This window comes from Euleptes europaea, chromosome 9 (genome assembly GCF_029931775.1).
Source record: "Euleptes europaea isolate rEulEur1 chromosome 9, rEulEur1.hap1, whole genome shotgun sequence".
Classification (NCBI taxonomy): domain Eukaryota; kingdom Metazoa; phylum Chordata; class Lepidosauria; order Squamata; family Sphaerodactylidae; genus Euleptes; species Euleptes europaea.
Genome location: NC_079320.1, coordinates 62,725,547 through 62,976,159, shown reverse-complemented (window position 1 = coordinate 62,976,159; position 250,613 = coordinate 62,725,547). Strand labels below are relative to the sequence as shown.

The 250,613-nt window shown below is 43.7% G+C and overlaps 4 protein-coding genes and 1 long non-coding RNA gene across 5 annotated transcripts; 1 reads left to right on the top strand and 4 right to left on the bottom strand.

Moving 5' to 3' along the window:
• Nucleotides 1–12,325: 12,325 nt before the first annotated feature.
• Nucleotides 12,326–66,098, bottom strand: FGL1 (fibrinogen like 1). The gene is made up of 8 exons (XM_056855075.1): nt 65,962–66,098; nt 60,596–60,671; nt 32,506–32,686; nt 28,887–29,046; nt 27,779–27,876; nt 26,382–26,470; nt 24,358–24,545; nt 12,326–12,510 (listed from the first exon to the last, which is right to left on the bottom strand). Exons 1-8 carry the CDS (start codon nt 66,096–66,098, stop codon nt 12,351–12,353), a joined length of 1,089 nt encoding a protein of 362 aa, XP_056711053.1. The 3' UTR covers nt 12,326–12,350.
• Nucleotides 66,099–71,086: 4,988 nt separating this feature from the next.
• Nucleotides 71,087–133,781, top strand: PCM1 (pericentriolar material 1). Its single transcript, XM_056855074.1, has 39 exons — nt 71,087–71,183; nt 71,563–71,808; nt 73,638–73,910; nt 74,411–74,581; nt 74,734–74,847; nt 81,170–81,347; nt 82,868–82,977; nt 84,137–84,353; nt 85,889–86,078; nt 87,225–87,401; nt 87,722–87,876; nt 88,262–88,479; nt 88,934–89,079; nt 89,865–89,994; nt 91,416–91,532; nt 93,444–93,634; nt 94,825–95,016; nt 95,448–95,670; nt 97,206–97,351; nt 98,698–98,894; nt 102,537–102,720; nt 104,616–104,977; nt 105,451–105,618; nt 106,749–106,805; nt 108,045–108,217; nt 108,304–108,432; nt 110,147–110,267; nt 110,469–110,609; nt 112,286–112,419; nt 123,460–123,594; nt 124,658–124,855; nt 125,387–125,446; nt 126,716–126,848; nt 128,697–128,854; nt 130,054–130,120; nt 130,939–131,195; nt 131,752–131,844; nt 132,177–132,300; nt 133,505–133,781. Exons 1-39 carry the CDS (start codon nt 71,088–71,090, stop codon nt 133,528–133,530), a joined length of 6,207 nt encoding a protein of 2,068 aa, XP_056711052.1. The 5' UTR covers nt 71,087; the 3' UTR covers nt 133,531–133,781.
• Nucleotides 133,782–152,891: 19,110 nt separating this feature from the next.
• On the bottom strand, nt 152,892–175,202 carry ASAH1 (N-acylsphingosine amidohydrolase 1). Its single transcript, XM_056855072.1, has 14 exons — nt 175,137–175,202; nt 168,094–168,140; nt 166,995–167,085; nt 165,190–165,276; nt 164,065–164,143; nt 162,356–162,430; nt 162,199–162,244; nt 161,296–161,440; nt 159,113–159,167; nt 158,056–158,137; nt 156,278–156,409; nt 155,785–155,908; nt 154,711–154,767; nt 152,892–153,030 (listed from the first exon to the last, which is right to left on the bottom strand). The coding sequence occupies exons 1-14, from the start codon at nt 175,200–175,202 to the stop codon at nt 152,941–152,943; spliced, it is 1,176 nt and encodes a 391-aa protein (XP_056711050.1). The 3' UTR covers nt 152,892–152,940.
• Nucleotides 175,203–184,187: 8,985 nt separating this feature from the next.
• Nucleotides 184,188–188,295, bottom strand: LOC130482430 (uncharacterized). The gene is made up of 3 exons (XR_008933503.1): nt 188,209–188,295; nt 187,467–187,571; nt 184,188–184,252 (listed from the first exon to the last, which is right to left on the bottom strand). It is a non-coding gene; the product is annotated as an uncharacterized LOC130482430 (long non-coding RNA).
• A 31,589-nt stretch (nt 188,296–219,884) lies between these two features.
• FRG1 (FSHD region gene 1) lies at nt 219,885–233,033 on the bottom strand. Its single transcript, XM_056855418.1, is given in 9 exon segments — nt 219,885–219,951; nt 221,881–221,991; nt 222,289–222,380; nt 224,087–224,191; nt 224,684–224,843; nt 225,704–225,758; nt 229,612–229,734; nt 231,104–231,171; nt 232,967–233,033. Coding segments are annotated over 9 exon segments (813 nt in total). The 5' UTR covers nt 233,029–233,033; the 3' UTR covers nt 219,885–219,914.
• Nucleotides 233,034–250,613: the final 17,580 nt, after the last annotated feature.

Sequence of the window (250,613 nt, the reverse complement as noted above, 5' to 3'; positions counted from 1 at the left end):
AACTGACTGTCAGAATCTTGAGTTTGCTGAATGGCATGGGACTGGAAAATGCTCTGACAATTTTGGTCACATTCCAGGGTTTGCTAAAGATACCACTGTGAGGTGGGCAGCCAAGCCCCATCTTTGAGAAATATATCAAGTAATGGTGGTGGAGGAAAGTGCCACCAAAGCCGTTTATGCATGGCTTGGATTTGCCACTCTCTAGATGCACATTTTCCCCGTCCGAATTCTCAAAACTCTGCATGGGGGCTTACTGTTGAGTTTGGAGAATTCGGATGGGGAAAATGTGCATCTAGAGAGTGGCAAATCCAAAGCAAAACCTCCCCTGCATAAACGTCCTCTCTCTTACCTGTTTAATTCCTATTTTATATCCCCCCATGGTTAGCTTGCTAGCTGCTTTCCTTAGACAAATTCTAGGAAAATAGCCTATATGGGGGTGGGGTGGGGGAATAACCAACAGGAGTCCTGCAGCATCTCAGAAACAGGTAGACTGGTGGGGTGGCAAGTGGATTCTTATCCATGAAAGACATGATAAATCGGTCTTTCAGGTGGGGACCAGATTCCCTTTTCTGTTTCTGCCCTGTCCAATAGTCTCCTGTTCCCTGTCGGATCAGGAATTGAACAGCAGGCAGTTCAATTCGACAGCCAGTGCCTGTCTCGCTTCTACTGTCTCCATTTATGCACGGGAGGTTTTGCCTTGGATTTAGATGGCCGTTTTCCCCATCCAAATTCTCAAAACTCAGCGATAAGCCCCCATGCAGAGTTTTGAGAATTCGGATGGGGAAACTGCATCTAGAGAGCGGCAAATCCAAGGCAAAACTTCCCATGCATAAATGGCACAAGTCACAGCCAACCTATGGCAACCCTGAACATTTTCGAAGGCAAGAGATCAACAGAGGTTGTTTGCCATTGTCTTCCTCCGCATAGTAACCCTGGACTTCCTTGGTAGTCTACCATCCAAGTACTAACAAAGGCCAACCCTGCTTAGCGTCTGAGAGCTGATGAGATCAGGCTAGCCTGGGCAATCCAGATCAGGGTTATCAAGTCATACTATATGTACCAGAAGTCATGTATGCAAGTCATAAATATGTACCAGAATTTTCACTGCTCAGCTGAGCAACTGAAGCCTGTACACATACACAAACAAATGGAAGTTAAGTAGATAGGGTTGCCATGTCCCTCTTCGCCACCGGTGGGAGGTTTTTGGAGTGGAGCCTGAGGAGGGCGGGGTTTGGGGAAGGGAGGGACCAATGCCATAGAGTCCAATTGCCAAAGCGGCCATTTTCTCCAGGTGATCTGATCTCTATCAGCTGGAAATCAATTTTGTAATAGCAGAAGATCTCCAGCTAGTCCTGGAGGTTGGCAACCCTGTAAGTAGAAGAGCTTCCTTCCAAAGACAAATGGTAGGGTTCCACCTCACCAAGCAGTCATTTTCTTCAGGGGAACTGATCTCTGATATGTTTTAATTCCAGGAGATCTCCAGGCTTCACTTGGAGGCTAGCGATCCTAAATCTAAATCAAATTAGTGTCTTAAGCGAAAATAAATGGTTCTGCTGTGTTTCGTTCTTTCAAGGCAGTAAAGGTGGGGTTTGTACAGAATGGAAATTTATTTTTAGCAATTGATCTAGTGACCCACGGTAGTTTAGTGTTTCTCTCTCACAGTGGCTTAACAGATACACTATGAACTAAAAGCCCTTTGCTTTAAATGATTAACGAATGAAACTTTAGGAAGGCACCCTTTTCACAGGAAGCATTAGATTGGTTTGCATCAGAATTAGCTGGCAAGACAAAAAAACACACACAGTGGAACATTTATTGAAACCGACTTCTCTGGCAATCTCATCTTACAGTTTTAGAGACGGGTGCTCCAAATACAGTCTGATGAAAGGAGATACTGTAGGTAGAATGAAAGGGGAACCAGTCAAGACAGCTGGCAACTGTAATCTACCAATGAACGTTCAAATAATACCTGTACATCTCTCATGAATCTAATGTTCTTTCCAAGATGAAATTCAGGGTTGAATAAATACTTTGTGAATGCTGGCTAAATACACTTGGAGCGAAAATGCATGGTCACTTCAGCCTCCTTTATTCCCTGTTTCAGCCAGGATTGAACGCAGTTCGGCAAAAACACATGCGTTCAATCCTGGCTGAATCCTGGCTGAAACGGAATAAAGGAGGCTAAAGCGACCATGCGTTTTTGCCCTTGGTCTTTGCCAGGAAGCCTTGGATTGCCATAATGGGCCTCCCTATTTCAAGATCAACAGGGACAGGTTCACTTTGAGCTTAGTGGGATGGTTCCTGGTGGGCCACTACCCTGGAGAGCCGCTGGTGTAGGGTTGCCAAGTCCCTCTTCGCCACCGGCAGGGGGGTTTTAGGGGAGGAGCCTGAGGAGGGGCGGGGTTTGGGGAGGGACTTCAATGCCATAGAGTCCAACTGCCAAAGTGGCCATTTTCTCCAGGTGAACTGATCTCTATCGGCTGAATATCAGTTGTAATAGCAGGAGATCTCCAGCCGCCACCTGGAGGTTGGCAACCTTATGCTGGTGGCTGAGCTTGCTCCTGGCCAAGCACGGCTCCTGAGTTGGTGGGTGACGCTACAGGGGCCACTTGACTTGGGGTCCAAGTCGTCCGGCCCCTGCAGTAGCACCAGCACTACAACAACCACACTCCAGGACTATTTTCATGTCCCAGCCTGCTCTTGAATATCACCACCATTTCAGAATCCTCAAGTTGTAGTCCAAATTTAGAATGCTATAGTATTTTAAAGAGATTCAGGCATAGACAACTGCGGCTGTGTTGGCCCTGGTAATAAAAGAAACACAGTAGGCCATTTATACAGGGCTGTTTCCCCACGGTCACCCTTGCCGACTGCTCTTGTGCTTCATTTTGATTATGCATGCCTTTCCCGACCGTCAGAGGTCGCCTCACTCTCCTTGCACGTTTCTGCACATTTTCCCGCGTTTTCCGGATTCTCACTAAAACAGCATCCGGAAAACACAGGGAGAACATGCGGAAATGCACGGGGAGAGCGAGGCGACCATCGGGAAAGGCATGCACAATCAAAACGAAGCACCAGAGCAGTCGGAGGGATGACCGCGAGGAAAACAGCCCTGCATAAATGGCCTGGGACTCTTGGCTACATCCTGGCGTGTTAAAAGGTCAGATGAATGGGAAATTGCCGTGGGAACGCTAGTTTTTTTTTTTGTTTTGTTTTTTACCAGATAGGAAATATGGATTACCAAATGACCTGGACCTTTGACCTCAGGCCAGCAGGGGGAGGAAGCTCTTTGTAATCAGCTGACAATTGGAATACATCCTGGAGGGCGCAAGCTTGTTTTGTTTACAGTGATTAATTGAACTCACAAGTCATCTAGTCCACAACATTCCAAGGGAGGAGTATCCTTTCTGTTCTGGGGGTATGTCTACTTTATTTCAGTAATGTTAAAATCAAAACCCTCTGAAGATGCGTGAAGATACTTGGTGGGAATACTGAATCCTATGCAAGCTGATTACAAGTGGAAGCAAGATTGGATTTTTGATTCTGCTCATATGGCTTGGATCCAAACTAAATTTCACGCCCATGGAAGGCATTTTTATCAATGGAACACAACTTTCCTGTATCCATCTTTCCCTCTGAGGGACTGGAGACTCTCAGGATTAGCATAAAGGGCAGATCAAGGGTCTGTGTCAGGAAGAAGAGTTAGTTTTTATATGCCGATTTTCTTTACCTTTTTTGAGGAGACTCAAAGCAGCTTACAATCTCCTTCCCTTCCTCTCCCCACAACAGACACCTTGTGAGGAAGGTGGGACTGAGAGAGTTTGGAGAGAACTGTGACTAGCCCAAAGTCACCCAGCTGGCTTCATGTGTAGGAGTGAGGAAACAAACCCGGTTCACCAGATTAGAGCCCACCACTCTTAACCATTACACTACACTGGAAGAGGGAACTGGCAGAAATGTTCTGTGAGTAGAAAATTTAGTCTGAATCCCATCCTAGGTCATAGTACCCCAACCAAACTGACCATAATATAGTGTTTGTAACAATGCTTTTGGATGTAGTTGGTCTGTCCTGCTCCCAGTGCTAAGCCCCTTCAGAATTACTCAGAACCAGGAGTGTTTATCTTGACTTCAAAGGGGTGAATCTGACATCAGTCTTCTTCTTTTTTTCCCTAAAGTGGAAAAAAACTGTAGAATTTGCCATGCTATACTGTGTTTGACTGAAGGGCTCTGGGTGAAAGTTGGGGGAATACTTAGGATCTTGAGGTGAAAAGCCTCCTTCTAGCTAAAGTTAAGTGATGTTATTTACCTCCATGCCCTGAAAAGCTTCAGCTGCACACTTGCACTAGGGTTGCCAACCTCCAGGTGGTGTGGAATCAAAAAGCAAAGCACAAGAAAGCACATCAAGTGAGGCAAGTAAATACACAACTGGATTATGCTGATAGAAAATATATTCAGAGGCAAAAACCTCAAAAAGACAACCGCAGTTGATAGAAGAGACCGACAAGGTCCCAAAGTACAATAAATAAGGAACGCAAAGCGTGGGAAATACAAAGGCGTTAAAATGCTCACAGTTCATAAAAGTCCATACATGGAACAGAAAGCAACGGAACAAGAATATAGCGCAATGGGCTTCCGGTAAAATCCCATTTCATAGATGTTATTTCAAGCTGTAAATTCTTCCGTGTGCTTGTAGCTTCGTTCAGATGTTAAAGGGGTGTACCTTCCTAGTATGTATGTATGGATGGGTTACAGCTTGAAATAATTTACAGCTTGAAATAATATCTATGAAATGGGATTTTACCGGAAGCCCATTGCGCTAACTGTGAGCATTTTAACGACTTTGTATTTCCCACGCTTTGCATTCCTTATTTATTGTACTTTCGGGACCTTGTCGGTCTCTTCTATCAACTGCGGTTGTCTTTTTGAGGTTTTTGCCTCTGAATATATTTTCTATCAGTATAATCCAGTTGTGTATTTAATTGCCTCACTTGATGTGCTTTCTTGTGCTTTGCTTTTTGATTCCACACTTCCTGTTTAAGCATGAGTAGCCTTTTTTGATTACTAACCTCCAGGTGGTGGCTGGAGATCTCCTGCTATTACCACTGATCTCCAGCCGATAGAGATCAGTTCACCTGGAGAAAATGGCCACTTTGGCAATTGGACTCTATGGCATTGAAGTCCCTCCCCTCCCCAAACCCCGCCCTTCTTTAGCAACAATATATTCATCAGAAGTCAGACTAATATTGTTAGAATTATTATATACATGGTGATGTGTTTACTTACCTATATTTAAACCAGTATTATACACTTACCTGTTTGTATACACCTACTTGTGAACAGTACATGTGACTTTGTAATTTATGACCTGTGCTTGGATATGACTTAAGCATTATGATGGTAATATTGGAATTATATTGAAATTGCTTGGAATATTTGTTTTCTGTGTGAATTTTGGTTTAACCCCCAGGTAGTAGCTGGAGATCTCCTGCTATTACAACTGATCTCCAGCCGATAGAGATCAGTTCACTTAGAGAAAATGGCTGCTTTGGCAATTGGACTTGATGGCATTGAAGTCCCTCCCCTCCCCAAACCCCACCCTCCTTAGGCTCTGCCCAAAAAACCTCCCACCAGTGACAAAGAGGGACCTGGCAACCCTACTGTGATCTCACATGACTTCCTATCATGTGCTAGCAGCTCAATGGGTCTCTTGCTGCTGCATGAGAGTTAAAGGTGGATTCTGCACCTGGAAAGGCTTAAGAATACTGTCTTGAGCCTCCTGTTGCTACAGGCCCAAATACTGATCTTTGACAGTCCATTGGGGTGTCCGTGAGGAGGAAGCCTTTATAAATCAATTACTGCTGCTGCCAGCTCTTCTCCAGCACATGTTGGCTCATGTTTCTAGATTTCGAATGTGTGAAGCAGCAGCATGCGAGAGCATGCCTGTGTAGCCTATTTACAGCTCTATCCACAAATCAACTAAAATCCTAGCACTTTGATTTAATTGGCTTGTTCAATGGAATGTTTTTAATTGGCTGGTTCAATGGAATGTTAATTTATCCATTATCATGTCATGACTACTCATTTAGTCTTCAAAAATGTTTAACAGATTCTTTAGCGGATTTGTACAAAGAAAGATTTAAAAAATCAGCTTTTGTGCTCTAAATGCTGGTGGTGGTTACAATAACACCCTTTGTTAAATCCTGAATGACAGGCCATTACTATTCTGCTGTTTCTCTGATTATTCTTTAGCAATGAGCTCTTGGTATCGTCATAAATTCATGCTGGTACATTGCATAAGTATTAAGTGCCTGTCTGAACATGCAAGCTGAATCCTATGATCTTCAGTGGCCATACATGAATTCCATAATAAATTTCTCCAGAAAACCTGCAGACCTACAGAGGCGGGTTGGGGTCACTGGGGATGTGGGGGGGAGGTAGTTGTTAATTTCCTGCATTATGCAGGGGGTTGGACAAGATGACCCTGGTGGTCCCTTCCAACTCTATGATTCTAGGAATCAGATTAACACTAACAAAAGGCAGCAGGAACAACAACATACTTTTAGAATTCGTTTGATCTTTGAAAATAGCCTTAATATTTTTTTTTTAAAAAATAAACAGAACTACTACTGTATAAATGGGTAAGGGTTCAATCCTTCTGACACTTACTTAGGACTAATCGCCACTGAACATACTTTATGTCTAATTAGACATGAATGGGATTGCACTGCACGAAAGTGGACTGATAAATGTCCAGTTCAAGTCTCAACTCACTTGTATGCTTGCCAGATATAATTTATTTACTCCTTTTATACCCCACCTTCCTTTCCAATGGGGACCCAAAACAGCTTATATCCTTCTCCTCTCCTCCATTTAACCCTCACAACAACCCTGTGAGGTAGGTTAGGCTGAGAGTATGCGACTGGCCAAGGCCAGCCAGCAAGCTTCCATGGCAGAGTGGGGATTTGAACCCGGATCTCCCAAATCCTAGTCCAACATGTTAACCACTACACTAGGGGTGGGGAACCTTTTTCCTGCCAAGGGCCATTTCCACATTTATAACATCATTCGGGGGCCATACCAGGTGTAGAACTCCCAGTGGGGGGGAGAGGCTAGGGTTGCCAGGTCTCCAGCCACCACCTGGACGTTGGCAACCCCAGGGGAGGCCACACAGAGAAGGCCTGCAGGCGCCCCCACTCCCCCCCTTCCAGGCGGGAGGGCAGCCAGCGGTGGCCCCCAGTAAACAAGGTGCCAGGGGGGCGCAGCCCGCAGTCGATCGGCAAGGGAGGAAGGAAAACAGAGAAAGAGGAAAAGGGAGGGAGATAGAGAGAGAAAGGGAGAAAGAAATGGAGAGAGGGGGAGAAAGAAAGAAAGAAAAGGACGGGAGGGAAAGAAAGAAAAGGACAGAGGGAGACAAAGAAAGAGACAGAAAAAGAGGGAGAGGGAGAGAAAGGAGAAAGAGTGACAGAAAAAGAGGAAGAAAGAGAGAAAAGCCTCCCCCCACACACACACACCTGTGCACGCCGGCCCGCACAACCGGCCCCCAGCCTCCCCACCTCCCCGGCCCACACCCACACACACTCCCTGCGGAGCACGGAGCCCCGAGCGACTAGGCCCAGTCTCCGTGCCCCCCCACCGAGTCCATAAAAGGCCCCCCTGAAGCCCGATCGACTCCGGCATGCATGCTCTGCCGCCGGGAGCCGCCGGCCTCTCCCCCCCCCCGCTGCTCAACAGCCGACAGGCAGCGAGAGGGGCTTACAATATGCCACAGCGTTCCTGCACGCTGCGGCTGTAGAGGGCAGCCTTAGGGGAAGCATCCCTCCCCCTCCCCTCTCGCTGACCAACAGCTGACAGTCGGCAAGAGGAGGTCCAAAGGGCACTGCAGCGCCCCTGCAAGCCGCAGCCCCAGGAACACCCTCGGGGAGGACCGCCCTACGCCCCGCCTCCGTGGCAGGACCCTGGAGCTCCCGAGGGCCCCAAAAAATGTCCTCGGGGGCCGCATACGGTCCCTGGGCCTGAGGTTCCCCATCCCTGCATTACACCATGCTGGCTGTTTCAGATAGACGTAGGCAAGTCCCTATTCTATCACCACCTTATTTTACCTACAACATGAGGTTAAAAATACTGAACTACCTGGCAAGGCTGTTGTAAAGACTACTGAGGAAGGTATGAAGTACTTTCAAAAAGTGCTATATGGAGGTTAAATAAATATTATGTATTACTAATTATCAGCATGCAACCAAGTTTAAACTATTATACTGCATGTATCAATTTCGAAGATCAGTTTCAATGAAACACACCATTTCATAAAAGAAAAGGTGCGTTAAAATGATGCAAAGTTAATTTAAATAGTATAATAAATCAGTGAATACTTAAGAGGGAAGGAAAATGTCTTTGTAGCTCTGGGGAGCATACAATTTCTAACTAAGAAAATACACAATCCCCGGTCCCCGCACTGCCTGTTGGCACCTATGAAGGCACAGACGTACAAGCCTCATGCTCCTTTGGGTTGGTCCCTGGAAAACCCCACAGCCATCCCATGTGTCTTCTCGGCATTGCCATCCCTCTCTCCCCAGGGATACCAAAGACAAACTGGGTAACTCCCACTGCCACCAGAGACTCAGAGAATCTCCTGCTAAATGGAATCAGCATGTCTAGCACTCGGTGCCTGCATTGCCATTTAGATGCTCCACCTAGTAGCTGCATCTTCTGCTCCACTCCTACAAGCTAGCATGGAGGCAATATATCGCCACTTTCCAGCTATCGACTGCTGGGATGGCAAGCATGCATGCTGCCCCTCCCCTTGTTCATGCTCCAGACAATAAGACTGAATAGGTGTGCTGTGTTTCCAGAGATCAGTCTTAAAGCATTAAAATATAAGAAAGTTTAATAAATGAATAAAAATAATACACGTGGTCTGGTCAAGCATTCGGGCTGAGCAAAAGGGTTGCCAGGTCCCTCTTCGCTACCGGCGGGAGGTTTTTGAGGCGGAGCCTGAGGAGGGGCAGGGTTTGAGTAGGGGAGGGACTTCAATGCCATAGAGTCCAATTGCCAAAGCAGCCATTTTCTCCAGGTGAACTGATCTCTATTGGCTGGAGATCCCCAGCTTTACTTCAGTTAGGGTGGGAACAAGCTAAGTTAATTATATCCCAAAGGATCAAAGACATCGAGAGACAAACAGATCTAGCAAGGGCGCCTCTATTCACTGCACCCCTCCATACTAAATACATCCTAGCACCAGCAGCCTATCTCCACTATTTACTGATAAATAATTATAGAAGGGCCTTTACCCTGGCCAGATGTGCAGCCTTACCATCTGCTTTGCTTGAAGGGAAATATAAGAAGACACCCTGGGAAGAGAGATTCTGTCCCTGCAAATCAGGGGACTAAGAAACTGTTGAGTATGCCCTCCTGAACTGCAATTTCTATACATTACCCCGTTCAAAGTTTATTGAGCCCCTCTTATCGAGATTGAGACCTGACAGGGCAGGTGAAAGGTTTGAGATGCTCCTACAAGGGGGTAATCCTTCAACCACTCTTCAGGTTGCGAAATTTTGTTTAGCAGCAATGAAAATTCGTCACCTTAGAACAGCGCAATTGACAGATGTGCCTCAGCTGTAATTCTTTTTTAAAATGTTTTAAAAATGTTTTAAGACTCGGACTGTAATTCTTTGATTGTAAGAATCTATTAGTCCATGCTTTCCGTTTTATCATGTTTTGACTGGCTAAGTGCCGCAAATAAATTATCTATCTATCTGGCTGGAGATCAGTTGAAATAGCAGGAGATCTAACCACTACATGATCTGGAATACGTGGGAGCACTGAACTAATTTAAGCATAATATTTTCTTGCTAAAAAAGAAGAAGAGTTGGTTTTTATATGCCGACTTTCTCTACCACTTAAGGAAGAATCAAACCGGCTTACAATCACCTTCCCTTCCCCTCCCCACAACAGATACCCCGTGAGGCAGGTGGGGCTGAGAAAGTGTGACTAGCCCAAGGTCACCCATCTGGCTTCATGTGTAGGAGTGGGGAAACAAATCTAGATCACCAGATTAGCGTCTGCCACTCATGTGGAGGAGTGAGGAATCAAACCCGGTTCTCCAGATTAGAGTCCACCGCTCCAAACCACCACTCTTAACCACTGCACCACGCTGGCTCTCAAATGTGAAATTCTGTGGGATACTTTGGGTTCCTTTCAGACTTTCTGGCACAACCATTTGGGAAAACGAAACACCACGAGCCTGCTACATGGAACATGCTCCCTCTAGCGCTCTAATGAATATAAACTAGATCAGAAATTAATTTTAAAATATGGTTTGATTCAAAGATTCCCTTCTACTAAGTGGGAGCCCTTGTTTGAAACCTATAGATGGACTAACAATAAAGTGTAATACACGTTTGATCTGAGAAATAGCCCTTTGACCAGATCTTCTGCTTTTCACACTCTGCATTTCTTCTGAAATTAATCTCCCTAAATCCTCGTTCCACATAAATGTTATTTGACAAGCTGGGCATTACAGAAACTGCAGACTATGCACAATGCAGCAGGGATATATAGGTCATTAGTTTAAAGCATCTGAAAAATTAATTGCATCAAGTGTGATTTTTGAACAGAAATGTCGCGATTGTGAGCGGCATATCTCTCCAGAAATTATTAAGGTAGCATTAGTAATAAGTCATGGGGGGTGGCCACATTGTGCAAAATTAACCTTGCAGATATTTAAAATTAACAAAGATGTTGAATCTAAAAACATTAGATAATTAAACAGCTACAAAAAGGGGGGTCCAGCAGATTAAAATACCATTATCCTCAACAAAAGACACAAAAATATGGGCTTAATTTAAGTCCAGTTATCTCTAAATAGTCCACATAGCCACATCATAAACTGTAGGGTCTGATACTGTTTTTATTTGCCCCTGTGCACAATCTGTGTGCCATAATCCCACACAGAGCTATATATGCTTTTGCCCATTGGTCCCCAACCTTTTCTGGCGCCTGCCAAGTTTTTTTTAGAAAGTGGGTGAGGAGAGGTGGGGCTATTGAATGACCTTTGGAGGTTCGATTGGTTGTTACTTTGGCAGCAACTGCCACCACAGCACAAGGATCTCTGAAGGTAGGCTGTGGCACCCATTTTGTGACTGTGCCCACCACACCGTCAGAATTCCAAAGATGCCCTCAGGCTCAAAAAGGTTGCAGACTCTTGCTTTAGCCTATTGACAATTAACATTTATCCCCATGGATAACTCATGGATAGCACAGGGGGGACTGATAGCCACAGGGGGATTGGTGCACGTGCACGCAGCTGCAGCTCTAGAGCGGCTGGGTGGATTGGCAAGCAATTGCCCGCCAATACCACCCACCTGGCAACCCTATACACCTCTCCTGGCAACCCTACACATTCCCCTTGCTTTGCGGCAATAATTCCTAAAACTACTTTGGGAGGATCCTTTTGGAACAATTGCTTCCCCCAAAGCATGTTTGCACCAGTGTGGAGGATGGAAAGGGGCAGATTTTTTTTTCAGGTCCCACTCACTCTGGCGCCGTTTTCCTTGCACCAGTCCCCCTGCGGCTATCACTGTGCTTCCAGAGTGCTTTGGGGAGCTTTTAAAAACGTTTATTGGCATATTGGTGTGGCATTATAACGCTGTAGCTGTATGCCTTGCTCTAGCAATATGTCAATTACTGATTAAAAAAACTCTCCAATGATTCAGGAGATAAATGGGAGATAAATGTCAGCCATATGAGGCTAAGGCAAGGAAATTGAGGGGGAAATTGCCACATGGATATTCTGTGTGTGTGTGTGTCTAAAGTGCCTTCAAGTCGCAGCCGACTTATGGTGACCTCTTTTTTGGGGGGGGTTTCATGGCAAGAGACTAACAGAGGTGGTTTGCCAGTGCCTTCCTCTGCACAGCCACCCTGGTCTTCCTTGGTGGTCTCCCATCCAAATACTAACCAGGGCTGTCCCTGCTTAGCTTCTGAGATCTGACGAGATCAGGCTAGCCTGGGCCATCCAGGTCACGGCATGGATATTCTAGTGCCACTGCAAATGCCTCTGTATTTGCAGCAGCAAGCGTTGTATGGAAGAACCATGGGGATAAATGTTAATTGGGAGGGGGGACCTGGCAACCCCATGTATAAAGCATAACAATACTGTGCAGATGCTAGGGGAAATGGCCCCCTCCTGTTTGGCTGTTGCAGTGAACCAAAACAGCTGTGTGGAGGCAGTTCAGTTGGACGGCGGCCATTATCTGTAACGTTGTCAATTTACACAGAGATAAATGAGGAAAGCCTACGTCACAATACGTTTTAGATCAATTTGTTTAAAAAAAGAAGAGTGCAAGAACACGAGTTTAAACTTCAACAGGGCTGAAGTCTGACGGCCTCACTTTCATGGTGACAGATTTCAGAGAATACCACCACCCGTGCCATGTAAACCACACGATCCCGTTGTCTGTTGCTGCTGAGTAGGGTCCATTGTAATACAAGCCATTCAGGTTGGCAGAATGACATCTGGAAGGAAAGGGGGGAGAAGGAAAAGAAAGGATTTCCTTTAGATTCAAACCAAACCCATCTATTTACCCTTGGCATTTATACACAACATGTGCTGTTTGTATTGCTAGAATCTAATTATATAAAGCTTTTTCTGACTCTTCAAGTTTCACGATCTAAATGTATCAGAACAAGCTGATGAAACACACTACAATTGAGCGCATAAACATGTAACTTCTAGATGATTAAAAAATAAAAAAGATGACAGGTTGGAAAACATTTTGAACACCAAACCTCCAAATCAGTGTGTTGTGGTGAGATTATAGTTTACAACTGTATTTGTGAAGTTCAATACTACTAAATAACTAGCTGAACAATTACAAGGGATCATGGAATTCAGGACCAAAGTTCTCAAAATGGCAGGGAGTCCTTCCAGGAAGGCATATGGTTAAAACTCCTCTTTGCAGCCTAGATTTGGGGTGGAAACAGTTGCCGGGTAATCACAGGGTAGCTGCTTTTAAAAAGATTGTGCAGGAGTTGTAACTGCTTGGAAAGGCAGTCATCTGTAGCCTCTAACCATGTGGTAAACCCAGATTATGGAATATCTTGCTCCTGTGGTTTATTCAGCAGTTGGAAGTGGTGGTGGTGGTTGTAGCCCAAGGACCCATAGCCTTCATCAGCTTCCATCTTGGACAAACTGATCCAAATCCATTCTGTCAAGAGGCCGGAAACCATTTCCCTCCCAATGACAAAAAAAAGTTTACTGATACGTAAATACTAAATAAAACAGGATTGTACTTACCGGTAACTGGTGTTCATCGAGTGTTTTTGTGCAAGCACACATTCCCACCCACCTGCCCTGCTGCAAGTGCTCAGATTGTGTTCTTAGTTAGGGTTGCCAACCTCCAGGTAATAGCTGGAGATCTCCCACTATTACAACTGATCTCCAGCCAACAGAGATCAGTTCACCTGGAGAAAATGGCCGCTTTGGCAATTGGACTCTATGGCGTTGAAGTCCCTCCCCAACCATACCTTCCTCAGACTCCGCCCCCCAAACCTCCCACCGATGACAAAGAGGGACCTGGCAACCCTATAGATCAGGGCTTCTTCAACTTTTTCCACTCACGACCTCTTTTCACCCAAGAAATTTTTATGCAACCCCGGGTATATAGGTATATAAAACAGGTATACAAATAAAACATTTACTGATAATAAATCATAAAGAAATTTATTTTAAAACAATTCTTTGGCATACATATAATTTTACAATTTGTTAAAGACAGCTTTTATTAAAGAAACCTTTTATTGTGGCCAAATTTTTCGCGACCCCCACATTCAGTTACGCGACCCCATATGTGACCCCCAGTTTAAGAAGCTTGGCTATAGTGCTCGTGGTGGCTTGGGTGGAAGTGTGAGATGGGGGCGCTGTGACATTGAACCATGTGACCGTTTAGGTGGGAATGGTTACATCTGCTCTAACGGTGGTTTAAGCGCCCCCTAGTGATTTTAAGCTAGAAGATCTTTCCGTAGCAGACCTGCACATGCGCAGTCTCCCTCCCCAGTGTGGGACTTCACATCTGAAATGCATACAGTTGACTCTGTTGTTATTGAGCAAAGACCTGAGAGTTGGGAGTGTGAGAGGTCGAAAGTGCTGTTGCCACTTGCAGGAATGAGTAGCTAGCCGTATGGGCCAAAGTGATCTTTTAAATAATCATGAATCATAAGGTGTCTCTGCAGCTCAGGTAAGCTTTTGAACCTTGACTGGATTCATATTTGGCACCAACTGATGAATGAATGCTTTTGAACTGTTTCACTTTTGTTACTTATGCATTTTTATGAACCTTTCTACTGATTAAAAAGGTAAAGGTCCCCTGTGCAAGCACCGGGTCATTCCTGACCCATGGGGTGACGTCACATCCCGAAGTTTCCTAGGCAGACTTTGTTAACGGGGTAGTATGCCAGTGCCTTCCCCGGTCATCTTCCCTTTACCCCCAGCAAGCTGGGTACTCATTTGACCGACCTCGGAAGGATGGAAGGCTGAGTCAACCTTGAGCCGGCTACCTGAAACCAACTTTCCGTGGGATTGAACTCAGGTCGTGAGCAGAGCTTGGACTGCAGTACTGCAGCTTACCACTCTGCACCACGGGGCTCTTAATTCTACTGATTGCTGATCAAAAATGCTGATTTTCCTTTTATAGATTATTCTTTTGCCTACTCTCCAAATTGTCATGCTATCAAAATAGTTTCCCACTAGGTTATTGGAGTATTTTATAATAGGATTGCCCAAACATCTATCCAAGCCTTTAAGCTGAGAGCAGCCGAAAACATTCTGCATACTCCCATAAATTGAGGATTTTCCTTTTCTCTAGTGAGTGGTTAGGAGTGGTGGACTCTAATCTGGTGAACCGGGTTGATTTCCCTACTCCTTTTAGTTATTTATTTATTTTATTGGACTTATAGCCCACCCGCCCTGGCAAACAGCAAACCTTAGGCTAGTCACAGTTCTCTAAGAACTCCCTCAGCCTCACCTACCTCACAAGGTACCAGCTGTGGGGAGAGGAAGGGAAGGAAATTGTAAGCCAGTTTGATTCTCCTTAAATAAATAAAAAAAAAGTAGAGAAAGTTGGCATATAAAAACCAACTCTTCTTTTTCTTCTTCTTCTGCACCTTTCCACTACAATGGTAATGTTGTTACTAGCCAGGTGGCAGATTACTGCTTCTATGCACAGTAATCTCCACTACGAAGAATATATTTAACTTGCAAATGTCTTATTATTTGGTATTTTGATTTAACAACTTTCTCCTGTTAAATGATGATGTAAACCATTGTGTGTGGCACAGTTCCTTCAACCCCACCCTGGTATTCCTGAACCATTCCGGGACAGCTAGGACTGGTTTAACCATGACGTTAAACACCTCTGTCGTGTAAGGTCCCTCAGAAACACTTATCTGACAGCAACTCCGTGTGGCACGTCTGCTCCTGCGGGCCCCTTAAAACGTCCCACATCTCAGCTGGATGGCTGATCCTTTACCTCATGACCGGATTCAGTTACCAGTTGTGCAGAAATATAAAGAAGGGTAGAAACTCGTCCACCGTTTAGAGAATGACCTCTGTCGCTCCCTCCTCCTTGACAGCAGAGTGTGCGGCTGGATTTGAGAGCGGCCCGACTCGGAACAAAAGACCTGCCTGTTCTGCCGCTCGAATGCCATCAGTTCCTGCCTGTTAATCAGCTTCATGATCTGAGCCTGCTTTTCCAAAGCTGTGAAGATTGTGCCGAGGGACAAGGGTTTTCTGGCAGGGGAAACTGCATGACAGGAATGTGGGTTTGTGCACTTCCTTGGTTAGTTGCGTTAGAGTAACTTTGTAAGCACGTTGCAGGCAGTAACGTGCCAGGACAAAAGTAATTACCATCAGCCCAGCTATTAGGGAGCAGATTTGTATTTCTTAGGAAAGCTCTCCGGCAGGTTAAATATAGGCAAGCGGGCCATGAGCCAGCAGCTTAGATCCTCTGAGCTACCTTTTAATTGGCTATGCAGAAATCCTCCCTCTGCATGTCCAACAGCGCTCTCATCACCGCCACCAACGGACTTCAAAATCCTCCTTGATGCGGCAAGAACTTCATGTTGTTTCCACCAAGAAAGAAAGAAACGGTGGTGTTTTCATTTCCGTATTTTCCACATGGAAAACACAACAGTGTCATCTGCAGTCAATTGCCGCGAGTCAGCTGAATTGCGACAACAGTACAGGAATGTAACAGAGCAACGGCGCGGACAGTGTTATTCAGCAGCCAGAGAGGCTGGCAGAGGGAAAAGAATCTCTCAGCTCACAGCATGTTCCAAAGCTGGATAGGATTTGTCTCTGGGACCAGGAATGTACTACCTGGACATCTAAGGACTAGTAAAATGGCCTTCATTATGACTGATGCAGCGTGCAGAGACAAAAGGGGTTTGGGTTTCTTTAGTGTAGTGACACTTAGGGGGCATGAAACATTTTCCTCACTACGCTCCTCCTTGGGGGATTCCTTGCAGTGATGGCCAGGTCACCTGGTTTCAGAGATGGGGGATAGGTCTGCCATCACCTCGTGTGTGGCCCTTAAGTGTCGAGCATAGGGTTGCCAGGTCCCTCTTCGCCACTGGCGGGAGGTTTTTGGGGCGGAGCCTGAGGCGGGCAAGGTTTGGGGAGGGACTTCAATGCCATAGAGTCCAATTGCCAAAGCGGCCATTTTCTCCAGGTGAACTGATCTCTGTCGGCTGGAGATCAGATGTAATAGCAGGAGATCTCCTGGAGGTTGTAAGGAAGCAAACATAGGAGCAAAAATGTATCACAAAGTACAAAACGTTACATTATACAAGCTACACAACATGGAAAACAAAATCAATGACAGTACAACTATATATCTATCCTAATAGCTATAAATGTATAAATAGATGTATAGTTGCACTGACATTGATTTTGTTTTCCATATTCTGTAGCTTGCATAATATACATTTTAGACTTTGTGATACATTTCCGCTCCTGTGTTTGCTTCCTTACGTTCTGTACTTACACAGTGGTGCCTTTTTTAAATAACTACCTGGAGTATTGTCGAAGGCTTTCACGGTCAGAGTTCATTGGTTCTTGTAGGTTATCCGGGTCACACAGCCCGGATAACCTACAAGAACCAACTACCTGGAGGTTGGCAATCCTAGTCAAACACTGTGGTGTCTTCAACTCCGGCCAAGATGCTCTACCATTGAGCTACGGTTCAAGATTTTGCTTTGCACACAGAAGTCCCAGGTTCAGTTGCCAGCATTTCCAGCTATAAAGGATCAGGTCATAGACGCTGCGGAAGACCATGACCTGAGACCCTGCAGAGCTGCTGCCAGTCAGAGTAAACTATACCGATTCTGATAGACCAAACGGGCTGACTCAGGGTAAGGCAGCTTCGTGTGTGTGTCTCCCCAGATGTGGAGGCCTCCTCATGTCTTCATGGAAGGAAAGAAAATCCCATTGTGTTAAAAAAAAAAATCACAGTTTTGCCCAGGTGGAAAGTAGTCCAGGGAGCTTCGCCACCTTCAATTATGCCTGCGTGAGTCATACGTCAGTGCTTTCCTTTGGCCTGCAGCACACAGCTTTGTTCTTGTACACACACTGTTTAGTTGTCTCAATGCTTCATTGTTCAGGACAAAAGGAATGGCTTGCAAAAACAGCAGCAGTGGGAAAATGTGGAGACGGGCACTGCTGTTTTCAGAATGTATTAGCGCTGCAGAACAAAGTCGCCATCAGACAGTACGGCCCAGGCACCCAGCCTCGGGTTTGCAAACGCAGGGCCATCTCATTCTGACTAGGCAAAAAATGTCTCCGGTTTGTTGGATCCATCCAACTACACAGCTGTTGCTATGCTGTGATTGTAATGCCTGAGTTAGGAGCCGCAGTAGCTTTCCCCCTTAGCATGGCACATTACTGTGCTGTAGTTTCAGCACTAAGCCCCATCACACTGATGCTAAACTGAACTGACTCTGGAGCATGTTTTGCAAACGATTCTGTTTCACAGCTGTGATGCTGAGATGGCCGGCCTGAAGACATATCAGTGTCAGAGCGAGGAGAGGATGTTTTCCTTTGCCCTGTCCAAACACCAGCCCGGGTGCTGGCATACCAGCTGTCCTTTTCATTGCTGGGACAGTAATTTCCCATCAAGAGAGAAGGGGCGAAGGAACAGCAGGACTGCATTTAGGAAGTCCTCAGGCTCTTACAGACGCACCCTCCCCTTTTCCGTGCATGCCACCCTGAGACCAAAGACTTCCTGGTTTAGAATTAAATGCAATTTGTTGTGACGTCCAAATTGTACACTTCAATGAATTGCGCTTTCTCTCCTGCCTTCAGTTTCTAGGCTTTCAAACTATTCTTTAATCCCAATGTAAGATCTTGGTTGTAGGTAGGCGAGAAACAAACGGCAAGTTGTTAGAAATCTTCAAATGCAGTGAAGCGTACAAGGGAAGGAAGGGAGTATACGAGTGTAAGGAATTTTATTCACAGATCAAACAAATTACGGCTTGATCAGTCATCTCTATGCAAACCTGCGGCATTTGCAGCTTGATGGTTAATCTGTCCCTGAACATAATCTACCAACCGATCTCTTTTGTTTTCAGAGCAATTAGGTGGCAAACCACTCAGTGCAAAAAGGTAAGAATATAAAACCAAACCATTGTACACTTACTTGGCATAAGCAGGGCTTACTTATGAGTAACAAGCATAGGATTGGATTACAAGCAATTTTAGTTTTTCCTTGGTCTTCCAACAAAAAAAATCTAAATTTGGCTTTAAACTAGCAATTAAAACTGAACAAATAAGGAAGCAATAAACCTATCATTACTGTATTTTGTGATCCTAAAAACATATTGGGCGTGATACTCTAATGCTTCATGAGAAACAATGCTATTTATCAGTCTCCAGCAACATGTATACAAATTTCCTTCTGAAGTCAGTGGAAATTTTGACTTCATTGAAAACAGGATTTACACACAGGTTCTTTTCTTCTTTTTATCACTGTAGCTTTGATGACGGAGCTGAAACAAACTGTACTTTCACACAGTAAATTTGGCTTCTGATCAACCAAAATTTGGACTGATTCCATAACATTTGCAGCTACCAACAATATGACTGGCAAGTTATCAAGTAATGGACAGGTTTAAGCAACTTCCCTGCAGAAATCCAGAATAAATAAAGGATGACTCAGGCAAATGCTGAAACTGATTCTGACTGGCAGCCCTTACCAGTGACTTCAGATTTCTCTAAAATGGTAGCACGTAACTAATTTCCAAAGGAGCATGCAGATTTGATAGCTGTTGCATAACTCAATTGCGAAACAGATTACATTTTGTGTTCATCTTTCTTGGCAGTTGCTACTGAAATTCCTTTGTACGGTTTACTACCCAAGAATGCATGTACGGTACTTTAATTAAGAAATCTCCTTGGTCCTAACATTCTCTCTGATTGATGCTAAGCAATTGGCACGGTGCTGCTTAAAACAAGCAAACTCATTCTGCACAGGTTGGGGGGGGGCGGAATTAGTTTGTTAACCCTAGTGCTAACTTGCCTTCCATGCCATACACATTTCATAGCTGATCTAGCTGTGGAGGAAACCACATATGACAGTAGCACACACATCCTATAAATGTCAGCAATTTAAAGTCCTATCAAAATGGAGGAAGGGGGGGCTTTCATATCTGAAACGGCTTCTCTTGTTCCCACTGGTTTTCTCTTGGTGGAAATGGTTTAGGTTATCACTGTCTCCCCCTTACAATGTTTTAAAATATCTCCCTCACGCTTGCCATTTTTAAAAAAAATAAAGAAATAGAAAACTGGAGAGCAGTGTTGTAATAAACTGTCAAACTAGGACTGGATCCTGCAGTTAAATTGCTAATTAAAAAAAGATTTCCATCAGCAGAGTTCGATTGTCTTGTTTTCCTGTGCACTTAAAAATGCTCCCTGAAATGCTCCTCTTGGGGAACAGCAGACCCCCAGGAACAGCATTGGGGTTAGTCAGAGGTCTGCAATGGGGGGAAAAATAAGTGAAAATCCTTCCTCCACTAGCAGGAATTTTTCATGGGATAACCGAACCTGATTTGCTTCCCCCTCAGCTACACAGCAGCTGTGGGGAATATCGTTTTTAAAGCCTATGGAGCCATAGATCACCTTAGGACTGTGGCCTTTTATGCATTCTCAGTTTTCTGGCGTCTAACTTCCTGTTTCTTGGGGGGGGGGGAGTTTCAGATCTGCATGCGTTTTGCTCCCTGTGATGGTCGATTTGACATCTGACAGCATTAAATGAAGTGTTTCTCCCTGTAGTTTAAATCAGCAGCTTTTTGTGCTTCATAAAAATTGGTATTATATTGAATTGACCACTAGAGGGAGCAAAACTTGTGCATAACTACCCTCCCCCCACCAAAGAAACTGGAAGTTAGACGCCAGAAAACTGAGAATGCATGAAAGGCCTATAGAATCAGGGGGTGGGGCTCCTGCCTTCAATCCCCATGCTCTTTTCTCACGCCAACATTTTCCTGGGGGTGGCGTTTGCCCCATTTTGGAATGTATGGGTTTGAAATATTCCACATGCAGCTCCATAACAGGGCAAAAACATTATTGTGAAGTTTGGCCCTCAACCTAACCTAGGGTTGCCAACCTCCAGGTAGTAGCAGGAGATCTCCTGCTATTATAACTGATCTCCAGCCAATAGAAATTAGTTCACCTGGAGAAAATGGCCGCTTTGACAATTGGACTGTATGGCACTGAAGTCTCTCCCCTCCCCAAACCCCACCCTCCTCCGGCTCCACCCCAAAAAACCTCCCACCGGTGGCAGAGAGGGACCTGGCAACCCTAGCCTAACCCACTTTACAAGGCTGTTGGGAGTATAAAATGAAGGGAGGAAATCCTGAGTAGATCATGCCATTGTAATGTGCAGTTTGTTCCTCAGCGCTGAGGGAGAACATATGGAAATGGAAAGCACTTTTAAGATGCGTGCCAAATAATCTGCTTAAGTGGCTCATAAAGGATAGCCACGGGATTGCTAATAAATCAGTTATATGCTGATTGCTGCATAGCAAGGAGACTAAAATTTCTGGCATACAACAAATATACATTTCAGCTGAATTCAAGCTGTCAACAGAAGCAAAGCGTTGTCTGTTCTCCCAGTGGTTTGCAATATAACCCAAATATATTGCACAATATTCAAACTGATGTATCTCATTGGCAGCCTGATTCACATCTGAGAGCAGTGGTGACACATATGGGGCAAAGTCAACCTTGCAGTACCTTCCATTATATGAGCATTGAACCTTGCCTACTGATTTCTCTTTGTCCTATGCCTTGCAACAGTGGTACAGTCATACCCACCGTTATTTGAAATGGGTAGAAAATGATTCAGCAGGGAAGTGCTGGGATTTCAAGGTATCCTCTGCTTTATGGAAGGCCTTTTGGCAGCACATCCTAGAGCCAGAGTGATGGGACCTAATTTTTCTAGAATAACTTTTTCCATAAACATGTACACATTCTCCCTATTCCCTACTGGAGTTGGGGGCTGATCAGGCTAAGAAAATGGTGAAACAAAGGGTGGGGGACATCAAGCGGCAGATGGATCTAGCAAGGACTCCCACCTTCTTAGCCTCGGATAAATTCAGATTCATTGTTACCCCTGCTGCATATCTTTTTGCTCTGGAAATAAATAGTCATAGGTGGGCTTTCTCGCAAGCCAGATATGCTGCCTTCCCCTCAGCACTCCTAGAGGGTAGATATAAAAAAATCCCCATCTCAGAGAGATGATGCCAGTGTGGTATAGGGCAGTGGTTGGCAAACCACGGCTCGCAAGCCACATGCAGCTCTTTGGCCCCTTGAGTACGGCTCTGGGCTGCAGGATCGCGGCCACCCACCCGAGAGAAGCCACCTTCCCCGGGTGCGGAGGGTGCAGAGGGTGTGGGGGGCTGGCTTCCTTCCTCTTTCCGGGCCTGGCGCAGCGGCTGCAGCCGCTCCGGCCCTCCTCCGCCCGCCCATCCTCACGGCCTCGACGCAAGTTTCTGCCGTGCCGCAGCCAACTTTCTCGTGCGGCGGGGGCGAGCGGTGCGGCCAGCTGGGCAGCCCTCTGGGCCGAGCATGAGCGGCCGGCAGCGGCGGGTGCGGAGCGGCGCCTGGGTGGGGCGGCGCTGCTGCTGCTGCTGCTGAGGCGGTGGGAGCGGGGCAGCGGGAGGCCGATAGCTTGCGGCAGGGCAGCTCTTCTGTCTGCCGGCTGGCGCCCCCGCCTGCGCTGCCGCCACGGTACCACAAGGACCTGAGCTGGGCGGCGGCCGAGGAGCTGCTGGCCCAGGCCGGCCGCGACAGCAGCTTCCTGGTGCGCGACAGCGAGAGCGTGGCCGGCGCCTTTGCCCTGTGCCTGCTGTGAGTGGCCCGCCTGCTGGGGAACGCGGCGCGACGGGGCGGGCAGGCGGGCTGCGGTCCCCCTTCCCGGGCGGAGAGGTGGGCAGCGGGGGGCGCTCGGCGCTGCGCGGCCGGAAAGCCTTCGCTTGGCAGAGGCGGGGCACGAGGATCATGGACCCCCCCCCAAAAAAAGGCTCCAGTGTTTGCCGAAGTGTTCAGGCCATCGCTTGAGCTTCATGTGTGTTCATGTGTGGTGGAGGATTGGGGCTGTGCGGCGCAGCGGAGGAGAGCCTGGCGTCCCTTCCCCGCCCCAGCTGGGCTCTGCGCACATGCAGAAGTCCCGCAAAAGTTCTCCGCCTTTCCACCAGCCCAGAGCTGCCGCAGCCGCACCTGGGGGGGGCGGTTCTGGCAACATGCTGGCCCGAGCACCGGGGAGAGGGAGGGAGCCCCCAATCCAGCACACACACACCCTCCCCCGCCTTCCTCACATGCAAACTCCAGTGCGTCGCCCTCGTGGCCTGCCCTTCCCTTCCGCAGCTGGAGAGCGCCAGCGAGAGGGGAGGGGGGAGGAAGCCCCTCCACCTTCCTCCTTGTCTTCTTCCTCCTCCTCCTCCTCGGAGGCCAAGGCACTGAGGAGGGGTGGATGGGGAGGGAAGGAAGGAAGGAAGGAGCCCAGGCAGCAGTGGCGAGGAGGAGGAGGAGCAGGAGGCCGAGAGGCGAGCGCTGGAGGCCGAGGCGGCCGGTATGCGCCAGGGCGGCCATCGAGAGGTCACACAACTAGAAGATCACATCTTGAGTTACTCTCTACAGGCTGGTACCCTGTAGATCTTTTCAATGCTCCCTGCACATTCTCTCTCTCTCTCTGCTCCCTTTTCCGGAATCAGGGATGCAACACATCTGGAAAATTTCAGGGCTGTGGGTATTTTCTTCCTCTGGAGGGGAAAAATGCACATTTGGGGAAGGGAGGGGGGAGAGAGTATGGAAATATTTATAGCAGTTATTTGATCCCCCAAATACAGAACTTGTCCAAATCCTTCGGACTCCAAGCGGGGGGCAGGGAGATGCAAGGCCATTGTTCACATTAAGTATTTGTCAGTCATTGTCATGATTTAATTTTATGGATACCTTACTTACAATTTAATTTTTATCAATAAATAAGATCATTATTAAGTATGATATCAAGTTTTATTCAGTGTACCTATAGTTTAATTAAGACTTAAAACTTTAATTAAAGTTTATTAAGTTAATAAACAGTGTACCTACCTATATAGTTTAAGTTTAAGAAATTTGGCTCTCAAAAGAAATCTCAATCATTGTACTGTTGATATTTGGCTCTGTTGACTAATGAGTTTGCCGACCACTGGTATGGGGGATGTAGAAACCATGGAGCATATTCTCATCTGCTGCCCTTACTATGAAGAGATTCATGGAAAATTTATTCGGCCTTAGACTAACAGATAACTTGGAGTCGGAGAGGACAAAAAGGTTGCTCTCAGATGAAAATCCAAGGGTTTCTGTTGGACTAATAAATTTTGTGCTGCTGCATCCAAAATTAAGCGCAAATTGTTGGGATGAATTGCCTTCTTATCTATGTATATAGTAGTGTCCTAGGATTTTATGTAGTCTCCAGTGTATTTTATACTTAGAATTCCTGGTTTTAATGTTTAATGTTTTAATGTCTTTTGTATATGTCTGGCTATGTGCCATATCAATAAATGACTGACAACATATATACTCACAAGTGAATTCTTATCAGTTCAGTGGGACCTACTCCCAAGTAAGTGTGCATAAGACTGTAGATCTAGCAGTGAGGGGGGAGGTGATTACATGCATGCAATATCAGTGATGATGTTGGGTGGGCTAGCAATTTTTGAGACTTGGACTGCTATCCAGATAGAGCAAAACTGCATTAGTACCAATGCATTTTGGGTCAAATTCACAGTCAAATATTTCAAATACAAAGTAAGGGAAAGATATCAAACCTGTTAAACCACCAGCCAGCATTGTCTTCTTCGGCGCAATTCTTTTCATACTTGTCATTATCTCTGTCTTTGGTACTGAACTTCATTCCTTGGTGGTTTGCCCACCATTTCACTTCAGGGTGAAAACCCCCAGTGAAGGAGTCACCAGCTGTTCCAGAGTACTGTCCACAAGTCATCGTGTAGGAACTCTAGGGGCAGATTGGAGAGGGACTGAGAATCACATCTGTATCATCTCAACATTTAAGAAGTGTACTCAAAAAGGAAAACAGTGTTCACAATTTATCCAGGAACACTGACAAAATACAAGCACCTCAAAAATGTCATTCAATATGCTATGGTCATAACAATAGAGGTACTATCTAGGAGGAGAAAAAATGATAGCAATAGCATTTTTTTTTTACATATGGCGGCTTCCAATAATGGAATCCAATGAGTGTCTTTCTTTACCCTTTGACGGCCAACTGCAGATGCCAAATTATTGGTAACATTGAACGGGACTCAAAGATCAAGCCTGCTCAACCTGCATTATCATGTTTGAAACAAAATGTTTATTTTTTTTTACTTAAAATATTTATATCCCACCCTTCCATCTAACGTAGGTTTAAAGATGTGTGGTCAGATATAACCAAGCCAAATATATATCCGGAAAAAATCTTACTGGTATTTTTCAAATATGCTTGGGTCACACTCATTTTAATGCTCGGAGGACATGTTCTCCACTTGCCCTGGGACTGTTATCTAAGGGTAATCTTCCTTCCTATATGGATTCTCTGGTCAATCTAAAGTTATGTAGAATATTTATGCATTCAAGATTTAATTGCCCTTTTTCAATGGTTTTTCTGGGCTGTATGCTAAAGATCCCTTTTTCAGACGAGCTGTGTCCCTGCCCTCTTCGGTCAGTGGACTCCTTGGTACATATGGAGGAAAAAAGAGAAGAAAAACCTCTCCAAGATGCTTCCAGGCAACAGCTGTGCCAGCAAGCAGCAATCACTGATCAAATCATGCCTCCCACAGAAGAACCAGCACAAGACCAACAGAACCAGTGCAGAAGCCAGTAATCCCAGTAGAACCGCAAGCCAATGTTCCAAACCAAACAGAACCAAAATCAAGGCTCAGAATCTTCACAGTGGAAATGCCAGATTTTGGGGAGGGGGGAGGTGACTTTTGCAAGCCCAGCAGAACCAATGACAATGTACTGATACCCAGCAGAACCCAGGGCCACTGTGGCAGTGCAAGCCCAACAGAACCAACGTCAAACCAGAGAATCTCTGCAGTGGAAACTGAAGGGTGGGGGTGAGCTTTTGCAAGCCCAGAAGAATGAATGGCAATGCACAGTGTGCCACCAGGATAACCAAGTGGCGCTCTGGCAGTGCAAAGGCAACAGGACTAATTTCAAACCAGCGAAGAACAAATCCAAGCAGTGAGCAACACTGTAAAAAACCAGGGAAGGGAACACAAAGCAATTTTTGCCAAGAAAAAAAAAGAACCTCTTGAAACTGACAAAGAAAACTGGCAGAAGCACTCTGGCAAGCCTAGTTTCCCCCAAAATTCCCAGATATATTTGGGATGCCAAATATATCCAAAAAATACTGATAAGGTACTCTGAACTAGAAGAAGAAGAGTTGGTTTTTATATGCCAACTTTCTCTACACTTAAGGGAGACTCAAACTGGCTTACAATCACCTTCCCTTTCCCTCCCCACAACAGACACCCTATGAGGTAGGTGGGGCTGAGAAAGCTCTAACAGAGCTGTAACTTGCCCAAGGTCACCCAGCTGGCTTTGTGTGAAGGAGTGGGGAAACAAATCCAGTTCACCAGATTAGCCTCCACTGCTCATGTGGAGGAGTGGGGAATCACACCTTTTCCTCTAGATTAGAGTCCACCGCTCCAAACCACAACACCATGCTGGCTCTACATATCAACAGTCTGTGGCAAATGTAGAATAATTTTCCTGTGGTAATTTTGAAAGCAAATTTATATTAGAAATTTTAAGGTGCCAGTTAATGCAAGTGCTTTTTAATTACCTGTTCATCCCCAATTCGGAAGTTTTCATATTGTGCAAAGCGCTGTTCTCCCATAAAATCAGACATAACTATTTTTAATGTGTAATTTCCTAGAACGACAACAACCAATTGTGAGTAGATCGTCAGCATGCAGGAAAAGGAGGGCCAGGTGAGCTTCTGCTCAATTTGCTATAAGCATTTAAGGAGTCCTGTGTGGGGTACCGATCCTTGCTTATCGGGCCACTATCTAAAGTTTGATTTCCCCCTGGTTAGAATCATATTGAGGCATCACATCTGGATTGCACACTGACAAGTTAATACTGACTTTATTTAAGAGTGTAATTAGAAGCCTTCTTCTTTTCTATATTCCCATGACTTGGTACTTATTTTGGAACATAACTGCAGAGATTCCCTAATAAAGCAATTTGTTGTTGGCTCTAACCATGTACCTACCAGCTGGGTCATACCAATCAGCTTCTCCAATTTAAGGATGTTGAATCTGCTTAGGTTACTTGTGCGTAAGTGGAAATGTCCTGTGTGAAGTGCCCTTGAACTAAGGCTGTTTCATCACCAAACCAAACAAAAATGAGTGAAGCTTCTATTAGCTGAACATGCCCAATTCTATAGCCAAGGGCTGGTCCCTGCTCAGAATTTTAAAAAAAAAAATACACACAATCCAGCCAGCCGTGGTTACAATTTAGGAGGCTATGAACCCAGGAGAAACCCCCCCCCCGGTTTACAAAGAAGATTGTTCTGCCACAAGAAGTGGGGTAATACCCCCCCTCCAGAGTCTGGGTTGCTATAATAATCCAATATGGCACCTGACATGATGGCGGCAGCTACCACCTCCAGTAAAAGGTGAAGGAAGAGGGAGGTGGAGTTGAATCACAGTGGAGAGGGAAGGAAGAATCAAACCGGCTTACAATCACCTTCCCTTCCCCTCCCCACAACAGACACCCTGTGAGGTAGGTGGGGCTCACTTAGAAAGCTGTGACTAGCCCAAGGTCACACAGCTGGCTTCATGTTTAGGAGTGGGGAAACCAACCCGGTTCTCCAGATAAGAGGCCACGGCTCCAAACAACCACTACACCACGCTGGAGGATTGGGGTGTCTTCCCCCACATGGTATCAGATGCTGCCATCGACCATTCACCACCACATTTGTTTGGACAGGAATCACAAGGTGTCAATGCAGGATGTATAGACCATGGTATAGAACTACAGTGAAAAAAACTGGAATTCATAGGCAACCCCTCAAGAGAAAAGAGCTCCTCCTTCAGGTTGTCTTGACAAAACCCTGACAAACTACTTTTGAACACAATGGGCTAAGTATGAAGTGGTCTTATAGAGCTGAAATGGGACTGAGGAGAAATCAGCTTGTTGACCTTTGGTTTCTGACCGAGAATGTACAGATCTTACCCTGAGAGGTCAGATAGTGAAGGTTTTTATTTCCCAGCCAGTATTCACCCTCCGGAGAAGCAAAGTCACCAAAACCTTGTTCATATTCGTCCCAGTCTCTGAAAATAAAATGTAAACCTAATCGCTGGTGTTGTTCAAAAGAAATTATTGGATTATTTTTTAATGCGCCCTTTTTAAGTTCCAAAGGATACAATTCTAAAAACACTTTCCTGGTAGTAAGCCCTACTGAATAAAATGGTACTTCCAAATTGACCTGCTTAGGTCTGCTCCCAGAGTAAGAGTATGAAGGCGCTGATCTATTTGGAGCTTGCTTCTGGTTTGTGAAGTCCTAAGCAGAGTGACAGCCTTCTAAGCCTAGAGAAGGCATAACTCTGCTTGGGTCAGCTCTGTTACTCCCTGCCATATAACATGCTGACTGGTTGGAATCTCTCCCCACCTGGCATTTGAGCCTCTTTCTCTGCTTTCACATTCAAGTGCCTTCTTAAGAGCCAAGCTCTACATGATGCTGGATGATACTGGAAGAGTACATGATACTCTTTCCCCAATCACAAATGCTTCCCTCCCCAAGGGGCTTTAAGCCCCAGAAAGGCAAAAAGAGAGGGACTTGTGGGATAAGAACATGGCTCTCCATCTGTCACATGGGGCTTGATCTCTTATGACTTTATCCTGACTTTCCCTAAGAAGAGGAAGAAGTGTTGGTTTTTATATGCCAACTTTCTCTACCACTTAAGGAAGAATCAAACCGGCTTACAATCGTCTTCCCTTCCCCTCCCCACGACAGATACCCTGTGAGGCAGGTGGGGCTGAGAGAGCTCTAAGAGAGCTGTGACTAGCCCAAGGTCAACCAGCTGGCTTCATGTGTAGGAGTGGGGAACAGGGTTGCCAGGTCCCTCTTCACCGCCAGTAGGAAGTTTTTTGGGTGGAGCCTGAGGAGGGCGGGGTTTGGGGAGGGGAGGGGTCTTAACAGAACCACAGATGAACTCAGTACTTCATTAAAACAAGAAAATGTTGCATCTTTGATCATCTGGAACAATTATTGCAATCTATGCAGCTCACCATTCCCATTTACCAGTACCATGGCAGCTAATTTTTATAGTTCATCACTCACCTATCAAAATTTTGACTGCCATCTGACCGCCTCTGAAAAACAGTCCATCCTCCTCCTCCTGACATATCGCAGTAGGCAACAAACTCATTGGGGCTCCGGAGAGGCTTCATCACATAAAATCCGCTGTATTTGTGTCCAGCATTATAGATCTCAGCACAATCTGCAGTATCCCAACATATTAATCATTCCAGACAGTCCATTTTAAGTGCTGTATAAGTTCCACAATGTATTCCTTTAGTGAAATCCTAAATGACATGTGCCCTATCAAGCCAAATGCAACCAACCCAATATATATTGTACCCTTCCAAGTGCTTGGACATTGTTTGGTTTAGGCAATTCCAGGCAAGCACTACCAACTGGAAGTTTATTGAGCCCCTGGTGGGATTTCATATATCGATGGTGGACTGGTTTAGATAGGTGGATCTCAGATTAAGAGATATTAATAACCACGGGGTATTTATAACCATAGAATCAAAGGTGAATGCTACAAGTTCAGGTGAATGATACAAGTTCAGGCAAGAAGTACTGAAGTGAAGCACTGAAAACATGTCCCACAAATATCTTGTGATCTTTGCCCTTATTTCCTAGGACTGTGGCTTTTTGAGCCCTGTGGAAGAGAGCCCATAACTATGGTAAGTTTGTATTCCCCCCCCCCCCAACTTACACTGAAAACCCAAGACAGTCTGGGCTTTTGGAAGTAAGTCAGACAAAATTAAAGAAACCACAAGCAACAAACTTCTTGCTCCCAAACTCCTGTTCCTAAACTGAGGCTGGAATAGTGTATTTTCTGTATCTTCCAAAAAGCCTATTAGATTTCTGCTTTCTTTTTTCAGCCACTGGCTCACTAGATGCTAGGATATGCCCATTATGCATAAACACAGGTAACTAAAAAATTGTGGCCAGGGGTTTGAAAATGGAAAATACCTTTTTGGAAGTATGAACGACCTTTATTGCTTATGGTGATAAAAATAAATATAGTATGCTAAAGGCAGAGTTATATAAAATATTTATTTGCTGTAATAATAGATTTATCTCAATATTAATGTTCAACACTGTATATCCAATTGTATGTTAATTCAATTGACTTGGCTCCTGTGGGTTGGAAAGAGCTTATTTAGGGGCACATAGACTCTTTGCTTAGCTTAATTGCCTCTTTCCAAATGATAGGGTTGCCAGGTCCTTCTTCGCTACCGGCGGGAGACTTTTGGGGCACAGTCTGAGGAGGGTGGGGTTTGGGGAATGGCGGGACTTCAATGCCACAGAGTCCAATGGCCAAAGAAGTCATTTTCTCCAGGTGAACTGATCTCTATCGGCTGGAGATCAGTTGTAATAGCAGGAGATCTCCAGCTAGTACCTGGAGGCTGGCAACCCTACCAAATGAAAAAGAGAAAACCCAAGATAGCACCTCACCCTTCCCTGGAGTGGAAGAAAACACAAAACAGGCAGATACGGGAGAAAGCATCCTGTAACACTAGAATTGCTTGATCAAACAAATAGGCAGTAGATTTGCAGCAGAAAAAAAGGAAGCACTACAAACATTTATGGAATTCACTACCACAAACTGTGGTGATGATAACTAGCTTACGGTAGATCCCTTTTAAAAGAGATTAGACAAAATAACACAAGATAGGACATCAATTGGGGGGATGATGATAACTTTCAAGCCCCCTTTATGAGCTTCCTGGAAGGATCTGGTATGCCAATGGACAGCAAACTAGATGGCCCGTGGGTCTGATCCAACAGGGATCTTCCAATTTTCATATGTCGAGCAATACTCACATCACACTTTCACAACAATGCCCGTTACCTGATAGGCTTCAAGTGGACTTACCAGTCTGTATGTGAAGCATGTACTGTACCAATTACCTGTGCTTCTGATATGCAGTGTCTTGTGCTGATCCTGCTCTGCTCCCTATGCTTAGGACAACTATACAATCCAATAAAGGACCGTGCTAAGCTTTGTTAAAGTTTCCTATTGAAGGCAAGCTAGATGCTACACAAAAAGTGTAACTGCGCCTAAAAATGGATGCCCTGTGTCTCAATCCCCTCCTACAACATTTACTAGAACCTGGAGCCTATATCCATGCATTTCTGTACCAACAGAAGCCAATATAATTAACACTGAGGCAAAGAAACTGAGAACATTGTAGATCAATACTGTACAGAGTGGAAGCTAGACCTACAGCTTCCAATTAAGTGGCAGCTATATGTTTAGCATAATGTCAAGTTTTGCCCTGTGACATGCATGCCAAGTGGCAGGGACACCTAGTGCATAGTTAGGAATTCCGTTTCTCAGAAAATAGCACAGTCTAAAAATACCCTTAGAGATTTCCAGTCTTGCAACTTTTATTATCCACCCAGCCTCTCTGCTAACCAGAGAAAAAGCGGATCCTTCACTAATCCAAAATGGCATCTGATTCTCCGAGGTCTGTACTGACTTTTTGGTCAGTAAAGTGCGAATGAAGCTAAATTAATATTCACTGTTTTGAATAGTCTTCTGCCACAATCGGTCTTGGCTGAACCGTCTCTGGGCAAGCTTCTGGAAAAACTCAAGATATGTAGTAACGTTTTTCCTGGATAAATAAATAAATAAATAATAAACTGCTGGAAACTGTATTTAACTTATTCCTAGTTATATATTTTACCCACAAATACTTTCCCCTCTGTTATGGCTGACTCAGCCTTTACTAGAATATATGCTTATTACAAACATACTTACACAAAATCCTTGTCTTCTTCATTTGCAGTTTCTCATGTCAGACATATTATTCACCTTTTTTAAAACTCTCATTCTAAAAATTAATCCACCTCCTTTCCCTGTCCACCATTGCTGGATTACCATCTTTAAAATGGATCATCTATTTCTCAGTGCGGGTATGATCGACCTACCTCATATGACAGTATTAAAAACTATTAGCTATTACAGGTAGGACTTTAGTCCCTAGTAAGTGTTGAGTAGGGATTACAGAGACCACTGATGAGTGAAGAGCAGCATATTTTGACTGGAAAACTTGCTTTACTAGCTATAAAGGTAAAGGTCCCCTGTGTGAGCACAGGGTCATTCCTGACCCATGGGGTGACGTCACATCCAGACGTTTTCTAGGCAGACTTTTGTTTGCGGGGTGGTTTGCCAGTGCCTTCCCCAGGCATCTTCCCTTTACCCCCAGCAAGCTGAGTACTCATTTTACCAACCACGGAAGGATGGAAGGCTGAGTCAACCTAGAGCCAGCTACCTAAAACCGAATTCTGTTGGGATCGAACTCAGGTCATGAGCAGAGCTTGGATTGCTAGCTATAAAGCAAGCAAAATAATGGAACAAGCTGTTATTTGTATAGACTGCAAAGGCTACGATGAGGTGCCATTTCAGTTGAAGCGGGAATGCTGAGAGGCCCATTCTTGGATACATTCAAGATCAAATGCACTTTCTTTTTGGCTAATTTATTTGTTACGGTGGGATCTCATAACAGTTAGAAATCACAGTTGTTCTTCAGAAACGAGCACGTGGAGTCTGAAATGAAGAACACTCGTCAATTACCTTCCCACCTTCCGATGTGGTTTTCCCATTGGTATATAAGAAAAGCAAAACGGTGAGATTCAGTTCTAATGATTCAGTTCTAACCTTTATATTCTGTCTCTTCTCCCAGACTGATGAGATTGCTTTCATCGCCTCGTGCTCTGCGTTCTATGTCCTTCTCCATTAACAGCTCCACAATTTTTGCCTGTTGCTCCTTCACGCTGTGTTCCAGAAGTCTCACTTGGGCCTGGAGCCGCAGCTGTTCTTGGAAACAACTTTCTAGGGCCTGTCAAAACATTTATTAGAGTAAAAAACATACACCTGCCATGAGTATTAGCGAAGGAGAATCAGAGTTGTTTTTTATACCCCACTTTTCTCTACCCAAAGGACTCTCAAAATGGCTTACAATCAGCTTCCCTTCCCCCCCTCCCACAACAGGTCGGGTTGCCAGGCCTCTGTTTGCCATTGGGGCGGAGCCTGAGGAGGGCAGGGTTTGGGGAGGGGAAGGACTTCAATACCATAGAGTCCAATTGCCAAAGCGGCCATTTTCTCCAGGTGAACTGATCTCTATCGGCTGGAGATCAGTTGTCATAGCAGGAGATCTCCAGCGAGTACCTGGAGGCTGGCAATCCTAACAACAGGTAGGTGAGACTGAGAGAGTGGGGAATCAAACCCAGTTCTCCAGATTAGAGTCTGCCGCTCTTAACCTCGGCATCCCGCTGGCTCTCCAGCATAAACAGCTAAATCTTGTGCAACTCCGCTCCCCATTACTAGAAAAACATTTCACACGCAGTTCTGTGAGCCCTTTAGTAAGCTAGCAATGCGTTCCATTATGCAGTCTATTAATAGGTATTAATAGTTGTTCCACAATGATTTTTTTTTAAAGCTTAGCAGTCAGTGTCGGCTGTGTTCAAAGGGACCCCTGAGCTCTGCCCCTCCCTTCCCCCCTTGGTAGCTGGAACAGCTAATCCTACTTGTCTTCACACACACCGAACCACCTTTAAAAACAGAGTGGCGAGCCAGCCATGCCCTATATGTTTTCCCAAACTCTCACAAAAGTCCAGTCGAACCTTATAGGATGTGCACAGCTTGCCAGGGGGAATGAGGAGGGTAAGGTGGATTAGCTGCTCTAGGGCCCAGGGAGGAAGGCAAGGTGATGTAGGACATTGATGCCCCTCCCAAATCTGCTACGTGTAGGGTTGCCAACCTCCAGGTAATAGCTGGAGATCTCCTGCTATTACAACTGATCTCCAGTCGATAGAGATCAGTTCCCTTGGAGAAAATGGCCACTTCGGCAATTGGACTCTATGGCATTGAAGTCATTAGGCTCCGCCCCAAAAATCTCCTACCAGTGGCAAAGAGTGACTTGGCAACCCTAGCCACCTGCGGCAACCATGTCCAGAACACTTCACTCAAAGAGTTGGCCCTGGTAGCGCTTAACTTGGGATGCTGTGTAGAACAGGGTGTTTTTTTAACTGTGTGTGTGTGCTTGCTGCAAAAGGAAGCCACGCTCCCAGTTGAGCAAGATATATGAAACGCCAGCAAAGCAAACTCCATATTCAAGACACTTCAGTACCTCAGGGAAAGCAATTCTGCACTTCTGACATGGTATAAGATACATGGTTAAGGTGTCAGACTGGGATCTGGGAAACCCTGGTTCGAATCCCCACTCCGCCGTGAAAACTTGACGGGTAACTCTGGACGGGTCACAGTCTCAGCCTTGACCCTGGCAAGTATTTGGATGACAGACCTGCAAGGAATTACAGGGATGTGATGCAGAGGCAGGCAACGGCAAACCACCTCTGAACGTCTCTTGCCTTGAAAATCCTGTGGGGTCACCATAAGTCAGCTGTGACTTGACGGCAACCCCCCCCCCCCAAACAAACAGATAAAAAAAGAGCAGTGCCTAAAAACCATCTAATTCCTTTTATCCCAATGAAGAGATCAGTAAGCTACACACACTCTAATAGGCTGTGCTGGTTCAAACATTTTCCCTTTATAATGATTCATCTGGCTTATCGATTTAAACAAGGAAACGTTCTCTGTCTTTATGCTGGTTCTGTGCAGTTCTTCCCTTTTCACTAGGATTGCCAGGTCCCTTTTCATCACCAGCGGGAGGTTTTTGGGGTGGAGCCTGAGGAAGGCGGGCAAGAAGATGGAAACAATCATCTCTGCCAAACATGGAAGAATGGAGAGACAAGATGATGGAGTATGCAACCATGGCTAAGATGACTTACATGATGAATGTAACCGATGAGGAGACTGTTGAACAATTCAATGAGAAATGGAAACTGTTTCATAAATACATGGAAGTTGTAGTGTAAGTTAGCTAATTATGAGTAATAGGAAGTAGAAAATTGCGTATTTAGTTGCAAGCACCTAGGATACTCATCTGATAAACATACCAAAATTTTAGTAAAGTTAAATCACTAAGTGATAATACGTAATCTGCTTGACTAACTTAAAAGATCTGTCATGATGTTAATGTTCTTCTCTTTTTGTTATTTATCTGTCTGCAGACGGACATACCCTTCTGTTTATTCTCTCCCCTTTTCCCCCCTTCTGTACCCTCAATTAAATTTGATAATTAATTTTTAAAAAATGCCATGAGTCCAATTGCCGAAGCGGCCATTTTCTCCAGGTGCACTGATCTCTATTGGCTGGAGATCAGTCATAATAGCAGGAGATCTCCAGCTAATACCTGGAGGTTGGCAACCCTACTTTTCATGGATGTGACAGCACCAAGAAGGATATCTATGCAGTTCTGGATTAAGAGTTCGTTGGCTCCAGCAGTTGAGTCCCCTGCTTTAATTATGTTTTGGCTCAACTTAAAAGTAGTAATTATTACCACAGCCTGGAAACATATACATAACTTGGGTCATAATTACATACTGCAACTTGTGGTAAAGCAGGAGACTTGCAGGGAACCAGACCTCTCTTTTCACTCCTAAAGACCCGACTCAGTGTTGTTGACAAACAGCAGGAAATGGACTTGATTTGTGTGCATGACAGAGAGACACTGAAACCTTTGCATAGTGAACAGAATTAAAAATGGGCGATTATTTTTAACTCGACCCTCTCTCGCTTGCAGTATATCATCTCTAGGTTGATTTAAATAAGCATGTGTTGCTTGCGGCGTGTTGACTCTGGAGCAATCTTGATTGCATGCCTGTCTTTTAAATATTTGTGTTGCATCTCAGATGTTTGTTTTTCATTTAATTCCTAGCCCTGGGTGCAATCCAATATATGGCAATGGAGAACAGCCTGGAAAACATGCGGTGGGATTAGGCAGCTTGTCAGGAAACTATTCCAGAGGGGCAGGCTCGGTGCCAGTCCAAAGCAGCTTTGGTAATGCTGTAAAAATTCGGCCAGAAGGCAACTTTCCTGTCTTCTGGCTCTGATGAGCTCCACTAGAATGAGTGAGGCTCCACTGAGCAGGTATAGAAAGAGTACCAGTTTTTGATTCATATGTTAAGGTGAAATGATTAAAGTACTGCAAACTCTTCAGTATTTTTTAACCAGTGCATGGTCCAAAATCAGAAATATGCTGTGCCTTTTTGAGATACTGAAGAAAGATAACCATTCTTAATATAAATTTCCCCCCTGTCAAGTCACAGTTGACTTACGGTGACCCAGTAAGGTTTTTGAGGCAAGACACATTTAGAGGTAGTTTGCCGTTGCCCACCTCTGATTCACAACCCTGGACTTCTTTGATGGTCTCCCATCCAAACATTAACCAGGGCTGACCCTGTTTGGCTTCCAAGATCTGACAAGATTGGGCTATCCATCCTAAAATAATTATTCCTAACAAAATAGCAAGGGCTGGTGTGGTACAATGTAGTGGTTAGAGCAATCGCCTAGGACAAGTAAGACCCAGGTTCAGATTCCCACTAAGTGACTCCAGGTAGGTCATTCTCTGTCATCCAACCTAACTTGCAGGGTTATAGTGCCATCAGCTCCTTTAGGAAAGGGTAGCATTAAAAACATCAGTGATTATTCTTTAAATAATATATAAAAGTTATCACTCATGGTTAGAAGGAAAGATCATATTTGCATATTGTTCCATGCTTGTTTCTATAACACACCAAACCAAAAATAGCCACCCCAACCAAACAAGTATATCCTTCTGTCTTAGATCAAACAAGCACAATGGCTTTCAGTGATTAAAATGGCTTTCTGCCAAACTCAACTGACTAAAGCTTGCATTGACAAATCTATTTAAACCAATTCCAAGTTGTAGCCCTAATATGATAAAACAGGCAACAAGAAATGCATCATCACCATATTATACACACAGAATGAATAAGCAAAGAGAATAAGCAATGTGCTTAGGGTTGCCAACCTCCAGGTACTAGCTGGAGATCTCCTGCTATTACAACTGATCTCCAGCCGATCGAGATCAGTTCCCCTGGAGAAAATGGCCACTTTGGCAATTGGGCTCTATGGCATTGAAGACCCTCCCCTTGGTCGTCCATACAAAGAATTATTAATAAACATTGGCATGTTCTTTCTTCCATACCTGGTTGCTCTAATCCCCCGATGTTTGGTCTTAAACGGAATGTCTCTTTAAGAGATCGTCTTGTTCATTCAGACTGCCGCCCTAAGAGACTTACTCCCTCCATCATTGGACATTTTCCGTGCGGCTCGTGCTCCTTCTGCCCTTTAAGTTTGCCTTTAAAAACTTTTACATCTACCACGTCCAACTTCACTTTTAAACTTAATCAATTTTCAAACTGTTCTACCAGTAGATGTGTTTACTGCATCTCATGTAAATGTGGTAAACTGTATGTGGGCAGTACAGTTTGTCAGGTGAAGCTTAGGAGAGCACAAATCTAGGATCAGACAGAAGATTTTAGATGCCCCCCTCACTTTGCACTTTATAAATAATAAACATAGCGAAAATGATATTCGTTTTTTTGTAATTTGGACTTATAAAGGTAAATCAGTTTGATTTGGAGAATGTACAAAAAATTTTATTACAACAAGAAATGCGCTTTATATATTTATTTAAATCTTACTCTCCGTTTGGGCTTAACAATGAAATGGATTTATCTTGTTTCTTATAAATAACTATCAAGCTGCTATTTTTTAGGTACAGTTCCTCATATCTATACACTTTTGGGTTGAGTTCTCTTTAAGAGATTTGTGCTGAAGAGTACTGTATAAATTAGCATCACCTGTAGCCTTAGTATCCGACTTTGAATGGAGCAGCTCTGTGAGGGCTGTGGAATTGTCCTACTCCCTGTAGAGTTTTGATACACTTTTTATATTAAGGTATGTCAGGCAGACCTTGTTGTATTCTATTTATTGTATTTTGTATTAATTTTAAATATTTATAGTATTTATTGTATTATATAGGAGTTTAATTTAGGAGCTTTGTCTCCTGATACTGAACAGAGTTGCTGATGAAGCCGCCGTTGCGGTGGTGAAAACATCAAGTTAATCCGGACTGCGTTTCGACTACAACCTGATCTGTTCTTCTTTTTGCTTCTTATATTGTATGAAGTCCTTGGGACCTTTGCAAAGAGACTTAGACGTTCTCATTGAAGACTCCGTTGGAAGAAATGTATTCTAGAATTGTATTGTGATGTTTGTCATTGTTTCACTTTCTGCACTATTTTTCACTTGCACTAAATTTGTGTTTGCATTCCAGTTGTTGTTTGGTACTTAATTTTGTTCTTGATTCCCATACAAGTACCTAGTGCCTCTTTTTTCCAACCTCCAGGTACTAGCTGGAGATCTCCTGCTATTACAACTGATCTCCAGCTGATCGAGATCAGTTCCCCTGGAGAAAATGGCCACTTTGGCAATTGGGCTCTATGGCATTGAAGACCCTCCCCTCCCAAAACCTCATCCTCCTCAGGCTCTACCCAAAAAACCTCCTGCCGGTGGCGAAGAGGGACCTGGCAACCCTAAATGTGCTCAGTTGTATGGATTCAGGATCCAAGGAGAGAATGAGGCCCAAGGTTATCTTGAATAGCTTCAAAACAGAGCTGAGAGTGATGATTCAGAACCACTTCTTATGAGGCTTTTTTGTATTTGGGTGCCGCCAAACAAAAGAAAATATAGGCTAATGACATAATTGATGAAGGGATCACACACACATGTAAATTATATAGTGCTTTTCCCTTCGAAAATACATGCAGTTGGGGACAAGGAAATTTTTTGCCCCTATGGGCACATATTTTAAAGGAGAAAAGCACTATATATCACTGATACGATTTTGGTAATTTGTTGTCAGCAAACTGATGGAAAGTGAAATATAAATCAAATGAATAAACAGTGCAAGCAGGCACTCTTCAGAACTGATGTGTCTATATTGCTGTATAGGATATCTAGCCTCTAGCACTAGAAACAGTATCGTTTGTAGAAAACGCGGTAGGGGGGGAATGGTGGCGGCAAGAGGCCGACAACAAGAAAATGGCAGATGTAGACAGGACCTATGAAAACACACACCTTCCCAACCAGAAGGCATGGTAATGTGCTTGAGCTGAGCTTTTACAAAACGGACTGGGGCAAAGCAGATTTGGCAAAGAGCGTGCCAAGGAGGAGGGATGCACACCTGGAGCATAATTACAGCATGACCTCATGTGTACAATTCCCCCACCCCCAAAAGAGCCCCAGTTGGGATGCCAAAGCAGAGAAAACCTCCATGCAGAAACAGCCTGACAGAGCGTTTGGGCAGGAGTCCGGACCCTGTTTTTGCTTGTTTCTTGGGTTTGCTGCCAGAGAACATACCCTATTCCTGTCTGGGGTCTTTGCAACTCTTATTCAATCAACACTCCTGGCTGCCTGAGCCCCTATCCAGCTACTGACCATCCCCCTCTGCTCGTGTCTCTGTTAATTCTGTGCAATAGTTTAGTTCGCCCACTTTTTTGATTCCTTTGTTAACACTGAGCCAAACACAATGCTGTGGCAGCCTAACACATCTGGCATGCCTTCTAGATCTTCTTCTAACTGATTTTTCCTCCCAGACACAACTCTGATGCCAGATGTGAGCCTCCACCATGCTCACTAAGAAGGTACTGCAAGACAGGAACAAGGCAAGCATGAGGCAGATGTGCTTCAGACTGGATCACTAACCATCAGCATGAAGCAGATGAACTAATCTGTGACTTCAAAGTGCAGAACGATTGTTAGTTAATCTGACAATATAGAGATACACTGAGTAGGACGACAACACCATTGAGAAAGCCATAAACAGCTCCACGGAGGGCAAATTTAATTATGTAAGGGACCTGGGATAATCTCTGAAAGGAAAATTAGCCCACCTAGGTTGTTCTAATTGCATCAGTTCAGCTAATTTTTTTAATAGTACAGTTGGATTAAAACTCATATACTAGTCTAGGGGTCACCACAGCCAAATCTCACTTTCAAAGTAGTGTCAACTGCCCCTGTGGCCAACTCCGGAGGCAAAAGAGGGGTGTGACGGAGTGGCATTTGTTGCCAACAAAACATGGAGCGGTCAGCTAATTGCAGGAATTAATTGGAACCTTCATTTATTGAAAAGCCTCCGAATACTAGTGCTAGAAGGCTCCAGGGGACGGCTTCAGCCTGTGAGCTCTGTTTGTAGGCCCTCCTGGGCAACTGGTTGGCAGCTGTGTGAAACAGGTTGCTGGACTAGATGGACCATTGGTCTGATCCAGCAGGGCTTTTCTTATGCTTTTAAAACAGCACCCCAGCAAAACTACTCACTGACCGAGGTTCTAGGGCAGTGATGGCGAACCTTTTAGAGACCAAGTGCCCAAACTGCAACCAAAAACCCACTTATTTATCGCCGAGTGCCAATGCGGCAATTTAACCTGAATACCACCCCCAGAGGGGGCCCAGAGGGAGAGGCTAGGGTTGCCAAGTTCCTCTTCACCATGAGTGGGAGGTTTTTGGGGTGGCGCCTGAGGAGGGTGGGGTTTGGGGAAGGACTTCAGTGCCATAGAGTCCAATTGCCAAAGTGGCAATTTTTTCCAGGGGAACTGATCTCTATTGGTTGGAGATCACCTGTAATAGCAGATCTCCAGCTAGTACCTGGAGATTGGCAACTAGTTCCTTAGTGTTTTCTCTTTACATATTAAGACAAATAGAAAGGTGTTTGGAGGACAGCTTGTGGGCACTTCAAAGGTGGAATAGGACTGCACGCCGCTCCGCCCGCACAGACCCAGAGGGTGCGGGAGAAGCTGCTGGAGGGAAAGAAGGAAGGAAGGAAGGAAAGAAGGGAAGGGAGGGGGAAAGGGAAGGAAGGGAGGGAGAGAAAGAAAGAAAAAGAGAGAGAAAGGGAGCAAGAAATGGAGCAAGGGAGAGAAAGAAAAGGACAGAGGGAGACAGAAAAAGAAAGAGGCCATTTATGCATGGGAGGTTTTGCCTTGGATTTGCCACTCGGTGGGGCGCGGCGGCAGGGTTGTGAGAGGCGAGCAGGGTGGGGCAGAGAGCGCCTCCTTCGCACCCACCGACCAGCCATGCCCCTCCGCCCGCACAGGCCCAGAGGGCGCCGGAGAAGCCGCTGGCCATGCCGAGTGTGAGCGCTCGGCTTCTGTTCCCCGCTCTCCCACCCACCTGGCCGGCCACGCACGCTCCAGCGGCAGCAATGGCGGCAGCTTCTGTGGGAGAGTCCGGGGGCCACCGCCAATGATGTCGGAGGTTCCCCACCCCTGGGCTACAGCCTCCCCCATCCGGGGTGGGGCAGAGCCGGAAAGGCCAGCGGCTTGGAGGAACCGTGCGTGCCAGCAGAAAGGGCTACGCGTGCCGGAAGTGGCACCCGTGCCATAGGTTCGCCAACACGGTTCTAGGGAGACTGAGAATTTTGATTGGTTTGGCCGTCCATTTAATAGATTTTATGTAGTCGGCTTTGGTCTGTCACATGAATACTCAGGAGGTTTTTTTTCCCCTTAAGCCTTGCTCAACAGAATTGAGAAAACCGTGCAATAAAACACATACTCCCTCTGCTGGCTTTCCAACTGCAAAGCACACAAGCATGGAATCAACCTTTTAGTTCTTCTCCGTACAGGTTAGACCTCCAGCTTTCAAACATGCTGTTCAAAATGGGCAACAGGGGAAGAGAGGCACTTTGTGGGTGGACTGCTAATTCCCCAAGAGTGGACTAATTCCCCAACAGATAAAAATATTTCTTCACACGTCGCATAGTTAAATTGTGGAACTCCCTGCCCCAGGATGTGGTGATGGCTGCCAACTTGGAAGGCTTTAAGAGGGGAGTGGAAATGTTCATGGAGGAGAGGGCTATTCATGGCTACTAGTAAAACTGGTGCATGCCTATTCTCTCCAGGACCAGAGGTGCATGGCTATTATATTAGGTGCTGTGGAACACAGACAGGATGCTGCTGCAGTCATCTTCCTAGAGGCACCCGGTTGGCCAGTGTGTGAACAGACTGCAGGACTTGATGGACCTTGGTCTGATCCAGCATGGCTTTTCTTATGTATGTGGTAAACCATCCTCATCATAACCAGTCACTGGGTAGCAGGAGATGCAGACACTACGTGGAGCGGTTACTCAGGAACTCAGAAGACAAGCTAGGAGTGCTGGCCCTTTGGGTGGATAATTCCAAAACTGACCAGCTGGTTGCAGTGCATTGAAGGACAAGCACAAGAGAGAACTCCTGAGAGTCAGATGAGCCAGAAGAGTGGCACGTCACCGTGTGGAGACCTGAGGCAACTGCTAGTGCCTAGACATATTGGGGGGCTGAAATGGAGTGGGGCCAACCTCCAGGTGGCGGCTGGAGATCTCTTGCTATTACAACTGACCTACAGGTGACAGAGATGTTCACCCAGAGAAAATGGCTGCTTTGGCTATTGGACTCTATGGCATTGAAGTCCCTCCCCTCCCCAAACTCCGTCCATCTCAGGCTCCACACCCAAAATCCCCAGGTATTTCCTAACCCGGAGCTGGCAGCCCTAGCTCATGGGTTATCAGGGCTATTCCACCACAATGTTCTTCATCAAAACTGCCAGTTAAACATTTAAAATCCCTCTTCTCAGACTGATGTATCAGAGTGCGGAGGATGCTAACAAATTAATACTCTGGACTGGCCACTGGCATTCTCCTTTCATGTCTCATCCTACTGATTGCAATGTGTTATTTGGCTTGGATCTCAGTGTAGACAGGCAAACTATAATGTAAATAAACGTATAATAAGAGTCAAACACAAGGACCGTGCAGGAAAGGAAATATACTAGATGCTTTTGTTTTACATAAAGAAGGGAAATCTATCAAAAAGAGACAGGTGGAAGTCTCTCTCATCTCAAGGCCCATGTGCTTAAACACAGCCTAGCAGATGGAACAGGGGACAATTTCAGATTCTGGTGTGGTGAAACAAAGGGATTTTACTAGAGGTAAGGCCTGCTCTTGTGTAAAGGTCTGCATTTGTTGCAGTGACTGGCTTGAACCTAAAGGGCTGTGACTCCAACCCACTCTGTTCTGTATCTCACACTAGTATGTGTGTGTGTGTAAAGTGCCGTCAAGTCGCAGCTGACTTACAGCGACCCCTTTTGGGGTTTTCATGGCAAGAGACTAACAGAGGTGGTTTGCCAGTGCCTTCCTCTGCACAGCAACCCTGGTATTCCTTGGTGGTCTCCCATCCAAATACTAACCAGGGCTGACCCTGCTTAGCTTCTGAGATCTGACGAGATCAGGCTAGCCTGGGCCATCGAGGTCCGGACCTCACACTAGTATAGCAGTGTGATAAAACACAAGACAAATGGTTAGAAAGGTAAAAGTACATAAGTACATAGGCCCTCTGAATGTGCAAGCAGAGGTTATGAAATATGGCTTGTCCCCGTTGGATGGCATGGGAAGCCTGAAAGCTTGTCTGTTTGAAATTCCAGGCTGAATAAAATCCTGAAGCTGGTAGAGCCAGACAAGACCTGAGTGAACTGAATGGCCCCTGGCAGGGGACCCTCATACAGGGGACCCTCATTCAAGGAGACATCTGAACCTCCAAAAGTCAGCCTTGAATTAATGCCGCAGTCCACAAATACTCATGTGCAAGAGCAAACTGCATGCAACTGTGCCTGAGAATTTTTGCATGCCTACCCTGCAGAACAAATTAATGGTGATAGTTCAGAAGGGCCACAAGGTAGAGGAAGTGTGGAAGTTGGGCATGAATTCAAAAAGCCAAACAAACCCTAATGAAGAGAACAAGAGTTTATGGAACAGTTAGTAAAACACCTGGTTGGGTGTAATTAGGAAGAAGAACGAGGAGGAGGAGTTGGTTTTTATAGGCTGACTTTCTCTACCACTTAAGGAAGAATCAAACTGGCTTAGAAACACTTTCCTTTCCCCTCCCCACAACAGACACCCTGTGAGGTAGGTGGGGCTGAAAGAGTGTGACTAGCCCAAGGTTACCCAACTGGCTTTATGTATAGGAGTGGGGAAACAAATGCAGTTCACCAGATTAGCCTCCGCTGCTCATGTGGAGTGAGGAATCGAAGCCGTTCTCCAGATCAGAGTCCACCACGCCAAACCACCGCTCTTAACCACTACACCACGCTGGCTAGTGTTGTGATTGAGTTAGTTAGGTTGTCAGACTAGGATCGAGAGGCCTAAGTTCAATACCCACCATTGCCATGGAGCTTGTTGTGTGACCTTGGGCTAGTCTCTCTTTCCTAGCTTTCTTTCTAGGAAGAAGGATAACAACTGTCCTGAACTCCTTGGAGAAAGGGCGGGGGATTAAAATGTACTAAGTAAATAATAAATACATTAGACAGTGAGGAACAATCCCATGGGGCTTAAGGCACAGGACACCCCCACTCTGGCCTAGTCTAAGTGGCCCTATTGATGAAGAGCGCTGTGTAATTGTTCACTTTATAGTGAAGCAAATCTCTTTTGTTCATGAAAGTAATCCTGTTAAGTAGCATTAGCAACAGTTTGTACTTTGACTAAGGTGAACTGAATAAACAGTTCTGGAGGTGCCAGAAAGCCATTTGAAAGCATTTGCGTTTCCCATGGATGTGACATCTCTCCTGGGCAAATTGACCAAAAGTGCTGGAGAGAGGCAGATCAAAAAAATCTAAGCCAGCCAGCCTCCCTCAAGCTCTTTCCACCTCCCAAACAAGTCATTTGAGGGTAACAGAAAGTTTCTCATGGTGTCAATGCCAGAATGGCTCCCTGGGGCGGGGGAGCAGTCACATGGGCAGTGCTCAAACGACAACAGAAATCAACACAGCTGTGATGCATGACACACTCGAAGGTTGTGCGCCACTATCCCGTCACCCCAAGTTCACCCCTGTGCGACTCCCCATCACAGATAACTGGAGTCAAAGACTTATACTAGAACACTGTAGAAGCGGGAAGAGGAATTTTCACAGTGCACTTATTCAGAGCAAGAGCTGTTTGTTTTCCTTTGCCTTTAAATCATTTGAAGGAAACAAAGTGAAAAAAAAACAAAACGTAATCATTGGGGGGAAATGCTATTTAGATTGTGGCCGCGTCACTAATTGGAAGCAGACCGAGTGGAAACAGCTCCACATGCTTTGTTGGCTATTGTTATTAGCAAAATACTAAACAGCTGCTGTCAAATGCAGAGGGGTGGACATGCAGCCCCATGGTTAGCCCAGCTGCTGCCTTTAATGCATTTAGAAAACCAAAATATAGTTTTGGGCAGCCAATCACAAGCTGACATCCAGCTAATATATAAGGGAAGGTTCATGAAGATAAAATAGTGTACAGTGACGGAATTCTAATTCCTCTTCTGATCTATATCTCGCAACAAGTGGGGGAACTCATAAGGGCTTAGGGGGCCTTTAATTACCCCTGTATCCTCTTCCCCACACTATTTTATCTCTCTCTCTTTTCCTGGTAGTCCCCTCTTTTTCCTACTTCCTTCTCTCCTTCCCACTCACCCAACCAACCTCTCGTTTATCTGCCTTTCCAGTCTTCAGCTTTATTTTTATTTACTTCATGTATACCCCACCTTTCCCCTCAATGGTTACCCACAGCAGCATGCATTCTTTTCCTTTCCTCCAATTTAACCTGACAACAACCATGTGAGGTAGATTCGGCTGAGAGAAAATACTGGCCCAAGGTTACCCAGCAAGCTCCCATGGCAGAGTTGGGAGATGAACCGGAGTCTCCCAGATTGTAGTTTGACACTTTAACCACTATGCCACATGGCTCGCATATCCCCCCCCCCAGGCAGCCTGTCCCTGGGATTAATCTGGCCAAGTAGCAGATGTTATTGTGGTTTCCACATCCAGGCCTGCCCAAGGCGCACAACTTGTATGGAGGCTACCACTGGAGAGCTGTGGCATCACATCATAGCCACCACCGCACCTAGATGAGATAACAAATTGTATGGTAGCAAGTTGCCCAGTATTTACTACTGGCCCTGACCCCAAAAGGTTGTCATGTGCCTGCTGGGGGTGGGAGATCTCCAGATCTCCTGCCTCCAGTAGGATTTGCCTGCTGGCACTCCAGCGGCCAGTGACAGAAAGAAAATTTTTTTGTCAGTAATGGTATGACAACACTTCCAGGAATATCTGAAAGTGATGTCATGCCTCTCTAGGAACAGGCAAAAACTTTATGGCTTTACCAGAGGGGTTTTAGCGATTCCTAGAGAGGCTGACATCACTTCCTGGTTTCCCCCCCCCAACCGATGTTACACTGTCATAGCCAATCACCCCCATGTACTCCCCCGGTTGTCAGGTGATTCATCCCTCCAGGGCAGGAGGAAGGGGAACTGTGGTGAACTAGGAGGCCAAAATAACTCTTCCCCCTGGGTTTTACAGACAGAGCTCCAGTTTCTGGATTTGTATGCACAGATGGGACTGTTCTGAGAAATAGCTAATGTAAATATTCTGCATCAAGCCAGATGATTCAAACCCCTCATTGAGAATTATCAAGATGTTAACAATCTTTGGGTTGGATTTCACCAACTTTTGCACTCAAGCTCACCCAATCGCACTCCTTACTACAGTTCCTCTCCCACATGACTTTTTTCTTTGCAGATCCCATGGTCACCAGCATAGCAGCAGCCCTTTTTCACCAGTAGAAAAGCTGGGAACCTTTTGTCATTTGTAGGGTATTTTGAAGCTTCTTACATTTGAGTTCTTGATGGGTTTAGTTTGTTGTCTATATCTAAGACTGCTCTTAATTTATAGTTACAGGAAAAGTACTTTCTAACAATCATTCTTGCAAAATACAATCTCTAATGGAACAATGAACTCCAATGATTCTTGCGAATGATTAGCTTACGTCACAATGAATGTGACTCTCACCCTTCCTTTTGGGAAGGACCATGGCTCAAGGCACACACTTTGTGAACAGAAGGTCCCAGATTCAATCACTGGCACCTCCAGTTAAAGGGGTCTCATGCAGCAAAAATTGGGAAATTTTGCGTCCTGAGACCCTACGCTATTCAGTATAGGCAACACTGAGGTAAATGGATTAGCAGTCTGGCTCAGCAGAAGGCTGCCTCATAAATTCATCATGGGTGGGGCCATCAGATCCTGTTAGAAATAATAGGACACAAGAAGTTAAGATAGGATTTCCATGTCATACAATGGAAATGACTTTCAAAAACAAATTAATATAAGTTCTTAAAGAGATTCCAGTGGTACATCATTTGTGGTTCTTTAATGACATATAATGTAAAGGGGGGGGAGATATTCTGGCTTTAAAAAAAACACCCAATACTGGAATAACAAACCCTGCTGCATGCAATTCATTACTGGTTCCCACTATGTGTATTATATATCTTTAGATTCCCATTTTCATGTGCACCTAATTTTCATGGAAAGTACACCACTTTAGAAGGCGGCATAAGAATATGTGCTTACTCTGGATACAAGTTATTTAGATCAACCATGTGGAATTACAACAAAGAGAAATGCAGTCTGACACACTGATGTCTTTAGGCTTGACTGTAACTTTGATAACCTCTAAAACATTAACCTAATATTTGGTAAAAATCTACCAAACCTCACCTCTGTTCTCAAAGTAATCTATGTACAATAAGCTCATTTCACTACGCTATGGAGTAAGAAGAAACCGTAAACAAGTCTTGCAGAAAGAAAAACTTACCAAGCTGGCAGCCCTTGTTATCAGAGCATTTAGAAGAATAAAATGGAACAAGCCCCAATGTTTCATTTTGATTAACCTGAAAGAGAAAGCGACCATTCTGGGGCATCACCATTTGTCAGTTGACCACAAGCACATAAGAACATAAGAGAACATAACAAAAGCCCTGCTGGAGCAGACCAAGGCCCATCAAGTCCAGCAGTCTGTTCACACAGTGGCCAACCAGGTGTCTCTAGGAAGCCCACAAACAAGATGACTGCAGCAGCATCCTGCCTGTGTTCCACAGCACTTAATATAATAGGCATGCTCCTCTGGTACTGGAGAGAATAAGTATGCATCATGACTAGTATTAATTTTGACTAGTAGCCATGGATAGCCCTTTCCTCCATGAACATGTCTACACCCCACAGCTGTTGACGACTCAGTACTGAGATTTCAAGACCCAATAGGGGTACTTCTGTGTGCTCCTGAATTTGTATATTAAGGCAGAAGCACTAGGAATTAATTACTTCCAAAATATAACCAATCGACAACAAACCCTCAAAACTCCCTTTATGCAGAGTTTAGGTAAAAATGCTTCTCAGTCAGCATATAATGCCCTATTTATTCCATTTTTATTTGACAGTTTATACCCTACCTTTCTGCCTTCACAGGGGCCACCAAGGCAGCTAAGAAATTAAAACATACATGATAAAACCACATTTTAACCCCCCAAAACCAACAAAAACACATAATTACAACAATTAAAACTAGAATTAAAATACATACAAAAACATAAAATCAATTACATAAACATTGGTCAGAAAGGAAGAATTCCTGAGGGAACTGTGGCTCCGGGCTTTTGGTGCCATGACCGAGGATGCCCTTCCCTGGGTTGCCACCTGCCTAATCTCAGAAGGCAGGGGCACCTGAAGCAGTGCCTCTGAAGATTACTGTAGTGGTTGGGTAGTTTCATAAGTAGGGTTGCCAACCTCCAGGTACTAGCTGGAGATCTCCTGCTATTACAACTGATCTCCAGCTGATAGAGATCAGTTTACCTGGAGAAAAATGGCCGCTTTGGCAAATGGACTCTATGGCACTGAAGTCCCTCCCCTCCCCAAACCCTGCCCTCCTCAGGCTCCACCCCAAAAATCTCCAGGTATTTCCCAACCTGGAGCTGGCAACCCTATTCATAAGGGAGTAGGTGGTCCATGAGGTTAGGAAAATACAAAGCTCAGACCTTGATTAGCATAGGTTTACAGTATATATATGTGTTAGGAATTGCCTGTATCTTCAGGTACAATGTTACCAATGAGATGTGTGTAGTCAATGTGTACACTCAGCTACCCACCTGCAAGAGTACAACTATCTATCATAATGTTAAGTGTGTTTTTCAGCACATCTGGAGGGCATTTTCAACCACTGCTGACCTCTGACAGAAACAAATTAAAAACCTACTCCCTTGTTTCTCACAAGAGAGGTTCTGCCTCTCCGTTTTCCTCAAGCCCTTGACAATAGGTGGAGCAAACATTTCCACAGAAATTCCAACAGCATTTTAGTCTTAGCCAGTAAAATGTCAAATGAAAACATTTAGCTGTTTAGGAAAGCTTTCTCTCCAAGGACATCAAGTCCAAGCTTGTATCATAGGGCTGGCTGAGATAGGTTTTGTGTCATTATTTTGATTTTTTGTTAATGAGATATTCTCTCAAGGGGGACAACAAAACAGATTAGATGTAACAAAAGACTATAAGTATGAAGACAAACTGAAGCAACATATAAAGACTCTTTGGTGCACCAGAGCCAAAATGTTGCTCAAGGAATCTTAGGAACAAAACTGGAGACGGTCATGTGATTTCAGGGAGGGCTTTGCTTTTTTGCTTTTTTAAAAACAGATTGTTGAGTCTGGCAAACTAACATCATATCAAATGTAAAATATGTAGCCCAATTAGGGTTGCCAACTTCCAAGTACTAGCTGGAGATCTCCTGCTATTACAACTGATCTCCAGCTGATAGAGATCAGTTCACCTGGAGAAAATGGCCACTTTGGCAATTAGACTCTATGGAATTGAAGTCCCTCCCCTCCCCAAACCCGTTCTCCTTGGGCTCCACTCCAAAAACCTCCCACTAGTAGTAAAGAGGGACCTGGGCAGAGCCTGAGGAGGGTGGCGTTTGGGGAGTGGACGGACCAATGCCATAGAGTCCAGTGGCCAAAGGGGCCATTTTCTCCAGGTGAACTGATCTCTATTGGCTGGATATCAGTTGTAATAGCAGGAGATCTCCAGCTAGTACCTGGAGGTTGGCAACCCTACTGGCAAACCTGGGCCCAATCCAATTCATGTTTATGGGGAAGGTGACCTATTGAGCTCAATAGAATTTACTCCCAAATAAAAGCGAATTGAATTGGATGCTTACAAGCTCTAACAAAAGAAGCTGTTCGTAAACTAAAGAGAAACTCTATCCTTGCAGCTTTTTGACTTCCTGCTTGTTAAGTAAAGAAGAATTCCCTTTTGTCTGTCCTGAAACTATTTTCCAACAACTTCATTGTGTGCCCATGAGTACTAGCATTACAAGAGAGGGAGAAAAAGTTATCTTTATCACTCTCTCTTACCCCATGCACAATTTTCATAAACCTTTCTTATGTCTCCCATTAGAGGTATTTTATATAGATGGCAAAGTCCCAGACTCTCCAGCCTTTTCTCTAAGAAGGTGCTCCAACTCCCTTAATCCTAAACACAGTTACACCCTTGCGGCCCCAGCCCTACGGGGGGAGGGAGGGAAGTGGTGGGGGCACTTGTTACCCCCAGGGGAAAACCCATACCCTGGTGACTGACCCTGCATGGTCCTATCCAAGAATGACTATTACACCGTAGCTGGAGTGAAAAAGGCCACAACTTTATTGATTACAGCATTAGGCACTGGCAAGCATGAAGAGACCCGTCTGTCAGCTGATAGCACCCTGCGCCCAACCCGTCTGCTGGGCGCAGCCTGAGATGGCAGTATGCCGGGTCCCCACGTGGGCGGAAGCCAACTGTGTGGTCCACTGCCACTTGGGAGGAGGCCAAACCGCAGCCCCCGAGCCAGGCTTCACCATTCCTGGCCTCCCCCAAAACCCCTTATTAGGGTCCCCAGAGTGGGATGTGGGGCACACAGGCCGTCTTTCCCCAAAACTGGATCCGGCCCTATGCCCAAACCGCCAACCCTCAGTTGTGACAGATGACCCACCCAAACCCCCATAAACCAAGGGGAGGGCGGGCGGGACAAGCAGCGTGGTGGGGAAGAATGGCCGAGGCCAGGGGCGGGGCTGCGTTTTATCCCCCCCTGGCGCGCCGTCCGGCCCCGATCTCATTCAAACCGGGCCGGCCCCATGACAGCCCTGAAAGGGCCCACCAAGTCCACCCGGGGGGCGGGGTGACAGCCGCGGGGGCGGCCGGGAGCAGGCGGCCGCCATTGCCCCCCCCGGCCGCCCCACGTAGAACACGGGCTCACCCCCCACCCCCAAAAGGGGGTGCGCCAGCGCTCCGCCGACCCAGCACAGCCGTGGCAGCCAGTAAGCCAGGACCTAGCCTCCTGCCCCCCCTGTTCCCACCCCCGCGGGTCTGCAAACCCGGATCCCCCCAGAGGGATCCGATGCTTCTAAGCCTCTCTCCCAACCTCCGGCAACCAGCTGATAAAGGAAAGCTCCTCTGGCATGCTTTCTACTCCAAGCCAGACTCCCTCCCTCCAAGCTCCTAGGGTGGTGGCAGCTTGGAGTAGAAAGTACACAGGATGCACTTCCAGCTCCAAGCCTCCCTTACCTACTCACCAACCAACCAGTTAGGGTTGCCAACCTCCAGGTACCAGCTGGAGCTCTCCTGCTATTATCTCCAGCCGACAGAGATCAGTTCACCTGGAGAAAATGGCCGCTTTAGCAACTGGACTCTACGGCATTAACAAGTTAATTGTATATAAAATCTGGACTCCTGGTTGCAAGTAAAGCCAGTATTTTACCTTGATCCTTTCTAATCAAAATTACAAGCTATTGTTCAGTGATCTGTGAAAGAATCACTTCCCTACAAGTACAATGTTACTGCTCTTTCTGGAATAAACCCAACCATTCGGTTAACTACGGCCGGGTGAGTGGGAAAAGTTAGATGGATTTATAAGTAACAGCGGTGTCAAGTGGATCTGAGAAAGTGCTTGGAGAAGGTAATGAGATGGCTGGCCAAAAAATTGAAAGTCAGTCCAGATGGAACTGAGGGGCCCTTGGCAAAGCTGCTCTGGAATGAGGAGCAGTTGTGTAAAAGATAAGGTTTGGAGACCCAGGTCTATTCTGGGGCATGTAGTACTTTTTAATCAGACTCTTCTGATATATAACCTATGGCTATACTGTAATATTCCCACATTTCTCTTCCAGTATGGTCCTGTTTTTTTAAAGTCTGGGGCTGCAGTAATTCTGGAAGTTTTCAGCACAAGTGAAGTGTAATCATTTGAAATCTGATACAACTGTTTAGTCTGGTGTAGCCTGAACTTGTCATATCCCAGAAGTTAAGCAAGGTCAGCCCTGGTCAGTATTTGAGAGACCACCAAGGAATAGCAAAGTAGTGTTTGAGGCAGGCAATGGCAAACCATCTCTGAACATCTCTTGCCTTGAAAACCCTATGGGGTCACCATTAATCAGTGGTTACTTGACAGCAAGTCCCTACAACAAGCAATGTCCCTACCTCTCTCAATTACCTGACCACCCTATTCTATTACTATGGCATCCCAGGACTATTATTAGATTTTTATCCAACCCTGCCTCCAAAGAGCTCAGGGCAGTATAGATAATTGCCCCCCCATTTTATCCTCAACAACCCACTGAGATGGATTAGGCTGTACTAACTAGTCCAAGGTCAAACAGTGAGCTTGACGGCAGAGCAGGGATTTGAACCTAGGTCTCCATGGTCCTAGATCAACACTCTAACCATTACACCACAACGGAGAGCAATGTGGATAGGAATTTCCTCCAGTACTAATATGAAGAAGAAGAAGAGTTAGTTTTTATATGCCGACTTTCTCTATCACTTAAGGAAGAATCAGACCAAATACAATCACGTTCCTTCCCCACCCCCCACAACAGGCACCCTGTGAGGTAGGTGGGGATGAGAGAGCTGTGACTAGCCCAAGGTCACCCAGCAGGCTTCATGTGTACGAGTGAGGAAACAAACCCGTTTCACCAGATTAGTGTCCATCGCTCATGTGGAGGAGTGGGGAATCAAACCCAGTTCTCCAGATCAGAGTCCATCACTCCAAACCACCACTCTTAACCACTATACCATGCTGGCTCCCCTATGATTCTAAGATGATTTGTTTACTGACAGATAACTCCAAATCCAGGTGTTTCTCCCAAAGTGGTCCACTTTAGTATCTTAGAATCATAGAGTTGGTACCACCAGGGTTATCTAGTCCAACCCCCTGCACAATGCAGGAAATTCACAACTACCTCCCCCCACCCCCATTAACCCCTACTCCATGCCCAGATGATGGCCAAGATGCCCTCCATCATCCATCATTGTCCTCCCCCCAAGTGCTTACTTAAGACAGTTTATTTAATCTGTAATGCAGCTGCAGCCTTACCTTTTCATTTTTGAGATGACTTCAGCTTTGTTGCCACAGCTGGAATAGAGGAAAAGCTGGTGACCCAACCTTTCTGCATTACCTTCTCTCTCACTTCTTTATTTCTCTGATATTCTCCCCCACACCCATGCAGCAAAACTGACAAAAAAGGGGAAAGTCCCCCCCGTTTTAGTAATCTCTTTAAAACGCACACAACGCAAACAAGTACAATGAAAATAATCAAAACAATGTAAATAATCTAAAAAACCGCTTGCATCAACGATGATAGGCATAACACTGCTTCGAAAGCAAAACATCAGCTTGAAAACTCCTGTTTCCTCTCTTCTTCTTCCACCTGCAGCAGGAATTATAGCAGTTGTGGAAAGAAGAGAGAAGCTTTCATAGCAATTGCCATAGCTTGGGGGGGGAGGGACGGGAGGAGTTGGGGGGGATTTCAACAGGGCATTGGGCACTACAACTTCCTGACTTTCCCTGGTTTTGCTTCCTGCTCCTCCCAACCATTAGTTAACTTTTTAAGCCTAGGCTCTTTGCCAGTGCTGCCCTGCCTCTCTTTGGATTGCTAATTCTCACCCTCTCAATCTATTCCCTCATGCTCTTTAAACAAAGTTTTTAAAACAAATCTCTTTTCTGAGAAAATACACCAATGACACAGAATATGGCTTATGTTAGTATAGCTATAGCTAGGGTTGCAAAACTCCAGATACTAGCTGGGGATCTGCTATTATAACTGATCTCCAGCCAATAGAGATCCGTTCACCTGGAGAAAATAGCCACTATTGGCCTTTGGACTCTATGGCGTTGAAGTCCCTCACCTCCCCAAACCATGCCTGTTAAGTCCGCGTGGGGAGGACACACAAGGTCGAGACGGAGTTCCAACACAACGCGTTTATTGTGGTACAGAACAGAACTGAGAACTGTGTAAAACGCCCCTGCTTATCTTCCCCCCTGGCCGCTTGTGGCCGCTCCCCCCGATCCGTGATGGGGGGGAACAACCCCCGGGTCGCCAATGGCACAACCCGGCTTAGGGCCAATGAGGTGCGCTGGCTTGGGCCAATAGCGCGAACAGGGTTTAGGAGCCTTCGTCTGGGACTCAAGCTCCTAGGTCTTCCCCTGCTTACCCACCTAACTATTTACATACACAACACCCTCCTCAGGCTCTGCCCCAAAGTTATCCAGGTATCTCCCAAGATACCCAGAGCTGGAACCCTAGCTATAGCCCCCCCTCCCAAAAAAAATCCACCCTGAACCAGCAAACCAACCAAAATACCATCCCATGATTTTTGACTGCAGTGTAGATTTCCCTGGCTTTCAGTAGAAACTTGCATAGAGAGACCTACAGTTTCCATGCAAAAATGAGGTAAAATTGACAAATGTTTGATCAGTTTTACCTCCTTTTTTGGGGTCTTGAAACTGCATAGGATCTTCCTGCCAGGGTGAAGAAGAATACTGAAAATTTCACTTTTTGCTGTAACTATAATATGCATTATATGTGCAGCCTTGGCCCACATTCTTCCTTTCCACCAGAGGAGCAGTAGCAATGCCATGGGAGATCTCTCTTACAAGGAAAAGTATAGCAAGGCAAAGGTCTCTTGGTCACAGTCCAGGGAACAGAGACTGTCCATCTCCCCTCCAGAACAGCAGTAACCATGGCCCAGGTGGCCTTTAAAAGAAAATTGCTTTAGTAACAGTGACAGAAGATACTCTAGTTCAGGAGAAGGGGGAAGGCTAGAATTCTACACAACTGTCCTTTCTATTCTGAAGAAAGTAATTCATTGTCTGGGAATTACACAGCAAGCAATTACAATTGAATCAGGCTATCACTTTTATAGCCTTAGTTTTAAAAATCTCTGTCTTTCTCTCTCTCTCTCTCTGGAAACTTATTGATATTCCTTTTGTGAAATCATCGGTGTTTATTTGAAGACCAAAATACAAACTCTTAATTTCTTCATCATCATTCCATTTAGCTGTTAACCTCATTAGAGCACACCGCTGTAATTCTATATACGGCAATACAGAAACCACCTCCACCCTCAAGGCATTCCTCTGTTGTTTACCTCTGAGAGCAGTGAAGATCCCGGAGTGGCGAATGTCTTCCGAAGGGGTGCAAAGAATAGCCCAGCCTTCTCCAGAGTGAGATAGCTTTTGCAATTAAATTTTGAACAGTTCAAATTGTAGTGAGTCAGTGGGGAGGAATGTTCTGAGGAGTTGTGCTTGTCAAGGCCATTGCTAGCTTGCCATCTTCCAAAGAGAATACAAATAAGATCAACAAGAAGGAGAGGAAGAAATTTTAAAAAGTGTATTATTGAAACTCCCCCCCCCATCTTTCTTTCAATGGCACTAGTTTAGAAAGGCATTTGGGACAGAATTTAGGCATGAGTGCCAAGACGTGCTTCAGTCAGTGCAAAGACTATAGTTTCTAAAGACCAATGGGGAGGGGGGGAACGTCTAGGGTTGCCAACTGCCAGGTAGTAGCAGGAGATCTCCTGCTAATTCAACTGATCTCCAGCCGATAGAGATCAGATCACCTGGAGAAAAATGGCCGCTTTGGCAATTGAACTCTATTGCATTGAAGCCTCTTCCCTCCCCAAACCCTGCCCTCCTCAGGCTCCGCCCCAAAAATCTCCTGCCGGTGGCAAAGAAGGACCTGGCAATCCAAGGAACATCCTCTTAATGTTACAGTGGGAGCGGCTGCAATCGAGTGCTGGGAGCTCAGTAAATGTGCAAACATAATGAAGAAAAGTGACACAGGGAACCTCACTGTGCAGGAGATATTCCTACCAAAATTGCTCATTGCAACTCTTTCTCCATCTCCCGTACTTATCAATGGAATGGTAAAACCATCTAGGATCACAGGAGGTTTCTGTGCCTTTCACTTTCATTCCTACAGGAGACTGAAATAAAATGAGAGAAAGAGAGAGAGATTAAAAAAAAACTATTCATAAATGACGGAGCATTGCTAGTGTTGCCAACCTCCAAGTGGTGGCTGGAGATTGCTCACTATTACAACTGACCTCCAGGCGATAGAAATCAGTTCCCCTGGAGAAAATGGCCGCTTTGGCAATTGGACTCTATGGCATTGAAGTTCCTCCCCTCCCTAAACCCTGCCCTCCTCAGACCCCACCCCCAAAATCTCCAGGTATTTCCCAACCTGGAGCTGGCAACCCTGAGCAGTGCAGAGAGGAAAAGGTAGAATCACATGAAGCTGCCTTATACTGAGTCAGAACTATCAAGGTCTTGATTGCTCTGACTGTGGGGAGGGTCTCAGGTGAAGGCCTTTCACATTCACTACTACCTGGTCTTTTTATCTGGAAATTCTGGGGATAGGCCTTGGAACCTTCTACATGCAAAACCTGTGCTTTACCACTGAGCCACAGTCTCAGAAATTTGCAGTGCCTTTTTGAAAAGGTTAAATTATGTAGATATGAAAATACAAATCCATCTTTGCATGTCCAAAAGAACTCTTTAAGGCCATTTTCAAAACTGTACCAGGGACTGTGAGAGGTAGTATGGTAGTTTTGGACACTATTCAGTAAGAATCTGCAACAGTCATATGACAATGTGAACTCATCTATTCCGGTAGTACTGAATTTACTACTGGGAGTTGACTATGGCCTTTCTTAGGAACTGTCTGAAGTACTGGATCTCTGGTCAGACTAGTTTTGCAGATTTGTAATAAGAAGGCAGTGGGGAAATCCTTTTGTAAAACCTGGGATTACTGCTTACATAAGTTACAATGACATTGAACATTATTACACTTTCCTCTATTTGGCAAAGCCTTCATGGTTTGATGGTATACCACCAGCAGCTTTTCATAAAGTACAGCCGGTTTGGCCTGTGTTCATGGTGTCCAAATTAGGTATCCTCTAATAGGTTTTATCCTTGGCCATGTTCATATCTGAAAGTTAGATTCTTGACATACACTGACAGTGCATTGCTGAAAGGAATGCCTGCGCCGGGCTTAGGAGGCAAACTAGCGGCGTAGCCTCCTAAAGAGGTTTCGGCAGTGCCGAAACCTCTGCCCGGCGCCAAAAACCAGTGCAACCCGATCTTTACAAAAATAAAAAGGGGCGTTCCCAAGTCGAAAGTGCTCAGGAGGCCGACTGACGTCAGCCCCGCCCTGTGGCTGGCGCCGTTACACCCCGGGAACGCCTCCCAGGGTGCCGGAACGCGGGTGCTGGGGCCACTCATGCCAGCGTGTGCCTTCCGGGCACTGAGGGTGTGGGCCCCTGCGCTGGCGGAGGACGTAGTTGGCCTCCTAAGGGCTTTGGGCCCATTTTTCAGGAATGGGCTGTGAAGCATGCACAGACTCCTGGTATCCCTTAAAATATGTGCTTTCTAACTTTTGATTAATGTTGGGGAGGGGGAATTGTGTGTCTGTGAGAAGCCATTTTCAAATGTACCTGTCAAAGCCTGGTCTGACTGGGTAATTTGGCAGATAGGTTTGAAGGACACCAGTAACTACTTTGCAAATCTCTCACTAAAGTTGGCAAAATAGCTGGCAGCGTTTGTTGCCAGGTCTGCTGCCATCTGCCCTTCTCTGAAATGCTGTGAGGTACACCTGAAATAGCTACATCAAGGAACAGGAGGAGAGGCCACGGCTTCCATCTCTGACTTTAATAGGAAATCAATGGACGTTGGCCTTGGACACGAGGTAGCCGCTCTATCCTTGTTTGTTAATATTCAATTTCTGAAAAATGTGCCCAGTAAAGAAGAGATAAAATTATCAAATATGGTACCCTTACCTCCATTGCTTTTCTAATATACAGCCTTTTCCCCAATGTATGTGAACTGTAAAAGTTACACTTTTATTGCCTCCTAAACAAATGGTAATATACCCAAGAATTTGAAATAGGGTTGCTAGGTTCCTCTTCGTCACCGGAGGGAGTAGAATTGCCAACCTCCAGGTAGTAGGTGGAGATCTCCTGGTATTATGACTGATCTCCAGCTGATAGAGATCAGTTCCCCTGGAGAAAATGGCCACTTTGGCAATTGGACTCTATGGCATTGAAGTCCCTCCCCTCCACAAGCCCCACCCCAAAAACCTCCCACCGGCGACGAAGAGGGACCTGGCAACCCTAGGCGGGAGGTTTTTGGGGCGGAGCCTGAAGAGGACAGATTTCGGGGAGGGGACGGAACTCACTGCCATAGAGTCCAATTGCCAAAGCGGCCATTTTCTTAGGTGAACTGATCTCTATCGGCTGGAGATTAGTTGTAACAGCGGGAGATCTCCAGCTAGTACCTGGAGTTGGCAAACCTAACTTGAAAAGTTTAACAAATCTCCCATTTTTAATGCAACAATGCCTAATGAAAGAATTTTTAATGATGAAAATCCTTCTTGTTAGTTGATAAAGCTGCTATTCTTGCGACGTTATGCTTCTATCATTTGGAAATCAATGTGCCATGGAGCAACACATTAGTTTTGGAACAACCTTGTCTTTTGTGCATTAACAACCACCTTGAAGCTTTGTTATTTCTCACAAGGCTGACTCTTGTCCCGTGAAGTTTCAGATCTGCTTCAGCTGTCATATTAAAATAGAGAGGTCAAAGTTTGTACAATTGCAAAAAAAATGGTTGCTTGGTTGTTGCTCAAATCGACTTTCTTGCCATCTGTTATGAATTAATTTGTTGACACACATAAAAACAGCACAGAATGTCAAGGACAAACTAAATACATGTAATGGACTTGACTTTGGACTTGTACAGAATTTCAGCTGTTAAGAGGCAAACCATATAAAACTGCAGTTCTGTGCAAGCTGACCTGAGAGGAAGTGTGATTTACAGGGTTGCACTTGCCAGGTCCCTCTTCACCACCAGCGGGAGGTTTTTGGGGCACAGCCTGAGAAGGGTGGGGTTTGGGGAGAGGGGGGACTTCAATGCCATTGAGTCCTATTGCGAAAGCGGCCATTTTTTCCAGGTGAACTGATCTCTGTCGGCTGGAGATCAGTTGTAATAGCAGGAGATGTCCAGCTAGTACCTGGAGGTTGGCAACCCTAGTGATTTACTTCCAAGTAAACATGCATCTTCTGCCCTCTGTGGTTTTCCCCCCAAACTTTGTTGAGGTTTCCTCTGAATATTTAACTACCTATAAACATATTTTCTTTTAATAAAAACATACATTTGGAGTTTTTGTACTTAAATAATTAAATCCTTATGCAAAAAGGAAAGTATTTTTGTGATTCTTAGCTGATAAATGTTAATTCATTTGGAAACTGTTCTTGCCTTACTTTGAAACTGTGCGTAGGAAGGCAGTACAATTCACATACTTTGTACTGGGGCAAACAGGAGCATAAAGGTTCTATTGTGGGTGGCTACCTTCCATTTAATCCTACAAAATGAATGGGAAAAAATCCCCTGCCTACGCTGGGAAGTTTTATTTTTAGGCGTACGTATTCTGGCCTGTCAGAAATAGGCCTATACACTATTATTTATTTATTTGTTAAATATCTACCTAACTTTTTCATCAGAAATACTCTAAATGGCTAACAAAAGAAGTAGAAAATATACAAGCCAACAGAAGGAGCCTATCTGTGGCTACCTAAGCTTCTGCTAACATGCAAAATAGCGGGCAGTGGTAGCAGATGACATCCCAGAGAGGAGGGGTCAACAAAGAACGTGAGTTTTTGGCTGCGTTTGTAGCAATTGCCCTTTTCTGCTCAGTATTTATTTTTAAAAGTTGCATGTTCACAAACAAGAGTTCAACTACTAGGAAATTAATAGCTTTGAAATGTGGTGTTAGAGGAGAGTGTTACGGATATCGTGGACTGCCAAAAAATAAAAAAATAAAAAAATCAGTGGGTTATAGATCAAATCAAGCCTGAACTGACCCTAGAAGCTAAAATGACTAAACTGAGGCTGTTGTACTTTGGTCACATTATGAGAAGACAAGAGTCACTGGAAAAGACAACCATGCTAGGAAAAGTTGAAGGCAGCAGGAAAAGAAGAAGACCCAACAAGAGATGGATTGACTCTATAAAGGAAGCCACGGCCCTCAGTTTGCAAGATATAAGCAAGGCTGTTAAGGATAAGACGTTTTGGAGGACATTGATTCAAAGGGTCGCCATGAGTCGGAAGCGACTTGACGGCACTTAACACACACACACACTTAACCAACCATGCAAAAGCAGACCAATCCTCCAGGCTCCTGTCTGACCTACTAACCGATGACTGAAAACAAAGGGATTTACTTTCCGTTATGGGATGCACATCTGCCCCCCAAGGATGAATGGATCACTTCCATGAGATAACCCCTTTGTACAGGTGACATGGCAGATGCTGGCAGGACGAGAGGTTTCAGCGTTCCCCATCGGTTGGTGAGTTATTTAGTTTATTTATTTAAAATATATAAATATAAACCCCATCTGCCCGCCAAAGATTCAAGGTTGGCTCACACAACAGCAAAAGCAGCAGGACTCAAACATCCAGTTTATGATGCTGGTCCTGAGATTGCCCAGATCCCTGGTGGACTTTATGTTTTAGCAGCTCGCCCTGATGCAACACTAAATTCAAAGTCAGAGGGAATCAGGGCTCCATATTTAGCCCTGTCCTGCGGCACTGAGTTTCTTCATTGGAGTCTGCCACTGGGGTGCCTTCAAAACTAACCAGCCCTTGAGCAGCCAGCTGTCTGCCTTTGTCTCCATCCTCTGCGTGGAGCCGTCTCCAGCTGTCACTCTCCTTCCTGCAATGCGGAGAAGGCAGGTTATAACTCCCTCACTCTGGCTTTGCCCTATTCCTCCTCCCCCCAGGTCCACCCCTAGGGTTGCCAACCTCCAGGTACAAGCTGCAGATCTCCTGCAATTACAAATGATCTCCAGCAGATAGAGATCGGTTCACCTGGAAAAAATGGCCGCCTCAGCAATTGGACTCTATGGCATTGAAGCCCCTCACCAAACCCCACCTTCCTCAGGCTCCACCCCAAAAACCTCCCACCGGTGGCGAAGAGGGGCCTGCAACCCTATGGCCTAGGGTTGCCAGCTCCGGGTTGTTAAATACCTGGAAATTTGGGGGCGGAGCCTGAGGAGGGTGGGGTTTGGGGAGAGACTTCAATGCCATAGAGTCCAATTGCCAAAGCGGGCATTTTCTCCAGGTGAGCAGAACACTATCTGCTGGAGATCAGTTGTAATAGTGGGAGATCTCCAGCTAGTACCTGGAGGTTGGCAACCCTATCCTGTCCCCAACCCTCTGGTCTCTTTGCCTCTCCAGGGTCTCATCCCTGCAGCCATAGGTAAGAAGGTAGCCCTGAGTCTTCCCTTGCAGTTGTGGCTGAGCTTTCTGGCTGCGGTCCCAGAAGGATTTGGCCCCAATAGTCAGCAGGCTACTCTTTCCAACATGGGTTCTCGTATTCAGGATATAGGATCCACCTATTGGAGCTTATATGGATCCATACTTTGTCCTCTATAACAGAACTGTTCTTCTGTTACCTTCCAGAATACTTTGTAAAGTACAACTTTACTCGCTGCTGAAACTGGACGATGTCTTTTGATAGCTTACACTGTAGCAATGGACTCAACAGCCATCACAACGCATCTGCAAAAGAATACGTTGTCTTCAGATCAGATCCAAACTTTGTCCAAGTTTATAACACGATAAAATGATCTACATTTCAGGTAGATATTTTTTCATATTAAGAAAATATGAAAACATATGGACATATAGTTATTCTGTCTTTGAAGTCTCCAGCATAGCTTGATGTTTTAAATTCCTGAACGCTGAGACATTTATTAAATTAAAGCCATAAGGTGTTGAGAACGCAGAGCACTTTGAGGGCATTTGAAAATGTACAGGAATGATTATCAGATGCTCTCTTTTTAATTTTCCAATTATTAAAGCAGATTGTGCCCTCAAGGGTTTGTTTTTGGAATGCAGCTTCAGAATTCGGTGCTTATCCCCTTTACTCCCTATAACAAGGGCTAAGGAAGCGGAGGAAGTCTGATTTAATTGGGCACAAGGAGAACTGCTTGGTTGTTCAGAGAAAATAACACAATATTCTTTATTAGGACAGCTGCTGTTACTGTAATTATACTAAACTCCTCCAGACAAAGTTATGCATGTCATCTAAAGACGAGTTCCTGTCTGAGCTCCCTCAAACTTCATTAATAAAAACTATTCCACAATAGGATTTTTTCATGGTGAAGAGTGTGCTCATGGACCCATTTTTGTTACTTAAGAGGGAACATTTCCAGCATCCAATACAACTTTCGTCTAGAGGGAATGGAACTCTTTCAAAGCCAGATATAGATATAAAAGGTGCTGAAGAGCTTGATAAACTAATGTTGAGAGTTCGATTCTCTCTTTTCTTCCTCTGGTTTCCCCCCACTAATTGCTCAGTTTAGGTGAGAAACTGAAGCTTTCATAAACATACAAACAAGCAACCATAATCAAGAACTTCCAAACTGATTTGGAGATTTTTAAAGAAGGAATCCTGAGCAGTAAAGTGTCCTGCTTCTGGTGGCATTAAATCAGACGGAGTTAATATAATCAAATATTAATCTGACAAGAACACATTAACTTCACTGAGAGAATGTTTCGAGAGAAGTTTAAGAAAACAAGTTCTGGTACTAAATTTGCCATATTTGATTTTTTTTTTTTTTGTCATGAAGCAAAGATGTGATGATTAGGTGTTTTTAAGAGACTTTGATCTGCTCAATATTTCAACTCTTGAGAGCTGAAGTCCTGGATCTCCATATGAATTGGTCTTCAGATGTATTTAACAAAATCCACCCAAGTCCACAAGAACTGTGGTTATATATGAGTTTCCTGTGCAATCAGTCCACCAACTTTACCACAACTTTACCACAACTTTACCACAACTGCCAGGTAGTAGCAGGAGATCTCCTGCTAATTCAACTGATCTCCAGCCGATAGAGATCAGATCACCTGGAGAAAAATGGCCGCTTTGGCAATTGAAATCTATGGCATTGAAGTCCCTCCCCTCCCCAAACCCCGCCCTCTTCAGGCTCTGCCCCCAAAATCTCCTGCTGGTTGCGAAGAGGGACCTGGCAACCCTACCACAGAAGCAGAAGTATTAAGGGGAAGGGCGCGGCGGGAGGGGGGAGTTCTATATTGTACTCTGTTTTAACCATTTTTCAGTCTTCACTAAAACCACTGAGCCTGCTCTCTTCCTAGTCTGCTGATGGTCAGATCATCTATTCGAAGCCATCTTTATGGACTGCAGGGTATTGGATGTGCCAAATCACGAGGGGGAAAAAAAAGTGTACATATGTACTAGATAGGGTTGCCAACCTCCAGGTGGCAGCTGGAGATCTCCTGTTAATACAACTGATCTCCAGCCGATAGAGATCAGTTCACCTGGAGAAAATGGCCACGTTGGCAACTGGCACTGAAGTCCCTCCCCAAACCCCACCCTCCTCTGGCTCTGCCCCAAAACCCTTCTGCCGGTGTCAAAGAGGGACCTAGCAACCCTAGTACTAGATCAGGTTCTTTTGTAACTCTGTGGGACCAAAGCATGCTTCTCATGTACTGATGAAGGTTCTGTACATTACAGAGCATTTTATAGCACAGATGCATACTCACTTGAGATTTATAGAAAATGTTAATAAATATCAAATTAAACAGTTATCAATGCTCTCTGTACGCAAAACAGCCACTTCACGTTTTCGTTGCCTTCTGTTGCCACCTGCTGGACCCCTGAATTTAGTATTGTAACATAACAAAGAATCCCTTTTAAAATGGAGCAATCGTGTATTCAAACCGATGACGAAGACAGAGGTTAAATGTTGTGAAAGAAAAAAAAAAAGATCATCCTGTCTACTACATGAACAGCAGCACTGGATATTTGCCCTTTCACTGTCAGAGGTGTCGTGGAAGTCATAAAGGCTCTGGGTGAGTGTGCTTTCACTACTGTAGTGGAATTAAACAAATGACCATTGTGGTATCAAAATCCATTCTTTCTCATGCTTTCTTCAGCGGGAAGAGAAGTCCAAGGTAAAGAGGAGTGGCAAAGACATCCCAGTCTTCACACCACCCCAACCTTCGCACTAACCAAGTATCCATGGCCCACTAAAATTTCACTTGCTATAACCTTACCCAAATATTACAGCCTCCATATCTTGATGCTCCTTACATGCAACAAAGTCCCCCCCCCTTTTAAAACAAATTGTAAAACTAAGGGCATCGTGGACAAAATACAGCTGGATAAAATTTTCACAAGAGAAAAAACATCTAGTTAAAAAGACGCTCAAAGCCATCATAAGCCACCTTCAAAAGCCACACTAAAGAGAGTCACTTCAACGCATTCTCATCCCTGTCCAACAAGAGAAATTTGTGTGTGCCGCTGATGTGAATCTGGATGTATGCCCATATCCACATCACAGTTCAGGCAAGATGTGTCTTTCAATGCAAATCAGGATGCACATTTGTATCTAGGACTACTATACATGGGTATGTGAGAATAACTGGACTGGGGCCTATATTTATAACTAGGGTTGTGCATATCGATAAACCTGAACCGAAAATAAACCTGAAGTTAGCCATTCTGGCAATATTTGTGTTTCGGTTTTACTGACTATCAAAACCTGGGAATAAAGCCGAAGCTGGATAGTCTATCGCCAAATCAGCTGAATAGATATTCGGCTTTTTTCAGCTTCGGCTTTCCACAGGTTTTTCCCTATGGAATTTTTTAAAATGAGCTCTGAGGGAGGCATTTTTGGAGGTAGCGTTCCCAAATTTTCAGGGTAGCTTCAAGGGACTCTCCTTGCACGAACCCCAAAGTTTGGTGAAGACTGGGTCAGGGGTCCAATTTTATGGGGTCCTGAAGGGATCGACCCCCTCCATAGAGAAGCATTGTAAACTTTACCATGCTTCTCTATGGAGGAGAGGGGACCCCGTCAGGACCCCATAAAATTGGACCCCTGACCCAATCTTCACCAAACTTTGGGGTTCTTGCAAGGAGAGTCCCTTGAAGCTACCCTGAACATTTGGGAACTCTACATCAAAAAATGCCCCCACAGGAGCTTTGAAAAAAATCCCCATAGACTATAATGGGCCCGTTTTTTTCCCAGTAAACCCAGAAATAAAGCCGAAATACCCCTTTACTGGTATGGGTATTTGGCTTATTCTGGGTTTACAAAACAAACAAACAAAAACACCAGGGCCAATAAACTTGAAATTCACCTTTTTTTTTTTTTTTGCACAACCCTATTTATGACACGTTTTTGCAAACTATTTTACAACTATACTCTTGACCATATGGATATAGGCTGATGAGGGAAGAAGCCAGGATTTCCCAGTTTCTTCTCACACATACAAGGAATGGTAAACAACTGCTTGCTACAGTATAATACGTGGCTTTTAGATGAAGCCTAAAGCCTCCCCAAACCCCACCCTCAAAACCCTCCAGGTATTTCTCAACCCAGATCTGGCAACCCTACTTATGAATCAATACATTTGATCTCAGCGAAGTATAATGCCATAGAGGCCACAGTCCAAAGCAGCCCCTTTTTCCAGGGGAACTAATCTCTGTTGTCAGCAGATCAGTTGTAATTCCAGGGATCCTCAGGCCTCACCTGGAAGTTGGCAACCCTACCTATTGCTCTGGAGAATTCTTACACAGTGCTATTTTGATTGGTCTTAATAAAAGATATAACATGGACTTTGTTTCTGGATTTCTGGACTATGAATTAACATGGCTACTTTTTTTTTTGTCTGCTTCAAGAAAAAAGTAGGTTTTTCAGCTACAGAAAATTCTTAATATTACATCTGAGAAAGGAGATCTGTACTTAAACTTAATCCTCCTCTCATCTTTATGAACTAGCCAGCATTCTACTGCCCATCTCAGCAAAAACTTTTAATACTATGTAAACAAATGATACATGGATAACCATCATCAGTAGCAATAGTGCGATGAGTGGAACGAAACTACAAACCCCAGAATCCCTATCGTAAAAGCACGTCAACCGCGCATGACATCACACGCACTACAGGACAGACAACGTAGTTTGAGCGCGTACCTTTCACGCTCCCGCTCAGTTCTGGCCGGCGCATAGCAACGGAACGGGACTGGATGCCCGCTGGTCACGTGTCCCAGGAAAATAAAGAGGGGTAGGGAGGAGGAACAGAAGGCGGGACGCCCAGCGCGGAAGAGCATGATTGTGGCCTAAGCACAGGTTACTAAGTAACGGTATGTATCCGTCCGCCCCTTCCCTCCCCCCCACCTCTCCATAGAAAGGAGGCCAAGATGGCGGCGAGAACGGCCGTTAGAGGTGGTGTCTGAGAGGTGTCCATCAGGTGGTTCCTCGCCACGGGCTCGAGGCGCCGGTAAGAAGGCGCGCGAGCCGGTCCGGTCCAACAGTCAGGTAAAATGAATGGCTGGGGGTGGGAACTATTTTGTCTGCCGTGGGGCTGTACCCACCCCCACCCCCCACCATAGCCGGGCCTGGAGCGCTCCTGAGGTGACAGCAACCAACAGCGAGGGGCTTCTGGGCCTGTGCGCGCGCCTGCCACAGGAGCCTGAGTGGGGGAGGGAGAGGCGGTGGTGGGGAAGGGGGGCGTGTCCGCCGGCTCGGTCCCGTCGCTCTCCTCACGCTTCGTCCGCCTCCTCCCCAGCAGCCCGTCGCGCGCCCTTGACAGGCCCCGCCCCCTTGCGCCTCGGCGGGGCTGGAGGTAGGTGTGGGAGGAGCAGTTGGGTACCTTGTCTCCAAGGAAACGACGCGTTCTGGTTCTCCCCCCCCTCTTATTGGCTGTTCTTCCCAGTTTGCGTCCCTCCCCCCCCTGCGGCTAGGCTTTGCCGCCGTTCTAGGGAAAGAGCGGGCTCCCTCATCTCGGCTCCACCCCGCCAACCGTCCCTCGTCCCCGTTCTTTGCTTGGGGGGTGGGGGTGGGGGGCAGAAGGCAGGTAGACTTCCTGCCGAGGGGCAGCTCTGCCCGCTCTCCCGCTCCGACTTTCAGAGAAGATTTGGCCATTTTGGACTCAGCAGGTGGGCCCTATTTTAAGACTTTCTCAAGTGTATAGCATTACGTTGGTGGCTAGGGGGTTCGCCGACGTGAGCCCTGTTGGACCCATTGTAGAGGCTACCCCAATTTAGGACACGCCTGGCTAATGGAGACCTGATCGAGGCCATCTTTTGTAATGCGTTTGCCCTGCAGTGTGCTGCCTAAGAGAGTCTGTGAGAGAAGGGATTTGTGAGGTCAAGGATAGGTGACCTACCTCACACCGTGTGGAGTAAAATAATGCTAAGGTTGCGGGGGGGGGGGTAAAGTGTAGACAAGTGTGGACAACTGGGGAAGGCAAACCACCCGGTAAAAAACTGGGGAAGGCAAAGTGTAGACAACTGGGGAAGGCAAACCACCCCGTAAAAATAGTCTGCCTAGTAAATGTCGGGATGTGACCTCACCCCATGGCTAGGAGAAGACCCTCAGCTTATGCTCCAAACTGCCAAGTTCTGCGCCGTTGCTATTAAAATACTCAAGAACTTTATTAGAAAATTATTGTTAGAATATTTTACAATTTTGTCAGTTTTAAGGTGATAATTTTAACCAAGGGTTGCTTTTATTGATCTTACACCTTTATATGTATGGGCAGTCTGTGATTCTGCGGTGCGAAACTATTGAGTCTGGAAGTTTTGATGAATTGGCACGTGATTGGTCAGTCGACCATATTAATAAATTTGAATTTTGACCTCACCCCATGGGTCAGTAATGACCCAGTGCTTGCTCAGGGGACTACCTTTACTTTTTAAAACTGTCTTAAAGTGCTGCCCTCTGCCTCCTGCGTTGCTGCTCCTGTCTGTAATTTACTTTCAAGGGTGTACTAGTCATTTAACTTTATTGGGAAAGGGCCTGGAGGGATCCTGGTGACCTGGAAGAAAGCAGAGCTTTTAGTTGCAACTCTAGGATTGCCAAATAGGAGATAAGCGCAACTGAACTCAATGGGGGAAGAGTCACTTCCAAATAAGCATACATAGACTCAGGCTGTTGTGCCCCAAACATCAGGCTGTATTTGTAAAGAAGCTTGGAACACTCCCTTAAGAAATTTGCTTCAAGATTATGGCACATCTCCCTGGCGGTTCCACTAGTGCTGCGGGAGTTTCTTGGCTGCAGCCTTTTGGAAGTAACAACAGTTGGTATTACCTGTTGCTACCACAGAAGGCAGTGGGGGAGGAGATGGCCTTGCTGGCCAGGTGTGAGCTGAATGGCCCCTGTAGTGCTGGCTCAGCCTGGCTTGTTCCTGGGCTGATTAAACTTTCCAGTCCACTATTGTTTCCTTCTAAGTGCCTGTTGTAGACATAAGAAGGTCCTGTGCCGAAGATGTCCTGAAAGTAAACATGATTGAAAAGAAGAAGAGTTGGTTTTTATATGCCGACTTTCTCTACCACTTAAGGAAGAATCAAACCGGCTTGCAATCACCTTTCCCTTCCCCTCCCCACAACAGACACCCTGTGAGGTAGATGAGGCTGAGAGAGTGTGACTAGCCCAAGGTCACCCAGCTGGTTTCGTGTGTAGGAGCGGGGAAACAAATCCAGTTTACCAGATTAGCCTCCGCCGCTCATGTGGAAAAGTAGGGAATCAAAGTCGGTTCTCCAGATCAGACTCCACCGCTCTGAACGACTACACCATGCTGACTTTCACTACACTTGTAGTGAAACCTTCCCAGTCACAGCTAGACAGTTGTACACAGCCTTATAATTGGTTCCTTTTTCTATTTTAGCTGCTTTTCACTGGATGAGAACATTGGAGAATTGTTTTGTTCTGAAGTGTTTGCAGTGTAGACTTGTCAACTTTCTGTATATAGTAACTCAAACATACAACTGATTTTGTTTTGATCTGTAGTTTTATTGTGGAAAATACCCATCTTATAACAATGAAAAGATGGGTGGTTAAGAGTGGCTGACTGTAATCTGGAGAACCAGGTTCGATTCCCCACTCATCCACGTGAAGCCTGCTGGGTGACCTTGAGCCAGTCACAATTCTCTCAGAACTCTTTCTGCCTACACGTAGGCAGACAATGGCAAACCACCTCCGAATGTCTCTTGCCTTGAAAACCCTATGGGGTAGCCATAAGTCAGCTGTGACTTGATGGCACTTTCCATTACCACAGCAAGATGCAGAGCCTGTAAGTGATTTTCATTAACTTTGAAAGGGTTTTCGTTTCCTTACATGATGCTTGTTTTGAGAACTCTAAGCTGGCTGTGAAAGGGGCTAATGTAAAAGTTAAGTGCCAGATCTCTAGAAAAGCAAACTAACTGTGGTTGAAAACATGGTTTTGTCCAGTTGTAAATGGCAGTTGAAGAGGCTGGGATCTCAGATTGAGTAGGTCATTAGGTATTAGGAACCTTTCCTCCGTAATTCAGCATAGCTGAGACATACTAGTCTTGAAGAAGTTCTGGATAGTGTAAATGGGCTGGGCTACTTTATAAGATAGACTCTGGCATTTGGGGCACAACAACCTGAGTTGGTGAATGCTAATTTGGAAATAACACTCTGCTAAGTTTAGTTGGTTTACCTTTTACTAAGAAAGCATAGGTTTGAACCAAAATCTTTCCCCTACCATTGTTTTGGTTTTGCTCCTTTGTATGTGATGTGTAGAAGAGTACTGTTTAGGGTGACCATAGATGTTTGCAACATCTATGCCAAACGGCTGCAGCAAATTTGCACAATTTGATCTTCATGGCTGTCTAATTTGTTCATGACAGCAGTACTGAATTGTGCTGGATCTTTTTCCTTATTTTTGTAGTTAGTTAGTGGTGGAGCATATAGGAAAATTCCGTATACCTAGTATGAATTTTTTTAATATCAGTAAGATGGTATGGACACGTCATCTGGCATTTTGTACATTGTTTTAAGAAGAACGCTTTTCTAAATAGAATGGTTTGCAGTCTTTTAATCTTTCCAGAACCCTGAAGTTGAGGGAAACTGTATGTATGCAACCTCAGTTTTATTAAGATCTTAAGTATTTCAGGATCAAGTATTTGAAAATTAAATCAGGTTTATTTTCTCTGCGTAAACATACTGGAAGAGAAATTATGGTCTCTGTTACAGTATTTGAGTTTTCTAATACAAAAATAAAATAGTTAAGATTCTTTTATGTAACTTTTGTTTGCTATTGTTGAAAATACAACAGATTTGTGCCAGAAGTTAGTGTAAACGTATATGCCATCTCTTTGTATTCATGGAAGTTAAGAGACCATGGCAGGACAGCAAAGCTTTTATAAGAGGATTCTTCTGAAAATAGCTTCAAGGAAGATGAGCATGAAAAGACTACCTGAAGAAGCAAGCAGAAAGAACTTTTAGCTTGAAAGTGTTTGCAGATAAGTCCAATAAGGATTTAGGTTTATTAGATTTTGAGAGAAGATGAAAGCATCAGTGTAGTAAACATATGCTACCTTTGAACAAGGTACTTCACTGCTTACAGAACTTAAATACAACAAAAGCTGTCTTATTGGGCATCCGGTTAACTCACACACCAAACTACCCCTTGCTTTGCCACTACCCACTCTCTTGTGAGAGTGCACAGAATCTCAGTGGGTTTGGGGTCTTAGCCTGCTCCTCCCTTTGCTCTGCTGATGAGAAGCACTCCCTGCTCCTCTACTACTTGCTCTTGCATGAGAGCCATGAGTGCTGCCCGCTTGTACTGCTGCTAAGCAAGTGACTCCCATGGTCAGAAGCTGTCCGGTAAGAAAATCCGACCTTTTAGGGTTTGGATTCAGAAACAGTGAAGCCATTGTACTGTGATGTGATGTGATGAGCAATTTGATCCCATGCCTGTTTTTATTTACTTGAGACGCACTGGGTTGTTCGGGGCTAATTTCCTAGGTTTTATAGATTTGCAACATTTTCCTCATTTAAATTAGCATTTCTAATAAGAAAATTAGTTATCAAAGTACTTCTGGTGACTTTTTGTTTTTGTTTTGGTGGGCTGATATGTATATTGCTGACGTTCTCGAATTCTACCTTGAAGTTTCTTAAGGTGTTTTGCTTTTTTAAAGTCATCCCAAAAATGAAATATGAATGTTTAATTTTTTTTAAATGGGCTTGTGTTCACTGGGATCTTCATGTTAATATATTTAGTGAATAGAACCTAACATTAAACACAATTTCTGTTGTCTCCCCAGGTATATTCTTAGTGGTGGTGGTGTAGGATGGCAGCAGGAGGCAGTCCTTTCGAAGACGGAATGGAAGATCATGACTTACCGAACTGGGGCAACGAGAGCCTTGAAGATCGGTTGAACAATACGGTACAGCCACAGTTTTTAATCTGATCTATTCTGGATTATGATAATGATTTCTTCTAGGCATCAGCAAGAAACTAGTTATGTGGGAAATTTGGAACCATAAATAATTCAGGACTACTGTAAGAGAAAGTGAAATGATAAATCAATGTCGGAGTACAAGATCAAAATCAAATTAGGTGGTATTGTTGAAAGCACTATCTGAAACTTTCTGTTATGTATATTGTAATTTGCTGGATGCATGTTTTGAAGTCAGATGCAATTTAAGTTAAACCCCCCCCCCCCCCGGTCAAATGCAATTTAAGTTAACCCCTCTCAAGTCATTAGCGTGAAGTGAATCCTTGTTCTCAGTTGTCATGTTTTTCTTTCTTTTTTGTTAACATAGAGTTGGGGTGGTCAGCCCAAGAGACCAAACAGATCTTCAGAGAAAAATAGGAAGAAAATTGTTGGCGAAAGCGACACGAGAGTTACTAATGACATCTCTCCAGAATCCACACCAGGAATTGGACGGCGGAAATCAAAGACCCCTCATAGCTTTCCTCATACTAGATACATGACCCAGATGTCTGTCCCTGAGCAGGCAGAACTGGAAAAGCTTAAGCAAAGAATAAACTTCAGTGATTTGGATCAGGTTTGTGCTTTGAGTTTACCACATTGAGTGCAATAGTGTACATGCAAAAGCCAATTAATATATTTAATAAGTAATAGTTGTGGGTGTACTGAATGGGCAAATAAAAGAGGACATTCTGAGCACACATCAGTTTTACCATTCTGAGCACACATCAGTTTTACCAGGTGAGTTAGAAGTTACGTTAATTTGATGTATTGAACTTCATAACAGCATCATAGAGACATGTGGGTAATATACTAAATTTGATTTGTAAATTATTTATCAAAACTATTACCCTAGAATCACAATACACCAGATAGTCATTTTGTGAAGTCAAGTTTGTGTTGGAGTCTACTTTTGGCCAGACAAATCTGACTTTCTTAGTGCTGATGCTTTGAGTTCCCCTTCAGTTGCATAAAGTAGGCATTGTAGAGGGGAGGGAGCTGTAGAGGCACATGCCGTGGATGTGAATGAAATAGGAGGAGAGACCGACAAGATGTCTCTGCTTTCTTTTTTCTTGCATATGCATTCATGTGTGTGTCCTTCCCTTCTTTTCCCATCACTCTGTTTCTGGAAGGGAAAGGGGGGGGAAACAAACTGTAGTCGAGTGGGCGTACTATTTGAGCAAAGGCTAAATAATTGGGAAAAGAGGATATGTGGAGCTGTTGCTGAGTAATCTCCTCAATCTGTAGTTCTGACTTCCCTTTCACAGATTGTTGTGGATGAAGAAAGGAGGGGTAAGGTAAGACAGGGATAGTTCGTTAATATGCCACTTGTTTCTTCTGAGTAGTCTGCTGGAAATTTCCCTCCCCTGACCCCATTAAAGCCTAGGATGCTGTTTTTTCAGGACATTGTCCTTTCTCCTCCTTGTCCTATATCTCTCTGTTGTCCTCCTCCCTGCTAGTGCTCACTTGCCAAGCAGGGACTGTTTTGCTTTAGCTTCTCTTGAGAAAAGGATGGGTGGAGGGGCTGTGGCTTAGTGGAAGAACCTCTGCTTTGGATACAGAAAGTTCCTGTTTCAGTCCCTGGCATCTGCAGCTAAAAAGGTTCAGGAGGTAGATGATGTGAAAGACCTCTGCCAGACATCCTGGAGAACCACTGCCAGTCTGAGTAGGCAATACTGACCGTGATGGACTGACCTGTTCTTAAACCTGTCCCTCTGGTTTAAGAACAGGGAGGGAGGAGGCAGAAGCCAACATCTGCCTCATCAAGTGTCTTGATGTGTTTCTTTATTTATAATGTTTATGTACCCGCCTCTCTCACAGGCATCCGGGACCCAAGTCTTCTAAGTGACAAAACATAGCAGGATGTACTAGTTGTTTGGCATTGTCTCTCCAAGTCCCTTCAGTAGAAAGGCAGGGAAGGGTTGCAGAAATCAGCTGCTGCCAGTACCCTGATGTGTGCTTAGTCATTGTCCTTTTCTCTGCTGTGTGACAAGATGGAGGTAGGGAAAAGATGTCTGCGGAACACAGGTAGTGGTGGGGAGCAATTCCTGACTTGTAGCACAATTTCAGCTCTTGTGCTTCCCTCATGCTTTCTGCCCCTACTCCTTCTCTGACTGAAAGGTGAGTGACGGAAGAGGTGTCGGCAAAGTAGAGATTAGAGGGAGCAGAGTCCAGGTGCCTGAACCTGGGATGGGATGGGCAGCTCTCCCCCTGCTATCTTGTTTGCCTTGCTGTGGTATTCTTTAATATCACCCTTTGGACAATGTATTCATCTGGAGGATAGACGGACACTTGCCTTTCATACTGTTGTCAAATTGTGCCATCACAGAGTTGTTTAATAGTAAAGCTGGAGCCATGTTTGAAAGGCCCCTGTAAGTGATCTTGTGATATTCTGCTTTTGTGTAGAGAAGTATTGGAAGCGATTCTCAAGGGAGAGCAACAGCTGCTAACAACAAACGGCAGCTTAATGGAAACAGAAAGCCATTCAACTTCCTGTCACTACAGATTAATACTAACAAAGAAAAAGATTCCACATCAAGTCCTCAGCCACAAGAAACGGGTGGATCATCACAATACAAAGACTTACTTACAGCTGCCTTGAGTAAGGATTTGTTACAGAATTGTCCCATTTCGATTGAAGAAGATGGAAGAGGCGAACCTGCTGTGGACAGTAGCCAGGTGGTGCTTGTGATTAATTTTTCCTACATTTCATCTTGAAAGAGATCTTAAGCATATTAACGAGTTTTTGGGTAGTTCTGAGATCTAGAAAGGATTGTTTTATTGATAGAGCATCTTTTAAGTGTGTTGACATCCAAAATGTAGGGTCACCATCCAGGCAGGATGTAGCTAATAGGTGTGGCAGTTGTGCAGCTATGCTGATTGGATTTTGGCACTGTAACACGTTAAAGACTTTTCAGAGACTAGTCAAACAAGACCATGTTTATTGCTGTCCTTATTTATATAGTGTTACTGTGTGCATGAGTAACCATTGCTTACTATCTCAGATTTTAAATTTGCAGTGGCAGACAATTTTCTACAGCTCTTCCTGTGGCTAGTACAATGTTTTGTGTGTGTATTGAGGTTGAAGTTTTTTCCTGTTCATCTGTTTTATCGAAACTTCTTGTTATGTTTATGCATCATAATAGATTAACTAACTACTGTCCCCTATGTCTTTTCAGATTGTAAGCCGATTAGTTCAAATTCGTGACTATATTGCAAAAGCCAGTTCAATGCGGGATGACCTTGTTGAGAAAAATGAAAGATCTACTAATGTTGAACGCTTAGTGCATCTCATAGATCATTTGAAGGAGCAGGAGAAATCTTACCTGAAATTTTTGCAAAAGATGCTTGTAAGTTGGAGAACATCTCTTTGAAGGATGTGAGAATTTTTGATGTTGGTCAATAGCATGGGGGTTGAGTTTAAAAAATAGCATTTTCCCTTCAAGTTCACTTTACTGCCCCATTTATATAGTTTTTTGTTTATGCCACTGCAATGTTCCAGGCTAGAGAAAATGAGGAGGATGGTCGGACTATAGATTCAGCTGTGGGATCTGGTTCTGTAGCTGAGAGCACATCGCTAAACATAGATGTGCAGTCTGAAGTTTCAGATACCACGGTAAGCTGACTTTTAGTAATTAAGGTGCTAGAGGTGGAGACTTATTTTTCTCTCTGCAAATTACTATTGTGAATCTGAATGTTAATATAAAGAAGTTTCTTAAAACTCAGTACTGCAAAGAACTAATGTTACAATTTAATCATGTCTGACTTAGGAACGCTAAATATTAAGGAAAAATGTTGCTGCAGTGGTGAGTCTCGTTAATTAAAACATCTTCTCATCCCAAGAAGCTGTAGTGTCCACCCCCACCCCCCGGCCTGTCTATCAGTGCAACATTGAAGTCTGAAGCGTTTTAGTGTGTAGGATCTCATTAAACATTGTTGGTTTGCATAGTTTGAGTTCTTCATTACTCCCCCTTCTGTGGAGTTCTGTTTAGCGTGGCTGGCTGGTTTCATGCTGTTTGCAGTTGTGTGTTGATTGCGTATTTGCAGCTCTGCTGCTCCCGCCAAAGAATTGTCCAGCCATCCCAAAGGAAGTGTGGTCACCTCATAATTCCTTTGACATCGCAATTTATTCTGATAGCTAGTTTATTTTCAGTATTATAGGAACTTCTCCTCGCTTAACTTTCTGAGGCTACCTGAGGTTTTGAACCATAATGGCAAAGGAATGGATACAAAACCAATAACTGTAGCTGGAAGAGTGAAAAAATTTAGCAGCTGAGATATGAGTAGGCCTCTAAAGGCTTTGGAGCAGAATTAAATATCCTGAATTTTGGACTTTTTCCTGAATTAAGAAAGATCTGGTTTTGTTTATATGAAAATCTTGGTACTGCAGTTCTGCCTGGGTGATTTCTTCAAATTCTGTCTAGTAAGCGACAATCTACAAATTAGCATTAGAGGGGAGTTAGGGAAAAGTTTGAATAGAGCATGTTAGATTATTCCAAAAAGTCCATTAAACTCTTGCCCATATCTAAAAGTCACTTGCTCATCAATCCCATATTTGTTAAAACCTTAGAATTACATGAAATTATTTTAAAATGTTAAGAACCTTTGTGTTGCTTAACACTGACCTGCCACCACAATTTATTTGGAATTCAGGAGTTGGGGCATGTATTGAGCTGTAGCTCTTCATTCTGCCTGTGGTCTTTCGTTCTCTGCTCATCCAGTGTTTTTTCTGTACTATGTGCCCTTTGCCTAACTCTTCCAGCATCTTCCCCCCGCCCTTCTCACTCAGTTTTTCTCCTTTCTGAGGGGTGAAAATGCTGCATCACAGGCCCATATGTCAACTTGACCATTTTTTTCTTCTCCCTTACTATTTCTGGCACTCACAGATCTGTCCTGCACTCATGTATGCTTAACAGTCAGTGTGTGCAGCTGTTGGCTGGAGGTGGGGGAAAACATGAGAGTGTGCTTTTTTGTGGGAAGGTATATGGGCAGGCAGAAGCAGTTCCTGGTTGTAAAGGCTGTAGAGCTCAACAAGGATATTAGATAATCTAAAGCACTTAATGAAGAAGTAAATTGGGAACAATAGCTGGTCACCATAAGTGATTACCAAGCGGTTGTCAACATACCTGAAAGAAACACCCTCTAAACAGCTTATCAAAATGTTAGATGTAGGTCACTGTGATTAGAAATTATGTGGTGATAAAATAATTGTAAAGGCTATTAAAGGTTTCCGAAATAGGGACCCGTATTGAGTAGGACGTTGTCATTATTACATCTGTTATGTGATACCATGGTTTGTTTTGTCTAAGAATGAGCTTTGGAAGTCTTGGACATTTCCCTTCCTCCCTTTGGAGAGGAGAAAAGGAACCCAAGAACTTTCTTACTACCGTATTTTTCTGTGTATGAGACGACCCCTATTTTTTGAACCCAAAATTAAATCAAAAATTTTGGTCCAGAATTGGGGTTCGTCTTATTCATGTTTTATACACGGACAGCAAGTGGCAAAAGATGCCTGTCGCCCTGGTTGGCTAGCGTTCAACCTGGTCACACCCACCCTGCCCGACAGCTGACGGGTGGGGTGAGTGGCGACTGGTTTGAACACTGTCCGGCCAGGGCAACAGTCCTCTTTTGCCACTGGCTGTCTTCCCGCCTGTCTGTTGGGAGAGGGTGCGTGCCACGCTGCCAGAGTAGCCCCCAAGCCTGAAGGTAGGCCTCGGTCTGCCCAGAGACCGTGCCCCCCTTACAACTGGCAGTCGGCAAGGTTCCCCTCTCCCAAAACACCCTCTGAGCCTCACCGCACGCAGAAAACATCGCCCTTCTTTCAGCTGGTAAAGAGGTCGCTGGTGTCCATGGCCCGGCTGGCGAAAGGCGCCACATTGACCCTGCCTGGGGGGAAGCGTCGAAGGAGCGGGCAGCGGCCAAGGTGGGGATGGGTGCTGCGCAAGAGAGGCGATGGCGGATGTAAACACAGCTGAGGAGGCAATACCGAGCAAAGCAGCCTGGGCCTGCTTCCTTTCTTCTCTCTCTCTCTCTGTCCTAGGCGCCCAGTCTGCTCGACAGCTGCCATTGCGAGTCCGGCCGCCCTAGAGCAGGTGATGGCTTGGGCCTGTCTGTGCGCCACTGGCTCGCTAGGAATGGCGGACAGAGAGAGAAGGAGAGAAGGAAAGAAGGAGAGCAGGCCCGGGCTGCTCTGCTCGGTATCGCATCCTCATTCGTGTTTACATCCGCCGTCACCTCTCTTGCGCTGCACCTGTCCCAGCCTTGGCCACTGCTCGCCCCTTCGACGCTTCCATCCCCAGGCAGGGTCAATGCGGTGCCGTCCGCCGGCTGGGCCATGGACACCAGCGACCTCTGCCAGCTGCAAGAAGAGCAATGTTTTCCGCATGCTGTGAGGAGAGGCCCAGAGAGTGCTGTGGGAGAGGGGAGCTCCACCGACTGCCGGTTGTAAGGGGGGCATGGGCTCTGGGCAGACCAAGGCCTACCTTCGGGCTTGGGGGCTACTCTGGCAGTGTGGCGTGCACCCTCTCCCAACAGCTGATGGGTGGGAAGAGAAGCAACGGCAAAAGAGGCCTGTTGCCCTGGCCGGCCGGCCGGCGTTCAAACCCGTCGCTTCCCACTCCGCCCGTCAGCTGTCTGTGTGTAAGACGACCCCCAATTTTGGACCAAATTTTTTTTGGGGAAAGTAGTCTTATACACAGAAAATACGATAATTCTTTCCATAAGCAAATCGTAGTTTAGTCATTATGTCTGAAAGCAGCTTTAAAGAAACTGGATATGGTCCATACATAGGACTTTATGGCCATGCTATTTGATTAATTTTATTTCAACTTTTTCTTTCCTTCCTTTCCCTTCCTTCCCTTTTCTTTGTTTTCCTTGTCTTCGCTCCTTTTGTACTTTCCCCCCTGTTTTTTCTTTCCTCTTGTCTCAACTCCTTGGAGGACCTATGATCCTTTGAGTCATTGTTAGTCACCTGTCCAACACCATTATGAACCAACTCACCACTGGGAATAATTAGTAGATGATAAATAATTGATGTGATAACCATCTTTTAAGCTAAATTGGTATTTATAGTTTTACCTTGTGTGTTTTTAACTTATATGTTTTACATTGTAATGTATTGTTGTTAGAAGCTGCTCTGAGCCTGACTTGGTTGGGAAAGGGCGGGATATAAATTAAATTAAAAAATCAAAGTATCTGTATGCGAGATTACTGACAAGAAATCTCCAGTGCAATTTAACAATAAGAAAATACTGATTTTGGGTGAGACTTGTCCTTAAGTGCATTGTAGTTGCTGGATCCTCATTATTGTGGAACATAATTGCATCACTCATGTGATCCCCTCCTTTAAAACATTACTGTGTCTAGAGTGGTAGTGGTCGCTTTTACAACAATTTCTGAGCCAGTGGCAGAAGTGTATGAGTTAGGGTCATAGCATTTTGCAGGTTCCGATGCAAAGAATTTCCAAATTTGCTTATATAAATTCCTTTGTCAGGTTATAGGAATTTTGACTGAATAATGTTTGTCACAATCCAGAAGCTTGTACAAGTACCACTCATACAAGTAGTTTATCTGACTAGGTACCTTCTTGGACCATACTCCCTGTGTCTCCTGATTCCCGCAAATTTGCAAATCAATTGCGGGAGCTGGTTGTTATAGCTACCTGAGATAAATAAAAGGATAACATGTGCGCGTTGGAAGAAGTTGGTCCTTTTGACCGACCTTATGCTCAACTCCAAAACTGCTTTTTAAGCTTTGTTTGGAGTTTAAAAGATGATTGCAAGATTCAGTTGAGAGAGTTATTACAGGGAGACTTAAACTTGATGTTCACATGCCTTTGCTAGTTTGAATCTTTCCTTTTTTGTAAAAACAGAAATACGTTAAAATATTTAAAAAGGGTGTGATGTAAATTTTATGTCTCATTGACAGATCAGAAACTGAGTACTCTCGTGATTTATATAAGTGTAAAAATTATTCTTAGCAGGAGTGTATGTTCACAGTCTAACTTGCTAAACTATTTGATAAAAGGAGGTATCTTTTAGTCTGAGAACTCGACCCCGCATTGAGGACAAACTAGGGAATTCAGCTTCTCAAGGACAGGTCTCAGACCTGAACGTTACAGCAAGTGCAAAAGTGAAAAGTGACAGAGCTGCTCTGAATGGCAGGGAAATCTGGCCTAGTATGATTAATAGCCAAGAACCTGGATTGCTCTCAAAGGTACACTACAAATATTGCATTGGAAATCTTACAGTATAGGAGCTCAGTATGCAGCCTTTCTCTTTCTCTTCTGTAAATTACTTGTTTTGAAAAGCAGTTAAAAATGTGTTAAATTATTAGGGTTTTTTACTTTGAAGGAGTTGAATTTATTAATACTTTTTAAAGCTTTTGGTAAAGTTACATGTGTCATATTTTGTTGCATAAAAATGAATTTTAAAAATCTGCTTACAACTAACAATTGAAAGTTAACATCTTAAGTATTCTATTGGGTTGAACCCTACCAGCTTTTAGCTGGTGCAAGAGGTGTGATCTCACCCCATTCCTCTCCTCACTGCAGCCCCCATCTTCTGTGGTTTTATTTAATCATTTTGATATTTATGCCCTGCCTTTCTCCTCAATCAGGAACCAGAGTAGCTTACATCATCATTCTCTCTTCCACCATTTTACATTGTCTCATTCATTGCTGGGAAGAAAATCAAGCCGCTCCAGTAAACACGAGAACGAAAAAGAGCAGAGGGCAAGGGAGATCCGTTTATTTAACCTTTTAGATCCCAACGCTTTTCGTGCTGAGCTTTGTCCAGGGATCCGATAAAATAAAGTTAAAATAAATATAACCCCATCCATATAAATGACAGATAATACATCCATGTGGATACAAATATTTTGTCATGTTAAAAATTATTTAAAATAAATTTACAGACTGACAATTTTAAAAAGTCATTTCCAATTACATTCTGAGCATAGTGTAAGGGACCTACTATACTTTTTAGTGTGATACAAGAAATATAAACCATTTATAACCAAGAATTATAGGCTAAAAAAAGAACTGAAGATGATATTGTCTACGTTTTTGATACAGACCTTTTATTAATATTAGATCACCTGACAAATCTCATCATGAAACGCATTGGGATCTAAAAGGTCAGATAGACTGCTCTCCCTGGCATGTTGTTCCTTCTTTTTTTCTCTCATTCATTGTTGGGAAGATGTTTGAGCTGTGTGATAGGAATTTTGGCTGGGTCTTGGCTTTTATCAGTGATTATCTCTCTTGCCCAGTTTTCGTGGTAATATGGGCAGTTACGTAATCATGGTGCTAAATTATTAGTATTAAATGGTTGGTGATTGTAGCAGTAATGGGTGCAATGTGGCCTGATTAGTTTTGTTCCATTAATTTCAATGAGAAAGATGGCTTAACTGTGGCTAGAGTTGTTCTTGTTTGGTTCTATAAGAGGAGCTATAAAATGGCATGTTAGTCTTAAAACATTACCTATAATGAATCTTGCAACTTCCAAAAAGGCAGGCCACTACACAAAGAATTCAGTGTGTAATATGCAACGCATTAGTTCAGATGTCTTTTAAAGAACTGAATATAACTAATACCCCACTAATTAAATGTTAAGTAGATTAAAGCTGTACCGAATATCTGGAATTTATTTCCTAGATATTGAACAGTAACTTTCAATTAGTGTAATAGTTACCAAAAACTCCTTTATTTTCAGATTTTGTATTTAATTTGTTCGTTGGAAGTAAGGTGAAAAATATTTTGCAATTCAGTTGTAGGTATGATGAGATTAGTTTAATCATTACGACTTCCATTGGTAGAGATGAGGGTTACCCCTCCCCTTTGCATCTCAAGCAGAACCATGCGAATCTGGTTGCTGCTTTTTCTTTTCTTTTCTAAACTTCTTGATTTTTCATTACTGTTGTTGTTTTTTTATTTCCAGGCTAGAGATCCCCAGCAAGAGGCTACCGAAGAGCTGGCAAATCTAAAGAAGCAACATGATTTACTGAAGAGGATGTTGCAGCAGCAGGAGCAACTGAAAGCTCTTCAAGGGAGGCAAGCTGCTCTCCTTGCTCTGCAGCACAAAGCTGAACAAGCCATCGCCGTCATGGATGACTCTGGTATGTTGAGTTGCGTTTACTTTTGAACAGAAATCCCCCCCTTTCCCCCACCTCCACAACTGATTGAGTGCCATTGACTATTTTAATATTGTAGTTTAAGATTGTTTCATTTATTAGTTTTAAATTTATGTGTACTGTGGTTTTTATGTATGACTTTACTGTTACCTGCCCTGAGCCTAGCTTTGGCCCGGGAGGGCGGGATAAAAATTTAAATAAAAAATAAATAGATTTTTCACTGCTTCTGCCATAGTTGTTTGAGCCCTGAAAGAATCCATCAGTTGATAAATTTATTTATTTACAACGTATATATACTTTTCTACTACAAAGTCAGGGGGTTGGACTGGATGGCCCTTGTAGTCTCTTCCAACCGTGTGTGATTTTGTGAAAAAACACTATCTCCCCCCACACCAATTCTAATATATTCATCATAGTTGCTGAGTGAATGATTTAGCTCATCCTCCCAGGACGAGAGGTCGTTAATGTCCTGAGAGTCAGACAAGGACCCAGGTGCTTCTCTGCCTCTGGTGGCAGTTGTTTGGATTTAGCAGTTGCCAGTAGTAAAATTAGTGAGCCCTGTGATGCAGAGTGGTAAGATGCAGTACTGCAGTGAAAAGCTCTGCTCATGACCTGAGTTTGATCCCGATGGAAGTCGGTTTCACGTAGCTGGCTCAAGGTTGACTCAGCCTTCCATCTTTCCGAGGTGGGTAAAATAAGTACCCAACTTGCTGGGGGTAAAGTGTAGATGACTGGGGAAGGCTATGCCGAACCACCCTGAAAACATAGTATGCCTAATAAATGTCAGGATGTGACGTCACTCCATGGGTCAGTAATGACCTGGTGCTTGCACAAGGAACTACCTTTACCTTTTTTTAATAGTAAAATTATTCATATTATTTATTACAGTGCTTGGCTTGGCTGAGTGTAATGGTTCAAGTGTCAGACCAGCATCTGAGAGACCCAGGTTTGAATCCCCACTCTGCTGTGGAAGCTTCCTGGGTGGCCTTGGGCCAGTCACACACAATGTAACTTAACCTCTCACTTCTTTGGGTCCTCATGGGGGAGGAGAGGCAGTGTATTTGATAAGAAATGAAAAGTATATCCCAACGCTCGTTAAATAAAATATCTTGTCTGTGTGAACTTTACATTGAAACTATTTGGGCTCATAACAGGTATTGGAATGTTATGAAGTGATATATGAATAATCCACAATGATGATAAAAACTCTAAAATATTTGCCAAGTTGCAATAAATTGATGTGTGGCATGGTGCAGTCCTAGTACAATTTTGTCTTTTAATAATTCCAGAAAGTTTGAGATGCAATCTTAGGGCAACAGATTCTCGCTGGAAAAAACATATTCCAGATCCTTAAAGTACTCCTAGATTCCATCCTTCATGGCATGAGTGCAGATTTCTACCAACTGTCTTTTGTGTATGGTATGATTTTAAAATGTATTTTGAAAAATTTCTCATGCAGTTTCGTAATTGGAATTTCTTTTTTCTCCCCTCCCCAACCCCAATAGTTGTAACAGAAACTACAGGTAGCATTTCAGGAGTGAGTTTAACATCTGAGTTAAATGAAGAATTAAATGACTTAATTCAGCGTTTTCACAACCAGCTTCATGAGTCTCAGGTAACCCTTTTTTTGTATTAATTTTGATTGGCAAACGAATGTACATATTTAATAGTAAATGGCTTAATAATCCCAATGAGAAGTCCGATACTGAACCAAGCATGATAGCATTGATCTTTCCTCCCTGCAGTACCTTCCATGATGATTGTCATGGAATAGGGTGTGTATATAGTTCTGATCTAATAGAGGGGAGACATCAAGTGCATAGTACATTGATTTGTGTCTGAGCAATCTGATCCACATACCATCTGATTCCCCCCCTGCTTGTTAGGGTGTCTGTACATTGTTTCCATATAAGCATGGGGCCTTCCTTTTGTTCATTCTTTCAGACTTCCAAGTCTACTGACCAAGGTCCTTGAGTAACCTAAAGGGCAGACAGTTAACATCCTTAGAGTAGCTGTGATTTCATATGTCCCATGATACTTTTACGTGACATGGCCAATATTTGATATGTTGGGGCCTTCAAAGAGTTGTGGGAGATATGATTTGGAAAATACCACTTACCAATCCAGGATATTTTAAACTCTCAAGGCTTTAGCAGGCTTGTTTGCTCATCCTCATCCCTGTTTTCTTTTTTCTTTTCTTTTTTAGTGTGTGTGTGTAACTGATACTCTGCTGCCCTCCCCATGTTATACCTCAAAGAGGGTAGTGTGGTATATGCTCGGTCCTTTATTTTTTTTAATTTAAAGATATATATATATATATATATATATATATATATATATATATATATATATATATATATATATATACACACACGTATGTATATGTTGCCGAGTTAACTGGAATGTTCCCTAGTATGCAGAAATCCATACCTGTTCGTAGGTTTTGGGGGTGGGAATTCAAAGAAATTGTAAGGGCAGAATTGTTCTTTGAGTCTCATGCAATGACTATGAAATCAAGGTGTTATTTCTTGCAACTTTTCAGTTACATTGTTCTAGTGAAGATGTCATAGGATGTATTGGCTTCTGCATTGTTTTAAAATGCATACAAATTGAGTATTTTATTAAAAGTGGATGTATTGTTCTGAGATCTTTTCTTGCTCTTGGTTTTATTACATGACACTCTTAAAATTTGGCCTTGATTTTTTAAAGCAACAATAAATGAACTATTCTAGTATTAACCACCAGAAATAAAATGTATGCATCTTTACTTCCAGGTTCAGCCTGTGCCAGATAATAGAAGGCAAGCAGAGAGTCTGTCTCTTACTAGGGAGGTTTCTCAAAGCAGGAATTCTTCCCTGTCTGAGCATTTGTCTGAAGAGAAGGCACAGCTCTTTAGTAAGATGATAGCACTACAGGGTAAAAAGCAAAAAATGGACAAATTGCTAGGAGAACTACATACACTTCGTGATCAGCATCTTAACAATTCATCGCGTGAGTAGCGTGTGATTTTGAGTTGAGAATTCAATTTTGGACCCTTTGAAAGTTTAAAACTTGCGTAGATCAATATCCCAATATCTGTTGATCTAAGTAAATAGAAGTCCTGTCCGTTTTGTGTTTTCTATCTACGTTTTAATCTGGATGTTTCATTTTCAAGTTCAATTCCCTGGCCAGCCTAAGTTAATTAGGTGGATTTGGATAAATTGTTTGCACTCGGGTTCTCTTCAGACATTACTTTTCCCCGCTTGCATCTTTTTTTATATATAAATTTTTATTGCTTTTTCAAAATGAAAACATACAAAGAATACATGAAAAAAAAGAAGAAAAAAGAAAAAATACATATAATACAAAGTAAAAAAAAGAAAAAATACATATACAGAACACTGATTAACTACTATTACATCTTAAAGAAGCAAGAAGGGAAGGGATAAACTGCCCAAAGTACATCTTTTAGAAATATGCACTGCTAGATATAAGTTGGACCAGTATCTGATCCTTCAATCATTGTGATTATATCCCCCCTCTTTTCCTAGCTGCTTTTAATAGAAGTCAGAAAAGTAGTATCTCAGAAAGCATTCTTCCTAAACCACCTTATTGCGATGTTGTAAGGGTAAATGGCTCAATACTGTAAATAACTTGGTACTCAGACGAGTACTGTTGAAGTAGCACTTAGTCGTCTTTTCATTCTCCTTTTTAACACAAATGAGCAAAACTCCATTTGCTAATTCCACATACAGTATCAGATAATCCAGCCTCCTAAATGAAAATAAGTTTGTGGGTTGCATCTAGGACATAGGAAAGGAAATGAAAAGCAGCCGCTGCATTAGGTTTCTGTGATGCAGCATTTATGACTTCTAGTCTTAGGAGGTGTTTTGTACTTGGATGCAGGTATATGAGCCTAAGTGCATTTCGTCTTTGAGAGGCATGAGTGGGCAGGAATCACTTCTTTTATGGATACATGTGAGCAGGGAGGCCGTGAAGTCATTGGATCCTGTGCAGATCTGTACTCATGCACCGTATATCTGACAAGTTGCAGAAAGATTTACAGTGAAGAGAGAGGATGAAAGGGATGATAACTTCTTTCTCTCTCTGCTCATCTGTGAACACATTTACTTTGCTAATGTGTGACTTGGCTCCTCCATTGGTACAGCTGACATCTCTGTAGAGTTGAGGGTACCAGTAAACTTGGTTGTGTTTGCCCAGTGGTGAGGAAAATAAAAAGTAGAAGGGCATCCAGACTGGCGGATGGCTCTTATTACCTGAAGGTGATTCTTGTTTCTTGAGACCACTTAGTATTTAGTGGCTCAAGGTGGAAACGTGCATGTCTTGTTCTGTTTTCTGCTTGTGACTAGCAAATGTGCTTCCTTTTAGTTCCTGGATGTATAGTTTGGTATTGTTGAGTTTCTCCACAGATTTATTTAGTATAGTGATCCACAGTACATAATCATAAAGGCAATCCTTGAATCGTTGATTTTACTTAATTTTTGCCTACAACAAGACAAATTCTGATTTCATCTTGTGGTTTGCAGTATTGCCTGTCACCGGCTCACCTCAGAGGAGTGCAGATCAAAGAAATCCCATGTCAGCAGCTTCTGAAGTGGCAGCTGTCAATGAAGAATCTCACAGTTTACCATCATCTGTTGTGTATCATCGGGATTCTGTAACCTCTCAGAACGAGAGTGAAGACGATGAGCACCTAAACCCAACAGAAAAGCTACAGTAATATTTTTAGATTCTGATCTTGTATAATTAATTTATTATGTGGGTTGACTTTATTGGCCAGTTAGCAGTGATATTTTATCAGAAGCTTGTGCTTTGCCACACAGGACAAACTAGTTAGTCCCACTTTGAGTGGGAATTTTAAAAAACTGTTCTGTCAGTACATATTGTGGTGGCTCCTACTCCTATCCTACAACCCACTGAGCAAAGTTTGAAGCCTTTCTCCAACTCAAGTTGCTTTTCCATTGGAGGAAGGCTTGGAGGACGGTTGGATCCACCCCATGGCATTACAGGGGATTATATGTGCTTGGTTGCTAGTGATAGTTGGGGGGGAAAGAAAGCTTGGATGCTCATGCTAATTTCTCACAAACAGTTAGCACATGCTTTCTAGCTGGATTGTTCAACTGAGATCTTTGACATGCACAAATAAAATTCACAGTCCTACTTGGCAGTACCGTGTAACTGTGCTGTCAGAATCTGATTCTACCCAAAGCCAGAACCATTAGGAAATCAGGGCACAGAACAAGGAGGTGGTATGGCATAGTAATGAGGAGATGGTCATCTAGTTTAAATCTCACTGCTTCCATGAATTAGATGGGCCTTGGGAGGCCAAACTTCCTTGACTTCTGCTTCTTACTTCATAATGGAGATAATATTGATCTCACTTAGGGGTCTGTGGTAGAATTTCCAACAAGATAATGTCCACAAAGCACTTTGACAACTTTTAATACTGTATACATCTGATGTAATGAGCCAGATTACAAAGGAATGACACAAATGTCTGGTACGGTATGTTATTAAACCCATAAACTGTCAAGTCTACTTGATGTGTGTCTAGGTGAAATCAAGTTCCAGCCTCTCCCCATTTTCTTTCTTTGTAAAATGTTTCTTTGTATGGTCTGCAAAATTCTTTTCAAATAGAAAAATATATTTTATAGACTTTAATTAATATGTTACTGTTCCTCCAGTGCTTATAAAGAGAAAAAACACTAGTGATTTCCAGGGGCTTGTACAAAAACAGTCAATTCCTCCTCCCGTGCCTCAGAAAATGCAAACTCTGATTGTCCCAAAACAAGAATAAGTTGGGTTTTTTTACTGTGTTGAAATCAAATGAGCAAGCTGTCCCTCGGATCTCCTTTCTTGTAGGAAGTTAAATGAAGTTCGGAAAAGACTGAACGAATTGCGTGAATTGGTCCACTATTACGAACAGACCTCTGATATGATGACTGATGCAGTAAATGAAAACACTAAAGAGGAAGAAGAAACTGAAGATTCAGAGTGTGATTCAGAGCATGAGAATCCCCAGCCAGTTACTAATATTAGGTTGGTTTTGATTGTCACTTAATAAAATGAGTTTAACATAATACTAACAAATCCTAGATTTATATTATCAGAATAGATGGCTGTTATTTGACTGGCCACCATTCTGTAACAGTTGATCTTGTCTGGAATACATGGAGCTTGATCTGATATTATGAGAAATGGGGCTATTAGGAGCTTATGCATCTGTGTTTTCTCTTCAATAGTTATGTGCAGAGTGTGTGTGTGTGTGTGTGTGTGAGCTCACACCCCTCCATGTGAGTTGTTAGAATTCTACTTGGCCCAGTTGTCAGTAGAAGCTGAACTATTTTTTCTCCTCCTAGAAATCCTCAGGGAACCAGTAGCTGGGGAGAAATAAATTGCAACAGCAATTTGCAGTGTGGGACTAATAACCGAAATGGAAGGCATCTTAATACGGCTTGCGAAATAAACAACCGATCTGCCAATGTAAGAATGCTGAACATGCCCTCAACCTTAGGTATGTCTCAGAATAATCCTATCAGTGGCTTTCTTTTTGTTTTATACTTTGAAGATTTAAAAAATAGATGTCTTAATGTTCCAGGGAGTCCTGGCATAATCCTAATGTAAGACTGAAACCTTAGTACAGTTACATGAAATTAATGGGGATTAATTCCCAATCAAGGTACTTAAGATCAGTGTGCAAGTCTTTGTGAAGAAGTACAACTTTGTGTTAGAATCACTTGCAGTTAATTTCAGGTGGATAGCTGTTTTAGTCTGAAATAGAAGAGCAAGATCAAAGTCCAGTAGCACCTTAAAGACCAGCGTGATTTCCAGAGTACAAGGTTTAGAGAGTCAAAGCTTCCTTCGTCAGTTAACTTTAGTTAACTCTGTTTTTCGGTCAGACTGTCATTATAATAGAGAAGATGACGAAGGTGCAGATATACCACAAGGTGAGGAGGATGGTGAGGCCGATAGAGCCAGCGAAGCTTCTTTATCCAGTCGCAGAAGCAGTGTGGCTGATGATGCTCCAGAAGATGTGGAGTTTGAGCAGAAGATTAACAGACTGATAGCAGCAAAGCAGAAACTTAGGCAACTTCAAAATCTTGTTGCTATGGTACAGGTATGTTTTCATTCTAGCAGGCCAGTATAGCCACTTCCACTGACACTGTTTTGAGGCTGTGTGTGTTTTTTAAGCAAGATTGGTAGTATAATCTGGTTTGTCTAACCCTGGTTTCCTCTGTAAGACATGAGATATTCTTAAACTTTGAAATTCTAAAAGTAACTTCACAGTACCTTTTTTAACAACAAAAATTGAGTCAGTGGAAATTTTAGGGTATTTGACAAAGGCCGCAAATTGTTTCTGTAGTCCCCTCCCATAATTCCTTCACCCATCTGTATGTTCTTCCTGTGTGCCCTGTAACAGTGTGTGACACGACCAGGTGTCCGGGATACATGGAATAGACAAAGTATTTCTCCATGCTATGGTACATTTTTGAACACTTAACAAAAACAAAGTGAGGTGTGTGCCTAGCTGTGGCTTTGGTACCATGGCGTGACGATTCTTGTTCTTCTAGGATGATGATGTAGAGCCAGAGGCTGCAGTGAGGGACAACATGAGTGAATTCTTTCTGGCTGAAGAAAAAGAAAAGCAACAACCGAACAACGTTCGAGCCAACACAAACAAATCACAGAAAGGCATGGGGCTGAATGAAAAAGCAAGGTATAGCCTCTTTTACCTAGCTTAAAATTCTTGATAGGACAGACTCACCTACTGGCTTTAAGGAAGGTTCCAACCTGTTCTTTTCCCCACAACCCTAGTTCAGAGTCTAAAGGGGGGAGGGAAGGCCAACAGGAAGGTATTGTGCATGTTGGGGAGTATATCCGTGAGTGTAGGGAGCACTATGAAGCCTGGAGACTTTGCCAGTTCAAAGTAGATTAGTTTTTTTAAAAAGACATGACTACATGTCAAACGCGTAGTTGCTCTGATTAGAGAAAATAACTAAGTTTGTAGAAAATTGGAAACGATTTATTGACTTTTTGCGTAATACGGGGAAAAATGAATTGATGATTTGTGGGTTTGAAGAATAAGAATGTAGGCATGAAAGAGAAGTTTGATTTTTAGTTGTAAGAATAATTTAAAAATACTTTTGTATATGTAGCTAGAGAATAGGTTGTAATTCTGAATTAGATTTATATTCGATACAAATGAAAACGTAAGTATTTTTCCTGTTTGTATTTTTATTTCCTTTTTAATTTTTATTGTCTTGATGTAATTTTGTTAACAATAAATTTAATAAAATAAAAATGGAAGTCTCTTGTGTGACCAGTGGTTACACAAGCAACCAAAAAAAATCATAGTCTCCTAACTCAGTCTGTTCTGTTTTATATTTTAATGGTCCCTATTCCAAATGAACCTAGGGTTGGTGTTTGCCCATTTCTTGTTCAGTATGGTTTATTGTAAAATTCTGGTTCAAGAAGATGTTAATGTGAGTGATTTTATTTTAGGGAAAGATTCTATGAAGCCAAACTTCAACAACAACAGAGAGAACTTAAACATCTCCAAGAAGAAAGGCAGAAACTGATAAAGATTCAGGAAAAAATCCAGGTGTTGCAGAAGGCTTGTCCAGATCTTCAGGTAGGTAGATTGGGCTATGTTGCAAGAGGGAAAGAGGCAGCCCCAACAGCAGTTTTCTGTGACCTCTCATTGGAATGTTGCTCATTTAAGCATCCAGTCTTAATAAGTGTGTATTTTGTAACCTTCTTAATCCTTGCAGAGATAAGAGATTAGTTTTGAAAATATAGTGAGCAGGAAGAGAAAAATCAGAAACAGTAACAAAGAAGTCCAGGTTTGTTCTCAACTAAAGTTTCTAGGCATGTATATCAAGATTTCTAAAGCTAATTCCAGTATTCCACATTTGGCAATAATACATAAATTAATAGGTATCATTTGGAATGGACAGAGCTATAATTATGGTCATGAAAACTGCCATGCAAGTGAGTGGCAGCCTTCCAGCTTATGAGATGTTCGCTGTTTGATGCTTAATGAGGAACAGCTTGTGCACTGTCTGAAGATTAAAAAGTCGACATCAAAATGCATCCCATGTGTATCTTTTCTTTGAGTTCAGTGTTTTAGAAATTTTGTTTTCTCAAAAGCAATTCTTATAAAGAATCTGAAGTTTTGGAACATCTTATTTTACAAAACTAGAAAAAAACAAACGATACACAAACAGAATTAAATGGTTACAAAGACACTTTAGCAAATTAATTTTTTTAGTGTAGCTTTTTTGTTTTTTATAGTTGTAGAGAAATTTAGAAAATGTGACTGCCACTATACTGAAAGATCAGAAATAGGAAGAGAAATATGTGTATGTGAAAGAGACCATGGGTTCTGGTTAGACAAGCAGTGTAAAAACTTACTCAGTTCATGTGATGTAAACCCCATAATCACCCGTGAGTAGAGCACTGTGTCCATCTTCCTTGGGCTAGTTCAGCAGTTTCTGCTAGCATACTCACTGAAGAGTAACATTGATTAGACTAATAAAAATAAATGATATTGTGGATACTGAGTTGAATTCAGACCACTGTGCTCTGTTCTGGTTGTAGAGGGGAATTTGCTTTCATCTTTGTTCTTCAAACTCATGCCCACCACTAAAGGTTAAGGGGTTCCTCAGGAACAGTGTGGGATGCAGTGCAGAGTGGGGGCTAAATTGGGAAGGGAGAAATCAGAGAACAGCCCCACTTCATACATTTTTCCTCAGATGGAGGAGGAGCTTGTGCAAGATGGAGGGGGTGTCTTCTGCCAATATTTCCCTTCCATCTGCAGCTCACACACCCCGTACCTCATCCCACATTGTTCTCTCTGATCCTCAGAGGTGGCTTTTCAAGCTGTTATTAAAAACATAGACAGGGCAGCAAAGATTCCACGTGCCAGCTCCACTCTACTTGCTGTAGTCTGGATCCAGTTCATCATTAATTTAATACTTATGCTCATGGTAGAATATTTATTTTGTTGTAATTACATTTCATTTCATCATGATTTTAACTTTGCTCTTATAGTTGTCATCTAGCCTGGATAACTGTCTGGGTAATGCTCCAACACCAGCAATTAATGAAATCAGCACAGCAAGCAATGCTGTGGTTCAACCAGAAGAACCAACTGGGACTGAAAACGAGGTATTATATATTAATGGCAATATTAAGTTTTCTTTTGCAAATCCTGATTCATTGGACACTTTTTAGAGTTTATTGTTGTAAATGGCTGGTAAATTTGCCTTTATTTTAAAGTAAAGCATGCCGATCAAACCTTTTTCAAACTTGTGACATTTTAAAAATCTGGATAAAATGTGTCCAAGTCTGGAGTTGGGCTATTAAGATTTTAAAAAAAAATTATTAGTGTGATACTGCTCAGTGCCACAGGGTCAAATGAGTAGTTTCATTTAAGGTAAATTAATACTGTGTAAAAACTGGAGATTTGGACTAGGAGGGAGAAACTGGATGAGAAGTGGAGGAGTAAAATAATGGGCACTATGAAAAGGAATAAGACTTACAGTGATGGAATGTTTAGTGGGTGAGACAGATCAGCACCTAATAAAATGCTGATGTGTGGCCATTGAGTGCAAGAATCTGAACAGGTACAGTCTGAGCTGGTAAACCTGTTTTTTAATATGCCTGCCCCCCTTATCCCCGTGTAGTCATTACCTTTGCTTTCTAATCCTCCTACATTACGAAGAGTCTGGCTGTCTGACGTGGTAGCATGTCTTCCATACTAGTCCTGGATGTACATGAATGAAAAAAGTCCTTAATCTTGTGTACGAACATGCAATAACATACAGTAATTTATGTTTTCTAGCAGTTCCAGGTTGGGGCAGTCTAGATGAGTAGGAAAGGCACTTTTGGAGGGAAAAGTGTGATCCTTGTGCTAAAGACAGGATGAGGAAAGGCTTTCCCAACTGACCCTGCCTGGTTAGGAGGCAGCAGGGTTCTTGTGTTTCTTTTGCTATAGCAATCTTAGCACCAGGGATAATGGGGTTCGTTTTGCATACACCCCCTCCAAATTCCTCCCTACTCACCCACCCCTGAAGGTTAACTGGTCCCTCAGGAACAGTGTGGGATGCAGGGCAGGTTGCCTACCCTGGCCCACTGTCAGAATAGGAAGGAACCATTTCAGAAGGGGAAGGTTCTCCCCCCCCCAGCCATATCGTGCCACAGGCCATGGCCATAAGAAGACCCCCAGAGGGAAGGCCCAAACTCACCACACCAATGTAGACCAGAAGGAGGATTCCATCCCTGGCAGCCAAAGGTTATTGTGTCCTGCTCAGGAAAGAGAACCTGATTTTGGAGTCTGGGATCAAGTCTCCCACTGAAGAAACAGGGCGGGGGGCTCCACAAGTCTTGTAAGACTTCTCAGTTGAAATCTTACTTTCACTGGTTCTCAAGACCAGCTTGTGCTCCAGTATGGGGAATTCTGCAGTTGAACAAAGTCTGATCCTCCAGGCCCTTGTTTGCCTGCCCAGTTCCTGAATCCTGTGGACAGCTCCTACCCTGATTCGTTCTGAGCTGACAGCTTTTAACCATATGGGCACCTTGGGTTAGTGATGCCAGTTGTAAAAACAGGACAAGATCTTGTGGGGGCATGGGTTCACGAAACTCTGAAGCTGGAGGGGAGGTCCTGCTCCAGAGAATGCATCTTCCCCTTTCCGTAAAAAGGAAAATCTACCCACTTCTGAGTGGGAGAGCCTGCATACTTACATAGTAGGCTTAGATGGTAACACTATGGAGGAGTAACCTTCTCCTTGTTAAGGATTATGTTTGATTCTTGTCCATGGTTAGGGATAGTTGCTGCTTTTTACATTTTCCTTTGATTCCATAGCCTTAAGAGGGGTGGGTTCTTTTCCAAACCCTGCTTAATTGGCTGTAGGGAAGCCACTCCCCTTAATTTAGAGGGAGGGCCCTTATTGCCAATGGAGGTGCCTTTTCCACTTGTCAAGACTGTCGCATACAGGAAAAGCTGAAAATGAAAACTTGTAGTTAGGACCATATTCTTTCAATTAATTAAAATATCTCCCAACCTTTAATTTCGAACAGATGTGGTCTGAGATACGCAGACATGAGATTTTAAGAGAGGAGTTGCGGCAAAGAAGAAAGCAGCTTGAAGCTTTAATGGCTGAGCACCAGAGGAGAAGAGAATTTGTTGATTCTACACCTGGTGGTGCTTTATCTGTGAGGAGTGATGGATCAGAGGCTCAGTGCACTCCTCAACAAAGCAGAACAGAAAAGTGAGAGGAATAAGTGTTTGTGCTTCATGTAGTTTGCTTTGCTACTATAATCATTCAATATAATGGTACAGACTTGTTGAAAAAAAAAGAACTTAGAAATAGTGTGTGTATACACACATATGCACACACTAGTGATTAGAATTTCCTATGCTGAGCCTGAGTCTGGGCACTGCTTTCTTCATTACAGAAGAAGCACCTCCTGAGTTGATTACTGATGTGATATTGCTGCCGCTTTCATGTCTTTTCTTTTCACCAACAATGCACCAATCAGTTGTGCCAATACTTAAGTTGTGCCAATACAGTTAAAATACAAACAAATAGTTAAGGCTCAATCAGAGCTCAGCCCATGACTAAGGCAGTCTCAAATGCCTTTTTGCAGGCATCTTTTGCCTCTAAGAAGATGTGATTTGAGTAGTCATTATGTATGCTGAGTAACCAGGGTGATGGTTATGCAGCCAGGCTTGCTGCAGTTCACTACTGACTATTTGGACAGATGGTACACTGTTAGGTTATAAAGAGCTAAAAGGTGTTCCAGTTGCCAGTCTTCCTAGAAAGCTATGAATGGAAAACTGGAATATAAAACCAGAAAGATATTTGCCTCTTCAGTACCACTTTGGTCTTGCAGAACTCCTTAAAAAAGGAACACATGAGAGTAAACAAAAGGTGGAAAAGAGTAGGAGTCCAGTAGCACCTCCAAGTTTAACAAAATTTCTGGCAGGATATGAGCTTTCGTGAGCCACAAAAGCTCATACCCTGCCAGAAATATTGTTAGTCTTTAAGGTGCGCTGTGTATGTAAAGTGCCGTCAAGTCGCAGCCGACTTATGGCGACCCCTTTTTGGGGGTTTCATGGCAAGAGACTCACAGAGGTGGTCTGCCAGTGCCTTCCTCTGCACAGCAACCCTGGTATTCCTTGGTGGTCTCCCATCCAAATACTAACCAGGGCTGACCCTGCTTAGCTTCTGAGATCTGACGAGATCAAGCTAGCCTGGGCCATCCAGGTCAGGGCCTTTAAGGTGCTACTGGACTCCTATTCTTTTCTACTGTAGGTGACAGACTAACACGGCTACCCATCGTGATCTGAAAGGTGGAAAGTATACTGACTGCACATGGGATAAAAGTATTGTGTGATCTAATCTTGCTATGCTTTACCAGCAGAATTACTTCTTTTTTTTTCTACATGTAATGCTAGAACAATGGCAACATGGGGAGGGTCCACTCAATGTGCTGTGGATGAAGATGAAGGCGATGAAGAAGCTTATCTTTCAGATGGGCTTGGTCAAGCAGAAGAGGAAGAAGAACAAGACACTAGTTCCAATGAGTTTTCCATGTGTCCCAATAATGTAGATCAAAGTCCCTATTGTGCAAAGGATGATAAGGAGAGGTTAGTTATCATAGGCAACCTTTAATATTTAAAGTTGAAGTTAATTGCTCTTTTTAATTAGGCAATATTACCTCTGCTGCTCATTAAATGGTTTGCATTAATGTATTTTGTACTGCACTGTGTACTCTGGCTGTAACATTGGGCTAGTCACAGTTGTCTTAGAGCTAGCTCGCTCAGCCCCAACTTCCTCACAGGGTGTCTGTTATGAGGAGGGGAAGGGAAGGTGATTGTAAGCTGGTTTGATTCTTCCTTAAGTGGCTGGGAAAGTCATCATATAAAACCCAACTCTTCTTCTTGAGTTGTATTTGCTCTTTAGCCAGACTTTCACTTTCTGAAGTGATACTAAAATTCAAAGTCTGTATGAAGAATTTTTGGGTTGTAAGCAGAATTTTTAAATCTATAACCTTTGTCATGACATTCATTACTTCTAGCTGGAAGAGTCCTCGTCCTCTTTCAACAGATGGGAATTACCGTCCTCTGGCTAAAGCTAGGCAGCAACAGAACATCAGCATGCGGCGGCAAGAAAATCACCGCTGGATGTCTGAACTTTCATACGTGGAAGAGAAAGAACAGTGGCAAGAGCAGATTAGCCAACTGAAGAAACAGCTTGAATTCAGTGTTAATATTTGTCAAACTTTAATGCAGGATCAGCAGGTGAGATGTAAAAAACATTTGTTTCTTTTCTGTTCCACCATTTCTCCATCACTAAAATGTCTGGATTTGATTCACATTGGACACCACAGTTGTGATAGTCAAGACTGGTCAAAGGCAGTTAACCCGTTGTGTTCGCTTGCATCGTTTCAGCTCACTTCCCTTGAAAATGCTGCCAGGTTCTTTAAGATTTTGAAGGCTACTGCGTGTAATCAAAATTCCTGTTATTTCTGGTATATGAAAACTGGCCGGGGAGAATTGGGGCTATTACTGAGGACTGCTGTCAATGCTACTTTAAGGAAAGGGGAGATGGCATTTCCCTTAGCAATTACAGGCTGTCTTCTCTGTTACTGAGGAAGACTATTGTACCTTTGATAAAACAGCACTGCTGGCCTCTGGGTGTCATCTCTTTTCTTTTTTTACCCTGTTTGTTGTAGCTTCCATTTTGGTTATGGATTGAGCAAGTGCTTTCTCCCACCCATAGGTCCTTGTATTAACGAGATGGAATGCGTAGGCCAAACTCCCTCCTGGGTTCTTTGGCCTTGAAGCTGCTAGGTCTAATGGTCTAATTGGCACCTCTATCAGCCTTTCATCTTACTTATCTCACTCTTTGAAACTGCAGTCAGCTGGACCTCCAGTTCTCAGAAAGAGAAGCTTTCATGATTTCTACTAGGCTCAAGCCTGAACCAGTGTTCCTGAATAGATAAGAGACTGCTAGGCAAACCAGTATCTTGACAGTGACCGTTGGAGGAAACGGACAGGGATATCTCTTCATAATTCATATTTCTCATTAGTATTTTATATTGTGGATCACAGGGTATTGTTGCAGTGACAAACACTAGGTGGGGAATATGAGACTCTGTGCTAAAATTGTTGCACTCCTGGAAGGTTGTCATCAACAATACATTTTCAGTTCTTTGGGGGTTGTGACATGGTGTTCCACAGGGGCCAGCTTTGTCACCATTATTGTTTTAAGTAGCTGGGAGAGATCATCAGGCCCTTCTGGGTTGGGTGTTCTCAATATTCTGATGATTCCTACCTCTTTTTTTAATTACCTTAAGCAGATGAGAGTCAGTTTTTGTCCTGAACCATTATTTGGAGGCAGTGGCTTTAAGAAGCTAGGTGACCGACAGATGGTATCCCTAATACTCAAACTGTGTTGAGACAGCTGGACTGGCTACCAGAGTGTTTCTGAATTCAGTTAAAGGTGCTGGCTTTGAAAACTTTTGATGACCTGAACCCAATACAACTCAGACACAGTCTTCCCTATATGAGAGCCCCCCCCCCCCATTGAACTATTCTGGGAAGGCCCTGTGCTGCGTTCCCTCCAGAGCAAAAATGGTCACAGCAAGGAGTAGTGAGGCCTTCACATCCATCTACTTACCTAATTGTTTTTGTGCTGCTAATCAGATTTTATTTTTTAACTTGAATGTTTTTATTTTGCTTGTTGCCTCAAACAATTGAAAATTAGAATTTAGTTATAATTTGACTTGTAATTTGAAAATAAACCAACACTGAAACATGTCTTTTCTTTGCAGACTCTCTCCTGTCTCTTGCAAACCTTGCTTACTGGCCCATACAGTGTGATGCCGAGTAACGTTGCTTCACCTCAAGTGCATCTCATAATGCACCAGTTAAATCAGTGCTATACGCAACTGACCTGGCAACAAAATAATGTTCAGAGGTATGTGTTTTGTAGCCTATCCTTCTCACAGAAACTGAACATGTGATGGTGATACAGAAAAATGGCCTCTTTTATATATTGAGGAGAATCCTTTCTCACGCTGGGTGCATTTGCATACAAGAGCAGAAAACACAACATAGCATTTGCATGCCATTAACTGTGTACTGTTTGTACAGACATAATAGAACTGAGGCTGTTGTAATGGCCTGACAATTATCCTGTGATAGTTATATTGTAATCGATAGGCTTGAGAAGTGAAATTAGGCAATAGCAAACAAAATTGTATTTGCTTGCTTATACAATTCAATTTAATAACCTTTAATAGGCATAGTACAAAAGACAGCTCATACAGATTCTCACGATCGAAAACAGATCACGCAAATCCCTGATGAACAAACCAGGGCCCCTACAGAGTATACAATACAATTAAGTATAAAATAATATAAAATGTACCATATTTTGGAATTAAACAAAAGGTTAAAATAAAGGATTAAAATAATCTAACCATCCAGCCAGACTGTGATATAATAAATGATAATCATGATCATCACAGCAGCAACTTGAAATATTAGGCAGGCTTCAAGCTTGCTTATACCAAGGCTGTGTCAAGTCTCCCTGACTTAATTAGGGCTTATACTAATTGCCTTTTATGAGAAATGGAATGTAGTCCCTTAAACAGTTGCTCTAATGTTTGTGAATGCCGTGTGTGTGTGTAGGTAAAAAAACATCCTGCACTTTGATCAAATTGTCCATAAGAAAGCTCATAACAATTGCTTGAAAACAGAGCTGCAGTAGGCAGTCCTGTAGCTGTTACGTGAAACTCGCCTCTATCAAAGCCATTTAAGTCGTTGCCTCTAAAGGCATGATGTAAGCACCTCTGAGCTTATAGAATGTATTTCCCAAAAGAAATAACGGTTTCAAACCCGTGATCTGTCTGTTCTTAGACTCAGTGCTGGGATGCATCCATTAATTCATAGTTATCTTAAATATGGAACGGAAAGAACATTGCTGACATGATAAAAAGTCAAGAGTCTATACCATTAACAATCTGGTCTGTGACAGTATACTCTGTTTTTAGAGGGAGAAGTGCCAGAGAGTGTCTTGGCCAGTGAAACAATAGCAAAAGAAAGAGACCTTCACTTGGCTGGCTGGCTGGCCTCAAGGTGGAAACAGTTTTTGTTGGTTTGTCAGTTGCCACCAGCCACTAAGGAATGTAGACTGTACACAGATGTTCCTGGAAGATGCCTTGCAGTAGGCGAATATTCACGTATGTGTGTTAGTTATTTATGGAAATAAAACTAATTCTTTTATGTCATTCTGCTCAAAAACCACTGTTATTTTCACAGGTTGAAGCAAATGTTGAATGATTTGATGCACCAGCAAGAGCAGCAGCAGAAGCAGGAAAGAACGCCAAAGAGAAAGAAAAGCAGCCAGGCACCGCCACCTCCATCGCCAGCTGTGTTTTGCCCCTTCAGCTTTCCGTCCCAAACAATGAATCTTTTTAACATGCCTGGGTTCACAAATTTCTCTCCTTTCCCACCAGGTAGGCCTCAGGGGAGCTGTGAAGGGAAATGCAAACTTAAGTTGCTGCAAACCTCCTCCACCTTCAACCAAGAGGAAAGGTGGAATATAAATGTTTTAATAAATGAATACTGTATCATTTAATCTCCATCTTCTTTCGTATTTGCATTTTTCCAACTTAATTCTATTGGGTTATGATCTGCCACAGTCTTTGGCAAAATTTCTGCTTTCCCAACTTTTGTAATAAATGTTTTTGATAGTCAACACATGTCTATTCTTGAATATGATTGGTGTCTGTCAGAAAAATATGTAAAATCGTTTTCATCTGGATGACGTGCTAGCCAGGTGTCTTCCAGTTCTAACATTCCTATATACCTGAACACATTTTTTGAGAGTTTTCCTCCAATATTCTTAGATCTATATTTCTTTGTATCTAAGACCCCATTCATATCTCCAAAAATTAAAATATCCCCTTATTAAAAGTCTAATAATGCTTGATAATTTTTTTAAATCAGTTTTAATGTTATTTGGAGGATATACTGACGCCAATGTCCATACTTGTCCTTTTGGTAGTCTAACCTTCAGAACCAGATATCTTCCATTTTGATATTAATTTTTCAAGTAATTCTTCCTAAAACTGGGTCCTTCTCCCCCGCACTGTTTCTCGCCTGTTCCAGTGTGATAAGGAGGGGGTAGAGAGCCCTTTTATCAGTTCCTCTGTGCCACTTCCAGAGTGAGGTATAGTTGTCGGATTTAGTTAAGAGCTCACAGCAGGGCAGGAGGGAGGGATGTGTGACTGACTGCACAGGTGACTACTTGGTGAACAACAGTTACAGGTAAGTGCAAATCTGTTTTCATTATCATGGTACCTATGCAGTCCCACATGGGAGGTGCACAGGATGCATCGATTTCAAGGGATCGAGCCATTCGATGAGTTCTGTATGGATGTGGAGATTCTTACTTGGGAAGTATATAGATGGTTCTGGCATAGCATTATTGGGTGAAGTGGTCTGGCTGGCTGTCTTCATAAGCAGATGGATCATAGTCAAAAGCCAGCTCACCTAGTGATTGTGCCTAATGATTGTGCCTCCTTGCGTGGCTCCAGCAGAGGATCTGGATCATCCAGAGTATAGCGGCCTGCTTCTGCTTGGTCGGAACCAAGGGGAGCATATGGACCCCAGTCCTGGTCATAATAGTCACTCTGGAGGCCTTGGTACAGGGATCAGAACAGCATCGGATACAAATCCTTAGGATCCGATTGGGATGGTGGATCCAAACAGTAAAATGGGGGGGGGGGGTTGGCTGATGACAAGAGATGAGAGGTTCTGGGTCTTGTACTTCGCCTTCTAAGATGGAGCTGGGAGAATATGGTGAATAACCCGATGGAGAGGGTGTTTTTGGAGTGGAGACTTGTCTCCTTGACTGGTACCAAAAATGGTTTGTGAGGAGCTGGGTCTTGAAGATGAGGACAGGTAGGGGTAGAAAAAGACTTTGACTTGGGAGGCTTTTCTGGGTGTTCGTGCTGAGCCTTTTTAGGCAGTGGTTCTGAGGAGCTAGGCTGTAGGGATATGGGGCAGAGCCCATAGCTTTTTTGTTGGGCTCTGTCTTGGAACTGTTAGAACCAAAGATTCTTGGATCTGTGTATCGGTGTTTGAGGACAGCATTGAGCCTGGGTTTTTTTCCTGAGCGGGTCTGGATAAAGCCTTTTCCCAGGGCACCACTTTTAGGCAGGAAGCTCTGTCATTCCTTGCCTTGGTGGTAAGCTGGCAACAAATAGAGCAGTGCAAGACATCATGCTCTTAACTGAGCTATTTCTTGTGGTTGTCTGTGTGGAGGATTTTCTATCCACAAGACCCACAAGGAGACAGAGAGCGGAGGTAAAATTGTTGTCAGTTTATGCTAGTTGGTAAAAGAGAGAGAACTTCTAGTAATGAGCCTCTCTCAGCAGCAGCAGAAAGAGAACTGAGGGAAGGGTGCATCTCTCCTTATCTGGCTGGAAGATGACGGAAACAGCATCTAGGAACATAGGGGAAGGGGACAGAGTGCTCTCAGCCGTTTTTTTGAGCTTCAGAAACCTCTCTGGTAAGCCTGGGCATGCACAGTATCCATGTGGGACTGCACAGATATGATCTGCACAAGTTCCATCAGGGGAGTTAATGGGTTGTTTAAATAGGGTACCATATTGTGAGAGAGTATCTCAATGTGGTTCTGGCCAAATCGACACTCTTCAGCAATCCTTGTTTAGCTGCGACCTGCTCAGCGAAGCTAGAGAAAGATGGATAAAGCCTTTTATCTGGGAATCTTGTTTGTAAATTGGATAATTTGAGGGTTCTTTTAGCAGGGGTAGATTGCCCGTTGCCAGGTTTTTATCTCAGTCAATCAAGAAAAAAAAAATACTAATTTCCTTATTTATGTAGATATCTGTTTTCAGGGCTGAATTGGCCATATGAACAGTTATCATTAAAGTAAGATCTGCACAAGTTTGCATATGTATGAAACAGTGAGCATTATTTCTTGGTTAACAGGGTTAATGAAAGGTTTCAATCAGTTACTTTAATTGTATAAGTGGTGGTAGTCCCTCATACTACTTTCTGTATTGTGTGTAAGTATAATTTCCTTTTCTTTCGAAATGAATGGTAGCTTGCTCAGATGTGGCTCGTGTATTCCTGCTGCCCTAATATGTAATAAGCTGCTCTCAGCAGTGCTGAGTCTTTTTTACATACAAGCTGGCATATTGTGACGTGCACTTGTCTTCCAGAACAGGATTCCAAACAGATTGTTCTCAATTTGGAATCCTGCTCTGCAGGGTAAGCGCAACCCATAGTCTGCCGGTCTCTGTGTAACAGCAAACAAAGAGTTGTAAGTTCAGAAATAAGTAGAGGAAGAAGGGGTAGGGGACAAGGGGGTCATGTAAGAATGAGCCTGGGGCTCACTCATAATGGCAAACCATGGTTTGTGGTTGCCTTTGAACCAAGCCATAGTCAGATTTACGATCAGCATCTAATAAACTCTTTTGAATTGTTCAGTTAGTCAAAAACTTTTGTTTTGGGGAATAAATATGTGAATCCTTTGCTGTAAGCGATACTAATACATTTTAACCTAACTTGCGTCTGTGTTGGGAGAAAGGCAGATTGAAAATGGCTTAAATAAAATATATTATGCCCTTTCAGTATCCTAAGATTGAACATAGACCAGCTATAATTTGCTAGAGCATTTCTATAGTGCCATGATTTCAAACAGAGGCTAGAACAATTATCCTAAGTCTTAAACTGTCTGTAAAAAGATGAAGTTGGTGTATGGTTTGATATAGTGCTTGGTTAAACAGGGAATACTATGTTTAATGAATACGGTGATTTGGGGGCTTTAGTAGTGCTTGAAATCAGTAAAACTTTCCAGTTAAAATGGAGTTTGAGGCACTACTGCTTCTTAACAGAGCAACATATATTGTCAGTTACTTTCCTCAATCTCTTTAAAATCTGTTCGTCGTACCTTCTTGAGAACAGAGCAGAAGTACTGCGCAATGTGCCCCTCTCGTCCTGCCATGAAGCTCACTGGGCGGCCTTTACAAATCATTCTACTAAATCACAGCCTAACATATCTCGTAGGTGGCTGTGAAGGTAAAATGGAGTCATCCCATATGTTCTACCTGTTATTTTTGCTATAGGTATCAACTTTGGTTCGCTGTTTCCATCTGGTTTGGGTGACTTTCGACACAACTGTGCTGCTCAAACCTGTGAACAGCAGCCTCAGCAACCACCCCTGGAACATAACAGTACTGAGAAAGCTGAATATATGGCATTTCCAAAGCCCTTTGAAAGTAGTTCCACTGCTGTAGGAGAAAAGCCAAGGTACTGAGCTTCAACTGAACCTTTGTCTGTGAGCAACATTGCGTTGAAACCCATATTACACATGCTTGCTTTTTGATGCAGCGTTCTCTGTGATATACTGTGTTTCATGTTCCCTGTGATTTGCTACACTTCATATTGAAAGAGTCCAATGTGTAGTAAGACTTTTGGCTTACTGGTTTGTTGGTATTATATAAGCCACTTTCACTCAGATAAATCATTAAATGGCTTGGCTTGGATCTGGCTGTGACTGCAAGTTCTGGTTTGTTTCCAGATTGAGTACACCTAAGAAACCAGTTCGTTTCTGGTTTATATGGGGAAAACTAACCAAGTGGTGAACACTTCAGTGCTAATTTCAGCAACTACGAATGCACTGTGCTGTTGCCCATCCCCTGAAAGCTTGAGAAGGGAGGTTGGCAGTTGGCAAAAACCACGCGACAAAGCTTTCATGAAAATAATTAGAACCTTCTCTATGAAACGTAGTATTTTAAAAAATATATATTTTGCAATGTTCAGTGCAATCCTAAAGAGAGTTACACCCTTTAAGTCCTGAATAAGTCTAGAAGACTGTAACTCTTTAGGATTTCCCTGCTAATAGTAGCCCTGGATGCAGCACATCTTCTGCTGTTTTCAACTTTATGGTCTTTGATAAGAGTATAGAAGCCAAGATTTATCCGAGCTGTGTAAAAGCCCTCCCAGGTCCTAGCTCTCAGTTTAGTCTGATAAGGACCAGTGAGATAACTTTGTTATTTTAGCTGCACCCTTATTCTGAACCATGATCCTGAAAAATGTTTAGAGATTTGGTTTAGGTTGAATTTTGGTTCAGAGAAACGTATTATGCTTCTGGTTTATGCCTGATCAATGTTCGCTATCATTAACATAAACCTGAATTGGGTAATCTGAGTCTGATTTTTGGAATTTGGGACTTGGTTCCTGCCATAAATCTCCACCAGTGGAAGGCATTTCCATCTCTAGAACATGTTTTCCTTGCCGCCGCCGCCTCATCGTCGCCCAAAATGATCTCCTTCCGCGACTTCTGTGAATAGCATGAGGGGAGAGTTGGAGGTCTGCGGTTTGGATGTGGGGATACCAGTGAAAATCATCCACCCCCTTTATATTAGTAGAAACCTGCCGTGGGGTTCAACCCAGTGTTTTTTACCCCCAACCATTTTAACCATAGTTTTATTTTCCAGCTCAATACGTACAAGCATAAACATAACCAATAAGATTATTATATTTATAATGGAGCTTACTTTGAAATTACATTTCAACTGTTAACTTCTTTGACTTACACTTCAACCATAGTTAACAATGATAATCCTGAACAACTGTAAAATAGGGAGGCGGAATTAGTGCGCCAGAGGTGAGAGAGGATGCAATCCCACAGTTTTCTCCCCTGACCCTAGCTGTTTGGTAATACTCTTTTATAGAGAGATTCCAGTTTTCCACCTTATGATCATGAACGCATTCTAAATTGATGGATTGTCTCCACTTGTATTGTCCAGTCTGCCAGTTAAGATCTTCCTCTGAAGCCCCACTCTCTGTACCCCAGCCTGCAGTAGTGACCAGAGACCGAGGTTTTTCAGTGGTGCACCTTATCTTTGGAATACCCTCCCCTATGAGGCTCACCTGGTGCCTGTTGTAGGTGCCAGGCTGAAACATTTCTTTTTACCCAAACTTCAGTCAAGGTGTTTAAGTAGCTTTTAGTAGTTTCATTGTCTGCTTCTGACCCGAGGATAGCTTTATTGATATTATTTTAGGCTGCTTGGTGTTTAATTAATGCTCAGGCTTGCTCCTAATGGTTTTGTTTTGTTTTAGTTGTATGCCACCTTTAAGCATGTCTCTGGATAGAAAATGTGTATTTTTCCAAATGAATAAATCATTCTTTCTCTGTTAAGAGTTCTGAGGCAGTTTGAAGAGGAAATGGAGAAGGGTAGACTGGCTTGGATAAATGGCCATCAGGATGGAAGAAAAGAGAACCATTTGTCCCTCAATACTGGGTTTGCAGTGCCAGAACAAAATGCCGTTTGTGGTAATCACAAAAATCAACCTGACACCAGCAGAAGAAGAGAATTTGATGAAGAATCTCTGGAGAGCTTTAGTAGCATGCCGGATCCTGTGGATCCTACTACTGTGACTAAATCATTCAAACCCAGGAAAGCATCTGCTCAGGCCAGTCTGGCTTCCAAAGACAAAACGCCAAAGTCTAAGAATAAGAGAAGGAATACTTCCCATTTTAAAAACAGACCTAAAACTAATGGTAGGCAAACAAGTGTGTAAACACACAATTTGGTTTTTTTCTCTCTTCAGTTTTGCCAATACCTGCAGCTGCTTCTTTTCTCGGAAGTAGGCTGTGGAAGTTCTGATGACTAGCTTACGGGGAGACCTTAGCCAGGCATGCCCCTCACCCAAAACCAGGTTGCCCTGCAGTAAAGCAGCCTGCGAGTTTCCTTTCCCCAGCCTGTCTCACAGTTCCCTTGATTTCTTCCTCCCCTTCCTGGATGGTACACTAGACACAGCTCCTAATTGTCCCAAACTACTAGTTCAGATCCCCACCTGTCAGTCCTCTTCCCCCAACTCACATGGGGAGAGGTTATATGAAGTTCACTGAGGCCCTGAAACTACTAATAATTGGCCTGTGTTTGCAATTTTATGACAGTTAGAAATGTTAGAACGTCTTTTTAATGAGTTTTTTTGGGGTCAAGTTGGAAAAAAAATCTCTTTTCATTTAAGGTTATGAAAGTGCCAGTGTTTCTAGTACATGTGAACCTTACAAGAGCAGTAGGAACAGACACTCAACTCGGAAGGAAGAAGGTATCCAAGCGAAAGTATTCAGTATGAAAAATCGGGAACAACTAGAAAAAATAATTAAATACAGTAGATCATCAGAAATGTCTTCAGGTACCTTTTAAAAAAATATAGCATTTTTTTTCCTTCAAAAATATATTGGTTCTGGGACTAAGGGGAAATCCTAATAGGGTCAGATATTTTTTTCATAATTACATAGTTACTTGCTGTTATTGTAAGATAAAACCTCTATCCAAAAATGCATTATTCTTAGAACACGCAAGGAATGTTTAGCTCCAGCCCCAAATATACTTAAGGGTCTATATATGAAATGGCAACTAGATAAGTTAACAGTGCATTAAACTGACAACTTGATCTTAAAATTTCCCCCCACTGCATTATATTATATGTCATAAAGTTTTAATGGTATTTAATTGAACCATGTTTTTTAGTAAACTATTCTTTTAAGTATAAACCAATCAACAGTTTCTTGAGAATGCACCTGCATGTAATGTACTGTTCGGCATTGCACTTTTTCACTTTTGAAGGGACACATTCAGGCATGTATTTTAAAGGAAGAAATTGTTGCAAATAACATTCTGAATTTCAGGTTTCACCATAAACTTTCCATGTCCAACAATGTTACCCTGAAAGGACAGAGCACCTAAATGAGACAATAGTCTTATTCTATTTTAAACCAGGCCTTATAGACAGGCCTGAGTCCTACTTCTTTCATTTAAGAATTAGGAGTAGGAAGTATTACTTAAAAATACTTAACTGATAGTGTCCCTTTTTATCAGTGTGGTGTGTGTGCATGTGGGTTTTGTTTTTCTTTCCCCTTTGGGGTTCTTTGAAATTGTGGGAGATTAGGCAAGTCCTGAGATTTGATTCAGTTTTATACTTTATTAAAATATTGTGTTTGCACTTGGATTTTATTTGTAAACAAATTAAATGTAATAAATTCTGCTCTCAACAGAATTATGTGTTGGGAAATGGGTTTTTGAGCCAGAAACACCATACTTATATTTTTAAAATCCCTTTTGGAATCTTAAACTTTTTTCCCCTGGGATTTTGCCAGGTAATAGGAGATTCCCCCCACCCCAAGGAGTCCTTGGCTGTTTGGGAGGGGAAATTAAAATTACTAAGTGGACTTTCTCCCATTATTTCATTAGGCCTTGCCTTTGTTTCTGATACACGTTTTTGTGTTTATCACTGTCTGTCCTTCCCACCCCCCTTTCCTGCAGCACATGCTAGGAGAATACTGCAGCAGTCTAACAGAAATGCATGCATAGAAGCACCAGGTAACACATTAACTGCTTAGCTCCTAAACTTGTGTATCTTAATTTTTTATCTCTCCCTCTGACCAGTTTCATTTCTCAGATCTTGCTGATTAAATTAACAAATTGTAAAAGGTGCACTGAGTCTGCAGATTTTTTTAAACTTATTAAGAAAGCAAGTAGAGTAAGTAACTAATTAGTCATAATCAGCCCCTGCATATCTGGGATTAAAGTCTTCAGTACTGGAGCATGTGACTTCAAGCCTGATTTATACAAGCGGGAGAATGGAGCGGGGATACAACTGTAGAATGCTGGTGGGAAAATGAACTGCACCGCTTCAGACTGCAGATGGAAGATCATTCTGAAATGCTTGCTTAAGTTAAAAAATATCCTGAACTAGAAGACCAGCAAAACAAAGGAAAGCAGGGGAAGAAGTTTTCTCTCTACTATACTAGTTGTCAGGTTTTCAGGTTTCTCCCTATTGTATTGCTTTCAGGATTTTTTTGAAGTGGAATCCATCACCTGCGATCCCTTCCATTCTACCTCCTAATTCTCTGGCTTGTGTAAACCAGGCTTTATAGGCAGGTTTTGAGCCCCCTGCTGTCTGTTTTAGAAACTAAGCAGTTGGTAGTTAATTGAAATGTCCAATGCTTAAGCCTAGCAGTTTTTTATCTTGAAGTAGGCAAGAGTGCAGTATTTGTAATTAATTTGTGCGGCCTGCTGCTTGGGCTATCAATTGATACAGCTGCGGCCTGTCCTTGGGACTTGGAAAATGCAGGTGCGTTGCTGGGCCTAACCCAGGTTACTGCCTTAATCTCTCCTGTCCTTTTGACTTGAAGGCTGTTAATGTTGTGCAGGAATTGTACAGCTGGCATCCAGTATTCTGAGAAAGCATGACTCATTTTTCCCTGGCTGGTGGGGAAGACGTATCATGCTGGTCAAGCAAAGTTGCACAGGAATATTGAATCCCACCTGTAGTTTTAAAAGCAAAGGACACAGATTTAGGCAATAATTATTTATTGCATTTTGTGAGAGCTGAATTTTAAATATGCTTGCACACATGAATCTCTGTGCAAAATATATATGATGGCTAGAATCCCAGCTGTCACACACAGGCACACATGGGAATTGCCACTATGCACTTTAAGGTTACTTGGATGCCCCTTCCCATAAGAAACATTCCCTCAGAGTTTGCATCTTACAACAGGGAGAAATATTAAGAGAACAGCAATTATATTTACTGATTCCTTCATCTTTCTACAGAAACAGGCAGTGATCTTTCCATGTTTGAAGCTTTGAGAGACACCATTTATTCTGAAGTAGCTACATTAATATCTCAGAATGAATCTCGCCCTCATTTTCTAATTGAGCTTTTTCATGAACTTCAGATGCTAAATTCAGACTATTTGAGACAAAGAGCATTGTATGCTTTACAGGTATGTTGAAAACTGCATGTTTGCGTGTGTGTGTGTGTTTAAATAAGAATTTTAAATAGTATTAACAGTACTGTTGCTTTGATTAGGATATAGTAGCCAGGCATACATCTGAAGGCAACACAAAAGCAGAATGTCCAAAGCCAATGAGCTCAAAGGGATGGATAGGATCCAATTCAGAACTTACACCCAGCGAAAGCCTTGCAACTACTGATGATGTAAGTTTTTAAAGTGTTGTTTGGAATATTTTATGTGAAATATACCTCTTGACAGGGTTTGATGTTTTGGTACTGAAATCTGATACCAGTTGTTTAGTGGGACTCAAAAGCTGTGCAGATCTGGGCCATCAGACATGGATGAACTGCGTAAAACTTGACATAGAAAAATGCCTTCAAAAGAGAATGGCAGAAACGCTTCACTATCAATAAGGCATCAGGTTGGGTCCTGTGATCTGCTGGCACAAGGATTGGGTATCTTTCCCATATCCCCCCCCCCCAACAGCCCCTTTTAGCTGCAGGAAAGTTGACTCCTGGGGTTGGGGGCTGCATTGAGGAGGAAGCGGGTGAAATGGGTCCCATCCACCCTCTTCCAGAAGCACAGCTCTGCTGATGAGAGAGGTGGATAGGGTAATTTCACCCCCTTCTTAATGCAGCTCCCCAGCCAATACAGCTATTAGTCCACATGGGTCCCTGAACTCTTGGAATCAAGTTCTCGAGGTTTGGAACACTCACAGAATGTTGCATCCAAGCCACATATTATATGTAAGTATGAGAGCCAGCGTAGTGTAGTGGTTATAGTGTTGGACTTGGATCTGGGAAACCCAGATTCGAATCCCCACTCTGCCTTGGAAACTTGCTGGGGGACTTTGGGCCAGTCACACACTCTCAGCCTTGAAGAAGAAGAATTGGTTTTTATACCCCGCTTTTCTCTACCATAAGGAGTCTCAAAGCGGCTTAAAATCGCCTTCCCTTCACCCCTCACAACAGGCAGCTTGTGGGTCGGTGGGGATTAAACAGTTCTGAGAGAAATGCAACTAGCCCAAGGTCACCCTTTATGTGGAAGAGTGGAGAATCAAACTGGTTCTCCAGATTAGAGTCCGCCGCTCTCAACCACTATATTATGCTGGCTCTGGTAAGTATTTGGATGGGAGACTTCCAAGGAATATCAGGGGTATGATGCTAAATAACTGGCCTGAATACTTGTTACAAGCAGTGGTTCTCTAATCCAAACAAGACTGAGTCCAAGATAGTTCAAAAATCCAAAACAACAGGTGGCCAGCCATACTGACACGGGGCCAAAAGTGTCCCAAAGCTAGTTGTATTCCAAGCAAAGGGGAAAACTAGAATGAAGAATCTTTATGTCTGATGGCCTATGCTATCATGATTCTGGCTAGCCAATCAGATGTAGGACCAGTGATGTAACCCAACCAACCATTGGGGTTACTGACTAGATGATTCAATCACGTAGGATTGCCAGTTAGTCTCTAATGCTCTGCAGCTGTATTAGATCCAGTTAACAAGCAGTCAAAACTTTGTGCTAACAAGATGGAATGTGTAGGCTCTCTTAGGCAGCCTTGAAACCATTAGGGCAAATGATGTACCCTGCATCTGTGAATAGAATACATCCCATCCTCCTTATCTCTCCCTCTGAGCTACAGTCAGCTTACCTTTGTTCTCAGGGAGCAGAAAACTTCCATGGACTTTAGGCCTCAGCCTGAACCACTATTTCTATTTGAACAAGAGACTATGGAAGAGGCCTAGTCTCTTGAGACGAACCTTAGCTGCAGATACTCCTCTTATGATGGTCTTTGCTTACTGTTACGATCCTGGGTAATAAATTCTAAAAACGTGTCTATTTTTAGGAGATAATTGGTGTTTGGCCAATTGTTTGTGGAAGAGTATGTGCCAGTTTGTTGTGTTGTATGTTTTAAAGGAGACATTTGAGAAGAACTCTGACCCAGGAGCCTGTAGAGAATGTGAACAAAATGATGCAGACAATGGCAGTATTATGTCCGTTTCTTCAAATTTTGAACCCTTTGCAACTGATGATCTTGGTAAGCATAAAATCCATGGTTGCATGATATACATAAGCAACTTGGTGTTTGTTTTGGTAGGGGATCTGAACTCCTTGAATCTCAAACTATTCCGCGCTGGTGTATAACTGAAACATAATTGTACTTTTTAAAATGTATGTGTTAATGCTTGACTTTCAAAACCTAAAACATATTGTAAAAGATATTGTTGCCCGGTTATAGGCAACACTGTTATTCATTTAGATCAGGCGCTGGCTCGGATGAGAGAATATGAGCGGGTAAAAATGGCAGCTGAAAGTAATCTTGATTCTGAAGATGGTTGTAGTAATAACCCCCAGGTTGCTTCTGCTTCTAAACTGGAAGGTATGGTTATATGTATATGCTTATCTGTCACAACTATATCCCATCCTTTCTGAAAGGTCTTCACAGCACATGTGGCCTTTTTAGGCGGTTTCCGATCTAGAACATAGTCCATGCTTAAATGGCAGAATGCTGAGGTGGTAGAGTGGACTACTACTTCGCGTATTAGGTGTGGGGTTTTTATTTTTGTTTACTGTTTTTCAAGTTCTCTTACATTAATAATTCCCTAAAAACTAGCACAACTGGGCTAGAAACTTTATTTCTGATGTGCTGATTTCTTATTTGCAGGGAGTTTTTACATAGAATAATTGTGACTCACATACTACCAGACACTGCAATAGTACAGTCAGACAAGGATCTTATTTTTACTATTTTTATTTTATGTTATGATTATTTATGACTCAGTCTGCAAATTAAATTTTAAAATGCAATGCCTCAGTTTCCTACCCTCAAAATTTCACATATACCCAATACTAATGAGAAAGAGTATATGTATCTTTTATTTTAATATCTGAGACACAGGGAAAATTAAAAGTTGAAGGTAGAAAGCACAAATTGTGTAGTAAAGAAAACAAAGGGTATTATTGGGACCAGAATAGTCCCATACAGTCATAAATAAGCCCAGCAATATATTTGGTTATCAAGTCAAAACTTTATAACATTGAAAACATCTTAACTGTTCAATAATATCGTGTCTTAACTGCGGACAAAATTATGCACATTTTAAATAAATATACAATACACTTTCAAACATACATATACAACTTATCTAATGCTTTGGATTGTCTCAAATATATTTCTTCATCTTATCCATTCTGCTTGAGTAAAGTCTTGTCTTGGAAAGCATGTCACTCATTCCAAAAGAGAGAATATTTCATAGGGGTTTTCAGTGTGTTCTCCAAAATTTCAGGTTTTTCAGTTAGAACAGCTAAAAAGTCAGGGGTAGGAGTGAAGCACGCACACACAAATATTTCTGGGTTTGCTTTTCCAGGCTTTTGCATATGTTCAAATCCCCTCAGCTGTGAAGCTTGGGCTAGTCAGTTCCTTTCAACCTAACCTACCTCAGAGGGTGGTTGTGAGGCAAAAATTGGAGGGGAGAACCATGAACACCACCACCTTGAGCTCCTTCAAGAAAGGTGGGATAAATGCAGTAGTTAGCCCATTTTTACCATGTTGTTCTGCTGCATGAGTAGACCAGGCCTTATTAGGCTTCAAAATGGGAACGGTATCAGGTGCCTTAACACTGTTCTCTGAGTAAACCTGTGTATGCTACATGGGAACAAAGTGAGGGTCTGCGGTGAGAGGAAAGAACTGAAAATCATCCACCTTCTTTTATGGGCAGAGCAAGCAGAAAAGGCGGTTAAGATCTATGTAGAAAAATGGTGATCACACACGTTAGGTTATAGCCTACTGAGTTATCGGTGGTGGATTCCTCTGGGGGAAAAGCCTTTTGGCAACACCAGAGGCTCTTCCGAAAGTAGAAAAGCCTCTTGCTTTGGTGGGATGCTCTTGTGCTGCAGAAATGTGCTCCTCTTAGCTGAATGGGGTGATGAGATAACAACCCTTGAACTTTTTAATCCATAAATATTTGCTAAAAATAAGTGAAAGCCTGTACACAACGAGATAGGTGGCAGTTGCTACCTCTTTTGAAATGGAGTAACTTTTTTCGCTTTTTAAAGGTTCAGATAAAATGGAAGGCCATTGTGCAGAACAACCTAGTGAAGTATCTGCTGTTCCTTGTCCACGAATTGATACTCAGCAGCTTGACCGGCAAATTAAAGCTATCATGAAAGAGGTTATTCCTTTTCTGAAGGTAATTTAAAAAATCTAGTTTCCGAAAATTTAGCTTAGAAGAATAAGCAAGCCACTTTTCAAGTAAGCTGTAGCTTGGTTTCTCTTTAGCCACTTGTAACCCCTTCCTTCCAAGCAGCACAAATTTTTACCTGGTGGTAGAGCAGTTTTTCATGGCATGCGGAAATATTGTGGATCTGATTCCAGTTGAGAAAGTGTTCTCGCTCTTAGAGACAAGGCCATCTTCAGCTTGGGTTCTTGTGCTTGCTTATCTGGGAGGCAGGAAACAAAACTGTGGACCTTCCTGTGTCCGGGAGGAAGTAGCCCCTCCCCTCTCCTATTACTCCAGTTTTGTTTCCTGCCTTTGACGGGAGAGCAGTGTTAGTTTGTCGCTCTACTAAAAGATAAGAATTTAGACTTAAAAATTAGACCGATAAGTGTAAATTTGTCTAGTCCCTTGTGTGTCGGTGTCCTTATTGTCCCCACCTGTTTTCTGCCTTGTGCAGAACACTTTTGCCGCAAGCTTCGGCTAGGCATTAAGTTTCCCGTCTAAACAAAATGGCGGAGGCCCGAGGAGACGACTATATCTCGTCCCAAGACCTAGTGCCGGGCTTACTCACCGCAGCTCATGGCAGCCTGGACGAACCGTCCTGCAGTCACCCTTCAGATTCCCCTTCAGGGACAAAGCGCAAGCCCTCAAGTAATGTAAACAAGGGCTCTGAAAAACATAAGGGCACCGCAAGCGCAGGTTCCACCTCAGCGCTGAAGAGAAAGAAGAAAAATCAAGGCAAGGCTGCTAGCCTGACGCACAGGAAGAGAAGTGGCGCGGCTTCTAGCCTTACTGTTACAGCGCCCCGGGCTACTACATTGGCTTTGGCCGATCTGCCCGCCCCACTCCACCCAGAGTCTACCCGGGACGCCGCAACTTCGGCGGATGCAGATCTGCGCCACGGCGCATCCGCGGCGCACGGGACACCTCAGGCAGCAACAACAGCCCACGGGAGTGAGCTCATGGCGGCCGCTCTCCCAGCTCCGTATGCGGCGGATCGCGCGGGAGAAGCATTGACTGCCGGAGAGGCGGTGGCGGCGCTTGGTAATGTTCACAACCGTGCGATGGGCGGGGGAGAAGGGGGACTTTTAGCTCTTAAAGCAGAGCTCGTTCAGCTGGTATGCATCGTGTTTGTGGAAGGGCTGCAGGCTCTGCAAGTATCCCCAGCGCTGTCCTTACAAGGGGAAGGGCTTACTCGAGAGGAAGACGCCTCTGGCAACCTCCAGCCCAACCTTCCAAAAGGGTGGGAGGGAACTCCCTGGCCAACCAAGGCGGCCATAAAAGCTCCTCCGCCTTCCAAAACTAACATGTCTATGTCTCCAGAATCTTCTGAAGATGAAATAGAGGAGGGTGAGTTCTCTTCAGGTGAAGAGACTCCCCCAATGGAGGAGAAACAGCTTAGGCTTTTCCCCCTAAATGAATTTCCATCTCTTCTCTCTAAATCCCTAGCAGCCCTTGATCTGGCAGAGGTCTCAGAGCCTCAGGATCCCGACAAACTTAGAGGGGCGAAAGAGTTTTTTCACAGATACAATGTTCCTTCTAAAACCATACCAGTTCCAGATTACTTCTCTACGCTTATTAAAGCTGAGTGGGATAAGCCTCTGGCTTCAAAGCAAGTCGCTGTGGTTTCAAAAAAGTTTTATACCCTATCAAAACCATCTGCGCAGATGCTCCAGATTCCCCTGGTGGAGGCTCCTGTCGTGGCGCTTCACTCATATGACGTGGTAGCCAGAGACAGCATGGGCCCCATGAAAGACCCCCTAGACAGGAAAGCAAAACTTGCAATTAAAAGAGCCCATGAGGCCTCTACACTGGCAGTTAGTGCATCAATTACCTCTGCCCTTATCTCAAGAGCTGCCATAGTCTGGACAAGAAAACTTAACCAGCTGATTCCTGAGGACAACAGGAAGGTGCTGGAAGGGGTGTCCCGTGTCCTCAAGGCGGTTACATTCGTTGCTGACTCTACCTTGGACACCCTGTCCTTTTCTGCTAGGGCTATAGCCACCCAGGCAGCCGCTAGGAGAGCTCTTTGGCTCCACCCTTGGCAGGCAGACACCCACTCCAAAGCAGAACTAATGGGTTTTCCCTACCAGGGAGACAAACTATTCGGAGACCAGCTTGATTCCATCCTCGTAGAAACGACGGACAAAAAGAAGGCCCTGCCCAAGAGTTTCCGCAGGGATAACAGGGGCTCCTCTTGGTCATTTAGATCATCTCATACACTCCAGCGTTTTCGCAATGACCAGAGAAGGGGCCGGTGGTCGCAGCCCAGGGGCTCCTTTCGGAGGAGGGGCCGTTTCTCACGGCCCAGATTTTCACAGCCCAACTCCGACAGACAAAATTTTAACTCCCGCCAGGGAGCCAAACAGTGACGCCAACAATCTCCCAGTGGGAGGGCGTCTCACGCACTTCGCTACCCTTTGGTCAGACGTCCAGTCGGACGCTTGGGTGACACAAGTCATCTTCCAGGGGTATCAAATAGAGTTTGCACGTCCTCCCCCAGACCGCATGATATCCTTTCATCGACCCCTGTCCAAAACAAAGCGCCTACGCACTGCAGAGGCGGTAAATCACCTCTTAAACATTCGGGCCATCGAAACCGTACAGCCGTTAGACCGCTCTTGCGGAATTTACTCGATCTTCTTCAGTCCCCAAGAGGAATGGGGACTGGAGTGCCATCCTGGACCTCAAGTTCCTCAACAGGTATGTCATCAAGAGGCGGTTCAGGATGGAGACCCTGAAATCCATCAAAGAGGCTCTACATCCCCACGCTTACCTTACCTCGATAGACCTCACTGAGGCCTATCTGCACATCCTTGTGCATCCCACACATCGCAAATTCTTGAGGTTCTCCTTCCAGGACCTTCATTACCAATTTCGGGCCATGCCCTTCGGGCTTTCCTCAGCCCCGAGGGTCTTTACCAAGGTCCTGGTGGCCTTGATAGCCCTAGTGCGAGCCCAGGGGGTCCAGGTACATCCGTACCTAGACGACATCCTTATATGTGCTCCATCCAAAGAACTGAGCATAGCACATATGACCCTGGTCCTGAAGACTCTGACAAACCATGGCTTTCTGATCAATCAGAAAAAGTGTCATCTGGAGCCTACTCAGACACTATTACACCTGGGGGTGTTGATAGACACCACTCAGAACGCTCTCTTTCTACCCTTGGACAAGGCGCTCAAGATCGCAGCCTTGACCAAGAAGGTCATCAGGTCGTCCTCATCCAAACTGATGACTCTTGCCAAGCTGCAGGGGCACATGATCTCCTGCATCCCTGCAGTACCCTGGGCGCGCTTCCACGCCAGGCCGCTTCAGTGGTTCCTCTTGCAGTTCCAACAAGACATCATGAAGAAAAGAGACAGAAGCCTCATTCTTCCCAAGACGCCTGGCTCTGTCATGGTGGACGATCACAGACAACCTGTGCAAGGGTCTTCCATACATCCGCGAACTTCCCGAACAACTATTTACCGACGCCAGTTTGTCGGGATGGGGGGCCACTTTCAAGAACCAGCCGGCTCAGGGACTCCCGAGTCAATTGGAAAAGAGTCAAAGTATCAATGTCCTCAAAATGAAAGCAGTCTGGATGTCATTACTACATTTCGCCCCCCAGATAGAGAACAAACACCTTCTAATTTTTCATTTCATTTCATTAACCTTTATTGGCATACCAAAAGACAGAGATAGAAAAAAAAAAACAATATACCTCCAAAGGGCTATACATATAAGTTACACCTTCTAATAAGAACGGACAACGTGGCCACAAAAGCCCACCTAAACAAACAGGGCGGGTCACGTTCGTCCACCCTACACAAACAAGCTTCGAGGATTCTCGATTGGGCGGAACATCATCTCCAGTCCTTGACAGCTGAACATATACGGGGAATTTTGAATGTGCAGGTCGATTGGCTCAGCCGCAAACAGCTGGACGAGGGAGAGTGGGAGCTCAATCCGGCGGTTTTCCATCTAATGACCCAGAAATTTGGGACCCCTGTACTGGATCTATTCGCATCCAATGCAAATCATCAACTCCCACGGTTTTTCACCCGCTACAAGCATCCAGCCGCAGAAGCAACGGATGCCTTGTTGTCCCCATGGCCAGCGGGCCTCCTTTACGCCTTCCCCCCCCTGCCCTTAATCCCAAGAGTCATTTGCCGTGTCTGGCTTCTAAAGGCCACAGTACTGCTGGTAGCCCCGGATTGGCAGAGGCGCCCTTGGTATCCGGCCCTTCACGAAATGTCCTTCAGGGAGCCTTGGCGTCTCCCCGTGAATCACGACCTACTTCTACAGGGTCCAGTTTGCCACCCGGACCCTCAGTGGTTCAAGATGACCATCTGGCCGTTGAAAGGAGGAGGCTTCTGACTTTAGGCTATACGCCAGATATAATAACCACCATCCTAGCCTCATGTCGACCATTTACCATCCGCATTTATAATGCCACTTGGAAGGTTTTCGACTCCTGGTGCAGGAACAGATCTGTAGACCCCCTTAAACCTAGGGTTTCATGTATCTTAGCCTTTCTTCAAGAAGGCCATAAACTAGGCCTTAGGTGCACCACCATGCGGAGGCAACTAGCGGCCATCACTACTCTGGTACCCAGGGTATCTGGATACCCACTTTTAAACCATCCTCACGTTAAAGCCTTCCTTCGAGGGGTTAAATCAACATCTCCAGTGTCGCATTGATTTCCGACTTGGAAGATACACACAGTCCTTACTGCCCTTACTAAGCCTCCGTTCGAGCCCCTCAGGACAGTAGACCTGAAGTGGCTCAGATTAAAAGTTCTCTTCTTAACAGCCATAACCTCGTCCAGACAGATTTCCGAATTGGGGGCATTGTCTGTAGCTCCGCATCTTTGCATATTCCACAAAAATAGAGTAGTGCTACGACCAGATCCTTCTTTCATACCGAAGGTGAACACGAGATTTCATAGAGAACAGGACATTGTCCTTCCAACATTTCACCCAGATCTGTCCTCTCCACAAGAGAAATCTTGGCATTCCCTAGATCTCAGAAGAGCATTAAAAATTTACACAAAGCGTACTCAACACATTAGGCTTTCTGACTCACTGTTCGTCACATTGACGGCTCCAAACAAAGGTATGGCGATGTCCAGAGCTGCCATCAGCAACAACATTAAAAGCTGTATCGTTCAGGCATATAAAGCCTCCGGCCTGCCAATGCCCACAAATATCACAGCACATTCCGTCAGAAGCGCGGCTACCTTGGCTGCCTTCGCCCGACGGGTTTCAGTAGAGGAAATTTGCAGGGCAGCCATGTGGTCGTCGTCTTCTACATTTATTCGACACTACAAGCTAGACCTGCTGTCCTCTGCAGATGCTATCTTTGGGGGAAAAGGTACTGCAGCATGTGAAGGAGGTTTAATCACACCCACCCAGATTCATAAGCTCTTGTACGTCCCGAGCTGAAGATGGCCTTGTCTCTCAGAGCGAGAACGATCCTTGGTTACTTACCAGTGAAGGCTCCTTCTGCTCTGGGAGACGAAGGCCATCTTCCCCTCCCAATCAGGAGCATTAGTACCTCCTACACCTAAATTTGCACTACGCTATTACAGTACCTTCCTCAACAAATAGACACAACACAGAAATAATAGCTTTTGTTTATTATGTTGTCAAGTTGGCATCTTGCCATTGTTTATTCGTGTTTCCTTTATCCGTTATTCCTTGTTTATAGCCCGGTCTTCCTGTACAAAAAAAAAATTATTGCAGGGTTATTAAAGTCAAAGCTCTAGAAATACTGGAGTAATAGGAGAGAGGAGGGGCTACTTCCTCCCGGACACAGGAAGGTCCGCAGTTTTGTTTCCTGCCTCCCAGATAAGCAAGCACAGGAACACGAGCTGAAGATGGCGTTCGTCTCCCAGAGCAGAAGGAGCCTTCACTGGTAAGTAACCAAGGCTCGTTTTCTCTTAATTACAAGTAAATACTTGCATTGAGGTCAGTTGAAATATTGGCTCCCTCTTGCGCCAGTGAGTATATGAACTCACGGTTAATATGTCAGCCCATTGTGGTATTGAGTTCAGAACTTGGCTTGATCAGTCCTGTGATAACTATTGTCCTGTTCATCTTTGGTCTTCTGTGCAGTCCCACATGGGGACTGTGCATGTGCAGGCCTTCCATGGAGAATTTCCCAGCTTAAAATTACCACTAGGGGGCACTGGACCCTCTCTCACAGCTGTTGCAACTGTTTCCTGCCCAAATGGTCACATGGTCTGAATGAGAAACTCCCCCTTTCCTCAATTCATTCTTTACCACTGACAGAGGAGGTTCTGCCTAGCATCTCTACAGCTTATTCAACATTTGTTGCAGAGTAGACCTTCAGTTTTTGCCTTGGTTCTTACCAAAGCACAGTTGTAAGAACTACAACTTTATACTTACTTTGGTCCAAAAATTCTTTCCTACCGATTCACTCCCCCCCCCCCAATTGTATTCTGAGGCAGGTAGCAGAGTTTAAGATGGCTCAGAAAGGCCTCTTCAAGAAGTGCTTCCAACGTGACGTGAAAATGACCCAGACAGACGATCACAATTTTAGTCTTTTTTGTGTGGAAAAGGGGCACAATGTAGCTGCTTGTAAGGCCTGTCAACAATTTACATCCAAGGCTCGAAGTGACAGGGCATCAAAATTGAAGGCTGCCCTCTGAGTGAAGGCTCTGTTGTCCTCAGATCCACCCGCTAAGACGGGTGCCTAAGACATCTTCCAAATTGCCCTCAGTGGTCTTCACCATCAGCCCTGAAGGTCCCAAGATTGGATCCACAATAAACTGTGTCCCAATCTTGCTCTCCCTTGGTTACGAGGAGCTTGTTGGAACTGATGGCAAAGAAATCCAAATCCATAATGAGTGTGTGAAATTGGATCTGAAGCACAGATCTTGCTTGGTTTCAGCCCCAGATTCATTACCTAACCTCGAAGAAACCATCCCTCCTCCAAGGACACCATCAATCCTCTCTCTATCTCTGTCCCACTCTTTTCTCTGAGGGTGAAATCCTTTCCTTTCCTTTTATCCCTTAGAAGCTTCTTGATCAATTGATCTTGAGCAGCATATATCTAGTGTTGGAGGGATATAAGGACTGAAACAAATCTTGCCACTGACAATGTAGCCTTGGGGTCCCTATCACTTAGTAAAAAAGGCATTATGTCAGTCACAGATTTGGATTTGTATATTAAAAGGGGGGAAATATAGTGCGATCGAAGTTCCTCGTAAAAGCGGCATTCCAAAAGGGCATGGGCTAATGAGTCAATAGAGCCAGAAGAGCAAGAGGGTGAAATCAGCCGAGATTCAACACAATCAGAATACATCCACCCAGATCCAATACATGGGCATACAGAGACCGCTTCATTGGCTTATTGGTTAACCACCAGTGCCTTGGCATCCTTATTTCATGTCACCGGCATACTTACTAGACTGGGGTGATTGTGTTCGACCAGTTCCGAGAGCAGATTCAACCTCCACCCAACCACTGTGTCATAAACGACACTCTGCCACAGCTATGTTATCTGCACTGCCAGCGACTTCTTACATGGAGGCTATGTTTGAATCCAATGTGGGGGATCAAGAGGAAGCTACCCCAGGTTCAGAGGTTGGTTACAGCACCCCGGCCAACCCTTCCCCATATGAAAGGGTAGGAGATTTCAGTGACTTGAAATTATAAACTGAGCAAATGCTGTGTATGGCTCATTCTGTAGAAATTGATGGGACAGCTACTGCCCATAGGCCCAAGGACAAAATTCTCTGCCACCTATCTTCAGATTCACCAAGCGTGGTAGCCCTTCCTGTACTAGAAGGCTTTTTGGCCATGACCAACCGTGGAACAAACCTGCCTCACTCTTGGCTACTTCCCATGGTTTGGAGAGCCTCTACAGTGTTAAGCAGCAGAATTGCACCTTTCTGGGTACGCATCCTCCACCCTCCTGGATTATGGAGAAAATTCAACCTAGGCGCAAGCAGAGTTAACATGCAGACTGTTAACGAGGGAAGAAAATTAGATACATAGGGCAAAACATTTATTTATCCGCTGCTCTCAATCTGAAGATTGCCAGTTATTGGGCCATTATGGCCAGCTACCAATTATTCCTTTGGGAGAAGATGAACTCTTATCTAGACCTCCTCCCAAAGGATAAGAAGACCCTTCCAAGACTGCTGCAGTCAGAAGCCATACTAAGCAGCAGATAAACGCTAGCCACCATGCAACAGATACTTCCACCAGGGCTGTGGCCATCTCCATGGTATTATGAGACCATACATGGTTGCAGTCAAGAGCCCTCCCTCTTGATACACAGCAGTGGGTGGAGGACCTTCCCTTTGATGGGTCAGCGCTGTTTTCAGTCAAAACTGATGACACCTTGTCGCAAATGAAGAGGAGTCACCAAACTGCGGAATCCCTGGTGGTCACCGCATCTGTTTCTTCGGCATGAAATGGAGAAATGCACTCTTTCATGCATTCCCTCCAGTCCTACAGATAGGCAGGACTTTGGCCAAGGGAACAGATCGCATCTTGATTACCCCTTTCTGGCCTTGCCAGGTCTGGTTTCCCACTCTGGCTCCTTCAGAGGGGAGATATATTCACCTACCATCAGTGCCGATTGTTTGTTATTGGGCTCTCTCTAAAGGGAAGAGAGCAAACTCTAAAGGCAAACTCTCCCACCATGGATTGTGTCTAGAATAAAGACTTGTTGCTACCAGGCCAGACTGCCGTGCCCCCTAATTGTATGTGCTCACTCCACAAGAGTGCAGGCGTCTTCAGCTGCTTTTCTCAGAAGTGTTCCAATCCAGGCAGTCTGGTCTTCTGCCGACATGTTTGTCAAGCACTACACCTTGGACCTGCATGCAACAAGTCAAGCATCAGTTGGAAAGGCTGTGCTTCTATCTATGTTCCAGTGAAATGATCTTGAGTGCTCTTGCCACCACCTTGGTGAGTAGCTTGTTAAAATCCCAGTGTGGAACTGCACAGAAGACAGAAGATGGAAAACAGGCTTGCGCTTACCTGTAACTGATGTTCACTTACTATCTTTTGTGCAGTCCCACGAGTAGTTTATGCTTGCAGCTGCTCAGGCAGAACTGAGGGAAGGGGCGCTCCTTGCTCGGACCACATGATTGTTTGGGCAGGAAATGGTCACAGTGACTTCGAGGGAGGGTCCAGCACCCCCTGGTGGAATTTTTACGCTCAGAAAGTTCTCCGCAGCAGGCCTGCTCATACACAGTCCCAATGTGTGCCTGCACAGAAGACATTCTATGAACATCAGTTACAGGCAAGTGCAACCCTGTTATCCCTGTCTCCCTTGCCTTCCCCCTCCAAGCTGTGAGCAACAGAGAGGTAAGGTGTGTGTGTGTGGGGGGGGGAGTCTTGAAGCCCCCACCCCTATCCCTTGGGTAGCCTGCTACTAGTCACATAATTGTGAGCCCTATAAACTCCTCCAGTGGTCTGATTTACTGACAGTGGAGTTTCCACGTGTGCGTGTGTCTGCAATAACTACTCTTCCTCCTCCAAGCCTTAGTGAATCTCTCTAGCTCAGCTGGGGGTGTGCTATCCCTATGTAGTGAATAGCCACCTGCATAAGTGAGAGGTATCCACTGTCTGAGATCTCTACAAGAGAAAAAGATCTTAAACATCCTCTGCAGACTAAGCACAAAAGTATGGAAATGAATATCAGTACAGGTATAACAGAGAACTTGGAAATAAAAGGCAGAAGGAATATTGTCTGAGTTGCACCAATTAATGAATTACCTTGGCTTTTCTCTCAGAGAAATGGATGCAAGCCAGCAGGAACAAAGGATGATCTTGGTATTTGTGCAGACTTGAACTCTGTTCCTCCCCATCCCCCTGTTTTTGGGGTGATTGAGCTGAGTGAGCTGAACATTTAACACCTTCTTTCCCAACTGGGAAGGCTTCTGTGGAACCAGTCCTGTATTGAGGGGCTGAGTTACCTTCTTCCTGCCACGTTGCCTTTGACCCATTGTGCCGTGTCATGCACTTCTGGTTTTGAGGCTTTCTGGCTGGATTATTAAAAATAATCTTCCCCTTTATTGACAGGGCAGCCAAATGGACGCCTCTTTCCTCCGTATGTATCAACATATTTTATGGTGGAGTTCAGAGGCATGTGTAGTTCCCTGGGGCCCTCTGAGTAGCAACAGTCATCACCTATTAAACTGCAGAAGCTTCTTGCAACACAGAAGTGCATATTGACTGCTGTGTTGGACACTTATAGATATGGAGTATAGCTACAGCATGGTGTGGTTAAGAGCGGCCAACTCTGATCTGGAGAATTGGTTTTGATGCCTCATTCCTCCATATGAGCAGTACACTCTAATTTGGTGAACCAAGTTTGTTGCTGGGTGACCTTGGGATAGTCACAGTTCTCTCGGAACTCTCTCTGTCCTACCTACCTCACAGGATGTCTTGTGGGGAGGGGAAGGGAAGGTGATTGTAAGTCGCTTTGAGATTTGTTAAAGGTAGAGAAAAGCAGGGTATAAAAACCAACTCTTCTACTTTTTCTACTATTACTACTTCTATAACATAACCTGCTGAGGCTGCATATCTAGTAGATAGTTGCTTTCATTTAAGAACTCCAGTCCATGAAGCAAGGCATAAGGCAGCTTAATTCAGCAACCTACATTTGTATGTAATAAAATGTTAGATGAGGTATTCACAGCCACAGAAAACATAAGGTATATTATTGACTGATTTTGGTGGCATAGAATTTTTTCAGGAACTTAACGATGCCATCTTAAACAATTGCACCTTTCTTGAAGTCAAGGGTGATAACTCTGCTTAGGGTGGCATTGCAATTGTATGTTTTTTGGTCTGTGGTGCTGTTTTTGATTGTATGGTATTACAGTACTACATGATTAAGTGATGCACTGAAGATCTTAACTTTTCTCACACTTTGCTGCAGTCTGCATGTGATACTGTGGTTAAAACAGCAGATCAATAAAGGATCTCTTTCATGAATGTTGCCTTTAAAATAAGTGAAGGCTGATCTATTTCAACTCTTGCTAGGATCACATGGATGAGGTATGTTCTACTCAGCTCTTGACTTCAGTAACGCGCATGGTCTTGACCCTTACACAACAAAATGATGAAAGCAAAGAGTTTGTGAAGATCTTTCATAAGCAACTTGGCAGCATATTGCAGGTCAGTGTGATCTGTTTCTGGACCAAGCAGTTCAGAGCCAGTGTGCTGTAATGTTTAGAGTATCAGATTAGTATTTGGAGACCCAGGTTTGAATCCCCAGAAACTTGGTGTGTGACCTTGGGTCAGTCTTTCATTCTCAGCCTAGTCTACTTCATGGGGGTGTGTGTATGAGAGAGAGAGATTAGGATAAAATGGTGGGAGAATGTTGTGAGCTGCTTTGGGTTCCTATCGGGGATAAAAACAGGGCATAAATTCTCCTGGGACTTATTTTCACATTTTCGATACAGCAGAAACCTCATGAGATTCTTACCTTGTCAATTTAATGTGCATATTCTTCACCCCTTCGTGGCAATAGCTGATTTTACTGCATCAGTGAGCGTATTGGTTTCACAGAATCAAAGACGCTGAGTCAAGTCAGCGCTGCTTATAAAACCTCATTTATTTTGCAAGTTAAAATAAATTTTCTGCATCATAAATACTTCTCCAATCTTGAAAGCACAACTAGTTACCTGCCGCCTGACTAATTTGTAAATAACGAGTAATCAAAGTCATGTTGAAATCTTGGCTGTTACCGCACTAGGTATTCCCAGCGATGTATCAAGAGTTTGGAAATGTTATAAAAAACATCGCTTTAAAAGGGTTTTTGGATGCCACGGCTAAAAAATGGTTGGAAGACGTCTTCACAGCTAAAGGGGCCAAACAAAGTGTGAACAGTATTTTTTATAACAGTTTCAAACTCTTAATACATCGGTGGGAATACACAGAAAGTGCGAACAGTATTTTTTATAAAATTTTCAAACTCAATACATTGCTGGGAATACCTAGTGCGGTAACAGCCCTTGTAATACTTTTTGTTTGTAACTTACTGTTTAAATTGCTATCGCAAATTTGCCTTGGTCTGTGGGCCAAGTTGTCAACTTTCATCTCAAATATACCTACATCCTCATTGTGAGGATGTAGGGGAGATGTCCTCCAAAGAATCCAACATGGTGTGTGTTGGGTTATGTTAAATAATGAAATTTTGTGTGTGTTCTGGGGTGGGTGTTTTTTTTTTTTGTAACAGGATTCACTGGCAAAATTTGCTGGTAAGAAATTAAAGGATTGTGGGGAGGACCTTCTTGTGGAGATTTCTGAAGTCTTATTCAATGAACTAGCCTTCTTTAAACTCATGCAAGACTTGGACAACAATAGCCTTACAGTAAAGCAAAGATGTAAAAGGAAGATTGAAGCGGATGGAATGATACAGTCATATGCCAAAGAGGTGAATAATTGCCATATTTTAAATGAAATAACATGGGTAGTTGATAATCTTAGAGAAAGTCACTCTCAAAATTGTGTTAGTTCATGCGACAATTTGTATGAATTTGTAACGAACCATTTCGAGTTGGAATGCAAATTATGTTGAAGAGCTTATTGTACACTGTCTCTGTCAATTGATACTTTTAAACAGGGCAGATCATGAGGGAAAGAAAAAGGTGTGGTGGAGGGTGTATTAGAAGCTTTGTCTGCTGCATGTTACCACATTAACATGATGCTGTAGTTGTGTTCAGGTTGAACCAAAGCATTGCTGGGCAAGGAAGCAATGACCACTCTCGTTAGAGGGAAAGGATGACATCCTGGTGCTCTTGGGTACTCCCTCTCCCATGTTCCCTGGAGGCAGGAAATAGGTCACTCTTTCTGCCTCCTAAGGAGAGAGAGTGGATTCTTTAGCAGAGAATACATTTGATACTCGTCTGTAGCTTGCTTGGTTTTGTAGACAAACACTACTAACTTTCAATTCTGTGCTTCAAAGGCAAAAAGGGCACTTGAAGGAGGAGCTTGTTCATCTGCTGAAGATATCGATGAAGATAAGGTAAAATTGCATTAATTATTTATCATTTTATTTTTATTACCCTTTTTTTAGAGATAGGGTGATATAGGCCTATAGTACCTCTTTTAATAGACTGCAAGTATATGTTTTTCCTAATACAGCAGTAATTTGCTCAAAAGTAGTGCTTAAATGTAATTGAACATTTTTATTTTATTCTAATGCATGGAAGCATTCCTTAAGTGATGGTGTGTGTGTAGTGCTGTCAAGACGCTTCCGACTCATGCAACCCTATGAATCAATGTCCTCCAAAACTTCCTATCTTTAACAGCCTTGCTCAGATCTTGCAAATTGTTGGCTGTGGCTTCCTTTATTGAGTCAATCCATCTCTTGTTGGGTCTTCCTCTTTAGCTGCTGCCCTCAACTTTTCCTAGTATGTTGTCTTTTCCTAGTATGTTGTCTTTTCCAGTGACTCTTGTCTTCTCATAATGTGACCAAAGTACGATAGCCTCAGCTTAGTCATTTTAGCTTCTAGGGTCAGTTCAGGCTTGATTTGATCTATAACCCACTGATCTGTTTCTTTGGCAGTCCACGGTGGACTGCCAAATGACGTGACCAACAGTAAAACATCAAGTAAATAGTTCATTGGTACTATTCAGTGGTGTATGGGTTGGGATTTTTTTCTCTCTTAAATGGCATGAAGAGACAAGATTTAATGTAAGCTATATTCTGTTTTGAGAGCCAGCATGGTATAGTGGTTAAGAACGGCAGACTCTAATCTGGAGATCTGGGTTCGATTCCCCACTCCTCCACGCGAAGCCCACTGGGTGACCTTGGGCCAGTCACAGTTCTCTCAGAACTCTCTCAGCTCATGTGGAGGTAGGCAAATGGCAAACCACCTGCGAATGGCTTGTGCATTGGAAACCCTACAGGGTCACCATAAATCAGCTGTGACTTAACAGAACTATTCACACACATCTTCTGTTTTGAGCAAGAAGGAACCTAATAAATCCAAGAATCTTGGAGACAAGACAAGAAGTTGCTAAGCAGCTTTTTCAGATGAGAAGACCAGTTTAGATGTTAGTTCATACCAATTTTTCTTCAGAGCTGCTGCACAGTTCTAGTGAAGTGTGTAATGCCTACAGGTTTAGTTAGTGAAGTTTTAGAAAATTAAACCATTTAGGGATACTTTTAAGGATTCTTAAGTGTGTACAGTGAGCAATTCATTTCATAATGGTAATTTAGAAGTATGTGGGATACTTCATTTATCTGTGTAGTAAAGTAAATGACTTGAAATATTTTGTTCATGATAAGGATAAAGATGAAACTGAAACTGTTAAGCAAGTTCATGAAGCTGAAGTATATATCAGAGAAGATCCAAAAAACAGAGGATCAGATGCTTCTGACCAGGAAGAAGAGGAAAGTGAACATTGCCCCGTATCCATAAGTAAGTAGCCTCTATTACTTTGATTGCACCTTTAGGCAATGAAGTTTGTGTCATAATGGTATATGCTTTTGCTTTTAGAATGAGATTGAAAGTTCAGTATATCATTACTTTTACAAGGTCATCCTGTTGCAGTATAGCAGTGGTATGATTCCTTTTTTCTTGCTGTGTTTGCAAGTTGAGTGAGATGACACAGCTGTTGTTTTGACTGGCCTTGGACCGTTAGCTGGAACAGTTACAGAAAAAGGCTTGATTAATTGCTTTTTAAGAGTTGTGATCGGCCCTCTTAACCTTGGTATCTCAGATGATCTCATAGGCACGTACTGATTGGCTGTTTGCATCTGTGTTGCTATCTGTTATTTAGCGTAACCAAACAGATATTTAGAAATAGTCACATGATTGTGAAAACCAAACTTAGAGAAATATAAGATTGATAATTTGCTCTGTAAATACTCCTGTGAGAAGCAAATCAGATTTTCCTGGCTAGAGGTCTCAGAAAGCAGAGATTAAGATTCCTTGGCGAGATATTGAGTACTTTGGGTCTTTTTTGAAAATGCCTAAAAGCAGAGACAAAAAGCTAAAAACCTGATTTGTTTTAAACAATTATAATATAAATAAATAATGCTAGAAACTTCAATCTTGTTAGCTTGCATTTCCACAGTTTCTGTGGAGTTAATTATCTTATGCCTTTATTTTTTTACTGTCTTTCTTAATAAAAAGAATCTCTTTGTATAATAAAAAATAAAAGATTATTGTTTAGTTGCTGGTCCCTTAAAAAAGAGAAACTAGACTCACGTCCAAAAGATTAATTTTGTATTAAGAGTTAGAGGAGTAATTCTTTCTCTCTGGCTTGATAAAATTTAGGGAACTTTGTGGCTGTCCAGTGTTTCACAAGCCAAGCTTTTGAAAGCTTGTTCAGTGCAAGCCTCTCTAATGTTGCGGAGGGTAATTCTCACGCTACAAGCAGATCGCTCCATCTTCAGTACCACATCCCTTCAGATTTAAATTTTCAAATTATGATGTCCCATTTTTAAGCACAGCAACTAAAAAGCAATGTCATCAGAGAACTATCTGGTCTCGTTTAAGGAATATTAAGATGCATATTGAGACAAGCTGAAATACAAAGAGAAAGAAAGGGACTGTGCCCACAGCTAGAATGTCCTTTGTTGCTTTTTCTGCTATAGTTCCTATCATGGAGTAAACTGAGCAGTTTTTAAAGTGACTTTCATTGAAATCTACAAAGAATGGATGATCCATTCCCTTATATGTTCTAAATGGATTCTTTGGATGGTGGCGGTGGGGGTTCATCTGTAGAACACCATCTTCCTCAGTACCTTCCAGTTATAGATCTATGTAAATAATTTTCAGAACTATAATTACCATAATACAGTCTCTAATGGGAGGTGTAGACAACATGGTAAAACCAACATAAACCCACAAAACTAGTTCCTTGTGTCCATGGAGGTTTTAAGCTTGCATTTCATGAATACTAGGCCTGCTTTTTCCCCTCCCTTAATGCTTTTTTAAAAGCCTTGCGCTCCTCCTTCCCCTTGTACACAATTCAATGAATTGTTGTTTTGACATGGAGCATAGTTTTTCATTTCATCCTAAGTCCCACCCATGATCTGTTTATGGTTTATATACCTGATTTGAAGGGGAGAGCACAAACTATAGTTTGGCAGTTAGGATGTAATGGAAAACTGTGGTTTGTACTAAAGCAAAAGTGATGCATTCCCAGAAGAAGAGGGTGTGCAAGCACAGAGTTCAAAAGTGTAGGTTATATATTTCTCTCTCACTCACACACACATGGTGCTGCAATTACATTTTAAAACTTATTGCACTTAACCTCAGGCTTGTCTAAAGCAGAAACCCAGGCCCTAACTAATTATGGAAGTGGAGAAGATGAAAACGAAGATGAAGAAATAGATGAATTTGAAGAAGGACCTGTAGATGTCCAGACTTCCCTCCAAGCAAGCAATGAAACTGTAGCTGAAAATGAACAAGAGCAGGTATTTACAGAACGGTAACACTGGGGGGTTATATTGGTAATACACTGTGACAATTCCTTAAAATAGAGTTTGCTCTTTTTAAAGAAGCTTCTGGATTGAGTTAAAGTGTTTGGTTTCCTTGTATGATAATTCTGACACCCTCAATGATGCTTTTTCAGAGAAGTATAGAGGGTTAGGAAAATTACCTTGTGATATAGTTAGAAAGGTTTGTTCATTATGTTTTGGAAACGATTAACTGCTGAACTGGCTTATAGTGTTGCTAGGTGGGGAAACCTCTCTAACCTGATTTAGCTAAACAAGCTTTTACAGTAGGTTTTCAAGCTGAAATTCAAAGTGTGGGTTTGGGGTGTTTAATGTGTTTGCAATATACCATTTAGAAACCGTAGTCCTGTAGAAGGAGGTAATTACATGGAAACATTGCAGTTTCATTAGCATGAATGGAAAACTCAAGTTCAGCATCAGGCTTCCAGAAGAGGTGGATTTTGAAATGTTAAGAACTGTTATTCTAGCTGATTGTGTAACTTAAAAAAAATTATAAGCAAAGGGGTACAGAAAGGAAAAAGGGAAAGGGCAAAGTTAGAAATGTCCAACATACAATTGCAAAAGGTACAAATGGTCAAAAACAAGTCAAGCAGACTACATTACCCTGCTATTCTACTCCACTTTACAGTCAGATAATTGCCCAGATTGCAAAACAAGAAAGAGAATATTCAGACAAGTTAAACATATAATATATTCTGATTGGGTAACTTTAATTAGCTACGGAGGCACTGGAGTTGAGGCTGGTGCCTTCCCTATATGCCTTCTGGACTAAGTTGAAGACGGCTTTGTTTGAGACAGGTTAGTCTGTAGCAGTGGCTACTAACAAAATCTGCACTTCTGTAAACTTTCATTAGGCTGATACATTTATATTAAAATGTGCAAACCACAGAAAGGAGGGGGAAGGGGGGTTGTTAAAAAGATAGGCCTATTGAAAACAACATCCAATCAGAAAAGTAATAAATCTTCTCAGAGTGGGTGAGGACTACTCTCAGCTGTTGATAAATAGGCATAATTAAATTAACGTAACATATAATCTTCGGAAATGCAGAAGGAAGCATGCTAATAAGTAGATCCAATTAGAAAGTTATAGTTGTGGTAATTAGAAAGGTATAGTTTCTTGGGCTTTTGCCATAATGGTAAACATTATTTCTTTTTAGGTTTCACAGCACAAATTGGAGGATCCAAATGGCTGCGATACTGAGTTGGCATCTGTAAATGTTGAAGGTAGAATAAATGTGCTTATTTTTTAAGAAATAGGAGACCAGGGATCCCTTAAAACTCTTCTGGCCATATACATAACTGTACTATGTGTTTCATGGTACTACTTCTACAGCAGCTAGGGTTGGGATGGGTCTCCGGTATTAAAAAGGGCAATCCTGAGCAGAGTTACTCATGGTCTTAGCTTGGAGTAACTATACATAGGACTGTGTTGTTACTAGGAAGGTCAGAAAAATTCTCATTTTCTTGATAGAACTTGAGCTCCTGCCCTTAAGATTTATATACAAGAACATATTGTGATCTGACTAGGGCCCATTCAGGTGTGTTAAATGTGGCGACTGTTGCTGGATTATGGTGTGAGAGTGATAAATGAATGCGTGTGGATACTGTTGGTGTGCCGTTAAATTAAAACCAAGACTGAGAATAATGCAGAATTTCAGCAACCAAAGCAGATAATCCAGGACCCTCTCTTGTTCTCCTGTGAAGATAAGGGAAGGGAACACCCTGGAGACGTTCATGATTTCCAAAGTACCAGACTCTATGTTGTTGCAAGCTTCTAGGGTTACCCTTAGTACTGACAACCTGTAGAATACATTCTATGGATGTTGTTCTGTGTGACATAATAGAATGCCATTTTTTTCCTGTTAAAGATTCTTGCCTGGATTGAGGAATTTGGCTTGTTTCTTTAGGAAGCAAGATCACTTTAAAAAGATGAATTAAGTGTGTCATGTCTGGCCCTTTCTATAACTCTACCAAGGGTATCCAATCCTGCCATTTTACCTTTGTATCAGTGCAGTAAAATGCTGTTTGGTGTGTTTTTTTAGGTGATCAGAATTTACCTGCTGTTGTGCCACCATATATTAATGTGTTGGAAGAGGCCCAGCGTTTACCTATTAGAGCTGCTGAAGATCTTAATCCTAGTGCAGTATTAACAGCAGAAGAACCAACCCCTTCATCAGAAGAAAACAAAAATCAAACATCAGAAACTGTACACGGAGAAACCAAATCTTCATTAGGATCTCCTGAAAGCTCTGTGGCTGGAAGTCCTGATACAGAATCTCCTGTATTGGTGAATGAATATGTATGTATAATTTGACTAACTGTACAGTGAAATGTGCTTAGGCTAGGGAAAGGTTTAAAAACTTGGTTTGATTAACATGGCCTGTTGAGATTTTAGTCCTGGGAAGCCTTTTTCACTTTGTCAGAATGCTGTCAAATGTTGTTCTTCCTATCCAGAACATGCATGTGGGATTGCGCCAATCTTTTCTACACCCTTCTGAAGTTAGATGGGGAGAATACAGCGGCTATGCGGTTGGGCTCTCAGTCTCTGCTTGATTCTCCGCTAGCAAGTTGTTTTCCCACACCATTTTAACCACATTCAAGAGAGCAGGAATCCAGCTTTGAGGAGTAATGAAATGAACCCCATGACGAGTTTCCACTAACCATCTTTCTGTCATCAGAATGTGACTTTCACCCGTCCCCCCTGCCCTGAGCACCATTTCAGAGGGATTTGAGGCTGCAGCAGAAGGCGGGACTGTGCTGATGACACCTGAGGGACCTAAAAGTTCTTAACATGGGGAAGACTGTACTTACCATTTTAAAGCTTGTGTTAATTTAGAATACTGTTCTCTCAACAGGAAACTGGTTCTGGAAATGTGAGTCAGAAATCAGATGAAGATGATTTTGTAAAAGTTGAAGATCTGCCCCTTAAACTTGCAGTGTACTCAGAGGTGTGTTGCTTAAAAATTAGTGCATTCAGAAATGTACAACGCTTTTCTGTTTGAAAATACTTTAAATAGTACTTGAAACGGCTTCGTTGAGGGGCAGCCGCCTGTGAAGGCTCTTACAGTAAAGTGAGATTTGTACGCCGTCTTTGATTACTGGTTTTAATGTTTGATTTTATAGTTGGTTTTATGGTTACTTTATATGATTGTAAGGTTTTAAATGATGTTATCCGCCTTGAACCGGCTCACTGGGGAGGGCGGACTATAAATCTGAAAATAAATAAATAAAAATAAAATTGTCGGTTGTAAGAACTATTTTTGATTGTGCTCGCTTCCAGCAAGATATAATGAAGAAAATGGTGGCAGAGGCCCAGACCAACGACATTGCTGAGGAAATACTAGCTGGTGAAGAAAGCCATGGTGAAGAACTAGCAGGAGATCCACAGATGCTGAAAGAACCGGGTGAGGAGTTTTTAATTTCTTACTCAGTCTTGCCCTCATAACTTAAAAGTACCCAATTTGTATTAAAAGCCCATTTCTGCTAGATGGTTCCTAGAAAATCTTGACAATCTGGAGTAGGACTTGGCAGTTTCACTTTATTGTGTGTATTTGTGGTGGTGGCAGCAATGACACATAGGGGGTGGGGATTTACATAGTTGTGCTAATTTGTTGCTATGGCTTTGACCTAGGGAATGAACATTCACATGTGAGTGACAGCACCCAGTCAACGCACTTCCTCTGGCAGTTTGTTCATTTATTTACGGTTGTTTAACCAGCAAATAAAAAACTTTAAAAATATCAAACAGAACCAAGATTACAGTTTTGTTACACCAACCAGAGATCTCTGCACTTTACTGGCTATATAACAACACTGCCTCTGTGTGAGAAATACTAACATCTTTGTCCTCAAGTAAAAAAAATAACAATAAAACTGTCCAAGTGTCTAAAAACTAGTCAATAAGCATAAAATTAGCTTATTTCTGACATCCTGATAAAATTCACAATACAATAAGATATGGGTAGCTGTCTCAATTTCATCAGTTACAAGGGCACAGTATGGTCTCCAAAGGTAAATGCTGGCATCTCCCACTAACCAGAGCCGATGGAAGGGCATTAAAATGAGCTCTTGAAAAGGCCCATCAAAATTTGCAAAAGGTAATGGATGTTAGATAAGGAGCAGTAGAAGAACCCCTCCCAACTCTTTAATAATGTATATGATCTTGGAAGAAGAGTTTCATTCTGCAATTCGATATCTATAAGTCATTGAGTAGCCAATTTTTTTGCTCTGCTCAGACCCATTTCTAATAAATTATGGGGCTAGACCTATCGCGAGAAGTTTGTTAATTATCCTTTTGCTCCAAGAAGGCTGAGGGTTAAATGCTAGGGTACTGCCATTGTTTTCTGCCATTGCCCGATAAAATACATGTTGCTATAAGTGGAAATCAAGCAGAGCTATCCCATCTGCAGGTGCTGCTGCCTTTATTAACTTCAATGGAAATATTTAGTCTGGTTGTGTGGTTCCTTGAGCAGAAGAGTTTTCTACCTTTTACTTAAATCTTTGCAGGAAGGACAAGAAAGAGCTTCATGTGCACACTGGAATTCACTCAAGGCTCAAGTATTCATATGCCTGTGCCCCCTTAATCTGTAGTATTCTGTTCTTTTACAGAGACTGCTGGAGCCCAAAGTGTGTGAAAATAACCTCCAGAGCTTCTCCTTGGCCTACCTTCTGTGAATGCATATAGAAAACTCCTCCTAAACGTCACATGTTCTAATCTGTATAAAAATGTAAATTAGTTTTTTCACTGCCTCTTAGAATAGGCCTGCTAACCTGCACATAAAAGCCTAAACAGCTGAAACTGACTTTTCAGTCTTGCTGCAAAGTTCTTTTTCTGTCTTGCATTTTTAATGTAATTTCAACAGTTTTAAATAAAGTTTGACTTGTATGTGTTTTGAAGGTTGCTAGACGAAACTCTGAAGTGTTTTGGATTCAGTGAAACCAAAACAGTTTGCACTGATTTATCTTGTGTTGCTTGCTCCCTTGTAAAGGATACTGCTTAATGCTTGTGAAAGGGCTATTTTTTAATTTAAAAGATGGCGTTGATGAATACAGGGTATCTGAGGTTTACACCTTGCATTAGCACACTGAGTGAGAAAACAAAATTAAATCCTACAATGTTCTTCCCCCTTGTACAACTAGCAAGATGAGAACTGCTACAGAATTTGCTACAATACTGTGCAAGTACCTGCAGAAAAACATTGCTAGTGCCTTTATTCATTCTGCAAAGTACCACCAGCTTGAACCTATATTCACTTCTACAGCTAACTAGCTCGTCTTCACTGAAGGAAAAGTTGCATAGCCCTACCCTTTTCCCCTGCTTTTACTGACAGAAGCAGAGGCTTGAATGCTGACAATACTGTTATGGTTGCCTAGCATTTCAAAATATTTCTCAAAGTTCAGAGATTAGTTTGGGGAGAAAAACACTTATGGCAGCTTGTTAGCAAAAAGCTTCATAACTAGATTTTCCAGTGTGTGTTTGTTCCTTCTCACCTTTCCCTGTTACCCAAACATGCAAAACTTTCTCCTGTTCTATAAGAAGTTAGAGGTGCTAATTTATAGTCATGCACCATGCTTAAATGTTATAACTTAGGATTTCTATCAGGGTAACAGGGAAAGGTCATTAATTTCATTAATTTAGGCCTGATCCAAATCCAGTGGTAGAAGATATGGCATCTCCAGTTAAAAAGGAGGTGATGTGAAAGATCTGAGGCCCTGGAGAGCCACTATCAGTCATGGTAGTAGATAACACCTTTATAGACCAATGGTCTGACTCAGCAGATTATGACTTCACATGCTTGTCACCGCACAGCTGCTTTTGAACTTAAATTACAGATCACAAATGCCTTAAGAAGGAAACTGAAGTTGGTTCCCTGTACCTTATTAGCAGTTCCTAGTTTCTCATTTCCCCAATCCAACCTCAAATAATTGTTCATATTTAAAACAGACCTGCCCTCCCAAAACCAGCATCAATCATACATCCCCAGGCTCTCAGAACTCTGCCCAGCTAGAGACTATAGACAGAACTGGTCCAAAGTCTGATTTGGTATCAAACACTCCAGTATTGGCTGGTTTTAAAGGAAATGGGTGTGCCACAACATCTGATCGTTTTGATGCGCAACCTGTACTCTGGACAAGAGGCCTCAGTTAGAACAGAATATGGAGAAACGGAATGGTTTCCAATTGGCAAAGGTGTCAGACAAGGATGTATTTTATCTCCCTATCTCTTCAATCTATATGCAGAACATATAATTAGGAAAGCTGGATTAGATTTAGATGAAGGTGGAGTGAAAATTGGAGGGAGGAACATTAATAATTTGAGATATGCTGATGACACTACATTATTGGCAGAAAATAGTGAAGATTTGAAACAACTATTGCTGAAAGTTAAAAGAGAAAGTGCCATAGCAGGACTACAGCTGAACATCAAGAAAACAAAAGTAATGACTACAGGAGAATTACACAACTTTAAGGTTGACAATGAGGAAATTGAAATTGTTCAAGACTTTCTATTCCTTGGCTCCACCATCAACCAAAAGGGAGACTGCAGCCAAGAAATTAGAAGAAGATTGAGACTGGGAAGGGCAGCCATGAAGGAGCTAGAAAAGATTTTGAAGTGTAAGGATGTGACTCTGGCCACCAAGACTAGATTAATTCATGCCATCATATTCCCTATTACTATGTATGGGTGTGAAAGCTGGACAGTGAAGAAAGCTGATAGGAAGAAAATAGATTCCTTTGAAATGTGGTGTTGGAGGAGAGTGTTACGGATTCCGTGGACTGCCAAAAAAAACAAATCAGTGGGTTATAGATCAAATCAAGCCTGAACTGACCCTAGAAGCTAAAATGACTAAACTGAGGCTGTCGTATTTTGGTCACGTCATGAGACGACAAGAGTCACTGGAAAAGACCGTCATGTTAGGAAAAGTAGAGGGCAGCAGGAAAAGAGGAAGACCCAACAAGAGATGGATTGACTCAATAAAGGAAGCCACAGCCTTCAATTTGCAAGATCTGAGCAAGGCTGTCAAAGATAGGACATTTTGGAGGACTTTCATTCATAGGGTCGCCATAAGTCGGAAGCGACTTGACGGCACTTAACACACACACTCCAGTATTGCAGGCCCAGGAATCTCTAAGGTTTGCATTTCCAAGAACTACTGAAGTAGTACCTGGGGCAGTTGCATCCTTGTTGCATCCCAAAATGAGCTTTGGACCACCACAACTCATACAGCTCTAGACAATGGAGATTCTACTTGGTTAAGGTGATGACCATAACCCAAGGACATTTAAAAATACAAGATAGAGCACCGAGAAACACTGGCATCTATATAGTAACATGGTTTACATAACCCACTAATATCACTTGAATATTACATTGATGGAAGGGGGCAGGAACAAAGCTGGCACCTCAGTGCAAGGGCCACATTCCTTATACTGGACTCATTTTGCCATATAGCACCTCCCAATTAGCAAGTCTTCACCACAAAAATGTATGGGTTTCCTGGGTGCGCCCTGTTTTGGAGCACTTTGGTCAAAAAACAGGCTCTGGACATTTTGAAGCTCATATGACCACGGGACTTACCAACACTACTATAAGCCAGCTCTGAAGTGGCTCCCCATACTGCACTTCACATCATCCAAACAGGCTGCTCTTTTGTGGTTTTAACTTTTGCTTTCTTTGTAAACTTGGATTCCTGGACATTGATAACCAAATTCTGCATGTACATATTGCCAGTGGAAGAATTCCTGGTGGCCCATTTTTCAGTGCGGCCAAGCAGTTCTGTTTTGGAACACAGCTTCTCATCCAAGCTAAAAGAAAAGGCACATATTATTATGTTTGCTAACCTCCAGGCACTAGCTGGAGATATCCTGCTATTACAACTGATCTCCAGCCAATAGAGGTCATTTCACCTGGAGAAAATGGCTGCTTTGGCAATTGGACTCTATGGCATTGAAGTCCCTCCCCAACCCCGCCGTCCTCAGGCTCCGCACTGAAAACCTTCCACCAGTGGCAAAGGGACCTGGCAACTCTAATCATTCTTATTTGCATGGCTTTATTCCCTTGTAAATGAACGTTTTAAAGGGCATGAGTCTGATCCAGGAAAAAAGGCAGGCAAAATGCCACAAAAACAAATGGAAAATGTCTACAAGCTATTCACAGACCCATTAACTTCCTTTGCCTCAAGACCCTCGTGCATTCTACCCTCCCTGGAGTGTATGTGTGGCTTGGCCTCCTCATCTAGGGCTGTTGGATTCATCTCCTTTGCAAGCAATGTTGAGGAAGTGCTGCTTATTCCAATCCTAGCTTGTTGAGAAGAAAAATTTGGGTTGTGCAGGGAATAGTGTCAACCTGCTTTGCAGGGATGTTGTAAGGCTAAACTGGATAAAAGATGCAAAGATTTTCAACATAAAAACTGCTACAAGCATCATCACATTTTGGGAAAAGAGACCTGAAAGCCCCTTTTGTGAATGTTGTCTGGGTCGCTACATTATAAAACTGGGTTCTATCTATACTCCAACGGCAATCTCAAAACAGTGGTCTTTCCGTAGTCGGCTGGCTATGAAGCTAGTATAAGGAGTGTATATATAGTGAGCTAGTGAGATCATTGAGCAGAAAATCTAAGTATGTTGATTCTGTTGTAATGGTGATCCTGAGATTTGTTACTACATCTCCCAACTGCATCTCACTCAAGAAATAATTGCTTTTTTTCCTGAGGGGAGGACAGAGGGAGGAAAGGGGGGGGGAGGAGAAGAAAAGAGAGAAGAGGTATTTTTTTTAAGTTTATCTCTTTCTTTTAAAAAATGGAGGAAAAGGGAAAGAAACTCAAAATCCAGCAAAGAAAGAAAGAAAAAAAGAAAAGAGAAAGCCTTTGAGAGCTGAAAGGGCACTAGTGGGGCTTGTAGAAGTTAGAGTAAAGGTTTTGGATGCCTGCTACCACTTTGAAGCTCAAGGTAGAGATTGCGTTTAATATTTGACTGTGTTAGGAGAGCCCTTCAAAGATCCAGAGAACTCAACCTGCAAGCCTCAAAGGCTTAGTTAAAGACTCACAACCAGTTATTATTGCCCATCCCTTCTTGAACAAAATGTTCCCGTTTACCTACCTCATTCAAGTTCTTGTTCAAACTACTTTTTCAGTGCAGTTGTTACACCTGGCCATGGCTGAGCCATAAATTGCTAGCCTTTCAGCTCCTGCCTCTAATCTCATCTGCAGAGGGATGCTGCTAATCTGCATTGATGTTACATGATTTGGCATCGCTTCATGCATTTTGCAGTGGGGAATTAGCCTCGAGAGTAGGCGGGGCCGTGGGAAGGGAGGGCAGGAACTCACAAATAGATCTACAGTTCTATTCAGCCTGGTATGTGTTTTTAATCATTAATTGCAAGACAATCAAGGTAGGGAGGGGGCTGTGACAGACAGGAGGCTGCCCTGCCCCAGGAGGGAAAAACAGCCATTTAGCTGTTTCACCACTGTCTGTGGGAGTCCTCCAGCTAGGGTTGCCAATTTCCAGGTACTAGCTGGAGATCTCCTGCCATTACAAGTGATCTCCAGCCGATAGAGATCAGTTCACCTGGAGAAAATGGCCACTTTGGCGATTGGACTCTATGGCATTGAAGTCCCTCCCCAAACCCCACCCTCCTCAGGCTCTGCCCCCAAAGCCTCCCGCCAGTGGTGAAGAGGGACCTGGCAACCCTATGCCTGACACTTAAGGGCCACACATCAGGTGATGGCAAAGAGAAAAATCAGCGAAAGCCTGCTTGTACCTAAAAAGCATTGAAGAGAATTCAAACCACACTCTGAAGCCATGACTCACTCAAATTTATGTGCCTCAGCCAGGTTTCTCCTTTGATGATCTGGAGACCTGTGCTGCTGATCTGTTCTTTAAAGGTAAAAGGTAAAGGTCCCCTGTGCAAGCACCAGGTCATTCCTGACCCATGGGGTGACGTCACATCCCGACGTTTTCTAGGCAGACTTTGTTTGCGGGGTGGTTTGCCAGTGCCTTCCCCAGTCATCTTCCCTTTACCCCCAGCAAGCTGGGTCCTCATTTGACCGGCCTCGGAAGGATGGAAGGCTGAGTCAACCTTGAGCTGGCTACCTGAAACCGACTTCCGTCGGGATTGAACTCAGGTCGTGAGCAGAGCTTTTGACTGCAGTACTGCAGCTTAACGCTCTGCGCCACGGGGTTCTTTAAAACTAGCCCATAAATAAATAAAGCTTTGTTATTTTGCATACAGTTGCTGTCTCAGTGATCTCCATATTCTTCTTGCTCACCACAGTACTTACCTCACCGAAGCAAACCCGAAATCTTTACACTTGCTACCCTGATATATTGTACCTGAGGGGAAGGTTTACAGTTCTAAACCAACCTGGCTCCCCAAAACCATACGAGGCTCAGCACCACCACCCCTCAGTTGCTAGAAAGGGCCTGTCCCGGGGTCATCTTCTGAGCTAAGTGGAGTTAGTAGAACACCTTTTTTTTTTTTTTGCGGCTGCACGATCTTGCATCTTTTCCAGGCTTTGGTTCCAAGTTTCAAGTTTTGGTCAGAGCCATCAGCTAGTCCTCACACTCCAGGGCTTTTTCTATGCATACCTGCACATGGTAACTGCTAAGCATATAAATTGGGAGGCAGTCATCCAGCACTAACAGCTCAATGACGTTTTACCTTTAGCACACAGCTAACTCCAATTTTATTTTAAAAAAATAGAGTGGCGAATAGCTAGGACGGCCAGGTCTCCCATAGCTGGGCTCGTTGTTCCATGCTCTTACTGCGGTTCAGTGGAGCAGTAGAAGCAAAAACAAAGAAAAAGCTGTTTTTCAACCACACACTAGGAATTTCCAAAATCTCTGTGGTTCTAACCAGAAGTGACATCATAGCATTGTGCATTGCGACATCACCCTGTTAGCCAAATTGCTCAGTTATGAACGGTTAAATGGGGAATAGCAAATCAATAACTGACAAAAGGCACAACTAAACGGGATCTAACGTGTGTATACCAGAGCCCGTTCTGTGACCCCCAGAATAAGGCGGAGGTGATGGGTTTTGTTTTAAAAGGTTTTACTCAATTATATGTATGCATGCACAAACAAAACAAACTTTCACAACATTCAAACAGAGCCTAGAGAACAAAGGTGTTACAAGCAGAACGTCTGCCAATTTGGCAGGGACCATTGAAGATGGGACGATAGTCACCTGATCCTGAAGACAACGTCCTGGGTTCCGTGCGGCAGAGACTAGTGAAAAGGGGGCAGGGGGTTCCCGTGACTTGACCAGCAAGGCGGGAGGGTTGCGTGGTCAGGCATAGTTTACCCAAACCAGCAGAGTAACAGTAGGCTAGAGATAGGGGGTATGAAAAGGAGACGAAGAGTGTGTGCTGGCATCCCCAGTTATACTCTTTCTGGGGTGGGGGTTGATTAGATTACCCCTCGTGGTTCCCTGAGTGAACAAAGACCTTGATGGTCAGCTGAGAGGTGGGGCAGAGGGCAATTTGGGCAGGCTACACCTAAACCATTGACTAACCACATTCCAGGAGAGTCGGGAGACTTTGGTAGATAGGATTATCCAGTCCAAGACAAAGATTCATAATGCCACATCCGGGTGACTCATTCCTTCGATGCCGGAGGTGCGATCTTTGGCCGCTGTTATCTCAGAGGTTTTCGATGAGCGGTCAATTATACAGATGGAGGGTTGGGCGGGCTGCATGCGTGTCCAGTCGTTTCCTGCGAAATGGCTGCAGCTGGAGACTCGATCTGGGCACAGAGAAAATGGATTCCCTCGGGTTCTCCATGAGGGGCTTCTCTGCCCATGGTTCCTTCTTGTCAATTTTTCTCGATAGTGCAGGAGCCTCTGTCCATAACATTTGGGCTTGACACCCATCTGGGACGGCTGTGACAAGTGTCCATTTGGTTACCATGTAACACAGTCCGGGAGATGGCAACCATTTGGCTACAACCCTTACCTGCCCCCAAAGGCCCCCAGGGGTTGCTATCAGATGGCTGGCAACCCTGAAAATAGTCCATCCCTTCAAAGCCACATGATTGTGACTTACAAATATTCACCAATTCCATATGGTACAATTCCTAGTGGTATGTAGAAATCCTACCGTAACTACTCCTATTCAATGTAACCACCAATTCCTATCCTGTGGCATCACTAGATACCACCCTATTACAGGGCTCAACAAATCCCAGGCACCAGGTTGCCATGGCGCCTAGGAATTTCATTGTGGGGTAGGGCATTTTCAGCAATGATTTTATTGTAGTTTCTCTTGGCAATCCTCGGTTTCTACAAAACTTATTTCACATCAGTATATCTTTTGTTGTATGAAGTCTTGTCATGGCTTATTTATACCTTTGTACCTTTCCACGGTGGTGGATTAATTCGTTTCTTAACCAGTTGTTTTCTGTACTGGCTCCAATAGTCAACTAAAGGGAACTTTCTAAGAAAATACTGAAATTACAAGAAATTGGAGACAGGTTAGGTTAGTGTTAGATGTAAGCTTTTTGTTGTAGTGATGATAACCAGTGTTACTCGTGTATTTATTTATGCTTGCATCTACGCTTATTTCACGAGAAAGTGTGAAGAGGCTAGGATTGGACTTTGTGTTAGCAATAATTAGAAAAACGTGGTAATTAAAATACAAAATACACTAAAGGCTCCTGAATTTTGAGGATGGCTTCTCAAGCTGAAGAAAATTTGTCAAGGCATGCCCTATTTCATCATTAGGACTAACCCCATGTGTCTCAGGTTTTGGGATGCTGGAGACCTCAGCCATGTTAGGCCATTTGGCACTTGGAATATGCCCAAGGTTAATTACAGAAGACGTTGTGGTTTTCACAGTCTACTCTGAAGTTTTAGCAGAGGGGAATGATTTCATTTGTTTTCCACCAAAACTCTTCAGTGTAAAATCAAACGGTTCTGCTCTGTCCATTTATATTATCAACACCCCTCATAAACACACACACATATTCTCACTGTCTTGGATCAAATATTTATGGAATGAGGCTGATGGGTTATGTGAATACCTTCTTGAACTTATATGGGTACGAAGTCTTACCTTATCAACAATTCTGGGATTTCTGTTGACTGGGGTTCAAGGAGGTTATACTGCAAAACAATGTCTTCTGTTTCACAAAGCAATGCAAAGATAGGCTCAATCTGTTCATTGAAGTTGGCTAGCAGAGTCTTGGCATCCCGTTGGGGTAGAGCTGAGGCATCTTCCTCAGCTTCAGCATTGCAGTAAGTGCAGCGAAATGTCTCTGAAGCATGAACAAGTAGTGATGAGCCAGAAGTCTTGGGGTACATTAAAGACTAACAAGATTTTATTCCAGCCTAAGCTTTGGCGGATGTAGTTCCAGTTATCGTTAAATGGACATCAGAGAAACACAGACAAAAATATGCAAATTAGGGTTGCTGAGTGTCAAGTATGAGAACCTGTTGGTGTCTTTAGAAGTTCTGGTGGTGCCAATTATGTCACTGTAACACCTCCCACCACACTCCTACATCAGTTCTTTCTGCTGTTGCCACCCAACTGCAGCAAGCAGGACTTCAAGTTTTTCTTCACAGAGGCATGCAGGTGAAGGATGAGTGACCGATTGGAAGAGGAATGCAGTGGGTAGCACAACAGCTGTATCCTTGCTTGCTGCTCCACAGCTGCTTAATCTGAAAGTGAATCTCAACCCGACACCAGGAAATCCAAGTCCTCCACCTGCTCCTATGTAAATCCTTATTTATTTTAAAGGACTATGGGTTAGATCCCACGGGTTGGATCCAACAGAAGGGACTGATCTTCCCTGCCTTTCACTTCCTCCAGCAGCCACCAGTGGGTGCCCAAAAGGCTCAGGGGGGAGCCACATGGATTGCAGCCATACTACGTGGATGGCAGCAGAGAAGAAAAGAAAACGAGTGAAATTGCCCCTGTTGTCTCTATGGAGCCCCTTGCACATGAAGAAGGCCTCCTTGCGCATGAGGAAAGGATGCATGGGAGCCAGCCCATTATGCAAAGCAATACTCAGTGCTGGAGCCTAAATAAATAAAATTGTGTTAACAAAAGAACACCCCATTTACCTGACAGGAAGGCTAGGTGACATCAAGAAAAAGAAGGGGCTATCAAAAAAACAACCTGCAAGTTATGTAAAGCCATAAGAAAACCTTTTGTGTATAATCTTTTTTTTTTTTAAATGGGGATCATCTTACCTTCAGGGTCATCTTCCTTTGGAAAAATATAGTATTTCCCTGTAGGAACCAGATGTTCTTTTGGTTTGGTAGTTGGTTTAAGTTTTATAATACCTCGAAACTAAGATTGCCAGGTCCCTCTTTGCCACTGGCGGGAGGTTTTTGGGGCGGAGCCTGAGGAGGGCGGGGTTTGGGGAGGGACCTCCTCCTGCTATTACAACTGATTTCCAGCCCATAGAGATCAGTTCAGCTGGAGAAAACAGCTGCTTTGGCAAATTGGACCCTATGGCATTGAAGTCCCTCCCCTCCCCAAACCCGCCCCCAAACCTCCCGCCAGCTGTGAAGAGAGACCTGGCAACCCTACACATAGGTTATTAAGGTAAACCTAATGCCAGCTCTTCAAAGAAGGTCTGACAAAAAAGCAACAACACATGGAGGCTGCCAAAGAAGCATGCGGACCAAATCCTCATTTTTGTTCTGCCTGTTTATACAACAGTTCCACCTTACAGGAGGTCCGATTAGGAAAGGGACCCTTCTGGTTTGGTCTTCTCCAATAATTACTGGTTTCCAAGATGCAAGCACCGCGAAGAAAGGACAGCACCACGGGCAAGTTTCACAGGACTCTTTAAAACTGCTGAAATGAACTTAATGCCAGATCTTTTTGGTAACAATTAACTCAATAAGCAACCCCGACATACCTGAGGGCCCAAGTGACAAACCTTTTGTGGTTTTCTAACATTGCCTAGTCAGATACTGAAAATATAATTACCTCTCTTTGCATTCGTGGGCCAAACTGTGCTGCAACTGAAATTTCACTTATTGTTGGTAAAGTTTCAAACATGAAGTTGCAAAGAAAAGGAATATTTCCTTAGCGAAGCTCCTAATCAAAATCCTCTGTTATACCTCTTTGCTTCTTGGTTAACATTCAAATTACAAGCAGCTGAGAGGCACCCTCCAGGTGAGTTGTTCCCTCCTGTTAGGAAACCAGCCTGTATCTCACACCCATATAATACCTACAGGAGATGAAGACTCGATTGCTAAATGAACACACCCAGCTGAAAGTAAGGGAAATGCAGTGTAGGCTGGTAGACCTCTGAGAACTCTTTTCAGGAGGTTTTTGCAACAAGACGAAAGCTATCAGAAGAGATGGCTCAACAACACAGAATTAAACTCATCATTAGATGAGGCTGTTCGACCTGATCTATATTGTATGCTTGCCCAGGGCCAGTCAAGAGACGAAAAAACACAATTCCCCCCCATCTCAGAATGGCTGCCAGTTAATTTCCTCCTTCTACTCCAAGGATAGGGTTGCAACCTCCAGGTACTAGCTGGAGATCTCCTGCTGTTAAAACTGATCTCCAGCCGATAGAGGTCAGTTCACCGGGAGAAAATGGCAATTGGATTCTATGGCATTGAAGTCCCTCCCCCAAACCCCGCCCTCCTCAGGATCTGTCCCAAAAACCTCCCGCTGATGGCGAAGAGGGACCTGGCAACCCTATCCAAGGATGGTCTCTGTATTCCAGGGGACCATTTTCTTTTTCCACCAGACAATGGTCTGGTGACAAGAAGTGTACTTTGTGGCTCAAATTGGTCTTTTCTGAGTGACCCATAGTAGCTGGTATCACCTAAGAGTACATACATTGTACTTATACAGCACATGAATTAAGAGTATTATATCAATATTAATATGTATATTTGTGTATTACATGCATGATACTTAAAATCCAAGAATGTATAAAAAGTGTATAATATCTCTTACTTACAACTTTGAAAACACCTTTTTTAATGCACAGTTTCACACATAAGGAAAAAATGTGTTGTATCTCTATTAATTACTTTAGGTCCAGATCTGCTGTGTGCTATCAGTTGGTCCTACCTGTAGACCTGCTGTGGTTCCTCTTTGGTATCTGAGACACCATGAACCTGAAGATCTAGAAGTAATGGTGAATGGCTTAACCTGGAACAAACTGAAACAGCTTCTATGTGGAAAGTCAGCATTCTTGCAAAAGTTACACAGATGATGAAGAAGAGTTGATTTTTATATGCCGACTTTCTCTACCACTTAAGGAAGAATCAAATCGGCTTACAATCACCTTCTCTTCCCCTCCCCACAACAGACACCTTGTGAGGTAAACGGTGCTGAGAGCGTGTGACTAGCCCAAAGTCACCCAACTAGCTTCATGTGTAGGAGTGGGGAAACGAATCCAGTTCACCAGATTCGCGTTCACCACTCCTGTGGAAGAGTGGGGAATCAAACCGGTTCTCCAAATCAGAGTCCTCCGCTCCAAAGCACCACTCTTAATCATTACACCACGCTGGCTCTGCTGAAGACCTGGAAAGTAGTAAACCTAACAAAACTTTACATACATTAAAAATGGCATGATCAGAATAACTTAGTCAAGTTCATTCTCTTTTTAAAAAAATATTTTTATTTGATTTTATAGAGTACAAAAAAGAAGGGGGTAAAAATAAAAGAAAAATAAACACATCATTGTCTGTGCCATTAATAAGTTTTTTCATATATATATATATATATATATATATATATATATATATATATATATATATATATATATATATATATATATATATATATGCAAACTTTCATTAATAAATGATAGGTCATGTAGTTCCTTTTTTATTCTATGTCTCATCGTTTGTCATCCTACTTTACTTTAAAGTTATTTAACAGTCATCGCATACTAAGAAATTATCATAAATTTAAACTCCATCTTTTACTCAGTATCTCCTACCCAGTCTTTCAGCCAATTTGGGTCTACATCCTCTTATCTATTCATAATCATAATTTGTCATGTATATCCATCAAAAAAAAGTTGCCATCTCTTTTTATAGTTCTCAATCGACTTTCGTTGAAGCAAGTTAGTTAATCTTGACATAGTTGCAAACTCATGCATTTTTGTAATCCACTCTGCTATCTCAGGAGTCTTTTTAGCCTTCCAGTACGTTGCAAATAAAATTCTCACCGCCGTTGTCGCATTTTGAAAAAGTTCCTTGTTTGTGGATTGTATCTGGGTTGGAATTATCCCAAGTAGCAAATATTTAGCATTCAATTCAAAATTAGTGTGCAACATATCCTGAATTTCAAGTTCATTCTCAATGTTCAACTCTATTTGTAAAGACTTGTGCTAATACTAGAAGTTCTGAGTTGTATGATTTTGACTATGGCATTATATAGACATTTTCTTGGTTTTGAGTAGGGTTGCCAACCTCCAGGTAGTAGCTGGAGATCTCCTGCTATTACAACTGATCTCCAGCTGACAGAGATCAGTTCACCTGGAAAAAATGGCTGCTTTTGCAATTGGACTCTATGACATTGAAGTCCCTCCCCTCCCCAAACCCCGCCCTCCTCAGGCTCTGCCTCAAAAACCTCCCGCCGGTGGTGAAGAGAGACCTGGCAACCCTAGTTTCGAGGTATTATAAAACTTAAAACCAAATACCAAACCAAAAGAACATCTGGTTGTGTCAGACTTTAAAGGGGAGAGGCACCTTCCTTTTAGCTAGTGTCAGTTCCTTTTAGCTAGAAAATTCCTCTCCACAGATGGCCTGCACATGCACAGACTCAATGTGTGCCTGCACAGAAGATACTCGATGCCCAACAGTTACAGGTAAGTGCAACCCTGTTTTCATGATGGCTTATGCTTCAGAAGATGTCTTTCCTTCTGTAGTTTCAAGATCAAACCAGGTAGGGATCAGACCCCTGACCCGGCTGGCCCAGGCTGGCCCGATCTTGTCAGATCTTGGAAGCTAAGCAGGGTCAGCCCTGGTTACTATTTCAGGGTTGCTATGCAGCGGAAGGCAATGGCAAAACCACCTCTGGTAGTCTCTTGCTTTGCTTAACCCTATGAGGCCACCATAAATCAGATGCAACTTGACACACACAGGGATCAAATAGATAATTGGCAGGGCAGAGTCACCTGTGGCGACCGTTTGCTGAGTTTTGGATATAAAGAATTCACGCTTGTTCAGTTGCTGTAGCCTTCTGCTAAAGCAGTGGTTCTCAACCTTTTCCGCTCTGTTCCCCCCCCCCCTTCATCATTGTTCAAGATATAATTCCCCCCTTCCCAAGATAGTCTAACAAAAAAAACCCCTACAATTTTATAGATTATACATAATCTTACAGGACATCACACTTTGCTAAATAGTGGTCCCAATTCCCTCCATGGAACCCTAAAATCCCCCCCCTGGGGGGGAATTCCCCCCTTGTTGAGAACCCCTGTGCTAAAGAATCCTGCAAACTGTAGCTTGGTGTGGGTACAGAAATCTCTCTGTGAGAGATCCACAGGCCCTTCATAAAACTGCAGCTCCCAGGGTCATCTAGGCAAAAGGACTAACTTCAACTAGTTTAAACACCTAGACATGTGTGAATAGTTGGGTGGAAGCAATACAGATTATCACGCAGGAGGGAAAACTGTATCTGCTGTAATCAAATGAACACATGAAGCTGCCTTATACTGAATCAGACCCTCGGTCCATCAAAGTCAGAATTGTCTACTCAGACCGGCAGCGGCTCTCCAGGGTCTCAGGCTGAGGTCTTTCCCATCACCTACCTGCCTAGTCCCTTTAACTGGAGATGCTGGGGATTGAACCTAGGACTTTCTGCATGCCAAGCATCTGAGATGCTCTACCACTAAGCCACAGCCCCTCCCTAATCGGTGGACTCAAACATATGCACACGGAAGGAAATCTGTTACATTTGACTTTTGCCATACATACTTTACAGAACAGGGTAAATGAAATTGTCTACTCTATAAAAAGATTTGCTAATTGAATTGCCCCATAATTTAATCAGGTGAAGCTGTTATCCTAATGTTATCTAGTAATGAGTAAAGATGCAAGCCTCTGCCTATGAGTAAGGATCATTGAACCATGTGTTTACCACTTCTGCATCAGACTAGACTGAACACTCTGGTTCGGGGTCCCCAACCTTTTTGAGCCGGCAGGCACCTCTGCAGTTCTGACGCTGCTTGGTGGGCACAACTACAAACGGCTGCCACAGGAGGCGGAGCCAACCCCCAAACGGCTGCCACATCTTGCTTTCAGTCACATTAGAACATGAACAAGAAAGGCCATGCTGGATTCGTCACATGGGGAAGATCCTCGTGCTATGGTGGCAGCTGCTGCCAAACCAACATTTTTAAAAATCTTTGCAGCCAATCAAATCTCCAGTGGCCACTCAAAAGCCTCAGTGGGCAAAAACCACACCTGACTCCACCCACTTTGTAAAAACACTCCGTGGGCACCACATTGGGGTCCCCTGCTCTAGTTCAACTGGATTTGCTTGTTACTCTACATGCTTACTATGTTGATCGAAGCCGCCCTTTTACCAAACAGCTCCTTCGTTCTTAAAACCAGCTTCTTGTTTAGACTTGTAGGATTTCAGTAAGTCAAATTAGCATAATTTCATCCGTGTGGAAAAACTAGACCCTAGCACAAACTGATTAAGCCTTATGCGCCAGGGCTTTAGCTGCGTTACTTGCAACGCGATCGAGTCTACTGCCGTAGCAACCAAGGCTAAGTTGACCCTGCTACGGCAACGATGGACTGGTGCCAGGAGCTTTATGTGGAGAGGTTCTAGTTTCTAGTTCTCGCGAATGCAGAGAAAATGAAGAGTGTTGGGTGCAGCTGGGGTGCGCACCTGCTAATTGTCGCAGCAGAGCACATGAGCTGGGCAAAATTAAAAACAGCAGCCTAACCAGCGAGTAATGTTTCTTCCCTCTGGCCGCAACATCAAAGGAAGCACTTTCTTTCATATGAGAGGGAGTCGGCAGGTTGAAGAGATCAGAGTCTGGCTGCTTTTCTAATTATGGGTATAATATACAGTCAAGCTCTAGATTCCAGATTTTGTGGCTACACAAATACTACAGTTTATAGTAGTGTTAGATTAGTAAAGAGGAACTACAGAGAAATGGTATCCTAGTCTCTCTGGGTCCATCCTGCTTACGGGGAATGTTTCACATTTGGATTCATTATACCATATGATGTTGGAATGCCCCCTATATAATTCCTATTGCAATCAATGGATTATCTCTAACTTAAATTACCTGCCACCGTAACAAAAGATAACACGTCTCCTTTTTGCTGGTGGATAGAGACCCAAGAAGAGGAAGACCCAACAGGAGATGGACTGACTCAATAAAGGAAGCCACAGCCTTCAATTTGCAAGATCTGAGCAAGGCTGTCAAAAATAGGACGTTTTGGAGGACTTTGATTCATAGGGTTGCCATGAGTCGGAAGCGACTTGACGGCACTTAATACACACACAGAGACCCAAGAACAACATTGGCGGTAGCCAAGTATCTCTCCACCATATTTTCCTTAAAAGTTATAAAGGCTCCCTTTTTACTGCTCAAGACCTTTTGGTCAAGGGAGCTTGAAAGGAAAGGATTCTTCAACTTGACCACTCGAGAACAATTCTTACATGTAATTGAGGGGTGAGTGTGTACACAGGAACTTTATTAAAAAATCTGGGCACATATCAGAAATAACTAGGGCAGTCTACGGTTGATTCCAGTTCACTAGGGCAGGGGTCTCAAAACTGCGGCTCTAGAGCCACATGCGGCTCTTTGGCCCATTGAGTGCGGCTCTCCGAACTTAGTTCAGAGCCCCTGCTCTTGCGCCCACTCACGCCGGCACCCAGGCTGCGGAGCCGGCGAGCCTGAGAGAGAGCGAGAGCGGGCGCGCTGTCTCCCCCCCCCCCCCGTGGAGAATGGCCGGGTCCCCCTTTCCCTTGCCCTCAAGGGTTGGGAGGCTAGCCGCGCGATTGCTGGGTGGGCGGCTCGGAGGTTCCTGGGCCCCCCCACCTATCAGCTGTTGGGCAGGGCGGGCTTCCTTTGGTAGACCTGGCCTCCGGCTGAGTCCCATTGGGAGGCCATGTCTACCCACTGGCTTTCTTGGCGGTAGACCTGGACTCCGAGGAGCGGGGGAAAGTCCCCCTTCAGAGGCCAGGTCTACCAATTGGCTTCTATGGGCCTCCGGAGACAAGGTCTACTGTCAAGAAAGCCAATGGGTAGACCTGGCCTCCCAATGGGACTCAGCCAGAGGCCGGGTCCACCAATAGGCTTTTATGGCGGTAGATCACGCCTCCAGACGAGGACTCCAGACGGGGAGGGGGAAATGGCAGGGACTTACAATTTAATTTTTATCAATAAATAAGATCACTATTAAGTATGATGCCCTGACCTGGATGGCCCAGGCTAGCCTGATCTCGTCAGATCTCAGAAGCTAAGCAGGGTCAGCCCTGGTTAGTATTTGGATGGGAGACCACCAAGGCATACCAGGGTTGCTGTGCAGAGGAAGGCACTGGCAAACCACCTCTGTTAGTCTGTTGCCATGAAAACCCCAAAAAGGGGTCACCATAAGTCGGCTGCGACTTGACGGCACTTTACACACACACACACACACACATTAAGTATGATATCAAGTTTTATTTAGTGTACCTATAGTTTAATTAAGATTTAAAACTTTAATTAAAGTTTATTAAGTTAATAAACAGTGTACCTACCTATATAGTTTAAATAATTTGGCTCTCAAAAGAAATCTCAATCGTTGTACTGTTGATATTTGGCTCTTTTGACTAATGAGTTTGCCGACCCCTGCACTAGGGAATGTGAAACGTTTCTTTCACATGATATGGAAAAGCCCAGGCAGTAGGAAGTACAGGAGGAGGAGGAGTTAGTTTTTATATGCCTACTTTCTCTACCACTTAAGGAAGAATCAACCTGGCTTACAATCACCTTCCCTTCCCCTCCCCACGACACCCTGTGGCTGAGAGAGCTCTAACAGAGCTGTGACTTGCCCAAGGTCACCCAGCTGGCTTCATGTGGAGGAATGAGGACTCAAACCCAGTTCTCCAGGTATGCTGTATTTCCTGTATTGTCTTGCTTATCAAATCTGAAACCGCCCTTCCCTTAAGGTATTTGCAATTTGCTGTATCCCATGAGCAGATAGGTGACAAGACATCATCAAGCTAGAACTGAGGTGGGTGAGAAGGATATGCATAGACATGCAACAATCCAGGCTTCCCTTCCCTTATTTCACTTTCTCCCAGAACCTCATCGCCATACCCGGACAAGAACAGACCGAAAGACTTTTTTTCCTGATGTATTTTCTCTTTAATTGTAAAATGAAAATCAAGAACACACGTTAAAAGGTCTATTCGTAAAAATGTTAAGTAGCAGCGCTGAAACGTAACAGCCTCAACGAGTTACCGGGGGGTGGGGACAAGAACAACGTACCGTTCGGCAATCGAGGAGCGGCACCCAACAGTTTTGGCAAGCGTACAAGAGTCCAGTGTAGGAGACAGAGCTGCTCTCACATACAGCACAGGCAGCTGGTCTAAGCCTTGGTACCGAGCAGATTACAGAGTGTGGCGGCAGAACCTGAGGGCCTGATGGGGCTACTGCCAGGTCCACAGGCTGCATGGGGCAGCTGTGCTTCAAGCAACTTGAGATTATTTGCTTAGGGAGAGGGTCTGTGGCTCAGTGGTAGAGCATCTGCTTGGCATGCAGAAGGTCCCTGGTTCAATCCCCGGCATCTCCAGTTAAAGGGACTAGGCAAGTAGGGGATGTGAAAGACCTCTGCCTGAGACCCTGGAGAGCCGCTGCCAGTCTGAGTAGACAATACTGACTTCGATGAACCAGATGTCTGATTCAGTAGAAGGTGGCTTCATGTGTTTGTTTGTTCATGTGTTTGCTTGCATAAGAGTGGAACAAACACAACTGTGACCAGGCCCAGGTGGACAGGAAAATGGTGGCAGCACCTTTCCTTCTTTGAACTGTTAGAATCACAGTCAGACTTATCTTTTAAAGGTCACCTGCTTTGAAAGATCTTTTAAAGGAGACCTGTGCTGTTTGTGACTCAGCAAACATTGGATAACTATCCCCCCCCCACAAAAGAAAAACAATCACGACAAACAGCCAGAACAACCCTGCGGTGCTTATTGAGAAGAATTCTGTGCTGCTTTTCTCGCCGGCTGCACCAACCACTGCATAATGATCTCTCCTACTTTTCAAAGGGCCAGAAGACATACAGACAGCCTCGCAGCATTTCTTCAGGTCAGTGTAGGAGGAGAAGAGGAAGAGTTGGTTTTTATATGCCGACTTTCTCTACCACTTAAGGAGGAATGAAACAGGCTTACAATCACCTTCCCTTCCCCACCCCACAACAGACACCCTGTGAGGTAGGTGGGACTGAGAGTGTGTGACTAGCCTAAGGTCACCCAGCTGGCTTCATGTGTAGGAGTGGGGAAGCAAATCCAGTTCACCAGATTAGCCTCTGACGCTCATGTGGAGGAGTGGGGAATCAAACCCGGTTCTCCAGATCAGACTCCACTGCTCTTAACCATTGCACCACGCTGGCATTACACCATGCTGGAGAGAGAATAGCAGGAACAGAAGTGTAATCGGAAGGTCTAGGAGAATGGTCAGACTTCCTTAGCCACTGTCAAGGCTGCCTGCTTAATTTCTCCTCCGGTCTTAAAAACAAACCCTGCACCTGAATGAGTTTGTACAATACCCCTTCCAACCCGTCCTCTAAAAATCCTAACAGTTTCCTGAAAACTGACCAGCTGCAGTAGCAGAAGGAGGAACCCAAAGGCAATTGTTTCATTCACAGAAAGCAGACACTTGAAAATAAGAGTGGCAGGACATTTGAGTGCCAGTTTGCTGAGCTGTAAGCAATTAAAGAAGCAGGATGTTCCACTCTTAAGACATGTTCTACCAGGCGGAGGAGCCCAAGGGCTACAGTGGATCAACATTGTGTGGGAGACTCTGCAGGCTAAGGAGGTTCTTGGCAGAAGTATAGTTGCAATCCTGCCCACCCTGGAGAGCATTCATTCCTCTGGCACGCTCAGTCCTCACCAGGGACTGCAAGGATCTGGACAGTTCCTCAAATAACTCTCTATGTGACCATCAGAAACATCCATCAATGTTGTAGCAACGGTCAACTAATAGGGAGACGAGGGGGGGGGGAAACACAGTATGAGTTAAGTGTTAGCAACTCCCCCCCAGGTTATTTCAAAACTGTCAATACAGTAAAACACTAATTACTTCTCTGAAGAAACACAAGTAATCACAAATGTCATGACTTAGCAAAGCCGCACGTAAAACTTGAGCACAATGCTCAGGAAACATAGTGCTAGTAAATTTAGGAAAATCCGGAGTAGCGATCCACATCCTGGCACCTGGGATCACCACGATGCCCACTTAGGCATTTGTTGGTGCCCGTCGGATTCTTGGGAATATAAAGGGTCTTGAATAGAACAGAGGGAACAAAGGGGGCTTTAGGTCACTCTCTGCCAGCTGACTGACTAGCAGAGTGCTGAGCTCATACCAGGCAAGCACATCGCAGCCCTGCATCCTTGTCTTGGCCAGAAACAAAGAGTTCCTTATGTATGTGGGCTTGGGAAATGCTCCCTGTGACTGTGCAGAGAAGCAAACCCTTCCCTTTCTCTAGAAGCTAAAGCCAGGAGTCTCCCAGAGGCACAGAGTATCTGGCACAATGCACACCCTTGCCCCGCAACAAGCAATGGAGGTTGTTCTCTCCCTTCCTTCTATTGAGGTCCCGTAGCAGACACACGCTGGCTGTAAAGCATGAATAAAAGGAGGGCTTGCAGGGGGAAACATGGGATTATCCAGGCTGCCAATCTGTACATTCAGCAGAATCCGCCAATGCAGCTTAAGAAGAATTTGTTTTTATATGCCGACTTTCTCTACCACTTAAGGAAGAATCAAACCAGCTTACAATCACCTTCCCTTCCCCTCCCCCCAACAGACACCCTGTGAGGTAGGTGAGGCTGAGAGAGCTCTAAGAGAGCTGTGACTAGCCCAAGGTCACCCAGCTGGCTTCATGTGTAGGAGTGGGGAAACAAATCCAGTTCACCAGATTAGCCTGTGCCACTTATGTGGAAGAGTGGGGAATCAAACTCAGTTTTCCAGATCAAAGTCCACCGCTCCAAACCAGCGCTCTTAACCACTACACTATGCTGACTAGGACTATCAAAAATGGCTCTAAAAGTGACTCTTTTCGTGTTTTGCAAGCTTAACTTGCATTGTCCCACTTCTGGATGCATACATGTGTGTTGCCAAAAGAATGCAGCCTCTTTAAAAACTCCTGGCATTAAAAAATGCTAGTTTTCTACATACAGGGAGCTTTTTCATGGGGCATCAGTAAAACATTTTTTTTAGCATGCGTAAACTAAAGTGGTGTGGTATAGTTAAGAACAGCAGAACGTAACTGTATTCAACTAAATGTATTAACTGAGATTTGAGAGTCTCCCAGTTTTAAAGCGCCAGGAGATACATGCGGTTCTTTACAACAGGAGAAGCAGTATTCTGCTGGGTGCCAAGTTTCGAAAAGTTGAGAACAATCCTCCCCCTCCCCACCTGGTAGGAGTGCAGATAACCTTTTGATATTTTTAGTACATCTCCTGGATTTAGAGCGTGAGAACAGTTGCCTCTGATGGCCGCTGCAATTTTGTGAGTCAAGCAGGAGCTAAAACCACTAAGTTATCAGATCACTGTAGGTAGTTAAAGCCAAAATGTTTCACTAATTACTGGGGAAAGTTCAAATCAGGCTTTTCAGGTGGTACAAAATGTCAAACAATGTACAAGTGGGAAAATATTACCTTATTAAGGACAGGCTTTGTGGAGAGAACATTGAACAAAGCTGGCAGTGAGACGTTCTGGAGGGGGGAAACAGAAGAACGTAGACTGAAATTAGCTTGGGACTGCAACAAAAAAATTGCAATTTCTGTACTACCCTTGCACTTGAACAGAATTCTAACCCACCTAATTTTCTTATATACCAACAGCGCAGTGGCTACTTGACTGAAGTCCCTGGCTCAAATTGTCTCTCTACCATGAACTTGCTAGGTGGCTTTAGAAAACTATCATATCATACTTGCCACATAGCGGCCATACTACTAAGAAAACAAAACAGAGTAACTCTGAACACTTGGGAAGGTGTAGTATTCTTATTAAAACAAGAGCCCCTCAGATATCTTGTATGACTGGAGTTTCCCATACAAAGTTATACCAGAGAGGAGATGAATTTATGCTTCCACAAAATGACCAAACAGAAGGCTGGCCAGCCAGCGTTACAGATTTGTTCTACCTATGGGAGATAGCAGAAGTGCTGACTTCGGTATCATGGTTCTTTGGCTACCAGAAAGCCTTTGTGAGGGATCTTAACTTCTGTCCTGAGGAGCAGACACATCTTGAATCTTGGAAACTAATAAGCTTGCGGGGCAACCCTAAACTGAGTTAGTTACACCCTTCCAAGTCTATTGGAGTCAATCGGATGAAAAAGGATTAACTACTTAGGGTTGTTTTGTTAGAAAACTAATGATGATGAAGAAGAGTTGGTTTTTATATGCTGACTTTCTCCAATACTTAAGGAAGAATCGAACCGGCTTACAATCACCTTCCCTTCCCCTCCCCACAACAGGCACCCTGTGAGGTAGGTGAGGCTGAGAGAGCTCTGAGAGAACCGTGACTAGCCCAAGGTCACCCAGCTGGCTTCGTGTGGAAGAGGTGGGGAAACCAACCCGGTTCACCAGATTAGTGTCTGCCGCTCATGTGGAGAATCAAACCTGGTTCTCCAGATTAGAGTCCACCGCTCCAAACCACCGCTCTTAACCACTACACCACGCTGGCTGATGGAATCTAAAAGCGACTGTTTTCATGTTATGCAAATCTACCTGTTGCATTGTTAGGTTCATACACTTCATTGCGGGAGTTCTCCGATCATCCACAACCAATGGAACCTTCCAGCGGTCATAATTGGTTTCCAGCACATACCAGGTACCTTTCTTTGCATTCAGCCTTGAAAAAAGGATAAATAAATCTTTTATCATCCATTTTCCATCAAGGAAAACAAAGTTAAAAAAATACAACAAATGTATTACCAACAGAACTCAACTACCTAAGATATCCACCACAGATGTAACATTAGAAGAGTACTCAGTGGTATTAACAGACAAGAGTCGTTTTCAATATAATTTTTTTTTGTGAAAGAGAGAAACTGAACAGAGACATAAAAGTAGAGAGAACGTACCCCAAAACCTTTAATTAATAATGCTGCCTGGTATGAGGCTGAACATCAGTTTGTTCTAGCAATCCGGATGATACACAAGCACACCCGTCACGTGGGCGGTGAGATACAGCTTTAATATCAATAAAAAACATACTTACTCCCAAACGTCTAGGGCAGCAGTTCGGGAACGTGTAATCACACTTCCCTGTCCAGACCTGTTTCCTGCCAATATGAAATAAGCCGGAGCCAGCAGCCTCGTGTTGGTGAGCCTGTCCTTTGCCTCTTCGTAGCTGCAGGCAACAGAAACAACGACATGAACCAGCCACATACAATACGCAGAACGTGAAGCCCAGCTCTTCAATACTCAGTGCCCAGCAACCACCATCTAGTTTGGAAATTGTCTACATGGCCCAGTGCACGAGAGCAAATATTTGAAGATCCTGGGCCAGAGAAAATGAAGAAATGAGAGGAAATGTCATCTCATTATTTCCAGGAACAGCTGAACTCAGGCGAGGAGAAGGTGACTAGCTCCTTCGTTGATGAATGCATCAAGGAAGACAGATAGACCACAGGAGACCCTCTGAAAGCCTCAGGGGACTCCCAAATGATAGCTTCCTTTGGCACTACCTATTACATCAATTCACCACCGACCTACATCCATTCACATTCAAGATAAAAGGCTGCTATAGCATCCAGGCTGGGAGCTCTCCTGGCTGTTTCCTGTTTGCAACCTTTCAGCTGGGGGGCGGACGATAACGTCTCCCTGTTTTTGCCTTTCCCCCACCCATTCCCATCCCAGGAATAATACTATCTGCCTGATCCCAAGGCTCTCACAACCCAGAGAAGCTGCAGTATCAAGGAGCTGGGACAGATCAGAGGAGCATGCGTATTATGTTAGGTGCCGTGGAACACAGGCTGCTGCAGTCGTCGTTTGTGGATTTCCTAGAGGCACCTGCTTGGCCGCTGTGTGAACAGACTGCAGGACTTGATGGGCCTTGGTCTGATTCAGCAGGGCCTTTCTTATGTTCTTATGATGGAGATGGTATGGCATGAACCAAAAGACATACAGCTCGGCAGACTCACAGCCAAGCCTTGGTTGGTCAGAATGTATTTTTCACTTTGCTCCAAATGTGTCAAAATGTTAAAGTTAAGTAGCTCAAGGACTGGCTGGAATTGAAGTATTTTGCCCATTAATGCAAGGCTTAATCTTTTAAATACACCCCGTTTCTTTGGTCTGTGAAGGGTCCCTTAAGGAAAGCTACAATCTCTCGATTTTTTTCAGAGAGGCATTGTAAAAGCATTACGAAACTGAATGATCAGGGGATTAGAGCAACTGCCCTATGAGGAGCAGTTAAAACAGCTTAGGGCTGTTTAGCTTGGAAAGAAGGCGGTTAAGGGAGACATGATAGAAGCCTATTAAATTATGTATGGTATGGAGAGAGTGGACAGGGAGAAACTTTTCTCCCTCATAATACTAGAACAAGGGGTCATCTGCTGAAGCTGGAGGGTAAGAGATTCAAACCAAATAAAAGGAAGTCTTTCTTCACACAACACATAGTTAAACTGTGAAACTCCCTACCCCAGGATGTGGTGATGGCTGCCAACTTGGAAGGCTTTAAGAGGGGAGTGGACATGTTCATGGAGGAGAGGGCTATCCATGGCTATTAGTCAAAATGAATACTAGTCATAATGCATACCTACTCCCTCTAGTATCACAGGAGCATGCCTATTATATTAGATGCTGGGTAACATAGGCAGGATGCTGTTTTTTTGTTTGTGGGCTTCCTAGTTTGTGGCCACTGTGTGAACAGACTGCTCGACTTGATGGACCTTGGTTTGATCCAGCATGGCCTTTCTTATGTTCTTATGTAAAGTTATTTGCAACAGTGGCACTGCCCTATTTGTAGATAAAGCACTTCAGAAATGCAAGTGTTACCTTGTACTGTTTTCCAGGACACTTCTAGTAAGGAAGCTCATCCACCAACCATCTCTCTTGCCAAAGATCCACTCAAAGACTCCTGTAAGCAACACAAGTCAGAAGAGCTTTAATACCACATGACCTCTTTACAGTACATTCCTATTCATGTTTACTTAGAAGTACATGCTACTGGGCTGGATGCTGTCTAACTTTTCTGCTGCTGGAAAGGGTGTGTGATTTTCACTGGACCCCCACTCCACCGCAGACTTCCTGCATGCTTCATGAATCAGAATCGGATAACCTTTATTGGCATAATATTGATGGTCACAAGGTCAGAGATAACCAGGTAGTACATACCTAGATTAAAATTAAGTTTGAATCTCAACCTTAACAGCTTCTGCCAAAAACTCTGCCCCCTTCACCGTAACATCAGTTGAAATGTCGTTCAGCAAGAACTGACATGTGGTTGTTCTGTAAGAGGCCATCCGTTTGCTGATTAAGGGTAATATAAATTTTTTACGGGGTTCGTCATGTAAACAATCTAAGATAATGTGTTGTAAGGAGTCTGGCTGGCCTGTTCCGCATGGACATACCCTCTTGTTGAAGGGAGTCTTAGTAAATCTCCTGTATAAAACCTTAGATGCATGCTTCATGCTTCTGGGGACTCACTGGAACAGCAGCATGGGAGGGGGGGGGAGTAAGGAAGACATGCTCGGTTGATGGAAATCCTCCTGTCAGCAGTAATTTTCTACAGGATCTAAGCCACAGTATTCAATGGGGCTTACTATTAGGTTTATGTGTGCAGAACTGCAGCCTTAGGCACACAGCCCTTGTCAAGTTTACCAAGTAGGGAAACTGACATTTGTTTTCAGATAAATATCCTCAGGTGTGGTTCCTGTTATATTACACGGCTTCTTAGTGCCACACACATCACGCAACACAGTGCGATTTCTTCAGTCTGTGCGCATCTCTTGTGTAACGGATGGTTTGAGGCTAAAACGCTAATGCAAGTCATTTACCCATTTAAGCTTATGCCTGATACTCTGTTCTTTCATGGGTAAAACCATTTACTCACCAATGTAACCTCCATCAATACTGAAACGTTCATTCATGGTTAGAGTAAAAATGCCCTAAAAACGTAAAATTAAATATAAGTTATACTTGAAGCAAAGATACTGGTATCCAACAATTGGCATCTGTTTTCTAAGTCTGTATCATCTTGTATGGGACTATTTGTGTAAGAAATTCTTCAAATGACTGAACAGTGGAGATCCTTTATAATTCATATACACACTGAGGCCTCACCTACTGATTCTGACAGAGAAACCAAAACTGTTGGGCTACTTTCCGATCAGCTAGATCGCTGACATTTCATTAATGTGGAGACAAAGACCTCAGAATCTCTAGGAAAATCTGAAAAAAAAACAGGACATTTCTAACCTCTTCTTCAAAATGGAGGAACTCAAAGTACAGGCTGTCAAGAAGTTGAGGTCTCTCAATTTCTTGGATTGTATGATTTCTTTTGGTTCAGGCCTAGAGGCCTATGAATTCTGTGTTATTGAGATTTTAGACCAGCAAAATAAGTTTCCTTTTGAAAACTGCTTTTGTGGAGAGAACAAGATAGGCAACCAGCTGCTTCTCGTTAAACCTTTCCCCTTTTTGGAATGCAAGGCCATGCATTGCCATAGTAACTAATCGGTCAGCCATCATGACGATGTCCAGGTGCAGGTAGTCCTACAAGCTTCCTCACCTGAACACCAATTAAAGAGTCAGCATTTCTGACCAAGCGATTAATTGCCAGCTAATTGCTTTCATTTTCTCAATTGGCTTCTATGAGCTCATCCCTTTGAGAAAACGGATATAAGGACAGACCAGTCCTGAGCAAATCATGCACGCTTTGGGGTACAGCAGGAGAGCTGTGCTGGCGGCATCACAACCCATTTGATTTTGGCCCTTGAGGGGCAAACTCTGGTCAAGCTGACCTGTTTGGAGAAACCTTTGGATGACCTTTTGAAACTCTTGAATGCTGGAAGCATCTTTGGAACTTGGTAACTATAAATCTGATGCAAGAAACCTTTGCCAATCCTTTTGAACCAAAAAGGCTTTTGAATGTATTAGTTAGCTATGCTAAATGGTTTTTTTATTTTATTGCCTATCACTTCATGAAACCTCTTTTCTTTCCTATAAACCAGCATAAATCTTATAAATAAATTGTTAGCCTTTAAATGGATTGTGTCTTTTGATTTTGGGATTCCAAGCCTAAATTCTAAGTGCCTTGTGAGTGTAAAACCACTTACCAAAAACCTCAGACAGTTTTGGGAAGTGTGAACAGTCCTGGCTAGGTCTCAGCCTGGCAGGAAAAGTGTCACACTGAATTTGAAGCTTGGCAGGGGTTACTCTGGACCCCGTGCCTGGAGGCTTAACTTTTGGTCCAGAGTTGGTGACAGCTACTGATTAAACTGGCGGTGGAGACCCGGAGTTTAATGTTTTGTCTTTTTGGGAAACTTTTGACCAAACCAAAGCAGCCCAACTGGTGGAGGCTGGTTGGAGCTCTTTGACACAGGCTAGAATCCTTAAAGTACTGCCACTATAACAAAAAAGCTGAAAGGAAAGTTGAAATTTGGGAAACACATAGATGAAGGCATACCAACTGCAAGAAACATCAGAATAATCTAAACTTTTTGCACTTAGCAATCAAAACTGGTGCATGAAATTCACTTCCTAACAGTCCCACATTCCAGAACAATGGAAGCCAAGATGCCAAGGGATGAATTTTGGGCTGTGGGAACTCTCGTGCCTCCTCAGCATTTCTGGTTGTGGCAAGAAAATGTAAGTTTGCTTGCAGAATATAAGCTTTGTGTACGGTTTACACATTCCTTCCTTCTGGACTAAGTCTCGACACCAGAAACTGTAGGCCCAGTGGGCATGGGACAACATCCTTATCTCTTAGCATACAGTATGTAGCAAGAGTAGCATCTTCAGCAACAGTCTTTTGAAAAACACTGTGTTTATTGCATTTTATTCCACCCTTCCTCCAAGGAGCTCAGTGTAACATCAATATTTTTATCACTCCATCCAATTCTGTCCTCACAACCGCCCTGTGAGGTAGATTAGACAGAAAGATAACAACCATCCCTAAGTTGCTTGGAAATACTAGGTTTGTATTTTAAGTCTGCTTTGTAAGGTATGGCATTATGTGCCTTTGGGAGACATTTTAAGCAAAACAATTCCCAGTCTTGCATAAAACAGAGTTCTTACTGGTTTGACTCCAGATACCATTCCCACGTAGCCTGCCAAGTTTGAAGACCGAAAGACTGTCTTATTGTTCCTCTGAAAGTCCAGTGATACCACCAATGGTTTCAACTTCTGTGTTACAATCCAAGTACTATTTTTAATATCCCACCTGCAAAGACATATTACCTTAAGTATTCATTACCTTAAGTATTTTACTTAAACCTGCTGAAAGATGGGGCTACTCTACAGAAGTGGAGACATGGACCACTTGCCAGGCGTCTGAAACATTTTCATTCATACGCACAAAAAATTAAAATCTGGGTTTTGCGTACTTAGAAAACAAGAACACACAAATAAAAAGAAGAGTTGGTTTTTACATGCTGACTTTCTCTACCACTTAAGAATCAAACCAGCCTACAATCACCTTCCCTTCCCCACAACAGACACCCTGTGAGGTAGGTGGGGCTGAGAGGGTGAGTAGCCCAAGGTCACCCAGCTGGCTTCATGTGTAGGACTGGGGAAACAAATCCAGTTCACCAGATTAGCCTCCGAGGAGTGGGGAAATCAAACCCGGTTCGCCAGATCAGAGTCCACCGCTCCAGAACACCACTCTTAACCACTACTCCATGTTGGCGCCTTACTCCATACTCAACAAAATTCTACAACAAGAAAATCTGACTCTTGTGAGCTGTATACAGCACACCAGTTTATCCTAGTCGTAGGGAGACAGGGGTGGATGGGCTCTTTAGCTCATTTGGAGTCCCCAGTTGTCCCTTGCCCTGTACGGCCATTGACAGCCACAAGCGAGCGGAGCCCCATGGCCCCAGAAGTGAGCCTACACTTGTTGCCATCTTTACCATTTTAACATCCCAGTCCCCTCCTGTGAGGAGAATCAAGACACACCGCAAGGAGAATCAAGAGACATACCCAAGGAAGAGCCCAAAATCAAGATTCCTGGCATGATACAGCTTTCCTGGTTTAGAAGCAAAGGTGGGGGAGAGACAAAAAGATTGTATAGATCAATGATAAAAATATCTTAACAGTAAAGCATTAAAAAAAGTAGCAGTGGCTAAGCAATCCTTACCTGTGTCGTCTTCTGCTATTATTGAAGTGCACACAGTGAAGATTTCATAGAAGACATTAAATATAACTATGTCACCTGAATGAAAAAAGGTAAAGAGACCTCTAAATGAAAAAAAAAAGGTCACTGTTTTCAGTGACTATTTAACACAAAACTTTATACATAGTAGGAGGGGGGGAAAACAGAGGGTGGTACACATCTTCAGAACATTATTTGGCAGTTTCACTGGGGTCACTCCAAACTAAACGTGCACAGAATACCTGCAGGCAGAACACCAGAAGGACACTACTGGACCTTACACAGAAGGACTCAAACTAAGACTCTTGAGTTCCTCTTTAATCCCCAAGAAGTCTATTCAGGGGATCACGGGACCCACATACACAAAAGCCACGTGGGATGCAAAGTAAGCAAAGTAATTGGGCGAGGTGAGCTAAGAAGCTGGCTGGATCTAACTCACTGTTTTGTCAGCTGTGTTCAGTGGTCAACCAAAGATATTATAATTGGTGAGAACATTCGTAAGATGTTAAAACATATCACTGTACACAATGTGAAAACGGTAAAACGTAACATAGATCTTTGACTTGGCAATGAAGCATATCATGTTGTGGGGAGGGGAAGGTTATTGTAACCCATTTTGATTCTTCCTTAAGTGGTAGAGAAAGTCGGCATATAAAAACCAACTCTTCTTCGTCATCAGTCTCCATGACTTCCTTCCTAAGCATAACGACCTGGACAGCAAATCTGAGTATTCTCAATATAGTACCATCAAAAAGTAGACACTTAATCAAATCACAGGTCCTGCCCTGAGTTCACAACTTCCTTCATTGGCAAATCAAAGTTTGATTATTGTGCTGACCTGAGACCAATGTCTTCAGTTCTAGCCATACGTACAAAAACATGGCTCTAGTGATACCTTCTATCAATTCTTTAAAAAGTCATACCTTTTAAACAGAGCTCTAGTGGTACCCTTCTAAACACTGACTGACATGGGTTGAAACCTTAGGGTCGTAAGCACCATACGAAAAAAAGATGCTTTTAGCTCAATTACATATTCTGTAGCCCCAAAAGATGTTTTGACAGCAGGATATAGAACAGAAACATTTGGGCCTAATATGTTCCATGCCTTCTTGAGCAATAATAAGCATACAGCCTCTCTTGAGATTCCTTCTAACTTGGCTAGTTGCTCATATTAATAAACACCACAGGATCTAATCCAAACTCTTAAGGAGGCCATATAGATACCGATTAGCTATGATTAATAACAGAGCTTACACACCCTGATTCTTCCTAACAAATAATGGAAAAACTATTTAATTGGTTTATAGTGCGGTTAAATAGGCAATTGGCATGAAACCAAACATCATCCCCCAAGGCAGGCAATGTAAAGATGGAATTCTTAACAAAGCTCTCTGAAGTTTATTCTCAGCAAAGTTTCCTTATCAGTTCAATTAACTCCCTAGATATTGGCTCTAGATTAAAAAAATAATACTAATTTCCTTATTGTTTATCTAGATTTATATAAAAACAGATATCTAGTTCCTTTTTAATTCTGATCTTAGTGACACATTGTTCAGGGCCAAATTGGCCATATGAACAGTATCATTAAAGAAAAGAATGGATCTCATTTAGAACTGGGCAGTATATATTACTGGGCAGCAATACATTTTCAGTGCAATGTCAAAGCCAGGTGCTGTCATAGCAAAACGTATTACCTAACGGAGCGCCACATGCATCAGCGATGCCTTTGATCTCATCAGCGAAAGGATAAGGAAGAGTAGACCCTAACCAAGCCTAAAAGAAGAACATATGTTTTAACAATTAAGATTTTAACAGGTTAAATGACTTTCTAATCTGAATTTTTCTAATCTGAATTAATCTGAAGTCTAATTCCTTCTAGTACTGATGATTTTAGGAACAGTCAGCAAAACATATTACAGGAACTTGAGGCCATTTAAGATGTTACCCGTGAGGCCAAGTTACTTTAGGTTTGCCAGTGAACCTACAGTCGTGAGGAGGTGCAGACAAGCATGGCTACCCAATGACTGCTTATATATGACACAAGCATCTGCACACAGAATGTACGTCTAAAATACACAGGGCTCTTACTAGCTTTTCCAGGGCTGCAAGAGGGTAGAAGGGCAATCCTGCCTAAGTCCCCTGCAGTCTGGGTCCCATAATCTCCCCAGCACAGCCTTTTTGAAGGTCAAAAAGAAACCCTTCTTCCCTTGGTACCGGTGGAAAAACTGATAGGATATAGTCTGCAAAGTGTCTAGGGGCCTTCAGAGGCCTATTGCAGAAGTCAGACGTTTGGAGGATAATTTGAAAGATGTGGTAAAATGCCTCAAGAAAAGCTTTTATCTAGAACACACCTCTTGACAAAAGCCTTGCGGCATTTTACAGAAGCTAAAGCTATGGAATATGGTCACGGGAGATTCTTCAAAGCCCCGTCCCCTCTCTACAGCTTGTTTAAATAACTGAACCTGTATCATGTGGAACCGCAGAAGGCAAGAAAACAACAACCAAGGACCTGGAACCCTGAGGAAGAGGCCAATTACATAGGTCCCCTTTGGCTTGCGTCTGAAAAGGTTTCTTGATGACAGACCAAAGGTTTAAACTTCCACCCCCCTGACACAGCCAGTCAATATAAGATTACTCTGTGCTGTACAGCTATATATTTTAACAGAGTTCGTCAACAGGAGGCCCGCAGAAGGGGAAAAGTCACTTTTAAATTCAAGACTGAATCCAAGAGCTTGCTAGGAGAAAAGCAGGCCATACATGTTTCAAATAAATAAGCTCCACTTTCTCGCAAGTTTCAGACACTTGGGAAAAGTACTCACCAATTTTGATTCCAACAACTGTATCATTTTGCTACTTGGGAACACCACGGTCATTATCTTTTTGATATGCTCAATTAAGATGTTCAGCTACAGGGTTTAAAAAAGGGCAAAGATTACTATTTTGCGGGCAGCGAAACGCAAGAAACAGAAACACATAAATCCTGCACATGGCCCATAAGGAAGTTAAGAAGAAGAAGAGTTGGTTTTTATATGCCGACTTTCTCTGCCACTTAAGGAAGAATCAAACCGGCTTACAATCACTTTCCCTTCCCCTCCCCACAACAGACAGCCTGTGAGGTAGGTGGGGCTGAGAGAGAATGACTTGCCCAAGTTCACCCAGCTGGCTTCGTGTGTAGGAGCGGGGAAACAAATCCAGTTCACTAGATTAGCCTCTGCCACTCATGTGGAGGAGTGGGGGATCAAACCCGGTTCTCCAGATCAGACTCCATGGCTCCAAACCACCGTTCTTAACCACTACACCACGCTGGCTCTCCCTCTCAGCCCTCTTAATTAATGAGAGTGCATACAATGTAAGAAGTTGGATCCAAACATTCCCCTCCCACCAACCTGGGTGAGAAGAGAACAATTTATATGGATTTCCCTTAGGGTTGCCAGGCCCCTCTTCACCACTGGTGGGAAGTTTTTGGGGCGGAGCCTGAAGGGCAGGGTTTGGGGAGGGGAGGGACTTCAATGCCCTAGAGTCCAATTGCCAAAGCGGCCATTTTCTCCAGGTGAACTGATCTCTTTTGGCTAAAGATCAGTTGTAATAGCAGGAGATCTCCAGCTAGTACTTGGAGGTTGGCAAGCCTAATTCCCCTTCAGCTGCATTCTTTGGTGTCCCTGAGCCTCAGGTGCAGATTTGCCAGGGATACCAGCGGGGGGTGGGGGTGTTGCAGGGCAAAGGGAAAAGACCCAAAGATCCACTCCATTTAATAAGACAGTGAATCAGCAGGGCTCTGATCACAGTTTTCTGATTCTGAGCCACTAATCTCCATCTAAAAACTCCTTCGGCAAGAGCAGAGAGGATTCAGTCAAGGTAACCTCTTTCGGCTCCAGCTGTCTGATGGGCTCAGCTTTCAATGCTGCAGCCTTTACAGGCTTGGCAGGTAGCAACAAGCAACCTCAAGGAAAACCAGATACCCTGACTTTGGTGTATCTGAAGCAGGCCTCTTTCGGGGTTAAGCCACAACTAGAAACACAACTAGAGGGAACTGGAAGCGATTATCTCCTTTCAATTTGCGCAAAAGACCCATGTCCACACCCTACTGAAGCCTTCACAAACCCAGAAACTTATTTTCAGTTTAATAGCTCAACCCTAAGGACATTTACTTTAATGAAAGTTTGGCTTCACCCATGGAACGCTCATTCCTCTAAGTTCTGGCTACTCAGCCTCCAAAGTAGTTAACCAAGTAATGAGGCCTTAAAAAGGAAAAAAAGATGCAAGTTGAACATAGACCATTTATGCACGGGAGGTTTTGCTTTGAATTTGCCATTCTCTAAATGCACATTTCCCCAATCCACATTCTCAAAACTCAAAAATAAGCCCCCATGCAGAGTTTTGAGAATTCGGATGGGGAACATGTGTGTCTAGAGAGTGGCAAATCCAAGGCAAACCCTCCCATGCATAAATGGCCATAGTTTTCTATTACAGAATTTTCAGTTTGTATTCCCAGTTTGTATTCCCAGTTCCCCAGAAAGACACATGCCTGGCATCAATTATTATGTCTGTGCCAGCACCAATTATTTTGCTTTTCTTTACAAACACGACACAAGACCCTCTCCTCCCAGCCCCTGAAATTCAATACCTCGTCTTTCTTGTCACGTGCCACCTGGGCCCATCTTTCATGAGGTGGCAAGTCAAGATTGATGAAGTAATTCGGAATGCTGCCTTTGACCCTGTAAAAGGCAAATTCCACAAAATTTATGCAATATCCTTCATATGTGAATCACTCACTGTATTTCAACCGTTTCCCCTTAGAGTTCCCCACCCAGCAGGTAAAGATAAAAGGTAGTCCCCTGTGCAAGCACTGGGTCACTCCTGACCCATGGGGTGACGTCACATCCCGACGTTTACTAGGCAGACTTTGTTTACGGGGTGGTTTGCCAGGGCCTTCCCCAGTCGTCTTCCCTTTACCCCCAGCAAGCTGGGTACTCATTTTACGGACCTTGGAAGGATGAAAGGCTGAGTCAACCTTGACCGGCTACCTGAAACCGACCTCCGTCGGGATCGAACTCAGGTTGTGAGCAGAGCTTTTGACTGCAGTACTGCAGCTTACCACTCTGCGCCACGGGGCTCCCCACCTTGTACTCCACAATTTTTACAAGCACTTTTTTACATTCTTTCAATTACAGTTATGCCATACGACTTTCATAGCAAAAGCATCTTTGTTATACTTCTGTAGGGGGCAGTTTTTCCTGTTGTTCCCTGGGAGGGGCCAAGAAGTGTCTCAAACGAGACAATATTTTGGTGGCAGCTTGACCAACAATAAGCAAGCAGAATACATCTGGGGTTTTTAAATCTATAATAAAATGCTTCTGCTGATGCAATTCACAACGTTCACCTTATTTGCAGCAACATCCATAGGGTTGCCAACCTTCAGGTAGTAGCTGGAGATCTTCTGCTATTACAACTGATCTCCAGCCAATAAGAGATTAGTTCACCTGGAGAAAATGGCCACTTTGCAACTGGGCTCTATGGCACTGAAGTCCCTCCCCTCCCCAAACTCCATCCTCCTCAGGCTCCACCCCAAAAACCTCCCGCCGGTGGGGAAGAGGGGCCTGGCAACCCTAAACATTCCAATGCTGACTCAGTGCAACCTGCTCATATCTGACTAAGCCAGGGGGAACAAAGGATTGTCCTTGCATCTGCTACACTATTGGCTGTAATTGGTTAAAACTACTTACCTTGGTCCTGTTGGAGGATACAGCTGATTTTGGCAATCTTCGCCATACTGAAAAAGACAAGACAAATCCCTTTTTCAGAACAAACTCTTCTGCATTTGTTGCATGCAATACTCCTTCAGTGTATTTAAAGCCTTTGCAGATTTAGCATACAGAAAAATTAACATTGAGGCTGCTTCTACTCTACATACTTACCCAACAGCAAACCCAATGAAGTTCAGTCGGGTTTACTTCCAAATATGGATGCAGAAGATCAGGCCATGAGACCTTAAAAGTATGGCAAGACCTCTCCACTTGTATATACTTCTCATATTGGGCTTAAGTATTATTAGGTGCCTGAAGTATGCTTAGAGACCAATTACCTTTGTACATTATGTTACACTCCTATCCACTCAATGCGAAGGACTTTCAAGATTCAGCCATGAAGCTCCTTCCCACTGCCATGAAAGCACGGACTTGCATATCATTTAACGTGTAAGTTCACAGAAAGGGTTTTTTAAAAGCAAGAATGTATTTTAATGCAGAAATTACCTTTCTAAAATTGTAATTTCCCCCCAAATAGGCAAGGTAAGCACTTGCCCTGACCTGGATAGTCCCAGGCTAGCCTGATCTCATCAGATCTCAGAAGCTAAGCAGGGTCAGCTGTGGTTAGAATTTGGATGGGCAACCTCCAAGGAATACCAGAGTCATGATGTGGAGGCAGGCAACGGCAAACCACCTTCAAACGTCTCTTGCCTTGAAAACCCTACAGGGTAGCCATAAATCAGCTGTGACTTGACAGCACAGAAAAAGAATAAGCACTTCCTATCTAGATTATGGCTTTCAATAATGAACAGAGTTTGATCACAGGAATTCCATGCTCAGATATGCATAAATGCCCTCCCATGATAAGTATAAGTAATCATAGGCACACGACTAGTCAAAACAAATGACATGAATATGGGTCATATCACTGTGGATAGTCACTACACCCAGTAGTCTTGTGCAATGATATGAAACACTGGAAGGCTTGGCAACAGTTCACAGAAGAAGTTCCTAAACTGTGCTCCAAAAAGCACTTGGTGCTTCGCGAAACATCTCCTAGTGCTCCATGAAGAGATGGGAAAGAAAAATGCTACTGGCATTCGGTTAAGTACATAGGTGCTAGGTGAAAATTAGTGCTCTGTGATGAATTTCTCTCCTGAAAAGTGCTCCAATACTCAAAAAGTTTGGGAAACTCTGGTTTACATTAACCATTACATGAACTGGCACTCTCCAAATTAACCTATGAAAGCATAGTTGCATTTTCTCAAACCAGCCTGGGGATTTTATTCCTGTTTAGTTTATCTTCGAAAGGTTTCTTGAATCTCCTGGTGCAAGAAACATTACAGAGACAATAAGCCATTACAGTAAGCCTAACATGATTTCTACCTTCTACAAGCAGTTCCACCATGGACGGCTACAATATCATTGGGCCTTCAGTGGAGTATTATTTGAGTAGGCCAAAATCGTAGAGATCACTTGCTCAGCATGTGAAATATACTCAATTCAAGCTTGATGCCACCTACAGAGGAGACAGGTAGGGCAGCAAAGGAGATAAAGGTGCGCACAGACCCGTATTGGCCAACTCCAGCCTGACTCGAGGATAAACAAGAAGCTTTATCTGTATTTAAATAAAAGGATGAGCTAGAATGAAATCTAGTTGGCCTTGTCTTGCTTGTGAGTGTTATGTCTGACAATAATCCAGCCTTTTCTTGAAACTCTAAAAGATATTCAATTACAGAACACTTCAAACCAGGACTAAAGGTATTCCTACATTGCAAAGTCATAGGCCCTTAAGAATGTTATTCCATCAGTCTTCTTGATCTGAGCGGGCGGCTCTAACCCAAGCTGGATGGGCATAAGATGCCACTCTTTTAGGCTCAGTGCATGGGTCCCCAACATGATACAGCTGCCAACACTTTTCCTGGTGCCCAGCAGGGTTTCTGACTGACAGAGCAGATTTTTTAAAAGAAGGTTGCTTCAACAGAAGCTGCCACCAAAGCACAAGGATCTTCAGTGTGTGACTAAAGGTAAGCTGCGTGTAGGTAAGAAAATATTATTAAACAACGCAATCATTTAAAAAGAGCATTCTGTTAAGCAGAACTTCTGCCTGAAACACTGAAGAGTGCCTATCAGAGATATGCATCACCTCCCATTTTGTGGCTGGCTCCACCTCTAGTGGTAGCCATTTGGAGGCTGGCTACACCAACCACCCTATGTCACAATTCCAAAGGGGTTCACAGGTTCAAAAGGGTTGGGGACCCCGGCTTAGTTTGCTGGTCACCTGCTCACCTGTGTTGAAGACCAGTTACTACACACCTAAGTGATGAACAGCATCTACCTCTTGTGGGGGGTGGTGTCGCTTGCTTGTTCCCCCTTTTCTAGAAAAGGATGGAACTAGTATCAAACTTTGTTTCAGCTCTGTCCATGCAGAGCATATGTATAGTTAGGCTGATGTTGCAGACCAACATATAGAACAATTCAAAAGAAGAGAATTAGAGATCACCTCATAATACCAGGACAGCATTGCAGATTAAGCGAGTCCACCAAGTGACCTTTTGCAAGGGTCTACTACTTAATCAATGACAGAGCCGGGGTCCCCAACCCTTCTGAACCTGTGGGCCCCTTTGGAATTGTGACTCCTCCTTTCTCAGCATTTCAAAATATCTGCAATAATTTAAATGGTTAATTAAACAATCTTTACCTTTCACTCATTTTATTAGGCAAATATTTAATGTAATTGACTTTCTGCAATATATATAAAAATATAAATGACTGCTTAACCTTCTTGTGGGCCTACGTAAATGGCTCATATGGGGGAAGACAGGGAAATAATGATTTTTTAATGGTAAATAAGAGTCCAGGGACCTCGCTATCAATTGTGCACACCTCCGTAGTTAAGCAGAGGAATGACTAATTTAAAGTTCTGGAGAGAACCACTGTCTATATTTTTAAGAAGTACATACTACAAGCAAGATATATGACTCATTGGAAGGGAACAGCCTCTGCAGGATCAGTGGCAATCAAAGTGTAAGGCGGGACACGAGCATACTTTGAGTGGCCTTCTTATTACTAACCAGAACCACATCTGAACATCTATAGTGCCTGGAAAAAGAGATTCCAAGATAGACTTAGGAACACAGTAACTGCTGTGCTCAGTACTTTAGGCAAATTCTTCATACAAGCAAAACGAGTGCTCTGCTCGGTCAGGATGCTGCGCAAGCAGATGTGGGAGCCCTGAGAAATAGCTCCAAGACAGCTTGAATTTAACAATGACACAGGGCTCCCAAGGAAAGGCAGGGGAAGGGAATATGGAAAACACCTTTCACTGTAAGCTCAGCATTTTTGCTACTGCTAAGTTTCCATGGGATAAGGAAGAAACAAGCCTCTGTATGACAAACAATTCTGGTTTGTTTCTTGAGGAATAATGGCTGTAACTAAACTATAGCTTAAACTCATTTCAGCTGCAATCCGAAGAATACTTTCCAGAAAGCCCCACTAACTGAAGTCAGACTCGCTTCCCAATAGATCTGCTCCCTTACAGCCCAGTCCTAAACAGAATAAAACCCTCCTAAGTCTTCTGAAGTCACTGGGCTCAGAAGGGTGTAACTCTGCTTAGGGTTGCACTCATCAAAAGCAATCCTATGTTGGTCGATTCAATGGGCTTACTCTCAGGCAAGTGTTCTGAGGACCGGACTAGTAGTCATCTAGCAAGCACCGGTGCTCTGGATCTCTCGTTTAAAGGCAAAAGGTCAAAAGGCAAGGAGGAGTAAAGAAGAAGTCAGTTTGAACTTCTCCCATCAATTCGTGGAAAAGGCAAACTGAAGATATTTTTGCACGTGCAACTGTGTACTTCTTAAGCAAATGACAGGATGTACGTGACCTTTTAGTCTTCAGTGTCACTTTAGAATGCTATTAATGCAAAACAGTAAGGAAGTCACATTTAAACCACATTCTGGTTAACATGGCTCTTATTCAGCATCCTGACACAAAGAACACTCCCAGTTTTAAAGTTGCACATGGAAGAGCCTCAGAGCTTTCAGAGTTCTAGACCTTTGCAATTCGTGCCTCTATCATATGTGGCAGTATGTATGGAGGTAACGGACAAGCCACACAGCTGATTTTGGATAAGTCATATATACCCATGACACTGTCTTACACTGATCAGACCATTGGTCAATAAAGTCAGTGCCATCTACTCAGACTGGCAGCGGCCCTCCAAGGTTTCAGGCAGAAGTCTTTCATATCACCTACAACCTGATCCTTTCAGATGGAGATGCCAGGGATTGAACCCGGACCTTCTGCCTGCCCAGCAGCATGTGACCATCTCAACCGAGTGCACCTCTGCAAGACCTTACAAAGTAGACTGAATGCACAGTAGGAGAAAAATGTAACTTCACAATTAATAACAGCAGGAAAAAACCTCAGTGCTACTGCTTGATTTCTAAAACATGGGACACCAGAGCTTGGATCTGCACCCAAGTTCATGACTGCCATCATGGATGCCTTCATTCCTCATCCTATATATGTGTCAGTTGTGGTGACAGGGTGGTAAAGAAAAATGCTTTGCATACACTTAAAGGCTCTCCCTTTAGGACTACTTTGCACATTCTGTGTCTAAGCCCCCAAACCTTGAATAAGCTCTGGGCTTCCGTCCTCCAAAGACCTTATGTGGCTCAAAGGGCACTGAATAAACCAATCACACAACCACTACACTGGCTAGGGGAAAGGGGAAAAACAGGGAAAAAACCCACTTCTCTAAAAATAGTCATATGATCTGGACAATAGTAAAAAAATAGTCATATGATCTGGAAAGGATCACGTTGTAGGTGGTCTGCAGACAAGCAGGCCGGCCAACTGTAATGCAGAGAAATTTCTGAAGGCGTTGCTATTCCTTCCCCAGCCCGCCCCAGTCAGTGTTTTCTGTTCTTGCTTGTAGAATAAAGGGTTTAAGCTTTCACAGCCGGACATAAGAAAGGCTCACAGCAGTTTTCATAACAAACAGTGTTAAGACCGCATAGGCAAAGCTTCCCTCCTCCCTGAAACAGTGCAGGTCCATAGGACTAACAGGCCCACAAAACCCTTAAACGCCATTCTTTGTTGTTTTCACCTTCAGGACAGTTGAATTGTTTTTGCTCCCAATTCAAGGCCTTTTTATGAATGATTTCAGAATTCACCATGGAGCCAATACATTCAGTATTATTTAAAGATCCCCAAAAGGGTCCCCCCACCTATGCGCTTGTGGCTTTATAAGTGTGCATTTCTCAAAAAGGACCCTAAAGTATTCCCCAAGACGTAACTATAACCTCTTTAGCAGCAACTTGCTCTGTACATTTACCTCATTTATACCCCACTTTTCTCCCCAGTGGGGACTCAAAGTGGCTAACAACATCCCCACCCCTCTGCCATTTTATGCTCACAACAACCTTGTGAGATAGCTCAGGCTGAGCCCGTGCGACTGGCCAAAGGGCACCCAGAAAGATTCAATGGCATAGTGGGGATTTGCGCCTGGGACTCCCAGGTCCTAATCGGACACCTGAAACCCTACACCAAGCTGGTTCTTTTTTCTGCTATGGCGAGAACGTAGAGAACGGTCCATTCTTTCCGCTCCGCCCTCCTCTTTCACCACGGGATTATCAAATGGGACCTTTGCCGGAGCCACCTCCTGTTCCTAAACTCCACTCTAAGAACAAACGGCTGCCTTGAGCGTCAAAATACACACCAGGAAGTCAAGGCCAGCTCTCTGGCAGGGCGATCCAAGCGATCGCTGGGGACAGCTCAACTATGAGGGTTCTTACTGACTGCAGGGCAGGGCTCACTCCTGGCAACTGGCATCACCTCCTGGGTCTCCGCTGCTGTCAGCTGGCCCAAAACTGAGTCCTGGTGGTGTTGCTGCAGGGCTTGGTTCAGTTTGGGGCTACAAAATGCCTCGCAGGAAATCTGACGGATTTCTTCCCCCCAATGGAATAAAAAATCAGGCCAAGGCCGATGGCGTGAAATCAGGTAAAAGATACCTTATTTACTTAGTTAAAATTCCCAAAATTTCCACTGTGTTTCGCCAAGAGGCTTTTTCAGGGGAATCTGTTAAGTCTTGCAGCGATTCTCCAAAAAAGAGTATAAGACCTGCCTGTCCACTTTCAGCCACAAGCTATCAAAAGGAAACAACATCTGAGTTATGCCCCCAAACTCAGGACTCAAGTTTATGCCATAGAACTAGAATAGCTCAGGATAGCTCATACCCTGCCAGAGGTTTTGTTACAGTGCATTCCGAAGGAGAGTTACTCCAGTCTAAGCCCATTCATTTCAATGGGCTTAGACTGGAGTCACTCTCCTTAGGAAGATAATTCACAGTGGGCAGCCGTGTTAGTCTGTCTGCAGTAGTAGAAAAGAGCAAGAGTCCAGTAGCACCTTAAAGACTAACAAAAATATTTTCTGGCAGGGTATGAGCTTTCATGAGCCAGAAAATATTTTTCTTAGTCTTTAAGACGCTACTGGACTCTTGCTCTGTCCTCCTTAGGAATGCACTGTTAAGTCTTTAAGGTGCTACTGGACTCTTGCTCTGTCCTCCTTAGGAATGCACCGTTAAGTCTTGAAGGTGCTACTGGACTCTTGCTCTGTCCTCCTTAGGAATGCATTGTTAAGTCTTTAAGGTGCTACTGGACTCTTGCTCTGTCCTCCTTAGGAATGCACCATTACGTTTTTAACGTGCTACTGGACTCTTGCTCTGTCCTCCTTAGGAATGCACCGTTAAGTCTTTACAGTGCTACTGGACTCTTGCTCTGTCCTCCTTAGGAATGCACCGTTAAGCCTTTACGGTGCTCCTGGACTCTTGCTCTTCTCCCCGGCTAGCGACCCACCAACCCGGCTACCCACCGCGATCTACCCTCAGGAGAAGCCAGCAGGCCGACGCGAGCCCTGCCAGCTCCCCGCCTAGGAGCCCTCGCGCCGGCGCCGCGGAGCACGGCACGGCTCCGGAAGCAGCACGCGACCGACCGACCAACCAACGCAACGCGGCCGCGACTCACCGGGTCTTTGGCCAGCACGGCCAGCCAAGCAACGGCCAGAGCCACCAACACCGCGCCCGGCCGCATCCCGCTCGCGCCCCGTTACGCCGCAGCTCCTGCAGGCGGCTTCCGAAGCTGGGGAAGAAGTAGGCGCGCTCAGCTGACTGCCGGGGCGGCGGCCGCTCCCTCACGTGACTCGCTCCCGGGAACGTCCCATTCGCAGTTGAGGGGGGAGCGAAGGCCAGACGAAAGGGCAGGCCGTTTAGGACCGAGTAAGAGGAAGGGGGGGGCAGAGGTTCTCCCCCTTCTCCCTTTTAGGCCCTTCCAGTCTGGAGCAATGCGGTTTTTACTCTTGCTTGCGAACGTGGTGGACTTGCTTTCATAGTTCAGAGTGGGTAGCCGTGTTAGTCTGTCTGCAGTAGTAGAAAAGGGCAAGAGTCCAGTAGCACCTGAAAGACTAACAAGAATATTTTCTGGCAGGGTATGAGCTTTCGTGAGCCACAGCTTAGCTTAGCTGTGGCTCACGAAAGCTCCTACCCTGCCAGAAAATATTTTTGTGAGTCTTTCAGGTGCTACTGGACTCTGGCCCTTTTCATTCATAGGGTCGCCATGAGTCGGAAGCGACTTGACGGCACTTAACACGCACATCGCTGGGAATACATAGAAAGTGTGAACAGTATTTTTTATAACATTTTCAAACTCTTAATACATCGCTGGGAATACCTAGTGCAATAACAGCGGGTCGCCATGAATCGGAAGCGACTTGACCGCACTTAGCACACACAGCGAACGCGGTGGAGGATGAATAGTAGTAAAACAGCAGGTCCCAGAGAAGAAGGAGCTTTGGGCCATTTGTGCACGTGAGGTTTTGCCTTGGATTTGCTGCGCCCTAGATGCCCGTTTCCCCCCCCCCCCCCATCCAAACTCTCAAAACTCTGCACGGGGGCTTATTGTTGAGTTCTGAGAATTCAGACGGGGGGGGGGGAAAGGTGCTTCTAGACAGCGGCAAATCCAAGGTGAAACCTCCCGTGCCTAAATGGCCTTAGTGGGTTGCAGCGTAATGGAAGAAATGCCCTTTTGGCGCTGTAAAGGCTCGAGGGGAGAGGTTTCGCGGGGAGCTGCATTATTGTTTGTTCGTTCTGGTACTTTCTGCTCTGACCCTATCTTTGTCACACTGGCTCCAAACAAGTCCAGGAACGCTTCTGAAACAAGTCCCGTGTGACCCGATTTAGAACTGGAAACGACGCAATGAGAGGAAAAAGAACCGGAAGCAAAACTTTTCTGAACTGGGACCCAAATCATTGGAGGAGAGAGGGGTGATATGGTTATAGAAACAGGGAGCATAAAGCAAGTAGAAAGAAAGCAGAAGAGAGACATACACACCAAGTGCATTTTGTGGTTAGCCTACATGCTATGGTTGTAGGGTTTCCAACCTCCAGGTACTAGCTGGAGATCTCCTGCTATTACAACTGATCTCCAGCCGATAGAGATCCGTTCACCTGGAGAAAATGGCCACTTGGGCAATAGACTCTATGGCATTGAAGTCCCTCCCCTCCCCAAACCCCACCCTCCTCAGGCTCCGCCCCCAAACCTCCCGCCAGTGGCGATGAGGGACCTGGCAACCCTATATGGTTGCCAAATGCAGGTTGCCTCTGTGTGACAGTTGAGCCATGGTAATCCTATTAACGTGTTACCTGTACATCTCTTTGTAAGAAAGAGCTGACATATGTTCACTTTACTAATGAAACCGGAGGGTGCTGGTACCTGGATAAATGTTCAGTTTCAATCACATTGTCAGTTGTACCTGCATCGAATGTAATATGAGAATTACCCAATGCATGCACAAAGAAAAACCAGGTTACACTACACAGATTGTAGGTATGTTCACTGAAGCTTGTGCTATAGTTGCTACATGTGGCAGGTCATGTGGCCACATGAACGAGCAAATCACCTAATTTTAACAGTTTTCATAATAGTGACTGATGTCCCTTTTGTATGGGGCTGTATCACGCATGCATGTTTGCCATGTGGTGACAATGTTCTTTTTCATTTTTATTATAAACAAAAACAATACAAATAATAAAAACGAGATATACAACTGAAGAACAACAATGTTATATCCCTATGTTCTACCTTATAATTTTAAGGTCTCTATAATTAAAGGGTCTCCATCTATTGGATAAATATTACCCTGAAGTCTTTTATTCCAATAATTAATACATGATATCAATTTTTCTGTAAACGTTTCAGCTGATCAATTTCTTGCTGATCTTTTAAAATGCCATTCTCTTTCAAGCCACTTTGTCAGAGAAGGAGGATCTGATTTTTTGTGTAAAAGAAGGTGATACAGACTTAGGTGCACGTCTCAACTTCTTCCAAGAATTGAAATTCACATGTTTCCAGGCCATAAATGCTGCGGAGTGGGTGAATATGCTGTGAGAGGTTAAAATATTTGATAACCTTTGTTCAATAAATTGGCTACGTGTTATGAGTGGTTGTACAGCAGTCATTTACAGCTCAAATTAAAGGTACTTTAATGCTCTTTAATGTTCATATAAAGTATGAATTGATTAAAAATCAATAAGTTGGTATATAGAAAAATAAATTAAAACATGTTTCATACACATTGAGAGTTTTGGAAGTTTTTGTCAGTACATCAAGTGTAGTAATGAAAAAATAAGTAATGAAAAAATAAGGACATTATATGATCTTTCATCTTACTGCTTGGTTGCTGTAACATTACAGCAAAGTTCTATGCAGAGTTACACCCTTAGACAGGTGTAACTGTTACCAGTTACATAACAGTTTAGATTTCCAATGCTTAACACTTGTTTCTTGACTCCCAACTATAACCTGTCTCTGGAGATGGAATAACAGGATTAGCATTGATATTTCGCCATAGTAGTAGTATGGCAAGTTAAAGAGCTGGCTGTACTAGAGACACCTCTGATGTGGCAATTTTAAAGTGTGTGCTTATTCTGTATTGTTCTGGAATGCAATGTAATAGCCTGAAATCAGACAAAAACATTAATATTTATCTTAAACAAGTTTAACATACATAATATAACAGAAAATACTGTACATATTTCACAAAAGCGATAATCTAGTCGACAAGCCTCTTAACCTATATTTGTTGCCAAACAGGTCTAAGAGAGCCAGGCAGGTTGCATAATTTGTTGTTCACTGTTAGTCTAAAGTACAAATGTATTCCTCTCCACAAAAGTCTAATTAAGCATAGAATTTTCCTTTGAACATCTTAATAAATAACCAACAAAAATTCAGTCAAGGGGTCTAAATGAAGGAGTCACTATGGTTGCTAAAATATAGTTGCTATTGCTAATGCTCGTCTCCAAAGAGTTCATAGGAGTAAAAGTCAAGAAGGTGGAAATACTTTGGCTGCATCTGGCTGTAGAAACTTCTTTATGGAAAGGCCTTAAACTTTGCTTTTGGAATACTTTTTCTTATAATTTAGCAAGTGTAAAACTTCACAAATCACATGTAGACATGTGTGAAAGAGCAATTTTTGACCAGCATGAATGTTCAGGATCTACTCAGCTGTTCCATAAAGCTCAGAAGACCATAACTTTGTTGAGACACTTCTGGTGAATGTGTGTGTGTGTGTAAAGTGTCGTCAAGTTGCAGCCGACTTATGGCGACCCCTTTAGGGGTTTTCATGGCAAGAGACTAACAGAGGTGGTTTGCCAGTGCCATCCTCTGCACAGCAATCCTGGTATTCCTTGGTGGTCTCCCATCCAAATACTAACCAGGGCTGGCCCTGCTTAGCTTCTGAGATCTGACGAGATCAGGCTAGCCTGGGCCATCCAGGTCAGGGCCTCTGGTGAATACATTATCTGAAATCTATTTCATGCTTCCTCTTTGTATTCAGTATTGTGCACCTGTACAAACTTGACGTGAATCATACATGCCCTAATGTAAGAATGTCTGTTGGCATAGCAAATTCAGTTTTATTCAGATGGGTGGTAAAACAGGTTTTGAAGATTGCTTATCTGGAGGATACAAAAGCCCAAAGCTATTGCCATCCACTCTGGTACCTTTCATTAGTCTGTAGATGTTAGTTGGAAACTGAGCAAGACAGTAATAGTAGCCCCTACTTAAGAAGTACTTACAACACATACTGTGTCAGTGAAGCTGTGACGGACAGGAGGCTGTCCTGCCCTTGAAAGGAAAAACAGCTACGGTACTCAGAGGAGCCCATAGATCCAATCACCTTTCAGGAGGAGGTTGGGATGTTGGAGGGAAGCACAGGAGAAGGAGTTCTGCCTGAGACAGAGAAGGCAGTGACAGCTCAGGTCTGGCTCAGGAAAAAGGAGCAGACAGAGCGAGGGGTAGCTCTGCCTGGTAGAGTGGCAGAGTGGTTTAGCTCTGTCTCTGCGGATGAGCAGACTTGTACCATTTAGTCTGACTCTTGGGAAAGGGCAGGCTGGTGTAGGTGGAATCCTGAGTGTGTATGAGAGGATCCAGCTTAGTGGCTAGTCAGTAATAGCCTGTTTGTGTCTGAAAGCGTTAAAGAAAATCCTATCTACCCTCTAAAGCCATAACCAATTTAAATTTATGTGCCTCAGCCAGGTTTCTCCTGTGTCTGCCCTGGAGACCTGTGCCGCTGTTCTGTTTGATGAGAAATTCTGAAAGCATAGTGACATAGAGACCAGAACATTGACCTATAACCAATAACCATTAATCAAGATAAGCAAATCCAGTAAAGAAGTCTCATCCCATTAAACAGCCTTCTCCAGCCTGGTATTTAGCATCCTGACCCACAGTACAGACGCCTGAAGAGCAGGAAGGAGGGAGAAGTGTGACCTTTAACAAAGAATAGAGAGAATGGGCAATAACCATAACAATGCAAGGACAATTGCCTCAACTGCAGACTTGTTGTCTCTAGGAGAGATGGGAAAAAGTAATCTCTCTCCCTCTAGCTATGGCACCATGTTCTTAGGAGAAGGTTCCAATTAGGGTAAAGAGAAGTGCATAGCCCAAAACCTAATACATATATATTGAATAAATCATATAGAAATCAAATAGGTTATATAATTGGAAGCAGAAAATGGAGAAGCTCTATTCTCTCTACTAAAACAAGATCAGGAGCTGACTGTGCTACAGACCATGAATTGTTAATATCAAAAATTAGAATGAAGCTGAAGAAAAACACCCAAAAAATTCATAGTGCCAAAATACAATCTAAGCAACATTCCTAAAGAGTTTAAAGACTAGGTAAAGAATAGATTTGCATTACTAAGTTCAAGTGAATGTGAACAAGAAGAACTATGGGTTGAAACTAGAGATATTATCAAGGAAGAATGGACAAAGACTATTCCTGTAGTCAAAAGAAATAAAAAGCCTTGATCGATGACTGAGGAAATTCTTAAAATTGCTAAAGATAGATGAGAAGCAAAAGTAAAAGGCAACAGAAACAATCAAAAGTCTAAATGCAGTGTTCCAGCGACTTACATGTAGAGATAAAGAGAACTATTATAATAACCAGCGTAAACAAATAGAAGAAAAACACAAAAAAGAAAGAACAAAAGAACTGTTCCACAAGATCCAAGAAATCAAAGGGAAATTTAAAGCACGATTGTGTGTGTGTAATGTGCCGTCAAGTCGCAGCCGACTTATGGCGACCCCTTGTTGGGGTTTTCATGGCAAGAGACTAACAGAGGTGGTTTGCCAGTGCCTTCCTCTGCACAGCAACCCTGGTATTCCTTGGTGGTCTCCCATCCAAATACTAACCAGGGCCGACCCTGCTTAGCTTCTGAGATCTGACGAGATCAGGCTAGCCTGGGCCATCCAGGTCAGGGCAAAGCATGATTAGGCATGCTGAAAGATGAAAATGGAAATACATTAACTGAACAGGACAAAATAAAGAAATGGTGGGAACAATACACCAAAGAACTATACAGAAGATGACAGAAGAAGTTTTTGAAGAAGAACCTACAGTTTTAGAAAGTGAAGTGAAAGATGCTCTGAGAGCAATTCGGAGAAACGAATCACCAGGAGCAGATGGGATATCAATAGAATTGTTCCGAGCCACAGAAAAGTACTCCATCAATATCTTTACAAGAATATGCAACAAATATGGAAAACAAAACAATGGGGCACAGACTGGAAATGGTCAATTTACATTCCAATTGCAAAAAAAGGAGACGTCGAAGACTGCAGCAACTATTGCACCATTGCATTAATTTCTCATGTGGGTAAAGTGATGCTCAAAATCTTACAACAAAGACCATTACTGTATATGGAACAGGAAACACCTGATGTTCAAGCTGGATTCCGAAAAGGAAGAGGCACTAGAGATCATTAACTGCAAACTTCCTTTCTTATCAATTGTGATACCTACTTTTATTAGAAACACAAATTAATATAAATTAAATTCAAGTAATGTGTAGAGGAGAGCCAGAGTGGTCTGGTGGTTAAAGTGTCGGACTAGGATCTGGGAGACCCAGGTTCAGATCTCCACTCTCTCATGGAAACTTGCTGGGTGATCTTGGGCCAGTCACACATTCTCAGCCTTGACCGTGGCAAGAATTTGGATGGGCGACATTGTGAGGCAGGGTTGTGAGGCAGGCAGTGGCATACCACCTCTGAATATCTCTTGACTTGAAAACCCTATGGGGGTGCTATAAGTCAGCTGTGACTTGTCAGCAAAAAAAAAATGTGTAGAGGTAAGATGTTAACTCAGTAGGTATGAATGTGTGTGTGTACCCATCATTAGGAGCATTTTTCTAGGGGCAGGGGGAAGACTGTTTGAAACCTCTTGATAAATTCTAGTTCAGTTGTTTAGTTTCATGCTGGAATTTCTCTTTAAAGTTGTTTTGCTGACAAATGGTGACTTTTAGGTCAGCAAGAGTAAGTCTAAGCAGGCCTACTGAGAAGTAATTCCCATTTTATTCAAGAAAGTATACTTAGGACTGCAGACAGTGTGTCCTGGAAGTATGTCCACTGGTTTCCAAGTATCGCTATATTTTAATCTCAGATTTGTGTTCCTTTATTCTTCTGTGTAGAGACTGATCGGTTTGCCCTAAGTAGAGCGTAGAAGGAGATGCTGCTCCTGCTGCATGTGGTCATTGGCAAGAATGTCCTTGCTGGACAGAAGCCTGCTGTGCTACTGGAGGTTTCTAATGCCAAGAATTGGGCGCTTCATCTTTCTTAGGCAATGTCTTGTGATAAAGGCTGCCTCCACAGACAATGAGCAGCAGCTCGCGAAGTGAGTCACAGGAAATATCCCAGCATCCACCACTGAGCGCCATGGAAGGGAACACCCTTTGGGGAGGGTGTTGGGAGGCAGCGGCAAAGCTTCTGGGACTACAGTTGCAGAACTGCAGTTCCGCGGTGGCTGAGTGGCTAGTGGAACCTGTGGCCAGCGAGTGACTCTGAACTCACGAGAGGAAGGAACACAGCGTGGCCTCTTCCTGTGCCCGGCTTTCACCTATTTGTACTTTAGTTAATGACCTGGAGTTGTTGTGTGAAAGTAAAAGATGAAATATAAATACAGTAACTGCCTATCTATATTTCTGAATGTGTGTTCCTGAATTAAATAAATGATCGTGTTAGAACAAATGACAAGTGGCAAACGATGAAAAAAAAATTAGGGCTGTGTATTTTCCTTGCAATTCCTCATTGCCTTTATGAAATAACCCCAAATATTCTTGTGATTGGAAACCATGATTATTAATTTTTATTTAACATGGAAAATGTTGGTACTTAACATTTTAAAAGATTACTCATCCTTTCTCAACAGTTACCCTTTGAACGATTACATTTCTTCTGCCTCAAATCAATATTAAACATTAACGGAGACTGATGGGAATAGGAAAAAAGAGGAGAAAGAGAGAGAGAAATGGGGAGCAGAAAGAAAGAGAAGAAGGGAGGAAGGAAAAGGGGAATGGGGAGGTAGGGACAGTGGGCGGTAACTTGGAGGATTAAGGTAAAGGGAGCCTGAGGATAGCAGTCCTTGGAGAGTGTTTCACAACTCCTCTTCAGTAATCTCAGTATCCTCAATATTCTTGATATCCTCAGTACTCTCAATATCCTCAATATTCTCAATATCCTCAGTACTCTCAATATCCTCAGTACTCTCAATATCCTCAATATTCTCAATGTCCTCAGTGTTCTCAATATCCTCCAATATCAGATGTTCTGGGTGGAAGAGAAGAGGGGGTTCAATTAGAGCACTTTTATTAGACTACAGAGACAGGTCATTGTACGTGTGAAATGTGGAGCTGTGTTAACATTATCAGAAAGACCTGGAAATAGATTATGTGACTGTTTTTCAGGAGAGGTGACAGTGCATGCCCTGACCTGGATGGCCCAGGCTAGCCTGATCTCGCCAGATCTCAGAAGCTAAGCAGGGTCAGCCCTGGTTAGTATTTGGATGGGAGACCACCAAGGAAGACCAGGGTTGCTGTGCAAAGGAAAGCACTGGCAAACCACCTCTGTTAGTCTGTTGCCATGAAAACCCCAAAAAGGGGCCGACATAAGTCGTCTGCGACTTGACGGCATTTTACACACACACACACAGTGCATGCCTCCAGCGTTCATATTATGGATGGGCATTTGTGCTGCCTGGCAACTTGACTGGCCACTGGCAAATTGAAGACTATCTGTGGTCTCAAGTCTGGATGAAAACGAATCCACCAGGAGAAGCAGGGTGTGCGTGTGGATGGGGAAGGGAGAGAGAGGTCCTCAACAAAGTCTGTGAACAGGTTTTGATATCTTTTGTGATTCTAGTGGCTTTTATTTTTTTATTTTTTGTTTCTACAGGTCATTAAAAAAAATTGACCCAGCAGTTGTTCCACTCAAATGTGTATACTAAATGATACTTGATACAATTAAAGAAGAGCAGTTTCTGAAGGGTTTGGTTTCAGAAAGTTAGTGTTTGACTGAAAAGAGAGAGCTAGCTAGAAGAACACTTTGATTGGCGGCATCAGATATGTCTACAGGCCAAACATGGCTCAGTATGTTGACTGGGGGCAGCGGGGGGAGATGATGGAATTATTGCGTATTAATCCGAGATAATTACCTTGGCTTGGATACAAGTGCTGAAGCAGGTCTGTCACCTCCATGCATGTTTCTAATTTGAGGATCTCCTTCATAATTTTGGTCTTCACTTCTGTCACCTAGAAAGTGGAAGCAAAACAAGATATTAGGTTGCATTTACTTTGGAACAAGAGCAGGTGTATTTTTCTGGAATGTGTCTGGTTTCCCCCCCCCCCAACATACACCTTTTATAACTAGGGCTGCCAATCTCCAGGTACTAGCTGGAGATCTCCTGCTATTACAACTGATATTCAGCCGATAAAGATCAGTTCTCCTGGAGAAAATGGCCACTTTGGCAATTGGACTCTATGGCATTGAAGTCCCTTTACTCTTCAGTAGTTTTTTTCTCCCGCTATTTTTTTTTTTTTGCACACCAATTATTGCTCTGAGAAGTCGTTTTCTGATTGACACAACGGCCAGCGCATTAGTGCTGTACAGAGAAGCAGCGAATTGGCTTCAGGATTGTTGATTAACTGATTGATTAATGATTATTTATTATTTTAAACATTTATTAGCCAATTTTCTCTGTGGCGGCACTTGAGGCAGCTTACAGTATGAAACACAATAGTTATAAAACACATAAAAGGCTACAGTTTAAAATCTCAATTAGGACTGCCATAAATAAAAACTAAATTATTCAAATGCCATCATGAATAAAGCTGTCTTGGACTGCCTCCTGAAGATTGAGGGTGAGGGGGCAGGCACACCTCCCTGGGGAGGTTGTTCCATAATTGTGGGGCTGCCACCGAGAAGGTCTCTTGTGTGCCCACCACATGAACTTCTTTGGTTGGAGGGGACAGTCAGGAGGTCCTCTGCCTGTAATCTTAATTCCTGGGCAGGAACATATGGGAGAAGACAATCCTTCAGATACCTCGGCCCCAAACTATGCAGGGGTTTAAAATAAGAGGCAGCCAGTCATCACCATGCATATTCAGTTTGTTTTAATCCTACTATAGAGTTTTCCTCTGACCTCAGTCTGGAGAAGAAGCTTGTCATTATGGTCAAACTATGGTGAATGAGCTTCCTCTGTTGTCTCACTATTAACGTGATGTAGGTTGGTTTGTTATGTCATTAATTCTTTTGATTGTGCAACTTTAAAAGATCTGCCACGAGTCACCATTTTTAACTTTTCCACCAGGCACCTTGCTTCTCCTCCACTCCATTGTGGGTGGTTTGGCTGGTATGTCTACAAGTGTGCTAAGGCTGAAATTCTAGAAATGGGATACATGAATACATGAATCTGCCTCATATTGAATCAGACCCGTTATCCATCAAAGTCAGTATTGTCTACTCAGACTGGCAGCAGCTCTCCAGGGTCTCAGGTAGAGGAATTTCACATCACCTACTTGCCTAGTTCCTTTAACTGGATATGCTGGGGATTGAACCTGGGACCTTCTGCATGCCAAGCAGATGCTCTACAAACTGAGCCACAGCCCCTCTAAATCTGTAGGATATCCTGTGGAAAACAAGGCTGAATTTCCCTCAGAAGTCTCTTTACCGAACTTGCTCCAGTTACCCTTCTTAAAAGGCACTAGTCATGAGTCCCTTCCCTTTCATGGCTGCCTGTACCCTGCCATGCTAGGAGAGCAGGGAACAGTGTATTCCGCCAGGAGCTGGCCCCTACATTTTTTACCTGCACGCTGCTCACCTCCTTCCCCAGGAGCTCCTCCTCTCTCCCCAGCAAGGAGTAGATCAAGAGGACAGCTGCTTCTCTGATGTTTGGCAGTGGGTCATAAATAGCCAGCAATGAGGTCTGGAGGAATGATCTCCTTTGTTGTTCGTTGAAGAGCTTCTCAAACATCTAAATTCCATAAATAAACTTGTTAAGCAGTGTAACGATTGTCATTCTTTTTCTTAGCCTATGGTAGAGAAAACCTGGCACTTCCCCAGTGCGGGGTGGGGTGGGGAATATTACAGTTTGAGAGGTTGGGAAACAGAACTTCCTTGCTGCACAAGTTCTGCCTGGTAGAAAGATATCAAGAGCCCTTTCATCACACAAGTAGCCAACGAGCATCTCTTGTCTTAAAATACAATAATCTGGAAAGTCCCCTGTATTCAAAGAGTCATGAATCCATTTGCCTTGGAGGGAGGATAGCTATTGACCAGGTTCCTGGATGGTCCATTCCACCCCCACCTAAAGTAGTCTCCACATGCTGAAATTTTCTTCCACATTCGTTCTCAGTGATGCTGTGAAGGAATCTCCATACCTGGCCAACTTTGCTGACATCAATATATCCTAGTATTTCCTTGCTGTTTTCTTCTTGCTGACACCAAGGTGTTTCAATCATGAACTCATCTGAAAGGAAGAGATCATAGAATCATAGAGTTGGAAGGGACCACCATAGTCATCTAGTTCAACCCCCTGCACAATGCAGGAAATTCACAACTACCTCCCCCCTCCCCACACCCCCAGCGACCCCTACATGCCCAAAAGATGGGGGGGGGGGAAATCCTCCAGGATCCCTGGCCAGTCTGGCCTGGAGGAAAATTGCTTCCTGACCCCAGCAGAAGTGAAGTTTCTCTCTGTGGCATGATGGCTAGGGGGTCTTGTGCTTATTTCCTGCTTCTGAATTTTCTTACGGCGTGGGTTAGGAATTGGAGAAGTGAGTCAGGAATATGGGCCTCCCCAAAAACGGACTTCCATCTTACTTACTTCGATGCAGAAGCACGTTGTAAAGGCACATGATTCCCTCCCTGGCCTGCTCACTCACTTCTTGAATGGAATCTGTTAGGCAGAGAGCGAGTTCCGCCACATGGCGTCCCAGCAACGGGAGGTTATCAGAATCCTAGCGGGATAAGAAAACAAGCGGGATCGCCACCCACACGTCCCTATCAATTGTTCATCTCTTTCTATTAACTCTATCCTGCAAATCCCTGCGTAATAAAGACCCTTGCTCTGAAGAACGTTCCCCATTCACAGAGTGAACAGACAAGGTCAAAGGACACGCACTTCTGCCTATTTTGGGGCTCCGCAATTAAGAGAAGGCCTACAAGTGGATTGCCTGGTGGGGAATGCGAAGTCCATTCCACCGGTGAATGTGCTGTTCAACATTCAAAGGACTGGAGTGGTGCAATGCATTCTGCCACACCTGCGTTGTACTATCCCATTCCTATCTCATTCTCCTCCTACGTGTGCGAGTGATTGTGTTAGCGTAATTCTAATTAGAAGCAGGCAGTGCATTTCAACTTTCAGGCTCCCTCCCCAGAGAAGCAGCAATTTGGGTTTACTCCTCACACCTCTAGTTCCTCCCAGTCTAAGGCTGCCAAGCTCCGCCGGCATGAGAGGATACTCACATCAAAACGTAGGGAGAGCACCGCATGTTGGAGGAGGGCTGTGCTGATTTTCTGAGCCCTGGCTTTCTCCTTGGGATCTCTGGATTTGACCCAGAAGTTAATGTGCTGTGGGCAGAAGCAGGTCAGGATCATTGCAAGATCTCTACCAGGCTGACATATTACACTAAGCCCCGATATTGACTAATCTCTATGCAGGAGCCCCTTTCTCCTGTACAGGAGATCCCTGGTTTGTTGATCCTGAAAGACTCTAAAATGTCGCCACTCTTGTCTTGTTGCTGCTTGTTTCTTTCGGTCATCAAGAGTCATACTGGTGGTTGGCGTATACGTAGAAGGTGATTTTTCTGGACCAAGTGTGCCAAGAAGGTGGCAAATTAATAGGGTTGACAACCTCCAGGTGCTAGCTGGAGAGCTCCTGCTATTACAACTGATCTCCAGACGTTAGAGATCAGATCACCTGGAGAAAATGGCCGCTGTGGCAATTGGACTCTATGGCATTGAAGTCCCTTCCCAGACCTCCCCCTCCTCAGGCTCCGCCCCAAAAACCTCCCGCCAGTGGGGAAGAGGGACCTGGCAACCCTATAAATGAAATACTGCTCTGCTCTTGCCAGTCCCTTGCTTGCATTAAGTGTAAGACAGATTCCTCTCCTCTTCTATGTGTTGTCAGTTGCCCTGAGCCCAGCTTGCTGAAGGAGGGCAGGATATAAAATAAAATAAATAATAAATAAATATTCCACTTTCTCACCTCCAGTATGAAGAGGAGGTGCCCAGTTGATGGCTCCTCCTCCAGCAACCCCTTCAGCATTGCCTGCAGTGTATCTGAGGAAGCTTTGAAGAGTGCCTGAAAGGAAAGTCGTAAACTGGAGTACAGAGACTGCATTCACTTCTCTGAGCCACATCTCATAGGTACAAGTGGGCAGCGAAGGATATCAAACTGATATGTTTCTGCTGGGTCCTCATTTTACCGACCTCGGAGGGATGGAAGACTGAGTCAACCTGGAGCTGGCTACCTGAAACCGACTTCCGTCGGGATTGAACTCAAGTCGTGAGCAGAGCTATTGACTGCAGCAAACCACCCCGTAAACAAAGTCTGCCTAGTAAACGTCGGGATGTGATGTCACCCCATGGGTCAGGAATGACCCGCTGCTTGCACAGGGGACCTTTACCTTATTTATGTTTCTGCTAGGAACAGTTTCAAGAAGGAGGAGGAGGAGGATTTGGTTTTTATACTCTGATTTTCTCTACTTTTGAGGAGTCTCAAAGGTGGTTACAACTGCCTTCCCTCCCCCTCCCCATAACAGACACCTTGTGAGGTGTGTGAGGCTAAGAGAGTTCTGAGAGAACTGTGACAAGCCCAAGGTGACCCAGCAGGCTTCATGTGTAGGGGGGGAAAACCCAGTTCACCAGATTAGCCTCTGCCACGCATGTGGAGGAGTGGGGAATCACACCCGGTTCCCCAGATTAGAGTCCACTGCTCCTAACCACTACACCACACTGGCTCTCAAGGAGTCAGGAGAATCAGAATCTGATGGAACTTATGTGCTATAGCAAGACTCCCTCCCTGCCTTGCCTGGGCCATGTACGTCTGCCCATTACATGGAATTAATCCCAGTCATTGGAGAAGGGATCAGTCCTCACAGATCACACCACACTGTATGTTCTCCCAACACTGCTGAGTTGGACTGCAGCTCACCTGACTGTGGGCGTTGGCCTCCTCAACGTCCACACTTAAGACGCCCTGAAGAGCAAACCGCAGAACACCAGTTTCCATATCGGGGGGAAGGGGTGGCTTGATTTTGCTGACAGAACAAAATGTTCAGATACATGTTAGAGGATGCTGTGTGTGAAGAAAAGACCTTCCACTACGGTGGCCCTTGGGCTATCTATGTATCTGATATACCTTCTCACAACCCTGTCTTTTGCCCATGTCCTGCAGGAAGGATGCCGATCACCATCATTTCATAGCTTTGTTATTCCTCTAATGCAGCGGTTCCCAAACTTTTTGAGTCATGGAGCACTTTTCAGGAGAGAAATTCATCACTGAGCACTAATTTTCATCTAGCAGCTGTGACTAAACCATATTTACTGTAAACTAAATACAGTAGTATTTTTCTTTCCAATCTCTTCACCGAGTACTAGGAGCACAGTTTGGGAACCTCTGCTCTAATGTATCAGGCTGGCATTTCTCAGACTTTTAGGTTGATGCATTCTTTTTTTTTCTTTCCTAAATCCAAATTCTAAAAAAAGATTTACCTAGCTAACATGGCCAACTATAACCACACTGAATTAATATTTTTTAAAGTGTCAAATAAGGAAATTGTTCAAAAGTCTAGAAACCATCTTTTCCAGAATGACAACTTGTACAAAATTTTAACAGAGGGGGGGAAATGTCATTCCTATACAACTATAACATATGAGGACAGTGGTGTTGACATTTCTGATAGCCAGCACATTCTTTTTCTGGATTAAAGATGGAGGCATAGGTCAGTGACACTAGAGGAGAAGTATGAATTATCTGAGAAAGAGAATGACCAAGGATTGTGTGTGTGTTAAGTGCCGTCAAGTCGCTTCCGACTCATGGCGACCCTATGAATAAAAGTCCTCCAAAATGTCCTATCTTTGACAGCCTTGCTCAGATCTTGCAAATTGAAGGCTGTGGCTTCCTTTTTTGAGTCAATCCATCTCTTGTTGGGTCTTCCTCTTTTCCTGCTGCCCTCAACGTTTCCTAGCATGACTGTCTTTTCCAGTGACTCTTGTCGTCTCATGACATGACCAAAATACGATAGCCTCAGTTTAGTCATTTTAGCTTCTAGGGTCAGTTTAGGCTTGATTTGATCTATAACCCACTGATTTGTTTTTTTGGCAGTCCACGGAATCCGTAACACTCTCCTCCAACAATCCTCTTATGGATTGAGAGCTGGCTGAAAAATAGGAAGCAGAGAGTAGGAATCAATGGTCAGTTCTCACAATGGCGGTATGTGAGCAGTGGGGTGCCTCAGGGATCTGTGTTGGGACTGGTGCTTTTCAACCTGTTCATCAATGACCTGGAGTTGGGGTTAAACAGTGAAGTAGCCAAGTTTGCAGATGACACCAAATTATTTAGGGTGGTTAAAACAAAATCGGACTGTGAAGAGCTCCAGAAGGATCTCTGCGTACTGGAAGAATGGGCATTAAAATGGCAAATGAGATTCAATGTAAGTGTAAAGTGATGCATATTGGGGCAAAAAATCCCAACTTCACATATACACTGATGGGATCTGTGCTGGCAGCGACAGACCAAGAAAGGGATCTTGGAGTGGTAGTGGATAGCTCAATGAAGATGTCAACCCAGTGTGTGGCTGCTGTAAAAAGGCAAATTCCATGCTGGCCATAATTAGACGAGGAATAGAGAATAAAACTGCTGATATCATACTGCACTTGTACAAATCTGTGGTGAGACCACACTTGGAATACTGTGTATAGTTCTGGTCACCACACCTAAAAAAGGATATTACAGAGCTTGAGAAGGTGCAGAAAAGAGCAACCAAAATGATTAAGGGACTAGAGCAACTGTCCTATGAGGAGCGGTTGGGACGCTTAGGGATGTTTAGCTTGGAAAGAAGGCGGCTAAAGGGAGACATGATAGAGGTCTATAAAATTATGCATGGTTTGGAGAGAGTGGACAGGGAGAAGTTTTCCTCCCTCTCCCATAATACTAGAACATGGGGTCATCTGCTAAAGCTGGAGAGCGAGAGATTCAAAACAGATAAAAGGAAATATTTTTTCACACAACGCATAGTTAAATAGTGGAACTCCCTGCCCCAGGATGTGGTGATGGCTGCCAGCTTGGAGGGCTTTAAGAGGGGAGTGGACATATTCAAGGAGGAGAGGGGTATTCATGGCTATTAGTTAAAATGGATACTGGTCATGCTGCATATCTGTTCTCTCCAGTATCAGAGGAGCAGGCCTATTATATTAGGTGTCGTGGAACACAGACAGGACAATGCTGCTGCAGTCGTCTTGTTTGTGGCTTCCTAAAGGCACCTGGTTGGCCACTGTGTGAACAGACTGCTGGATTTGATGGGCCTTGGTCTGATCCAGCAGGGCCTTTCTTATGTTCTTATGTTCAACACCACATTTCAAAGGAATCTATTTTCTTCCTATCAGCTTTCTTCTCTGCCCAGCTTTCACACCATACATAGTAATAGGGAATATGATGGCATGAATTAATCTAGTCTTGGTGGCCAGTGACACATCCTAACACTTCAAAATATTTTCTAGCTCCTTCCAAGACCAAGGATTACACCTAGGCATTGGACTTGTGAAGAAGAATTTACAGAACTTTTCACAGAGAAGGTAAAAGTAATCTCGGGTGGCAACACAGTAAATTCAGTATTTTGTACATGGTATTTAAGACAATGTTTGATGCCTATCAGGAGGTAACACCCTGACAATTAGAAATATTAGCAAGAACAGAAGGGAATACTGAAAAATTTGAGCAGAAGGTCAACAGCATAAAAGGAGGAGTGTAAACAGGCAAGTATAATATCTGCTTCTTCTCCCACCCCCTCCTAATTGAACCATGTGGTCGAGGAACTCTGGTGCTAGAATTGACTGGAATGACATTCTAATGGATAGTATTGCTACCTGAGATTCTGGATGGCAAACATAGCGCAGATCAGGGTAGTGTTTGGCACTGACCGTCCAGGTAGATCTGCCATCAACATCTAGGAGAGAGAGATGGGTAAAATGCAATCAATGGAAATCATTCATCCATCAGCCGTCAGCTCTGTGGAGGGCAACATGATATATTGTGTTTCTTCAATCTGACTTCCACACTTTCAACTTGGCCATCCATCCATATTAGTCTGAGCTTCTTTTCTACTATGTGTTTTTCACAAGAGGCTTTGAAAGAGTCATACAAATGTATAGTATCAGCTCTTTTTAAAATAGAAGTACTATGTTCCAGATGTGGTTACAAGGTATCTTTTCTTGGACACTCCTACAACTCCTCTACCACTTTCACCCCTCTTCTTTGAACCCCAGCGTTGACACGCAGGCCTCCCCACCCTTTGATGCCACCTGACAGCTGATGTTGCATCTCACTCACCATGATGTGTTCTGCCAAATTTGCTTTCGAGCGTGGCAGATGTGATTCCCCCAAGCCGCTCTCTTTAGCTTCCCTGCAAAGCGCAGATATTGAACTCAGGAAACTGATGTTTAAAAATTTTTCCTGGAATCTCTGTAAGTTGCAAGAGTCAGGCTGTTACGGAGAGAGATTTTTGTGCCTTGCCTCAAATCGTTCCAGGACCGTTCCCACAGTGTCTTAGGATGGGACTAGTTCTGCTGCAATCTTAAACTTCCTTTGCACTGAAGGCAATTGCAGGGCCTGCTACCTGGCTGGACATCCAGGCCTTTCTCCACATTTTTATATAGTTCCTCAAATCATACAAAGAAAATGCCAGAAACTGCCCATCCACTGAAGATACACTTTGTATTAATACTGGAAATTATGAATGTGCAGCACTGTCCTCTAAGGCAAATGGGTTTTGTTTAGAAGAGGGCTTCGATTCTGTCCTGCAATATCCAACTAGTTCCACTCCCTCTCAATGCATTAGGGTTGCCAGCTCTGGGTTGAGTAATACCCAGAGATTTTGGGGGCAGAGTCTGAGGAGGGTGGGGTTTGAGGAGAGGTGGGACTTCAATGCCATAGAGTCCTATTGCCAAAGCGGCCATTTTCTCCAGGTGAACTAATCTCTATCGGCTGGAGATCAGTTGTAATAGCAGGAGATCTCCAGGTACTACCTGGAGACTGGCAACCCTGCCATGCATGGAATGCTGCACAGAGATGTGAAAAACTGAGGGAAGCAAAGGAGCATACCCTGGGATCCCATGGGTTACACCAGGACCTCTAAAACGTTCCTCACTCGCAACCCCTTTTTACCCAAGAAATTTTTATACGACCCTGGGTATATAGGTATATAAAATAGGTATACAAATCAAACATTTACTGAGAATAAATCACAAAGAAATTTATTTTAAAACAATTCTTTGATATACATATAATTTTACCACTTATTGTTGCCAATTTTTTCACGACCCCCACATTCAGTTACGCAACCCCATATGAGGTCTTGACCCACAGTTTAAAAAGGTTTAGGTTAGACAACCAAAATGCAACTAGTCTGGGCCTATGTGCAGGAAACGATTGCCCCAAGAGGTTTTGTACCTTCTCTCCATGCTTTATTTGCTCCAGCAAGGTGTCAAAGGACTCATCAGCCACAGGGTTGTCTTCCTCTTTAACTGAAGCTGAATTTGAACAGGAGTCCATACAACTTGATGATGTAACTGGGAGGGAGGAACACATGAAGAATGTGGCAAAAGATTAACATCTCCTTTCTTCTTTAAAATGGACCCAGCAACTTCTTTGTCATTGTCCAGCTCTTCCTCACCCAGGACCACTGCACCCTCCAGGTCCTCCTTTCTGTCAGCCATGCCTAGGGCTGCCAACCTCCAGGTGGTTACTAGAGAAGAAAAACTAATTCGATCTGGTGGAAGAAAGGCAAAACCTTGAACAGTCCAACAGAACCCCAATGAACTGAAGAGATTGGGTAGGAATGAGACGGGACTTCTTGAAGTTCACTAACAGACCCAAACCCTGGAGCAATTCGAGAATAAGATCTCATTGAGATAGGAGCTCTTCAGGAGAGGGGGATGCAACCAGCCAATCATCCAAGTATGGGAAGATGGTACAACCCTTATTCCTCAAGTGGGCCACCACCACTGCCATACACTTAGTAAAGACCCTAGGGGTGGTAGATAACCCAAAGGGCAGGACTGTATACTGGTATAACTGGTCCCCCGATACAAATCTCAGATACCTTCTGTCATCTCTATGTATTGAGATGTGAAAATAAGCATCCTTAAGATCAATTACAATGAACCAATAACCACAGTTTAATAAACTCAAAACTTGTTTTACTGTAAGCATGAATACAGAAATTTGTTCAAGTGCCTCAGATCTAAAATGGGGCACAAACCTCCATCTTTTTTCTGTACAGCAAACATTCTCAAATAAAATCCGAGATCAATAGAACACAACTGCTCCCTTGCAAACCAGCTCCGTAAGAGCAGAAGTTAAACTTTCAGAACCTGAACGAGAAAAGGGAGGAGGCCGGCCAACTGGCTGCCTCCAAGCAAACTCTAAATGATACCCATTCTCAACAATTGACAAAACCCAAGAGTCCGTGGTGATAGTCTCCCAGGCATGAAAATAGGGGGGCAACCTATCCCCAAACTGGACTGTTTGACCAGGGTCCCCTTCCCCCAGTCAAAAGGAAGGCTTATTGCCTTGATTCCTGGGAGACAGAGGCCTGTTAGGAATGGCATTCTGCTTAGATAAATGATGCTTGTTCAGAAACTGGTAAGGTTGGAAGAGTCGGCCCTGGTTATAGCCTGAGGTTGAGGGCTGATTCTGCTTCAGGTACCTTGGTTGCTGGAATCAGTCTTTGTAGTTGAATCTCTGCCTTTGAAAAGGAGCAGGCAGAGGTGCAGTGACTCCCATATAACGAGCCATCTGCTTCTCTTTGCGCAATTGATCCAGGGTATCATTAGTGGACGTTATGAACAATGTTTTGCCATCGAATGGGAGATCTTCAACTGTGCTCCGTATGTCAGGAGTTAAGGCAGTAGAGCGGAGCTATGCAAACTGCCTTAAAGAAATGGCAGCAACCATGCTACGTGCTGCCAAGTCCGTGGCATGCTTACCCACATTCATTTGGTGCTTGGCCACCTGGGAGCCCTCTGCAAGCACTGCCTTAGCCAATGATCTATGCTCATCCGGGAGATAATCCAGGATAGGGGCTATTTTGTCCCATAGAGAAATCTGGTAAGCTGCCATAATGGCTTGGCAATTGCCGATCCTAAAACTCAGAGCGTCGGCTGAGTAGGCCTTTCTGGCCAAAACATCAATCCTTTTCCCCTCCTTATCTGCCGGGGCAGATTGACCACTCAAACCCCTTTTCGCTTGTGATTCCACCACTATGATTGAGGAAGGAGGCGGGTGGGAAAAAAGAAACTCAAAATCTGTGGTTTGGATTCTATAAAGATTATCCACCTTACGAGAAGTGGTCAGGGTAGAGGACGGCTTCTCCCAGATCTTGGTAGCCATGTCCATGAAATCTGTGAGGATTGGCAGAGCTACAGAACCAGGTGAATCTGCAAAAAGAGCTGCAAGGATCTTTTCCTTGGTTTTAGACTTTGAGGATTTTATATCAATGTCCAGAGCCATAGCAATTTTCTGCATCTGCTCAGCTAATTGCTTAAAATCCACACTAGGCAGGGCAGAGGAGGAATCAGCAGCCTCCTCTTGAATTGGTTGCGATGGACCGTCCTGATGGACCGTCGGATCCCGTGTCAGAACGGATGACCTCTGGATCAGATTCAAACTCAGCAGCCAGAAAAAAAGCTTGAGTCTGAGGCACCGCGGGTTTCTGGAACGGGAGCTGGTAGCCGGGGGGGGTTTCCAAAAAGTGGAAGGCTGAGGCGGCTGGAACCAAGGCGGGTATTGAGGATAGCCCTGCCACATAGCTGGCTGCCCCTGCATGGCCCAAGGAGGGAACCACCAAGGTTGGGGCATAGACAGAGCAGAGACCTGCTGGCCAGGTTGAGGAGCCGCTGATACCATGGTCGAAGCATGCAGTGGTTGTCCCATCAGTTCTGTCGGTAAGTCAAAAGAGGAGAAATGAGGTCTATCTGGCCCCAGGAGAGGAGACAGAGTACGAGGAGGGGGTGGCGTTGATAGCCCTTCCACAATCACCGGTTCCGTTAGAGAAGAAACGGAACGGCACATCTCCTTATTAGGTTTGTCAAGGTGCTTTGTCTTTGACTTTGCCTTCTTAGCGGCAGGTTCCGAAGAGGCTCTCCCTTTTGGTTTCTTGGGGTTGGGGGAAGATGGCTTCTTCTTACGTGGATCCGACACCGGGGCTGAGTGGGCAGAACCGGCACTCTCGGAACGGACAGGTTGTTCCCGGTCAACCGATTTACTTGAAGTCAGACCTTGAGAACCGGATGACATTTTTTCGTACAGGGAGGCTTTTAGTCGCAAAGCCCTATCTGCTTGAGCCTTCGGGGTGAATTGCTGGCAGAACTTACAAGCGCCGACGATATGCGACTCCCCCAAACACAAGAGACACAACAAATGCTCGTCAGTTTTAGTCATTTTAGTATCGCACTTTGTGCATTTTTTGAAAAGGGCAGTTTGCACCATTGGTAACCACCCGGGGCACGAAGTACAATACCGTTGAAGAGTAGTTTTCCTGAAGAATTTCGCAGAGCTGAAGCTTGTAGATCTTTCCTCACCAGCGGCAAAGAAAGAACTGACGGAAAGGGGGCGTGGTCAAGCGACGTTGCGTCAGTTTGGGCGGGAACCCGGACGCATGCGCAATGGACTTAGTGCCCCCTATCCAGGGCTAAGAAGCTATTAAGATCTTCCTCCGCAGCAGGCCTGCGCTGGCGCAGTCCCCATATGGGACTGCACAGAAGGATGAAGACGAACATATGTTTGTGTATGTTTGTCTTAATTTTGTCACATCGCTTGTTGTAATATAGCACTACTTGTTAGCAACTCGTTTTTGGGTACTGTTTTTCTTCTCTAGTAATTATCCTTACAGTACCTAGCCTCTTTTGTAGTTTGAACCTCCAGGTGGTGGCTGAAGATCTCCCGCTATTACAACTTATCTCCAGGCAACAGAGATCTGTTCTCCTGGAGAAAATGGCTGCTTTGGAAGGAGGACTCGATGGTATTATACCTCATTGAAGTCCCTCCCCTCCTCAAATCCCACCCTCCTCAGGCTCCTCCCCCAAAATGTCCTGGTATATCCCAATCTGGAGCTGGCAACCCTAGCCATGCCTTAAGAAGGGGGTCAGAATTTAGAGAGGAGGGGGGTTGGCAACACCCCCGGACCCCCTCTGTTTGGCCAGCAGCCTTCCCTGACTCACATGGGATAGGTCTGACCCTTCTTCCCTGGCCTAATAAAGGCTTGTCTGGGGGTAGGTTGACCTTGGACCCCTCCAATGCTCTCTCTTTAGGGGTGAGTTCATGGTGTTTGAAGTGAATTTGGGCTACTGGCCTCCCTGACTGGACCTTCACCTCTCCTGCCTCCCCCCACTAGAGTGGCCTACCTCCAGGTTGATAGAGATCACCTGGAGAAAATGACCGCTTTGGCAATTGGACTCTATGGCACTGAAGCCCCTCCCCAAACCCCATCCTCCTCAGGCTCCACCCCAAAAACCTCCGCCGGTGGTGAAGAGGGACCTGGCAACCCTACCTCCCACCCATGAGGTTTCAAGAGGCTGCTCTTCCTGCCTGTACCGCCCACAGGAGGTCCCTGCTGATGCTGGCTTCCTCCTCCGGCTTGTTGCCAGGGGCAACCTGCTGCCTGAGGCTCACCTCCCATCTGAGGCCTGCAGTGGGCCTGCCAGGCTATGAAGCTGCTGCTGGGGTGTTCCTGGGCATTCTCCAAAGCTTAAGGTTGCCAACCTCCAGCTACTAGCTGGAGATCTCCTGCTTTGACAACTGATCTCCAGCCGATAGAGATCAGTTCCCTTGGAGAAAATGGCTGCTTTGGGCATTGGACTCTATGGCATTGAAGTCCCTCCCCTCCCCATACCCCACCCTCTTCAGGCTCTGCTCCCAAAATCTCCAGGTATTTCCCAAATCAGAGCTGGCAACCCTACCACAGCCTCTTGTGAGACTGCTTGCCTCTGTGGTGCTTGGGCCAAGCTGTCCTCTGTTGGAGTCTCTTCTGCAGGTGAGGGTGGGGCTGCCACCCTAGGATTGCCAGCTCCAGGTTGGGAATTACCTGGAGATTTTGAGGGTGGAGCCTGAGGAGGGTGGGGTTTGGAGAGGGGAGGGACTTCAATGCCATAGAGTCCAATGGCCAAAGCAGCCATTTTCTCCAAGGGTACCTGGAGATCAGTTGTAATAGCGGGAGATCTCCAGCTACCACCTGGAGGTTGGCAACCCTATGCCTCTCCCAGACAGCACCAAAACACTTTTTATTTAGAAAGATGTGAATGCCTCCATCCTAACTAATTAAACATATTCTTCCAACAACATCCTATGAGCCCTAGACCTCTCCCATAGAATGAGGTCCAATATACTTCTAGCAGATTCAATAATAGACCCAGCGGTGTGAGGATAGTACCAGTCCTGGAATCCCTATACTCACATGTTAAAGAAGAACTTTTCATTGTGCTGATTTCCAGAACCTCCTGAGAAGTGCGCTCCTGGGGACTGATTTTATTGCTCATACAGCACTGACAGAGTTTCTTCAGATTTCCCCCAGCCTGTATGCAGATCTCCTTCTTTTCTTTGCAGAGAAGAAGCCAGCTTTTTTGGGGAGGTGCTGTTGGTGTTTCATCCGGAACTAGTGTTGCATTTCCAGATGTGGAAACTGCAGCACCCACTTCCTCACTGCTGAGTTTGTCTTTTATGGGTCCAATAGTTGCATCGCTCTTTAACAGGAACCCACTCATCCTTCTGAACCTAGAACAGAGTAAAGAGAAGGTCACAAACCTGGCTAGTAATAGTCTTCTGCCCTGTACGTATTTCCGCTACGCTTGGGTCCCTCAAACCTCTACGTTGCATGAAAAATCTCTTCTGTGGGCCTTGTGGACAATGCTTGCATGAGCTGGGGGTATCTCTGTAGGGAGGAGAATGTTCTGTTAGAGCTATACTCAGTTGCAGCAATGGGAACGTTGGCTATAATCCAGGCATGAATACTGGATACATTGTCTTTTGTGGACGTCTATTCTTTTTTAACCTTCCTGTTTACTAATGAAACACTGTGAGTTGTTGGCATTCTAGAGTGCTGTTTTATTATCATTTTGTCAATGTAGTCTCTTTTTTAAATGGTGCAAAATGAGCGCAGATTTAAAGCTGCGCGATAAGAAGAGCTTCAGAATCAGAGAGCTTTAGGTAGAGCTTCGGAAACGAGGCCATAGGGTCAGAAGGCCAGAATATGATCTGAATTCTACAAAGGGCAATCCATGTCAGGAGAACCAAGTGTATCCATCAAACCCACCCCCCTTACAATAGGACCTGGAAGGAGTGTTGACTTCTCGGGCATGCTGTCTGTCAGTTCATTTCCGCCTTTCTATATTGTCTACAATAAGGGGACTTCCTCAATCTGGTCATCCTTATACACCCCCAAATGTGACACGTTAGAAAGATGCGTCTATGCTGCGCTATGACTTGAGAAAACAAGTTCTTGTGAGATTGTTGTTTCGTTTTAGTTTCTGTTGGGAGATTTTATTGCCAGAAACAGTTTTAACTATCCAGCAACGTATTCCTCGTCAGGAACATACACTGAAAATCTCTGTTACTATGGGGGAAATCCAGCTGATCAAGAAGGATATTTTGGGTTTTACCAATACATCAGGAGGAATCTCAAGAGATAGTAGTGAAGGGCTTTAGCCTTAATTTTGGGGGTGGGGAGGATGTGAGGTCTGGTTGAGAGACTATTAATCTATGGTATAGAGTGGTACATCACCCAGTTCCCCCAGCAGTGAAACTTTCAGCGTGGTGTAGTGGTTAATAGAGGTGGTATGGAGCCATGGACTCTGATCTGGAGAACCGGGTTTGATTCCCCACTCTTCCACATGAGCAGCGGAGGCTAATCTGGTGAACTGGATTTGTTTCCCCACTCCTACACACAAAGCCAGCAGAGTGACCTCGGGCAAGTTACAGCTCTGTTAGAGCTCTCTTAGCCCCACCTACCTCACAGGGTGTCTGTTGCGGGGAGGGGAAGGGAAGGTGATTGTAAGCCGGTTTGAGTCTCCCTTATGTGGTAGAGAAAGTTGGCATATAAAAACCAACTCTTCTTCTTCATCTTCTTTCTATAGGCATTGCTTTTGAGATTTATTTATTTATTTTGGATAAGAGTGCACTGGAGAATTAAGGCCCTTTTCACATTCTCTGCACACATGCCTCTTCAGTTTTGCTGGAGGGAGTGAAATTTCTCATGGTGCTGATGTGTTCTTGTACAAGTAGTTCTCCAAAGACTACCCTCCCCCCCCGACAGTTACCACCTATTGTGCCATCATCTACAGCTGTTAAAGAGAACATTCACAGTGTTTTGTCATAGATCAGTGATGGCGAACCTTTTAGAGACCGAGTGCCCAAACTGCAACCAAAAACCCACTTATTTATCGCCGAGTGCCAATGGGGCAATTTAACCTGAATGCCACCCCCAGAGGGGGCCCAGAGGGAGAGGCTAGGGTTGCCAAGTTCCTCTTCACCATGAGTGGGAGGTTTTGGGGTGGCGCCTGAGGAGGGCGGGGTTTGGGGAAGGACTTCAGTGCCATAGAGTCCAATTGCCAAAGTGGCAATTTTTTCCAGGGGAACTGATCTCTATTGGTTGGAGATCACCTGTAATAGCAGATCTCCAGCTAGTACCTGGAGATTGGCAACTAGTTCCTTAGTGTTTTCTCTCTACATATCAAGACAAATGGAAAGGTGTTTGGAGGATAGCTTGTGGGCACTTCAAAGGTGGAATAGGACTGCACGCCCCTCCGCCCACACAGACCCAGAGGGTGCCGGAGAAGCCGCTGGAGGGAAAGAAGGAAGGAAGGAAGGAAGGAAGGAAAGAAGGGAAGGGAGGGGGAAAGGGAAGGAAGGGAGGGAGAGAAAGAAAGAAAAAGAGAGAGAAAGGGAGAAAGAAATGGAGCAAGGGAGAGAAAGAAAAGGACAGAGGGAGACAGAAAAAGAAAGAGGCCATTTATGCATGGGAGGTTTTGCCTTGGATTTGCCACTCGGTGGGGCGCGGTGGCAGGCTTGTGAGAGGCGAGCAGGGTGGGGCAGAGGGCGCCTCCTTCGCACCCACCGACCAGCCATGCCCCTCCGCCCGCACAGGCCCAGAGGGCGCCGGAGAAGCCGCCGGCCATGCCGAGTGTGAGCGCTCGGCTTCTGTTCCCCGCTCTTCCACCCGCCTGGCCGGCCGCGCACGCTTCAGCGGCGGCAATGGCGGCAGCTTCTGTGGGAGAGTCCGGGGGCCACCGCCAATGATGTCGGAGGTTCCCCACCCCTGGGCTACAGCCTCCCCCATCCGGGGTGGGGCAGAGCCGGAAAGGCCAGCGGCTTGGAGGAACCGTGCGTGCCGGCAGAAAGGGCTATGCGTGCCGGAAGTGGCACCCGTGCCATAGGTTCGCCAACACGGTCATAGATCATGTTTCCCATTTGGTCAGTCATCTGATGCCAAACCACAGTGACCCATCCACGGTCCTCTGGTAGCTAATGCCCAACAAATAGAAATATTGAATTCTTATTTTAGCTCCTCTAGTGGGAAGAGTTAAGAGAACAAAATGATTCCATAGAAGTGGAATCATTTTTAGGTTTAAGGAAAATTATTCTCAACAGACTTATGAAAGTAAGCACTTATTAGTTTTTATTGGGGGAATGAAGAACTGTCTGCTTGAATCTGGGGATGTTAGTCAACGGATTCATAATTTGTAAGTAGACTAGAGAGCCCGCGTGGCGTAGTGGTTAAGAGCGGCAGACTCTAACCTGGAGAACTGCGTTCGAGTCCCTACTCCTCCTCATGAAGCCTGCTGGGTGACCTTGGGCCAGTTACAGTTCTCTCTGAACTCTCTCAGCCCATGCGGAGGCAGGCAATGGCAAAACCACCTCCAAAAAGCCTCTTGCCTTGAAAATCCTATAGGGTCGCCATAAGTTGGCTGTGGTTTGACAGACCCTGTTCTTCATATAAATAGTTTAAGCTCAAGGTACATGGGCTTTATGCATCAACCAATCTAAACATACTTCATTTATAAACCTTTATTTGCAGTCATTTTAGATCACATGTCCAGCTGGCCCTTTGAGTATCCTATAATTATCCAGTTTCATCAAGTGTGCGCTCCCTGCTCCACTGAGAGTTGGTCAGAAGAACCACATTGCAGCTTCCACTCCTGCTGCAATGTCATCAGTACCTTTGTTTCCTAGTTAGGTCGAGGTATTTCCTTCCTTAAAGGGGACCTGTGGTGAGGTGTTAGGTACAAGAGTTGTATAAACTGGATCTAGATATAGCTTTTAAATTAAAATATAAAGAGATGTTTAACGTATCCACCTAGATACAAAAACATGAAAAGACTGAGGCCAACATTATCGAAGTAAACAGAATAGAAATATATTCTGCCCTAGTTCTAGCTGATGCTGTTTATCCTATAATTGTACCTATTATTCCTTTCCCTAATTACATACATTTTCAGGAATATTGGCCCTTTCCTGTCTGGGTACTCCCCCCCCCCCCAGCACTGTTCCAACTGACATTTGCCAACTGCCATTTATCTTCCAGCTAAAAAAACCCCCGTCTATCACCCAATCCTGTCCGAGAAGCCCCATTGCATCCAAGAATCACCAAGCTCCCTTTTAAAAAATTGCTATTTATTATCAACGGAGAACGGGCCTTTTCCATTCTTTTTCTTCCCCTCCTATTTAACCTTTTTGTATTTCTCTTCCCAACCTTCCTTAAGTACATCTAAAAGCGTAACAGTTTCTTGACACTGGGTGGAACACCTGAACAAGTGGCTTCCGTTCTGTCCCAAAGTGCATGGCCACGGTATGGTTTTTCCCGTTGTCCACTTTTGTGAACCAGTTCTGTAGTGTTTCAGCTACATCCCAAAACATTTTGCACAAGGGGCATCGTGTGCTAACCTCAGCAACTGTCGTTGAAATTTCTTTGCTACAATACGACGATTGAAAGGTATTCTTGTCCCTACTTTGTTTGCAGGTAACCAAAGCCGGTATGGTAACTTTTGCTTCCATATCCCAGGCTGTCTCAGCTGATCTGTAAACGGAACATCTTGGTTCAAGGCTACTTCCCTCATATATTTCTGAGCTTGAATTGGTCATGACCTCTTGCTTGAACCGTTCTTTATCTGCCCGCTCACTCCGTGTTTATGGCAGTTGGATAAGATCAAAAGGTGTTCTATCTTCACTAATGCTTCTGGGGATCCTGCGTCCTTTTTCAAGCAGAATATAACTGGAAAAAAAAATGATCCCACTTCTTTGAATGAGCAGTTTGTATTCTATCCTTCTGTTCAGCCAGGTCTGAAGCATTTCTCCAGCCTGAAGAGACTTTCTCCAACGGAAGAGGCTCTTCTTGGTCATGCTGGCAGGACTTGAACTAGTCTCTTCTCATTCCTGACTGAAGTACGGTATACATGAGGTCTCGAGTTGGAGCCCAATGAATCCACTGGGAGAAGGGGAAAAAGGTAGGAAGAATTCCACGAGTCTGCAGAAAAATACACAGTTTTGCAAATATTAATAGCTTCTGCTAGTCTAATAGACTTTTATGTTTCTTTGGCTCAATTTTAAAATTTTGACACAGCAATAATTGCAGCCAGATACGTATTCGATGGGATGCTTGCTAAAAGTAGACTCAAACAGTTTTTGAAGAGTTTGGTTTTGAAAATTTAGAGTTTAGTTGAGAAGAGGAACACACCAACTTTGGTTTTTTGTTTCTTTTAAAAAAGATGTGATATTGTTTATTATGTACATTTTTAATTTGTTAGCTGCCTTGGTAGCCCTTATGAGGGCACAAAGGTGGGGTATGCATTTGGTAAAATAAATAATTAAACAAACAAATAAATAAAGTGAAGGGTCAGGAAGTCACATCCGCAACAAGGTAGGGTTGCCAACCTCCAGGGGATCTCCTGCTATTACAACTGATCTCCAGCCGATAGAGATCAGTTCCCCTGGAGAAAATGGCCGCTTTGGCAATTGGACTCTATGGCATTGAAGTCCCTCCCCTCTCCGAACCCAGCCCTTCTCAGGCTCCACCCCAAAAACCTCCCGCCGGTGGCAAAGAGGGACCTGGCAACCCTAGCAGCTAGGTCTTCATTTTTGTGCCAGCTTGAACAGAGACAAGGTTGTCTTCACCTCAAAACAACCATGGGTGGATGGCCTTTTAACTTCTGAGCCACCATTTGAAGTGTCTGACGTAAATGTCTAAATGAGTCATATGCTTGTTGTGATTGTTTCGTAGCATTTCACCTTAAAAATTAAACTTCTGAACATGTTACTAATTTAGGGCCTGTTGAAATATTGAGAGTTGATGGTTCTCCAGCATTAAACTACGCTATAGCATTAACTTACGTCATAGACTTGGCACATGGAGTTTCTTAAAGGAAATGCTGACTGGTGGGCCAAGATTTTGGCACCTATTTTTATCCAGAAGAATGAGAGAGGTATCATGCCTACCTCTTGGTGACATGAAATAATAATCCCCATTTACAAAAAAGGTGATCCAACAGCAGGGCCGTAACTAGGGTGGGGGGCGAGGAGGGCAGCCGCCGCCCCTATGGCATGCAGAGAGGGTGGCAGAACTACCCGGCACAGAGGCCCCCACTCCTGTAGGAGCAGCAGTTCTGCCACCCTCTCTGCGTGCCACAGGGGTGACGGCTGCCCTCCTCGCCCCCCACCCCAGTTATGGCCCTGTCCAACAGATCCATGTAATTATCGTTCAATAAGTTTGCTGTCAGTGGTGGGAAAGTTATATGCTTCCGTGCTTTATAAGAAATTATTATCATGGGTAGAGGACAAAGAGTGAGCTGGATTTTGAAAGAGGTGTTAGTACAGTTGACCACTGCCATACTCTTCAGTTTATTGTAGATAAGTATACCCCCTCAAAGGATAGCATATTGGCTGTGGCCTTTATGGATTTTAGAGCTGCCTTTGACTTAGTGCCTTGGCAGAGATTATGGGATAAACTGAAGAAACCGTCTCTTGACAAGCGTCTCCTGTTTTTGATTCAACAATTATATGGTCAGCCTACAGCTCAAGTAAGATCTGGTGAACTGATTAGAGCTATTGTACTGAAAGTGAAGCAAGGATGTGTCTTACTGTTACTTAATTGGTATATCAATTATCTAAGCTGTTATATTTCTAGAGATGAATTCCATCTGCCTGATCTAGCTCATGTTAAGTTGACATGTCTTTTGTATGCGGATGATACAGCTCTTCTCTCAAGATCTGTGGTTAGCCTGTGTAAACTTAGAGCCTCCTTTTCAGAGTATTGCTCCAAAGAGGGCCTAACAATTAGTGTGTCTCTAAGTCAAAGGTCCTTCTCTCTGATAAAAAATGACAGACAAGGAAATATATGTGGGCAGTAGCAGGTCATCCTGTGGAGCAAGTAGAAAATGTAAGTATTTAGGAATTGTATTTCAAGCAAATCTTTCTTGGAAGGTGCATTTGAACTCAGTTATAAGAACAGCCATGAGTACTGGGAAGGCTATTTCAAGATTTTATTATTCCTCGGGGTGGGGTGGGGGGGTTGGCGGGGAGGAATATGTTCCTGCAGCATTTAAAGCATCTAATGCTAAAGTTTCTGGGTAATTAAAGAATGCTGTAGGGGTTTGGATTAGTGTGGTAACAGATAATATTGATGGATCATTACTAAGATTTTTACACAATATCCTGGGAACCCGGAGATGTGTGGCAGGAATAACTTTGAGAGCCGAGATCGGGGAGATGTCTTTTGAAGACATCTTGGTTGAGAGTGTGTACTTTAAAAATTAGGATACTGAAAATGAATTTAGAATCAGGTCTTCTTGGATTCGTTTGCTAGATCATTATGTAAGTGTTTGGGACAAATACTTGGAATTTAAATTATTACATCTGGGCATTACCAATTATATGATAGGAACCATGAGTAGTTGTGAATTGGGTCAGTCAATTAACAGACGTTTGAAGGATCTTGATTATAAGGATATGCTAGCTAGAGCACACAGAGTACTTTCATCCTTTTCAGCTGGTATTCTTCCTCCAACAAAAATGCCAAAGTACCTGTTTGAATTATCTCTTCCAAAGTATAGGAAGGCATTTATGCTTGTGCGTTAGAACGCCTTGTGTCACTGCACACTGAACATTTTCTAAATGAATGGGACCTGTTTTTTATGGAACTGTATGGCAAGAATTTGAGATAATACAGGAATCCTTGAAAAGAGATTGCTGGTCTAATCTTTTCCAACTTACTTATTCATCCAGTGGAACAACATTCTGGGAAGATGCAAAATTTCCTCCCTGGCCTTTTTGGGCATATCCTGGCTGGAGTCAGTTAGGTAATCTGCACCACATGGCAGCCCAGAAATGAGAGATAATTGGAGTCATAGTTTGCAGAGAAAAAGAAGGTTCTCCACCTACATCTCCATGTCATCTGCCTCATCTGTTCTTGTTCGTCTCTTCTGTGCAAACCAGTGGGAAGTAGTGACCTTCAGCAGGAGCTCTGAAGAATGTTCTTCATTCATAGAGTGAAGAGCAGGTCAAAAGAGATACACTCTGGCCTAAAATGGGATTCTTGGATAAATAGGGCATCTAAAATTAGATGGCCAGATAGGAAATTCAAAACTTAGTTCACCCATAAAAATACTCTTAACAGGCACTGAAGTGGTGCACTCTGATATATTACCTCTGCCATAATCTGCCAGCGTGGTGTAGTGGTTAAGAGCAGTTGTTTGGAGTGGTGGACTCTGATACCCCACTCCTCCACATGAGCAGCGGATGCTAATCTGTTGAACTGGATTTGTTTCCCCACTCCTACACATGAAGACAGCTGGGTGACCTTCAGCTAGTCACACTGTTTTAGCCTCACCTAACTCACAGAGAGTGTCTGTTGCAGGGAGGGGAAGGGAAGGTGACTGTAAGCCGGTTTGATTCTTCCTTAAGTGGCAGAGAAAGTTGGCATATAAAAACCAACTCTTCTTCTTCTGCCTTGTACCATGTTAGCCTATCTCATTCTCCTGTATGTGTGAGCTACGCTGAGGACTATGATATTAGCTGAGTGGAGAGCAGTTCTCAAATTGGAAAAGCTCCAGTGGCTGGAAGAGGGCCTAAGGTGAATTAGAGCTACATGGTCCATTTCATCCCTGGAGAAATAGCAGTTCTCCCAGCTCTTGTCCATTCCAACCTAAGGCTACCAGCAGAGGGGAGTACTCACTTCAAAATGTGGGGAGAGTACCACATGTTGGAGAAACTGCAGCATTCTCTACCTGCTGGAGAGTCTACGCTGACTTTGAGGAGATACTTTTTGTGGAGTGCACTGCAGTTGTCTAGTCTCAGTGTTACTGTGGAGTGGATCCAGGTGACCAGACCAGCTGTATCAAGGTACTGGGGCATTTTATGGGCTACAGAAAGTTGGAAGAAAACTTGCTTATCCTTCCTCCATGCTGGATCCTGTATAAACCCTAGACTCTTAACGGAGTCAGCAAGAGTCAGCTGACCCTACTGAAAAACAGAAGCATGTTGTTCTTCAAGATCTCTTGCTTTCCAGTCAGCATCACTTCTCTCTTGAGATGGTTGTGAATTAGCTGATGCAATGATCAGAGAGAAATAACATTTTTGTAGGGTTGCCAACCTCCAGATACTAGCTGGAGATCTCCTGCTATTACAACTGATCTCCAGCCGATACAGATCAATTCTCCTGGAGAAAATGGCCGCTTTGGCAATTGGACTCTATGGCACTGAAGTCCCTCCCCTCCCCAAACCCTCCCCTCCTCAGGCTCCGTCCCAAAAACCTCCTGCCGGTTGCAAAGAGGGACCTGGCAACCCTATTTCTTTGCCACTATCACCACTGCCTCATAAGTCTTCCAGTGGTCTCTATAGCTTGCTTTGTTGGATTCAGTAGGGGTTTTCTGCCAGTTTCTATATATCTTTTGGCTCTTTTTAGGTCACCACAGTAATCACAAAGTAGGCTTCCATCCAAAGGTGGGAGAGGTCAACGAGGAGCAATCTTGTCAATAGCTTGGAGGAGCTTCATGTTCCAAGCTTCCACCACAGCCTCAACAGAGCATGTGCTTGGAATCCTAACCCTCCCCCCCCACAGCATTTTGGAATCCAGAAGGATCTATGAGCCTCTGTGGGTGGACCATTTTAACTGCCCCCTTTTGTGGGATGTGGGAGCTGTATTCACCCTTGCCTTAAGTGGGTAGTGATCAGGTACTAGCTGGAGATCTGCTATTACAACTGATGAGATCAGTTCACCTGGAGAAAATGGCCACTTTACCAATTGGACTCTATGGCATTGAAGTCCCTCCCCAAACCCCACCCTCCTCAGGCTCCACCCCAAAAACCTCCCTCCGGAGGGAAAAAGGTAGCCCTATGATCATACCATGGTTCAGACCGAATCGTCAGTCCTGAAACAAGACTTCTGCTTGAGGGCTCAGTGCAGAAGATTGTCCAAGGTCTCTTTCATGTGTTGGGCTCATCATGATTGCAGAGAGGCCCATGGCATGGCAGCTAAAGAAGCTATAACATCCTGGGCCAACTCTGCTGAGGAGCACTCAGCATGTAGTCTCCCAGAACAAGTAGTTTAGTTATCTCCAGCACCACCTCCACCAACTGTGGGAGAGTGCTCACTGGGGAGCTTGGCAGCTGGTACACAAGCAGTATGCCTAATCTATCCTTAGCCTCCAATGTTAGGAGCATACAGTCAGTGCTGGCTAAAGCTTGTCCTCATGAAGGACTCATGGAGGATGATAGCCATCCCTCCTCCCCGACCAACTGTGCGGGGTTGGTGGAGAACCACATAACCAGGCAGGGTTAGTTGTGGAAGACAAACCATAATATTTTCTTCCAGGCATGTCTTTGTTATGCCGTTCACATCACTTTTCTCTTCCTGTAACATCCTGGAGGGGTGAGCAGTTTTATGCCACGCTGATCTGGCATTGCACAGTATTAGTGAACAGGTGGGGGAAATAGGGGGCCTCGCATTGTCAACTCTCAAGATGCTACGGAGGTTAAATGGGCAGTGAGCATCCTTGGCAAATACCGGCCATCTTTGGAGAACCCCATCCCCACATCTACCAGCTCCCAGCTGCACTGAAATAGTGCATTCATCCAACACTCCGCTCCAGGTAAAGGCTTCCCCTAGCACAACTAAACCCCCCCCCCCACACACACACACCATTAGGGTTGTCAAGTCCCTCTTTACCACCGGCGGGAGGTTTTTGGGGCGGAGGCTGAGGAGGACAGGGTTTGGGGAGGGGAGGGACTTCAATGCCATAGACTCCAATGCCATAGAGTCTGGCAGCACCAACAAACACCCTGTGTTGGGTTGCATATACTGTTTTATTTATAGGTTTGGATTTTTTGAAAGCACTCCTCATGCACTTTGCTCCCTTCATTGTGCAGGTGGCTTCCTCTGCTGCTAGCACTCCCATTTGGGCAAGATCAATGGTTTTCAATAGCCCTTATGCAAATGGAGGTGAACCAGCAGCAGAAGTGAAGGGTCATTACTGCATCATTTATTACTGCAGGCAAAGCTTGGTTACAACAACTTAACTGTAAGAGCTATTGATATGCAGGCCTCCCCACCCACCCTTTTGATGTCATCTGAGAGCAGATGTTGAATCTCAATCACTGGAGATGTGCTCTGCCAAATTTGCTTTTGAATGTGGCAGGTGTGGCTCTTCGGCATCTCTGCAAAGCACAGATATTGAACTCAGGAAACCAATGCTTAATTTTTTTTTCTCCTGGAATCTCTGGAAGTGACAAGAATCAGGCAGAACATGGGGACAGATCTCAGGGCGCTGAACTTCTTGAAGCAATCTGGACTGGTTAGAAACAGATGCACAGCTACAATCATTACAACCACCCAAAATGTTGAATCTCATTTTAGTTTTGTTGGCAAACCTGGAAAAGAAGAACAAGAAGAGCTGGTTTTTATATGCCGACTTTCTCTACCGCTTAAGGAAGAATCAAACCGGCTTACAATCACCTTCTCTTCCCCTCCCAACAGCAGACACCCTGGGAGGTAGGTGGGGCTGAGAGAGCTCTAAGGCCTGTGACTTGCCCAAGGTCACCCAGCTGGCTTCGTGTGGAGGAGTGGGGAAACAAATCCAGTTCACCGGATTAGCCGCTCATGTGGAGGAGTGGGGAATCAAACCCGGTTCTCCAGATCCGAGTCCACCATTCCAAACCACCGCTCTTAACCACTACACCACCCATTAACACACCAGTGGAAACAAGCAGTGCATGGTAGTCTAGTGGTAGTAAGGAAACCTTTGGAAAAAGTGGAAATGTGCATTGACACAAAACTACTTAACAGAGCACTCAGAAGAAGTCACTACCTTTTTAATGTTGTTGAGGACATGCTACCAGATCTTTGCAGGGCAAAAGTGTTCACAGCATGTGATGCTGAGAGTGGACTTTGGCATGTGGAGGTGGATGACTCATTCATACACCTGATAACCTCTGGCATACCCTTTGACAGGTACTGCTGGCTTGTTTTGCTACAAGCAGCATTTCAGATTCACCGGTTAAGTTCCAAAAGTTATTTTAAATAGTTTGGCTTGGATCCAACAGAGTAAATCTTCATGATGGATTTCATAGTGTTCACAACTGAACAAAGATTATATCAACGAAGATCTGGCTACAGGAACAGATCTTTCTGAAGAAGAAGAAAAGTTAGTTTTTATACCCTGCTTTTTCTCTACCTTTAAGGAGTCTCAAAGTGGCTTACAATCACCTACCCTGCCCCTCCCCACAACAGACACCTGGTGAGGTAGTTGGGGCTGAGAGAGTTCGGAGAGAACTGTGACTAGTCCAAGGTCACCCAGCTGGCTTCATGTGTAGGAGTGGGGAAACAAGCCCGGTTCACCAGATTAGAGTCCGCTACTCATGCGGAGGAGTGAGGAATCAAACCCGGTTCTCCAGATTAGAGTCTGCCGCTCTTAACCACCACACCGAGCAAGCTCCCTTTTGGGCAATTTCAGGCACCTAACTGTCCAAGGACAATGCTGTAATTTACCTTGGTCTGTGATGAGTAGAGGCATAATCATAGCAGAATTCTACCTCTGCATGAAGGCTTGCACGTTGCATACCTGACAAAGTTAGTTAAAAGGCCATGCACAGCAGATGAAAAATCTGTGCTAGCATGCTTCCTTCTGAAGATCCAGATCTAAGAACACCCTCAAGCGGCATACCTACTCCTTCAGAGGAAGTGTAACCTTGTGTAGAAAGGATGACCACAGCTCATGCCTAGATCAATGTCCTTACTGAAGTGTGAAAGCTGAAACAGAGGCCCTAAGTGCACATCACATAGCAGTACATTCTTAAAGCTGAATATACCTTTGTACTGAATAGGGATGAGAGAGGTAGTGTAGTGGATTGGTTAGAATGTTGGACTAGGATCTGGGAGGTGCAGGGTTCGAATTCCCACTCTGCCTTGCCATGGAAGCTTGCTGGGTGACCTTTGTAAAGAGAGTACGCACCTCTTTGCACAGGGGGATTGTGTTGCTGCTTAAGAATCACATGAGACTGGCTGTTTCAGAAAAATAATAATAGACCTTGTCGAAGGCTTTCACAGTCAAAGTTCATCGGTTCTTGTAGGTTATCCGGGCTGTGTGACCGTGGTCTTGGTATTTTCTTTCCTGATGTTTTGCCAGCAGCTGTGGCAGGCATCTTCAGAGGAGTAACACTGAAGGTTACTCAGAGACACCGTCCTTCAGTGTTACTCCTCTGAAGATGCCTGCCACAGCTGCTGGCGAAACGTCAGGAAAGAAAATACCAAGACCACGGTCACACAGCCCGGATAACCTACAAGAACCAATAATAGACCTTGATTATAACTACATACTAGATAGGAAAGAGCAGAGTTAGTGTTCTGAATTCTCTTCCAATGCCAAGTTGGATAGATAGAGATGGAATCATATCTTGCTCCTATGGTAGTTAGGGAAGAGGGTCAGCCAGAAGAATGGAAGTTTCCCAGAGAAGAGCAGTCTAAGGTTAAAAGAACAGCAGCAGAGCAGATCAAATTAATAGCATGTAGAGTCCTGGCCTCTTTCCTTGCAATTCGAAACGACCCCCCCCCCGGATGCTCCTTAGGAGCCAGCGTGACTGGGATAAGGGGCACTTACACCATCATGGGTGGCATCCGTGCCAGCACCGAGTGGGGCTTGGGTGCCAGCGCTGCCTCCTGGCACCGTTCCAGCATTGCAAGTCCCCGTGCCAGCATCCTGGGAGGCATTCCTGGGGGCAGAGCTGCCTTTAGGCAGCTTCCTAACCCCTTCCACCCTGGGAACGCCCCTAATCGCAGTGGCGTGGCTATGCCACCTGTTTTGTGGGGTGGTGTAGCCCCATTGATTTCAATGGGGAATTTTCAGGTCAGTCTTGTTTTTCTTTTATTGTAATTTCCGTTTTGTGGTCGGGAATCTACCCCCTCCCCAGTCTGTCTTGGTTGTTCCTTGGAGTTATGCATGAGTTTTCCCATCTTTAGAGGTGACCTTGCTGCCAGCCCTCACAAATCCCAGGACTTCCCGTCCCTCTATTAACCCAATACCTCCCTCTCACCTGAGCACAGCCCGCTTGAAATCTCCATGCATAAGGCAAAGCACACAGAAGCTTGGTTTCTCTCACAGCAATCAGACAGCCAATTACAAAACAGCATGTCAAGGGGCGGGGATTCAAATGCTTCCTGCTTCCTCGGAGTTCTTTCTTATTAGAAGGCTTTTAAAAACAAGGCTTGGGTTTCTTCCCACCGTTCCTTTCAAATAGCTCCATTTTTTGTTCTTAAAATGCTCTTAAAATGCTTTTTTTATGTGGCAATTGGGTTTGGGGGGGGGCTTTTATCTCACTACAGCCAATTACAAAGCAGCATTTCCAGGGGTGGGGATTCAAATACTTCCTGATTTGAACTTGGAGACTGTTGGTGCGTAGACTCCCAACAGGAAAGTGTGGGTCCTGCAAGCAAAGAACCTCAGGCAAAACTCCCATGCATAAACGACCTGTGTGTTAAGTCGCTTCTGACTCATTTATTTATTTTATTAAGTTAATTCACTTATATCCTGCCTTCCTCCCCAGTGGGGACCCAAAGCGGCTTTCATCATTCTCCTCTCCTCCATTTTATCCTCACAACAACCCTGTGAGGTAGGTTAGGCTGAGAGCGTGACTGGCCCAAGGCCATCCAGTGAGCTTCCATGGCACGAGTGGGGATTCAAACATGGGTCTTCCAGATACAAGTCCGAAACTCTTAACCACTGCATCACACTGGCTCTTAATGACCATATGAATTAATGTCCTCCTAAACATCCCATCACTAACACCCTTGCTCAGATCTTGCAAACTGAGGGCAGTGGCTTCCTTGAGCCAATCTATCTCACGTGGAGGGGGGTTGTCTTCTATATTGTCTCATGCACATATACTGTTTGTGTAAGTGGAAATCACACTTGGGAAAGAGAAGCAGAATTAAGATAGAAAGATGAATATGCTTAAATGAATGATAAGGCTGGAGTGCTCAATACCTTGAAGGGTTTAGCTCTGAGTAGAATAAGATGTATATGAATTTTTCCCATAGAGCTTGGCTAATGCAGAAAAGCAAACCAAACACCCACTCTCTTCTCTTGCAACCTCATAGTACGTATTTGTTCAGAGCCCTGCCAGTTACATGCTCACATGGCTTGCTGGCATGTATATAAGGCTGGTGGATGCATGGTTGTGCATGCTTTCTATCCTCTACCCCCACCCCTCATTTTGCTTGCACTGACCTAGTTAAGAACTTCTGCTTTGAGCCAAACCCTAATTTGTCATTATGTCTGAAAGGTACAGAATGGTCTACTCTCTTCTGTACAAGTGATGGTTCCAATCTCTGTTTTAATCCTGGCTTGGAAGGAAGAGAACAAGCTGCACTTTGAGGCTTGGATGTAACAGCCAACGAGGGCTTGCCTAAGTCCTCAGGTCAGCAAAAATAAGGGGAGAGGGAGCAGACAACAAGAAGAAGAGTTGGTTTTTATGTGCCAACTTTCTCTACCACTTAAGGAAGAATCAAACCAGCTTGCAATCACCTCCCCCCCCCACAACAGACACCCTGTGAGGTAGTTGGGGCTGAGAGAGTGTGACTAGCCCAGGGTCACCCAGCTGGTTTCAGGTGTAGGAGTGGGGAAACAAATCCAGTTCACCGGATTAGCCGCCGCCACTCATGTGGAGGAGTGGGGAATCAAACCCAGTCCTCCAGATCAGAGTCCACCGCTCTTAGCCACTACACCACGCTGGCTCGCCTAGCAACCCCACAGGTTTGTGCACACAATGACAAACTAGAGTGTCATCGCAGTGGAGTGATGCCTAGTGTACAGTAGAGAGGCCCCATTATAGTTGTACTACCAGAAGTCCAACTATGCCTCTGGGAATAGCCCAGGCCCCAGGGGAAAGATAGGGCCCTGATTAAATTGATACTTGGAGCTTGCAAAAGAAAGGTGCGACTTTCCATTAGCCAATCTCGATGGAGTAGGAGGTAATTTAAACCAAATTATAACTGTAAGAGTCATCAAAAGCATGTTTTCTGACGTTCATTCTGTGGTGATCTACCCAGAAGGGAAATGTGAACTGATCCTACGATTATGATCAGGCTCAAACAGGACATTGACTTAATCAGAAAAAAAAAACTACAGCTCCAAGTGGGGCAGCAGATAGTATTAAAAAGCTTTCAGTGGCCGTTTATGCTTGGTAATTAGCAGGGCATTCCAGGCGGAAGTGCCCCGCATATTTTTTTGATTTCTTCAAGCTGAACCGTCCGGCGCATACCTGCTTCTCATCTCTGAAGAGCCCCTTTAACGCAGCCTTTTGTATTTGCTCCGCCCCAGCATCGAAGCATTCACTGAAGGAAGAATACAGCAATATTTCCATACACTGGAGGAACCCCTCCAACGGAGAGCTTTTACGTTAGCTCGTTTTAACTCTTTCCCATCCAAGGTTCTTTATGGGAGATTTACAAAAACTCCCTTTAACAAGAGACTATGTCCATGTGGAATGGGCCAGCCACATTCCCTACAACACATTATCCTAGGTTGTCATTTACATGAGGAACCCCGCAAAAAAATTATATTACCTTTAATTAGCAAATTGATGGCCCCTTACAGAACAACCATATGTCAATTCCTGCTGACTGACTTCATGCCTGAGGTTACGGTGAAGGTAGCAGAGTTTTTGGTGGAAGTGGTTAAGGTTAAGATTCAATCCTAAATATTAATTGATTGTAATTTTTATGAAACCCCTGTTATTTCTGATCTCATGACCATAACTATCTATGCCAATAAAGGTTATATGTATGTATGTCTGGATGTATGAAGGAAGCATGCAGAATCCTAGCCTCGGCTTAGCTATGCAAACGACTGTTGCTAATGGCTATGCAAACCAAGGCGCAGGCGAGAGGGCTGTGTGTGTGGAATTTGTTTGACTTTCTCCTCTTGCATCGGGACTGTGAATAGTCATTTTAAAGGTTGGATTTTAAAAATCCGCATTGAGCGAGGAGCAGAATCTACCCTGCATAAATGGCCAGTAGGTCTTGTGCAACCAGTTGCTAGGTGAGAAAGCCCCAACCGTGGAGCAAAGGGAAAATCATATGTGTTCTAGCTGTCATGCCACTGGGAAGTATTGGTAAGTTACTGCAGCCTATTTATCATATTTCCAATTTGCTCTTCCTTGAAGAGTCTTCATGTTAATCCAGTTTTACCCTTTGCCAGGTAGCTTAGGAGGAGATGGTCATTGGCCCAAACGTACCCAGCAAGCTTCATGACTGAGCATAGATTTGAACTTGGATCTCCCTAGAACAGTGGTTCCCAACCTTTTTTTGACCAGGGACCACTAGGACTTAATTTATTATGGGTTTATAACTTTGTTTCGCGGACCTTAATTTAGTTCTCGCGGACCCCCGGTTAGGAACCAGTGCCCTAGAACAATACAGTAGGGGTTGCATTGTTTTTTATACAAATCAGTCAAAACACACAACACTAGCACAATGTCATGTGACTTATGTTTCCTTGATATTCACTTTTGGTTAGATATTAGAAGCCTGTGAAATTATAGTCTTTCCACTAGAAAGACCTTTTAAATAACTCTCTAACACTAGCTGAGTGCACGTTTCAAGCATACCTTCTGTAACTCTTTCCTTTAAAACTCTTTAGTTCTATCGGAATTTATTTAGCTGTAATCTGGAGAACCAACTTCTATTCCCCACTCCTCCACATGAAGCCTGCTGGATGACCTTGACCCAGTCACAGTTCTCTCAGCCCATGCAGAGGCAGGCAATGGCAAAACCGTCTCCGAAAGGTCTCTTGCCTTGAAAGCCCGACGGGGTTGCCATAAAAAAATCTGGAAGATTGCAAAAGGCATTTAATCAGCAAATTAGAATACAATGATAAAATCAGTAAGAAACCCTCAGACATCCCATGGATTACATGAACATCTAGTTATTCTAGCTATGCAGGTTTTCATAGAACATGCTTTAAAAGTAGCAACATTAATTGTAAAAAAATCACTTTTTATTTGTGGGACCAAATTTCCATTTTTGGCCTGTTCTTCTCTCACCTTTCATTTAAACAAAAAAACACTTTTTATTTTTTAGATTTACAGCAGGTTCACAACAGTAATGGGTCTTGAGAGAATGGACAGGACCAGCAATTTATTTACGCAAATCATTTGTGTCATTTTGAAGTTAGAGAAAAGACATTTCATTTCATCATGGGGTAGCAAATACTTTGCTGTCAAGTTACTTTGTAATACAATCTTATCTCATTTCCCCCTAATATATAAAGCTAGAAGTGAACCCAGAGGATCTTCACGTACTTTCACGGAATCCATATATAACAGTTGTGAGAGTTGTTGTTCTCGTTGATAGTATATACTGCTAGGGTTATCCATACATTTTAATGGAATAATCCAGTCCAGGGTTCCCCAACTTGGTTCCTGGTGGCTGCCAAATAGTTTTAGAAAATGGATGTGGCCACCAGATAGGGCTTTTTCCCAGTGAGGCTTCTGATTGGCTGTGGAGATTTTTTAAAATATTGCTTTGGCAGCAGCTGCCACCATAATACAAGAACCTTTACTATGTGACTGAAGGTAAAATGTGGGAAACATTTTGTGGTTGGCTCCATCTCTGATGGGATCCATTTTGTGGCTGCTCCCACCATGCTGTCTGAATTCCAAAGGCAAAAAACTAAATTAAAGGGTGTTTTTATTTTCTAGACACCCTGATAATGTCTGAGTTTGAACAGGGGTGGGATAAAACCCATGATCTTTCCAATGTGTATAATCATGTCTATAAATAATGGATTTTCCTGCCCAACCAGTATGCAGAAAACAGGAACTAATTTGGACATTCCCACCCCACCCCCAGTATAGAACAGGTGGCTTAATTTCCACAGATGGAATTTCCATGCTCTGCCTCCTCAGCCTCCTCAAATGCTCCTCCTTTGATAGCGGATGCCCCGAAACAGCATGAGGAATGAATCAGAGGTCCGCAGCAGGAGCAACAGATTGGTGAAAGCGACCACTACCTCTCCATTAGTGGAAATTACTGTCAAGATCCAACCATACTGTCCAAGTTCAACTACAATCATGGGTTTCTTACGGTGTGACACTTTAGCTTTTGGTGATACAACCAGAACATTTTGCAATGGGGTAATTCCAATCTGGAACAGTTAATAGGGTTAACTCCTCAATCTGCCTCACCCTAGAGTGCCAGGCTTACATGTTAAGGCTGTAATGTACCCAAGAGTCATGTACACATCGAAACTGCCTCAAACTCAGGGACTTGTTCAGACAACTGGAGACAATGGCGGCCATCTGTTGAGACAAAGCAGTATGTACACAACAGATCTCTAGTCTGTATTTAATTTACATAACCTGAGCCAACACAGGCATTAACATATTGCAACATTACACAGTCTGGTTACTCATAAATTTTAGCATTTACCAGTGATCATACTATTTTTCCTCGCATTTTCCCTTTTAGTGTCAGTCAAGACACACAAAGGGAAAACAAAAAGATGACCAATGCAGTTCTTCCACTGGGTCAACCTTCTAGCAGAAGGATTTCTCCACTGGAGGTATGCAATAGCCAGGCATTGCAAGTGTGAGGTAGACAGGAAGCGGGGTGTACCGTGACTAGAGTGGAGTCAGTACAGAGATACAGAAAGTACAACTATCTTGACTCCAACACACCTAGGATGCTACCTAATGGCTGTTTTAAAGAAAACAATTATTTCTCAGGAAACTCTCACAATCCCTCTATCTAACAACATTCTGTTAGTAGTTCCTCCTCAATCTATGAAAACTGATAGCATGGAATGTTGTTATTGCTGTTTAAGTTTGCAGAGTTACGTAAAACAAACCAGCAATGTGCTCCTTAAGGGTACTGAAAGCTTGTGTGGTTCACTGGACAGAGGGGTGAAGCAGGACCTAGGCATGAGACTCAGTTCTGTTAGTTTTTCAGCCTTAGTATTGTGTTGGTGAACTGGGAGAAAAAGAAACTTAACTCACAGGGTTGTTGGGAGGGCAAACATAATAGAAATTCATAAGCATTTTGCAAAATTGTACTCATGTTTCCTTACAACATAAATTCTTCATTAGGACATTAAGGTTTTTAAGACACGAGCCGTCTTTGTTGACTAAATGAAATCTGCAGTTGAAGACTAGCTTCAGCCGGTATTAGCAATCCTGCTTCCACTTTGAGGAGTTTGACATCTTCTCAGACCATCAGTAACGTATCTATTTTTCTTTGTGCTGGTTCCTCCACTTATCTTGCATGCTTCCAAGCCAGCCCAGTAAATACAGTCAATCTTAGTCAGTGATATTTTTACTTATTTTTTGGAGCCTTAACTTTGGCACCAACAGCCTGACCCTATGCAACTTTACTCTGCGGACGTTTCTACAGGATTCAATAGGACTGGTTCTGTTAGCAAATGTTTTCAGGATTACAGTGTAAAGGGGAGGGGGTTGTGGCTCAGTGGTAGAGCATCTGCTTGGCATGCAGAAGGTCCCAGGTTCAATCCCCTGCATCTCCAGTTAAAAGGACTAGGCAAGTAGGTGATGTGAAAGACCTCTGCCTGAGACCCTGGAGAGCTGCCAACTTTTATGGACCAAGGGTCTGATTCAGTATAAGGCAGCTTCATGTGTTCATAAATAAAATGCCTCTGTATTAGGTGGGCAACTATTAACTCAAAAGAGAAATCCCTATCTGCAAATCTACAATCTTAATCCTCCCCCCAATAATAAGAAAGAAAAAAACACAAGAGAAAGGAAAAAGTAGTGGCAGATTTCAAAGATCATATTCTTGGGTAAAAACAGACGTTTTCAGATCCTGTTGAAGCACTTGCATTGAGGGAGAGGTAGGGAGGTGTGTAGGCCAAAGCTTCTTAAACTGTGGGTCCATAACTGAATGGGGGGGGGGGGGCAAAGAGGGCAGACAAAAGAAAACAGACAGAGGTCTGAAACAGAAACTTGTTCCAAAGTGTCCACAATGTGCCTTCAAACAAAAATATAGATATTTGTAGGTAGTATTTTTACTTAAAAAAGAACCCTTGACTTCAGAAAGAAGAAAAAATCTTAAGTTTTAATTATACGCCATCAAAATGTTTTACTCAGAATATTCACACACATATACGAGCCACTAATAAAGTAAGCGAAGAGAAGCCACACTTTTTGGGTTATTTGCAATATCGATCAGCTTTCAATTTTGATCTCCTGTAACAGAAAAGGAAAAGATTAAAATGATTTGTGAGTCTTCCCCTTGTAAGTGCTAACCAAGCAGGTTTAGCATTTTGACACACTTTGCACTGAGCCTTTAAGAGCAAGAAGTTGTACCCCCGTATTCTCATTTTAGGTAAGCTAAAGCGCAATCTAATCTGGAAAACTGGGCTCGATTCCCCAGGCCTCCACATGAAGCCTGCTGGGTGACCCTGGGCCAGTCACAGTTCTTTCAGAACTCTCTCAGCCCACGCAGAGGCAGGCAATGGCAAGCCATCTCTGAAAGCCTCTTGCCTTGAAAACCCTACAGGGTCACTATAAATCAGCTATGACTTGACAGCAAAATCTCTCTCTCTCTCTCTCTCTCTCACACACACACACACTCAAAGTGCAATCAACAGACTTTGTTTAGGACTGCACTGCTAAAGACTGAGGTCTTTTATGCATGGCTGTTTCACTCGCAGTCACCCCTCTGATGACTTCGGGTCTTTGTTTTTATTATGCATGCCTTTTCCGACCATCGGAGGTCACCTCACTCTCCCCACTGTGTTTCCCCGTGTTCTGAGGGACCTATTTTATCTCAAATTTGAAAACATGGGCAAAACGTGGGGAAACGCAGGGTGAGAGCGAGGTGACCTCTGACGGTCAGAAACGGCATGCATAATCACAACAAAGACCCGAAGTCGTCGGAGGGGTGACGGCGAGTGAAACAGCCATGCATAAATGAGCTGAAACTTTTCTCGCTAGCCTTAAAGCAGCTTTTGTTAACTGTCACGGTAATTTGCAGTATGTAGGATCAAGAAAACAGAACATTTATCAGTACAGGACTTTGAAATGCTTATAGAAGCAACTCCTATTTCTCTTTAAGAGATAAAAATCTGTACTTAGAAGCTGGAATAGTCTGTGGCATCCATCAAACAACTAGAAAAACACCTTTTGAATATCTCTAAATAGGTGAAAATTGAAAGAACGGCTGCTGTGTAAAATTTGCTAGTATTCATGACAGAACATTGGGTGGATCAGGGGTAAGTTTACACTGGCTCACTGTAGCATAAAAAACAGCCATAGATCAAACAAGACAAACGGATCTTTCATATCACTTGATCTCACCTCCAAAACATAACATTTTAAGGGAGACAGTTTAACCAAGCCCGTGAACGCACCCTCGCTATTTACATGCGTCCAGTACGAAAGCATCCAAGATGAGTTTAAATTTCTGTTCCCACCGCGCCGCCTTTGTCCGCTGCTTTTGATAAGCCCAGACCGGCACGCTCCCACGCATGCCCAGTCGGCTTCTCCAAGCAAGGACGGCGATTGGTCCAGCGTGATTAAGGGAGGCGGGGGGAGTGCGGGCTGGCAGCAGGAAGTGGGCTGGCAGCAGGAAATGGATCAAACACAGTTTGCATGTTCCCACTGTAAGGCACCGGGTGTGGAGGACGTTTTATTTTTTTAATTCGCCGTATAAGCGGATGCGCTTAACCTGGCGAAATTGCGCTCTGGAGGCGTCCTTGGAATCCTTCGGGTGAGTTGCAGTGGGAACATGCAAGGAAAGCCCATGGAAGCCAGAGCCGCAAATGGTAAGTGCGGACATGGCCCAAGTTAGCAAATAGCTCCTGGATGGACCCATTTGGACTCCAGGAGGCAGTGGCTACATGCTTGAATGTGTTCACATAAGAGAAAAGTCACTACATATGGCAAAGCCAGGGAGAAAGTTAGGCTTATGTCGCTCTTTGCAGCATATATTTCTCTCATGCAGTACTTTTTTTTTGTACAAAGGAGAATTTTATCATACGACCCCACACCTACAATCTGAAATGGCACAGTTCAGAAAGTTTTATAGTTTCATAAGCTATTTGCCGAGACTATGCTTCAGAGTTAAAGAACGTTTCATTGACAACAGAAATGGTACCCAAATAGAAGACATACCTGTCCAACAGGGCCTCGTGAAAAGTGCCTTCTTTCCTGGCTTTTTTGAGGGCTTTACTGTCTTCCTGGCTTACTTTGAGTTTGCGATCTTGAAAACTCTGGAATTTCTTCCTGGAAAGGAAACCACAAACTATTAACATCTTCTGTTTGAATGAAACATAATGAACTCTATTTTATATCTGAAGAGTTTGTATACTCATGCCCAGTAAAAGCATAACAAAGCCCTTAAAACAAAGCCCACTGAATGATCAATGTGCACTAGAAGCATATACATTTATTCAACGGCTACTAGAACTGAAAGCTAAGATTTTCATTCAGGGAAATGGAATAGTCTATGTTCCAAGGCAGCTTGCAAAACGTTTCTTGCTCTCTTTTTACAGCAGGCCAAGAAATCCTCTTCTTACGTACACGTAGTTGATTTCACACTGCTTAACGTTTCCTTTGTCTTCTTCAGGAATGTCATCTTTTTGCTTGGCTTCTCTTTCAGCGCATGTTCTGACCTAAATAAAAAAGGAAAGCGGGAAAAACCCAGCCAATGTGGTTTACTTAAAGTTGACACCAAAAAGTCAAACACAAAACTTCTTGACTCTCTCATGAAGCTTTTCAAGTTTTGCTTTGTGGTTTCAAGGAACATAAAGATGCAAAGAAACATTTAGTAAACAACGCTATTGTAATTACATTTTATAGTACAATCAGAAGACTCTCTCTAGCAAACTGTCCATTATTATGACTAGTGAAATACTAGGAACACTCCTGGAGGAAGGGGAAGAAATATAGAATACAATGTGGCTATAACCCTCCTCCCTGATATCCAATTATCTATGTGTCAGGATTTGTATATGTGAAGAACCATCCAATCATACACCTGCAGACTAAAGTGATTCAGCTTCCCTTCTATCTACTTTGAGAGGAATTAGCTGAAATAAGTGATTTAAAAAAAATCACAGAGACTTCCCACTGCTTCGCCCCCCCCTCCCCCAAGGATCCAGGTCTGAGATGAATACCAGTTAAAACAGAAGGTATAGTCCCATTTGATGATACTATGCATTGCAGTGGAAAGAAAGTCTTTTGCTTCCAAAAGATGTAGAAGATGTTGAGAACCCCTTGTCCGAGGGAGTTCTATTAGGGTGGGTCACCAAAACACACAATTACAAAACCCTGGGGTATGAATCCTCACACCTCAGTCTTGACAGCTGCCACCAGCCCCTTTGCACTACCCTAACAGCCAGAAGCCAAGGGGCAAGCTTCCAACCTTCCTGCGATTAATGTCAAGAAAGTCACCCATGCAAGGTAGACCACTAGCAGTGTGAGTTTCACAAAACAATTAACTTGGTAGGTGTAGCCACGAAGGGCTAGGTACTGGAATTAGACTGAAGCCACCTGAAGACAAAACACCTCAAGATACAATTAAAGTGTTTTAGAAATATTCATGCACAATTTTACTAAAAGAACAGTGAGCCGTGAGGAATTAATGTAACAAAACTAGATCGAAAGGACTAACTACACAGTAAGAACACTAGTCCAGAATAACAGATGCTACCCTTGCAGCTGAAATCTTCCAGCAAAGTCCACTCAGCATAGGCAGACTGGGTACAGGGTGTCTGGCCCAAAAAGCAAGCATGAAATCAAGAAGTCTAGAATTGGATCAAGGAGCCATGGAATTAGTACCAAGAACAAATCACCATTGAAAATGCTAATCTTTTATGGCCACAGGACCTGAGCTCTTGACCAATCAGATCTGCGGCTGATGATCTCAATTAATTGCCTCTCTGTTATTAGCTAGGTGACCCAGAAGGTGATAAAATGGTGGTGCTTTTCTGCAGGCTAAGCCCTCCCCCCATTTATCACATGTGACGGCTCATAATTTCATTGACTAATTGAATGGATTGTGGCTCTGCTGTTCTCGACCTTGAAGACCTAGGAGGGAGTCAGGATAGAAAGTACCATCCTCCCAACACCTGTGTTCTTATCTCAGTTGCAAAAGGTCACAGCTTGCTGAATCTCAAGCACCAGCACGGTTATTTTCCAAATGAACAATTTTGGTGTAGACTAAAGCCTGAACCAATGTTTGAAAGAACAAGAAACTGCACAGGGGACTCAGTTTGACAGCAGACATTTCATATGGTGGTGTGCTACACTTTTGCATTTTGTTCTAAACATGCACACAGACATGTAAAGTGTTACATCCACTGAACGTTCAGATTACCTTAATCATTTCCTCATCCCCTGCAGTTTTACTTTTGGCTTCTATATCACCTTCCTCATTACATCTGATAAAGCAGCTGTTAGCTGCTAACAGAGCAATTTTCCCCTGCAAAAAAATAAACAAAAGAACCAAACCAAATTAGTAATTTCTTGCAAAAATATGGTAATTGTCATGCACTTTTGGCCACCTTCTTGCAGCACACAGCTCAGATAATTTGCCCAGATGGAATGGATGAATGAATGAAAGCTCTCAACTAAGTTCTTTCTGACTGTGTTAAAGAATAAAAAGGAATAATTTCCCCCCAAGTAAATTCTCCCAAACTTTTTGAGTCATGGAGCACTTTTCAGGAGAAAAATTCATCATGGAGCACTAATTTTCACCTAGCACCTCTATACTAAATCGAATGACAGTAGTATTTTTCTTTCCAAACTCTTCACAGAGCACTAGGAGATGTTTTGCGGAGCAGTTTGGGAACTGCTGCCTTAAAGAATCAAAAGGAATCATTTCTCCCCATACCTTTACAGAGAAATCCCAGAATTCAGACAACAGCTCTATGCAAGTTCTTCTTTCAGAAATAAACAAGTATAACCCCCAAACCGATGCATTATCTGCTAGGGTCAACTGCTATTTTAAGCCACTTGCCTCTTCGAAGACTGGTTCCCACTGCTCCCTTGAACCTATTGCGTCCGAACGTCCAATAACCAGCCCGTCTGAATTGATACCAAGGTATTTGCCATAGCCTGATTTCAGTGCAATTCTTAAAGGAAAAAAAAAGCAACGACATTAACAACTGTCACTCCATTACTAATATTCTGCGTTATGGAGAATGCTGGGGTTTCCTGAAAGTTTATCAGAGATTCTGCAGCGAGATGATAGTAGACAGGCTGCCTTAAATCAGCTTGCTTACTGCTACTGATCTTTTCCTGCAAATGGGCAGCTGTGGGGGAACACTGGTGATGTTTTCAGGCATTGGTGTGCTCCAGGTCACACCAGAAAACTGTGAAGCCCAACAGGTTCAGCTAAGGCTCTACATGAACTGACAGGTACAATGTATCCCAGAATCTTCTGCAATATGCCAGAATTCCATGGCAGACATGTAGAGATCCCTCAGCAATCAAATCGAAGTGGAAAGGGTAACTTGAAGGTACACAATTAAAAAATCCCCACTGTCCTTCTCCATTTAATGGACCCTGTGTGTTAGACTACGGGGGTTACCACACTTGTATTCCCACTGGTGTATTAAGAGTTTGAAAATGTTGTAAAAAATACTGTTCGCACTTTGTTTGGCCCCTTTAGCTGTGAAGACGTCTTCCAACCATTTATAAGCCGTGGTATCCAAAAACCCTTTTAAAGCGATGTTTTTTATAACATTTTCAAACTCTTAATACGTCGCTGGGAATACAAAGTGCGGTAACCCCCTATGCTAACATTAAAAATCTAGATAGAGTGATAAATTAAAAAGCATTAAGAAATGAGGTTGGAGGACTGCAAACAGTTTGTATTAACACACGGAATGATCCTGGAGAGAGAGAATTAGTATTGATCATTCCTATATGGAGAAACTCAAGAATGCCTCAGGAAAATATCTGGTTTAAAGCTCAGGAGAGTGGTAATTACCTTGTGTCCGATAGCTTGACAGCAGTAAATTGTTCAGGAGGGTTAGGACCTTCATCTGAAGGTAATGGAAAGAGAAAGAGACACATTATTCTAGTTAATACTGGAGAAACCCATTAATGATAACTGCCGAGAACCTCTATTCCGAGGGATTCTTTTGAGTTGAGTCAGCAAAACAAATTATAAAACCCTGGGGTATGAGTCCTCACACCACAGTGTGGGTAGCTGCCACCAGCCCCTTTGAACTACCCAAAAAGCCAGAAACCAAGGGGCAAGCTTCCAACCTTCCTATGATTAAAGTCAAGAAAGTCACAAAATACCACAAGATATAATTAAAGTGATTTATTAAAATTGCTCAAGAACATTTCTAAAAAGAACAGTGAGGAATTTAAAATAACAAAACTAGATCAAAGGACTATACACAGTAATAACATTAGTTCAAATTACCAGATGTTACCCTTCCAGCTGAAATCCTCCAGTGTTCAAAGTGTACTCTTTGCAAAAATCAGCATGGACAGACACCATGTCTGAACCATAAAGCAAGCACGAAAGCAAGCAATCCAAGTATAATAATAACAATAACAATAATAATAATTTATTAGGTCTATGACTGCAGTCTTGGACCAAGGAAAGAGGGAGGGGAACACAAAAGGAGGATAGGAAACATAAAACATAGTAAACATAAGACAATATTGAATTAACAGTGCTAAAAACCAGGCGTCAGCCTGATAGATAAAATTCCTAGCTAAAATAAACTAGGGGAGGAGCGAACTGACTAAAAGTCAGCAATCCAAAGATGGATCAGGAAACCATGAATCAGAACAGAACTAAACTGAAATGTTAAACTTTTATGGCCAAAATGGTCTGAGCTGGCCTAAGCTCTTTGACCAATCAGATCTGTGAAGAAGAGTTGTTTTTTATATGCTGACTTTCTCTCCCACTTAAGGAAGAATCAAACCAGCTTACAATCACCTTCCCTTCCCCTCCCCACAACAGACACTCTGTGAGGTAGGTGGGGCTGAAAGAGTGTGACTAGCCCAAGGTCACCCAGCTGGCTTCATGTGGAGGAGAACATAAGAACATAAGAAAGGCCCTGCTGGATCAGACCAAGGCCCATCAAGTCCAGCAGTCTGTTCACACAGTGGCCAACCAGGGGCCTCTAGGAAGCCACAAACAAGACAACGGCAGCAGCACCATCCTGCCTGTATTCCACTGCACCCAAAATAATAGGCATGCTCCTCTGATACTAGAGAGAATAGGTATGCAGCATGACTAATATCCATTCTAACTAACAGCCATGAATACCCCTCTCCTCCATGAATATGTCCACTCCCCTCTTAAAGCCCTCCAAGCTGGCAGCCATCACCACATCCTGGGGCAGGGAGTTCCAAAATTTAACTATGCGTTGTGAGAAAAAATACTTCCTTTTATCTGTTTTGAATCTTTCGCCCTCCAGCTTTAGCAGATGACCCCATGTTCTAGTATTATGGGAGAGGGAGAAAAACTTCTCCCTGTCCACTCTCTCCAAACCATGCATAATTTTATAGACCTCTATCATGTCTCCCCTTAGCCGCCTTCCTTCCAAGCTAAACAGCCCTAAGCGTCCTAATCGCTCCCCATAAGACAGTTGCTCTAGTCCCCTAATCATTTTGGTTGCTCTTTTCTGCACCTTCTCAAGCTCTGTAATATCCTTTTTTAGGTTTGGTGACCAGAACTGTACACAGTATTCCAAGTGTTGTCTCACCATAGATTTGTACAAGGGCAGTATGACATCAGCAGTTTTTTTATTCCTCGTCTAATTATGGCCAGCATAGAATTTGCCTTTTTTACAGCTGCCGCACACTGGGTTGACATCTTCATTGAGCTATCCACTACCACCCCAAGATCCCTTTCTTGGTCTGTCGCTGCCAGCACAGATCCCATCAGTGTATATGTGAAGTTGGGATTTTTTGCCCCAATATGCATCACTTTACACTTACTCACATTGAATCTCATTTGCCATTTTAATGCCCATTCTTACAGTACGCAGAGATCCTTCTGGAACTCTTCACAGTCCGATTTAGTTTTAACCACCCTAAATAATTTGGTGTCATCTGCAAACTTGGCTACTTCACTGTTTAACCCTAACTCCAGGTCACTGATGAACAGGTTGAAAAGCACCGGTCCCAACACAGATCCCTGAGGCACCCCACTGCTCACATCCCGCCATTGTGAGATTCCTACTCTCTGCTTCCTATTTTTCAGCCAGCTCTCAATCCACAAGAAGACTTGTCCTCTTATCCCATGACTATTAAGTTTGCTTAGCAGTCTTTGGTGGGGGAGTGGGAAAACCAACCTAGTTCACCAGATTAGTGTCTGCTGCTCATGTGGAGGAGTTGGGAATCAAACCCAGTTTTCCAGATTAGAGTCCACTGCTCCAAATCACTGCTCTTAACCACTACACCACGCTGGCTGGTGATTTCAATTAACTATGTAACCCTGTTACCAGCCAGGTTACCCAAGAGGTCAGAGCGAGATGGAATGGTGGGGGCTTATCTGCAGGCTAAGCCTGCTCCTTTCTCACAGGCGAAAAGGCTCGTAATTTCTTCTAATCGGATAGAATGCAGCACCGGTGTTCTTGGCCTTGAAGAAGGGAGTCAAGATAGAAGTGCCTCCTCCCAACACCTGGAATCTTATCTCAGTTGCAAAAGGTCACAGCTTGATGAATCACAAGCACAGCAGTTATTTTCCAATTAGACTTTTCTGTTGTAGGCCTGACACCTGAACCAATGTTGTAGATCAAAAAACTGTACTAAAGTTTCTTGGTGCATCTCCTCTGTAGAATTCTCATCCCCAGATATTTTTGCTTGGTGCTATCTAAGGACCAGGCGAAATCTGATCAAGTCTTCCAAATTCTTACATAAACTATACTTACATAAGCTATACTTATGTTTTGTATTATTTATATTGTTGGTTGAGAAAAAGGGGTTGTTCATTAATATCAAGATGGTTTATTGTACTTGCTATTGTAATTCATACTTGATTCCTTGTGGGGTGGTTTGCTTTACTGGTTTCACTAACGGATGTTGTTGTTTTGCTGTTTTGTGGAGTTTATTGATTTTGCAAACCACTCTAAAGAACAGGTTTGATGGAAGGCAGGGCAATTTTTCTAAAACAAATAAAACACATCCTATTGATATAAATAATAAGTCACTTATGCAGCACTGACCAAACTGCAATACAAGATGAAAAGAGCCAGTGTGGCGTAATGATTAGACCCAGGCTGGAATCCCCACTCTGCCATGGAAGCTTGCTTGGTGACCCTGGGCCAGTCACCTACACTCAACCTAACCTACCTCACAAGATTGTTGTGAGGATAACATGGAAGAAAAAATAATGTAAGACGCTTTGTGTCCCCACTGGGAGAAAGGTAGGGGTATAAATAAAGTAAATTAATAAGTACAGACTCAAAAAGTTCATACAGATACATTACCATAAAGTTGACATTTATATAGCTTTATCATCATATATACAGATAACATACGTATTATTGCACTTAAAAGAATGGGCTTAGATTGGAGTAACTCTCCTTAGGATTGCACTATAAGAACACTTACCTAGACAGTTTTCTGCCTTGAGAACCCTGAGCTGGGTGGATGGGGTGGCACAAAAATATTTTAAATAAAATAAATACATTACACCCGTACAAGGCCATTGGAGTCAATGGGCAGAGACAGATGTTGCTCTGTTTAAGCACTGATAGATGTGTGAGGGTGGGCTAACACACACACATGTGGTTTTATAGCTTTTTGTCATTTGCAAGATTAGATTATATTACAAGCAAGCGCACTACAGAACCTTCTACAAATGAGGCTTACTTTTTGTCAAACCTTATGAAGAAAAACCTTCTCTCTAGGTCTGCTCATACCAACCTTTATGAGGTGCTCCAAGTGTAAAAAGGCCATTGTCAAGAGCGCTGATGTAGGTTCCTTGTCCCATCTCTATCGCTACCGTTCCTGTGATTTCACCAAAATTTGTTACTGTCCACCAGCCTTCTAACAGAAAAACAAAGACAAAAGAGGAACTCATTTGCTGCCTGTTTCAAAGTGCACCAATTACACTGACCCAACTGCTCATTGAAAAAGCTTCGGGGATACTAAACATTCAAACAGCTTCATCTTTTATAAACGAAAAAAAGCTAGTACAATGCAAACTGACAGATTAACCACGATTAACACAAACTTTAGAAAGCATCATTTTATAATTTTAGTTATGGTATGAAAATCCCTACTGTGACCAAAAGCTAAGGTAGTGGTAACTTATTCAAAAGCAATGATCATTCATACTTTGGACATAAACATATCAGTTTTCTGGGGAATGTGTACACACAGTTTCTGTAAGGGAAGGGAAACTAACTGGATTAAAATCTTATGCAGCTGGTTGCTTTGTGGGGCTGGCTGGGGACTGAAAAGCGATCTTGGGAGGTGAGGAAGCTAAAAGGACATGGTGCTTCAAGGAAAGCAACAGGCTAAGAAACAGGAATTAAATGGAAGGCGAAGAAGGCTTGAGGGAAAGGAGACAAACTAAAGACACGAAGGGCTAAACAGCAGAAGGGGAAGTGGGGCCACCCAGAAAGGGCTGTGGCTCAGTGGCAGAGCGTCTGTTTGATCTGCAGAAGGATCCAAACTGAAACCCCTGATTCTCTAGTTAAATGGAACAGGAAGTGTGTGATGTGAAAGTCTTCTACCAGAGACCCTGGAGAGCTGCTGAGAGTAGACAATCATGTTCTTAATAGACCAATAACGTGACTCAGGATACAGCAGCTTCATGTATTCTGGTGCGCAATTTCACAAACTGATTTGAAACCAACTCGATGAGTATATCTGTGCTGTTGCTGGTGCCCAGTTGTTGGATTTCTAAAAGATCATAATTCTCACTTTCTTTATCAGCTAACATCCAAATTCTTTAACTCGCTTGATGAGTACATATGTGCCTGTGTGTGTGTAAAGTGCCATCAAGTCATAGCCGACTTATGGCAACCCCTTTTTGGGGTTTTCATGGCAAGAGACTAACAGAGGTAATTTGCCAGTGCCTTCCTCTGCACAGCAACCCTGGTGTTCCTTGGTGGTCTCCCATCCAAATACTAACTAGGGCTGACCCTGCTTAGCTTCTGAGATCTGACGAGATCAGGCTAGCCTGGGCCATCCAGGTCAGGGAACATATGTGCCTAGGGAGGGCTATACTAATAGCTACACCACAGCAAGGTGACAAGAGATATTATGTTAGCATAACAGGAAGCTGTATGTCCCCACCAATATTATAAGTTTGTTCAACTGGAAAACTGAGAACACTTTACTTGGTCACTAGAAAAGGTCTCCACCCCTCACTCCAAGTAGCCTGACTTCTACGGAAAAGTCAACTTACCAACAATGTCAAGCTTATCTTCTGCATTTTCTTCTCTTTTCCTTTTATTGTCTTTATTTTTCTTCTTACTACAAGAGTCACAAGAAAAAGTTAACATACAATACTCAAAGGCTCCACCTTAATTACATACAACCCTAACCATCCTTAAAGCACACCGGAGAGTCTCAGAGAGAAGTAACAGTCAAGGCAAAGTCCTACCAATAAGGGTTATTCATTTGAATTTCTTAACCCAGAGAACATATTCCCAAACCTTTTCATCTATAAGATTTAAGTTCATTTATGACTTATGATAATGTATTTTGGCAGTGATTTTCTTAAACTGCTCCTGAGCACAAGCCATTAAATGGGAATGATCATACTCCCACCCCCCAGGTATCATCAGTGTTCATTCTGGAGCAGCAATCAGACATGCAACTACCCCCATCCCCCAACGATTCATTTTATGCACAGAGAGCAGAAAACAAGCAGTAAGCACGATGATTGCTTACACAGAAAACAATGGTAGAGATTACCAGGTCCATGAAAAAAGGCTACATGGGTAAATATACACTAGAATCCCACAGCCCCAAAGACTCAAAGTGAGTCAGAACAGCTACTTCCATTCAGAGAGTGAACACACATGAAGCTGGTCCATCAGGGTCAGTATTGTGTGCTCAGGCTTGCAGCAGCTCTCCAGGGTCTCAGGTAGTCTTACCTATCACCCGATCCTTTCAACTGAAGATGCTGGGGATTGAACCTGGGATCTTTTGCATACCCGACCTCTGAGCTACAGCCCCTATTCCTTCCCTAATGAGTCTGCTTCTTTGAGGAATCCACACCATTAGCCAGGAGGACAGGGCAAGGGATACCTGAGTACCTAAAATAATTTGTTTGAAATGTTACCATTATAGAATTCAGAAAAATGCAGAGAAACCACCAAGACTTGGCAGTGAGAAATACCTGTGTGTGTGTGTTATGTGCCATCAAGTCGCTTTCGACTCAGGGCGACCCTATGAATCAATGTCATTCAAAACATCCTATCTTTAACAGCCTTGCTCGGGTCTTGCAAACTGAGGGCCGTGGCTTCCTTTAGAGTCAATCCATCTCTTGTTGGGTCTTTCTCTTTTCCTGCTGACTTCAACTTTTCCTAGCATGATTGTCTTTTCCATTGACTCTGTGTTACCATAACTATAACTATAGAGAAGCAATATGCTACAACATTAAGCAGGCTTAAGCTGAGTCAGGTCACTGATCTACTGTCTACTCTGACAGGCAGCAGCTCTCCAGGAGTCAGGAAAGTGTTATTTCACACCAACTGTTATCTGATCCTTTCTGTTCCGAGTTTTAACAGGGATCGAAGCAGGATTCCTCCGCACACAAAGCAGATGCTCAGCCACAGCCCCTTTCCTGTGAGGTACACACAACAGGGACGGTCATCTGCCTGGCCACTGTGGAAAACAAAACGTGGGACGCCAGGAATATTTTGGCAGGGTCCAGTTTTCATGCTCTTAGCGGAGAAAAACGTAGCTTCTCACAAAGGACTCCCTAACACCCCACCCCCTCCACCCCGGGGGGCGCCCTCCTATCTCCAGCCACGTGGACCAGCAGTGAGGAAAAGACCCGTTGTGCAAGCTCAGAGACCCTCCATTCGGAAGACGTCGGTAGACCCAGTGCAGAAAACATGCTCGCTACATTGGAAGTGGCAAAAATGCATCTCAGTCCTTACACCCCTCAAGCATTAGATTTAAAACTGTGCTGCTCAAGATCAATGGAGCAAGGCGCTTCTAAGGGAGAAAGGCAAACCCGCTCGAACCCCCGCCGGAAACGGACAGAGGCCAGTTTCCCTAACAACAGAAGAGATCCCAACAGGAACAAAACCCTCACTTCTTCGACTTCGTCCCCTTGAGAACCAACTTGGTCGATTTCACGCAAGAGTATTCCGCCATGTCTGTTGACGAGCTGCGAAAACGTCGCGAGAAGACGCTGGCGCGTTAGTCCTGCGACTGCCCTACGGTGGCTCCGGAGGGACAAGCTGCCGGGCCCCGCTTGCCAAATGGCTGAGCGTGCGCAGTGCCGAAACTGAGGCTCTTGCCAGTGTGAGCTGAGTTCCTGGTGTCGGTGGAGGAGGCTCAAGCCTTGCAGTCCCGTCCTGTCTCCTTGTGTATAAAGGTGGCTGCCTGCTTGCGCGCGCGGGCCGTTGACGTTCTGTCCTACTGGAAGTTGTTGGGCATTGGGTTGCTAACCTCCAGGTGGGATAATCAAACATATGCAATCACTATGGCTTAAGGTTATTATATATATGCAAAAATTCAACAACACAATTTTTCTCACAAGTGTGAAATAATTTTTAGCGTATACCCTGGTTCTGTTACCTCACTGAAACCATATATTTTTAACACTTTTTTGTGGCAACAATAAATAATAAGATTCATATATAATCAAAAAATAAGTCAGGACTATATACAACCAATATATACAACCAAGACAGGAGTCCGGTAAGTATCCTGTTTCATTGTCTATTTCTTCAGTTGGTGTATATATATTGTCCCATAGTTCATAAATGATGATTGTATTATTATTTTTTCTTTCTTTGCAGGATATTGTCCCGCGTTGCAGTAAATTTCTGTTGCACTTGTAATAGTGTTGTTGAATTTTTGCATATATATAATAAACTTAAGCCATAGTGATTGCATATGTTTGATTAACCTCCAGGTGGGAGCTGGAGATCTCCTGCTATTACAACTGATCTCCAGCCGATAGCCAGAAGTTCGCATGGAGAAAAATGGCCGCTTTGGCCATTGCACTCTATGGCATTGAAGTCCCTCCCCTCCCCAAGCCCCGCCCTCCTCAGGCTCCGCCCCAAAAACCTCCCGCCGGTGGCGAAGAGGCAACCCTAGCTGGGCAGTTAGATCTATGCGTTTGATACGAGGCTACGTGAGAACGGGGTTTTGCTGACACGCAAGGTACAGTTAGGAAGCACAAGCAACAGGGCAATTGTGCGCTTTCTAAGCACAGCCTGGCGATTTTTCTAACAAATGGGTCCTTCTGACACACTTCTTATGTAGGAGAGAGCACAGAACCTATTAGCTTTTGATACTATCTAACACCAGACATAAGCTGGGGTGCCATTGTGATTAGACCCGAGGACTAGATTTGGCAAAACTGTGCTTCAGATCTCCACTCATTGAGTCCTAATAGAATCGGGGTGTGCTTTCACACATGCCGAATGATGCACTTTCAGTCCACTTTCAATGTACTTGAATGAGTGTTTGCAAGTGGTTTTTGCTGCTTCCCACAGTAAAATCCAGCTGCAAAGTGCATTGAAGGTGGATTGAAAGTGTATTATGCAGCATGCATGAAAGTGCCTTGGGTGACCTTCTAGTCACACTCACTCAGTCTTCCCTACCTCACAGGGTTGTCATAAGGATATATCACCTTGAGTTCTTTGGAGGAAGGGCAGGATGAAAATATAATACATAGACAAATTTGGCCAAATCAGATGAGAAGGGATGAAGGTAAATTTTACCATTGTATGAAAGTATACAATGCATATATAATTGGAGTCAGAATTGCAAATCATTAACCTCCACCTTGGTTGCAGTTGTAAAGATCCCACTGTTTATAACTTTCTCCTGATGCATTGTTCTGTTCTCTTCAAGTACAGAAAAAAGTAAAAGCTAGAAAGTAAAAGTAAAAACTAGACATGGATTGTCTAGTTTAAAAAACAGAACTCCCCCAAATCCAGTACCAAATCATATGTCAAAGCCAGGACCATGGACTGAATAATAGAAAACATAGATCCAACACTTCGTGGCACAGCAATGGTGCGAAAACATGGATTGGAAGCATGGATCCTCATGAATTCATATGATTTTTATGTTGAAACAAAATAAAACCACAATCGTATTGGAGATCATTTCAAAAACAAGAGGATCCATGAGGAAGCATGCTTTGGAACTATGTTTTTATGCCATGGCGAAGCCACATAGTGGTGGATGCATGGTTATTTCGGAGAAAACCTGGGCCATGGGCACCATATGTGATTGGATAATAAATCTGGGGTGACTCAAGGCAAAAATCTTGAGGATCCTTGAAGATCCCTGCTTCAGAACTACGTTTTTGTGCCGTGGCAGTGCCACAAAAACAGCAAATCTGTAATTTTTTGCGGTACCAGATAGGTTAATTGATGAGGGACCCATGATGCAACCCTGGACCTTGCAGCTCCTTTTGAAGGAATGCAAACATACCCTGGCATAGAATGAACAATCTGGGTCTTCCAGAACCCAGGGAGCTTTGTGGGATTTTAACCCCAGGCCTCCCCATTGTAGACTGTCTTGGCTATCAACAAGGGAACATGGAAACAGATGTGAAGCCCTTTTACCATTAAATGGCTTTTCGGTCTGGAGAAGTTTTATCAGTAAAATCTGGTGATTGCTTTTCTGCCTCATGCTCAAAAACCCCCCAGCGAAAATCACAGCTTTTGGTAATGCCTGCTCTTTCCAGTAGGTGTCACTGATACCACAAAAATAAGTGTAGCAATAGAAAAGGAAAACGGAGCAGAAAAATTATTGTAGCTTTGATGGCTCTCCAAGCATGGAAGCAAACGGAGTTAGCATGCTGAGCTTCAGTTGTGTGTGTGTAAAGTGCCTTCAAGTCGCAGCCGACTTATGGCCACCCCTTTTTGGGGTTTTCATTGCAAGAGACTAACACAGGTGGTTTGCCAGTGCCTTCCTCTGCACAGCAACCCAGGTATTCCTTGGTGGTCTCCCATCCAAATACTAACCAGGGCCGTGTCCGCGCTCACCATTTGCGCCGCCTTCTCACACGCGTTTTCCCTGCATGTCCGCACCTCATGTCACGCGAAGGATGTTGGAAGCGGCCTCAGCGCACGATTTCTCCGCGTTAACAGAAATCGCATATACGGCGATGTAAATTAAAAAAGCCATTTTCCCCACCCGAAGCCTGGAGTGCGATCTGAAAATCCACTTAATTTATCCCCTTGCTGCCAGGCCATCCCACAATCCCTCACGCCGAAAACTAGCCAATCACATTTTTTTCCTAATATCCGCACGGAGGGTGCCATGCATGCGCATTTCTCGGGACGAGGGCTCTGCTGTGATGGTGGGGGGCGCTGGCCCACTGCACTCAAGATTGCTGGGTGTGAACGGAGAAGACCCGATTTTTTGAGAAAAAATCCGGGAAAGGGCGATAGGTGGGTACAGAATTTTTAAATCGTTTTGGAATCTGCGGTGGTGAGCGCGTTTCTGTTGCGGTGTTATTTGCTAGTGCGGCAACGGGCCAGGTTAGGGATGGCTTAACTCATTAGGCTAACTGTAAGTGCTTTCTAGGATCTGTTTGCTGATCGCCTCGCATGTTTGTCTTAAGAAGAAGAAGACTTTCTCTACCACTTAAGGGAGAATCAAACCAGCTTACAATCACCTTCCTTTCCCCTCCCCACTACCCTGTGAGGTAGCTGGGGCTGAGAGAGTGTGACTAGCCCAAGGTCACCCAGCTGGCTTCATGTGTAGGAGTGGAGAAACCAACCCGGTTCACCAGATTAGCCTCCGCCTCTCAGGTGGAGGAGTGGGGAATCAAACCCGGTTCTCCAGATCAGACTCCACTGCTCCAAACCACCACTCTTAACCACTACACCACGCTGGCTCTGGTGCAGTGGCAGGATTAGGCTGGGTCAGGGAGGGTTAACTCTCTCCCCTGTGCCATCTCCCTGATATTAATGCCCCCTAAAAATTATTAGGATACAAGAGCAATACCTGTATTGGGCTAATCTTTCTTTCCCAAGGGAGGGGGGGTTTAACATTTTATTTATTTATTTAGTTATTTTGTACCCTGCCCAATGTCCCCAATGGCAGCCTGCATAACCCATCTTAGCTGGAGCTTGTCAGAGTTTGGGAACTAAGCTATGATCAGTACTTGGATGGGAGACCACCAAGGGAGACTGGGTTGCTATGCAGAGGAAGGCAAACGACCTCTGCTCTTCTCTGGCCTAGAATGCCCCATGGATGGGGTTGTGACTCCATGGCACCTTCTTCAGCCAGCGTGGTGTAGTGGTTAAGAGCAGTGGTGTAGCCAGGTTGCTGTAGTGGTTAAGAGCGGTGGTTTGGAGTGGTGGAGGCTGATCTGGAGAACCGGGTTTGATTCCCCACTCCTCCACATGAGCGGCGGAGGCTAATCTGGGGAACTGGATTTGTTTCCCCACTGCTCCACTCAAAGCCAGCTGGTTGACCTTGGGCTAGTCACAGCTCTCTCAGCCTCACTTACCTTCCAGGGTACCTGTTCTGGAGAGGGGAAGGTGATTGTAAGCCTGTTTGAGTCTTCCTTCAGTGGTAGAGTGAATTTAAGTCGCCATATAAAAACCAACTCTTCTTCTTTCTCCCCAGTGGGAACCAAAAGCAGCTTGCAGTTTCATTCACCTTTCCATTTTAACTTAACAACCACCCTGCTAGGTAGGTTAGGTTGAGACAGAGTAACTAGCTTCGACTCGCCCAGTAAGCTCCTTTGGCAGAGTGGGGGATGTGGACTTGAGCCTAGTCTGAAGAAGAAGTAGAGTTGGTTTTTATATGCCGATTTTCTCTACCTTTTTAAGGAAGAATCGAACTGGCTTACAATCCCCTTCCCTTCCCCTCCCCATAACAGGCACCTTGTGAGGCAGGTGAGACTGAGAGAGCTCTAAGAGAACTGTGGCTAGTCCAAGGTCACCCAGCTGGCTTCATGTGGAGGAGTTAGCGTGTGTTTTAGGAAAGTGGTCAGAGAGAGTTAATCCACTCCTGCCATGATACCATGGCCCCAATTCAACAGTCATTAAGGGTTTCTATAGGGGCTAGAGTGTCAAACATCCTGGTTTGAATCCTCATCTGCCATGGAAGCTTGTGATTAGAGTTGCCAGTTCCCTCTTTGCCACTGGTGGGAGGTTTTTGGGGCGGAGCCTGAGGAGGGCGGGGTTTGGGGAGGGACTTCAATGCCATAGAATCCCAATTGCCCAAGTGGCCATTTTCTCCAGGTGAACGGATCTCTATCGGCTGGAGATCAGTTGTAACAGCAGGAAGTCTCCAGCTAATACCTGGAGGTTGGCAACTCTAGCAGTGATCTTGGGCCAGTTGCTCTCTCTCAGCCTAACCAACCTCACAGGGTTGTGGTGAGGATAAAACGGAGGAGAGGAGAATGACGTAAGCCACTTTGGGTCCCCACCGGGGGAGAAAGGTGGGGTATAAATGAATAAATAATTTTTAAAATCTGGAGATCTGATCATGGATCCTTAGTGTAATGTTTGCTTTCATCCTGAGAGCAAAACACAGGCTTCTCTGAAAGACAGCTTGTCCATTGTAACTTATCTACTGCAATGCACAGCTACAGGAGTGTCGAGTGTTTTATAATGTGTGCTCTCAGTTTGAGCATGTTAATGACAATGCTCAATAAACGAAGCCATCACTCTGGAGGAACCGACGGTGCGCCTGAGAACGTGCCCCAGATACCCTACAATTTCCGACTCCAGCTCAGATATTTAAAATTACGTTTGACTGACTTCCAAACCGTATTTTTGTTTGTTTGTTATGCCTTAAATTATTCTAGTATAGGCATGAGATTGTAAACTCTTTATTGGCTCAGAGAAAAGGTTTCTTATCAGTCATCAGGCAGAGCCTCCAACTGTTCCTTTTGAAGAAAGCTATTTATGCTGTAATCTGCCAACTGTTTTTTTTAAGTATGAACACTTCTCCAATGTGCTAGCTGTGATTATTTAAAAGACGAGCAGCTTGTTTTCTTGCAAATAATGGAAATAAATGGAGCTTTGTCGTTTGTAAATGCAGAAAATGATTTTTAAAAACAGTAGCTGGGGTTTCCATCTGGTTTAAATATTGTTATCCATTATATTGTATCAAGTGCCTATCATCTGCTATTTCTTAAGCAGATGGGGATATGGGATGGCGTTTTAAAAGTGGGCACCTTAATAACCAGATCTTACATGTATTCATAATATATACAGTGATAATAATGCATATTAATATTATCAGAGAGGGTTGCCAACCTCCAGGTACTCAGTACAGGAGCCAGAAATTTTAACAAAGTGCAAAAGAATTTATCAACATGCTACTAATACACTAAACAACAACAATATTGTATAACTTAAATTCACTATACATAAAGCAATGGTCCATGAAGCAAATATGAAGTGATGCAATGGACTTATCCAAAGGAGTCATATGAAACTCTCAGAAAAGTATCTGATAGAGTACATTCGCCATTGCTGACAATATAATTCAAGATGTAGTTCTTTTTGAAGCCAAAAATCACGATGAGGATACTGCCTTTTCAAATTCTTAATTATAGAGAACAGATCACCTGGAGAAAACGGCCGCTTTGGCAATTGGACTCTGTGGCATTGAAGTCCCTCCCCTCCCCAAACCCCGCCTTCCTCAGGCTCCACCCCCAAAACCTCCTGCCAATGGCAAAGAGGGACCTGGCAACCCTGTTATCAGAGCTGGGGTAATAAACCAGTCCCATAATGCACAGTTGCATTCTGTAAAGTTTACTGTAACAATAGGATTGCGAGAAGACTTCACTCATTATAAACCTTCCAGTAGCAAAGAGGCCTTTAGGATATAAGAATTTATATCCTAAAGGAAAGAGAGAAAGGAAACAAGAGAAGCATTGAACAAGCCCTGACCAGTAGGAAAGACGAATGACAGCAGCAGCTAGAGGTAGAATGGACTGAACACAGCTTATATCAGTATCTACCTTGATCAAACTGCTTATATGCTGTTGCCCCTCCAACAATTTTTTTAGAGAATATGAAGGGAAGAAGAACAAGGATGATGTTATTTGTACATGCCTCCCGAATGGAAGAAATGGGGACTAACATGAGGTCAGTTGCTTCAAAACAGCACTCTGAAAACAAGAACTGAGAAACCAAATCAAACGACAGTGGGGCAGCTGGAAAAGGTTTTACCTGTTGGTGTGATATAGATTGTTATTGTTGTTTTTATTCTGCTTTTAATGTTGGATTGAAAAGTGCCTCAAGGCAAGTTGAAAATAGTACGTTGAAAAGGGTGATACATCAAGTAAAGTTCAATCAGAGTCTGTTCAGTATTTCCATCATTTGGTTGAAGGAACATCCTACCCTTAAATAGATGGTATCAAAACTGGTACAGGGATTGCACACATTTTAGAGAATAAGCGAAGAAGAAGAAGAGTTGGTATTTATACCCTGATTTTCTCTACCTTTAAGGAGTTTCAAACCGGCTTACAATTGCCTTCCTTCCCTTCCTCTCCCCACTATAGACACCTTGTAAGGTAGGTGGGGATGAGAGATTTCACAATACTCACTGTGAAATTGACCAAATAAGCAACCTCATGGGTCATTTGTGATTATTTCAGCATTCTTGCTAGTAGCAAAAAATAACAACAAGGTCTGAAACTGGCCAGCATTCCCGGAAAAGTGCACTAAGATCCAGTCGGTGACAACGGATAATTAGAATTCCAGAATGTTGGATTCAGCTCACAGCATGCTCCTATGTTATGGGGAAAAACGGCCTCTCCAAATAATATAGCATGCTTCACACAATATCTAAGAATAACATGGATGCCTTTAGGTACTATTTTATAGTGTGCTTCATGGAAATCTGGCTGTGTGATGAAGTGAGCAAACCACTGCTCAGCTATGCCCTAAGATTCAATCTTCCCCGCAGAACCGTATGCCAAAGGCCAGGTTCTGGTGAGGTGGCTTTGCTGCAGGCTGTTTCCTCAAATTACAAAGGCCTTTCTTCAATGTTCCATTTTTAGAGTTGCTTCTTTCCAACCTGGACTTATGCTGGAACAGGGAGATGGGTGAAAAATAATAATAATATTTGAGCCATGTGGAATAACCCTTGGGATTTCCTTCCTCGGGTTCAAAAGTAAATTACCTTTTGCATCGTAGGCTGTAGAATTTTACATCACTGCAGTTTTCATACACTGTCCCTGATTAATTAAAAAGATTCATATTCCACCTCTCAGTCAGAAGGTTTCCAAAGCAGGACAGTCCCTGTTTTCTGATATCTATCCCTATTTTGGGAAGAAGTAAGTCCAGTGAGTTTAGTGGGACTTACTCTGCAGAGGGCATAAGTTTTCTGCCGTGATTACTTACTCTGGCATAAAAAAGGTATGACTGCCTTCCTTTTTACCAAAGGCTGCAGTCCTATGGATCTTTCCAAGTAATACGGTTGCCAGGTCCCTGTTCGCCACCGGCAGGAGGTTTTTGGGATGGAGCCTGAGGAGCGGGTGTGTGGGGAGGGGGGAACTTCAATGCCATAGAGTCCAATTGCCAAAGTGGCCATTTTCTCCAGGGGAACTGATCTCTATCGGCTGCAGATCAGTTGTAATAGCAGGAAATCTCCAGCTAGTATCTGGAGGTTGGCAATCTTACTGAGTAAACATGCCTTTCATCAGGCTGTAAGCATTCATTCTATGAAGCTTTCTTTGATTTTAATAAAACTTTTGCAAACAGTTTACTAACACACTCTGCCTTTGAAGTTGGGCAGTCTACTGCAGAGGAAACCAGAGAAGACAGAGAAAGCCTTATTAATGGGTTAAAAAAAAGGGCACGGCTGTGTGCTCATGTTCAGGCTGTGATCACTGATGTGAGAATAGGAACGTCATATGTACAAAAGATTGCCCCCATTTTCACTGAAGGATATGAGCCTTGGTAGCCTACAGGGCCGGATTTAGGTCTGATGAGGCCCTAAGCTATTGAAGGTAATGGGGCCCTTTATATGTCCAGCTGTCCTTTATCAACAACAAATTGTCGCTGTTTTTTGTGTTGAATATATGCTAGATGGTAATTTATGGACCTAATAGGTATCTAAAGCCATTTGCACATTACAAAATATGTATTTTATCAAAGTAATTGTTGAACTGAAATACAAGTAAGAAGTATATTAATAGTGAAATAATTATTAAGCTCTAACTTAAAATGATTTTTTATTCATAACAAACTTAATAACACAAACACATTGGCATTTGGCAAAAACAAAAGTTCCTTTAGAAATACAATGTACATCCAGTTTTTCTTTCCTTTAAATTTTTTGGGGGCCCCCAAGAGAGTGGGGCCCTAAGCTATAGCTTGTTTAGCTTATACGTAAATCCTGCTAGCCTGTGTTACTACCGAAGCAGGTCCAAGTCATCTCTTTTGTCTTGTTAACCCAAGGCTGTTGATTCTTGGTAATTCATTCCCCAACCTCAATTCTTAGGAGACAATGCCGGATGACGTTTATAGCCTCCCTTGGCACATGCGCTGGCAGAGCTTAAAAAGAACACGCAGTCTTGGCAGGATGTTCGTTTTCACTGCTGCTGTACTTCTCGAGCGAAAAAACTGTAGGCCTTTTTTTCCTTTGAAAATTGTATTTGCTGTCTCACAGGAGTGCTGTATCATTTTGTTACACCTGTGTTTCTAACTGGCCTACCGCAATTGCTCCCGGGCTGTTTTCTTTGCCCATTTGGATTTGAAGGGTGGTTTGTCCTAAGTGACTTTGTGGTATTTTTTAAATCTCCTGTAGCACTAGATGCTGGGTAAGATGTTCTAAATTCTCCTTTCACGAGGCTGAACTAAAGTCCTTCAGAACCATTTCTAGCCAACAGTGCCACCCTAAGCAGAGTTACTCTTCCAAATCCATTGAAGTTAATGGGCTTTGACGAGTGTAACTGTGCTTAAGAAGTTACTGCAAGAGAGCAATCCTGAACAGGTCTACTCAGAATCCCACCCAGGTCTATTCAGTGGGTAGGGTTGCCAGGTCCCTCTTCATCACCGGCGGGAGGTTTATAGGGCAGAGCCCAAGGAGGGCGGGGTTTGGGGAGGGGAAAGACTTCAATGCCATAGAGTCCAATTGCCAAAGCGGCCATTTTCTCCAGGTGAACTGATCTCTGTTGGCTGGAGATCAGTTGTAATAGCAGGAGATCTCCAGCTACTACCTAGAGGTTGGCAGCCCTATCTGTGGGGCTTACTCCCAGGGAAGTGTTGTACTCTAAATGGCCCATGGAGGTGGCAGGCAGTCACACCTCAGAAGTACTTATGCCTCTGCTTTTTTTTTTTTTTGAGGTAGACAAAAAAAAAATAGCCATAACAAACCATGTAATACCCCAGTTGCTGGCTTTCTTTTTTAAAAGTTTAACTTTCACTCTGCCCTGGGGAAAACTTTTGTAATTCTTATCTCAAACCTGCAAGCAGTGGATCTAAACTGTTTTAAATCCAAATGGGCAATCTTAAATTGAATTTACAAGTCTCTTTTAAAGTGCTGTTCCTCTCGCTGTAGGTGTGCACATGTGAAAAACCAGCAGTTTGACAAGTCCTTGTGTCATGTTTCTGAATCAATGGATAGCCTGGCGGGAAGTGTCATTTACAATGGCATCCCATCCGCTCTGCACTTCACAGTTCGCTTCTGGCTTTGGTCTTACGGTAGCATGTTCAAGATGGCTTAAGGTGGATCCTCACCCTTGCCTGTGTCCTCTGCAAGAGAGATCAAGGCTGATTATGGGTGATCTGCTTTGAGCACAGCACAAAAGTGGGATCTTATTTTGGATTGCTCGCCTGGATGGATCGCATGGTGTGTTTTTGTGTATGTGGTGGGAAACCAACATGTTTTCCTGGAATACCATGATACTCGGACAGTGTAATCCTAGACAAAGTTAGTCTAGTCCAAGCTCAAAGTGGGCTTTGACTGGAGTAACTCTGCCTAGGATTGTACTGGAAGCTTGGTAAGGGATTTGGGATAAACAGTTGCTAACGACAATGTAAATGTTGCCCATATCCCTCCTCACAATTCTCGTATACAAATTTGGGAGGCAGCACTCAAAACCATTTTAACATGATATTTTTGCAAGCAGCCTCTTAAGATCATCTCAGCCAGTTCATACCCTGTCACTGAATATGGGAAGTTGGGTTGTTTCACCCCAATTACTTATGCTGATTTTCATTTTTCAATTCGTTTGTCAATGTAAGCCCTTGCTTCCTCCTGCTCTCCTTCTTCTTTCTCTGTCTAGGGTTGCTAGGTCCCTCTTCGCCACTGGTGGGAGGTTTTGGGGGCGGAGCCTGAGGAGGGCAGGGTTTGGGGTGGGGAAGGACTTCAATGCCATAGAATCCAATGGCCAAAGTGGCCATTTTCTCCAGGGGATCTGATCTATATCGGCTGGAGATCAGTTGTAATAGCAGGAGATCTCCAGCTAGTACCTGGAGGTTTACAAACAAAACAAGTTAGCCTGCTGTCCTGTAAGTTAAATATAAAAAACAGCAGTAAGAAAATGTGCTTATACCAATAGTTAGAAAATGCCAAACATAGAAGTTGGACCTATTTATAAATGAGATGCCAAGATGGTGTAGTTGATGCGTGGTTCCATGACTGCTGGGTGTCAGGTAGCGGTCATGTCACCTGCTTCCTGATTAACTGGAGATGTTGGGGATTGAATCTGGGACTTTCTGCATGCAATGGCTGCTGGCAGACAAGATGATGATGAATGTGCCGAATTAGCATCATTGGCAAATTAAAGTGCGTGAATTTTTTAAACTGGAATTTGGCAACGTTACGAGCAAGAGGCACCCTCCGAAATAGTGTCAATGGTCCAAAATGGGACCGGAGAGGCACGTTCCTGCGTGTCTAGACTAGCAGGACCCTCATGAATGTCAGCACTTTCCCATCATGTTGGACAACCCTTGGTAAAATACAAGGAGCCATCAGTTCCATTGTTGCTTTTTTGGGGGAAATGTTTTATGTTCTCACATTGATGACTTAACACGGTCATAGAGATCCCTGGGTTACAGCCTACTGTCTTTCCCCCCTGTTTCACTGATTGCACAGCCATGATCTGTGTGACGCACGCTCTACGCTGAAAAAGTCTTTCTTTAGCCTAGTCGCAACCCAGCTTCGCACTAAATCAGTAGCCCCGTTACTTTGCCTCCAGTGCTATTTAGGCCATTGATATCGGAGGCGGTCTGGTTTGTGACTTCTATCATCTCCTGCTTTATCTCTCTCCCTGAAGACTAATAACATTATTCCCGTCCTCTAGCATCCCGTAAAGGAGAGCAATGTGTGTTGAATCAATACAGCAATCCCCTGCTCTGAGAGCCCAAAGGCATAGGCAAATGCAGCGATTTAAATCTTTGAGATTATTTATCCCTCTTAAAACACCTCCAGAGTGCCGTCCTTTTTGATGCATGCGTTGCTTGATTTATTGGGATACCTCTGACGTGAAGCACGCTTCATTTGAAGCTTTTCCGAGGCTGTTAAATTAATAGATTAGTTTTAGTTGCCAACCAGTAGGAGTTAATCAATTGAGTACGACACAGAGGCGCTGCCTGAGCGGGGCTGGATTTTGAAGGGTTTAATGCTAATCACAGTTGGAGAGCTACAGCTGCTCTGTGCTTGTTTAGTAATAAGAGTTGATGAGGAGCTAATTCGAAAAGAAAGCCCAGGCACAGGTGTAAAGCTTTTTTGGGATTGACGTTCCCCAACATCCCTATATTATAGGGAAGGATTTTCCATTGTCAACAGTCTGACACGCTCCCAGGCAAGGAAAGAAGGTAATTATTCTTCCCCTTTTTTTTGCTAAGAGGAAAAGGTAAGGTGTTTTTGCAGATGCTATTAAAAGCACCTTTGAGACTCCCCGTGCAAGCTGTGCGCACATGTGAATGGTCTGATTGCCTGGCAGCAACCCGGAAAGCTATGGCATCACTTTAACGGGTCAGCAGCTGCAAAAGAGGATGCTGCCCTGATTTCTATCACACTGCTGCTTCTCCATTGTCCACACACATTTAGAAGAAGAGTTGGTTTTTATGGGCTGACTTTCTCTACCACTTAAGGAAGAATCAAACCGGCTTACAAGCACCCTTCTCTTCCCCGCAACAGACACCATGTGAGGTACGTGGGGCTGAGAGTGTGTGACTGGCCCAAGGTCACCCAGCTGGCTTCGTTTGTAGGAGTGGGGAAACAAATCCAGTTCACCAAATTAGCCTCCGCCACTCATGTGGGGGAGTGGGGAATCAAACCCTGTTCTCCAGATCAGAGTACACTGCTCCGAACTGCCGCTCTTAACCACTACATCGCGCTACATTGCTTGGGGCAGCTGGAGATGAAGCAGCAGCAGCTCCTCCTCCCCCTTGTCTTATGACACCCCTCCCCCCCAACTGTAGAGCACTTGCAGAGTTACACCCTCCTAATTCCATTTTTTAAAAATATTTTTATTAATTTTTTAAAATAAAAACACACACACACATAACATGCTCATTCTTTCACATGCATACAGTGTAATCAATCTTCCAGGAGACTCGTTTTTAACTAATCTTGCATTTCCTACTGGACATTTATTTGATTGATGATCGCTGAGCCCTTTATCAATATTCCCATTGCCCTTCAGACAGTCTAGCGGTATAGTCCTTAATACAGTTCATATCTCACATTTGTACTGTTTCTTTTAATCTATGCTTTAATTTTATTCTCCGCCGGTGGCGAAGAGGCACCTGGCAGCCCTCACTCTAAAGCAGCTTGCAGAAAGTTCCCACCTTTCCTTCCCAGAACTACATTACCCAGAATTCCTTGGTTAGGAGTCATGGCCATCAGAATGAGTTCGGTCAATGGCCTCTCTTTTTCTTGCAGGTCCCAGCAGTGCCAGAAGGGGGCATTTCTATATTAATTGCATATTAATGGCATAGAATATGGCATTTCTATATTAATACAGGATTGATTGTTCTTTTCTTGTTGTTAGTATTAGGTATTTTGTTAGTATTTGTTAGCATTTAATATTACAAGCTTTGGTCATTTTGATGGCATTTGTATATAAGTACAGGATTGTTTTTTTATTGTTAGAATTCCGTATTTTGTTAGAATTAGTATTTGTGAGTATTTAATATTACAATCTTTATTCATTTTTATGGTATTTATATATTAGTACAGGATTGTACCTGACAATATGCATTCCTGGATAGCCTGAAAGTCTCATTTGTTTTCATACCCTCTTTTCCTTCCAGAGAAAAGTAAACATTGGTCTCCCCAAAGAGTTGCCTACAACAAGGTGGCTTTTCTACACCTGGAATTCCCCAAGAGTGAAGCGCTGGGGAGATTCCCAGCCCAAGCACAAGAACAAAGACTGGGGGAAGACGAAGCACGCCTGCCATCCTTCACTGCTGCCCATTCTGGAAGAGAAAACCGGAGGGCCTCAGGAGATTCGGGATGATGCCCCTAAAGCGGTGCCAGGATTGGCATTTCAGCGCAGGCCTCAACCCGCCACATTCTGCAACAGGAAGTCTCCTTATAAGAAGAGCCCGAACCATCATTCACTGCTGCCCATCTTGAAGGAGGAAACTGGGGTACCAAAGGAGATTCGGGATGGTGCCCCTAAAGAGGTGCCAGGATTGTCATCTCAGGGCAGGCCTCTACCCTCCATATTCTGCAACAGAATTGTTCAGTTAAACAACCACATTAAGACATATATATTCCATATATATTTTTGGTTGAGCATGATCAGAACAGGTACTATTCAATTACATCATGAATATGGAACATAATATGGAACATAATGGAACATAATACTGAAAATCATTGAAGCTGCAATATCAGCCTGCTGAAGCTACATAAACAGCTAACAGCACACCAGCACCTAAAAGAAAGAAAAAAACAAAGATGAAGAATTATTATTTGTAATTATTGACACTTACCAAATAACTGGAACAACCATAATTACCAACTGAAGAAATTCTTCTTGAAACAGGACTCATAACGGACGCCTGTCTTAATGTGGTTGTTTAACTGAACAATTTATTTCTATATTTTGGTGTTTCATATACATATCCTATATATGTAATTTTGTTTTCTAAAGCCTTTGTGAAGTAACAAGGTTGCACTATATACTTGTGAAGTAACAAGAAATTTTGGGTTATAATATATTGTGCTTACAACACCTTAAAATAGTCTTCATTTTATTTTTTGCCATAGTGGCTGCCCATATTTGATTAATTTCCATATACACCCCAAGTAATTATTATGTTTGACCACCAGGAGTTTGGCAACCCTACATAGAGTTAAGGGTGTCAAACTAGATTGTTATGAGGGCCAGTTATTGAATTTCTTGGTCTCCCCCTTACAAACCTCAGCAGTATGGGTATCCAGGAAACAATGAAATTGATTACCGCAAGGGTGGCAGACCTTGATCGAGCTAGTACACTGAGCTAGTACAAGGCGAGTATGTTCCACTTTTGCACTAGGAATTTCTCCACCAACTACTCTCCCTTCATATTTGAGATTTCTCACAATTCCCAGTCATAGGCAAGCTTTTATGCTCGCCAGGTTGACTGTCCTGCCGACGGCTGAATTGAAGGGACGGTTTGATGGAACTCCATTCTCAGATAGGCTATGTGCTTGTGCATCAGGAGCAGAAGGGTCTTAAATGAAACCTTTGTATACTCTGGCTTTGCAAGAAGGCAAGGAAGAAGCCCATTGTTAAGTCCGCGTGGGAAGGATTCATGAGATCAGAGACAGAGTTCAACAACACATCTTTATTTGATTTCAGCACAGAACTAACTAACACACTGAACGTGCCCTGTTTATATGCCCCCCTGGCCGCCTGCGGCCACTCCCCCCCGATCGATGATAGGTTTTATTCTTTCTTGTTCCAAATTCACTTCTATTAATAGTTTATAAATTCTTCCTATCAATCCTTTGTTTCCCTTATTTAATATAATTTCAAATTCGGATTTATTTTGATTAAATCCCCTCACATTGTCTTGGTTAAATATATCGTTTAATTTATAATACATAAACCAATCTTTGATTTTAAGTTGTTCTCTTGTCTTTAATGACCAACCCCCTTCCTTACATTCTATAATTTCTCTATAAATATCAATATCCAAATTTAATTGAACCCCTCTCTTCATAAAAGCTTCTACTGGGTTAATCCAACCCGGGGGTTTACATTCCAAGAATCCTTTATATTTCTTCCAAATTTGGAGTAAAGCACCTCTAATAACATGAGAATTAAATTCTTTATTTACTTTCTCTTTTTCATACCATAAATATGCATGCCACCCGAAACGTAAATTAAATCCTTCTAATTCTAATATTTTAGGATTCTCTAACAGAATCCAATTTTTTAACCAGGTGAAACAAGCTGCTTGATAGTACATTTTCAAATCTGGTAATCTGAGGCCTCCTGTTTCTTTTATTTCAATTAAATTATTATACGCTATCCTATGCCTCTCAGTACCCCATAAAAACTTTAAAATATCTTTCTTCCAGTTTGTAAATATCTGTGTTCCTTTCAAAATCGGTAGATTTTGAAACAAAAAAAGCATCTTTGGCAGTACCATCATTTTAATCACTGCTATTCTACCCCAAAGTGACAATGGAATTTTTTCCCAATTAGTAAGAACTATTGTTATCTGTTGCCGTTGTTTAATATAGTTGTTCTGAAACAAATTAAGATTATTTGGTGTTATCCATATACCTAAATATTTTACTTTATGTTCAATATTAAATCCTGTCTTTTTTATTAACAATTGTTGATTTGATAGAGTCATATTTTTAACCAATAATTTAGTTTTATTTTTATTTATTTTAAAACCTGCAAATTTTCCATAAACCTCCAAAATTCTATTCCAATTATCTGTTTGTTCCAAAGGGTCTGTCAAAAAGCATACAAGGTCATCTGCATATGCTTTAATTTTATAATGATTTCTCCCAATTCGAAATCCGGTTAATTCAGTAGTTTTTCTGATCTTTTTAAATAGGACTTCTAATACTAAGATAAACAACAGAGGGGAAAGAGGACAACCTTGTCTCGTTCCTCTTTGAATTTCAAATTTTGATGATAATATACCGTTTATCAATAAATTAGCCAATTGATAAGTATAAATACTTTCTATGGCTGTCTTAAAATTTAAACCAAATCTCATAGCTTCTAATATTTTTTCCAAAAACTTCCAATTAACATTATCAAACGCTTTTTCAGCATCTAAAAATATCATAGCTACCGGCGTTGTAATGTGTTCAACATATTCCAACAGATCTATTACCACTCTTACGTTTTGACTTATCAGTCTTCCTGGTAAAAATCCAGCTTGGTCTTCATGTATAATTTGATTTAATACCCTTTTTAACCTATTTGCCAGAACCATAACAAATAGTTTATAATCATTATTTAATAGTGAGATAGGTCTATAATTTTTTACTTCCAATAGATCTGAATCCGGTTTAGGTATTAATACTATATTTGCTTGCTTCCACGTTTGAGGGATTAATCCATTTTGCAGGCAACAATTCATTACTTCCAATAAATAAGGGGCTAATTGCTCTTGGAATGTCTTGTAATAAGATGCTGTGAACCCATCCTCCCCTAGTGATTTGTTTAGTTTACTTTTCTCTATTGCCTCCTTTAATTCTTCCATAGATATTAGAGAATCCAATAATTCCCTATTTTCTTGTGTTAATTTTTCCGTCAAATTGACTGAAATATACCTCCATTTCTTTCTCTGATACTAAATTTTTCCTATATAATTCTGTAT

What these genes read in the sequence shown, in the direction of transcription:
- ASAH1 (XM_056855072.1), bottom strand. Translation starts at nt 175,202, where the DNA reads ATGCGGCCGGGCGCGGTGTTGGTGGCTCTGGCCGTTGCTTGGCTGGCC. An exon ending in CCGTGCTGGCCAAAGACCCG is followed by an intron (nt 168,141 to 175,136) that starts GTGAGTCGCGGC and finishes TGTCTTTTTCAG; the next exon opens with TATGGCGAAGATTGCCAAAA. An exon ending in AGTTGTTGGAATCAAAATTG is followed by an intron (nt 164,144 to 165,189) that starts GTGAGTACTTTT and finishes TTCTTCTTTTAG; the next exon opens with GCTTGGTTAGGGTCTACTCT.
- PCM1 (XM_056855074.1), top strand. Translation starts at nt 71,088, where the DNA reads ATGGCAGCAGGAGGCAGTCCTTTCGAAGACGGAATGGAAGATCATGAC. An exon ending in CAGCCAGTTACTAATATTAG is followed by an intron (nt 87,402 to 87,721) that starts GTTGGTTTTGAT and finishes TTCTCCTCCTAG; the next exon opens with AAATCCTCAGGGAACCAGTA. An exon ending in CTGAAAATGAACAAGAGCAG is followed by an intron (nt 128,855 to 130,053) that starts GTATTTACAGAA and finishes ATTTCTTTTTAG; the next exon opens with GTTTCACAGCACAAATTGGA.
- FGL1 (XM_056855075.1), bottom strand. Translation starts at nt 66,098, where the DNA reads ATGCTCTTCCGCGCTGGGCGTCCCGCCTTCTGTTCCTCCTCCCTACCC. An exon ending in AGCTGGCTGCTCAAGGGCTG is followed by an intron (nt 32,687 to 60,595) that starts GTTAGTTTTGAA and finishes ATGTTTTGACAG; the next exon opens with GCCCTAGAAAGTTGTTTCCA. An exon ending in TCACTATCTGACCTCTCAGG is followed by an intron (nt 26,471 to 27,778) that starts GTAAGATCTGTA and finishes TTGTCGTTCTAG; the next exon opens with GAAATTACACATTAAAAATA.